A 207,465-nucleotide genomic window follows, 5' to 3' on the forward strand; every position below is an offset into this window, starting at 1 on the left:
GATTTATAGCCTGCCATTTCCAGGCAAACTAGCTCCTGGTGGTAATACAATAAAATCCCCATTATAAAACTCCCGATAAAACAATACAAATTATCTTTTCCGGCAGCAAAGAAACTCCTTCTCCCCCCCCCCACCCATGGACTGCCAATAACCTCATGCCTCGGGGAAACAGTTGCAAAAGGAGTGGACAGTTGTTCTAGCCCCTTCAAAGAGGGCCCCAGATCTTAACTGCCCTGGCCTCAACCAAAGACCTGGTGGAAGAGCTCCGTTTTACAGGCCCTGCAGAACGGAGAAAGCTCCAACAGGACCCTCAGCTCACTCCAGCCGGTCAGGGCCAGGATTGAAAAGGCCCTGACCTGGGTCAAGGCCAGGCATACTTCCCACGGGCCAGGAATCACCAAGCTCACAGCCACTGAGCTAAGAGCTCTGTAAGGCGAGATAGGCAGTCCTGCAGATGGGTGAGGCCCAGGCCAGACCATGAATGGCCTTAAAGGTCAATACCGGAACCTTGAACTTGATCCAGGCTACAACTAGTAACCAATGCAGCTGTTTCAGTACAGACTGGATATGGATCCTCCAAGATGTCCCTGTGAGGACCCTAGCAGATGTGTTCTGTGCCAGGGTCAAGGACAAGGGGGGGGGGCCTGCATAGAACGAGTTATAGAATTCTGGAGGTGACCATTGCACGGATCACTGTGGCCAGGTGATCCAAGGACAGATAGGGCATTAGTAGCCATACCTGACACAGGTGAAAAAAAGCCAAGCAGCCTACTTTAGTTTCAATGTCCTGCCTTATTTTCCAGATCTCTGCATAGTATTTGCAAATTCCTTTACCTCTACCCTATTCCCTGTAACCACTGAGTCAGCCTCAGATCTCTCACTTCAGATACATTTTGACAAAACTTTTCTCACAAAATTTATGTCTTTATATTTAAATATAAATATTTATGTCTTTATATTTCACCACTTTGGGTATGAGTTTGTGAAGCTTTTTGTCTGTATCCCAGCACTATCACACCAATCTGAGATATAACATTTCTGTCAACTGACGGGACCCACACAGCCTCCTTTGGGTTTATTTTAAACTATAAATTTTCCCATCAGTTAACAGGAGTTTGAAAGGAAGTGTCTAGGCTTTGAGTTTGCTGCTGTGGTGCACGAGTAGAATATGGAGGTCTGTGAGACAGGAATTATATATTAACAACAAAGATTTATTTATTTACAAGTTACAAGTAGGTATCAAAGAACAGATCAGCAGCACAGGACTCTTGATAGACAAAAGAGAAACCTGACTGAGGCATATTAATTTAGAGAGTAGTTTTAATTTTCTTTCATACTTTCAAGCATAGGCTTTTAGTGATCAGCCACTAGGACGGATCCTAACACACAAAGGAATCCTGCCATACCAGTTTGCCCTCTCCCAAGAGCCAGACTAAATGGCACAAGGTCTGTTCACTGTCATAGACAGACCCAAACGCTGGCTACTTTATTGTCTGTCAGAAAGAGATCCACATCATTCCTTCACACTACCCAGCAGCACTAACCCTCACTCTCACTGCCTTTCTCCCTGAGGCAGAACTGAACTGAACTGCTGCATTTCCCTGCAATATTCCATCCTCCTTCCCAAAGGTGATTGGATACTGGAGAAACACTCCCAGACCAATTATGCATGGTGACAGCTGCTTTTGGTTTCTTGAGGCAGGGCAGCATGCCCACCACTGCCCATGTACTAGCAGGGAAAGAAATCCCCTGGCACATATGGTCAGCCCCAGAGTTGTGCATGTGCCCTAAAGCAGGCCAGGGCCAGGAGGGGGCCGGGCCAGCAATGACAACTTGCATAAGCAGGGATTTGCCCCATTGTCATGCAGGTGCTGGCCTTGCCTCCCCCCCCCCCCATGCATAAATGGTCCCATATTCACAAGTGAGTGGCTGTTCCCCCCCTCCCCCAGGAGAATAGTCTCCTTGGCCTCCACATCAGAATGATGAACATTTTAGGAAAGAAATGACAGAAAAGAGGATCTTAGCAGTCCCAAATATTATAGTCTCAATTCAACATGGCTGCCAGTACCAATTAACAGCTTCCCTGCTGTGTTTTCTACCAGCTGAAGTTTCCACATGCTTTTCAAAGGCATCCTCTCTATAAAGCTTTGCAGTAATTTAGCCCATGTGTTACTCAAGCATGGGTAATTATGGCACAGTTTTCTCTTTCTAAGAGGGGACACATCTGACTCAACCAAACTTGTGTACTATGGGCTACAGACATCACTTGTGCTTTCATCAGAAACTCAGTACTAATAGTACCCCCTGGTATTATTGGTAAAGAGCAGTGCACCTCAGCTTCTTCACTTAAATAACTTGGCAAAGCCTTGACCAACAATCCATCTTGTCATCCAGCCCAATACTGATTCCAATTCCTGTCAAGGACATTCATGATTAGACTTTTAATTGAAAACTTTGAAAGATATGCCAGCTACATCTGTTCCTTGAAAAATGTGATTTGGATACAGTTGTACGTACTGTGATTACATCCAGGCAAGATTACCGCAATGGGCTTTACATGGAGCTGCCTTTGAAAGCGGTCCAGAAAATTCAGCTTGCCCAAAATGCAGCACTGAGGCTATTATCAGGGTCATGCTGTCATATCACCCTTGTGCTGCACTGGCTGCTCATAGTTTTAAAACCCTTTCTTACCTTAAAAGCGCTAAAAGGCTTTGGGTCAGGAGACTTGGAGGACTGCCTCTACCCAAACAGGAGTGACAACTTGTGCACGGAACGCCATTCCCCTTTATGCTTGCCTGTTGCCTGTGTTGCTTTGCTTTCTTATAGGAACCAGGCCAAAAAGTTTCTGTTCACTCAGGCTTTTAATTAAGAGGTTGCTTTTTAAACTCTTTTTTCAGCCTGTATATATTTGAAAACTGTTATTTTAAGATGTCTCTAATCTGTTTTTATTGTTTATGTTTAATGCTGGGCTGGATTTTAATTAATGCCTTCTAATGGTTTCATTTTTATTTTAGAAGCTACCTCAGGCATGCTCCTGGAGATACAGCATAATAAATAAATTACTGGTGACACCTCTTATACTAAATAGCCACACAATTCTATAGGACATTGCTGCAACAGACCAACAAATCTATCTCCTTTTGAAGTTTTTAATATATGTGTGTGTGCGCGCGCATGCATGCAAGTATGTATGTATGAGTGTGTGTATAACTTGTTCAACATATAACTTGCTCAAAAGGAGATAGGTATGTTGGTCTGTTGCAGCAAAGATAAGCAGAAGTCCAATTAAATGCTGTTGGGATGAAATAGCTATCCCAGTTGCACCTTTTTGGGTCAAATTCTTTCTGAACTGACTCACTCCTATGAAGCCATGGTTTAATTGCTTGAGTGTCATTATTTTGTGGTTTCTGTACTGTAAATAGGATTACTGGCCAACGTCACACAGATATTTTACACTTCCAGTCATATCATTTCTTTGGATGGGAAGTTTACTTAAAACTTTCACAAGAGGCAATGAAAAGCTGCTTTTGTATGCCGGTGGTGCTATGAGGCATGCATGACTATGTAAAATAGATAAGAGGAATTGAATGTACATTCTTGCCTGTGATGATTGGTGAGACTGATTTAAAGGAAATTCTGATTTATGCCTCATGTGTATTTGTGAAGAAGCATCAGCAAGCAAACAAGAGCCTTTCATGGGCCCTGTGCTTTTGCCACTCACCAACAGATGGTACTGTTAATTCAGCAAAGCAGAGTTGGAAGGGATTATGAGCCAGAGAAGGGAAGGGAATGCAAGCTTTGTCTCTTGGGCCTCCCTGGAGAAAGTCTTCTGGGAAAGTGTCAGTCCTTCCCAAGGAGGGAGTCTGTCATGTGGAACTAGTAAATCAATCATTCTCTTTCAGTCAGCTTCATTCGCAGGAGACTCTGTCAGGCACATTGGCTGGTGACAGACATCATCTTCCCCCACCAATGGTCTTAGAGCCCTGGTAGGTAAGAGTTTATGTTACATTCAGTGACTTTTAGCTTATTTGGCTTCCCAATTTGAGCCTTTTGTGACACCTCTAACTTCGCCTCCCAACCCTGAAGTGCTGATTATCATTTCCCAGGGTATGCAAGAAAGGGCCACAAGAGCCAAGCGTGGACAAAATCCCTTCTGCCCAGCTGCTTACAATCTGCCTAAATTCACAGAATCAACATTTCTGTGGCCATCTAGCCTCTGCTTTAAAACTTCCAAGGAAGGAAAACCCAGCATCCCCCAAGGAAGCCTGTTCCGCTGATGAACCACTCTAACTGTCAGAAACTTATTCCAGATGCTAAGATGAAAATTCTTTAGAATTAATTTCATCCCTTTGATTCTCTCTGACCCTCTGGGGCAACAGAAAAACAACTCTGCGTTGACGGTGCTGGCAGATGGAATTTGGATTCTGGGACCATGGGAAGGTTTTCTAGAAGAAGGCACAGGATGGGCTTTGCTTATTCAAGTTGGGGGGAAATGTGTTTGGCAGGAGTTTTAAACTGAAGCCACAATAGGAAATTGATATCCAAATAGAACCAAGAGTAAGAAACTTCAGGTACCTATATACCAACACCCAAACCATAGGCAATGAAAAGAAAGAGCTTGAGCTTCTCATGCAGACTGAGAGATATGATTTAGTAGGCATTACAAAGACTTGGTGGAATGGTTCCCATGACAGGAAATAAAGCATAAGCATTAACATGACACAATAAACAATGCAGCAATTTTAGTGAGTGAAGGATCAATATGTCAATATGCTATGTGCTATATATAGCACCAATATAGTATTATACAGACCAATATAGTATGTGCTATGCAGTAACATAGTTGGCAGTCCCTATTCCTTTATCAAAGCACCTTTCTGAACCATTTTGTTTCAGTAAAAAAAACCCCTCCAGAATAATTCAGTTTTGCATAATTTGTTGAATGCCAGGAGAGGCAGGAGCCGTCCTGACCACCTGAAACAGGCCATTCCATATGGTGGTGACCACAATGCAGAATGCAGGTATATGAGCAGTTGGCAATTTGGCTCATGTATACAAATGTACAAATACGTACAAATATGTACAAATATCTGACTAAGTTATTTTAATAATCTACTTTCTTGCACTTAAATCTTTAAACAATTAATTAATATCATCTGGGACTCAAGGTGGATTAAGTTAAGCAGTCAGCAGAGTGGGATATCCAATAAAACATGTTATAAGTTTTGTATTGCAGAAATCTGGAAACAATGAGAAATCTGAAACAGAACTGAAACAAAGTAGATGGATTAGCATGATGTATTCAATGAGAATGTATGTATTTGGATCCTACTTACAGAAACTACTTACAGAACTTTGCACCATAGAATAGTCCACAGTCCCTAATCCTTTCACCATGTGGTATATGAAATATATCAGAAAGCAAATCACAGTCATATTGTTAGTGCCATGATAGTTGTTGTTGTTAGGTGCGAAGTCGTGTCTGACCCATCGCGACCCCATGGACAATGATCCTCCAGGCCTTCCTGTCCTCTACCATTCCCCGGAGTCCATTTAAGTTTGCACCGACTGCTTCAGTGACTCCATCCAGCCACCTCATTCTCTGTCGTTCCCTTCTTCTTTTGCCCTCAATCGCTCTCAGCATTAGGCTCTTCTCCAGGGAGTCCTTCCTTCTCATGAGGTGGCCAAAGTATTTGAGTTACATCTTCAGGATCTGGCCTTCTAAGGAGTAGTCCAGGCTGATCTCCTCTAGGACTGGCCGGTTTGTTCGTCTTGTAGTCCAAGGGACTCGCAAGAATCTTCTCCAGCACCAGAGTTCAAAAGCCTCAATTCTTTGACACACGGCGTTCCTTATGATCCAACTTTTACAGCCATACATTGCAACTGGGAATACCATAGCCTTGATTAGACGCACTTTTGTTGGCTGAGTGATGTCTCTGCTTGCCATGATAATACTGTTTATTAAAATAGGTTAGCAAGATATTTCTAAATATTATCTTGAATAGTAATACTATCAATCAAGATTGAGTATTAATATTACAGTTTATTGATATGAAGTGTCCATAGTGTTCAGAAGTTTCAAAGCTCTGCACATACAGTATCTGAATCCTTACAACAAAGTAGGTCTGAACTGTATATTATCTTTACATTGCAGCACAGCAACAAAACAGCAATCAAATCTCTGGCCTCCCAGCTGTAATATCAACAGCACCACGCCAGTATATATAACTCATCTTTAAATAGGACAGGGTCCTATTATATAAAAGAGCAAGGCCACCTGGGGAGGAGTTAGGGCAGGCCCTGTCCAGGATAAAAACTCAGAGGGCCCAATCAGGAGCCACAAAGCGGCTCCTGATTGGGCCCTCCGAGTGTCCATCCAGGGCCAAGCAGCCAATGGGAAGGCACGCAAAGTGCCTTCCTATTGGCCCCTCACCAGGACAGACGAAAATTCCATTCACCCAGCCCAGTCTGGCTGCCAGTCTGCTCCTGACCACCGCAGGGAGAGGAGGTCAGTAGGACTGCCAAGGGGGATGAGAACAGAGGCTGCACCAGCCCTTTTTGCCCCAAGGCTGTCCTGACTGTCATGTCCAACTGCAAATGGCCTCAGAACCCTGACAGAGCTGGCAGGAGGCTGCAGACTGCTCCCCCTTCCCCCTTCAGGCCTACTGCGAAGGAACCTCTGACAGGCCCTGACTGAGGGGAAGGAGGCCTTTCCAAGAGCAACGCAGGGGAGCCTGAGGGCCTTCCTTTTGAGGGGGGGGGGGATTTTCCCCTTCTGCCAAACAGTTACCTGACAGGGAAGCCACAGAAAAGCCCCTTCTCACTTAAAATACTGCTCTGCCCGGAGGTTAGACACAGCCAAGCCATGTCTCTTTCTTCTTTGCAACTCTCTGCAGTTTTGAGGCCACTGCACAGCGTTATTCTGCAAAGGAAGCTGGCTCTTTTGTCTCTTGTTTCATCTGCACAACAACCCTGTGCACTAGGCCTCAAGTCTTTCAATTCAACAACAACCTGTGTGGGAAGCCTTAAATGTTTCTTCTCTACCACAACCCTGTCCAAAGTAGCCCTTTCTGCCTGGGGAGCTGATCTTTATATTCTGCAGGTGAGCTGTAATTCCAGGAGCTCTCCAGGCCACACCTGTAGGTTGGCTACCCCTGGGTTGGAAATATTCCTGGAGGTTTGGAGGTGGGACTTCAAAATCGTACAATGCCTCAGAGTCCAGCCTTCAAATGAGCCATGTTTGCCTGCAGTTGGTAGGGAGTGGTGCAGGAGTGTCCCTCCTAGCTTATGGGTTATGGCCAGCCCTTATCAGCAACTGTTTGTATTCTGGGGCGCAGACAGGCAGACCAGCATCAGTCTTGTGAGTCTGGAAAGTGCAGGAAGATCTAAATAAATATTTACAGCCTGAAACTAAATAGAGAACAAGTAAATGTCTGGAGACACATCGTAACTGAAATAGTAACTGGCAAATAACCTTGGCCTGGCAAATAAAAAAACAGTATTAAAAACCTTCCTAAGGTCAAGACTGCTGTGCACAGACAGTCTTCCTTTTAGGGTTGCCAGCTTCCCTGTGAGGCTCGCTACCCCACCTCCCTCATGGGGAGTCTGCTATGGGGAGAGAAGGGGAAGACGATTGCAAAATGCTTTGAGACACCTGAGGCCTGCTGGGTCACTGCGGCCCATTCCCAGTTCTCTCAGATATCTCACAACCCTACATACCTCACAGGTTGACTATTGTGGAGAGACAAATGGAAAAGGTGTTTGTAAACCGCTTTGAGACTCCTTTGGGTAGTAAGCAATAGGGTACAAAAATCCGTTCTTCTAAGGAGCAACCATGAAAGAAGCATGTGGGTACATAACATTTTACCAACAGTGAAAATATGGGAGACAGAAGGAACAGGGTGGACACCTGTGTACTGTGACTACCCCATGTGTATTAGGGCAGAGGGGCATTTCGGTGAATGTGGCCTAATTCACACAAGAAGGGAAATGACGCAGAACTGGGGGGAATTGGTTGCCATGTAATCTTCCCCTAAGAAGAGTGTCCAGTCTGATTTTCCCTTCACATATCTGAGGACATGGCTCTGGAAAGCTCATCTGTAACCACTATGCCACAATTCCCAAAGGTCAGTCCTCTCCCACACTCGACGAACATTCCACACCACAGGTTCTTGACACCCATATCTCCACACCCATGGCCTCATTTGCCACCATGCCACCACAACCTCCCACACAACACACATTCAACCCCATGCCCTTACAGACTGGACAACTCCTCCCCTTCCTCTTCCCACTGCCAAGCTCTAGCGCCCGTTGTATTCTTGGAGACAACGGGCTTTACCCCTAGTATATAATAAAAGAGGTAAACCTTAGTAAACACTAGAGAATCTGCACTGTTGTGTGCTTTATTAAGGAGTTAATTCAATAGCTTGCAGACTTCTGCAGGCAAGGCTCTGCTTATCCTGTCACAGTTGAATAACATTCCTGCTTTTTATGCCCCATGAAACTGCCCCCCCCCTTCTGGAAGTTGGAATAGGAAAGCGTTCAGTGCAGCTCTTGCTATAACTAAGTAGCACTTTGTCATATTTATTTCCTTGTGCAGTGGGGCAAACAAATAGAAAATTGCCTTTATTTGTATGTCGCAGCATGAGTTTGTTTAGGGAATAGCTATGATGTAATTAAGAAATAAAAGCATTTTTATCCGTTTATTCATTTAGTTTAAGAATGCATAACCCACTTTTCAAAAAATCTCCCAAAGAGCTTTTAGTAAACACACACACACACACCAATTTATAACAAAACAAAATTCAGAAGCACCGATAGCCATAAAGGAAGAAAAATATCAGGATACAATATCAACAGATCAATATCAACAAATCAAGATAATGAATCTTAAATAAAAGCTACCGTATATACTCTCGACCCGCATATAAGCTGAGGCACCTAATTTTACCACAGAATCTGGGCAAACGTATTGACTTTCATATAAGCCGAGGGTGGGAAATGCTGCAGTTACTGGTAAATTTACATTAATTGAGGCACCAGTAGGTTAAATGCTTTTGAATATTTATTTCAAAGAAAAACAGTAAACTAGCACATAAGTGCAAAAGAGGGCCAGCAAACCAGAGCAGAACAACAGTACCAGAAGTTGGCAACCTAGTACAAGTACAACAACTACCAAACTAGGAGAATGGACTACTCTAACTACAGCTACAGTGCCCCCCCTCCCCGGAACAAAACATTGAAATAAAGAACTATAAAACTCAACACTGAAAGAAAGAACTGTAAAAATCAACTTTTAAAAGAAACACAATCCCAAGAAGAAAAGGCAAACAATGCAGCCCCTCAGAAAAAAAGAAATAAACATTAGGAGAAACAGTAAATCCCAAAGCACCCCCAAAACCCACCCCACCCCACCCACAGAAACCAAAAGAATAATTTGGAAGAAGGCAAAAGGAAAAAAAAAGATAAGAGGCTCCGCGTGGCTGCCAGGGGCTCCCTGCCCGGCGGCCTGATGCGGCGAGAGGCGCTTTGCGCCTCTCGCCGCGTCAGGCCGCTGCCACACAAAGATCCCGGCAGTCTAGCGGAGTGCGGCTGCCGGGCCCTCCCTGCCTCCCCCGCCGCCGCTCACAGGAGGGAGCCGCCACGGAGAGCCGTCGCCGCGGGACACAACAAACTGTAAGTGCCTAGAGCCCGCTGTATCCCTTCTACAGCGGGCTATATTTCTAGTGAAAACATAAAACATATGAAAATCACAGGTTAAAAACTTCCATTAAAACTTTCCATAATAAAAGCTAAATCAATCAAAATGCAGTAATAAATAAAACTGTCTCTAACTGCCTCCTGAAGACTGACAATGAGGGGCTATTCACACCTCCCTGGGGAGATTGTTCCTTACTGTGGTAGGAAAGTCAGGAGAGCATGTCCCTATGATCTTAATTCCTGAGCAGGAACATGTGGAAGAAGATGGTCCTTCAAATACCTTGATTCCAAACTATGTAGGACTTTAATACACAAAAACACTACATTAAATTGAGTTCAAAAGTAGATTGGTAGCCAGTCCCTCTCCTCCGATGCTATAGAACAGTGGTCCCCAACCTTTTAATCTCCAGGGACCGATCAATGCTTGACAATTTTACTGAGGCCCGTGGGGGGGGGTAGTTTTTGCTGAGGGACGTTGCCACCGCCACCTGAGCTCCTGCTCCGCTTGCTTTCCTGCTGGCACCGCTGACTTCCCGCTGCTCACTGAGATGCGCTGCCAGCAGCAGCTGCACAGTGCCACACTGAGGGGGGCCCCAGCCATGGCGGCCGCCGGAGAGCACCAAAGGTGAGCCGGCAGCAAAGCGGCAAAGCAGCCCCCGAGGCAGCTGCCAGGGAGGAAGAGCTGCAGCCCAGTACAGACTGATCCACGGACCGCTACCGTTCCCCGGACCGGGGGTTGGGGACCACTGCTATAGAAGACCTGCTGGACAAGGAGGAGTCTTCATCAGCGCAGAGTCTCAGGACAAAGTGAGCATGCCACTCCCTCAGTCCCAGAACTCAGTAACTAAAGCAGTAACCTCACAGCCTCTGGCCTCTCCCCTGGGATTGCCAGAGAAAGCAAGCCTGGAGAGAGGTTCAGAACTGGCATTGCCGCACAAGGCTGGCAGTTCTGCCTGTGAGCTTGAGTCCCCACATGCCTATGGGTTGTACCTATTCCTGAATGACTCAGCAGGGTTTCCTGATAAAAACAGCCAGAAAAGGGGGAGCCAGGGTACAATCAAGTTTTCTGCAACTTTTGTGTGCCTGCTATTGTTTTTTTCCTCATTCTGGACCTTGGAGAGTTTAACATTCTGGAACATGACTTGACTTGTGCTTTTTGGAATGCCTTACTGATTTTGACATTTGAATTACTGAATATTGGTGCTTTTACCCCTGTACTGTGTTTTGACTATGCTCTTCTACTCTCTTCTTGGTTACCTGCCTGAACCCAGGCACAAATGCTCCTGGCAACTGACTTTGACCATCAGTCTAGCCACGGCAATCTGCACTAGCTGCAACTTCCAAATACTCTTCAAAGGTAGTCCCAAGTATGGCACATTGCAATAAGCCAGTCCTATTGTAACGGAGGCATGGATCACTGTGACTAGATCTGACTGACCCAGGAATGGATGCAGGTGAAATACCAACCAGAGCTAGGCAGATACATCCTCACCCACAGCAGTCACCTGGTTTTCTAAGGTGACTGCTGTGTCAAGCAGCACTCCTAAGCTGAGAATCTGACTTTTCAAGGTGTTTATAGCCCCATCCGTGACACCCCGGCTGAGGGTGATGGAAGGCTCTAGGGAGGGTGGTGAGGAATTTTGGGGCAGTAGGGGGCAGTAGTCCAGCTCTTCTTGCTGCAGATGGCCTTAAAGGTGAATACCAAAACCTTAAACCAGGGCTGTTTAAGGTTTAAGGCTGTTAAAACTAATTTTGTTTTCTCCATTGCCGATCCTGCTGAATTCAGATCAATTTGAACTCAGGTTTTCCTCTTTCCTTTCCCCTGAGATGAAACAGAAAGTGTTCTGCACTTGATTGGGGAAGGGGTGTGGTGGTCATGAAGCTGCTTGTTTATTTTTCTTTTCCCAAATGAGGGGGGGAGGGTGTCAGGTAAAGCTCCAGCTAGTGGGCATTAAAGGAGCAGAAGGCTGGAGAGTGATTTATTTCTTGTATTTTGACTCCTGAGAGTTTACAGCCAGAGCAAGCCTGAGAGTTTACAGCCAGAGCAAGCCAGGGCAGGAGCCAAGTGCAGCATGAGGTTGCTTGTTTCTCTTTCTTTCTTAAGAAGAAAATCTCTGCTTAGAGAAGTGTGGGCTTCTGGAGCACAGTCACTTTAAAACAGATCCCAAAATGAGGGCAAAAAAAATCTTGCAACGGAAGTCTTGCAACCGGGAACCAGGCAGTCTTTGAAATGGTGCCCTGGCCAGTAAGCGACAGACTGCTTCACTACATCAGCATTGGAGGTGCCAGGGAGGAAGTTAATCCGGCAAAACACAGAATATCTACACTTAATACTGGGGAGTCTCAAAGCAAGTTCCTCAAATATAGTGATGTATATCCACTCCTGGATATCAGGGGGGAAAGATAGGTTCACCGCAGATCAATCATGGATGTCGCAGAGGGAAAATTTCAAGTGCCCAAAATCAAAATGGAAATCAAATACAGTGCAGAGGGGGAGGAGTTTATTTGGACTAGGAGAGGATAAAAAACCCGGTGCAGACTCAACTCTGATCAGGAATTCAACTGGGAGACAGTGCAGTTACCAAAGCACAGGCCATATGTGGTCCCCTCCAAGACGTTCCTGTGAGGACCCTGACTGCTGCGTTCTGGACCAGTTACAGTTTTCAGAGCAGGGATAAGGATAGGCCCATGTAAAACAAGTTACAGAAGTCCACTCTAGAGGTGACTGTCACATGGATCACTGTGACTAGGTGCTCCAGGGCCAAGTAGAGTGCTAGTAGTTTTGCTTGGCAAAGCTGAAAGAACGCCAGCTATGCCACTCTTATGACCTGTGCTTCCATAGAGAGAGAGACATCGAGGATCATGCCCAGATTCCTGGCTGAGTGTGCAATGGTCAGCTGGGAAGGAAGGGACCACGTGAGGACGTACAATTGCCCTGGCCTGGATCGAGTGCCTTTGTTCATAAAGTCACCATGAGTCAGAAATGACTTGACAGAACCTAACAACTACTGTAGCTTCGAGCTGCATTGGCTGCTGGATCTCTGTGTTCTTCATGCTTAGCGATACGGATGGAGGGTTTAATAATTCCATTAGCACAAAGAAAAGGACCAAATAGATCCCCTGGCTGTTTGTAAAACAACCGTACCACCCTTGTAGCACAGGCTTGAGAAACTACAGTGATCAAGGCTTAGAGGATTGGATCTTGCTGAATCAGGGCTGAGAACTAGACTGTATATGTTTTATGCCTTTGACTTCAAGACTACATTTCCAGTAATTATCCTTTGCTTCAACACCATACAATTACAAAGGTAATCCTTGCAACTTAAAAAAAATTTTTTATTGTATAGTGAAATATAGTCAAATTGTTTACAGTGGATTGATAAAATTACAAATATATTTAAAAATAAATATTACACAGTTAACACAATATTTTGTAGAAATTTTAAAAAGCCAGAAACCAATACCGAATCTTATAAAACACATTAATACCAAAAGGAATAAATGGGCTTATGTAATTAGCCCCCAAATTAACAAATCTAGGGCCTGCCTACATCCTCATTTCTACATTACACCTAAGCAGTGTCTTTTAAAAAAATCATCATACACAATTCAGAAAGTTCTTTCTACTCCACCACATTATAAACCAAATGAATGTTAACAGGAGGGGAGAAGCACTCAGTTGCTTGTGCTCTACCTCTCTCTTGTGAAATAGGCAGATGTTCAGTCATGGAAAAGATTCTCAGTCCTTCCAGTTCCCAAAGTCCTTCTGGAGTCCCTCGCCCACAATGCAGAGATCAGAGAAACATGTGCTGCTCCAAGGATCCCCCTCTTTCTTAGGCTTCTCGTTCATGCTGGGGAGAAAAATGGTGCTTAAGACAAAATGAAGCTGGACCTTTTAACAAATATATGAAAAACAGAGCATTTTAAATCCTGAATCAGCAACACCACCAGGTATCTTGAAAGCACCAATTGCTCTGTACTGAAGAAGTTTGGACCATGCCACATGGAGCCAATGAATAAATTTGGAAAGAATTTGGGTCCTCAGTTGGATCCTCAAGTGAGAGCTAGCCAGCCACTCTGTGCCCTGCGCAAAATGCCCCATGTGCACCTCATGTGTGGATGGCCTCCAGGAAGCGCACAAGCAGGAGCAGAAGATGACAGCCTTCTCCTGCTCTTGCACTCACCCTCACCCCAAAAGAACCTGGGCTTGGAGTGACAACAGTATCGGAATATGCAAGCTGCATCATCGGTTTATTATTATTGTCATTTATTTCACATTTTTAAATTCCACAGAATCCAGGTAACAAACAATGACAAACAATGAGAGCCCTAATCTCCATGAATGTGGCCAGACTCCTTTAAAAGCTATCCAAAATTAGGATTCTCACAACTAAAATGAGATGGGGGAGGACTGGCCTGAATCTCCTCACATCAACTGCATGGTGACTCTGAATTCTGGCACCATGGCAGAAAGTGAGAAAGTTTCTTCATGCCATATTCCATTTTATAAACCTTTTATTATCATATCATCCTTATTTGTCCTCTGTTCTAAACTAAGAACTAAAAGGGCCTCAGTCCCTGAGACATTCCCCTGCCTTTCATAATGAAGGGTAGATTCCCCCAGACTTGTATAAATCCTTTCTGGACTGGTGGGCTCCAGTATTAGCTAAGATATTCACTCAAATAAATGATTCAGGCATTGTCCCACCCGATTGGAAAATGAGCATTGTGGTTCCTATTCACAAGACGGGGGACAAAACAGACCCAAAGAACTATCACCCTATAAGCTTGCTGAATATAACTGCTAAACTCTATAGTAAACATCTGTTGCATAAATTAGAGGATTGGGAATCATCTAACTGTGTTATTCACCCCAATCAGGCAGGGTTTAGAAAAGGACAAAGCACTATTGAACACTGTCAGAGTCTTTTTCAACTTGCCACTTTAAGCATTAATGGCCCCACCAAAGCCCTTTTTGTAGCTTTTGTGGACTTGGCCACAGCATTTGATACAATCAATAGAGCCCGCCTTTGGGAAAAGCTAGCCAAAACAAACATTGATAAACGCCTGTTATTCCTCCTACAAGCACTACACACGGACATACATGCAAAAGTCAGAGTTGGTATTTCTGGCTCAGTGACTGACCCAATTCCAATTCAGAGAGGAGTTAAACAGGGTTGTTTCCTGGCCCCCATGCTGTTTAATCTTTATTTGAATGATATTGTTTTGAGGTTAACTGGACCAGAGTTTACTCCTCCCTCCTTTGGGCAGCAAAAAGTATCAATCTTATTATATGCGGATGATATGGTTTTAATTTCACGCACCTGCATTGGATTAAAGAGGTTGTTGGTCAAACTAGGAGATTACTGTAATGAGGAGGCTCTTAATATAAATTACAACAAGACCAAATTCATGGTCTTTAGGAGAAGGCCAAAGAGATTTAAATGGAACATCCATAATATTCCCATTGAACAAAGCAGCTCATTCAAATACCTGGGAGTGACCTTCACTGAGACACTGAGTTGGAACACCCATTTCGCCTTGATTAAGGCCTCCACTCTTAAAATAATTGGGGCCACACTAAGATTCTATGCATCTAAGTGAGGATTTCTTATTGATCCAGCAATAAAACTATTTGTAGCCAAGGCCTTACCCCATCTCCTTTATGGTATCGAAGTCTGGGGTTGGAGGGATCATCTGATTTCTAGTTTGGAAGTGATTCAGAATCACTTCCTTGGCCTTACCTAAAGGAACTCCTGCCGCACATATGCGTGCAGAGTTAGGGCTTCCATCGATCAGGGCTCGAGTCCACTTAGCTTTGTTAAAATTTTGGGCAAAACATAGGAAAAACACTACCAATTCAATATTCAAGCAATGTTTTGAACTAACCATGAATACTGAACCTTTCCAACTTGCCAGTTATGATAAAATACAATCACGGTATTCCATCCCAGATGATTTATTAAGAGCACAAGTTGATGGGTCTAATCTGAGAGACTGGATCTTTAATACTGATGCCATACTGGATAGACAAACAATAATAAAATCTAACTTTTCTCCTTTGTTTAAACTATTCAAAACAGTCCATCTCAGATCAGACTACTTAGTAACCATCTCTGTACAAAAACTTCGAATGGCGTTTGCTCATTTACGCTTTCAAGTTATGCCATCAGCCCTACTCTCAGGCCGTTTTTCTGGTGTACCTTTTGCCCTTCGCCTATGTATTTGTGGAGAACCTGCTGTTGAAGACCTTTATCATTATGTTTTGGATTGCCCACTATACTTGGAGCCAAGAACCAAATATATTGAGAGATGTTTGAGTGGCCAGAACTTCCCTATGAATTTGGACAAAATGTCTTTTTATTATCAGATACCAACCCCCTAATTAGTTATAATGTTTCCCTATTTGCATTAGCCGCAAGGAAAATTCGAGCCAAACTTATGCCACCAGAGAGCTAGAAACCTGAATTCTTATTGTCTTTTATTATCTATGGACTACTGCATGTATTGTTCTAATTCTTTTACTGTTTTTATATCAACTGATATATTGATTGCATTGCATTGTAATGGCCTATGGCTGGAAACAATAAAGTCTTATGATGATAACGAAGGGTACGTGGCAAGACTGCTGAGGATGCTTCTGTTTTCTTCTCCAAAGAGAAACACTCATGGGAATCATACGGGGAACACTGGCTGAGAGCCAGACACCTGCACAAATAAAGACCACTATGTCCAAGACCACTCTGGAGTTGCCTTTCTTTAACAGAGGGCAGATTGGCAGATTGATACTACAGAAACTGATATGTTGCAAAATAACTTTGAATATGGCATAAGGTGAAGGACAGGATACATACCTTTTAAATACTTAAAGACCAATAACAGAGGGAAATATTGAGGGGTCCTCCTGAGCGAATGCAAACATACCCCACACTGGAAGGATTCAGATCCAGAGCTTTGCGTTTGAGTCACTGGTTTACCTTAATGGCTTTGAGTTAAGTGGGGAATTTGAATGGTATGTCTTCTAAGCCTTTCTCCTGCCCTAAGGGAAGTCTTTTAGTCTGATAGCCATCACTGGACTGAAATAGCCTTTGTCCCTACCCTACTACAAAGGCACAAATCGCATTACAGATTAGCAGGATTTATACTGTGAGCATCTGTGCTGTGCCAACAGCAGAACTGTTTTCCAGCCAAAGGCTACAGAAGCCTTTGTCAATCTTTTTACCGTTAAGAAACCCCTGAAATATTCTTCAGTCTTCAAGAAACCCCAGAGGTGTTGCAATTGAGGATAATATGGTTGGGAAGCATAGCTGGGCACATGTCCATCTGGGGCCTCTCTACTTGCCACCCCTTCCAGGCCCATCCATGGCTATTTTGGGAGGGGCTGGCAGGTCAACATGACCACATATGGTCATATCACCCAATATATGTTTAACAATTTTTTAAAATAATAACTCTTCCAGGGTTTTGAGGAATGCCTTCCAGGGCTGTCAAGGAACCCCAGGATTTCACAAAACCCTGGTTGACAAACCTGGGCTAGACTCTGAGGAGTGGAGTAACTCAGTACACCCTCCTATGATAGGACCAGACATTAGTTGTTAGCTCCCAGGGCTTAGAACACTGAAATAAACTAACAACCATCCCCTTGGTATTTATGGAACCTAAGCAGAAACTGTAGCTCTAATAGGGGCCAGTAATGAATTTGGCAATAGAAGGAAAATGGAAAGTTTTATGGAAACTGATATTGTGGACCCTATGTTTGGTAAAGTGACCAGGAATCTGGGGGCCCCAGGCGGGACGTGCTGCTGCCACCGCTGCAGCGGTGGCAGTGGGGGCAGGCAGATCTTCCTATATATAATCTTAATGAGATCATTGCTGCTGGTAGTTCCCACATTATATAATGACTAGAAATCAAAGCCCATTCCTAAGAACGGACTCTGAAGACCCCTGCCTCAGAAAGGCTTGCATCAAGAGGCCCAGCAACACACAGGGGCAAGCGGGGCGAAGGGGGGATGGGACACGGGCGAAGCTGCCAGGCAAGGCAAGGTAGCTGGGTGAAGGGGTGGGCAGGGCGAGTAGGCCGCAAGACTGTCCCTGTTGGCAAAGGGGAGCTAGTCCGCGAGGCGACTTAAAGCGAAAAACGGGGCACAGCTCGCATTGCGAGAGGTGGAAGAGAGCGGGGGAAACACAGACTCACTGGAGCAAGCAATGAAGGGGGGACAAACAGCTTCTCCAATCACTGGCAAGAGACACTTGACCACTGGCCGTTTATCTCTCCTGAGCAGTTTATTGTATAAGTGGATTCCAAGGCGGTGCTGTGGGCGTGCTCCCAGGGCCGCGGGAAGACTCCCATGGCCAGGCCCCTCCCCAGCGCTTCCGCGCAGGCCTCAAAAGTCTGAGATCCGAACGGAAGGCTCCCCTGGCTGGTTGCCAACCTTCCTTGTGGACGGGCAGCCGCATAATGGCGGCAACGGCTTGAAGGCAACCCAGGTTGGAGGGGTGGGGTGGGAGGCGCTATGCGCCTCCCGACTTGTCAGTCTAGGGCCAAGGGGCCTCCTTGCCCATCCTGGACACAGCCCACCCCTACCCCCTTTACCCTTTTATTTATACCGCGGAGCGGTTACTTCTATGATTGAAAGTTTTATTCCAAACTGATAAATACATTCCGGTCACATGTACAGGTTGAAGGCAGCTCCTGATTTCTCCCTGTTCACATCACTGTTACAGCCAATATAAAGTAGTCCTGGACTAGGATCTCAGAGGCCCAGCTCAAATATCTACTCTCATGAAACTATTTCGGTGACCCTGAGCCAGTCCCTTCCTCTCAGCCTAGCTTACTTCAAGGGGTTTGTGTGAGGATAAAACAAAGAACCTTGTACATGTTCTGAACTTCTTGGTTGAAGGGTAGGATAAAAATGAACTAGGTATCTAGAGTGATCTATAAGTCAACCATTAAGGCAGTAACTATAGGACCATGACATTAATTTATTATTATTATTATTTCGATTTATTTCCCGCCACTCCCAAATGGCTCGTGGCGGGTTACAGTGTCTTAAAACCCCATTAAAACTCCCATTAGAAGACTTTAAAACCATTACAGCATGGCGGTGCAAGAATAAAATCCCCTTCCTACCCCCCCTTCCTAAAAAGGGGGCGGAGGAGAAGGAGGTCAACGGTATTCAAGAAGAAGCCCAGGGGAGAGGAGTTGATGTAATTTCTCACACAAGGACAGTGATACTCAAAATCGTACACCAAATCCTGTTACCATATATCAGGGTGGACAAACTGTGGCTTTCTAGATGTCCATAGATTAACATTACCATGAGCCCCTTCCAGCACCATGCTGATATGGGCTCAATATAATTGTTGTCCATGGAGAACTGGAGAGCCATAGTTTGGCCACCCTTGCCATATATGGAACAATGCCAGATGTTCAAGCTGGGTTCAGAAAAGGAAGAACTAGAGATCGTATTACATATTTATGTTGGTACTGAAGCTTAGGAAAGAATTTCATAGATTGTGTTTCATAGATTGCAACAATGGTTTTCACTATGTAGATCATGAAAAGCTATGGCTGCCTTTAAAAGAAATGCCACATCGTTTTGATGTGCAACCTGTACTCTGGATCAGAGGCTAACATTAAGACAAGATATGGAGAAAAAGAATAGCTACCAACTGGTAAAAGTGTCAGACAAGGATATATTTAATCTCCTTGTCTCTTCAAACTATATACAAAACATGTCATGAAGAAATCTGGATTGAATTTAAATGAATATGGAGTGAAAATTGGTGAAACTATTTAAGGAATACTAAAACCGCTTCTGCACAAGGAATCGGCCTCTGGACAGCCTCTGGCTGCTGGTGGGTTTACAGCCCCCTCCACATATCGTCTGCATCTCGAGGCTGTCCAGGGACTGGCTTGAATTTTGGCCAGATTTGCCTCAGGATGAAGGAAATTGACAAAATCGGATTTACCACTTATTATCCCACTTCCCATCAGGGAGAAACTAGGACAACTATGGAGAGGGAAAGGTCTCTGTAGAGTTGGCCCACCCTTGCATCCACCCTCCTCTCTCCATTTCCTGCTCCGATGATTTTTATTTAAAAAATGGTGCACTCCATGTTGCTGCGGGACCATGAAGCTACTTTGTCAAAGGTAAATCTTCTGTAAAGTGTCCATGGACTTTTTGGGATCAGGCAGGCAAAACACAGTCCCATTTGTGTTTTCTGGTGGTAGGGAATGAACAGGGAAAGAGGGGTGGCAGACAATTTGAGATATGCTAATGACATCATATTGCTTGGCTCCATCATCAACCAAAAGGGAGACTGCAAACTAGAAATAAGGAGATTGAGACTGGGGAGGCAACCATGAAGAAGATAGGCTATTTATCTGGCAACCAAGATCAAGCTTATTCCTACTACATTTCCCCCTATTACTGTGTATGGGTGTGACAGTTGGACAATGAAGAAAGCTGACAAGAAGAAAGTTGATTCCCTTGAAATGTGGTGTTGGAGGAGTTTTATAGATACCACACACACACACAAAACCCCCACCTACCCTAAGTCATATGCCTTAACTTGCAGTAAGAGGTAATATTGGAGCTAATATTACCTATATGTTAAATTATGGCAGCAAAAGTATTATATAAATTAAAATCAAAGGGACATCCACACATGGCCATGTTCTGCAATACTTCAATTATTCATTATTTATTTAGTTAAATTGGAAATCAGAGTCCCATTTTAAAAGTAAGCACAATTTCCCACCTTTGATTATTTATCTTTTCATCTCACGCTTTCTCCAAGAAAGTCTCAACCTGGATATCCCAGGCAAGCCTGATTGTGTCAGATCTCGGAAGCTAAGCAGGGCCAGTCTTGGCTAGCACTTGGAAGGATGACCTCCAAGGAATACCAGGGTCATGGCACCGGGGCAGGGAATGATCAACTTCCTCCAGACGTCTCTTGCCTAGCTTTTTAACAGATTTATGAGACTAGCAGCTAGACAATCATAGGATCATAGGCTGTATTACACACATGCCCCTGAGTATGAATTATGAAAAATAACGTGCAGGTGTCCCCTGACAGTACAATTTCAGTTACAAATCCTATTCACAGGAATATTATTCATGCAAGAAAATGCTGTTACGTGCTTTAACTATAAATCAAGCTAAACATCTAAATGATACTTGAAGACATTTAGCAGAATGTCCCTTACCTTGCTTGACTAAGCACAGGTTCACTGGTAGCTGAGGGAAACAATGGCAAGGGAAATGGGAATCTGAGTTTATGGTCAGAGAAGCTTCTCCTAACAAATGAATGGGGATTGGCAACCCTGAGGTCCATCCTTCTCTGTTGCTCAGCCTCTGAGTTATCACCCTGTGTCGATATTTTGGGAGGGCCCCTCAGGATGGCATCTGTGGTGGAGCTGCTTCGTGGCAGTGGTGGCTTAGCTTCAAATAATGACCAAGTAGCTGGGCAAAATATTGACTGCGCATTGCTGACAATCTTTGGGGAGGCAGACTGTTGCTCATCCCCAGAGTCCAAGCTGTTTTGTAATCCTTTAGGCAACCGTGATGGAGAAGCTGATGGGGAAGATGTAGTTGAGAAAGGAGGTGGGCTTGGCTTTCTGCGGTGGGATGGCGGACTCAATATTTTGCAGTGGGTTGGTGGGCTATGTTGCTTGCGCCCCTTTGGAGGGCTAGGTAGTTTTTGTTGGGATGGCGGTGAAGGCATTTTCCTTTGTGTTGGAGGGTTTCCTGCTTTGGGGCTTCTTGGAGGACTGGGCTGCCTATGAACCACTGGAGAGGAAGCTGGATGGATGTGTCTATGATGCAGTGGTGGGCTTGGGAACCTTCTTTCACTAGGTGGTGATGAAGGAGGGCTCCTTCCTGGGGAAACTCGCCTGACAAAATCTGTTGTTTTCTCATTTTTACCAACTAAGTCAGGTGAGCTTTGCTGTTGATCCAAAGCTAGAGGAGCTCTGAATTCTTTGTTTCTGGTGTCACTTTTATCCTGTTCTGGACTCTCTTTGGAATGTTGAAGAGGTATTATTTTATGGTTTTGTCTATACAAATCCGCAGCCTCTTTAACTTCATAGTCCTCTTGAGAGACTAATGGAGTCCCAGACATATGGATAGAATTCAACTCCAAGGAACATTTCCTTGCTTTGGAATCCACTGTGCTTTTTGATGTTTTGTTGACAATAAAGTTGGAACTGTTGAGGTTCTTGCTTGGTAGCAAATCCATAAAAAACAATGAAGCTTTCATTCGTTGAGAAATTTGGGAAATTTTCTTAGTGGTGCAATGCTCAGTCATATTGGCAGGTTTGTTGGGAATTTCTGAATAGCTGTTTTCTGTCCTTGCATCTTGAGCACAGTCAGATGAGAGGCCCACTAACATTTCAGCAGGTGGCAATGGAAGATTTTCTATGCAATCTTCATCAATTTCTTCATTTGTGCCATTCCCACTTGGAAGTACAGGTTCAACTGTGGGATCAAAAGCATGCTGGGTAGGATTCACTGGACAATGCCGATCCGCTATTGGTGCAATTCTGTGCTTCTGGTTTAAAGGGATGAGCCCTCTTGGAAGTGAGAGATTGGAAGTAATGTTTGGAAGTCCAAAGTTTTGGACACATTTGATTGGTCCTAAACTTCTCAAACTTATGGGTTTCACAAGGCCTTCTGGAGGGCTGAAGGTTTCAATGAGCTTTTTAACAGATTTACGAGGTGGACTGCAAGCAACACTGTTCAATTTCTGAGTCCCAGGAGGCTCATTTTCCTTGGTGGACGTTTGCTCTTGAGAAAACCTGGTTGTTGTGACAAGCTTTCCATATTTCCTTCCATCAGGCTTCTTGCTGATAGCATTTTGATCCTGCCTAAGCAAAGGGACCTTGTCTTGATTAGGTAAGATGCTGAAATGTTTAGCAAGAGATGCCTTCAGTTTATTGGTGGAAGATCTATGAGTCACACGTTCATCATCTTGCAATCTGGATTTTTCCTTTTGGTTCATGGATGTGAATTTACATTTTGTATCCTTATTTTCATTATGTGTGTAAAATATTTCCAACTTGTTATTGAGGGCCTTTTGAGTTCTTTGCAGTTCTAGAAGAGTTGGGTCCTCAGCTTGACTTTTAAGAGACTCTGCAGATCTAGACCGTCTCTGTTTAACTTTGGTCTTCGGGCGTCTAGTGGCCGTACTCGGCCGTTGTACCTGGGTAGCTCTTCCATTCTCATCTTCTGACCATTCCCTCTTCTCTGGTTTTGCAGGGACAAATTTGATCTTTTCACTGATGGCATCTTTCATCTTCGATATAATCTTTTGTTTCTCGGGAGTCTCTATTTGCTTGGTGGAACGCCTCAGATTAATGTCTTTTGATGTGGGTACAATTGTTGGTCTTTTAGTTATCACAATTTTTCCTTTTTCCAGAATACTGTCCCTTTCTTCTTCAGATAGGCTGTTGTCATCATTATCTTCAGTTGTGGAAGAAGCTTCAGTCGATTCACACTCTTCACATTCTTCCTCATGGATGACAGCAGAATGCGCAGAGTTAGAAGGAATTCTGATGCCAATGCTTTGATGTTGGAGGACAGTGTCTACACTTCCTGCTGCTATTTTGGAAGAAGATGCTACCTTCTTAATATGAGCAGGAGAGTAAAACACATCATTAAAATGGCTTTGCAGTGCACAGTCATGGGGTCCTGTTTTGGCATATGCAGAGGGGCACACCCACCGCTGTTCTCTTGCAGATGGTGTTCCATTCCCAGTGGTCTCATTTAGAGACTGATGAAATGAACAAGAATCACAGTTTGCATATACTCCTTGTTTATCAAGAAGATTCAAGTCTTTGACTGATTCACTGTCAATGCCAATTCCACTGTCTTCAGAATACAGAGTACTATCATCAGGGTGAATACGATAAGACCCAGCTATAGATGCTTCAAGGAGTTTTATTGTCCTGAGCAAGCGTTCATCAAAAACTTGTTTTGCTTTCAGTTTTTCTTCTAAACTGCTAGCTGCAGATTGCAAAAAACAGCAGGACTCCTGCAGGACCTCAGAGGTTAAAGAGGACACCGTTCCATTTAACAGCTGCATTTTGTTGACTGTGTAGTGCAATAACTGCTGCAAAAGATCCGGTTGTTCTTTTGGGTTTCCTTTGTCAGCAGGCCAAGACAGGTTCCCATCTACTTTTTTGAGAAGATGTTCTCCATCTTTGGCAATTTCTTCCAGAAGGTGGTTGATTTCATCAAAACGAAACAATACAAAGCTTACCATCTGCTGTAAAATCAGTTGTGTTTCTGTAGCCTGGTGGGCTATGGTCAAAATACTCTTATATGTGGAGAGGCTGGGGTTGAGATAGGCATATGTGTTCTGATGGGCTTTAACAAGCAGATCTGGGAAATCCACCTTTCCCTCTTCTTTGCATATAGTTGCACAGGATTTGTCTTTGGGTTTGCAATAATTATCTTGATTTCCATGCCTGTTCTTTTGTTTCTTTCCTCTCTTTGGAGTTGGCTTTTCATTTTTGCATTCCAGAACAGTTTTTTGTGGCTTGCAAAAGGTTTGCTTTCTTTTCACATTTTCAGCCACATTTTGGTAAGGTTCAGTCAGTTCAAACGCAGCAATCTCAGACTCTGAGACCAAGATGCCCATGTCCTTCTCTTCCTGGTAAACCTCAAGAAGTGAAGGATCGTCAGAGGAGGAACGGAAATTAACATTTTTGTCCTCATCTGATGTGTTTTCAAGGAAACAGTCTTTACCCTGAGACACTCCCTGACCCAAGTCATCAATAACATAAGAAGAGGAGTCCTTGATCTTCAGATGAACGGAGACACCTTCACTCTCTGGATCACCCGGCCAGATACCCTTCTTCAAGGGCTTGTTTCTACGTTCTGCATTCTGAATAGCAGTCACACTATGAGAAGGAGCACAGCCCATTTCACTCCCCTTCCCAGCTTTCTTTGCTGCCAAAAAACATCCAGTTGATCAAGTAACAAGTAAAAAGGAATCAAACTTACAAGTTCAGGTGATGAGAGGATCTGATAGTTTTGAAGAAAGTTTTGTCAGTTTTGTGGATTTCCTGGTTGGTTAACTAGGTACTCCCCACTCCAACGTTTCCCTTATGAAAGTGTGCAGCGATTAGCAAATTTCCCTTTTCTTGCAAACCAGTAGCATAAGAGCTCAGCTGCCTTTAGAAACAGTGGATTGAAGAGTGTTCATGTATCTTTATCCTGACAGATGTAGCCAGAAATAAGAGTTTAAGCTCATTAGGCTAAGTAGCTCTCAGTGAGTTTGTTGTGCTTTCTATTTATACACTACATTTTGAGTAGCTTTGTACTCATTGCAATACTTTCCCCTGCCTTTCCTCATTTCTGCAGTACGCTTGGAGCTTTGAAATCCAAACCAAGAGGCAGTTGTACAAGTGTCAGCTCTTTGAAAAAATGCATTTTTTTGTGGTGTGTGTGCGTGAGGGAAATGCCAGTTGCTCAGACACTACAAGGACAATGGGTGACCTTGGGAAGAATAATACAGATGAGGAAGGAAGCACAAGACACAAAGATATGAGTGATGGAAAAGCCTATCAGGCCACTCAGCCAGGAGTTTTCTGATGTACAACGCAGCACTTTCTTCTGACATTTCTATGACATGCAGCTTGTTTCTGGACTCTCTCCAAGAGGAGAGGTTTGACTTGCTTCAACTATCTACCACTATCAGCCCTGCAACCTAACATGCCACACTGCAGAACATTTTTGCAGTAGCCCCATATTTCATGCTTCTACATAATGTCTCAAAGTTGGATAATGGAAACCCACATTCGATACTTAGAGAGCAATCATGTGCCCGCTCAACCTCCTCTTCTCCAGGCAAAACATTCCCAAGTCTCTCAGCCTTTCCTCATAGGGCTGGGTCCCCAGGCCCAGGATCATCCTTGTTGCCTTCCTCTGCACCGTCTGAATTTTGTCCATGTCCTTTTTGAAGTGAGGCCTCCAGAACTGCACGCAGTACTCCAGGTATCGTCTCTGACCAATGCGGAATACATGACTGTCTAAAAGTATCACATACATGAGGCACTTAATGATTAGACATTAACTATTTACCTGATATTAAACAGGTTTTTAAAAAGACGGAGTACAATATTTATCAAGCAGAATTCTTAACCTTTAAAAAATGTAAGCTGGGGAGCAGTCCCCAAACTAGCAAATTAAAAGTGCACCAGTGTGGCAGGGATGTAGAATAATGACCTCTCTTGATTACCAGTGAGGGGGGTGGGAAGTATTTTTATTAAATACTAGGGGTAAAGCCTGTTGTATCCAGGGATATAAGGGGTGCTAGAGCTTGTGGATGAGAAGAGGAAGAGGAGGGCTGTCCCTCATGCAAGGGTATGGGGATGAAAGGGTGTTTTGTAGGTGGGTTGTGGCCAAAGAGCCTCATGCACCCCTGGCAGATTGCTCACCTCAGGAGAGGTGTCTGAGGTGCCAGAGACTGCGGAGAAGCGGCAGAATGTGGGAAGACCGTTAGGGGTGGGAATTCTAATCTGATTGGGCAGCCAGTGGGTGGACAGCCAATCAGAGGCCTACAGGTGCCAATGATGGACTTGATTGACCCATAACCCTTAACACCAAACTCCTCCCAGGAACCCTCACCACTTTTATTTAAACGCTCATGATTACAGATGTGGCTGGAACCTACCCAGCTACGAATGCTGCAAATAAGCAGAAGGAATGCTGCTCTCCTCCTCTAGGCATTGGGTGGCCAAAGGGAAGATATTAGCACATGTCACAAAACAGTCCATGTGACTGGGGGAGTGTGTGACTGTCTGCTGAACCCCCTTCCATGCTGTAGCAGATGCTGGTTTCAAAAGGTCCCCCAACTCTCAAGAACAGGGGCTTTAGGAGCTGTATCAGAAAGGGAGGGGGAACTCCTCTATGAATAGATTTCAGTGCTCACTCAACTTTTTTGTAATGGGCATAGTATTGAGACTTGCTAATCTATAATTTTTGTATTTTGTTAACATGTCTGTAGTGATTTTACAGGCAGAGACTTAAGGTTGCCAGGTCCCCCTTCGCCACTGGCAAGGGAAGAGGGGGTTAGGGTTGCCAGATACAGGTTTGGAAACCCCTGGAAATTTGGGGATGAAGCTGCCATTTTCTCTGGTAGAACTGATCCCTATCATCAGGTAATTATTGGGAATTATTGGGAATCCCCAGATCCCACTTGGAGGCTGGCATCCCTACAGACTCCATCTACACTAGCTCACCAATCCAGGTTGGCCAGTACTATTACCTTATACAGGGTCAGACATAGTGACCTGTCTAAGGCCATAATTTGGACTGAAGATTTCTAGCTCAGGATATGACCCACTAACACCAGTTCTATACTACAACTGTTGCTCTTATGAAGTTGTGTACCTTCACTGCCACACACAAGATTCCTATATTCAAGCAAACACCAACGATTACAACTAAAGCAGAACAAAACTTCAGAACCAGCCTAGATAGGATTTTCTCTCACCTACTAAACCCTCAAATGATTGGCTAAAATACAAATGTCAGAAACTGTTTGATGTGTATAGGATAGAAGAGACCAGCTGGGTAGAATACGATAACTGTGGCCTGCATAAAGAAACACTATTGTGACCAGAAGTATTCTGTAACGTGCTCTATGAGAGCCTACCCTTATCCTTGTTCTGGAAAACACAACTGATCGCCTGGGTCCACTGTGGGCAACCCACATAACGCCAGTTCTTCTGCAGTTGCACTGGCTTCTGGTCGAATTCCTGATCAAGCTTAAGGTGTTGGTATTAACCTTTAAGGCTGGATTCAGTGTATCTTAGGCAGTGGTCCCCAACGTTTTTATCACCGGGGACCACTCAACGCCTTTTACTGAGGCCCGATGGGGGGGGTAGTTTACTCCTCTACTCTCAACCACTGCCCTAATGCTCTCTGATCACTATGGTAATGTTTAAACATCTCTTCAAAATAAGATACAGACATACCACAACAATGAAGTGTGTTGTAAAGGGCTGGGGGGGAATGAAGTAAAGGGCCGGGGGGGAGAGAAGGCGTCCTTCGGGGCCCACCTCCAATTAGTCGAAGGACCGCATGTGGTCCGCAGCCCACAGGTTGGGGATCGCTACCTTAGTTCATTGCAGACTTGTCTCATTGCTCCAAAGCTGGTTTACCTTGTTCTTCTGCAAGCTTCTTCCCATGCACCCAGGCTTTGGTGCAATACCTGACTTAATCGACTTGTAAGTACAGTGCTTATGTTGGTGGAATGAGAGAGATCATGTTAAAGGTTAGTTTTTTTGGCGGGGGAGCTGGGAAGACCTGCTATGGATAACTGAAGGGGATCCTGCAGAAGTTTGCCTTAATCTCCTTCCCCCCCCTCCCTATTTTGTCAGAGGGCTGAGCAGCCTGGGATCATCTGTGCAGAGTTGCTCATGAGCAGCCCTGTTGAATTGCATTGGAGAGCACCACTGAGGGCAGCCTTGCTGAAGTCTTGCTCATGGGTCTTATTGAGAGGAACAGTCTTTCTCTTTTGCCTGCAGCACTGAAAGAGTTAAGCAGGCTGAGCTGCTTGCTAGAGAGGCTGAGCAAAAAGAAGAGATGGGGGGGGGGGGGCTAAGGGGAAGACTTTGCTATTGAATGGCCAAAGAGAATAGGGAGGGCTTCAGATCTGCAACAGGAAGAAAAATGTCTTGCAGCCAGATCCCAGGAAGGTTTTCTCATGAGTATGTCATGGGGGTGGGATAAGCTTTTCAGTCCTAGAAGAAAGAAATGCAGCTATAGTGTGCTTTTTCCCTTTCCTTTGATAAGGGTGTTTTGTATTAAACAGTTTAAAAATGTAATCACTAGTTTTAAAGATCCAGCTCCCTTGTGGCTCCTCCGGGAGCTCTCTGCTGCCCTTATAATAGTTAACTACCCTGAGCAGATAAGATGGGGTGGTATACAAATAAATATTACTTATTTGTGACCCCTTCAGAGACTATATGGCTAAACTGAAATCTATACACTTTTTGAAATCTACTGGTAAACCTGTCACTCCCTTCCCAAGGCTGTAATGAACAAAACTTAGATCCTAGATGCTTATGATTATGTCAGACTTAACTCTGACTAACCCACATATTCTACAGAGCTCTTTCAAAAATTAAAACGTTGGAACCACAGGTACACACCAGAAACTACCATGAATTTCTTTAGCATAACTCTGACATCTTATGGCCATGTCCGGTATTTATATCTAAAAATACTGTAAGTTTGCCCACTAAATTCTGGTGATGCAAGACCTGTTGTGGGTAAATGTGGAAGCCATACTTTCAAACAGTGAGAGTCCTCATAAATTATCAAACAAAAGAACTGGTCTTTTGACACTCTAGTAGGGCAATACAATTATGCACTAGCCACATCTTGAAGACCAACAGAATTTCTCAGTCAACTGAGTAACTATGCCTTTGTGAATCATGTGATACCAGGTCAGATGTAAGTTATTGGCTTCTTTCACATGTGATAGTCGCAATCAATAACAGAACTGGGTCATATGAATGCAGTCAAATTGACTTTCACTCAGCCATTATGAATTGAATGTGCAAATACAGGAACGCATAAAAGCATTTGATTGTAGAATATTTGGCACTCTGGAAATCTAACCGCATTAATCACCTGTGTAACAGGCATGTGGTTACCCGACACAATCTAAGACTACCCAAACCCATAAACCATCATGGAAAGGAACCTCCCTACAAAGGAATTATGATTGAAAGCGTTTCTATCATAGCGAAGACACCAATTCTCAGCAGCCTGATTTTTTTGAACATTTGTATCATTCAGTCAAGAATAAAATAATAAAAATTCTACCAAGCAGAACGAATTGCAGGATAAAACTTTTGTTATAAATGGGGAAATAGAGAAAAATAATTTTCACGTTTTAGAAGATTCAGCATGTTGCATGCATTAAACACATATGCAAAATTTGCTAATTTGCTAAGCTACCCAAGTTGCTTTTCAACAATTTGCATCCAGTCGTATTTAATGGTCTCCATATCTATGTAACATGCTAAGATTCTACTTAAGCAGCTTAATGGCTACAAATCATGTCATGGCAGGAAGGCAGCTTCCATTATTTAGTTATTTATTTATTTAAAATATTTTAATGTCACTTTTCTACCCAATCAGTTTCCAAAAGGTGATGAGAGCATGCAACAAAATTATATCTTTTAAACTAGCGATTCCCAACCTGTGGGCTGCGGACCACATGCGGTCCTTCGACTAATTGGAGGTGGGCTCCGAAGGACACTTTCTCTCCCCCCCCCCGGCCCTTTACTTCATCCCCCCAGCCCTTTACAACACACTTCATTGTTGTGGCGTGTCTGTATCTTATTTTGAAGGGATGTTTAAACATTACCATAGCGATCAGAGAGAGCTAGGGCAGTGGTTGAGAATAGAGGAGTAAACTACCCCCCCCCCCCACCGGCCCTCAGTAAAAGGTGTTGAGTGGTCCCTGGTGAGTGGTCCCCGGCGTTGAGTGGTCCCCGGTGATAAAAAGGTTGGGGACCACTGTTTTAAACCATTAAAATACAGTTAAAAATGTCAGCACTAGAAGAAGCCATACAGCCATTATATGGGGGTTGAAACAAAAATTTCACAACCACCTCATAAGACAAGTTATATTGGATGAGAGTGAATGGCTCAAGGCCACCCAGTGAGTTCCTATGATAGAGTAAGAATTTGATCCTGGGACTCCTAGATTACAGTCCAACTGCTACACCATGATGGAAGGTCGTGTCATTTCTAGTTTCAGCCAAGGCCCTAAGAACTCAAGTGCATTCCTCATCTCTCTTATTGCTTTGGCTTGAAAATACTGAGGGCAAAAATGAAAATTATCCAATTCAGATTTGCTGAAATAATGGACACTCAAAAGCAACAGCATCTTCCGTAAAGCTGGTTAACTGTTCAGCAATTTGTTTTGCTGTCTGGGGATGCAAATGGTTGACCCATCTTCTGTACAAAATGCTACCTGCAAACACTTGCCCATACATGACAGGAGTGACACTTTATAAAGGAGAAGCATATTTATTGACTTTACAAAGAGAGTGGTATTTGGTTGCAACAGCTCCAATTATAGACAAATATAACTGTACACATTGGTGAATGGCTCAAAACTGTTACCTAACCTTGTTCTTAAAAATTGTTTACAGTCGTTCAGCTTAACTGAACAAAGAGCAACCTGATTTGTGCCCCTAAGATTAAAAATACATAATAAATGTATTGGCTTTGTGTTACATATTCACAAGCATCTGCCCTCCCATTCATTATTTTGTTTTTAAATCCTCACCCTTACAAAGATGAATGCTCTCTGGGTCAGCACTAAACTTATATACAAGCTCAGTTAAAACATGTTAGGAACCACCAACAGTTTCTTTTTTAAAGAAGTAAAAGAGGGGGGAAAGGCCAATTTACACACGTACGTATATAAAAAGTCAGTTTGGTTTTAAAAGTAAATATTTTCAACTGGGAGGCTTCACATCACTGCCAAGGCATGAACAATTTTGTTACAGGGGCATGGAAGGGGGCAGGGTGGAAAACTATCAATAAATTCAACAGCATAGTTTACAAAAATATTTTTCTTCCCAAAAAAGGTAGTGAGAATCCAACTGACAAGTACTAACTAAAGGCGTTTAAGAGTGGTCTTCAATCCTTCAGGATTAGAAACTGACAGAGCAAGAGATTGCAGGAAGATTACCATCCAGTGGGCCTTGGTAGGATGTTCCATCCGAGATGCAAAATGAAATGTCCAAGTAAATAGGGATATGAAGAAGTGTTTCATTGTGATTCCACGAAGTTTGGGGCAGAGCAAAGAAGGCTGGTGTGGTCACACATTCTGGGCTAGGAAGAGCGTCCCAATTTACCCCCTCACATCCATCAGCCAAGTACTGAGTCCTTGTGTGATGCAAGCGGTTTTCAGCATGGCAATGCATTTGAAGTTTTGGTGGCCAGCCCTTTCTAACAGGTTTGGTTGCCTTTTAAAGTACATGTTATTCTTCTTCACTTTCATTTTCTGGGTCCAAATCTGATTCTCCATTGATTTCTTTTTCTACAGCCATTTCTTGCTCGTTGTCTGATTGTTCCTCTCCCTCATCATCTTCATCCCAGTTCTCCTGCAGTGAATGTGTGATTAGTACACCTTTCCAAGCATCTAATTCCAAGGGAGCAGGTGACAGATGGGAAGGGGAAAGAAATGGATTTTTACTTACATCTGAATCTTTTTCGGCAGCTATCTCATCATCTGAACCTTCTTCTGATGATTCTGTGAGCAGAAGAACAGTTGGGTTTTGTACACCACTTTTCATTACGTGAAAGAGTATCAAAGTGGCTTACAATTGCCTTCCCTTCCCTTCCTCTCCCACAGCAGACATCCTGTGAGGTAGGTGAGGCTGAGAGAGCTCTGACAGCTCTGACATAACTGCTCTCACAGGACTGTGACCAACTCAAGGTCATCCAGCCGGCTGCATGTGGTGGAGCACGGAATCAAACCCAGCTCGCCAGATTAGAGGCTCTTGATCAACCACCACACCTGAGAAAATTCAGAAAGTTCTTCAAATAGCTGCCACAATGGTTTTGTGTTAAAGGGTTGTGCTATTTAAACTACAGCTGAAGATGTTCAGGTAAAATCTGAAGTTCTTAAGTCAGTAGAACATGACCATAGGCACACATTCTAACACTAGTGCCCAAACCTTTTATTAAAATAACTGCCATGGCTAATTTCAATATTAGCATAAAAACAAAGTTCCATGCTATTTTCTGACAGGCTGTCTGCTCCCAGCTCCCTTAATCAAAACCTTCTAAACTAGACAAAGTTTTGTTGCCACTAATAATTTCCATGTATTGAACAGTTTCCTCTACACTGACTGCAATTTCCCCTCCTTCTTTATGCTGTGGCCCCAGATGTTCCTCATAATGCTGCTATTTGAGAACAGGAACCACTGGACAGCATGAGAGAAGAGTTGGGGGTCTGCAAATGGAAGGGAGATTTGGTAAAAAAATAACTCTGCCTTATTAGTAGTAGTAGCAGAAGCAGAAGAAGCAGAAGAAGACAAGGCTTCATCTTCATAGTTGATGATGACTGCAGCAGCACATGTACAATTCCCCATCTGAATCAGGTCAGGAGTCTCAATATTCCCAAAGCAACTCCACTGTATTCACTTTCTTACCTTCTTCATACACCAGCTTTGCTGTCTGGTTAACGTCAGTTCTGTCCTGAGTCTGTTCTAATGCAGCAACCTGTAAAGGAATATGTGGTCATCAGTATGAGCTAAATAAATGTTTTCTAACTAGGCTACTCACAGGATGCTCAAGTTTTTCATAGCAAGTACAAGGAATTCACTGTGTGACTTTTCATATTTTAATCATCACTTCATTTTAAAGCTACATATGAATCGCCCTAACATTATTCAAATCCCCTTACCTCATTTTTCAGCCTAGAATGGAGCAGTACAGAAAACAGCAGGATAAAGATCTTGCAATAGTTAAGCTTTCACAGTATTATACTAAATCTGCCCTTTTTAGAAGGAAAGGCTTTTTAAAAATAGAAAGTACAAATCAAAGTATGAGGTTTTCACTATGTTAAGAGTATATTATGCAGTCAAGAAGTACCACACACACATATATCAAAGGTATACCTCAGAAGCAAATTACAGCTGGGCAGTAATATTAGTAGGTGACTGCAAAAAATGAGAAGCTCTGAGGCATCTTAGAGATTAAGCAATGTAGCATGGCACCAGCTTCTGTGTACCAGAGCCCACTTCGTCATGAAGTTTTATCCAGATGAGAAGCTTTTCTTTGCATTAATATTTAGGCATCAGACAATATAATATAAGCACCATCCCACCATAATGGAAGCCCTTCAAGTACAGAGAAGAGTTGTTAAATTCAGCGAGCCTAACTGTCATTTGACACAAAAATCCCTACTGTTTAAAAGTTTAGACCACTTTGTGCCTTTGGTGAAACAGGGTCTGGTCTACAAAACCACCTCTGTGTGAGCCAGACTACATTTTCCATCAGCTGAAATGTTGTTTATGAAGGACAAGGGACCGTGAACAACAACAGTACTCCTCTCATGGAGCATCACATACAGGAGCAACTAAAATCATATACAACATTTCACTTTTAATAACCATTATCAGTTACTGGTCCAGCAGGGCCGTACTTCACTACTACTAAAACTAGTAACTGCTCATCTTTTAATGTGCCACAGAGCTATTTCAGAATTAGTGTTCAGTGGCATCATGTTATTAAAACTATAATATTATTCCCTAGAAAGGACATAATATCTATACTCAAAGAAAAAAAGGAACATAGAAGGAAACAAAATTCCTTGATTCTCAAACTTGCACAAGCTCACTCATGAACAAAAGTGCTTGCTTATCTCATAAACTGCTACGCTGCTGCTTTAATAGGAGCATCCTACTGTCCCCTCCCCATAAAAAAACCAAAATGGTTTCAGCACTAAAGATGGCTATGAAAACCACTGCATTGCACTTCCAAGTGCTGCACTACTATAGGCACCACAAATAGAATGCAAGTCTTCCAAAGATATTGGGATGACCAAAAGTATCAACAAAAATAAACCAACTGCTGCAACTCATCATTTTCTATAATAAAAATTGTCAATGAAAATGCTTTAACTCTGTTTTTGTTCCTAGTGGATTCCAACTAGTCTTTACTAAAAGTCAATCTTAACTGATACAGAAGCATATTTGAAGTGTTCTAAAGTCATAATAATTGTAACTTCAGGAATAATAATTTCAAATAGCAATTGTCTTAAGGATGACTGTTCTGGAAAATCCATTTGATAAAGGCTTTGCTTTATTTTGTCCTTATTACATCACACGCAATTCTTGCACAACTCACAAACTACTGAAACGTCCCCATCTTTGATCGTATGCCCCACTAGGAACACATATCACTATATCCTTCTTGTGCCCCACCACACTACCAGCATTAACAAACCTGGGTGATGAGAAGAAAGAGTTTCCCATGTAAGCGAGACAGTTTCTGCAAAGTTTTCACTCTGCTCTCCATCAACTGATATAGCATTCCCAGCTGGGGGACCAGATTGGGCAACTAGAAAAGGAAAAAAATGGTCACATCAGTCACATAATTTGCTTGGTCTCTTAACAAAAATCAGAGTGATTTAGAAGTGTGTCTGATCAGAATCTGGAAGACTCCAGTCTGAAGACCCACTCTGCCATGGAAGCAGACTTAAATCAAAAATTCGTTGCTATGAGGATAAAATAGAGGAAGAGAGAATTTTATAAGCCACTTTGGTTTCCCAGTGGGGAAAAAAGTGAGACATCAAGAAATAAATCTGGAAACAATTTCCAAACTTAATACATCGATAGTGCATGTATGAAACTGCTTTTAACCTTACAACTTTCCTTATTTGGCTCTGAAAATAAGAAGTTGAAGTAAAGCTTCCATGCTTGCTGATGAGAACCAATTAAATTTAATGTGTCTCAAGGATATTCAAACATTCACGGCAACTTGGTAGCAAAGTATGCTACATTCTACCCCCGGGGTGGCCAAATTGTGGCTATCCAGATGTCCATGGATTGCAATTAGTATGAGCCCCTGCCAGCATGGTCACCCCTGTTCTATACCATACTCATTACTCTTCCTCCTTCAGTGGCACGTAACTACTGACTGAGCATGGCATGCGGTTGGCCTTGACAAACCAAACTCTGAAACACTTGCTCACATACACAAATCCACAGTACTACTGCATACAATTTTCTCTTCTAGCAAACAGTTAGATCCACTGAATAGGAATTGCTGAAGCCAAAATACAGACAAAAGAAAAACAGAATCTATCCAGTGGCTTAATAAAGCTTGAAAAGATAAAGAGTCTCTTATATTATTTATTCAGGCTTCGACTCTGCCAGAACGGTCTCTAGATTTGTTTTCCGTTTTCAATCTTTCGTCAGTGGCAGTGAGTCCGTCCTTGTTAATGTTTTTAGGCAAACGCTCCTGTATCATGGAGAGTCAAGGCTATCATAGCCTTGACTCTCCATGATACAGGAGCGTTTGCCTAAAAACATTAACAAGGACGGACTCACTGCCACTGACGAAAGATTGAAAACGGAAAACAAATCTAGAGACCGTTCTGGCAGAGTCGAAGCCTGAATAAATAATATAAGAGACTCTTTATCTTTTCAAGCTTTATTAAGCCACTGGATAGATTCTGTTTTTCTTTTGTCACTAATTTGGAATCGTCCATTTTTCGTGAAGCCAAAATACAAGCACAATCTAATTTATCAAATATTCAACCAGTAAAAATAAAAGCATCACCTGAGGGACAATATTCAGCCTACAGTCCGAGTGAGAACCACTACACATCAAGTATGGGTACAGTATCTTAGAAGATACCAGATTGACAAATAATGAAGAAAAGAAGAAGAAATGGTTCTTATATGCCACTTTTTCTCTCCCCAAAGGAGTCTCAAAGTGGCTTACAATCTCCTTTCCTCTCCCCACAACAGACACTCTGTGAGGTAGGTGAGGCTCAGGTGATATTACTGCTCAGTCAGAACAGCTTTATTAGTGCTGTGGTGAGCCCAAGGTCACTCAGCTGGCAGCATGTGGAGGAGGAGCACAAACACAGCTCACCAGATTAGATATCGATGCTCAAACACAGCTCACCAGATTAGAAATCGATGCTCTTAAACACCACACCAAGATGATTTAGTTTGAATTTAGTTTGAAAATTTTAGGATCAAGTAAAATGATTTAACAGATCTGGTCACCAGCACTTACTGTGGAAAGGTAGGATGCATGCGTAGTTAAAACAGACTTCAGCCATCGAACCATTTGTGAGGCACTGGAAAAAGACAAAAAAGGGAAACACAATATTATAAAAAGATAACCGTACCTCAAGATGATAAACCCAGCTGCATAAGGGTATATAAATGAAATAGCCATCATATCAAAATTTCAGTCCAATAACACCTTTAAGACCAGTTATAGTTCACAAACACATTGGAGAAATAAAACTGTCAAGGTTAGTAATTAATGGCAGACACTTTCCCAGTTGTAAAAAGAAATAATTAAAAGAGACTAGTAGCTTGCTCTCTCTATCGCCACCCATGCATGGAGCATTCACTACACACCATTTGTGATATGCAAAGCAGTGGTATATGAATCAAAGGCGGGAAAAGGACCACTCCCACATCTTACATCTTCCAAAATCTGCTTCATATGGGGTGATCACAGTGTACCTAGCCCAGTACTGTCTCCACTGGCTGGCCTTGGTTCTCCAAAATCTTTTAACAGAGGTCAGCCAAAAAACCTCCAAGTTATGGCACAAGTTATGGGACAATGAGATAGGTACTGGTCTGACTTAGAGATTTAACTAAGCAACCAATTTGTGCCAGCCAATCTCTAAACTAGGAAAGTTGTATGTATTGCTATTAACCCAATTCTGTATTTTACAATTTTTAAAAATTGCTCTTAACGTCATGTTTTTAACAGGAGTTTTTAATGGGATTTTATGAGAATTGTAACGCTCCACGAGCTGGCTTCAGAAGTGGCGGGGAATAAATCAAAACATCAGCATCATCATAACTAAAGCAAACTTAGTTGTTGTTAGGTGCGAAATCGTGTCTGACCCATCGCGACCCCATGGACAAAGATCCTCCTGGCCTTCCTGTCCTCTAACATTCCCCGGAGTCCATTTAAGTTTGTGCCAACTGCTTCAGCCACTCCATCCAGCCACCTCATTCTCTGTCGTCCCCTTCTTCTTTTGCCCTCAATCGCTCCCAGCATTAGGCTCTTCTCCAGGGAGTCCTTCCTTCTCATGAGGTGGCCAAAGTATTTGAGTTTCATCTTCAGGATCTGGCCTTCTAAGGAGCAGTCAGCGCTGATCTCCTCTAGGACTGACTGGTTTGTTCTCCTTGCAGTCCAAGGGACTCGCAAGAGTCTTCTCCAGCACCAGAGTTCAAAAGCCTCAATTCTTTGATGCTCGGCCTTCCTTATGGTCAAGCAAACTAGTCATACCTAAAATAAACAACACTTCTAAGGGCGTCTAAAGGTGGATGAGAGCAGCACTGTTTATTACAGTGTACAAGCAATAGAAGAAAAGTCTTCCTTTTAAATTTTATTTATTTAGATTTATATACCGCCCTCCCCGAAGGCTCAGGTCACCCATACCCACCTGAATCTATCCAGGTGAACTGATAGATTGGCAACCCTGTCCATCAGCCATTTTGTTAGCTACACTGACGACGGGAAAAGAATGATAAGTCTTTTTAAAAGCCCTCTGCCACTTTCCTATCTGTAGTCCACATAACCTTTCCCTGTGTCCTGCTTCCTTCTCACCCACTCATCAAATGCAAGCTATTTTAGGTTCATGGTATTTCTGCTTACCTGTATGGGTGACCTTGCAATCTTTTTGTCAGCTGGGAGGGAGAGAAAGAGGATTGAGATGTTATCAGGCTCAAACAATCATATTTTCTGGCAACACTCACATACATACAGTGTTAAATATTCAAAAATTTGTTTCAAGCCAATTTTTATGAATTGGGGCTTCTGCTAGTTACTCAGCTTTAGCCAGTGTCTAATAGAAATCTGCAAGCAGGGACTTTGCTAGAACTTGTGGAATCATCTCATTTCCCCCTCTATCCCTCTGCCACTTTCCTATCTGTAGTCCACATAACCTTTCCCTGTGTCCTGCTTCCTTCTCACCCACTCATCAACCTATCTTTTATCTGCCCTCCCCATCAGCTTTATTCAATTCAGTTATATCCCACCTTTCATCACAATGGATAGGTTAGGCTGAGAGGATTTGACTGGCACAAAGTCACTCAATGAGCTTCTACAGCAGAGTGGGGATTCAAAGCTGGGTCTCCCAGACAGTAATCTGAAACTGACCACTTTACCAAACTATCATGGGGTGGCTCTCTTGCTGAACAGTAACAAGTAACCAGGTCTGGCTGAGTCATACAAGTTGCATAGTACAAGTCCTGACTTAGGTGGTTGCTCTGTCAGGCCTGGGCTCCATAAGTCCTCCCTCAAAAGTAAAAACATTCCTGGAAAGGGCCCTCCCCACAGCCTTATTTTGATAGAAACCAAGGCTGGCATGCTGGCAATGCTATTGTGGTTGCCTAGAAACAGCCCCTGAGGAATTTCAGTTCTTAAAACTAGTGGCACTGCTGATACTATTCTGAGGTGCTTTAATCCTCTAAAATATGTTTAAAACATTTTAGATTCTTTTGCAAACCAGGGAGCGTTTCTTAGATTTTCATAAATATAAGTATGGCTCCAGTCTGCAAATTTAAGTACCCACAGATAGGGTCATGTTGAGAATCAGGTATATGGATACCCAAGGATATTCAAACTTGATCTTGGTGTCACATTAGTTTTCTCATGGCAAGATATGGCTGCCTTGTAGTACATAAACTACTCATGTTTCATTAACCATCTCTTTTGAAGTCTGCCTTCACCTTAACATGGAAAAGGCTTAGAGAGCAGAAAAGCTAGTTTATTTAAACAACCTGAAAGCCACAGTTCTCAATAACACTGTAGTTTGCATCTGAATTTTGGAATCACAGTAGCTACCTGAGAACTTACCTCATGCAACAGTGGAATGACAGAATGTACTGGTATTCTGGCTACAGTTTTCTTTATGACTGCTTCCTTCTTGACTTGAAGCACCTTCTATTGAAGAAAAGGAATCGGCAAAGAAGCTCAATCAGTGACAAAACTTAAATGTTGACCCCAAAGTGTATAGTATTATAGATGGAAAACAGAACAAATATAGTAGATATTTAAAATAGCTATATGCTCTATAAATGGAGATGACCTTCAGCTACCTACCAGATCTTGAAACTTACTACATGTGTCTCTCACTCTGTAGATACACATTTGCATCTTAACCAAGCTGAAAAAATACCTGGAAAAGCCCTTGAAGTATCTGGGTCTTCCCAAAAAAACAGGAAAAAATCCAGAGAAAATCCCAGATATATCCCAGAATTACTTGTAGATCCGAAAACAGTGGAGAAGCTGGAGTAGATTGCTCCCATCTCTCAGCTGTTGAGCTTCTACTGTAGCCTTAAAAGTTTCAAGGGACTGCAGACGACAGACTGAGGATCAGCTGTGCCAGGGGAAGTATACTGTTCCTACTGGTTTGGGCTTAAGGGCTGGCTTCTCATGCAGCCAAGTTTAAACTGGAGAAGCCATCCCCAGAACTTACTGGGCTGCAGGGAGCTATTTGCTAGCCATGGAACAGCAGATCATGGTGCCAGATTCTCCTGTAGTGCAGTTTAAACTGCTCTGCATAAGAAACCAAGCCAGTTCCCAGATTAGGCTGGCTTCTCCCCCTCCTCCCACCTCAATTTTTCTTCTCAAGTCTATTGGACCCAGGAAAAACTGGGATTTCTTAAATTACTGTGAAGAGGCCCAAGCAAAATTTAACCACCATTCTTCACATTTGCTTGTGACCGGTGTTGCTTCTAATTTCTGTTAATAATTTAAATGAAAAGTTCTCCTTAAGCAGTATTATCCATCTTAGATCAATACTGCTATAATCTGTATAAATTTGCAGAGTCTTTGTTTGATGCTTGTTATTCCACAAGGGAAACCGGGTGGATCACTAGGGTCACCTGGGTGAGAATTAACTGCAAATATCTACTCTGCTTAGCAGGGGTATGTGAAGATTTAAGAGACGGGCACCTTATCAGTGAGGTATGCAATGTTACTATATAGCTTTTGTAATGGGTTAGCTTTAAGGGGAGTTAAGCCTGCCAACACAAAAAAGTCTTGGGTATCAGTTCATATTCTGTCTCCATCTTAGGAGATTGTAGATATTGTGTAGAAGTCATTGGTAGTTCTTCTTTGGATGTCAGTAAGATTCAAGAGACTCAAGAGGATTTATGAAATGATACATCTTAGCTTGCCTTAATTTTGGGGCCTCATCAACTGGGAAAGGATGAGACCTTTTCTTGCTTATAGAAGCAATAGAAACTTCATACCCCCTCCCACAGATAATGCGACAATTCTGGCTCTTGAAAAACTTTTCATAAATATTTCAATGACACACTCCATGACAAAGAAGAAAAATATACCCAAAACAAATCCTAAACAAAAAGAAACCCAACAATAAAAAACAAGCATAATAAAATAGATAACAAATTAAATGGGATGAGCTATGTAAACTTAACTACATAAGCTACTACTATACTAGTTATAAAATAAGGCCAGCTGTTACACTAACTGTAAATAAACTCTAGTAATCAAAAAAGAAAAGTGAGAGTATAATAAAACTTGAAGTACTAACAGGGATTAGCGCTTCACATTCCCTCCCTGATTCTTAGCCAGCCAAGAAAACTTCAAAAACAACAGCTGAGCCAAAACAAACAGGCAAAAAGAACAGACCTGCCCAAGGACACCAGACTAATTAAAGCTATTATCTAAAAAAAACTAAAATAAATAGGATAGAAAGCGATAAGGGAACAATTAGAGTAATAACACTAGAGTGAAGTGAAGCAGCTGGTCCCTTAAGTAATACATATGGATCAATTCTCAGCAAGCGGCTTTGTTACGTGTCAAATACATTCAAGACCTCTTCTGCATGGAGGACTTGCCCAGCCATTATGCTGCACTACCCCATTTTTTTGCTGCAGAATAGCTATCCTGATCTTTCCTTACAAACACATGAGGAACCTTTGGCCTGCTTCCTCCATCTGCCCTGGATTTCTGCATGAAGTCAGCCAATGGACAGGAAGTTGAAATTTCCTGCAGGTTTTTTTTTTTTTTTTTGCTCGTCAATAACTGTCATGTGATGAAAACTCTCCGATCATCTTCCAGCTCCATTTTGTCCAAAATATATATATTTTTTAAATTACCATTATGACACTGACTCGGGGATAAAAAAATTGGGCTGTTTTATTGAGCCATTCTCCTACACACATGCAGACTGTCCCCAATCTCACTAAAACCAAGCTGAATCCTAAAGTAAAAAAAGGAAAGGTGCCAACCAAATATGGTGGTGGGTGTTCCTATTCCGTTACATTGGAATTGTATTGTAATATGATCAGACATTTTTTAAAAAGGGCCAGAAAAGGTTGCAAAGGTAGATGATTGAAGTGACACCTGGGGGGGGGGCAGCAATGCCCGACTTGGGACACCCCAAATTTTCCCATTTGCACATGGCCCAACACATACACCATTGCATCCCACGGCAAAAAGTGGAACGTGGACTTCTCTTGTTGCAGGCCAACTGAGGGAGTAAGTTCGGCCAGACCTAGGACCGCCCCAGACAGTGCCCAATTCCATTCATAAGCTGGATTTAGAACCACGCACAAACAAACGGTGATTGTAGCCTAATCAGTCATACTGAAGAGGTCTAAGTTACAAACCCATGTGCCTGCCTTCATGGTATTAGACCTCATTACTAGTTCATGCCCATTAGATATTCTTACATTTAAGATCTCAGGATCACTGCTTTCCAAACCCTGAACTAAGAGCACTGCAAAATTGTCAGTCTGTGGAAGGCCTCCTGATGGCGATTTTATTTTCATCACATCAATATCCATTGCACCAAGGCGGTCTTCAATGCTCTCCTACGTATGGGGGAATAAAAAATCACCATTATTTAAGAGGTACTGAACATAAAGTGTTGTATCCTGACATGATCAGATTTTTAAAGTACTTTTTGAAGCAATGTGCTGACACACAGAATCACTTCTTTATAGCATTAAGCTATATCTAGGTAGATAACTAAAGTGGTTTGTTTCTGCTACAGACTTATCGCTTCAATCTGCTTGTGGCCCTAGAATCCTTCTCATTTAAGAGTCACAGATACCCACTGTTTCATGGAACTGCATCATACTGCAGATGAGGAGGAATTTCCCTCATTTCTGACCAATAAGCATAACAACATAGAGAAGGACAACTCAGCCAAAAAAGATTGTCTACTCCACAGTGAACACAGTAACAGGTGGTCAAGGATGTAAAATGGGCTGTTTAATTACACAAAAGCAAAATACTGATTTACCTCTTTGTCACCTGGTTTCCTCTTATTTTCAACTTTCTCTCTGGAAGATGAAGATTTGCTAGCTGTGCTATGTCCAGGAATTCCAGGTATTAGCATTTTTGCTTCTGAGTTCATTATGGGAGTTTTCACCTAATCAGAAAAAGATACCCCCATGTGAATGCACATTCCAGTTTGATTGCCTTCCACATTTTGCAATAACTGATTTGCCTTAATTCCAGGATGTAAGCCAGAACACTGAAACCCAAGTTTCCTTGGAGAACCCACATGATTATAATAAATCATCATCATCATCTTGATTTTTATAGCCTACCTTTCCCAGATGGCTCAGGGCTATATAATTATGCAATTAATGAGGAGTTAAAAGAGGACACTTATTTCCTGGTGGAATCTGGAAGGAAGAAAGCTATTTGGAAAGATGGCTTCTGAAACTGTTGCTGTTCGAACTCCATTATAATAGTAGTTTCTATAAATACTTTAAAATATTGATCCCAGTGCTCAGTTAATGTTTTACAGTGGGATGAACCTTCATTTAGAAGAGACACAATGTGCTGCAGTGTGTAGAGCGATGGACTAGGATCTGAGAGTTGCTAGTTCAAATCCCAGACTTGCCAGAACTCCACTAGGCAACTCGTGCCAGTCACTCTCTTAGATGAGCCCATTTCTACTCAAAATCGCTAGAAAGATAAAATGGATAGGAGAACCCACGTATGCCAACCTGAGCTTGGAAGATGATGAAAAAGCGATATTTACCACCATGCCAAATAAAAATTAAGAGCAAGCTAAATCATGTTCACCTACAAGTTCAATCATGCAGGTTTTAAAAATTATTATTTCCTTAATTCACTCATCTCGCAAGGCAGAAAGTAAGGTGGCAGACGGTTACTGTCCCACAAATAAAATAACTGATAGAAAAAGGGATAATGGAAATAAATATGGAAGCATGGAAGCAAAACTACAATTAATGTATCATCAGTGTTAAATATATGATAATCTTGCTACAATTTACATTTTTTCCAACCAAAGACAAAGAAGAAACCTAGTTGACTTGGTTAGATCATTGCCCTAGGAAACCGAAGACAACTGTACAAAGCAACTGAGGTCCCCTGGTGATTGTGTTAATTAACAAATATCCATCCACAAAGGACATCACTAAGACAAATACATCAAAAACAGTAACTGATCTTAACGGAGGAAAAGCTGGTTTAATTTATTCTTTCAAACACTGAGTCCTTGATGGAGAGAGGCAGGCTACAAAAAATAAAATTGGGGTTTTAACAGCTGTCTGGCAGACAAGTCCTTAGCTGGTCCAGAGGAGTTGCTACATGCCTGACGTACATACTGTAGAGTTGTATACCGGATCTCTCTCTAAGATGCCACAAGCTGTTGACAGAGATGTGCAAACTTGCTAGTCCTGTCTCTCGATAGAGAGTTTTGCAAATTATTTATTAAATCAGGACATTAAGGCTTAGTAGACTGCTCACTCCTTTTATTAAACATTCATTGATAATGTCAAAAGCCATTGAGGCCTCTCTGCCTGTGTGCTTTCTGGATCTGAACTCATAAGAACTGTAGCAAAACCCATATATTTCCTGTTTCTTTTACTCTGCTATGAGACCTTACCAAAAAAAAAAAAAAGCAAAATGTTAACCAACTTATATTTCACATCTTTAATCTGGAGGGTCAAACAATCTTTTAATCGTTAATTAAGTAGATGCCAAGGGAGAAATTTTAGCAATAATATTCATACACGTATTCTATGATCAACGATCTTACACAATTCAAACAACTGACTATATACGGAAAAATAATTCTGATGCATTTATACAATAATTAAAACACAGTCTGTTTTTTTCCCCTTCACTGGAAACCTAAACTTCTCCTTTCTATAAAAATATACATTTTGGTACCTCATCACTCCCACAGTGAATTATTTATCCTTATTTGTATTTCTTGCAATATACCTATAATTGCATATCTAAACAAAAGATAGTATCACTCATATGTTTGTTTAAAAAAACACTGCACTTTTCAGATGATGTTACATGAATCTAAATGAGGTATTTTGGGGAACAGATTGGAGCACAAATGGAATCCAACCCCTAGTTTACTAGGGAGCTGAGTGACTTAAAGAGAGTTGGGAGATGTTTTATGGAGGGGGGGGGAGCTTTCTTCCTACTTTGGCCCAGAAGACATCTCCCCATACTGACTCGGCCAATCTGGCCACTTTGATCCATGCCACAGTAACAAGAAGACTAAACTACTGTAATACTCTCTGCATAGGACTCCCCTCAAAGTCAACTTGGAGATTCCAGCTAGTGCAGAAGGCTATAGCTTGGTTATTATCAGGAGCTAGGCAGGGCATGTGTATTATTCTTATTCTGCAGTTCCTCCTCTGGCAGCCCATCAGTTACTAGGTACAATTCAAGGAGCTATCACAGACAAAACCCTTACGAGAAATCACATTGGATCAGGCCAATGGTCAACCAGCCCAACACTCTGGGTCACAGTGGTCAAAATCCATGGGCCATTAGGAGGTCCACCATTAGAGTCAGAGCTCCAGAAGCTCTACCAAGCACCAATACAGATAATCGCTGCCCAAGAGAGAGTGTTCCACCTATGCCTTGTGGCTAATAGCTACTAATGGACATGTGCTCCTTTCACAGCCTTAGTCCCTCGTATCTGAAGAATATACTCTTCAACAAGCTTCATGACAGCTTTGCTCATCTGTACAGGGGCTTCTGCAAGTGCCACTCTGCAAATGGGCAAAATCAACAACTGTCCCCCAAAATGCATTCTTTGTTGTGCATCCCACCCTATGAAATGGCCTACCTGGAGAGTTCGGGAAGTCCTCCTCCTGGAAGGTTCAGAAAGATGCTTTGATAATGGACCATAAACTTTACTAATGTGTATAGCAAGTATTGGGTGTTGCTACAGATATGATTCTATGTAGAATGCATCATAGTAATACTCATGTTTTCAGTCATTTGTTTTCTGCAATCCAAATCTTACTATTTTATTTGATGTTCCATTCTGCTGAGTGTTTTGACTTACACTGTGACATCTGCCCTGAGTCTCAGTGAGAATGGCAGGATAAAAATGTTAAATTCTTTACAGAAATCAGGCGAAAACAATGCACAGAAGAATACTTTCCACACCATGCTTGATGATCAACACAGATTCAGTACACATCATCTGCACTGCATGTAAGGTTATAAATTCTCCCTAAAGTTCTCAAGATTAAACTAGAGACATAGCCCTACTTAAGCTGTGCTCAGGTCCATTCCGCACGACTTTAATATAGCACGTCTTGCATTTTGTTTTCGCCACTAAAACTACATTCCGTATGACATCGTGAGCAATCTGCAACACTAGCGCGAAAATCGCTTCGTTGTAGCGATTTCCGGGGAATCCAGAAAAGTGGATTCACTCTCAGAAAATCGCTACATTCCTGCCAACAACCTGCAACACTTGCGAAAAAGACCTGTGCGTTCTCAATGTAGCGGTTGCAACAAAGTCCCTCCCCTTGGCTCTCTCCTCCGAACTTCTGGCAAAGCAATCGCCATTTTATTTCCCTCGGAGCGAGCGGGAAAAACAATGAACCAGCGAGGCTTCATTCTCCCAGGGAGGCTTCTCCGGCTACAGTTGCTCCACAGAAGTTCTTTAAAGCTCCCCTAAGTCCCCAGGCACAACACAGCCCCCTGTTCGCCAGTTCCCTTTAATTTCGGCCAAAAATGCACCCGTTTGTGTGTGGGGGGGATTTTTCCCCACTCGGGGAGTGTGGTAATGATGACTCGCCAGCTCACACGCCAGCTAGTTAGGAAGAATCAAGGCATATTCGTTGAAACATGTGTGTTTTTTTTAAACTGTGCTTAAAGGGAAAGGGGCTTTTCAGGAGCATGATAACAACCGCCCATTGGCTGTTCGTTTGATTGACGGCCAGGAGCGGAAACAAGCTCAGAAAAAATCGCTTCCTTTCTAGCGATTCCTGCGAGACCGGAAACGTGTGGGGAATGAATGAAACGCTACTGGATTCCACTACAAATGAAGGTATGTGGAATGCCGAGATTCCACTATTTAAGATAGCATTATTGCTTTGTGAAACCAATTGGCAACATTGGCCCTTGTGCGGAATGGGCCTGGGAAAAGGTATAAGAACAATTAGATCGGAACGTGCACATTTACAAAATACTTTGCTCTGAATAAAGCAGCTCTCTTTATTGTTCACTATATGCTTTAAAGAAACTCTCCTACTTACAATCTAGCCTTTGGGTGGATTTTGTTTGATCCTAAATACAAAGGTCCTAGGACAAATAAACATACCTATATAAGACACATGATCTGTATTTCCATTTGTTAAGCATGCTCAGACAGCCAAGAGGAGGTCCTCAATGGAATTCAGTGAAAAGCGAAACCAAGACAGACTGTCATCACGGCAAGCCCAACAGCACCAAATGCTAACCTTCACTGACCTTTGGGAGACAATATCTGTATCTCTTAGGCAAGTCATCCCAAAATATTGCCAGCAGCTTAACATTATCATTATAGACTGGAGCCTCCAAATGTTTTGAGCCTGTGGACACTTTGCAGTTTTGATATAGCATTGTGGGTTCAGCCACAAAATGTCTGCCCAACTTACCTTCAGTCACAAAGTGAAGATTCTTGTGCTGCTGCGAAAGCAACGTCTTTAAAAATCTGAACAGCCATTGAAATCTCCAGTGGTCAATACTTAACACTTGTCCCTTCCCATTTTCTAAAAGCATTTTGTGGGCACCAGAAGAGATACTGGTGGGTACAGTGGCACCCACAGGCACCAATTGGGGACTCTGTTCCATCGGGTACCATTAAAATAATCAGAATGTGTTAAAAACATTTCAGAGACATCCATTTAAAAATAATCTTGAAGTTTACCTTTGTTATAGCCATTTCTGTTTTAAGTGCCAGGGTCTTCAGAACATCCCTCACTAAGCATGTGTGAGATTCTAGAGTATTTAGGGTCTACAACAGGAAGAAAGATGATTTTAAACATTGTGCAGATATTTTAACGTCATGTAATAAATAAATGAACTTACAAAATTAAAATAGAGTCAATCCAAAAAAACAAGCATCTTTATGAAATGTTAGGACTTTTATTTGGAAGCAAATTAACACAGAGATCAACACAGACTTCCAAAAAGACTACATACCACTCTCTCAATAACAGGCTGTAAGGAATTTCCATACGCAAGTATTAAGGACTGCTTGTCTGAACAAAATGCAGCTGCCAGAATAGGAACTGGCTTTGGTGTGGAATCAGTACCCTCTCCAGGTGTTGCTATCTGGATAGTACAGCTTGATGTCAAGGGCTTTTTGCAATACCTGCAAGGAAAGGAGCCTGATGAACAAGTGTAGAATTATTTATTTTCCGCCACAGCTTGCAAGCATCTTAATAACAGAACTTATTTTCACAATGTCTATGCACGTGGCAGCTATTATTTACAGTTAACCTGTGCCAATTCTGCAGTTGTAGCTGTCACAAAAATGGAAGTAGTCAAATTAATGTCATACACTGAACTCAGTAATTTAACAATATAAAAGCACTGTCTTGCAGGATCCAGCCAAGAAACACTCTGTCCAGTTTTCGCCAAACCCACCACACACACACAATTGTGACATGTCATCTTGCCGAAGAGGACAGCTAGAAGACAGAAATAATTGACTGAAAACTGCTGCTATCGTGTGCTGAGATTTTAAGTATGTTCACCATTTCACTAATAGGTTAGCCAAGGCAAGTTAAACTGCCTAAGGTGGCCTTTTTCAACCTATTGACCACAGGGTAATCCCTGAAATATTCAAGCTTCAAGTAACCCTGGAAGTAATGCCAGCTAGCCAGACCTCCCTTCCATGTTCCCAGAAATCACATGTTTACACAGGGTGCATGGGATCACTAATAAAATAGAATGCTTGGTAAATAAGAAGTTTTGTGTGCGCTGTACCTTGCCCGAGCAAAACAAGGAAGCATTCATCTCAGCTGTCATAAGGCCCATCATTCAAAACAGCAATTCTTTTCAAGGGAAATGATCTGTGATTTGTTCACTTGTAACTTTGGGAGATCTCCAGGCACCATCAGGCGGTTGGCAATCCTAGCAAGACGTGAGAATATATTCTCCCAGGATTGGAAATGGCTGCCAGGGCAAGGGGAAACCTGGGAAGAACGGAATCCTTGTGCAGGGTCCTTGCAGGTTTAGTATCTCTTGGCTAGGGATGCCAGCTGTCAGTTGGAACCTGGTGATCCCCTAGAATTATCTCAAGACTAGTTTCCCTGGAGAAAATGGCTGCTTTGGAGGGTAGATGATGTGGTATCGGAGACAGTCTTCTCCTGCTTGAATATCTGATCCCTTTGCTTGCAAGAGCCTTCATCCAGCCATTTTCTGCCAGTGTGGCTGAGAAGAAAAGTTGAGAGGGGAGGAAATGGGAGGAGCGCAGCAGATTCAGCTCTTCCCTCTCATTCCTTTTCCATTGTGTGTGAATTCAACAAGGCCACCGGAGACTCAACAGATAAGCAGAAAGCTACTCTGTTTTTCTGACCCCTCCCCAGGTTAAATTCATAGAAACCCTAGGGTTACTCCAAATTTCTAAATATATATAAATATATACAAATAAAATTAAATCCTCCTCAACTGGAGTAACCCCTTCAAGTAGCCCCATCTTCAAGTATTTAAAAGGCTGCCATGTAGAGGATGAAACAAGAGTTGTTCTCTCTTGCCCCAGAGGGACGGACCAGAACGAATGGGATGAAATTAATGCAAAAGAAATTCCGTCTAAACATCTGGAAGAAGTTCCTGACAGGGCGGTTTCTCAGTGGAATAAGCTTTCTTGGGAGGTGGTGGGTTCTCCATCTTTGGAAATTTTTAAACAGAAGCTGGATAGCCATCTGATGGAGAGGCTGATTCTTTGAATGTTCAAGGGGGTGGCAGGTTACAGTGGATGAGCGATAGGGTTATGAGTGTCCTTCATAGTGCAAGGGTTGGTCTAGATTACCCAGGAGTTCCCTTCCAATTCTATGATTCTAAGACTTTGGAGTAACCGTAGGGTTACTACAACAAAATTTGAGTCCAGTGGCACTTTTAAGACCAACAAATATTTATTCAAGGTGCGCATATACACTTCCTCAGATCCTCATGTTGAAGAGCAGGAAAGAATATCTTCTCTTTCCAGAGAGGCTGCTCCACTCTATGATGCCCCCCCCTCACCTTCAAAGCTGATTTATGGAAAATTAGAACAGATCAGGAAGTGGGTGCTCAGGTCACACCTTGAATAAAACTTTGTTCTTAAAGGCACCATTGGAATAAAAAATGTGTTCTGTTACTTTCAGACCATCACGGCTATGGTTACTAGTAACTCTGGTTGAGAATGACTGGCCTAACGTGTTAATGTTACAAACCCTGGCCTCAAAGACCCTAATCTTACTGTAACTTCAGTTACAACCGAAATATTCCTTTTACAGTATGAGTGTGTCAGACAGAGAAAAAAAATGGAATATAAGAATATCCAGACCTTTGGGTACCCTGCTGCAAGAGAAATCTGCTTTCCTACTCTCTGAATAACACAAGATCAGTGTGTTTAAATACCAACTTACCCATTCAAGACTTGCTCAAATAAGTGCATTTGCCCATCTCTGCATACAACTGCTAGTTTCACAGGCTGAGGACGATAAAATTGTTGTTAGTTTCAGAAGACTATAACCATTATCACTACTTCCTCCCATGGTATAAAATTTTTACAATAGGCAGTGTGGATTCACATACATCAGAACAACATTTTTAATGGCAACAGTGCAAACTCAGACTTACTTTCAAGTAAGTTCAACTGAACAAATTGTGATTTCCTTAAGAAATTAATAAAAGGCTAGTAATTTTTCACAAAATAGATCCCCCCATAAAACAGGAAGTATTCATAGCTACAATACCAAGGCCACTTTCATAGGTTTAAGCCCCAGTGAATAACATGGGAGTCAATTCTGAGTAGAACGGCTAAGGAATGTTCCCCACACGAGAGCCCTTTTTAGAAGCCATTCATAATTTGGAAATAGGACATACTACACAACTCAGTTTATGATCAGTGTATGATCTTGTTTGTATATATGATAGAATCTGGTAGATTCTAGAGCATGTGATGATACCCTGGGAAATAGGTGATTTTCAATAGGAAAGCTCAAGCACTAAATGCTCAATTTCAGGTTCAGGTCAAACACCCGAACTAGAGTGGCTTCCTTTAAGTTCCCTAAGAAAATTAGTACTGAGAACTTAAATTGCATTACCTCTTCTTTGCTTTCTGATATTGTGAGATCAACGTGGATTGGTTCGTCTGTAACTGTAAACGACATCACAGCATTCTTTTCTTTCCTGTCTGACCTCACCTGCCTTAGGACACAAAAGCACATTGTTAAAACATGCAACTGTTTTCTTGTAATGAAGAGAGTCAACCCTCTCATCAGCTGTTGTCACTTCAATACAGTGCTAAATAACTAACACTGTGTTTAATCTTACTGAACACAACAGCTGTTACTTCACAACTTACTAGAATACAGAGACAAAGTGTCACCCATAGTTTGAAACTATATAAAGTTTGCCACCCATCCCTTCAGCAATACCAACATGCTTAGAAACTGCTCCAGCATGAATAATTGTTGTTCAAACCCACCATCCTAAAAACAAAAGCTCACCTATGTTATACGAAGCATGTCTACAACCCCTCCACTCACTGACCCATAACAATCAATGAAGACCAATTTCCATTAACACTGTCTCCAATGAAATATTAAAAACAGAATTCTAACAATATTAATTACTAAATTATTTGTAGATGACAAAATAAAAGCGTTTTCAAGGTATATTTCCATTTCACAATAAAAGGAAAGGGTACCTATGAAGAAAACGTGATGCCTCATGTCTTTAAGTTCACCTCTCCTAATACGTCCCCAAAAGGGAGTTGACATCTAGTTGTCAGAATCTACTTAGGATCCCTAGCCCTAGAGAGATCAGCTTCAACCATAGCCAGGACTTTCTTGGCCCTGGCCCGAGCCTGGTGGAACATTCAGCCACAAGAGACAGTTCTGCAGCGCCTGTAAAACAGAGCTGTTCCACCAGGCTTACAGTGAGGCCTACAGTAACAACTAGCTGCTGACTACTCTGCCTGCAGGCACCAGTGAGGGCTAGGCTAAGTGGACAGACCACTCTTCTCATCCCCCTTAAAGGCAATATTAGCGGTGTAACTTCAAAATTTTTAAACTGTATTTACTTTTTTTGTACATTTTAGAACTTATGTGTTTTATTGGCATTGTAATCTGTTCTGTAATGGCAGAAAGTGAAGAGGAACTAAAGAGCCTGTTGATGCGGGTGAAGGAGGAGAGTGCAAAAGTTGGCTTGAAACTCAACATCAAGAAAACAAAGATCATGGCATCCGGCCCTCTCAATTCCTGGCAAATAGATGGGGAAGAAATGGAGATAGTGACAGATTTTATTTTCCTGGGCTCCAATATCACTGCAGATGGGGACTGCAGCAAAGAAATTAAAAGACGCTTGCTCCTGGGGAGGAAAGCTATGGCAAATCTAGACACCATCCTAAAAAGCAGAGACATCACCCTGCCAACAAAAGTGCGTTTAGTCAAGGCTATGGTCTTCCCAGTTGCAATGTATGGCTGCGAAAGTTGGACCATAAGGAAGGCCGAGCGTCAAAGAATTGAGGCTTTTGAACTCTGGTGCTGGAGAAGACTCTTGCGAGTCCCTTGGACTGCAAGGCGAACAAACCGGTCAGTCCTAGAGGAGATCAGTCCTGACTGCTCTTTAGAAGGCCAGATCCTGAAGATGAAACTCAAATACTTTGGCCACCTCATGAGAAGGAAGGACTCCCTGGAGAAGAGCCTAATGCTGGGAGCGTTCGAGGGCAAAAGAAGAAGGGGACGACAGAGAATGAGGTGGCTGGATGGAGTCAGTGAAGCAGTAGGTGCAAACTTAAATGGACTCCGGGGAATGGTAGAGGACAGGAAGGCCTGGAGGATCATTGTCCATGGGGTCGCGATGGGTCGAACACGACTTTGCACCTAACAACAACAACAATCTGTTCTGAGTCTTTATGAGAAAGGGTGGAATAAAAATTAAACATAAATTAAAACCTTATAGATCATGCCATACCCCTGAATATTAAGTTCATTCACATACAGTTAAAAATATTCAATCCACACTTCTATTTTTACCAAGTAGTGTAATTTCATGCCTTATGATACAAAACAGTTGTTCTTATGTACGTACCACACACTCAGTAACCGGTCATGTACTGCCCCAGACAAGAAATAGAGCCCTGTAATCCCATCAAAGGGATGATTCTCGTTGGGAGGCCTTATTGTGATGAACTTCAGCATTGAAACTGCGGTGGCATGTCCTGTGAAATGCTAGAGAAGACATTTTGTTTCAGACAGGACAGATAGATCCTAAAGGACAACACATTAACACAAAATCTGCAACCAAAATGTAAACTAAAAGATCTCACACACATCTTTATTCTAAAACAATTTCTTAGAAATAAGTTCTGATATCAACTGTGAGTTTTTCACAATCACAAACTCTGCCTCATAATGGCATACATCAGAACAATTAATTCCCATACCACTGAGCTTTCAGAACCCCTAAATCCCACACTAATGAGCCTTAATTTTACAGATGAAAGTTTAGGCTTTCTGTATGAAATAGATGGGAAAGGGAATTGATAATTAAATTTTGATCAAGACAGGGACATAAACCATAGAAAATTATCTACTATAACAGGTGAACATATGTGGAGCTTTTAGGTTTTGGTAATCACCTTTAAGGCCATATGCAGTCTGGGACCAGTGTGTCTGACCTGAGGGTCCCCCAAAGAGCTCTACGCTCTGCCAATTCCAACTGACTGTTGATCCCTGGCCCCAAGGAAGCATGTCTGACCTCAAGGAGGGCAAGAGCTTCCACCATCCTGGCCCCCACCTGGTGGAGTTTATTCCCCGAAGACATCAGGGCCCTGCTGGAGCTAGCACAGCTCCACAGGGCCCACAAAATGGATCTTCTGCCAGTCATTTGGTTGAGGTCGACCGAACCAACAACATCTACAGCCCTCCACCCCTCACTCTTCACCAAGAACTGAATTCTGAACAGACCAACCATGGGATAGTTAATATGTTAATCCCTCTCTTGCCCAAGAGGGACGGACCAGAACCAATGGGATGAAATTAATGCAAAAGAAATTCCGTCTAAACATCTGGAAGAAGTTCCTGACAGCTAGAGCAGTTTCACAGTGGAACAGGCTTCCTCAGGAGGTGGTGGGTTCTCCATCTTTGGAAATTTTTAAACAGAGGCTGGATAGCCATCTGACAGAGAGGCTGATTCTGTGAAGATTCAAGGGGGTAGCAGGTTACAGTGGATGAGCGAGGGTTTTGAGTGTCCTGCATAATGCAAGGGGTTGGACTACATGACCCAGGTCCCTTCCAACTCTTTATTATTCTATGATTCTATGAATGTTGTTTTATTTGATGTTGTTACTGAATTATACTACTTGTTCCAATGTTCTTCCATGTTCTATGTAAACCTCCCTGAGCTGAAATGGAGGGTAGTATATATAAATATGATAAAGAAATAAATTTTATAATATTTCAACACCCTTCAATTTCCTTTGAGTTTTTGTTAAGAATGACACAGTTTCTAAACCAGGAAATCTACTGTAAATTGTTTTCACCCAACATACTATAGAACAATTAATCTTGAGATTGGAAGGAAAAGTATGTTTGTCATTTTTTGTTTGTCACCATAACAGAATCAAAAATACCATTTTCACTGGCATTTTCTGACAGGGAACATATGAAGCATACAACAAAAAACATCAAAACATGAAATTGGGGACAGATGATATTTACTGCATGAGTGCTACAGACTGCTGGCAGTGCTCAGACACAGCCAAGGAATTTAATGTCCTCATTCAACTGTCAGTCAGCTGAAACCACATTTGAAGGTATCATCACAGCACACTTTCCAGCAGCCTTGGACCAGCTTACACTGGAGTATTTGAGCAGAAGAAACGGTAATTTTACAATGATTCATTAAAGACTTGAGAGTTGTTTCTCCCCCCTATCCTTGTGTTCATTGCAAAAACAGACAAACAAATGTTCCTTACTCTGTAAACTTCTTTGGTCTCCAAGTCCCACAATTTGATAGATCGACCAGCAGAAAGAAGCATCTTCCCATCTGGACTGATACACAATGAGCTCACACTGCTGTTGTCTCCTTTCCATTTGCTGGAGAGTTTTGAGAAAAACAATCTATTAGTAAAACATTACACCCAGAACACCCTGGAAAGCAGAGATATTAGAGTTCTTCAGCATGTCAAGTAGAAGTCTAACAACTTGTATCCTTCTGAGACAATTTTCTTAGTTTGCCATACTTTGAATAAATGAAGACTTCTCAGTATTGGTATTGTTTCTTCCTGCATGTAAGGCAGCAGCTCAGCGGATGAGCTAATATACCTTAAAAGCCCTGTTGCTCAAAAGCGACATAATATCCACGGACATTCCTGTAAGAAAGATCATGCAGCAATTCTAAAATTAACCAGAAAACACACCTTACTGCAGTGGTCCCCAACCCGCGGGCCACGGCCCGCTGCCAGGCTGCGAAGGCCTTGGCGCCGGGCCGCAGCTCCCTCTCCCCGCCCCCCCCCCGCAGTAAATAACTTCCCAGGCCGCAAAGCTTGCGGCCCGGGAAGCTTCTTACTGCGGGAGGGGGGGGAGAGGGAATCAGGGCCGGGCTGGTGAGGTTAACACGCAGCGCAACCATGACTGGCCTCCCTCTGGGGTTCGCACAGCCTCTGCAGCACAGCCCTCCTGCGCCCAGCCTCCCTCTTCCTTCCGTGCGCGGGGTGTGCAGTGGTGCCTGCCGCCTTGCCCCCTCCTCCACAGGCTGCCCAGAGCGCTGAATAGGAACCGGGACTTGGCGCCGGCCCCCTTTCCCACGAGAGGGCTCCGTCCACCAGAGCGACCGGGCAGAGGTTCTTCCCACAGCGGAGTCTGGACAGGGCGTCACTTCCAAGGGAGGAGCTAAAAATTCTCCTTTTGGAAGCCCAGCCTGGCCCCGTCGGGTCCACGGAGCCCTCCCCCTCCCTATGGCCAGGCAGGTCCGACAGCTTCCCTTCCCTTCCGGGGGGCGTTTTACTATTGCGGGTGTCCTTTTTCCCCGCCTTGTTCATCATGATCCACGAAGGAGGATGGGACCCCGCAGCGCCGGCCGGGAGCGGAACGCCGGCGTACTCGTCTCCATGGCGACGCTTCTTTCTCTTTAGCCCTGCCCGGTGGGCCTCCCTCGGTGACTTGAGAACCAATCAGCTTGAAGGGTATAAGTCACGCCCACACAGCATGTTCTCTCAAGCACCACAAGCCCATAGGACCGGGAAGCCTGGACGCATGCGCAAATTACTTCCACAAGCGTGAGCTGATGGGCATGCACTTTCTGAGGAGATGGGAGGTGATGGAAAAGGCAATAATGTGAGGAGAAGCTGAAGGCCGCTGGGAGAGAGGAAGAGCCCCGTGCGAGGGATTGACTCAGTTTAAGAAGCCGCGGCCCTCGGCATGCAAGGCCTGGACACGGCCATTAACCTTTTAGGACATGCTTAACACACGCGTTGGTGTAGTAGTTGGACTTCATGTAACTCTGTATCATTGTTCTAGAATAGCTGGGGTTTGACCAACTGTTTCTTGACACAGGTTCAGGTGGGTTGCCGTGTTGCTCTGAAGCGGCGGAACAGAGTTTGAGTCCAGGGGCACCTTTAAGACCAACGAAGTTTTGTACAAGGTAGATGCTTTTGCGTGCACACATGCTTCCTTAGATATAGTGAAATGGGAGCTCCCAGTCCATAGGTTCAGGTATGAGCAGCAAATGAGCATAAGCATAATAAATGGTTTGTAACAGATCCAAGGACCAAACTGGCTTAAGGAGCTTGGTTTATATGGTCACCATTTGCTTGGGTTTAATAAGAGGGGGAAACATAGTGAAGGAAAAAAAATATTAAAATCTGAGATAGATGCGCAGATCAGTTGTGGAGAGTAATCCTTCTCAGTTGTGGAGAGTAATTAACTGCCTGCCATTATAGTGTATCCTTCTCAAACATGGAGGTCATTTTACAGCATCTTTTTCTTTGAGGTGGGGTGAAATACAAACCAGAGAAATAAATTCCAGTCTACCATGCCAAATTACATTGCATTCTATGATTCATTACATTACAATCACTACTCTAATTAAATACAAAAAAATAAAAAAAATAAAGGGGATATATACCCCTTGGTGAAAATACTGATGTAAGGATACTGTGAGGTTACAATATGTAGTGAGATAAGAAACCAATGTTCCCAAATTCCATTGTTCTAACTTGTTGTAATAATTTGCAACTCAGCAATTTCCCTTTCCGGTCTGATCCTGCAGTTCCTTTGCAATAAAATAGCTAATTTGAGGTCACCCATTGAATGTCCTGGAAGACTGCAATGTTCTCCTACAGGTTTTTCAGTCTTGTGATTCTTGAGGTCAGATTTGTGTCCATTTATTCTTTGGCATAGGGCTTGACCTGTTTGCTCTATTTAGAGTAGCGATCCCCAACCTGTGGGCCGCGGACCACATGTGCTCCTTTGACTACTTGGAGGTGGGCCCCGAAGGACGCCTCCCCCCCCCGGCCCTTTACTTCATCACCCCCAGCCCTTTACAACACACTTCATTGTTGTGGTGTGTCTGTATCTTATTTTGAAGGGATGTTTAGAGTAGAGGAGTAAACTACCCCCCCCACCGGGCCTCAGTAAAAGGCGTTGAGTGGTCCCCGGCGTTGAGTGGTCCCTGGTGATAAAAAGGTTGGGGATCACTGCCTTACTGTATACAGTGGTCCTTGCTGCCAATAAAACATTCCTAGGACTGGGCAGTCATTACTCTCTTGCCTTTACCCTGATACAGTAAAGTTCTACCATTGTTCTCAAAAGTTATTTTTACCCACTAAAATCTCAACAGACCCTGGAAGCTGAGCAGGGTAAGCCCTGGTTAGTAGATGGATTGGGAGAACCACCATGGAAGGCCAAGTCTCTTCACAGAGACAGGTAGTGACAAACCACCTCTGAACGTCTCGTCCCTTGTGACTTAACAATACTTTCCACCACCAATATTTTCCCCACAGATATAACTTAATATCTGCAAATTAAATTTTTCTTTTTACATTTACGGTTTTAAGTAAGACATATGGAGCATTACAATTCTTGCTTGCCCCATGAAAGGTTAAGAACAGATTTCTAATCTCTCATATATTAAAATGTGCCACTGTTACCTAAAACTGAAGCACAGTAATAAAATAGCTACCTGCTCTGATTTATGTGGCTAATTCAATCACATCTGTTTGTTTTGGTAGAGTAGCTAATAAACAGTTATAATCATCACCAATACATCTGTTCTCAACATGACAAAAAGTGTGGATACTTAAATCCAGATGTTAGAGCCATGAACAGATAAGACATATCTTCCTAGAAGCCTGAGGTTTACAGAAAAAAATAAAATTTTATTTAAAAAAAAGGACTAACCACCGCATAACAGAAGCAGAGCCTGTACCTTTAAGATACAAACACCCTCAGTGACCATTGCTAGACTGCCACATCAGCACTGTCAATCTTTAAGCCTGGGCTTCTTATCAGTAAAAACAGGCCCCTTTACAAAAGTGTTCTGGTCTCTTCCCAGAGCTATTTTGAAAGCCAGTTTGGTGCAATTCCCCACTCTTCCACAACCAGTTGAGTGACCTTGGGCATTACAGTTCTTACAGTGCTCTCTCATCCTCACCTACCTCACAAGGTATCTTGTGGAGAGAAGAAGGGCAGGCAATTATAAGCTGCTTTGAAATGCCATCAGGTAGTTAAAATGGGATATATAAAAAATAATTTTTCTTTTTCTCTGAAGGAGTCATGGAGCCAGGCTCACCAGTAACCATCAGGTAACTTGCTTCCATGCAATTTGCATGACTCATCTAGACCCAGTTGCTGGCTCTTGTTCAACAGCAGCAACCACACAAAGGCTGGTGTTAGTATAGTGAGGTACAGAGTTGTGAACTAGCATACTAGAAACCCTGGTTTCCATAGAAGCTCATTGGGTGAGTTCAGGACAATTATGTATTCTCAGCCTAACATATCTCAAAGGGCTGTTAGAGGAAATGGAGGAAAGGAGAATAAGGTAAGTTACTCAGAATCCTCGTGGTGGAGAAAAGTAGGGTATAAATGAAGTTAATAAATGTAAACAAAGACAGGGGAGCAGATAAAAGGATGATTGGGAGGTAGAAAGGAAAAAATGAGGAGAAAGGTGAGAATACAGGGATTGCCAGAAGAAGGAAAAGAGGAAATCACGTAGGGAATGGGATAAAGGGGAAAGTGATGTGGCCCCGTAAGTCCTTCTGGATTCACCACCATGTAACTGAACCTGACCAGCAGCCATGATCACGTAAGAGTTTTTCATGGGAGACTGCAAGGAGAGGGAAAGCTGAATTTGGGGCAGGGGCAGGTTAGCTGGTGAGAGAGAGGGAAGAAACGGAAGCAGAAAAAGGGAAGAGGTTATGGAAGAGGAAAACAGTGGGGGAGAGGACAATTTCCTCTCCCTCCTTATGGGTCACCTGCTTAAAAAGAGTAACATATTTCATAGGTTGTTGTTCAGCGCCCCCCCCAAAAAAATTTCCCAATATTTCCATTGGGAAAACTGAAAATGTCTGAAGCGTTCACATCTCTGTAGCAGCCCAAGGAGACAACTGGATTTGGCTTGCAGCTGCTAGGTGGCTCGGCTTTTCCTATTCTACTGGAGCTAGATCAATACCGCAGGGCCTGCAAAAGGGAGCTCTTCCGCCAGGCATTTGGTTGAAGTCCACTGAAACAGACAACACCTACTGGGTCCCCAGAAGCCCTCCCCAGGAAGCAAACACCCTGAACTGACCAACCAGGGGACTGTTAATATTTTGACATTGTTAAACACTTCTGTTATCACTGTCACTCATTTGACATCGTTACCAAGTTTTGCTGTATTGTTCCACGTTCCCCCATGTAAATAGCTCTAAGCCACAGGGGAGGGCGATAGCTAGATTGCTAGCTAGCGAGATAGATAAAATAAATCTTGTTTCCCTGTATTTAAATCTATCCCCATCTACCTAAGATATTAAATGTAAAGGTATCCCCTGTGCAAGCACTGGGTCATGTCTGACCCTTGGGGTGATGCCCTCTAGCGTTTTCATGGCAGACTCAATACGGGGTGGTTTGACAGTGCCTTCCCCAGTCATTACCGTTTACCCCCCAGCAAGCTGGGTACTCATTTTACCGACCTTGGAAGGATGGAAGGCTGAGTCAACCTTGAGCCGGCTGCTGGGATCGAACTCCCAGCCTCATGGGCAGACAGCTTCAGACAGCATGTCACTGCCTTACCACTCTGCGCCACAAGAGGCTCACCTAAGATATTATTACCCCATAAAAGAAAGATCAAAGTAAATATATTTTGTGTCCACTGGAACAAGTGGGGGTTGGTGCTCAGATCAGAAAGCCAATGCAAAGAAAATCAATTTCCCTCTCTAAACCTAGGTTTCCAAACTACACAAGAGTTTGAACCTTAGAGTGTCTCCTCACCTTTTCCCTTATGCATTTTTATTTTACCACATTCCTTTTAATAACTCCAGACCAATAATCCAATCTTCCTACTCAAGTTTTTCATTGGTACAAATTTCAAACTCAAGCGATTTCTAGCCACTTGTTCTATTGCATTTAGCCTGCTCAGACAGCCAAGAGAAAACTGACATCACTATATATCAGAAGTGAGCGAAACCAAGTGGATGTCATCATTGCAGTATATTTTAAATTAGAGCACCTAAAACTAAGTTATGGACAAAAATGGAGGCTAGTTCTCTAAAAAGGGATTCCTATGTCCTAATTTACTTTTAATATTACCAGGAAGTCACTTGGAAATTTGAAGGTTATATGCAATTCATAAGGTTCCTCAGGTGGCCAAGGAACAGGGAGACTTAGACATGAAGGAAAAAAACCTCCACAAATGTTGGGGGAGGGGGGATTTAAATATTTATACCCTGCTTTTCTTCGTGGTTCAAGGCAGAATCCAATTACATAGATGGACGGATGTCTTAGAATCACAGAGCTGGATGGGGCCATACATGCCTAGAGCATCCAGGATAAGTATCTGTCCAGCCGCTGCTTGAAGACTGTCAGTGAGTGGGAGCTCACCGCCTCCTTAGGCAGTTTTAAATGCTAACTCTTCAGTGTAATCCTTCTGCTGCATAAAATCTAAGGTTTCAGCATTGTATGAGAATTCTTGCTGGTTCAAATGTACTGTGACACTGAAGAAACCATTCAAAGAAAGCACTTATCTTCAACAGGAAGCTGGCTGTGTAACTCCTTTAGCATACCTTCTAATATCCTAGCAACACATTGTGCTACTTCAGCAGTAAAAACTGCACTATGGATATCTTGAGTCTGAATGCTGGAATGGTAAGATATAGGATTCAACTTGAGCTAAAGTGACATGAAAATGGGAATCAAAGGAGGAAGAACAAGAAATTTCACCAGGTTCTAGTACAAGCCCAGGCTCACCATTTCACTTTGCATGTCTGTGTGTTCCATTCCACAATATTTTTGTCATCTGAACAGCTATATAAGCAACCGTTGTCTGGATGCCACCGTACACAGTTTATTTTATTGTCATGGCCGTTCTAGATTAAAAGGAAACAAACTATTAGCAGGGAAACACCGTCTCTTTCCTGGGTTTGTACCAAGAATCTATTCATGCTAGGTTTCTGTGACCAATTCGGGTTGTTTTACAGTAGCACTAGCATTACTGACTTCTAGGTTTGCCAAGTCCCTCCTGGCCACTGGAGGTGGATGGGGAGGTAGGGAGCTCCTGGGAATTTAGGGATGGAGCTTGCAGAGGACAGAGTCCTCAGTGGGGTCCCACATCCAAAGCATTCATTTTCTCAGGGGGATTTATCTTTGTAGTCTGGAGATGAGCTATAATTTCAGGGGCTGGCACTGACTGTCAGGAAAGTTTAGTTTGCCTATCTGTGCGTCATGAGATGCTTCTGTTATAATCAGCCATTTCTGTTATATTCAGCCATTTTCATGCATTCATGCACACTTTAAAGTTATCAACCTATGAAAAACCTTCTTAACTGAATTGTACTAGCTGACACATTCAAGGAGATTTGGAAGGCACAATGTCATCTGTAAAAACCCACATAGACATATTCTTAACATTGTGTCACCAACCATTTCTCGCTATTTCTTCCTTCCTTTTATTTTGAACATTTATTGTAGATTATATTCTGCTTTACAATACCAGTATCTCCCCTTAATCTTGACCAATGAACAAGATAATGCATTATAGATGAATTTTAAAAGTTGTTGAAAAGTGAATACTCCTTTTGCTATAGATACATCTCATAAGAAGCAGTCTCCCATGGTTACTGTGATATTCTATTAATTATTACAAAACCACTTCCAACTAAAACAGTGCTTAAATGATTTTATACCCATCATAAACAACTCATGTTGTAATAAACAGCAAGAAAAAATCATTGTAAGACAACACTGATCTAATACTTACTAGTTTGCTCTGTAATTCTCCTTTTATTGTGCTGTATAATAAAATGCTGCCAACAGCAGTTCCAATAGCCAAAAGGTCTAACTGTTCACCTGCTTCTACAGCTTCAGATTTCCTCTTCTTCCTCTGAGGGCCTTCCTGTAAAGAAATTCAATACAGTCAGAAGACAGAAATAGTGTCAGTAGCTATGTTAAATCAGAATTTCAAAAACAAGAAACATTCACTTTTTTGAGGGTCACAATACTATGTAAAAGTTGCATTTTTGTTACAAACCTATGTAAATGTTCACATTAAAGCAACCATGTTTCCCCTGGATTTTTCAAATTGAAAATTGTGCTGTTACATATTTCAAAATAAGCTCTGGATCCAAATATATGACAATGTTTTGTGATCAGAGAAAACTTGCCAATGACATGAAAGAATCTGTACCTCTCACTCTCTTGTTCATGTTGCTCCTTGCTTTAAGAGGATCTCACTTTATTCGGAGACATGAGGCTGCTAAAAAGTAAACAGTTAACTTTTTCATCTACCCAAGCAATGAACAGTCCTGCTTGCCATTTAGTTCTTCTATCATTTAGTTCTACGGATGCAGTAGTCTAGAAATTCTTTCTTTTCTCTCCCTACAAGTATAGACTCTGACTATAGCATTGCCTCTAACTATGAATTTCAGACTCTGTGGTACAGCATCACAGACAAGGGACGTTAAAATAATCTCGTATAAACACAGTGTATTGAATCCTACAAATTTTTCCTATAGATCCAGGTATTTCTTCAGTGCTATTCTTATTAACAATTTATGCCATTCTTGAGGGAACTATCTGTGACCACAAATGCTATTATGCTTAACATTTGTAGGATCCAACTGACTGAGCTGCCATCAATATCTGTAGACTATTTTCTGAATCCCTTTACTACGTGGCTTGCAGATGCACTCTTGAATTTTAATATCCATGGTATCCAAGGAGAATCTCACAGTTCATTCTTCCAGATAGTAAGGCAGTTTAGAAAGGACAGTGATGCTAACTAAAACACATCTGGAACACAAATTAAAATTTAAGATCTCATTTGTAAGGTTTCAATTTGATAGTATAATTATGACACAGGCTTCATGTACCAGAAAATTAACTGAGAAAAAAAAAACAAAGATCAATATTCCACACAACAGTTTTCCAGTATATCATCGTTATCCTCCCCCCCCCCCCAGTGTTTCCCAATTATATCTAATTCACAACTTCAGGTTTTCTCAGAGAAGTTGTCAATAAATTAAGTTCAGTGCTTGGATTTCCAATTCTATACATGTTTACTTTTAAGCAAACTTATCAATATGAACAGAACATATTTACAAATCAACAAAAACAAGAAACTTCTCTACAAAGCTTTCTAGAAAAAAACCTTACTAAACCTTTAGTGGGGTATGAACCCACAAAATAATATATAATGTAATTAAAAACAGAGTGGCCATTTCAATGATGAACACTTAAGACAGGCTTTCTCAACCAGGGTTTGGTGAAGCCCTGGGGTTTCTTGATGGCCCTGGAAAATATCCTGAATGGGTGAGAGTTAATTATTTTTACATATATTTTAAATGTGTTTAACAGTTATTGAGTGCTTTTACCATATATGGTCATGTTGACACTCCCCCCCCCTCCAGTGGCCAATGATGGGCCTAGAGGGGGTGGGAAGATGCAAGCACCCAAGCGGGCATGTACACAGTTATGCTTGCCAACCATATACTGCAGGATCACGCCATTTCTGGGGGTCCTCAAAGCCTGAAGAATGTTTCGGGGTTTTTTCAACAGTAAAAAAGTTGAGAAAGGCTGACTTAAGGGAAAGCTGACTGTTATCTCATACTGATTTACAACATTTGCGGCATTGGTACAAAGCAGTACCTCCCAAAAATGTGTAGAGTTATTTTCTTATAGGTTAAATGTAAAGGTAAAGGTATCCCCTGTGCAAGCACTGGGTCATGTCTGACCCTTGAGGTGACGCTCTCTAGCGTTTTCATGGCAGACTCAATACAAGGTGGTTTGCCAGTGCCTTCCCCAGTCATTACCGTTTACCCCCCAGCAAGCTGGGTACTCATTTTGCCGACCTCAGAGGGATGGAAGGTTGCGTCAACCTTGAGCCAGCTACTGGGATTGAACTCCCGGCCTCATGGGCAGAGCTTCAGACTGTATGTCTGCTGCCTTACCACTCTGCCCCACAAGAGGCTTTTCTTATAGGTTAAGGCAGGGGAAGTCAACCTGTGGTCCTCCAGATGTTGATGGATGTGCTAGCAAGTGCTGGCAGGGGCTCATGGGAATTGTAGTCCATCAACATCTGGAGGACAACAGGTTGACTACCCCTGGGTTAAGGGGATACAAACACAATAAAAATGTGGCAAAGAAATTCTTACAAGACAAAGAAACTGCTTTTTAAAAAAATGTTACTACATCTAAACTTCACCTGTACATCCTTGGGTTCAAATATGAACTATGTGAATTGGCTCAAGCAGTTACTTTTCTATAAACTGACAGATCTGTTGATTCTGTAAATATTAAGTAGAAACATTACTAAAACCAGTATCAGTAGGAATGAAAGCAATGAAATTGCTTCTGACTCAACATTTCTTCAGGAAAAATTGTGCACTGGTTCTCTCACAACAAAATATAATACTGGATAAATTTATCACATATGGCTTAGCAATCTTCTTTCAGTAACTTTGTTGAAGTGAAATCCTATAAAGCAGACTTTCCCAACTTTTTTACCATTGAGAAATCTTTGAAACATTCTTTAGGCTTCAAGAAACCCCAGAAGTGGAGCAATCATGCAGAATATAGTTGGGAAGCATATACATGCCCCCCTGGGGCCTCTTCCATCCCCCTCCAAGCCCATCAATGGCCATTTTGAGGGAGGTCAACATGAACCTTATATGGTCATATCACACAATGTTTAAGAAATTTTTAAAAATTAATTCCCATCCATTCACAAAACACTTCCAGGGCTCTCAAGAAACCCCAGGATTTCATGAAACCTTGGTTGCAAAATTCTGCTATAAAGAGTTATTTCAAATCTTAATCCATTACTTCAGTGGTCTTAAACTGAAGAAGCTCTGTAGAGAATTGTACCAATACAGTGCTTTTTCAGCCAAGAGAACAAATTAATATATTCCTCTGTTTGGTGGACTCCAAATTAGTACAAAGAGCTCACGACCTGGATTCCCATGAATTGTCCACCAAGTAAGGAAGCCTTGCTCAGTTACACAACTTTTCATCCCCTCTAACAACTGCTCATTAATGTCTTTCAAACATTAACAGAGATATCCTCTACATTCTCAATCAAACAAATTTTATTACTTACTCCCCGACAAGTGCTATAGTATTGCAGTCTGAGGAGACCAGCAATACTCACCAAACTTCTCCCATTAAGTTCATCATTTCCTTTTTTATCTCCATAAATAAAACCAGAGGTGTTAAAACTTAATTCCAGTTGGAAAATAAACCCTCCAATCCTCAAATTTTACTCATAATCCTAGATAACTAAGGGGCTAGTGAAAGGACATAGCTAAACTCTTCCACTGTATCTGGATCCATCTCAACAGAAAATCATGTCCCCATGGAAAACTTGTGCTGAGTTTTAATGTCATTTGTAATTCACTGTACTACTTTGTGAGCTACAGGGATTTTAATATTGGGTTGATTATTGTTACCCACAATGAGCCACAATGTTGGGAGTGGCTATGACTGGAAAAATTAAAAAATAACAATTCTATTAAATGGTAAAAGATGTTAAACCCACCTTCCTACATCAGCTCAAAACAGTGAATAAATAAGATGTAAGGAAAGACACTGTCAATGCATGTTCCAACACATATAGATTACTGCTTCATTAGCTAACACTTGATCATGTTTGTAAGATGAAGGATTTCAATCCTTTCTCCAACCTTATTAATTTTATACAGAAAAAAGAATACCTGAAACTACTCAGAAACTCCACTGGGGTGATGGCCTGTACTGCCTAGGGATACTGGAAGGCCCCTAAGAGCCTTTGTAAAATGGATCCTAGACGCTCCTAAACAGTTACACCATCGTAAATATATGTAACTCAGTGGTTTTATATGGGCACTGTTCTCTTTAGGAATGCAGTGCCAGTTGGGAATAAGAATTTAAGAAAAGCCCTGCCCAATTAGAGATACATCTACTTCATCATCCTGCCTCACACTGTGGCCAACTAGTTAATCTGAACGGTCCCAAGATACAGAGACCCTGAACTGAATCTACTTCTACTCCCAAAAAAATAGTAGTAAGGGATGCATTTTAAGTCCCTTTTGCTACAATGTCCTAACCTGCTCCATATCCTTGGTGACCCCATCCATTGGGAAGGAATCTTCCTCCTCTCCAAAGAACTCCATTCAAAGTAGGCTCTGTTCCTGGGCTCACTCTATTGGTTCATTATTATTGAGATATATATCATATATAGCACGTGTGTACTGTAGACAGGCTATCCTCAGATTGTCTGGCTGCCAGGCAAGGTACGTTTGGGGGTGGTCTGCCACTGCCTGCCCCCCACTTCACTCCTTGGAGGCCTATCTTCCAAGCATTAGTCAGGGCTTCTGAAATCTGACCTAATGGGGCTTGCCTGGACAGAATCTGGGGAACTGATTATTCTTACTCAGACATCTCTTATCCTACCCTCAGGTCTCAGCACTACAACCAACTCAAGAGTTAAGCCCCAGTGACGCAGTTGCAACCCACATGTTAGAGCGTCCACTAGTTAGAATTTCCCCCTCCTCTCCTGCCTCGATTCCATGCGCACGGGGCGGGGTGGCACATGTGCTCCTACGGCCCAAGGGTGCATGGCAAGCAAAAAATAAAAAAAAGGGGGGAGGGGTGGATCGGATGTTGAGTGAAGGGAGGCTAAAACGCCAGCCAGACTGGGGAGGACGCATGCAAGGAGGTGGTAAGAGTGCTTGGGCGGTTCCTGTCGCTCCAGTCCGCAGCCACACGCGCCAAGAGGTTAAGTGCTGCGACTTTCGCCCCAAGCCAAGCCTCTTCTCCCGCGTGGAGCCACACATGGCCCAGGAAGGAGGCCCAAGCCCCGCAGCAACAGCAGCGCCGTCCCACCACCGCCCGCGTTACCTTGCTCGAGGCTGTCCGGCCTCCTCCTCCCGCCGCGGCCGGCGGGGCCCAGGCCAGGCAGGTGCAGGCGGCGCTGAGGTGGGCAGAAGGCACGTACTCGTGCTGCAGGCGGCTGCTCGGCGTCTCCCACACGCGGAGCCGCCCGTCCGGCCCGGAGAGGGCCAGGAAGCGCCGCTCGTGGGGAGAGAAGGCGCAGGGCGCCCCGGCCACGAAGGCCGCCCCCTCCGGCGCTCCACCGCGCGCCGGACTCCCCGCGCGCCCTGCCGCCGCCATGGCGCTCGCCAGTCGCTACAGGCCCGGCCCTCTCCGTTCCCAGCAGGCGAGGGGCCGCACGGCAGCCACGTGTTCGGGCCGTCGCGCAAGCGCAGCAGCCGCGGGCCCTCCCCTCGGGTCAGGCGGGCAGGGGGCCGGCCTCGGTGCGTCAAGGGCGCCGCCCGACACGGAGCCGCAGAGTCACGCTGACTCCCGAGAACGTGCGTGTGTGCGCCCGGTTGCAAGCGTTGGGATTGGCGTCTTCAGTAGACACAAGGGGGGCCGGCCTGTACTTTCCATGGAAGGTCCGGAATACTTTTGTGTCTGACACAAGTGGAAGCCTCTGCGGGCCCTGGCTTTTTATTGTTAATTTCTATAGCGCCCTCCCAAGCGGACCGGCTCAGGGCGGTGTACAACAGGCATATACAGTTTGGTTAGCAATGGCACCGTATGTCTTAGGATGGCTTCCCTTTTTGCCCCTTTTCCAAATGCTGCGGGGAGAACAGCCTGAAGTGCGACGAGCAAAGTCTGCACAGAAGAGAACTATCCTACCCTATTTCCTGGCCCCAGCCTGGTGGAATGAGTTCCCGGGAGGGAGCAGGGCCCTGCCTGAGCTATCGCAGTTCCGCAAGGTCTGCAAAAATGGAGCTCTTTCGCCAGGTATTTGGCTGAGGCCAACCGAACCATCATATACTGGGTCCCCAGAAACCCCCTTCCCCATGAAATCCAACTCAAACAACCTATGGGATAGCGTTATAGAGAGCCTGCTTGGTAGGTAGGAGTACTCACTTCTAATCTGCCGAACCACGTTTGAATCCCTGCTCCTCCATAGAGTTTGGTGTAGTGGTTAGGAGTGCAGACTTCTAATCTGGCATGCTGGGTTCGATCCTGCGCTCCCCTACATACAGCCAGCTGGATGACCTTGGGCTCGCCATGGCACTGATAAAACTGTTCTGACCGGGCAGTGATATCAGGGCTCTCTCAGCCTCACCCACCTCACAGGGTGTCTGTTGTGCGGAGAGGAAAAGGAAGGTGATTATAAGCCACTTTGAGACTCCAGGTAGGGAAAATTGACAAAAAAGGCCAGCTCTTCATAATTAATGTTGAAATTGTCATATGGGAATGTTATTGGAACTCTTATAAAATCAGTATTGTATTTAATTGTATTTACTTGATGTTATACTATAACACTGTATTTATCCCTATGTTCTATGTGAACTGCCTTGAGCTGAAAAGGTGGGTGGCATATAATAAATATAATAAACAAGAAAAACAGCTACTGTATGGCTACATCAGAAAGAAGCTATGTTCTATGTCCATCATCTTCTTGGGATACATGGGAGAGGATTGAAAGTAGGATATACTGAGAGATAAATCAGGGAATCTGTTTCTTCTTTAGGCAGCTTCTAGCCATATTGCTACCCATTACAAAAAATAATTTGTTAAAGCACAATCCTGCTAAGGTTGACATCACATGTGCAACTTAAAGTGCTAGTGAGCCATTTTCTGGCTGGTGATGTACAGCAAAGCAGTTTTAAATGTCATTGTACTGAATCTATTCAGTGGCCCTGTAACTTAGCTTACACCCAGCCCAAATGGCTTATCTTATTTCCTTTGCTCCATTTTATCCTCACAACTCCTCTGTGAGGTAGGCTGAGTGTAATGGCCTACGATTGCCATGACAGTGGGCATTTAAACCACAGCCCTCTAACCACTATGCCAGGCAGACACTGCCCCCCTTTTTATCTTGAAAGGATTCTGTATTGGTCCTCAGTTACATTTCAACGCTGCTCTACACAAAGCTTCTATAAAATTGAGTCCAATAGCACCTTTAAGACAAACAAAGATTTATTCAAGGCATGAGCTTTTGAGACTGTGCACACTTCCTCAGGCAAAATGGAGCAAGAATTATGAGAGTACAGATATATAGGAAAGGTAAATTAGTGGCAAATTAGTAAACTGTCATAGTATCCAAATTATGCAACATGATGATCATTCTTTGCTAAAACAGCTAATCAGTCGTTTTGAGTTCAGTTGTAGTTCACAAAACCATTGGAGAAATTAAACTGTCCATGTTAGTAACTAATGGCGGACACTTTCGCAGTTGTGAAAAATAATTAAAGGAGACTAGTTGCATGCTTGCCAATTTCCGAGTTACAGGAAGCCGTTAATATATAGCTACCTCAGCTGGGCTGCCATTTCTGGGTTGCTAGTCCGTCGGGCGGGTGGGGAGGGGCAAAAAGCACGAGACAATCCCTATCCCGAGACAAATGAAAAGGAGGCATAGAACCTTCACAAAAAGACAACAAAGTGTTAATGTAACTAATATAGCACAGATCTTAAAAGGTCACGGAAACTTTACGCGCTAGGCGTAAAATACACTGCCCAGTTATTCGTAGGATGAACAGGCATGTGCGCAACCATGTGGGTCCGGATCGTCGCAAATTATATACGTCACGCTATACTTTCTTTTTGTCAAGGGCGACATTATGAAGGATCTGTACAAATTCCGGCTCCCAACCGCAGTACATAGATGCCTCCCTGTGCTGGGCAAGTGTAGTGGAAATAAACAGCAGTAATGTTTTTTTTTTTTTTATGAAGCAGGCAGCCGCCCTTTCCTTAGGGTGCTTTAAAATAACCAGGCATCCTATACAGAAAAGCGCCCGGGGAGTTAGGTGTCTTCGAAAGGGTTCCCTTTCTTTGTTCGCGATATGCGTAACTGGACGACGTTATAGCGTTAAAGGTGTCCTCGGGGTAATGTTTATTACTGTCGAGGGGCTTTGGAGTCATGTCGTTTTCTGTTTAAACATTTGCTTCCAGTTACGGAGGGACGCCTGTACCTTTGCAAGCCACATGGCTGCGAGGAGGTGGACCCTCTCTCGCGCGGGTACGGGGGGGGGGGCTCTATCTTTACCTGCTTTGCACCCTAGGCCCTCTCCTCGCTGTTGCCCCGCAAATGGAGGCGCATCCTCAGGACCCGAGGAGGCTGCCGGGAGGCACTCTGGTGCTTCTCCCCCCCCCTTGCTTCCGCTTGTCCGCCGGCCAGAGGTGGGTGCTCGCGGCGGAGAGCCCCCCTCCTCCTCGCCGCCGCCGCCGCAGGGGATGCGCAGCCCGCGGGCCATGATGCGCTGCTGGAGGGGTCGGCCGGGCTTGCAGGCATTGCGAGGCAAGAGCGGGGCGGCTGGGGCGCGCGAGGCGGAGAGGCCGGCTCCCTCGTGGGGCGCGCTTCCCGATCTCCTCGCCGGCCGGGCGCCGGGGCGGCGGCGGCAGCAGCAGCAGCCGCCGCCAGGAGCGCCGTGCGGGGCAAGGGACGCGGCTGCTCTGCAAGCGCGCAGCCTCCTGAGCAGGTTCTTCTGTAGCCGTGCCGGGGACGGGGCCGAGGGGCCGAGGAAGCCGCCGGCGGTGGAGCGTCGGAGTCGGGCGTGGGAGCAGTCGCTGTCCCCCTTGGAAAGGCTGAGCCGCCTGGTGCCGGAGGGGTGCCTGACGGAGGCGGTCGAGGCCGTGCGGAGCGCCGAGGCCGCGCAGGAGACCGCTGTCGGCGCCACAGGGACTCGCCGGGGCCCGTCGCCCGAGCCCCTCCTCAGCGCCACTTCGGGCGACGTCCCTTTCCAAGCGGGCGAGCTGATGGTGGCCGAGTACCGCCGGAGACGCCGCGCGGTGGTGCGCAAGCTGTGCCGGCTGACGGCGGGAGGCGTGCTGCAGAGCAGCTGGGGGACGCTGCCCTTCGCCCACGTTCTCGGCCGGCTCCCGGGCCAGCTGCTCCTGACGTCCATCGGCCAGCCCTTCCTCGTCCGGAGGCCCTCCCTGGAGGACTACGTGCTGCTGATGAAGAGAGGGCCCGCCATTGCCTATCCAAAGGTAGGGCCAAACAGCCCTTCCACCCGCCCGTAGTGCCAGCAATGCTGCGGGAGATCTGCCGAGGCGGCAGGAAAGTTCGGCGGGTTCCTACCCATAATGTACAAACAGGTCTGCGGGCTAGAAAGTGAGGCCGTTTCATAACACATTTTGTTTTGAATACATGAAAGTTACCCTTTATCAATATGATTATTGGGGCTAAGGCCCTTCACAGCATACAGCACATTGGCACATAATCTTCGGGTCCAGTGGCACCTTTAAAGCCAACAGAGTTTTATGCCAAGTATATATGCTTTATTGTGCACACTTTTTCAGATCCAGTGAAACAGAATATATCCTCGACCACTGCAGATAGATTGCTAGGAAAGGCTGACTAGAATGAAACTGCACAAAAGAAATATCAGTCCGTTCCTGCACAAGTTTCTTTGTAAGATTGATGGATTTCCATTCCATGCCCACAACGATCTGAATCCACACTGACTGCCCTATGTGTTTATGTTAGAAGTTATAAAAGTCATCATTGTGTTATAAACTGTTGTAAACATGCTAATAACTTGGAACCCACTCTTAGGATTATTGCTATTATTGTACCACTAGAAATTAAGCCCGCTGTTGGTGAAGTACAGCGGGCGCTAAAGCAGGGGTAGTCAACCTGTGGTCCTCCAGATGTTCATGTACTACAACTCCCATGAGCCCCCTCCAGCAAATGCTGGCAGGGGCTAATGGGAATTTTAGTTCATGGGCATCTGGAGGACCACAGGTTGACTACCTGTGCGCGAGAGCATAGGGAAGAATAAGGGAGGCAAGGAAGGTTGAAGAAGAAGAGTTGGTTTTTAAATGCTGCTTTTTCCTACCCGAAGGAGGCTCAAACCGGCTTACAGTCGCCTTCCCATTCCTCTCCCCACAACAGAGGGAAGGAGGGATGGGATTGAGAAAGGAGGGAAAGGGGTGGGTGAAGGGATGAATAGAAGGAATAGAGGGAGGAAGGAACGCAGGAAGTGTGTTAGAGAGGAAGGGGGAAAGAGAGCAAGTGAGAGGGAGAAAGAGATAGGCAGGAAGTAGATGGAGAAGTAGATGGAGAAGTAGAGGAAGTCAGGAAGGAAAGAAGGAAGGCAGGCAGGGAGGTAGGTGGACTTGGAGGGGACAGGGGTGTGTGTGAAGGGGGGAGTCCCGGGGGGGCGAATTGGGAGGGGGAGTTGAGGGGGAAGAGATCGAGAGATAGAGGAAGCAAGGCAGAAGGAAGGCAGGCAGGCAGCCAGGGAGGTAGGGTGGACTTGGAGGGGAGGGGGTGAAAAAGAGGGGGTATTTGAAGGGTCCATGGGGGGGAGTCACAAGGCGGGGCGATTTGGGAGGGGGAGGGGGGGTGGGAGAAGGCTCTTGGGCGGGGGGGTGGCGCGGCCTTCTGCCGGCCCCAGTAGCTCCATAGCAGCATTGAGGACGCTGGCAGGAAGTGCCTGGGCCCGGCAGAAGGCAATTTGTGGCGGTGGGGGGCGTCCTGGACGCTGCGAAGGTGGCCTGGGGCCGGCAGAAGGCTGCCGATCAAGGGCCCTGGGGCGGGAAAGGAGCAGGAAGGCCGCGTCTACGCGTCTTCCCTGCTCCTTTCCCCAGTGGGAGGAGAACCCGGGCGGAGGACTCACCGTGCGGCCATCCTTCAGTGTCTGCGCGGTGACTCCCCGGCCAGGCCAGGCGAGGCTGAGCCAAGCAGCCAATGGGGAACCACGCTTTGCGCGGCTCCCCATTGGCTGTTTGGCCCTGAATGGACACTTGAAGGGCCCAATCAGGAGCCACTTTGCAGCTCCTGATTCGGCCCTCAGAGTTTTTATCCCAGACAGAGCCCGTTCTTTCTCCTCCCACAGTTTGAGAGCCAGTTTGGTGTAGTGGTTAGGAGTGCGGACTTCTAATCTGGCATGCCAGGTTCGATTCTGCGCTCCCCCACATGCAGCCAGCTGGGTGACCTTGGGCTCGCCACGGCACTGATAAAACTGTTCTGACCGGGCAGTGATATCAGGGCTCTCTCAGCCTCACCCACCCCACAGGGTGTCTGTTGTGGGGAGAGGAATGGGAAGGCGACTGTAAGCCGCTTTGAGCCTCCTTCGGGTAGGGAAAAGCGGCATATAAGAACCAACTCTTCTTCTTCTTCTTCTTCATTGCCCTTACCCTTTTATTTAATACCGTGGGAGCGGTTACAGATGATTTAATGTATACACTCCACGTTTTATGTAAACCACCCTGAGCCTCATGGGAGGCTGGTATAGAAATATAAATAAATAAATAGGGCTTAATGTGGCACCATCAATGAAGATAGATTCATGTGCGTAGCCCTGTGGGTCTGAAGGAGCAAAACAAAGTTTGAGTTTTATATTTTGAATAAAGATTTTTGGGTCTTAAAGGTGTCCCTGGACTCAAATTTGTTCTGCTGCTTCAGACCCACATGTCTACCTACCTGAACCTAATTCAGAACTCAGCTCCACTTAGTTTGATAGCATTTAATCTTGGGTAAATAGGTACTAGATTGTATCTATACTTCATGAATTCATTTGAAGTACTCCATTGCAGGTGGTTGTGATCTGTAGCTTAAAAGGAGCATGTAATTTGAAAAATTCAGATATTTTAAATTCTTGGAATTTTTTTTTAAATTAAGGAATGGGGTTAAAGTGGAAGGAAAATGCATGGAGACTAGAATTTGAGGATTAATAAAACCAGCCATTTGAGCATTTTGTTCCTACCACTTGAATAATTCAAGTCCAGCATAGCTCTTTCAGTAATTTCTGATTCTTCAGCGTGTTTTCGGGCTCTTGTCTGCAACTGGACTAGAAGCTCTGTTAAAGCTGAAATCTGAGATTTCCCATTACCTAATACTCTGCTGTCTTGCCTATATTCATGTGATAAAGCATGATGCTTCATTTCCTTAAGACAAGCAGTTCTAGCTCAGGTTGAGAGGCAGTGATACACGAACACATTGTAGGCATTTCTTCAGTGCTTGGATTTCCAGTGCCACCTCTTGAATTAATAATGTATCTGTGGGGACTGTGCATGAGCAGCTGCCCCACTTGCTGCTGCTCTGCTTGTACTGAGGGTCACTTTTGACCTGTGTGGAAGCTAGATGTGTTAAATAGCCGCTTTAAAAACTGTTTGGTTGGCAGCTTTGTTAATATTTATACTCCCTTCTGTTTAGGATATTAATGCAATGCTGCTGCTTATGGATATCAATCAAGGTGATGTAGTGCTGGAAGCTGGTTCTGGTTCTGGCGCTTTGAGTTTATTTCTGTCGAGAGCAGGTAAATACTGTAGATACAGGGGAAGACTTAATTGATGCCTGATCCACCAGTTGTGTCTCTTATCCTGTAGTTGTTGCCCTTTGATATAACTTCTTTTGAAATAAGATCTCCTTTCAACCACTCCACATTATGGGGTAACTCTCAACATAACGTGAGAGTTAACGTTTGCAGTATTTGGTTTGGTGAATCTTTTAAACATCTTGTAGTGATTGGCCCAGTGTCGGAATATCTGATTTGGATGCAGAAGGTCACAAGTTCAGTCCCTGGCACTTCCAGTTAAAAGGATCAGGTAGTACCTGATGGGGAAGGCTTCTCTCCCAGACCCTGCTGCCAATTAGAGACAGCAATACTGAACTGGATAGACAAATGATCTGACTTGATATAAGGCAGATTTATGAATGTACAAGCCCTGCTTCAGTATAAAGTCACACTGTAAAAAAAAAAAAAAAAGCCGTTGCAGCATCTTTTTTTTTTCTCCAGGGGACACCAGGTGGTATACAAGGGATTATTCTGTTGGCTACTTCGAACAATCCTTCGAACAGTCCTCATAGGGGAGGTCAGAGGACATCACTAGTCTAAAATATAGCTGGTGAACTCCACAGCTGAGTGTAGATTGGAAGTCAAATGCAACCCACTGGTTAAGTTCTTGTAGGCTAGCCTGTACATGTGAAACAGCTAGCATCGGTCAGTACAGAACAAGGTTTGAGTCTAGAGGCAGCTTTAAGACCAACAAAGCTTAATTTGGGGTATAAGCTTTTGTGTGCATGCACACTTCTTCAGATGCATAGTGTGCATGCTCATGAAAGCTTAGGCCCAGAATGAAACTTTGTTGGTCTTAGAAGAAGAAGAGTTGGTTCTTATATGCCGCTTTTCCCTACCCGAAGGAGGCTCAAAGAAGCTTACAGTTGCCTTCCCATTCCTCTCCCACAACAGACACCCTGTAGGGTGGGTGAGGCTGAGAGAGCCCTGATATTCCTGCTCGGAGCAGTTTTCTCAGTGCTGTGGCAAGCCCAAGGTCACCCAGCTGGCTGCATATGGGGGAGCGCAAATTCAAACCCGGCTCACCAGATTAGAAGTCCGCACTCATAACCACTACACCAAACTGGTTTAAAGCTGCCTCTGGACTCAAACTTTGTTCTGTTGCTTCAGACCAGAACAGCTACTTACCTGAATCTGTCAGTCATTATCGTTTTCTGATATTTCCTGTTTGCTTTAGTTCCTTTGCAGAATACGATAATGGCATGGGATCTGTCCCAAAACTTGCAAACAAGAATATTCCAACCAGGAGCTGTTGATGAATAGTAGGAAAGAAATGTGGGTGTACAGTGATCAGCCACATATCATTTCATCGTAACATCTCTGACAAAACCCCCTAAAAATAAGGTTAAAGAGTTTTGCAGTAAATGCAAAGCTGTTCTGCACTGCTTGCACTTTGGGGGGACTGTAAATTATGTGTTAATATTGTTTTGGTCCTCTGATCATTAAAAAAAATGGTTGCCATGTATGTTTACTTAAAATTAATTGATTAGTTATTTAAAAGCTGGGCAACTAATGGAATGTCTTTAGTTGACAGGCCTGCTTCTAAATAACAGGGAAGGAGAGAGAGCTACCAATAATGGATTAATTTATTTCCATGCACTTTGTTAAATCTTCTGTGAGAAAGATCAGTATTTGAGTTCTGTTTTCTTTTTTTCTTTTTCAGTTGGGCCACTAGGCCATGTCATAAGTTATGAAGTCAGAAACGATCACCACAATATAGCCAAGACAAACTACCAGAACTGGCGTGCTGCGTGGAAAATAGGACACTCTGTGGAGTGGCCAGATAATGTGGAATTCATCAATGAAGATATTTCAGCAGAAGCTGAAGGTCTGAAAATGAAAATATTTGATGCGGTAATTTCTTCATTTTTGAAAAAGATGCCATTTCTGAAATGGTCACACTCTCCTGAGACTATACAGACACATTCTAACAAAAATACTGATGTCCTTTTGAAACCCAAAAGCTGATTCTTTAAATAGCACTAATGCTTTGGCTTGTAAATGCATATTTCCGGACACAGAGTGTGGCTGTTGAGGAGGAGTTAACACACCCCTATAGGCTCCCTTGTTGGGTCCCACAGTGGGCGGTAATATCCCCACACTTTTTAACATCTTTATGCGCCCTCTGGTCCTGCGGGTTAGGAGTTATGGGCTGGATTGTCACCAACATGCGGATGACACCCAGCTCTATCTCTTCATGGACAGCTGCCCAGACTCCCCCTGCCCCCAGATACATTTTCCAGATGATTGTAAGCTGTCACTGGATGATTAGAGCAAAGCCGCCTGAAACTCAACCCCTTCAAGACAGAGGTCCTGTGGCTGGGCAAAAAGGAGGCAGGACAGGAAGTGCGTCTACCCACTCTGGCTGGGGTTCAGCTTCACATCATGCCCTCAGCCAGAAATGTGGGTGTGATTCTGGATACCTCCCTTTCAATGGAGGCCCAGGTCACAAGGGGTGTAGCCCGTACGGCACTCTATCATCTTCGCCAAGTGAGGCCATTAGCTCCCTACCTGCCCTCAGACTTTCTGGCTACAGTGATCCATGTACCTGTCAACTCCAGGTTAGATTTCTGAAACTAGTTCTGTGTGAGCTTACCCTTAACTTTGACCTGTAAATTACCGCTGGTACAAAATGCAGCTACCAGGGGTCTCACTGGTACGTCTTGGTGCAATGGTTAGGAGTGCAGACTCCCCTACATGCAGCCAGCTGGGTGACCTTGGGCAGTGATATCGGGGTTCTCTCAGCCCCACCCACCTCACAGGGTGTCTGTTGTGGGAAGAGGAAAGGGAAGGTGACTGTAAGCCGCTTTGAGCCTCCTTCAGGTAGAGAAAAGCAGCATATAAGAACCAACTCTTCTTCTTCATCTTGGAGGCCCCATATTCCGCCTGGTCTGAAGCAGCTGCATTGGTTGCCAGATTCAAGGTTTTGGTATTAATCTTTAATGCCATCTGTAGCTTGGGCCCTGCTTATCTGAGGGGCCACTTATTTGCTTATGCCCTCCGCAGGGCTCTTCACTCCTTGGGTTCAAATCTGCTTGTCCCTGGCCCAAGGGAAGCATGCCTGGCCTCAACCCAGGCCTGGGCTTTTTCAGTCCTGATTCCAACATGGTGGAATGAGCTCCTGGAGAAGCTGAGGTCCCTGACGGAGCTGTCTCAGTTCCCCAGGGCCTGCAAAATGGAGCTCTTCCACCAGGTCTTTGATTGAGACTGAGATTCAGGGACAACTTTGGCCTGTCCTCTGGTGAACATTATACCACTCTGCAATCCTACACCTGTGATGGTTTGACTCTAGATTGGTGATTATGCCAGTGTTTTTATAGTGTTGGGGATTTTGACTGTTTTAATGTGGTTTTAATTTGTTTTTCATGTAACCCGCCACTAGTCTACAGAGAGTGATGGGATATAAGTAAAAAATACATACATACATACATACATACATACATACATACATACATACATACATACATACATACATACATACATACATACATACATACATACATGTGAGGGGGAATCAAAACATCCTTTACCCTTAGGTATGAACCCTTCAAGGAGTGACAGAAGCTTCTGTTTTGTACAGTAGGCAGTCTGGAATATATACATAGGTTGGTTTATTTATTGTTTAGTTTTATATAATCTTATTTTAGGTCAGATCTTGTGCAAACAATTTTTTGTGTGCCCCATCATAAAAAATACGTTTCCTAGTTCCACAAGTGTTAGAAATCTATAACTACATAACTATAGGAAAATTCCTTGTTGTTTTCTTTAAATTCATGTTTATTTAGATATTTCTGTCCTGCTTTTGTCTACCCTGGGAATTCACAGTGGTGTATAAAGCATCAAAAAGATGTAATCTAGATGCACCAACTGAATGAAAAATATGTTATGTTTCCTCTGCAGGTAGCTTTGGATATGGTCATCCCTCAGAAGGCTGTAACTCTGATTGTCCCAAGTCTTAAACAAGGGGGTGTTTGTGCTGTATATGTTGCAAAGTAAGTATTCTTCTAATTCACAGGTTTCTTTGCATTGCCAAAATTTGGCCACAAGTTCTATCTCAGAAGCTAGCATTAACATTTCTTCAAAATAGTGATATTAGCTTTTGCTCTTTAACCGCGCTGAACCGTATGTAAGGGCGGTATAAAAATCTAATCTAAATAAATAATAAATAAATAAAAATAAAACTGATTAGTGATGTCTGCCTTATGTTACTCCTCTGAAGTGATATTTTTGTGAACGTTCTGATTGAAAGGTGATCTGTAAATGTTTTAATAGAATAAAAAGTGAGTTTCTAAACATTTGGATTTACTGATAGCCATCTTTTAAAAAAATTATATCATTAGTGTTCATTGTCATTGTCCTGTGCAGTCCCACATGGGTTGTGTGCAAGCGCACAGGCCCCATGTATGCCTGCACAGGACAACTAGAGGAACACCAGTTACAGGTAAGGACACCTGTTTTTCTGTTACAGCTAACTGCGTAGTTTTATAATGTGTTTATCATATTTTATGGATGAACAGTTTTGGAGTCCAAGCAAGAGATCTACCACTGAGCCATAGCCAAGAGAAATTTTATAGTCAAGAGAAATTTTGCTTGAATGAGAGTTCATAGTTGAATTTGAGGTTAATTATAATGAACTGTCAGCCTTTTGAAAAATGAAATACTGAACTTGCAGACCTAATCATGCCTGAAGTACAGTGGTACTACATCTGAATAAACATGTATAGGATCAGGCTGTAAGATGATTAAACAATGACACAAAGAAAAATTCATTGGTAATATGTATAAACTTAATTCCTCTACAAGTATCACACAGGTTATTGAGCTCTTGGAAGCAATCCACACCAGCAGGTCGACTCTTTTTTGTGAAAGAATTGTTGAAGTGATGTACAGAGACTGGTCAGTACACCCAGTGGCACAAAGAAATAGCACAACTTCCCAGCACTTGAAATCCAAGGGAAATACAGTTGAGGACACAAATTACCATAATGAAAATGATAACCTGCCTGCTGAACAGAGCGAAGATGATGGTAAAGATCTTGTTTTATGACAGCAACTGGAATATTAAGCTGCTGCCTTTTAGACTGTCTAATTGCTGGTCCATCTAGCCTAATACCGACTGTCTCAATGATTCTCAAACTTTTTGAAGTCACACTTCTAATCTTACTGCTCTTCTCAAAGTAATTCCATATTAAACGCACTGTCCAAAATATAAAACACAATATTTTCACGTTGGTTAACACTGAACAAGTTTATATTTATATTTAATAAAAAGTAGCATTTTTAAATAGCTAGCATTACTGAATATTTCATGGTCAGTTTGCACATTCTGCAGAAGTAAAACCAGATTTGCCTCCCAGAGCCCTATTAGTTGCTAATGTTGTTGCTTCTTTCTGGCCTTGCAACTTTCCTACGACTGTGTTGTGACCCACCGTGCAAGAATCACTGGTCTACTCTGACTGGCAGTGGCTTTCCACGGCCTCAAGCAGAGACAGATCTTTCCCAGTGCCTGCAGCCAGAGACCTTAACTTGAGAAGCCAGAGATTAAACCAGAGTTCTTCTGCATGCGAACTAAATGATCTACCATGAAGTACAATCCCTCCCAAGTGCTATGTCAGGGAGACCTGGATCTTAATATAAAATATCATTAACAATCTGGTCCTTCAAGGACCAAGGAACAGCTGTCAGATTTGTGAGCTATGCAGCATGCTGTGGCTTGAGGGGCTGGTGTTTGCTGCTGTTTTCCCTGAGAGAAGTATGGGAGTCTAAACCTCTACCAGAAGAAGGGGAATGGGGGATACCAGAAGCAGCAGGACAGAAGAGTTCAAAATGGAAAGAAGCCTCAAGTCACAAAGAGAAATGAAGGATGCTGGACAACATTTTATTTGTTTTATTTCAGAAATTTTTGTTACTGACAGAGCAAAACCACCATATATTGCTAGACCATGCCAGAGGCAAACTGGCCACACAGGTGAGAATGATCTGGTAAACATATTTTGTACATTCATTACTATTGATGTGTTTTTCATAAGCACTACTTTGCTTTCAAAAAAATGCAATTAATAAATGAAAGCATAACCATTTAAAATTACTTATTAATTACCCAAGTATTTAATCACTAATTCTGATGGTTCATTTCTCCTATAACAGCCTTTCTTGTCAAACTGCGGAAATTCAACCCCCCAAATACGAAAATGACTCCAGATGATGTCTGCTAATTCGAAGATTGCATTTTACTGGAATTACATAAAGAAAGGACTACTTCCATTTTAGGAAACCACAGCTTTTATTTCTGCTGTCATTACCTTCTGATACCGGGGGGGAGAGAAAGAACTTAAGTAATAAAAAACTTAGCTTAGATATTTTAATTGTATTTTTGCATTAGATTTAAAAGGCTCGTTGCATTTCCTGATAATATGTAAATCAAATTATGGCTGGAAGTACATTTATTCTTCATTTCCAGTAAACCAGTCCATGGATTTATCTTGACTTATGTAATTATTTGGTCTTCTTATGTTAGATGCTTTGTTGCAATCTATGAAAAATGAGGAAAAGAAAAGAAATTCACACTAGAAGTATATGGATTATTATACCTTTGCATGACATGTCAACCTTTGTCATATACAGAACAGGTTACATTAAAGGAGACCAACTTTGGAATGAGTACACTTATATTGTTCAGCTTAAAAACAAATTGTTGTAAAGTAGCATTGCAAGACAGGAGCAAAATGAGAGACTTTATCCTCCATTTCAGTTCAGTTTTGGGCACCCCAATTGAAGAGTGATGTTGACAAACTGGAACGTGTCCAGAGGAGGGCAACAAAGATGGTGAGGGATTTAGAGACCAAGACGTATGAAGAAAGGTTGGGGGAGCTTGGTCTGTTTAGCCTAGAGAGGAGACAACTGAGAGGGGATCTGATAACCATCTTCAAGTATTTAAAAGGGTGCCATATGGATGATGGAGCAGAATTGTTCTCGATTAGATGACCCATGAGGTCCCTTCCAACTGTATCATTCTATGATTCATTTCCCCCACCCCTGCTGTGTTTCCCCCTACCCCATCTGAGAATTGCCTCTTCTCAGGAGGGGTGCTGAAAGTGCGGATGCCTGGAATCTTGGTTTATATATTTTGTTTTTAGCTTCACTGTGAATGATGAGGAGGAATGAGAGTGGGATGGGGGATATAAGTGAGAACTTAGTCTGCAGGTGACGTTTCAATGTCTACCTTCCCAGTAGAAAGCCTTATTTTTCTGCATACCTGGGAGTGCCTCAGGTAGGTAAGGACTCTGACATTGTCTGTGAGAGCATCCATTGTTCTGTTTTCATGACCCACTCAAGGGCCAGCAAGTTTACTACTATAGTGATTGAAATTAGTGGGACCTATGTATTGCTAACATTGCTTATATTTGGGGTAGAAATCTGGTAGCTGTTGTAAAAATTACTTCAGTGCAGACTAGATCATACCTTTGGAGAAACAGTGAGGAGGCGGCTCAAGAATCATTTGATCAGCTGAAAGAAAGTCATTTAATCCCTGTGGAATGCACTGCTCCATTATTTCCAGAGTGCCATTGGAAGAAGAGGATGATAGCCCCAGCCTTACGTATCTTGTTTTTTTCCCACAAAGCACACAGTTAACAGGTGTGGCATTAGGTCCTCGAGGCAGGTTCACTTCATCTTGACTGTGACTTCTTGTAGCACCACTGTGATACGGAGAACGTTCCCGCTGCCATATATAATGTGCTGGAGCTATTGCCATTACCTGTGTAAAAGAATGTTAAGGCTGAAATGGAGCAATAAGAAAACAAGCAACAAATACTACTCAGAAATAATCAAATTAAGTTATTTGTTGGTGGGGTAATTTTCAATAAATATTTGCATAGTGTCTTTCGGGACTTTACCATTTATCTTCTGTTATCACCATTGCTTACACTACAAGTTTAAAGTCCAGTAGCACCTTTAAGACCAGCAAATATTTATTCAAGGTGTGAGCTTTCGAGTGCAAGCACTCTTCTTCAGACTATGAACTACCATCATGACAGTGGGAATATAAAGCAAAAATTAATTCTGTTAAATTAGTAAACTGCGTCACACATCCAAATACAGCCATGCGATAATTCTTTGCCAAAACAGCCAATCAGTCCCCTCGAATTCAGTTGTAGTTCACAAAAAACATAGAAGAAATAAAACTGTCTATGTCAGTGATCAAAGGCTCCCACCCCCACCATTTGCTGCTGGCCCCATCTGTCTCCATACAAGTGTGAAACTCCTGCAGGTGAATTGCTACTCTGGCCTGTTCTTGAAGTTCCTTCACACCTGAAAGTAACTGTTTTATTGCAAAGGAACTTCAAGAACAGGCTAGAAAGGGAGACTGCAGAAATGCAAGTTATTACAATACTTTCTTACCTCCTCACAGCAGCGTCTGCTTACAATAGCCCTGTAGTCCATCTTGCTCCAGAGGTCATCTCTTAAATTTAAAAAGTCTGGAAAGAGCTTCCGCCAGGATTTTCCTAAGGCCCATGGAAATATCTCATACTTTGACTCTTCATCATCTTCTTCAACTGTATTTGCCAGGTACCTATGGGGATACAAGTTGTAATTAAATATGACTTCAATATTAGATATATACTATTAGGTTTTCCTTTCTCAGTTGTACATATCACTATATCCAATTGCACAAAGCAATTTAGTGGAGAAATGTTTCTAAACCAGGGTGGATTCTACTGCTATCCTACCACACCCCTGAGCAATGTTTATTTATGTAATAAAATGTTTATATCCCACCTTTTGGCTCAGTGTGGTAGCCTTCCTCTAATCTAAGGAGGCTTCCTCTAATGTAGCCTTTCTCAACCTTTTTATTGTTGAGAAACTCCTGAAACATTCTTCAGGCTTCAATAAATCCCCAGTGGCATGTTCATGTAGAATATGGCTGGGAAGGATAGCTGTGTACATACCCACCCTTGGCCCCTCCCCTTCCCAGCCCCTTATTGGCGATCTTGGAAGGGGTGGGTGTGTGTCATATTGTCATATCACCCAAAAATGTTTAACAAATTTAAAATATATATAAAAATTAACTCCCACCCATTCAGGAAACCCTTCCAAGGCTGTCAAGAAACAACAGGGTTTCAGGAAACCCTGGTAGACAGAGCCTGCTTTAATTGAAGTAGTTTTTCCATTGAACAAAACACCACTTAAGTTGGAGGAAAGCTCCGTAGGCTGGAGGAAGGTTACTTGCAGAATGGTCGGATCCACCCCACTGTATTTTTTAAAAGGTTGAAAATAATGCTCAATTACCATTTATTCAACTGGCCCAACCAAAAGCTAGAACTGAGTTTGTTTTAAGCAACAACAACAACAAAAAAGTCTAACTGGCACAGTATTCTGCATCTACAAAAATCTTGATGGTAGGTTGGAACCTACTAGCTTTCTTGCTATTGCAAGAGGAAAGAAAGTTCCTTTTGACCCCCAAAGGCTGTGCTGGGGATTGTGAAACCTGAGTGGGGGGGAAAAGATCACAAGATGGGGCTAAAATGAGGAGGGGGAACAGGCTAGGAACTCTTCTTTAAAAAGAATAATTCTGAAGTGTTCCAGGAAGATAGGTGAGTGGACAATAATATGGCAAATGATGTTCAATGTAAGAATATGCACATTGAGACAAAAATCCCAGATTTAAGTATATATTAATGGGATCTGAAGTTGCTGAGACAGAGAGAAAGAGACATTAGTGTCATAGTGAAAATGTAAACCTAGACAAATGCTGTGATGGGGATTTTTAGGTAAAGAATTGAAAATAAAACAAAAAAATGAAAATAATGCCCCTGTAAAGAGCCTCTTGTGGCGCAGAGTGATAAGGCAGCAGATATGGAGTCTGAAGCTCTGCCCATGAGGCTGGAAGTTCAATCCCAGTAGCCGGCTCAGGGTTGACTCAGCCTTCCATCCTTCCGAGGTCAGTAAAATGAGTACCCAGCTTGCTTGCTGGGGGGTAAACGGTAATGACTGGGGAAGGCACTGGCAAACCACCCCGTATTGAGTCTGCCATGAAAACGCTGGAGGGCATCACCTCAAGGGTCAGACATGATTCGGTGCTTGCACAGGGGATACCTTTACCTTATAGATCTATGGTGTGGTCTCATTTGGAATACTGTGAGCATTTCTGGTCACCATGTCTCTAAAAGGACATTGGAGAGCTGGGGAAAATACAGAGAAGAACGACCTAGATAATTTAGGTGGAGGAGCACCTTGGATTTTTAAAATGCATGGGGTAGAAGGGGTAAACAGAGAACTTTTCTCTCTCCCAAAATAGTAGGACCCAAAGATATCCAATGAAGCTGATTAGCAGTAGATTTGGGATGGACAAAGGAGAATAGTTTTTTTTTAATGTAATAAGTGATTAAAATCTGAAATTTGCTGCCAGAGGATGTAGTGATGGCCACAGGCATAGCCAGCCTTAAAAGGGGATTAAATAGATTAATGGAAGACAGCTCTTATCACTAGCTAACCATGATGACTGAAGTGAACCTCTGAATACCAGTACCAGAAAGAACACCAGAAGAAGGTCTTGGCTGCTATGTCCTACTGCTGGCCTTCAAGAGCAAACTGGTTTGCTATTCTGTGAGATAAGATATTGGAGTAGATGGACCATTGGTCTGATCAGGTATGACAGTTCTTATGTTCTTGGTGCATGTTTAAAATTCCGTTGTACAAGGGGATTCTAAAGATTTTTGTAACTGCTTTCTAGGAGTCCCAAAGTGGCTTACAGTCACCTACGCTTACTCTTCCCACAACAGACAACCTGTGAGGTAGGTGAGGCTGGAGAGAGCATTCTACAATTTCATTTCCTTGTCCGCTCTCTGCTTGTGATAAGCAGTAATTAACCAATATACTGTATATACTCGCATATAAGCCGAATTTTCCAGCACAGTTTTTAGCACTTAAAAGACCTCCTCTGCTTATACGTGGGTAATTGATTAATAGCCTGCCCCCAGCCAGCCAATCGCAGCATTGCATTTGCAAGCTGAGCTCTTTGCAAGTGAGCTAGTTAACCTTTGCCTTCTGCAAAGATCTTAAAAACTAAGCTCTTTGCAAGTGAGCTAATTGCTTCTAGCTAAGCATTGCCTTCTGCAAATATCTTGAAAGCTGAGCCTACTCTGGCACCTTGTAGGACATCAATGGTTTGACTGAGGGATTCTGATATTTCCCCCCTTCTTTTCCTAATCACTTCTTCCAAACTATTGTTTTGGTTTCTGTGGGTGGGATGGGTTTTGGGGGTTCTTTGGGATTTACTGTTTCTTCAGTGTTTCTTTCTTCTGTTAATCTGAGGGGCAGCATTGTTTACCTTTTCTTCTCGGGGTTGTGTTTCTTTTAAAATTTGATTTTTACTGTTCTTTCAATTTTCAGTGTTACAGTTCTTTATTTCAGTGTTTTGTTTGGGGGGGCACTGTAGCCCCCAGTTTGGTAGCTGTTGTACTTCTTGTAGTAGGTTGCCAATTTTGGGTACTATTGTTCTGCTCTGGTTTGCTGGCCAGGGGGGCACTGTTTGGTTCTCCTGCCAGAGCTGTTCTCACGGAGCAGTTCTGTCAGTGCTCTCTCAGGGTGTCTGGCATCAAGAGAGGAAGGGAAGGCGATTGTAAGCCGCTTTCAGACTTCTTTGGTTAGTAAAAAGCGGGGTATAAAAACCAGCAGCTAATTCATCCTCTTGACTTTTCTGTATTTGTTGAGGGGGAGGCTGGATAGGAAAGCCTGTGATGATTGAGCATGGATTAAGCACTTAGGCCACTCTGTAAATTTACCAGTAGCCTGCTGCATTTCCCAACCTAGGCATATATGAGAATCAATAAGTTTGCCTGTGTTTGACGCATGACATTTAAATCTCACTGTTATATCTTTCTATCTCTAAATTGCTGTGAGATCCCCATCCTAAATGTTTATGTGTTAATACAGCAAATTTCTAGCATCAGAGTTCAGAAATAATATTTTCTAGAGAAAATGTGATCCTTTATATTTTTATATGGATGGTGGGGATAATAATATTTATCAAATACTTACAAAGCAACAAAGAAATTCAGCCTGGTGTATTCATTTATATTGTAGCCAGCCCTCTTGAAATAAACAAAAGTCATAGCTAAAAGATACTGTAGAAAAAAGTAAAGTGTTAAGATCCCCGTTTTCTATTATGTTTCATAAATAATCATTTAAAGAAATTGGTTACTGACATAAACCATTGCCGACAACTAGGAAAAGCAGACACTTTATTTTCATTACGTGGAATCAGCAAAAATTGGCCATTTTGCACTGATCTTTTCAATGGGATCCAGGCTATTGAGGTGGTAAACTCTGCTTTGTGCTATGTTTAAAAAGACAACCTTTGATGTAACTGAAATAAAGTCTTCTGCCTGAGACCTAGAGTGCAGCCAACTAGCTTTGTTAAGGGAAATTTTCCCTCTGTAAAAACAACAGCAATGATAGATTTGAAAGAAGATGCTTCAGGAAAGCTAGCTTTGTAGAAGTTGTGGTGTTATTTAGTAAGAATACTAATTGTCACTGTTTTGTATAGTTGTTCAGCTGAATCATAACCAGCTTGTATTCTGGCCGAGGCTGGCTGAAGTTACAAAGTTCCCCTGGAAGGTCAGGAGGTGCCATTATGGGCAAGCAGAGGCAGCATGTACACTCTGTGCCTCATGGAATCCAGTAGCACTAATACAAAGAAGCCTATTAGGTTCTAGGGAGACCAATCATTGCTCCTTCATATTGTAATTGTTACCTATTGAAAATAAACAATGTGCCCATCCAAGGGCAATTACCATGCAAATGTTTTTGGAAATGATGTTATGATGCCCAGCTCTAACACCACAGTGAGAGTTCTAGTGACCTATCAGAGCAGAATCCAAACAATGGATCTGGTATTTGATCAGCCCAATACCATCCTAAATATTTAGCATCTGTGTATGTACCAATTGATGTACCAATCAATGATGGATACTGTAAAAGCATGGGAATGTGAAATATTAAAACCTTTTCTCCAGCCCTGGGAGGTCAGAGATCACGTTTTCAGCCATCTTTCCTGTGCTGTTTTGGTCTGCCTGATTTGCGTAAAATAAACTTCTCATTCCTTCATCCAGAAGTTTTCTTATTTTGGACTTATTTTGGATTATTGTAACTTTTTGATTTTTTGGCTTTTGCATGAATTTTAGGCTTAACAGCAACAAAAAACCCTCTGCACCCAAATTTTGGGCAAAGGTTATTAACTCCAAAAAATATTTCTCACTACCCCTTTTATTACCTTATCTTCTGACTAGAAAAGTAAGATTGTCATGAAACGGGAGGTTAAAAAGTCACTTTGTGTTTTAAAAGAATTAAAGCCTGCAGGTGGTGTTTAGATAAGAATGGGTCCTTTCTTTTGCACCCCGAACTTCAATCCAGCCAGCAGGATCTAGTGAAGACTGCTAAAAGTCACCACAGACACTCAATGCCTGTTCCACCACTGATGAAGTCCATGGAAGCTTTTGCTGGAATAAAACCTTGGTGATCTTTGAAGTGCCACTAGATTCCTGTCAGTTTTTGTCACAGCTTAATATGGTTAATAATAATAATCTTTATTCTCTATTTGGCTCAGGGTAGCTCACAGCAAATACAAACAATTCATTAAATACATATTAAACCACCCCGTATTGAGTCTGCCATGAAAACGCTAGAGGGCGTCACCCCAAGGGTCAGACATGATTCAGTGCTTGCACAGGGGATACCTTTACCTTTTTATAATATTAATTCAATAAATTTTATTAAAAACAATATAAAAATTGCTTCATCTATTTCCACACACACACCTTTACAGAAAGGGATGGGTTAGATGGGGATGGATAGATTCTCAAGTTATCGTTTTGCCATCCTAGGAAATGTCCCACTGACATGTCCCATAAACAACATGTATTTAATCTAATCTAGCAGTTTATATTTTATTGTTATATTTTACTATGATGTGATTTTATTGTGGTTTCATTGGTGGTATGAGCCCTGAGTCACTTGAGAGAGAAATCTTAATTCACATTATTACTTATTATACTTTTATTTGCTCTATCTGTGCAAAGGTATATCATTTTGATTTTAATGTATTTATATCAAAATACCAATCTAGTTTTGATGGGTTACAAATGTAAAGTTCTGAGAAATATATAGCCTCCCATTTTATTTGTAAAATTTTACTGATTTTCATGCCAACATTCCATTTTACCTTGTCTGCAATTTTGCAGCAACAGTCCATCCACAAGAAATCTTGAATTAAATCATCATCTGTAAAAATAAATAAAAGTAGTTTCATGCCAGATCAAAATTTTTTAAACAAAATGAATGCTTTATTGGGTAACAACTATTCCATGTTTTCTTGAGAAGCTTTTTTGGAAAATGTGAAGCACAGATAATATGAAAAAACTAAATAAGTTGATTGGGGCATCTCCATCATCCCCTAGATTCATGGAGGCAGAATGCTTTCTGTTAAAAACCATAAGTTGCTAGATCAGTTGACTTAACCAAATTTACAGGCCAGATGCACAAGAAGCACTGTCTCTTTGCTCTTTATACAAAGAATGTCTAGATAATATAAGTAAACATCTCATAACTACCGACATGCTGTAGTGAAGAAGGATAAGATTGTACGATAACCTAGTCTTAACCCTCCAGTTACAGTTGGTAGCTAACTGGGTCACCCTGGACAAGTTTGAGTTGGCTATTTGAGACTTCAAAAATGACGGTCTGAAAGATGAACAAGATTTAAATTGACTAGAGGTGACATAAAATAATATTGTAACAATATCGACTATATTGTAATGTAAAAGATATAAGATGTCCATGCTTTGTTCTTTTTCTTATAATCTCTTAACTCTCATTTTTAAAAAGAGAGTATTACACACTTGTTTCACAGAAAAGCACTGTGGACACCAAGGAGGCTACTGAAACATTAAAGTATCCTCATATATAGGATTGGATCCTTTGGATTAATTCCATTAACCACGTGTTTCCCCGGCACAAGGCAGATCAAGCATCATCAGGAAAGCTCCGTAAGCTGAAAGAAGGCACTCTTGTTAGCAGAAGAGATCCATGGAGATCCTACTTCTCTCCATGTATTTTACTGACATCAATTCACTATTTGGAAGCTTACCAAATAGTTTAAAGAAAGCTGTCATTTCCTGTCGCTGGATAACTAAACATGAACCTTTGGGTTGTTTTGATTTGTTAGTACTGTTTGTAATTTTCCCAGAAGTCTCCTGGCTGTCTTTAAATTTGGGACGTTTAAGGCTGAAGGCTTTTTTTGGCTGATGTGATCGGGAGACACTTGACTGCATGTGAACAGTAACAGTAGGAGGTGTTTGGCAGTAACACTGGTTTGGTTTCATTTTTCTAAATGAAGTTTGCCTGTTAAAGGAAATAATAGGAAGTTAGCTAAGTTGATAGAGTACTGTCAAGTCATGAATCTAGTTTCTCTGTTGATTCTGGGTATGATTAGAACTTCTAAATATCATATAGCTCAATAAGGTCCCCTGGAGATCCTTCCCCCACACACACACACAAACACTATTTTCACATTATTGCCCGTATGATGTACTATGCTACAGTGCTGCACAGTCTTTTGCAAGAGGCCCTTTTGTGAGAACTTGTTCTAAAGTAGCGATCCCCAACCTGTGGGCCGTGGACCACATGTGGTCCGACTAATTGGAGGTGGACCCCGAAGGACGCCTTCTTCCCCCCCCCAGCCCTTTACTTCATCCCCCCCCCAGCCCTTTACAACACACTTCATTGTTGTGGCGTGTCTGTATCTTATTTTGAACGGATGTTTAAACATTACCATAGCGATCAGAGAGCGCTAGGGCAGTGGTTGAGAGTAGAGGAGTAAACTACTCCCCCCACCGGGCCTCAGTAAAAGGCGTTGAGTGGTCCCCGGCATTGAGTGGTCCCCGGTGATAAAAAGGTTGGGGACCACTGTTCTAAAGCACTTTTAATATATAAGTATTCACTTACATTTATTTATTTAATTTATATGCCACCCTCCCCTGAGGCTCATGGCAAATCACATAAAACATAGGGGAACAGGAACAATATGGTAAAAGTAACCATCAGATGAATAACAATAGTGATAACAACAGCAATAAACAGAGAGAACAGTAATTAATAACCTCAACATTCTAACAGTCCCATGGATGGTTGGTACATGGCGTTTGAATTCAGGGGGGAGAGGCTTGGAGGCCCAGTGGATGTTGTTCATTTTGGCTGACCTCAGCTAAATGCTTGGCAGAAGAGCTCTCTTTTGCAGGCCCTGTGGAATTGGTTTAGTTCCATCATAGCACTGATCTCCTCTGGGAGCTCATTCCACCAGGTGGGGGCCAGGACAGAAAAAGCTCTGGGCCTGGTTGAGGTCAAGCAAGCTTCCTTGGGGCCAGGGATCACCAGCCAGTTTGAGATGGTGGGGTGTAAAGCTCTTTGAGGGATGTAGGCAGATAGGCAGTCCCTCTGGTACACTGGGCCAAAACCGCATATGGCCTTAAAGGTGAGTACCAGACTGGTAACTATTTATTTATTTATTATTATATTTATTATATTTATATACCATCTTCCCTGAAGGCTCATGGCGGTTCACATGAAACAGAAACAATACAGGTAACTCAGTTTAACAATAATATAGTGATAACAGCAAGATAGTAGAACAATAGAATAATATGGACAACAGCTAGCGCAGTTGGTGGGATAATGGGCCGAATGTGGGACCTCCATGGTGTTGCTGTGAGAACCCTGGCCACTGCAATCTGGACCAGCTGTAGTTTCCAGATCAAGGTTATGTGTAGGCCTGCGTACAGTGAATTGCAGAAGTCTAATCTAGAGGTAACTGTCACGTGGATCACTGTGGCTAGGTGATCCGGGGCCAAGTAGGGCGCTAGTCTTGTGATCTGTGCCTCCATTGAAAGAGAGGCATCAGGATCACGTCCAAGTTCCTGGTGGAGGGAGCTGCCAATAACTACACACCGTCCAGGTTGTGCAAGTGTGCTTCCTCATGTGGTCTCTTCCTGCCCAACCACAGGACCTCCGTCTTTGAAGGGTTGAGCTTCAGGTGACTCTGACTGAGCCACCTCATCACTGATTCCAGGCATCTGGCTAAGGCTTCTGGGGAATAATTAGGGCGGCCATCCATCAGGAAGAATAGCTGCATGTCATCTGCATAATGGTGACATTCCAACCCGAACTTCTATAACAACTAAGCAACAGGGTGCATGAAGATGTTAAATAAGATTGGAGAGCAGACCGCTTCCTGAAGGACTCCACATGTGAGTTGGCAGTTGTTAGATGATCTATTGTTACCCTCTGTCCAGAACCCCAGAGAAAGGAGACTAGCCATTGAAGGGCTATCCCCTATATCCTGGCATCGGCAAGGTAGTGAGCTAAGAGCTCATGGTAGACTGTGCCGAACACTGCTGAGCGTTATAGGAGCACAAGCTGTGCCAACCCACCTTGGTCCAACTGGCAACAGAGGTCGTCCGACAGGATGACTAGCACTGTTTCTACCATATGGCCAGCCCAGAATCCTGACTCGGATGGGTCTTAGATTGAAGCTTCTTCCAGGAATGCTGATATTTGGTCCATGACAGCCCTTTAAGGCATTTTTCCCAGAAACACTAAGTGTGAGATGGGACAGTAGTTGTTGGGCTCTTGCTGGTCAAGAGATGGCTTTTTCAGCAACAGGCATACAACTGCCTGTTTTAGCCCTTCCAGGAATTCTCCCGTTGCGAGGGAAAGGTTGATTATCTCCAAGAGAAGCCCCCACTATTCTTATATTAGTTGTCTAGCAGCCATGACGGGCAGGGGTCTAGAGGCATGTGGTTGGCTTTGCTGCAGTTATCATCATGTCCACTTCAGTCAGTGTGAGTCATCTGAAGTTACTCAGTGTTCTCTCCAAATACTCTAGTTCATTGGTCCCCAACCTTTTTATCACCGGGGACCGGTCAACGCTTGACAATTTTTCTGAGGCCTGGGGGGGGGTAGTCTTTTGCTGAGAGATGTAGCCGCTGCTGCTGCCTGAGCCCCTGCTCACCTTGCTTTCCCACCGCACCCCTGACTTCCCGCCGCCCGCTGGGGGGGCTGCCAGCAGCAGCTGCGAAGTGCCACGCCAAGGGGGTGCCCTAGCTATGGCGGCCGCTGGAGAGCACCAAAGGTGAGCTGGTGGTAGCGTGGCAGGGCAGCCCCTGAGGCAGCAACCGGGGAGGAGGAGGAGCCACAGCCTGGTACCAACTGATCCATGGACTGGTCCCGGTCCCCGGACCGGGGGTTAGGGACCACTGCTCTAGTTCACATTCTGTATCTAACATTGGGGGAAGGTCATGGTGGAGTGCTGAGATTTTGTCTAATAAATAAAATAAGATTTTGTCAAATTAAAAAAATTAGTCACAAATACCTCACAGCTGATATCTAATTGACTATTATTACCTGTATGAGTCACGTTATTCATGTAAAGTAGTCATTCCTTTGGGACAGCCTCCCAATGAGGCCAGGGGGGTTTCTACCCTCCTAGCTTTCTCCAAAACTGTAAGACAGAATTATTCCAGAGAGTTTTTGGGGTAGCCTATGCAAAGTGGTGAACACCTTACTGGTAGAACAATAAAGTGTGGATTTTCTTTAAAAATGTATTCTGTGTTATGCCTTATTTTTATCATATAGTTTTTAGATTGTAGTTACCGACCTTAGATCCTGAAATGTTTGGTAGAAAAGTGGATATATTTTGAATAAATAAATAAAATGGTAAATTCTGCAGCTGCTATCTTTTGCAAGCTGATGATCTGCTTACAGATTGCAGCTAATTGCATGTTCTTAAATGCTTGCACAAGTAATGAGCCATCCCAAGAATGAGAAAGGTATGGAAAGTTTGTCAAAGAAAGCAAGATCTCAATTTTTATCATGTATACTGCTTATCATAAACATTATTTTTGTGCAGCTGCCTTGGTTGATGAATGTGCAGTGGAGGCTAGACCTGGGGATATGGTCATTTAATATATGGAAATGCTACACAGAATGGTCAATATTTTCTACAAACTTTGGCGTGGATTCAGGCTGAAGCAGCTGTTTCTATGGGCTCCACTTTCTTGCTACCGACCCCACCCATGTGATTCTGCAGGGCCCCCAATTAGTGCCATTCCATGAAGATGTGTGGGTTAAAATGGTACAATAAGACGCAGAAGAGTTGCATTCTCTCCCTAGAAAATTTAGTCTGGATTCAACCCATTTTGAATCTAAAGCACTTGTGGTCACCTGAATATTGTCTGTCTAAAGATTTGAAAGCAGTAGTAACAAAGGACATTCAATAAAGTGTATCACTGACAGGTATAGGGTACTTATGCATCACTTATGCACTACCTTCAAGGCCATACATGGTCTGGGCCCTGAGTACTCTAGAGCGGTGGTCCCCAACCACCGGGCCATGGCCCGGTGCTGGGCCGCAAAGGCCCCAGCACCGGGCCGCAGCGCCCTCTCCTGGCCCCCCCCCAGGCCGCAAGCTTTTTTTGCGGGAGGAGGGGGAAGAGGGAAGTGCAGCAGCCGTTTCGCCTCCCATACCCACCGGTCCGCAGCCTAAAAAAGGTTGTGGACCACTGCTCTAGAGTGCTACACTCTACAAATACCAACAAGCTGGTGACCCCTGGACTCAGGGAATCTCATCTGGCCTCAACCTGAGCCAGAACTTTCTTTGTCCTGGCCCCCACTTGGTGGAATGAATTCCCAGAAGAAATCAGTGCCCTGCCAGAGTTAAAACAATTCTGCAGGGCCTGCAAACTGGAGCTCTTCCACCAAGCCTTAGGTCAAGTCCAATGAATCAACTCCACCAAACTAGAACCCCCTAGAAGCCCCCTCCTCCACAAACTGCACCTTGCAGTTGAAGAAACAATCCACAGTGCACTGTTAATGATTTAAAATGTTAAGAAGTGGCATCATTTGAAGCCTGTAAACTATTATTTTTCCTGCTTTCCATCCCTACCCCACCCCTTTAATTTCTGGCAATGAGTGAACCTTAAGGCCAATGCAAGAGACTTAGGAAAAATAATTTCCCCCTTCCCTGTTAGGGTTGTGTGTATTTGCCTCATTAGAGTTTTATACCACAGGTCCTACGTCATGCTGTTCTAACTTTCCCTTTGTTTCCATATAATAAAGTGAATCTGATGAATATTGAACACTGCTGAACAAATGGCTGAATTAGTTTCACTATACTGTGGGAACATTCAAATACTGTTTTTCTTAAATTGGAGAAATGAGCTAGGCAACTAAAGTCTCACAACCTCATAACCAACTGTGCAGTTTTTAAAATCTCTTTCCATATACCTTTACTCTAGCAATCTTTTGAAGCCTGAGCATTTTTGTTTTGCTTTTAAAAAGCTCTACCTATGTGCAAAGATCTTTTTTAAGATTGTAAATTAATTAACATACAAAAAAGCCATTGTCCCTTCCCCATCTAAAAGGTGATAACCCTGGTTGTAAATGCGTAGATTTCCTAAGGGAAATAATGCCAGGGACAGCTGACTTTGTAGATTGAATAAAAGAAAAATCTTCATTATAAAGGCAAACTTTGTACTAAAGAGGCCTTTCCATCAAAACATTGATCATTCTCTGAGAGATCTACTAATAGTATGCCAATGGAATTGAGAATTATGTAAGCAGCAGCAAGAGGAGAAAATGATAGTGGTTATTACTTGTTTTTCTATCTACCTCTCCATAATGGATTTTTTTCGGAGGGCAGCTTTTTTGCCTTAGGGGATATTCAGTGTGTATATGGGATGGGGGGAGGTACTGGAAGTACAGTGTGTACAATAAAAGTGCCACAATAAACTAAGAGAAAGGAATGCATTCTGTATTTTATGATTCAGAGTGATAAGAATTTTATCCATATACTTTTCAGGAAAGCTACATTCAAAATAATAACTGGCTGACAGTCAATTTTAGTCCATTTTAAAATGGCTGCTTGGAGTATGGGGCAGGGGAATGAGTAGAAATGCTAGCCATGGCTGATTCCAGTGTTTCTTTATATATATATATATATATATATATATATATATATATATATATATATATATATATATATATATATATATATATATATATATATATATATATATATATATATATATATATATATATATATATATATATATATATATATATATATATATATATATATATATATATTACATTTTTACAGACAATAGAATGTGTTACTATTCTTCCTTGCTTAGGTGTGCCTCTGTGGACAAGTTAGCTTCTTGCTTGAATGCAGAAATGTGGTTTAAGGAGATCTGAATTCAATTTCAAATAACACCCTCTTTTGCCAGGAAGTGGAGACATCCATTTTCTTCTATATCCATCCAAATTTATATATATATATATATATATATATATATATATATATATATATATATATATATATATATATATATATATATATATATATATATATATATATATATATATATATATATATATATATATATATATATATATATATATATATATATATATATATATATATATATATATATATATATATATATATATATATATATATATATGCTGCTGGTAAAAAGTAGGACTGGACTGCAGAATTTCATGCAGATAAGAATGAGGGAGCTGCGAAGGAGATTTTCTTACAGCTCACTTGTTGTGTTTTAAGAGAAAGGTCAGAAAACACTGTTGCTGCGACAAAAACAACTACCTAAATCCTTACCTGTTCCCTACCCAGGCTTTCCCTAGACCAAAGCTAGATGTGTCTGATTTAGGCCTGTGCTATTAAAATATATGGGCAAGGACTTAATAAGGGGTAATAATATCTTGTGACACCAGGCCATGAGATTAGCCATCAAAAAAGGTTGGGAGTTTCATCCGGGTAACAATTACCTCAGTTTATATGATCTAAAGTAGGAAAGGAAAACAGGGAGGATTTCAGCCTTGTCCCACCAATAAAAAATCTCCTCAGACTAACACCTTCCAGTACAGACCTTAATTCAACATCAATCAAGCTAAGTAGCTACTCCCACTTTCCTTCTGTCCAGTCAGGACACAGGTGTAATGAGTCTTCACCAATCAAAGTACAACATTGTCGCAACCAATGAATGCCTGAAAGCACAGAGTAGCTTGATTGCTCTTGGGCTGAGAATCACCCAATCAGGAAAAAATGGAAGTTCTTGCTGTGTGGGGTGACTGACTTTTCTGGAAGTCTTTGGTCTAGGCCTAGACTGCTAGCAAGGAGATGTGGGAACAGAATACCTTCCTGGTTGCTCTGATCTGTGCCTGTATTTTTACATAGATTCCCAGGGAGAAAGGAGTACAGGATAAATATATAAGATCTTGTGCAGAAATCTAAGCGCCTGGTAGAGAAAAACTTCAGCAGGAAACGGGAGAAACCAAGATCATCCCCCCCCCTTAAGCGATTGTTTTTTTTTTAACAAAAACTTGTCATCAGTATTTTTATATTTGCATGTAATGCCAAGTTTGACCCCAAGAGATCTCAGGTACTATTTATTATTTATCATATGGCATGTGTGGTGTAGTCAGGAGGTCCTAGGTCTGGAAGCCAGGCAAGATATATTCAGAGGTGGTTTACCATTACCTGCCTCCATGTCATGACCCTACTGTTCCTTGGAGGCTGACCCTGCTTAACTTCTGAGATCTGACAAGATCAGGCTTGCCTGGGCAATCCAGGTTAGAGCTTATTTCAAGTATTGCGTAAATATAGTTTTACCTAATTTGTTAAACTCAGAATCTATGAATTGTATGTCATTTGTTGGACAACAGGGGGCACTGGAAGATAAAGCAAGGCCCTTCTGAGACTATTTACATTTCAGTACTAGTTCCCCGCACCTTTGCAAAATGAGATGCAACAGTAAAACCAACTCCACCATGAAGGCAATGCAGACTATAAGGGACCATTGATCAGTAGTAAGCAAGAACCCAGAGCAGCATCAAAAGCCATCAGCCATGTTCTGTGTATTCCAGGTAAATGGATCTTCTGGGTCTCGTAGTAATAGTGCAAACCGAAAGGATGGTTTTGTATATTATCCAGGACTGCCAATTCTGGCTTGGAATATTCTTGGACTTTTGCGGGTGGAGCCTGGGGAAAGGGGGTTTGAGAAGGAAAGGGCATTCAGTAGGGCATAATACTATATGATCCACCTTCAAAAGCAGCCATTTTCTCCAGGGGAACATCTCTGTCGTCTAGAAATCAGTTGTAATCAGTTGTAATTCATGGAGGTCTCCAGGCCCCACCTGGAGATTTGCAACCATGTAATATGTTGGGGCTACACTGACAGGAGGACAGGAGGACAAAGCTGGGTTGGTGGTTAAAGACTTTTGCTTCTCTCCTGCAGAATTTCCATGCTCTGTGGCGAAAGGGTCACACTGTCAGATGTCTTTCCTTTATTCCTGGAACACTTGCCTTATTTGCTAATCTTAACTCAGTTTTTATCTTTAAAAAACAACAACGATTGGATCTGTGTGTTCTCCTCCTTTCCACCATCTATATATGCTAGGATGGGTGGTGGCGGCGGCGGCGGGGGGGGGGGACGGGGACGGGGATAATCAATCAATCAACTTGGTTAAGGATAAATGCGCTGTTGCCATACACTGGGATCATGCTGCTTCATTGTCTTTCTCACTAACATTTTCTGTATATACAAGGAGGGGAAGATTTGCACCAATCCATCCTCCCCTAGAGCTTTTATGCACTGGAGGTTTCATGCCAGACTGCAGGCTGGAGTTTTAGTCGTGGTAGTTTGCCCCACCTCTTCCTGCGCCCACACGGGAGAGCATTTGGCCCGGTGTGCCTCATCCGCCCTATCTTATGCATGTTGCTTTTAGGGAAAAGTCTTCTTTGTCTCAGAAAAGTGTGGAGCAAACGGAAAAAGGGGTGCCAAAGGCACCTCTGCACATCTGGACAGCCACAAAGCTCAGAGGCAGAGTGAATGTTGGGGCTGGTGGAGGACAGAGAACCGCCCTTCTTTCCCCCACCTTTTTCTCAGCTCGTGAGAGGAAAGTACACAGGAGGACAAAACATTTCAGATGCTGCCTCTCCATCAAGCTTTCCACTTTGCCATGCCACTTCTATGGGAAATGCAGTAGGGAAGAAAGCTGGGGAGTGGGGGTCTCGGAAAGCCAGGTTTAGGCTCCCCTGTCTCCTGAGCTTGGACCTGTCATCTGGGTCACCCATGGCTGTTCACTCAGCCTGGCCTACCTCACAGGGTGGTGGTTGTTGAGGATGGTGTGATGGGGGGCGAGTCTGGTGTGCCTCAAGATTCTCAGAGGTAGGATGGGAAGAGACGAAACAAAAATGGTTAAGATGTTTAATGATTTTTAAATTGTAAATATTGTTGTATTGATTATGTTGTTTACAGCCCTGTGCCATTTAATAAATCATAATAATAGTTGCAAGAGACAGATGAATTGTAACTGAGCTTGGCTGCTGAGGTTGGGTGTGGGGAGGTGCTGAAAAATCGCTTAATTTACTTGCCAGGAAAATAACTCATCTCATAAAAGTGCTATATATATAAAAAATTAATTTCTATGGAAGTGGAAGATATCCCCCCGTTAATGGTATCCCTTGGAAATAAACTCAGTCTTGTGTGTGATTAAACACATGGACAGTGCACTCCTGTGCTGGGGCCGCACCATGGCAGGCAGCCACTGCATAACTAGTGTGTAACTGACCCTTACGCTGGCATATCTCGGCCATATGCTGATGCAAAAGTCAGTTGATTACCTGAGTGCTTTCTCACTCACACACCCCTTAAGACTGTGCCGTTATTGGGGCCCTTGTGGGATCCCCAGTAAACCAATTGCTTTTACTTCTAGGAATCAGTTGCGTTAATCAAGTTTGCCCATGTCCTTTATAAAGTTTATATCTCTGGTAACTGGCATAATATTTTATGGCACATATGGTGCAGATTGACAAAGTAACTTTTATGTCAGATCCAGCCCACATTACAAATGAGTTTGACACCTCTGCCCTAAGCTATTCCTGGAGGATCCATATTCCCCTGGAACAGCATTTCAGTGGGAGGAAATTTGGGGATGCCAGGTAAAGAAGAGACAAGCAAAACTCAGGAGTCAAATAATTTTCAATGCCTTTAAGGTAATTTGAATTTATTTATTCAATTTCTATACTTGGCCCTCTTGGCACAGCTGCCTCAGGTTGTTTGTTTGTTTATTTACCACTCTCCCCTGAGGCTCAGGGCAGTTTCTATAGAACTTAGTTAACAGGGAACAGTACAGATGACTCAGTTGTAAACACTAACAATACAGTGATAACAATAGAACAGTATGCTGGAATAGTGGAACAGTTGAATGCTAGAGAACAGTAATTTAACTATAGCATACTGACAGACCCATGTGTTGGACAAATCAGTAGTGGTTTTCATGGGAGGAAGGCTCGGGAGCCAATGGAAAGTGATTTGTTTAGGTTGACCTCAACCAAATACCTGGCGGAGGATCTTCCTTTTGCAGGCCCTGCGGAACTGTTCAAGTGGAACGAGATAATAATAAGATAATAATAGAATATATTCTTATAACAGATCATACTCTCATATGTATTAACAATCATTTCGCTAAGAAAGATGGTAAAAACTTCTAGATTAGGATTAATATGTGATGGGAACTGAATATGTATGTTAAAAGAGGATGGCAAACCATATCAGCTGGTCGCTTTTTTTCTCTTTTACTTTTCTGTAAATGCTTTACATAATAATAAATAATAAAATTACAAAAAAAAAAAGAGAAAGGCTGTGCTAGGGACTATGGGCTCATTGAAAAATGTTGCAACTGCACAAATAGTTCCAGATAGGTAGCTTTATTAAGTCTGTAGCAGCAGGATTTTTTGTTGCAGTTGCAAGAATTGAATTGTCACATAAGAGAGCCAGCTTGGTATAGTAGTTAAGAGAGGTGGCTTCTAATCTGGTGAGCCAGGTTCGATTCCTCCACATGCAGCCAGCTGGGTGACTTTGGGCTCCTCATAGATCTGTTAGCAGGGCCCTCTCAGCCTCACCTACCTCACCAGGTGTCGATTCTGGGAAGAGGAAAGGGAAGGTGATTGTAAGCCACTTTGAGACACCTGTCAGAGAAAAGCATTATATAAAAACCAACTCTTCTTCATTAATGTGAAAACATCGTACACAGGAGCCATAGGGAAAATCTGAGCGAAGGGTTGCTGAGCAGGTAGCTGCTAAGGCAGCGGTAGCCCCTTGTCTTTGCTGGCTCTGCCAGGCTCTCAGCTGCCGCTGGGGCTGGTCTCAAGCAGCAGGATCAGCTGAGTGGGCCACATAGTCAGTGCGTCAAAGGCAGTGGTGAGGCTCACAATGGAGCTGTTGGAACCTATGCAGAGCAGCTGGCAGACCCAGGCTGCTTCTCACCACAAACCTTTGCCACCTTTTGGAACCTGCAGGGCGGCCAGGCCGAGCAGGCTATGCTGGGTGAGTCCCGTCTTTGGCCTGAGGAAGTGCCAGCTGTGGCAAGGCAAAAGAAGCTGGAGAGAATTCAGTGGGGTGGGCGGCCACAGGATTTCTCAGCAGGTCTTTTCCTGGTCCAGCCACTAGCCTTTGTTGTCCTGCATGACTCAACCAGACCTGGCTGCTTGGTATTGCTTGATAGCAGCTACCCTTAGAAGTCAGGCTGGTTAGTGATTAGTTTCAGACTATGACTTGAGAAATGTACTTTTGAAGCTCCATTCTACCATGGAAGCTCACTAGATGACCAATGACACACATGCAAGCCTAATTCACCTTACAGGATTGTTAGAAGTGCCTCCTTCCCTGGGGGGACAACTCACAGGGCCACATGCAGCATCAACCACTGGGCAACTTGCTTCCATGCAATTTAATAAACCCACGTTAGAGGTGGCAACTAGATGATTTTATACAGCACAACCTGCCCTGTGGCAGTATGTGGGCAATTTGCACCACCTGGCTGGGTGCGGTAGTGGCTACAATACAACTCGCCTGAGCAACTTGCTATAGCACAAGTTTTGCAACTTGGCCAGTCTTTTTACAGAGAGAGGCTCCTAAAGACAGGGAAGAAGGGAAAGCCAAGCAGCAGTGTCATGTCATAGTCAAAGTAGGGCTAGGCTCTTGGAGACTCAGGTTCAAATCCACATTCACCTATGGGAGTTTGCTGGGTGAACCTCAGTCTAATCCCACTCAGCCTATCTCACACTGAGCTGTGGTGTGCATTAAAGGGAGGAGCGGAGAATGATGTAAATTATTTTGGCTTCTGATTGACGAGAAAGGTATGGGGGGAGGGGGGCATCCAAAGTTGGTTGTTGAAATAGGAGAAAGAATCCGTGAAAGTAGAAAGGATTTGGGGATGAGTAGGAGAAAAGAGGACATGGTGGGAGCAGCAGAAAATGAAGTGACCCCCAGCCCCTACAGTTCTTGTAGCACAAATTACCTATCGATTCAGGTAAGAAACCAAAGATGTGCATCACTGTTTAATCAACAACTGTCAACAATTGGGCAAGTTACAACAGATGATATTATTACCTTGTGAAGAATACATTGCATTATAGAAGAACCAAGGATTTTGTTAATCAGATCAGGAGAACAAAATACATATTAAAATATTACACACCTAATTCTATGTACTGTCATATTTTTACCATCAAACATCTGTTTTAATTTTTATCAACAAAAATAAGCAGCTGTTCTTATTTATTTAAAATAAAATGAATAAGGAAGCCACTTTAAACAGGTCTCCTTAAAAGTAAGACCCATGCGCTTGCAAATGAGCCAACTCCCGTGGGGAAAAGTCAATGTGTTTAAGATCATGTGACTTGCATGAGAACAAAAACTAAACTGAATATTTGGGATGTAAGCAATAGGAAAAGAATTGGGCAACATTGAGTAACAGTCCTGGCAGGATCCATCACATCACATCAAAACCTGACCATTATCTTGTTTGCATGGTTTCAGTGCAGCTCGGCAGCTGGTCCATCGACTGGATGTTTCGCAAAACAGCTGGCTGCTCAAGGTTGAACCGGCAGCCCTGGAAGTGCCGGCTGTTCTGTTCCGCCCCGCCCATTGACTTTGCAGTGTGCAGCCACCCAGGCTGGAAGGTCAGCCAGGCCTATCAGGCTGCTTGCATGCTTCTTCTGCATTAACCAGGAAGGGAAGGATGGGGAAGGGAGAAGCATAGAACTGGCACCATTGACCTCCCCCTTCCTAAGGATGGAGATTGAGTACAGAAAATTGTTACATCTACCCTGCCATGCACATCTATAAAATGCCAAATAACAACTTAATGGCACCCACCTGGGGATCGAGAGGTGCTTCTGTGTTGGCGAGAAAGGGGGAGAAGAGAGAAAATGGTTAGCTAAGTGCTACTGAGGAAGGCAGCCCTTTGGAGGGGCAGGCTCCTGACCATGCCTAATCACTGCTGGCTTGCAGCTGTTTAGGCTTGCAGCTGTTTAGGAGGGTGCTCCTTTGGGGAGAGAATGGATGTAAGGAGACCGTGTTGGAGAAGGTAGAAAGAGGGACCTGTCCACCTTCTGCTCTTAGAGACTTCGTGGCCTTTCTTCCCTCTGGGCTTGCCTCCTGCTCTAACGGAGGTCAGGAGGAATAGCTGAGGTAATCCTGGCTCCTGCCAAAACCTTGCACGTTTCCCCCTCTCTCCCCCCTTCCATAAGCACTTCCATTGCACAGCATTGCTGTGGGTGCCGCATATTTTCACATGAAAAAAAACCCAGGGTCCAGTGGCACCTTCAAAGTTATCAGATTATTCTTGCAAAAGCATCCTTGCGTCAGAGCTCACTCACTTCATACAATGCTTGCACTTGAGGAAGTGAGCTCTGACATGCCATAGTTCACCCCTGCTGATCAAAAAGCACTTTTGGATGGCATGGAAGAGGGAGGGATCCAGGGCTTGCTCTTATCTTTGGATACCTGGGGATATTTTAATCATTGTTGTAAGCAATTTTGAACCAAAAAGAACAGGATATAAACATTTTAATAATTTTTTTAAAAACAATTTAAAAATTGTTAATCTTTAAGGTGCCACTGGACTTCTGTTTCGTAAGGACAAGAGGAAGTTTTTGGAATAAGGGAGGGAAGGATCAGCCTGTTGGCAGAGATGTAAGGCAGTTTTCTAACGCTTCAATTTTTCCATGGAAAATTTCCCAGTTCTGAAGTTGAATTGTTTCTTAGAACAATGAGAAATGAATACTTTTGCCAATACAGTATTAGGCAAGTTTGGCAGTGTCAAACTTATAATTAATGGGTTTGATCCAGACTAAATTTTCTACTAATGGAAGACTTCCATTAGCAGAAGTATACAGCTGTTCTTGGGGAACTGGGGACCCTCAGGCCATTTCCAAAGAGAGGGGTAAAATAGGAGTGGCTTCAAACGCGGGATGGCAAAATGTTTGCAGCCATCCTCATGGGGAGACCTCTCTCGCATTTTCCCTCTGCCCTTTGTGACTTTTTGCCTCCTGAAGAGGCTGCAAGGGAAAAATCAACAGTGCCCCATTGCTCTGGAGAAACCTCTTCTGTTGGTGGAAAATTTAGGATCCAACCCAGTGTTTTACAGGAATTATGAAAGAATACATGTTTGTATTTGTAAGACAGAGGCAAAGCCAAAACTAATAGTTAAGAAAAGCAGGAAAACAATCCATATCTGGACTGTGTAATTTAAACTAACATCTGAAGTATCCTAGGAATAATAAAGACCGATTACACAGGAACATTATCAAAACATTTGCAAATGCTAGGAATACTAGCCATTACTGACAATATGAACCATGCAAAATATTGAGGTACAATGATATTTCCACAATTTATCATAACATATACAAGTAATAAATCATGAAATGGAATATATAAACAAGTATAGACTCTGGATCTCATCTCTTTCACGACATTTCCTTTTTGATCTGATTTGGATATTTTGGGGATGGTAGAAATACACATAATCTAAATACAATGTCAAGTTGTGAATGTACCTGATAGGCTGTGCAGGTTATATCAAAACCAAATCTAAAATTCTTATTTGTCTCCATGGCAGAAGGGATATTGTAAGAACTGATCTTCTATGGAATGTAATAAGTTATGTTTGTGATGCTATGGAGAGTGACAGTGAAAAAAAAAGTTGCCCCAGTGACTTCTATGAAAAAATGGTACGGAAATAGACTAATGTACAACCACTTCTCCATGACGTATCATTCAGTTCTTTGGAAATGTGAAAATTAGTGTCAACAGTGCCATTTTTGTTTAGCATGTTTTAAACACTGTCACATAAATACATGCTACACTGACTGTAAATTTATGCAAGCATTATTGCTATAAGAATAAGCTTCCATAAAAGAAACATATTTGAACATTTAAAGCACTTTAATTTGAATACTTCAAGTCTGTATTCTTGGGACATAAAAACTAACACTTTCTAAATTGTTTGCTTAATGCGTCAAATGCGCCATGCTTTATTAAACAAATTCAAAATAAATGTTCAATTCATATTTTACAGAAAACCCGTTTCACTGGTATTGACCTTCAAGTGGGGGGGGGGGAGCACAAAGACAGACTTGAAACCTAAGAGGTAGTGGTAATAGGGTTTATTCTAACAGTTCTGCAATGACAGAACTTTCCTCAAGTGCATTGTGCTACAGAAAGGCTTATGATACTGGGGGAAAGTACTGCTGCTGTTGGAATGGATCCATCCCAGCATTCTTCCAATATAATACTTTATATCTACAAAATGGTATCCAACAATTTGTGTTTCCACTTGTAAAATCTTTCTAAAGGGTCATTTATGCAATTTGTTCAAAACGTAGCCTATGAACTAGATATATTAAACTATCCAACCTCTTTGTTGCCTTTGAGCAAATTAGCGCCACTGAGATATATGATGTAAGTAAACCTTGGAGGGATTTGCTTACAATTCAAACGTAGAAAAATGCTAGAAACAATATGCATGCATCCACATGGCTAAAATGAATTCTCTTGAATTACTTGATATTATAGGTAACAAAACTAGTTTAGCATAACTCTTAGTACTTCCACTGAATTGTTGGAGACTTTCATAGCTGGAGTCCACTGGTTGTTGTGGGTTTTCTGTGTTACGTGGCCATGGTCTCGTAGTTTTAGTCCCTGATGTTTTGCCAGGTGTATTCACCTGATGTGTTGTCAGGTAAAGCAGTTTTCTGTAATTTTAGAAATGTTTTAAAAATAAATTTAAATTCATAACTTTTATATTGGTGATTCTGTAGACTTTTAATGGTATATTCCTGCAAATTTTTAAACTCTGTATTTTAAGTATGCATATCTGATATGTTGTATCCCACCCTGAGCTGCAAGGGAAGGGCGGGATACAAAAACAGCAAACCCACAACAGCCAGTACTTCCATTCTTACAGCACAGGAAAAGGCTATGGGGCCTATAACCTAAACAAATAAACAGCAAAGCCCAAAAACCTGCACATCTCACTTTACCTTTGAGAATGAACCAGTGGAACCCAGAATAAGCATTTCAGTACAACTGATTTTCAAGTAGCTTCAAAGAGGAAAGTTATCATAAAATGTAATTTTAACCATTACATGCTAGGTTGATTTCTCTAGCATTCTAAAAATGCAGTCTTATCAGATAGAGATGTGAAAATGAATATTTTTTACTTTTAAGTAAAGTGGCTTAAAAAAGATGTTTCTGAAAGTGGTTTTGCGAGCATACATAATCAGTATTATCAACACCTTATCTGACGTTAAAGGCAAAGTCCGTTGTACCCAGGAATACAGCGGCTGCTAGGATGCACACCAGCACTGTGGCCTTTGGGGGGGGGTAGCGGCTACATGGCAAAAGCTCCTGCCTACCCTTGGACGCTTGAGGCACTGCCTTCAAACCTCAAGGGACATTTGTGACCCAAGGGTCACCAACCTCTAGCTGTGGCCTGGAAATCTCCTGGAATTTCTCCACAAAGAAAAATGGATGTTTTAGAGGGGGACTCTACAACTCATCTCCAGGCTCTTGGAGATGAAAGGGCTTGATTGGGAGGAGGAACTCTGGCAGAGAGGTTGAGATCTGGGGATTTGCTGGAATTTCCAGTCAACAGAGATCAGTCCCCCTGGAGAAAAGCCCTGGCTTTGGATCCCATAGAGGGGCAGGGTTGCCAGGTTCCAGGTGGGAAACAAAGAGAAATGCTAGGTAGCAGGAATTGCTAATACCAATAAACATCAAATAGCATAAACTGTATTGTTTGTTTCTTCATTGAAAATAATTGAGAGCAAAATTTGCTTAAGGAACTGAAAACCTTTCAGTCAAGTATGTTGTTCAATTCAGTTCAATTTCAGAGTAAATCAAAAACAGTTGAATGTTACAATCAAACATGAAAACATTAGTAGGGAAAGGATGTACAGAGGGTTTCTCAATTACCGCCTCGGTCAGCTTTTCTCAACTTTTTACCCCTGAAATATTCTTCAGCAGTGGGATCTCCAGGTCCCAGCCGGAGGTTAGCATCCCCACAACTGGTCAGGGGTGCCAGCCTCCAGGTGAGACGTGGAGAACCCACAGAATGAAAGCTCCTCTCCAGACCACAGTGATCAGTTTCCCAGGAGGGATTTGGACAGAGGGCTGTTTTCCACTCCCTTCCACACACACATGCATAGAGAGAATACAAGACAAAAGCATTCCTCACTTATGAAATTGCAAAGCTTAACCACACTAACACCTCTCTGTGTAGGAGATACCCAAGTGTCTCCCTTTTTGGATTGCTACAAGAAGCCATTGGCCAGAAGGTCCATATTTGAAGGGAAAGAATCCCTTAACAGTCAGTGAGCAAGCCAAGAAAGACTTACACCCCCCCCCTGAAACAGCTTCTCCTGCCTTGTCCTGTATTAGCCTTTCTTTGTAGAGCTCCCTCCTGATTGGGGCTAAACTACTATTAGAGATGAAGAAGAGTTGGTTCTTACCATGCTGCTTTTCTCTACCCGAAGGAGTCTCAAAGCGGCTTACAGTTCCCTTCCCTTTCCTCTCCCCACGACAGACACCCTGAAAGGTAGGTAAGGCTCAGAGAGCCCTGAAATTACTGCTCAATCAGAACCGCTTTATCAGTGCTGTGACAAGCTCAAGGTTACTCAGCTGGCTGCATGTGGGGGAGCGCAGAATCAGATCTGGCTTGACAGACTAGAAGTCCGCACTCCTAACCATTAAACCAAGCTGGCTCTACCAGGGTGGGCCATTCCTGGCTGAGGGCCATGACTTACTCATGGGTAGCCATTCCCAGGGCAAAGGTTTTCTGGGTTCCCTGGGCTCCAGTGGGCTGGCATGGTGCCATTTCTGGGCCTCCCATAGCCCCCCCCTCCAGCAGGGACACAGAGGCTGACCCCAGGAGGCAGCTCACTCTCCCCCCTCCTCTGAGTTGATAAGGGGCCAGGAGGTCAGGGCAACTTACTGACAGCAGGACATGCTCCGAGGCTAAATCCTCTTACACTCAGCAAATTTCTGAAATTGGCAGGAAGCTGGAATGGGATAGCTGATGCCTTAGTAGCCCTTCCTGGCCATGGGCTCCCTCCTGATTGGGGCTAAACGACCATTTCTGGCTGAGGGCCAGCTCCTATTAGGGGAATAATTCAGAGGAGCCAATCATGTAGGAAGTAAATTGTCTGCATGCAATTTGAACTGAATGGCACTCATTGGCAGAGTGCAATTTGAGCTTATTGCCCCATTAGCAGAGTGCTCTCTCCCTATTAGTAGCATACCCCCAGGGAGGGCCAATCAGATAAGGACTGAATTATCAGCATGCAATTTGACCTGATTGCCCCATTGGTAGAGTGCTCTCTCCCTATTAGCAACACCCCCCCCCCAGGGAGAGCCAATCAAATAGGGATAGACTTGTCAGCATGCAATTTGACCTGATTGTCCCTCTGACTGAGCAGCGATATCAGGGCTCTCTCAGCCTCACCCACCTCACAGGGTGTCTGTTGTGGAGAGGAGAAAGGGAAGGAGATTGTATGCCACTCTGAGACTCCTTTGGGTAGAGAAAAGAGGCATATAAGAACCAACTCTCCTTCTCATGGGCAGAGTGTAGTTTGAACTGATTGGCCCTCACTGGCGGAGTGCTCTCTCTCTCTCTCTGGTACATCTCCAGGGAGGGCCAATCAGGTTGTGGGTAGGCAGTCAGTTTGGATTTTATAAGGTTTACTGATGAGAGAACTCCATCTACTTTACCTGCTATTGTAAAAGCACTCTTCCATCTTGTAGCCCTCTTTTCTTCCATGTGGATTTGCCAAGTAATGACATGAAGAGGCTCACAGCTAGATCCTACTAGTTTTTCTTCTCAGTCTCACCTGATCCTTCCCATTACAGACTATCCCACATGGCTTTTGTCCCTCTGGTTAATACAGCCCCCAGCATAGCTTTTGCAGTGGTTTAAGAGGCCTTTTCATTTATCATGAAGAGTTGGTAAAACTTTACATTGATTGCTTTGCATTCAGATAATTCCAGATCAATGTAAGTGAGCATCATAATGAGACAGCCGTAGTTTCCAGCCATTGACCTACAGGTAGCATCTTGTCTGATATAACACATTTCTTGCTATTAAATAATCTGATTTTGTTCGCTCAAATCACTTCCACTGGGCTGAAACACTGTAGGGCCTTTATATCAGTGCCAACATTGAACTTTTGACTGCATAACATCTGTATAGCATTTATGTGCCATGATGTCAAATTGCTTCATTAAAAGGATTTCACTTCATGGAAGAAAGGAATAGAATGACCAGACAGACTTCAAATCAATTAAACAACTTTACTAAATGAAAAAACCCTACATTTAATATATGCATTTAAAACAAAATGGAATTAGAAAAGAGACTTAAATCCATTTTCAAGAACTTATCACTTTGCCATAAATCATCATTGCATAATATGTGCCAGTTCATAAAATGCAAATTACCAGGATCCTCAACTTATCATTTGTGAAGACAATATTAAGGAGTTTTACATTTATTGTTTTATATTTAGAATGGTATAAATCAACAGCTTCTCCCTAAATCATATAAATTTAAATGTGTTTGATAAAATGTGTACTCTCATCCAATCTGTCTTTCCATTTTTATCCTCCTAAAATCTCTGGACATTGCTTTATCACTTTGCCATTTGTCAATAATAACCTTTTAAGAAACAAACAGGAAAAGAAATACTGCATCAACTCTTGATCATGTACAGAAATTATTGCTACCATAGTACACTACAAAGCAGAAATCTATACAGAAATATATGAACTTTGATCATGAAAATCCAGAGATATAATCTTTAGTGACATAAGCCTTACAATCATGTAGAACATTCACATGGCAATATTAGACAGTCCAGCCACCACTAGCCATAGTTAACCTACTGCTCACTGATCAACATCCTTTCAAATACGCCCTTCCTGGAGGTCGTGAGAGAGTGCAGGGGACAGAAGGGGTAAGAAGAGGGCTAACTTTTCAAGGCTTGTCAAAGGAGGATCCTCATGTTCGGTGAGCTATGCAAGATGCAATTTAATGCAAGTATGGCATTACCAGGAAGCTAAGCATGCCAAAAAGGTGTTTCATGCTAATAAAAATCTAATGCAAGGTACCACTTAATCAAGTTACCAACTAATAATACCATTCCTGCTCTATTTTAGTAAAATGGTGCCATCATGAGTGTAATGTTAATTTAAAATGGTGCGGTGCACAAAGTTATTCTGTGGAAATCTACGATAAAATGCAAGTTTAGGTATTCAGAAAATATTATAGATTGCTGGGTTTCCCAGGTAGTGAGCTTTATTCAAATTACTAGCTTAGATGTAGTTTATTTTTAGATGCTGTCAGAGGGGCACATATTAAAGTTAGCAGGAGTACGGGAAGAGGGAGAATAGTGACAGCTGCCTAAAAAAAAACCCCTTTCACAATTCATTTTCAGTCAGGGAACATTGCTAGATACTTTGCCATCATTCTACCTACAAAATAATAGAAATAAAAGCAGTCAAGCAACAGTAAGACCACATTACACAAATGAAACATCATGCTCTCGTCTGGTTTAGCTATTACATCAAGCTTAAATTGGGATGTTGGTCAACTTGAAAACTGATGTGACTTATGCAACCAACATTTTTTTTTTGTTTAGATCTGATTTTACTCTATGTTGGTTATTGGAATATACTTGTTACAATACAGTGTTGCACATCTGTCAACTAGAAAATATTAAAGATCCTTTACCCGTCTCTTTAAGTTAAAGATGTGACATCATAAAGGGTGTCAAATGGCTGGATGGTTTTACAGTGCACACTTATTATATACTGTATATATGGAGTTTTGTCCTTTATAGATCTGATGGTTGTTCTAATGTGTTCCTTTCTTCACCTCTTCTTAGGTGGATTAGCTGTGCGAGGTGGAGTGACTGGACGTCCAGAATTCAGTCCACCATACTGGTACTTTGCTTTCTTTTCAGATGGTTTCAGAATCTTAAAAGGAAAGAAAAAACATTTTTTGGTAAGAAATCTACAAGCCAGCAAAATAACTATATTACACAATATGAAAGTTTGAATTTCCTGAGTGAATAAATTACCAGCCTGCATAACGCATTATTTAGTTCATGTACACCCCATCTTTCTCTCTTCTCCAGTGGGGACTGCAAGCAATTTCCATAGTTCTGCTCTGCTCCATTTCATCCTAACAAAAACTGTGAGGTAGATTAGAGAGTGTGAGTGGCCAAGCCTCTGTGGATTTGGGGCTGGGTCTCCCAGATCCTAGGCGAACACTAGCTATTTCACAAACTTCCCCATGTATCCTCCAAACTAGTTGCTGCCTTTTACATGCACGTCTCACTTCCAGTCACAGAAAGGGATTATGCAGGAATCTACTCTGCTCATTAATTAAACATGACAGGGCCATAGGTCTATGGTAGCACAGCTACAGATCAGTTGCCTTAGACTAACCTTTTTGAACTTTTTTATCATTGAGAAACCCCTGAAACATTCTTTAGGTGTTAAGAAACCCCAGAAGTTGTATGATCATGAATAATTCGATTGGGAAGCCTGGCTGTGAACATACCCACCTGAGGCCCCTCCCCTTCCAATCACTGGCCATTGGGTGGGTGGATCAACATGAGGTGGGGGCATCAACCAGATCTGGTCATGTTACCCAATGAATGTTTAACAAATTAAAAATATATATATATTAAAAAGTAATTAATTCCCACCCATCCAGAACTGTCAACCTCTCCCACCAAAGGTTTCATGAAACCCTGGTTGAGACAGCCTGCCTTAGTTGAAGCAAGCAAGGCTAGATGAGCCATTCATTTATTATACAGCAGTTTGATAACCAAACTAAGTTGGGCTCAAAGAATTAGTCATATCAGCTCTATCCAGTTTTTAGCATATTAACAATAATTCACATCAAATGAAGAGTCACATGGGGTTCTGGCTTTGATGACTTCCTGGTCTTTTATCAACATCTGCCTTAACCTTTTGTACAGGTATCTCCTCAAAGCTTATAACTAACGGCCTAATAACCCACTAAACATAAAATTCTTAACTGATATCTGTCCAGAAAGTGAATCGTCAATTAAGGAAGCTGAAGCAAAGGTCCCTCCCTCCCCCACCACCTCCATTCAAACTGCTTCACAGGCTAGATTTAAACAGGCTACATAGTTCTAGAAACCTGTGACCTTAAATCTGCTCTTTATTAGAAATATCATAGAATCATAGAGTTGGAAGGGGCCATACAGGCCATCTAGTCCAACCCCCTGCTCAGTGCAGGATCAGCCCTAAGCATCCTAAAGCATCCAAGAAAAGTGTGTATCCAACCTTTGCTTGAAGACTGCCAGTGAGGGGGAGCTCACCACCTCCTTAGGCAGCCTATTCCACTGCCAAACTATTCTGACTGTGAAATTTTTTTCCTGATATCTAGCCGATATCGTTGTACTTGTAGTTTAAACCCATTACTGCGTGTCCTCTCCTCTGCAGCCAACAGAAACAGCATCCTGCTCTCCTCCAAGTAACAACCTTTCAAATATTTAAAGAGGGATATCATGTCCCCTCTCAACCTACTTTTCTCCAGGCTGAACATTCCCAAGTCCCTCAACCTATCTTCATAGGGCTTGGTCCCTTGGCCCCAGATCATCGTCAACGCTCTCCTCTGTACCCTTTCAATTTTATCTATGTCCTTCTTGAAGTGAGGCCTCCAGAACTGCACAGAGTACTCCAGGTGTGGTTTGACCAGTGCCATATACAATGGGACTATGACATCTTGTGATTTTGATGTGATGCCCCTGTTGATACAGCCCAAAATGGCATTTGCCTTTTTTACCGCTGCATCACACTGCCTGCTCAAGTTTAGCTTACAATCCACAAGTACCCCAAGGTCTCATTCACACACAGTGTTACCTAGATGCATATCCCCCATCCAGTAGGTATGCTTTCATTTTTCTGACCCAGATGCAGAACTTTACACTTTATTAAACTGCATTTTGTTCTCATTGGCCCATTTTTCCATTGTGTTCAGATCTCATTGAACTCTGTCTCTATCTTCTGGAGTATTTGCCAGTCCTCCCAACTTGGTGTCATCTGCAAACTTGATGAGTAATCCCTCCACCCCCTCATCTAGATCATTAATAAATATGTTAAAAAGTACTGGACCGAGCACCGAGCCCTGAGGCTACTCATCTCCCTCCAGTCTGATGAAACACCATTGACAACAACTCTTTGAGTGTGGCTGTCTAACCAATTCCTCATCCACCTAACTATCTGAAAATCCAGATTGCAGTCCTTCAATTTATCCATCAGAACATCATGGGGAACCTTATCAAAAGCTTATATTGAGAAAGCCGTGTTCTCAGTTTACTGTACCTGAAAAGAACACATCAAAGTTTCATCCACACTCATCATCCCACCAGCATTATCAAACTCTCCACAATAATTAGGAGCAGAAAATAAGGTAACAAGCTGCCGTTTAGCAAAGAATTCATAGCCATCTTCAACCACCTGTTAGTAAAAAAAAGAAATAGCCAAGATTAAATACTTTTGTAGGTCTTAACCATTTGTTTTTACTCCGCAGCCTCAACCATTTGTGAAATTAACTGCTCATACTACAGCTCTCTCAAGCATACCAAACTATGTAAAAATGTACAGTGGCTTTAGTGTCCACAAGCTAGATGGTGACTGAATATGCAATTTAAGATTTTGCCATTTTAATTTTAGCCCACACAATAAAAATCTTGCAAATTAAGATATATGGAATACAAACATGAAGGGAAATCTTTGTTGTGAAACAAGGCAAGCTTCAAAGACCTTCCTACATTGGGGGGAGGGGCATTTAAAAGCCTAAGGGCTCAGATTCAAGAAATGCCTGCACAAAAGCTAGTACAATGTTTTGTAATTTAATGAGGATGGAATTCATACTTGATTTCTGGGACAACACTATTTGCAGCCAACAGCAGAATGAAACAGAGATGTTTTCTGTCATTCCAGAGGGTTGGACCAAAACCAATGTGTTAAAATTCAAAAAAATTATGGCTAAACATCTGGAATAAGTTCCTGACAGAGCAGGTCCTCGGGATGTGGTGGGTTCTCCTTCTTTGTAAGTTTTTAACCAGAGGCAAGATAGCCATCTGACAGAAATGCTGATTCTGTGAACTTAGGCAGATTGTCAGTAGGTGGGAAGAAGGGGTTGTATTAGTGCTTGGCTCTTATAGCTCTTTCTTGCATGCCCAGGGAAATGTTAATCGCCACTTTGTGGTTGGGAGGTGAATTTCTTCCAAACCAAGGATTGTTTTTTTGGGGGGGGGCATCATCTGGGCATGGAATTGGGGCCACCGTGGGTGGGTAGGTAGTTGTAAATTTCCTGCATTCTGCAGGGGGTTAGACTAGATGACCCTGGAGGTCCCTTCCAACTCTATGATTTTATTATTCTAATAGCTATTTGTAGTCAGAAGTGTACTGGTTCATCAATACATAGCTGCATACCGTGTTGGGTTTGTGTGCCAGGCAGATGCCAAACTGAAGAAAAGTACAAATCGATTTATACCTGATGAGCTCGACAAATCAAGTCCAAATCATGACGATTCAAAAATTTGCTGACTACGTCTGCTCCAAAAGTGAAGGAGACTCCACGGTCATTTTCACCCCATCCTTGCACGTCCTTGTCTGGATCAGACCACAGCAGGTCACACAGCAAGCCTTAGGAAGAGAGAGATGGCCTTAAAAAAGGTCCTAGTGTGTAACATTGCAATATATATATCTAAAATGATGTAAGACTCTTGGTAAGCACTTTATGCACAAGTATGCAAATGTCATAGATTTAAGTGCAATCCTGTTCCTAAGGGACTCAAAGTCTCATCTGAACACAGCCCGCGGCGCCGCGGTTGCCGCGGACTAAATAAAGCCGTAAAGGCTTTGTGGGAGGAGTTAGGGCGAACTCGGTCCGGGATGAGAAAGGGTGCTGATTGGCACCTTCCTCCGGATAGACCATCGGCCGGGCCAATCGGCAGCCGCAAAGCGCCTGCCGATTGGCCCGGCCGATTCCCGCCCTGCCAACAAGGAAGCAACTGCGAGCCGCGCGGAGTTGTTCCGCGGCTCGCAGTTGCTCCTTTGCCAGCGGCCTCACAGTATTTGGGGGGGGGGGGAATGTTTGATATTTTTACATAATCCTCACGTAAGAATGATTCTCACTACTTTTTACATTGTATGCCTTATTTTTAGATTTCTCTTCAAACTAAAAGATTTTCATTTATGAGCAAACATTTGTAGAGGCCTCACCTGTGTCAGGAACATCTGTAGGTCTCATAATTCTTCGAATCTGTTCCATTGACTGCAGATCTGGAGATAGTCCTGTTGAAGTGAGAGAATAAACCCATTCTGCTTGTTTATAGAAGACAAGTCAAAGTGATGAACAGTTTTGACAGCACTAACCTAATTTCCCACTGGGAAAAAAGCTTAATTAAGCCATATTTAATGCATCTGGTATTTAAACACAATTACTTGAAAAGTGTAAGACTTCAAATAGTTAGATATGGTTTACCTTTAATATCTGAAATTTAATTTAAAAGTAAGCTCCAAGGATGTCCTCAAATTTTGCCCATAACTACATGGAAAAATCTAGTTTGTTAAAACTTTAAGGGATTCTCTATCTGACCTCTGTACAGATATTTAAATCTAGGTGTGGCTAAAGGGCTACAGCTAAGCAGCTCTTCATTTTTTGCTAATGGCCTGCTATAGCCAGCCCAGTTAATATATTTATTTTATGGGCACAACGAAAATGCAGATTAGGTCTGTTGCTGAGCAGGAAAAAAAACAAGTTCTATGCTAGGAATTATTAGGAAAGGGATCATAAATAAAGCAGCCACTATCTGAATACCCTTGTATAGATCTACACATTTGGACCACTGTATAGTTTCACTGCAACATCTCAAAATGAATACTGTGAAGCTAAAAAAGGAGAAACAGAACCCTCAAAACTGCTTAGCACCTTTGTGCAAGGACACACTATGGAGTTTGTGCATTTCTGTTTAGAAAAAAGACAAAGAGGCAGGGGGATAGTGATAGAAGTTTATAAATGTGGGTACAAGGAACTTTCTCTCCAAAAATAGAATTCATTTCACCAAATGTAGCTAGTGGCCAATGGATTCGGTCAGATAAAAGCATGTACTCTGTCAAGTAATGAACCTGTGGAATGTACTGTTCTGACATGTTGTGATGGGTCACTACCTAAATGACTTTACAACCGATTAAACATATTCACAGAAGATAAATACATCAGTGACTATCTATGCCTATTATCCATGTCATCCGGATGGAACCCCATGTTCAGTGGCAGTACAATACTAAATGCCTATCAGAGAACATCAACAGAGAAAGAGGCTTGAACCTATGTTCTTCTGCTACAGGCTCGATGGATGACCCAAGGAAACAGGCTTGATCCAAAAAAACTATTCATATGGGGCTTGGTTCTCCAACTTAATATAATGTGATCTAAATTAGTTTGTACAGGCTGGTCAGATATTTTAACCTGATATACAAACAAATGGGAAAACAGGACAAAGCAGTTTTAACATTAGCCTTTGCTTTAAAAAAATCTCTTCTGGTATTTAAATATACAGATTACATGTAATAAAAATTGCTTCACATTATCTAGATACAGATAAATTCCACACCAGGAAGTCAGTGCATAGTGACTTTAAAGCAAAGTACAAGTCAGTACATACAGAAGCTTCCCAGATATGTTCTCACAGCAAGATGACAGTAGTAATAAAATACAACATGAATTGAGAATGTCAGTTGCAATATGCACTGGAAAGCAGTAGAATACTGCAGGAGTCCGGCAGCATCTTAAAACCCTAACAAAAATTATGGCAAGGGATAAGCTTTTGTGAGTCCCTGTTCACTTCTTCAGTATGGAAAGCAGTATGTATACGCCCAATTCTGAACATGGCTCCAGTATGCAGACCAGAAAATAGGTGGGATGCCGTCATAAACAAGTAGGGGGGATTTTTCTGTAGACAAGGAGAAAAGTTAAAAAAAAAAAGTGTGCGCAGGGGATTAAAATCACTATCCGCAGTGTAGAGGTGCCTATCTTCCAAGGTGTTGGAGCCTGAGCCTATGTACCTAAGCAGGACGATTGGGGCAACAGCAGCAGAAGACGGGAGAGGGAGATAAAAATGGTGAGTGGGGAACGGGGAGTACACTTGAGCGGAGAGGGCAGTCTATAAATTTAAAGAAATCAATTAAAAAGGATAAAAATAGCAAGGATGGCGAGAGAAAGAAAGGGGAATGCTGGGGAGAAAAAGTGGGGTGGTAGTGTTTTCCTGCTCCATGAGTTCCACAGGCCCCAAACGCTAAGAAACAAAAGCATTACATGAAGTATGTAGAGTAGCTAAATACAATCATTTTAAAGTGACTTCCCCTCTTGATTGCTTCAGAATATCAAGTTAAGCCTACGCAAAATAGGAGCTGAGGAATTAAAATGTTACTGTAAGAAGTATTCATTTATTAGCACATTGGTATCCATTCAAAAAGCCATTTGGCTGAAGTCTTCTATGCATTGGCTTTTGATACCCAAGAACAAAACCCCACTATAGGCAGCCCTGTATACCACACTATTTTAAGATACAGACTAGCAATAAACCACAAGTGTAAAATGCATTAAAAGAGCAGTAGAAATGTCACATATAAAATAGACATTGGACAGGATCACACTAGTCAAGACTTGGCCATAATTTGCAACTGGACAATTACTTTAATAAATAAACTAGCTTTAGGTAGGTCACCATGTTGGTCAGAAGCTGCAGAACAAAGTTTGAGTCCAGTGGCGTCTTTAAGACCAACAAAGTTTAATTCCAACTATAAACATGTGTGCAGGCATACTTCAGATGGATTGAAACACGACTTCAACTATTACACATAGGTAGAGGGTGAGGGTGGGTTCTCAGAAACTGCTAATTAGAGTCAAGATGCATAGGCAACTAAACAATAAGTATTGATAAGAATGGACTGAATAATAATTTTTATTATCTGTATGCTAATTTGCTAGCAGCTGTGAGACCTAAGTTTGAGTCCAGTGGCACTTTTCAGACCAACAAAGTTTAATTCTGGGTATAAGTGACAACTGATTGACTTAGCATGTGTAGTGAGATAACCCGATATCTATTAAGCCCTGAGTGTCGTCATAAATTCAGCAGTCTCCCGTTCCTCCACTGAATACCCTGGGAGATTGAAATGTTCTCTTACAGGTTTCTCAGTTTTGTTGCCCTTGATATCAGATTTGTGTCCATTTATGCAGTGGTCCCCAACCTTTTTATCACCGGGGACCGGTCAACGCTTGAAAATTTTACTGAAGGGGGGGGGCAGTCTTTTGCCAAGGGACGTTGCTGCTGCTGCCTGAACCCCTGCTCCGCTTGCTTTCCTGCCAGCGCCCCTGACTTCCCGCCGCTCACTGGGGGGCGCTGCCAGCAGCAGCTGCGCAGTGCCATGCTGAGGGGGAGCCCCAGCCAGGGTGTCTGCTGGAGAGCAACAAAGGTGAGCCAGTGGCAGAGTGGCAGGGCAGCCCCCGAGGAGGAGGACTAGGAGGAGCTGTGGCCGGGTACCGACTGTTCCACGGACCAGGACCGGTCTCCGGAGCGGGGGTTGGGGACCACTGTCCTGTGGCACAGGGCTTGACCTGTTTGCCTTATAAAGAAAACTGAAGGGCATTGTTGGCATATAAAATGTTAGTAGATGAGCAAGTGAAGGTGCCTGAGGTGGTGTCGTTGCTGTAGTTAAGACTGGGTTGTCTAGGTATATACGGCATCTGAGTTTATTGTAAGCTGTGATACCAATGTCCATGTTCAAAGTAAATGCCATATTATTGTTGGTGAGCAGATGTTTACAATTTGGGGTAGCTATCTATATGCAAACCTCCCCCCCTCCCCACACATAGCACTTGTGAAAGAGAACAGTCATTATCCAGTAGAGGTTGTAGGTTGCTGAACTGTTTTGAGTTCAGATATAGTAAACTAGCTGCTGTTGTAAAAATGAGTTTCACAGGCTCTCTAAGTACTTAAGGACCTCAGATATAAGGGAAAACATTGAGACACAGACTTATGAGAACTCAATGCTTCAGAAAGGTGTCAAGAGCAATTGAGTGCTAGCTAACTATGAAACCCTGTGTTTGTAGGTGGAGGGGAACTTGTATTCTGGAATGTAATCATAAACTAAGCCAAATATTTAATTTATCCTCCCACCTCTCTACTGGCTTGTGATGCCAAATGTCACTGTTTCTCACAGTACACAAACACTCGGAGCCTGAAGATATACTTCCTCATATAGCAGAATACTTCTTTTGAGTACATTTACTCCTTTTTGTATACTTAACTCACACCAGTTTTGTTCCTTTATTAAGCAGAGTTTTTAATTTTAACTTTAACAGAAACTATGTTTTGCACCTCTGGCATTCAAAAAACAATATAAGCTCTCAAATATGTTAAGTGCTAATTTTGTTTGCATACAGAATATTTTCCTACCCCAAGAATGTAACGCTGTGGCAAGGTAGATGTTCTCTAGTCCAAGCATGTTGGTTACAACTGTAACACTAAAATGCTGCAATGGGCCTTGCAAGCACAAGCTCCACAACTGCCCCACTGTTTAAGAACATTTTGATAAAGTATCCTCAACATTCAACCATGCACACCAGAAATACAAATACAACAAACCTATAGTGAAGAATATTAAATGTTAATCACCTCCCTTTTGTGCCAATGGTACATGGCTCCAGCAGGTTGCAGAGAACTGTTGGACAAGCAACACCAAGAGCAGGGAGAACATGGGCCACTGGGAAAGCACGTCTCAAAGCAACTACCCCAAGCCATTTCTTATGCCACCTGACACATCTGAACATTATATGCAGGGAGGATGTATTTGTGTGTTCCATGGAGCAGGGGGAAGAGGGAGGACTGCCATAAAGCTGCTGGGGTACCTCCAGCAACCATCATGGGCACTTCAAGAACAAATGAACCAGCAGAAAAATGAACATGGGCAAAACATTTGAAAAAGTGAGGGGAAAAACTTACTCTAGATGACAGAGCCATGGCTTCTCAATAAATACTATCTATAATTTAAAAAGTTGATTTTTCTAGTTATTATTACTAGTTACTAGTAATACATACAGATTCCTACAATGAGAAAACATGAGTGTAGTAATGGGACATATTGATAGCCTCTGTGGACACTGGGGTGTTAAACCAAGCAAGCCTTAATAGATCCAGCAGGGCTAAATCCTAACGAGTATTTGGTAAGGCTGATCTACAACTGGGCTTTCCAAAAGGCTTCTGAAAAGATAACCACATCAAAAAGATCCCCAAATAAACTTAGCGGTCCTGGGCTAAGAGGACTGGAACTCTTAGGGATTTAAAAGTAGTTAAGTGATAGGAAGCACTGCAGCAATAAATGGATAGTATTTTATTTAGAACATTATTATGACAGCTTTCCATAAGGCAACAAACAGGAAAGTAATTACACCACTCTGAACCAGCTTGCTGAAGGTGGTGTAAAAATCTAACAAACAAACATTAGCATTAAAATATATTTCCATAATTCAACTAATACACATTATCAACAATAACTATTATTAGGGCATGCTAGGAAAAACAACATTCTTCATCTACTGGCAAAGGATGCCAATAGAGGGAGACAGATGAGTCTCCCTGGGGGGAGAGTTCCTAAGTTCTTGTGTCACAACAGAGAAGGTTTCTTGGGTTGCCTCCATCTAGCCCCAGATAACAGGGACGATTGAAAACTGGGCCTCCTAGGATGGCCAGAGCAAGCAGACAGATATGTATGGGAAACAGCTGTCTTCAAGATATATTTGTCCCAGTCCATAAAGGGCTTTTGGTGTTCTCAATGGAGATAAGTGAATAGTGGGACCCATAAGGATTAGTAGAATTTATGTTACCAGAAATGCACACGTGTCCAAGACATGTGTCTATTTAGCAGTGAGAAATTTGGTAATGTAGTATTAAGGATCGTTTGCCAATGTTTATGATGTCATTATGATGTCATTGAACCCTTTAGAGCTCAAGGCAGACAAGTAGTTACAGCAAAATAATGAACAATTTTCATTAGACAGAAAATAAAAAGAAATAGACAAACATATCTGGCACACTAATAGACAAGCGGATAGGAAAATAAATTGCAATCAGTACATTTACTGGTCATGGAGAAGGTAAAGGCAGAGAGTGTCATGACCAGCCAGCAGCGTGAAGAGTGTTCTGAATGGGTCCCAGTTCAGAAGCACACTATGGCTTGGCAAAGCCAGAGCTTATATAGGTTTTTGGGAGGGAGTCATGCTGAGCTTGTGATGGGGGCATGACAGGAGCAAGGTGCGTGTATGATGGAATTTTTCATTGGTAGAAAGTTGGGAAATGACCTGGCTGGGACCAGAGATGGGTGCCGATGAGCTCAAATAAAGGAAACCATTATGTCTCAATGGGTCTGTTGGGTTGGGGGAGTGATTTCTCCTGCCAGATTGGCTTAGGATGAGTCAAAGGTGATGGACAAAGGGGATTGCCTAGAAGCCTCTAGGCAAACATGGCTCTGCTGGCCACCCAATCAGCACTACAATTGGGGGGGGGGGAGATGTGACAGGCAGCAGCTGTCATGTTGAACCCATGGCTGAGAGCAAACTGGGGAGAAGATGGAGTCTGGACCTACTGGGTCTTGGCAGATTTTATCACTGTCTGGCTTTGGCATTAAGTCTGGACCATTGAGGAGTGCCACTGGCTGAGGATAGTGTGCCAGCCTATAGAGCAGGGTCCTGCCATACATAACATTTAATTGCTTCATAAGTGATCTGAAATTGAGTCACCAGTGTGACTATGGATGATACCAAATTATTCAGGCAGTAAAAACCATAGAAGACTAAAAAGCTACAGAAGGAGGCATCCATATTGGGTGCGTAGACAATATGAGAAATGAAAATCTGTGCTGGTAAGCATAAGGTGATACACACTGACAAAAGAAGCCTAAATATACATATATGTTGACTGATGGAGTTTGAACTGGCCAAGACTTTAGACTGAAGTGGACTTTTTTTAAAATTAAGAGCAACATTCCATCTATATCAAACAAATAGGTAATCTATACACGTTTACAAAATTTATAATAAAATAATGGTTTAAAAACATATTTAACAACTCTAATTAGATACATTCCTATCATCAAAATCTAGTGCATTTAATGCCTTCTCCGTTCTTAACATAATGGGTCCCCAAATACTCTCAAGTCTCTCTCCATTTGTTGTTCAGATATGTCAATTTAATCAGTTTCTTTAACTCTATTATCCCAGAGATTCAAATTGGTATTCTTCCAAACTTTAGCAAAATCCATCTTTGCTGCTGTTAACATATGGATCGCCACAAATAGATCTTCTTTGTTTCAGTTCAGGAAGATAATTTAATATCTATGGTTTCATATTAATTTCTTTTCCTAAACTTATCAAACTTATCAAAATGATCTTAATCACTTTCTCCCAATACATCTTAGCTCTAATACAGTCCCAACACATATGACAAAAATCTGCCTTTTATTCTCTAGAAAACCAACATCTACTTTTCTCTCCTTTCAGTTCAAACCTTTTTTGTATTTTATGGCATCTCTTTATACTTTGATATAAATGCAGTGGTAAGAAAAAAGCAAACTCCAAACTCAGTATTAGAAAATTAATTGAAAATGAAATGGCTAGTATTGTAATGGCCCTGTATAAATCTATGGTACAGTCCCTTTTAAAAATACTATGCAGAGTTCAGCAGAGAGCCAGCTTGGTGTAGTGGTTTAAGAGAAGCGGCTTCTAATTTGGCAAGCTGGGTTTGATTCCCTGCTCCTCCACATGTAGTTAGCTGGGTGACCTTGGGATCATCACAGCCCTGATAAAGCTGTTCTGATTGAGCAATAATATCAGGGCTCTCTCAGCCTCACCTTCATCACAGGGCGTATGTTGTGGGGAGAGGAAGGGAAGGCAATTGTAAGCTGCTTTGAGACACCTTCTGGTACAGAAAAGTGGCATATTAAAACCAACTCTTCTTCATCTTCTATTGCTAAATCCCAAAAAGATTATTGCAGAGCTGGAAAAAAGTATAGATCACAGCAATTAAGATGGTTAAGTGGTTGGAGCACCTATGAGGAAAGGCTACAGAGACTAGGGCCACTCTGTTTAGAAGAAAAAATGGGGGAGGGAACATGATAGAAAGTATGATTGGGACAGAATGTACTAGAACTCAGGGGCACCCAATGAGGTTGATAGGCAATAGATACAGGACAGACAAAATGAAATTCTTTACTCAACATGTAATTAATTTGTGGAATTAACTGCCAGTGAGTGTACTGATAACTATGTACATATGTGCATGAATAGCTTTAAAAGAGGGATGGACTCACGGAGCTAATGTCCATCATTGATTACCACCCATGGTTATTAAGAAAAACCTCACAGTCACAAGCACGAATCTTCTGGCTATCGATGCTAAGAGACAACATAAGGAGAAGGGCTGTGGCTCTATTCCCTGTTTGCTGGTCCTTCAGGGCAAATGGTTGGCCACTGTTTAAAATAAGTTGCAGAACTAGATGGACTGATCCAGCAGGGCTCTTCTTACTTCTCCACCCCACCACCCCCGAGTAAGAATGTGCCTCTGACAAAACAGTTGTTCAAGCTTATGAATCACTTACTTCAGTGGAATATCTTAGAAACATTATAAACATCAAAGAGACATGGTTTCTATAACAAACTGATACACACACACACAGCTAATTTCAAACTTGGCTCACATTAAACTAAGAGTACAGATAACATGAGAAGGAAGCAGCAAGAAGGTCATTCAGCTGGTAGCATGACTAGAGGCCTCAATGCAGGGAACAAGTCAGTAGATTTACTCAAAGTAAGATCATTAGTATTTGAGGACTGAAAATGAAAAGTTTTCTGTGCAGCTATGTGAGTTGTTTCAAGCTCTGGATGAACAATATTTAACTGGGAGGGTAAACAAAATCAACTTTAAGCAATATGCCATATTAGCACTCAGACCTCTCATTGAGGGGCACTCGTTATAAAGCCATAAACAAAGAGTTGCTTACCTGTAACTTTCATTCATCAATGTCTTGTGTGCAGACACACATTGGGACTGCACATGCGTAAGCCTGCTGAAGAATTTTTAATAGCTAAAACTCTGAAAGGGGGTGATGGCTACATATGCATGGAATTTCCCAACGGTCAGGTCACATGTCTACAGGGCAGCGCATCCCCCCAACCTCAGTTCCCACACTGCTGTGAACCATGTAATCATAGTCCAGTACCCCAGGCCAACATCTACCAGACTCTGGGAACAACCTAGATCAGTGGTCTGCAACCTTTTTGGGGTTGCGGACCAGTGGCGGGGAGGGCGATCCGTGCAAATGCGCATGCGCGCTCCTGGTGGGGCCGCAAACTCGCATGTGCGGACCTGCCATGCATGTGCATTTGTGCTCCTGGTGGGGCTGCCAACACACATGCGCGGCAGGTCTGTGCATGCTCGATGGTTGGGGACCACTGACCTAGATAACTGAGAGCTCAAGGTTGGGTAGCAGGGAGGGAATGTGTGTCTGCACACCAGATATTGATGAATCTTGTGTGAGTTTTTTTGTGTGTTCTTTTTGTGTTGTATCCCCTGTATTTCCCCTTAATAAAAGCCTTTCCAGATAGACATCAACCCTGGGGCTATGTGGCCATTCCCAGAAGTTTGGATGTCCACCATCGCTCTCTAGTCTCTGTCTACAATGCAAACTGCAAATGATCGATTGAGTGAATCACTGGCTCCTACATCTTACTTCTGCACCTACTTCTCTGAAGTGGCATGTCACGACTTCCAAAGTTCAAAGCCTGAAAAAATCTCAGAGGTTCTGCCACGGCCAAAAGATTATTATTATTTATTCGATTTGTATGACTGCCGCTCTCGGAAACCAGCTTGCAGCGGTTTACAATATTTCAATACAAATCAATACATTAAAACCATTAAAATTCCCCATTAAAAACCCATAAACAGTGACTCGCTTACAATGATGGTGATTAAATAAAAGTATTCCTACACAGGCCCACTGGATGGGGAAAGGGAGCAGATGGATAATTGGGCATAGGGTGGAACAATCTGGGGAACCAGGCCAGTCTAATACTGGCCTCCCCCCCCACCCCACCCCCCCACCCAGGGTTGAGGGGCCTGATCTTAACCTCCGGGCCACCACCCAGCCTCAGACAAACGCCTGGCAGAAGAGCTCCGTTTTGCAGGCCCTGCGGAACTCAAGAGCCCCGATAGGGCCCACAGCTCTTCAGGAAGCTCATTTCACCAGGTAGGGGCCAGAACCAAAAAGGCCCTGGCCCTGGTAGATGCCAGACATGCCTCCTGGGGTCCGGGGATCATCAGCAGTTTCTTACCCGGAGAGCGAAGTGCCCTGTGGGGGGCATAAGGAGGTAGGTGGTCCCTCAAGTATGCTGGACCCAAGCAGCATATAGCCTTGAAGGTTAATACCAAAACCTTGAACCTGATCCAGAAACAAACTGGCAACCAATGCAACTGCTTCAGCAGAGGCTGAACATGGGACCTCCAAGATGATTTAGTGAGGACCCATGCAGCTGTGTTCTGTACCAGCTATAACTTTGCTTTAAGGTAAAAATTCCCCAAAACTTCAGTGTATATCCCACCTCTTGCTGCATTACCTTTAACCGAATTTCCCCAATTAATAAGGAGACCACCGATCTGGGTAACAACTGAGCAAACTTAACCAGAACATAAAGTTCTTATGTTTTACTACGGTATATTATTCAGTAAAATCTTGGCAAAAATGTGTATCTCTGGGTGGTTTTTTCAAGTATACAGAAGCACACAAGTTATGTTGTGATAGAAGCGCCAGAAATATCCAACCTCCCTTCAATAACCTGGCTCTCATTCTAAGCACAGAGGCATGGTTTGTGTAGTCAACAGTATATACTACTATAAGATAATACTTTGCTAGCTACTGATAGCCCACAGACTTCAGGGGATTTTGAAGAATATAACAGAAAAACAAGACGTGACAAAGTAGATAGTTTAACTGTGTCCAATGACTCCTTTTCCTATACTCTGAGAGCTGGACTAATACCTATTCAATAATGTCAATTCATGATTAACCAAATTTCAAGTCCAGTGGCGCCTTTAAAACCAACAAAGTTTCATTCAAAGTATCAGTTTTCATGTGCACGCACTGAAAATGTATCTGAAGGAATGTGCATAAACATTAATACTTTGAATAAAACTTTGTTGATAAGGTGCCACTTGACTTGAATTTAGTTCTGCTGTTTCAAATGAACATGATTACCTGCCTGAATTGCTTAAACTCTAGCAATAACAAGAAATATGTAAATGGCAGACCTTATTCAAATAAACACTGAATATTACAGATGGGAATATAAAATAGAACAATGTACAATGGCATATAAATCAGTGATACTGTTTGTTATGATGATTCTGGTTTAAACACTATAGAAGTCTTGGTGCTGACGCCAGAAGGATGTGTTCCAGACTTAGTGTTTGTTTCAAGCCGCATTGTCTATATTTGCTTCAGTTCAGAACTCTATTTACTTTAAAGCCAACATTTGCTGAGAAGTGCTCTATTTTGATTCTATAGTTAAACAATCTCCAAACACAGAAACGGCTCTTGAGAGCAGTCCACTCAAACTCAATCCAAAGGAAGCAATTTGAGCATAGGCATTAAAAAAATAAAAACTCTGAACAGCACCCACCCACTTCATGTTAGATCGCTGAAAACACTCCAGTGGGCTTGTGTCAGGCATCAACACTTGCTCTAAGAGCTTTCTGTCAGTATTCCATATTGCAGATACAGGACTTATTCTGTATGACAGCTCATATGCATACTGTATTTGCATGTCAGTGGTGGACTCTTGCTTGGGGGCTGACCACAAATCATGGTATAAGTCTTTCCAAAATTATTACCATTACCCAAGTGTCAGCGAAGTAAGTTGTTTCCTACAACTTCAAGGTACCTTGTAAGTAAAATTTTAAATTATGCATAATATCCGTTCAAGGTTCAATCAAAAATAGCTTTGCTGATTGTAAAAAGTGACTGCTCACTTACTCCAAAGATACCAACACTGCCTGCAATTCTCATTCTTCAGTCAGCTCTGTAGCACATACAGATTCCTAAACCCTCAAAGAAGCTTTGCTTTATGGACTGTCACAGTTTACCAGATTTATTCCAGACTACCGTACTACAGACAGACTCTTCTTCTGCCAGGGAATTTGCAGGCACATGGAGCATCTATTATACTCCACTGCACTGGTCCAGATGGCAACACAGAAAGGTGAGTATGGCAACATTCTTCCAGGTTCTTTGCCTAGGGCCAGTCACTACTTACTCAAATGTTTTCAAGCAGTTTTTGAAGGAAATCATGACAACTGATATCCAATCATGTTAAAAGCATAATAAATACATAGATGAACATTACAAGTTTCTAAAAATAAATATAAATACCATTATCTGGGATGGATAGTGCACAGATTTCATGATTTTTTTTTAAAGGCCATCTAAATCAATTCACCTCAGTCCGTCATACAACCAATTTCTAATTTAAGGCTAAAACTGCAGGGTAAGCAGAATATACAAGTCTACTAGGATATCTTTAAGATACAGGATCCCTTATTTTGGCTCCTATTTGTCTGCTGAAATTAGACTTTGCCATTTGGTCAGTGGTAAAAGGAATCCAGGCCAACAAAGAATATGGTAGTTAGATATAATCAACATGGCCACTGGCCACAACATTATAAAAGAAGTGGTGCAAGATGGACAATCATAGTGACAGTTGAGCCACAGGATCCCCAAGAGTTGGACTCGATTGAATGGCTAGCTTCATCATCATCATCAATCCATAAAGTGAACTAGCTCCAGTAAAAAAGAAGTAAGGTTTCTTTACTTCGATCTTTCCTGCAGTTCACTGATTTCAAGAGTCTTTTCCCTCAGATAGCATTAAGCACTGCTGATTTCTGAAAATTAACAGTTTTTCCCACTGTAGGGACCAATGACCTTAGATATGGCCCCTAAACTGTTTTTTTTTACTTGAACAGACTTCACATAGGCTAAAGCTGCCTCTCCTCTTCTTCATAGTGAAAAACTATTTAGAAACCCAGCTTTCTGAAAATACAGCTTGAAAGATGTAACACTTTAGGTTTAGAGATACTGACTCTTCCCTCGCAAAACATGGCTATTGTTGGAGACTGAAACATCTATGTAGCCTCTTTAAATCTATAAATTTACTTTAATCTCTAGCTTTTTTGGGAATTATAGAAATAAATCAGACTCTCATGCCCTGAAAGTTACCTTAACAGCTGAAATCTGCAGGTATTATGCCTTATGCATCCATAATTGCTTAGGAGGATTTCTGGAAAACACGGAAATTATCAATTTGTCTTGGATCCTGTTGCTATTCCAGTTTATTGGAAATTAGCTTGGAGGTAAATGGAAGAATTGAATTGAATTTTTTTAAACACAACGAAGAAACAAAAAATTGCATACCTCCATGACAGCAGAAAATCTTCTCATCTACAATAGCTGCAATCGGCAGGCAATTAAAGCAGTCTGTAAATGTCTTCCAGAGCTTGATATTAAATCGCCGTTTACCTAATGGAATTGGAAGAGCAGCCTATTAAGACTTAAATAAATTGTTCATGCCCATAACATGACAAAATGGTTAAGAGGTGAAGGTAATTTTTTCTATGGAAAAAATTAGTCGATGTTGCTGAATGGTGTTTCAACATATTTTTAAAATTAATTTACAGATTAACAGGAAAGGTATCTTTATAGCTGTTTTACTGTGCTTGTCTAAAAGGCAGCTCAGATGGCTTTTCTCTCACCACCTTGGGAGATACATTAGCTTGCAAATGTGTGACTGGCCTAGAATCACCATGGGGTTCTGAACGTAGGCCTCCCCAGACTGCCTTCAGTCTGCCAACCTATACAATATACGCTGCATCTTAACATTTTAAAAAGTGCTAACAGGTCTCTGGAAAGTTGCATAAAATTTTCAAAATACAAAGCAACTCTTTAAGTGGAAGAAACTTGCATTACAAGACATCCCAAAAGTCCAATTCCTGTAAACAGGAATTCAAAGTATTAATTTCATATAACAAGTTTTACTATACACTCTAAAGGAACACAAGCACCTCTGAACACTAGGAGGCTTTCTAGGAAGTTTTACTTACACTCATCATAGAATCCATAGATGCGATTAATACTAGCACACTCATGGTTTCCTCTCAAGAGGAAAAAATTCTCTGGATATTTGATTTTATATGCAAGTAATAAGCAGATGGTTTCCAAGGACTGTTTGCCTCTGTCCACGTAATCTCCCAGAAAAAGATAATTGGCTTCAGGTGGAAATCCCCCATACTCAAACAATCGAAGTAAATCTGTATATTGACCGTGAATGTCACCTAAAAGAAAGGAAAATTGAGATTTCAGATATTAGTATCACGAGTTCAGATCCAAAGTAGCCCACTATGCTGGTGACATATTAAGCTCTAAGATGAGCTGAACACTAATTAGTTTTCTACTCTGATTCTTGAGAACATTGAATGAAATAGGAAAGGGATCTAATCCCCATATTAACCCTTCCCTTCTTGTACTTATTCACAGTCATCTCTGCTGCTTTTATGTTGCTAATCTTTTGCTTCTTTAAGCCCTGACCTGGCTATCCCAGGCAAGTCCAATCCCATCAGATCTCTGAAACTAAACAGAGCTAACCCTGGCTAGTATTTGGTTGGGAGCCGTTTAAGGGCCAAGTGGGCTGAGAAAGGTCCTTGCCGGTGGACACGGCCTCCTCAGCAGGTCTGTGTCCTCCTCAGCTGCCAGAAACTTCTGGCGGCGAGGCTGGGCGCGGACCTCAAGGAGGCAGGCAGGCCGGCCCAATCCAGGCACGCCCAGCTTTGCTGGGCATATCTGGATTGGCCCGCTGCACCAGAAGTGGTGTGTTGACAGGAGGGTTCCTGTGTCTGGACAGCGGAGAGAGAGACTGGGCAGGACTGCCCAGATGAGTATTTCAAAAATATATATAGGAACTATGGTAAGGATAATATCAGCATTTATAGAACACCACTTGCACCACTTGGTGTAGTAATACTACAGTACTGTTCAGAGCTTAAAGGGAAAAACCCAGAACTTCAGTATGAGAGACTGGAAAAAAACAATCCCCAGGATTTTTTTTTTCAACAGAAAAATTGGGGGAGCACTGAAAAAAACTCTTATGATTTTTTTACGAGTAAGTGAAAAGCATCTTAAGGCAATGTTAATATCCCAAAAACGTACAGCATGAAAGCCTGAGAGCATTTCCAATCGGAAAATTTAGAGATTACAAAGACAACTGGAGAAGAGCTGACTTTTTTCTTCTTTTGAAATGAGTGCAATGAAAGACAATATTTTACTACATTTTTATATTAGACAATCTTCAGTTGCTAACAATAAGGCTCCGCCTAGGCAAAGGCAGAACTGAGATAACTGGGCTGGGAGAAAGAACCCAGAAGAGAGAGCTGCAGAGAAGGTGAATGGGTTTGTTTGCCTTTCTTAAGCTGCTAAATTACAGGGGAGCATTAACTGAGGCTGTTTCGTGAGAGGGCAGTTTGAGGGTGAGTGGGTACTTATAGCCTGCTGGAGAGTGGTGCTTTTGACTGGAGCTGTTTAGGTCTTTTGTTTGGCCTGTTGCTCATTAAGCAAATTTAGTTTGCCCAGGGCTAACTGCAGGCCCCACCATATGCTGTTTCTGTTGGGAAGCAGGGGCTGCAGAACTCTGAACCATAGGGCTCTTCCTAGGCAGAGGTGTGTGCAGAAAAGCAAGTCAAAGGACTATTGATCTGGGAATCATGTCCAAGCATTTTCCATCAATCTAGGTAAGCCTTTTTCAACTTTTTCACCATGGAATAACTCCTGAGGTATTTTTTCAGGCTTCAAGGTACCATGGAAATAATGTCAGCAATCTCTCCTGCCATGCTATGCAGAAGTGAAGTTACCCAGACACTGTCTAATTTATTTATCTACAAAAATGTACAAATAAAATAACCCCCCACCCCCCATCTCCTCACTCTACACTTCAGCTGCAATGCCCCATCCAAAAAAGAACCAAAATAAATAAGGCCATCTTCCCATAGTCTTCTCATCCCACCACTCCTTGGCTGCTGCTTCTTCCACCCAGAGACAGTAGCAGCAGGGGAAAGAGGCACAGAAGAAGCCACCAGGACATGATGGGTGGGGTGGCAAGCTGAGGCTTGTATTGGTAAGTAGCTGTGCTGTGGCTGGTTCTGGTCCAGCCTGCCCAGCATGGTCTAGTGCCACGGGACATGCCAGGCAGGGAAATAAAGCCAAGACTTGTATTGGTGGGCGGTGGCATTGTGCAGCCGAGGCTGTGGGCTCCACATGCAGTCCATTACGTCAGTGGCCAACATCTTAGAAACACCAATGCTGAGTTACCAGTGAGAGGCTCTTGTGGTACCAGCTAGAAATCCTTCACCTATGTATCTTTAAACCACTAACAAGTTATGACGGTAAAAAGCCAGCAGGGGCTATACCGTGTTTCGCAGAGAATTCTATATGTATGATTATCTACATGTGGAATTCTGTGGAAATTGTGGATGTATGTTCACAGTATGGAGCATATGGTTCTAAGAGTACTTTGTTGAGGCTAGGGCTACAACCTGGAGAAGCTAAGGCAGATAAAGAAGTTTGGGGAAGAAATCTTCAGGGACTTGCCAGAATCCCATTTCTGCAGTGACAGCTCGTCAGCTGTTGTGGAGAATAAGAGTCTTGAGGTCAGAAGGTGTCAATCTGAGGAGGAAGAACATGATCCCTCAGAAGGGACCCCTTCCAATATTCTTTCCAGGATACCTCTGGAGGGCAGTGGGTAGTAGGTAATTCAATCATTAGGAATACTGAGAATTGAGTCTGTGACAGGCACTCTGATTGCATGATGACTTGCCTGCCTGGTGCAAAAGTTGCCAACATATCTCAGTTGAGATTGATATAGGTTGATATAGAGGTAGGGAGGAGTCAGCAATCATTGTGCATTTTGGCACCAATGACACTGAGAAATCTAGTCATGTGGTCCTGGAGGTAGAATGTTAAAAGCAAGGACCTGAAAGGTAGCATTCATAGAATTACTGCTGGGTCTATGTACAGGGCCAGCTAGACAGGCAAGATCAGTGGACTCAATGCATAGATGAGAAAGTGGTACAAAGGAACAAGGCTTTAGATTTTTTTTAGCCACTGATGTACTTTATGTGACATGCTGAACCTGTACAAAAGAGGCTTCACTTGAACCAGATTGCTACAATTTAATTTCTTTGTCAAAGCAGTAACAAAGTGAAAAGTGTGCAACAATGCTGTTCAGTGTTGATAACTGTAAGGTGATGCACATTGGGACAAAAAAAAGGCAACTTCAAGTATAGGCTAATGCGAGACTTGAGAGGGGGGAAATTCTAGGGGTTGTGACGGATAGCTCAAGGAAAGTGTCAACCCAGTGTACTGCAATAATGAAAAAGGCAAAGCCTAAATTAAGGATTATTAAGAAAGAAGATTGAGAAAGAAAAAGCTGAAATTGTAATGTAATTGTAATATTGTAATAGTGTGGTCTCATTTGGAATACTGTGTGCAATTGATGTGATCCAGCAGGTCTCTTCTTTTATTCTTAGCATTAGATAGATTAGGTATTCCTATGTATAAACATGCATTTAAGAGTTTTAAAAATTACATAAATAACAGCAACAATAAATATGCTGTAATGTGTTGAATAATTAAACCTTAGATCTTGACAATTTTTCAACCTAAACATTTAAGATCCAGACTCATTTTTAACCTCCTGGGTTCAATATTTTAGTGACCAGATTTCCAATTATTGCTATCATAAAACCATATCTTTATTATTATTATTATATTTATATCCAGCCACTCCCTTGCGGCTCGTAGCGGGTAACAATATCACAAAACCCCATTAAAACCCCATAAAAACAATAATAACATTGCCAATATTGTCGGCATGGCAAGAACGACAGCTCAATTTCCCCCCCCCTCCCACTACTAGCGGGTGGAGAGGAGGTCCTGATGATGTTTTGCTTCGGGTCCAGAACCCAAGTCCCCGGGGGGGGGGGGGGACATAGATCTATTATCAGCCCCAGCCACAACCATAGCGGAACGTTGAAAGATCCCGCAGGGGCCGCAGCTCTCCCGGGAGCTCATTCCACCAGGTCGGGGCCAGGACAGAGAAGGCCCTGGCCCTGGTCGAGGCCAGGTGTGCTTCCCTAGGGCTGGGAACAACCAACAGATTTTCACCCGCAGAGTGCAAGGCCCTGCGGGGGGCATAGGGCGATAGGCGGTCCCTCAGGTATGTGGGTCCCAACTCGCGTAAAGTCTTGAAGGTTAGAACCAGAACCTTGAACTGGATCCGGACAGCAATTGGCAACCAGTGCAGCTGCCTCAGTACTGGCTGGATGTGGGCCCTCCAAGGTGTGCCAGTGAGGACCCTAGCAGCTGCGTTTTGCACTAGCTGAAGTTTCCGGATCAAGGACAAGGGAAGGCCCGCGTAGAGCGAGTTACAGAAATGTATTCTCGAGGTGACCGTTGCATGGATTACTGTGGCTAAGTGTTCGGGGGACAGGTAGGGCACTAGTAGTCGGGCCTGGCGAAGGTGGGAAAACGCCTGGCCCGCTACTTTTTTGACCTGCGTCTCCAAAGTCAGGGAGGCATCAATGGTCACACCCAAGTTCCTGGCCTGGGACATGATGGTGAGTTGCGTCCCTGCCTGGGTGGGTAAGCGTGCTTCCTGTTCCTGCCCCCTACGTCCCAGCCACAGGACCTCCGTCTTAGAGGGGCAGGAACGCCAAGTGCAACACTGGGCAATAGCTGGCGGGGTCCCGCGGATCCAGCGTAGATTTCCTCAGGAGAGGGTGAACCACTGCCCCCTTCAGCTGCTCAGGGAACTCCCCGGACTCCAGGGAGAGGTTGATAATGTCCCTGAGCTGGCCTCCTATCTTCTGGCCGCCTCCTTTGAGGAGCCATGATGGACAGGGGTCAAGGGGGCAAGTGGTCACCCTAACCGAGCCTAGCAACTTGTCCACTTTGGATAAAGAGAGCCGTCTGAAGCCATCAAACGTCACCTCCAAAGGCGGCCAACAGGCCTCCAGTTCGTTTACTGTATTAACTGTGGCGGGAAGATCGCGGCGGAGATACGAGATTTTGTCCGCAAAACAGCTCGCAAATGCCTCACGGCCGAGTTCCAATTTGCTATTATTTTGGCGCCCCTCAAGGGCGGTAAGGGATCTAACTACCCTAAATAATTGGGCAGGGTGAGAGCTTGCGGACGCGATTTCCGTGGCAAAAAATTCACGTTTTGCCACTTTCACCGCCATCTCATACGCCATCATAAGCGTGCGATAAGTTGTTCTCGTAGCTTCGTCGCGAGTCTTCCGCCACACTCGCTCCAGTTGTCTCACTTCCCTTTTCTTCTCCCGTAGCTCCCCGGTGTACCAGGGAGCCCGTTTGAGTCGAGGGCAGAAAGGACGTTTAGGGGCGATCTCATCTATAGCAGCTGTCAGGCGGGACTGCCAGTGCGCCACCAAAGCCGCTAGTGAGTCGGCAGGAGGCATCGGGTCCCGCAGAGCATTCCGGAATCCAATTGGATCCATAAGTCTCCGCGGGCGGGCTAGAATACGCCCGTCGCCCAACTGGGGGGGGGGTATCCTGAGCTGGATATCTTAACCCCTACATCATATTATCTCATAATTTAAGTCATGACCAGAATTTTCCAGAACAGGAACATAGAGATAATCCTAGTTGCAATCACAATTTAAAAAACTGAACTCTAAATGTAGCCTAACTTCTCTCCAGATCCTCATAATGCCATTGTATTGTTTAAATGCCCCATCAAACTGAATATTGCAATCAGACAGAAAACCATCTGTTTTTCTATACTGGCTACAGTAAGCAGCTATTCATTAAGAAATTCATTTATCTACTGTCAGTGCAAGCTTTACACATAAACAAGTATTGACAATAACCTCATGCATGTTTATGTCACACAACAAAATATTCCAATGTAAAATTATATAAACAGCTTTGTATTAAGATCCAGTCAGCTTTCTCTCAATCTCTGCCAATTCATCTCCTATTGCAGCCAAACCTGCATGACTTCTGTTGATTCAGATGTCATGATTTTTTTAAAAGCATTTTTTTGGTGGTTAAAGGGGACTCCCTCCGTGTTTCTTCACCAGTAGGATAACTAACTAGATATATATTTTCACTGAGAGATGTTACAATAAAATGATGTGCTCGTAATCCTACCTATTACAACTGTATCTCCCTCCAAATACATTTCCTTTTGTTTACTACAGAATTTGTTTTCTGCCTTCAATTTTCCCCCTACTTTTCAGATGGCAAAAAAATTAAGATACTTGTGCTAGAGTAGCAAAGGGTACAGCAATTTGCAACTCCTCAAGCACTGAGCATACCTGTGATTTCATATAAAAATGACACTTTAAATTGGAGTATTTATGGAATTTTATACACTAAATAATAAGTTATAAATAATGCATTTTACATAGTCACACAGTAAAAAGGAATTCACATCTGATAGGAATGTGTATATTTCATTTTCCCCCAGTTTCTTTTTCCCCAAAAAACAATAGATCCGTTAAACATTTATCAGGTGATATGACCACATGCAGTCATGTCTACTTGTGCCCCCCTTCCAAAATGCCAGATTCGATTCTGCGCTCCTCCACATGCATCCAGCTGGGTAACCTTGGGCTCGCCACGGCACAGATAAAACTGTTCTGACCGAGCAGTGATATCAGGGATCTCTCAACCTCACCCACCCCACAGGGTGTCTGTTGTGGGGAGAGGAATGGGAAGGTGACTGTAAGCCACTTTGAGCCTCCTTCGGGTAGGGAAAAGCGGCATATAAGAACCAACTCCTCTTCTTCTACATGATGAGTAAAAATTTGTGCCAAATTCTGATAAAGAAGTTTAGAAACACTAACATAATCTTTCCATTGGCAATTACTAAATCTCTGCATGCTAATGACTATTTTTACCATGCTGTACACCAGTGGTCCCCAACCTGCGGGCTGCGGCCCGGTGCCGGGCCGCGAAGGCCATGGCGCTGGGCCGCGGCTCCCTCTCCCCGCCCCCCCCCCCGCAGTAAAAAACTTCCCGGGCCGCAAGCTTGCGGCCCGGGAAGCTTCTTACTGCGGGAGAGCGGGGAGAGGGAATCAGGGCCGGGCGCGGCCCGATGCGTGGGCGTGGGCCGCACGGGCCGTGGGCCGCGCCCCAATGCCCTGCTGGTCCCCAACCTCAGAAAGGTTGGGGACCACTGCTGTACACAGTTTGATAGATGGTGAACATTACTGACTTTTAAAGTAAGTCAAGAACTAAAAATATTAATTCTTTAAAACTCAATGTCAGTAACTGTTTTCTAGCCTAGCATGAGTAGAAAAGCCTCAAGACCTTTCCTCAGAATAAACAAGATGCTAAATTATTTTAGACTCACAACATATACTTTTTACTATAACTGGGTTGTGAATTGATTCTGAAATACTAGAATTAGAACAAATCTAATCACTCACAAATTATAGATTTAGTCAAAATTAAAACAGGCAAGAGTTGGTGGATGAGGTGAAGGAGGTGGGGACCCTAGGGGGAAGTGACCATGCCCTCATAGAATTCCTTTTGAGATGGGGAGCCAAGGAAGTTTGTAGCCAGACGCGGATGTTGGATTTTCGTAGGGCAAACTTTAATAAACTCAGAAACATGATGAGTGTCATACCATGGACAAGAATGCTGGAAGGGATTGGAGCATGTGAAAGGTGGGTGCTACTCAAACAAGAGCTATTGCATGTTCAATCAATGACTATCCCAGAAAGACGAAAACACTGCAGGAGCTCTAAGAAGCCTATTTGGATGAACAGAGAACGTCAAGAGGAACTAAGAAAAGGGAAATGTTCAGGAAATGGAGGGAAGGACAGAGCTCTAAAGAAGAGTACCTACAGGTTACTAGACACTGTAGATCAATCATCAGAAAGGCCAAAGCTGAGAGTGAGCTAAGATTGGCCAGGGAAGCCCACTGTAACAAGAAAAGATTTTTCAGTTATGTGAGGAGCTAACGTAAAGTAAAGGAGGCAATAGGCCCACTGTTGGGTGCGGATGGACAAACTCTAATGGAGGATGAAGAGAAAGCAGAAAGGCTCAGCGCCTATTTTACATCTGTTTTTTCCCACAGGTCAAAGGGTTTAGGCACATCTAGAGATGGCAGTAGCCAAGAGATAGTGTCTGGGTGGCAGGCTGACATGGACAGAGAGGTTGTCGAGATGCATTTAGCTGCACTGGATGAGTTCAAATCCCCTGGGCCGGATGAAATGCACCCGAGAGTGCTCAAAGAACTTTCCGGAGAACTTGCACAACCATCTTCGGGACTTCTTTAAGGACTGGAAATATCCCAGAGGACTGGAAGAGAGCAAACGTTATTCCGACCATCAAAAAAGGGAGGAAGGATAACCCGGGAAACTACAGACCAGTGAGTCTGACCTCCGTTGTGGGTAAGATAATGGAGCAGATATTAAAGGGAGCGAGCGATCCGCAAACATCTGGAGGATAATTTGGCGATCCAAGGAAGTCAGCATGGATTCGACCTTGGGGTACTTGTGGATTGTAAACTAAACAAGAGCAGGCAGTGTGATGCAGCGGTAAAAAAGGCAAATGCCATTTTGGGCTCTATCAACAGGGGCATCACATCAAAATCACAAGATATCATAGTCCCATTGTATACGGCACTGGTCAGACCACACCTGGAGTACTGTGTGCAGTTCTGGAGGCCTCACTTCAAGAAGGACGTAGATAAAATTGAAAGGGTACAGAGGAGAACGACGAGGATGATCTGGGGCCAAGGGACCAAGCCCTATGAAGATAGGTTGAGGGACTTGGGAATGTTCAGCCTGAAGAAAAGGAGGTTGAAAGGGGACATGATAGCCCTCTTTAAGTATTTGAAAGGTTGTCATTTGGAGGAGGGCAGGATGCTGTTCCCATTGGCTGCGAGGAAAGGGCACGCAGTAATGTGTTTAAACTACAAGTACAATGATATAGGCTAGATCAGTGGTCCCAAACCTTTTTATCACCGGGGAGCGGTCAACGCTTGACAATTTTACTGAGGCCTTGGGGAGGGTAGTCTTTTGCTGAGGGATGTCGCTGCCGCCTGAGTCCCTGCTCCAATTGCTTTTCCACCAGTGCCCCTGACTTCCTGCCACCCTCTGGGGGGCATTGCCAGCAACAGCTGTGCAGTGCCACGCCAAGGGGGAGCCCCAGGCTTGGCATCTGATGGAGAGCACCAAAGGTGAGCCGGTGGCAGAGTGGCAGGGCAGCCCGAGGCAGCAGCTGGGGAGGAGGACGAGGAGGAGTCGCAGCACGGTACCGACTAATCCATGGACCGGTCCCCGGACCGGAGGTTGGGGACCACTGGGCTAGATATCAGGACAAAATGTTCACAGTCAGAGTAGTGCAGCAGTGGAATAGGCTGCCTAAGGAGGTGGTGAGCTCCCCCTCACTGACAGTCTTCAAGCAAAGGTTGGATACACACTTTTCTTGGATGCTTTAGGATTCTTTGGGCTGATCCTGCGTTGAGCAGGGGGTTGGACTCGATGGCCTGTATGGCCCCTTCCAACTCTATGATTCTATGATTCTGATTCTAAAACTAAACTAGCATGAGAGTTAGATTTTGTGTTTTTAATATCAATTGTTCATTTGGAAGTAACAGAACTCAGGTAGTGGATTTAGGAGGATGGACAGAATCCAAACAAGAGACAACAGTGGCATACTGTCACACCTCTTCAACTGCCCAGAAAATAATCTGAGGCCAAAGAACTAAAGAAAGAGTGGCTCATTTTAGTTCTTACTGCAAAATGAATGCACTAATAGACTGAATAAGAAAAAAAAATCTAAAGCTTGCTACCTTGGTCGCTTTTATGACATGGAAATAAGATTGGTATTTAAAGACTGCACAATCTTCTGTTTGTACAAGACCTAATGTAAGAGAAGCCCTCAATGCCAATGTTATTTACAACACAATTCATTCAAATATACAAGATTACACCTCTGCTAAATATATTTTTGGGACACCAGATATGAATATCATTCTTTTACCAGGTTTTTTTTACTGTTAGATGAGCTATCTACCATGAAGAGCAGATGAATTTGTAACACAAATTGCAAGACAAGTTCTTGTTCATAAGTAGATATTTGCAGACAAATATTATCACATACCACAAATCTTCAGCGGTGCTTCAAGTTCCAGGAGAATGGGCTGGCTAAGGAAAATTTCTCGTGATTTTATACACAAGCCCCGAACTTCAGCTTCTGTCATCTGCACAATCTTGCCAGGGCGACATCCTCGCACTAAAAGAGAAAAGGAAACTGTGAATGTTCATATTTAATACATGCTAAATATCCAAAAAAATGCTACTTTGCACTTTAAAAGCTTCTAGTTTTCTGAATATCTGCTTGTAAATAAAACCATTATATGTTTTCCGGTTATCTCAGTTTTAGTTGAAGAAGTGGTCAATCCTTATCAGTATGCAAGCTATAAGGTTATCATGCATGGTATTCACAGAAAAGGAGCAAGGCAGATCTAACAATATCTTTCTGCCTCAATAGAAATTCTTAAAAATAAAAATCAATATACCAATATAATTACATTTTAATTCAGTAACCCCATCAAAATTATTGTGTGTGTGTTGTGTGTGTGAACATAGTGATGACCAAAATTACATGACTGAAAAACAGGTGGTCTGGAACATGTGGGGAAGAATTAACCACAGCACATCAGTTCCTGTCAATGTCTTATCGGTCAGCAACAAAAATCCCACTGAATAGTTACCGTATTTGCCGGCGTATAAGACGACTGGGCGTAAAAGACGACCCCCCAACATTTCCACTCAAAATATAGAGTTTGTTACATTGCATTACAGTACTATGGGTTACTATGGGCAGCTATGTCTATCCCAACTGAAGTGCACCCGGCGTATAGGACGACCCCCCCACTTGGAGGCATGTTTTTCAGGGGGGGAAAGTAGTTTTATACGCCAGCAAATACTGTAATAGTTATTTGTTGATTGATGACAATGAACAATTCTATTTGGTGTGCATTTTTATTCTATGTGATTAATAAGGAACACTAAGAGGCCCTTGAAAATGATCAACTTTTCAAGACATTGTTTTACTCAAATTAGTGTGGGCTCGGTCGAAAGTCTGGCCATCTGGTTGGTATACCGTCCGCCCAATGCACCTCCAGATGCCCTGACGAGCCTGCTGGAGGCGGCGGCCGCCTGGGTGTTGCAGTACCCGAGGCTTATCAAGCTTGAGCTGGGCTTTCTGGAATGTCTTTGTCAAGTAAGAACTACACACTCCCATGCAGAGGAGCTTATGGCCTCCTATACCCATTCAACCACCTCGACACCACCAGTTACAGGGTGAATCTAGAAGTGGTGGACTGCACACTCCTGATCAAGCTGTCCACTTCATCAGCCTAGCCATCAGAAAATCATCCACACAGCTAGGACCAGACTGCACTCCAATGGCATCCTGAGATTGAACTGCACCAACTGCAGAATCTAAGTCACAGCAGATGCGAAAGATTTATCCACAAAATGGCAGTGGTCTGTATGTTTTCCAGGTCTACAGGAACCTAGGATACAAGCCACTTGACAATGTGGGGAAAAAAAACTGTTGAAGGGCCTCAGATTGTTTCCTTTCCAAACATTTCCACGTTTCCAGAAATTTTACATCTATTCCTTTCAGGGCTGCAAATCACAGTTGACTTATGATGACCCCACTGGGTTTTCAAGGTGAAGATTGGGCTAGCCAGGTCAGTGCAGTAACTCCAAATATTAACTGTTTCAGAGGGCTACCTTGTTGGTCTGTAGTAGAACTAGATTCAAATCTAGTAGCACCTTAGAGACTAAGAAGAGTGTGGGAATATACATTTTTGAGAGTAAAGGTTATTTGAGATATAAAACATATAAAAATCATTATACCCTCAGTCTTTAGAACAAGTAAACCGCTTAATCAGCATGCCTAGGTAGAAACAAATGGCAGAATAGAGCACTGGTTGCCAACTCTCCACGGGCTAAACCTGCCCTTCAACTGACGCCACCATTTGCTAAGAAAAATCCCACTGCAAAGACTCCTGTAGATTAAAGTGGAATACCCTTGTCTCCCAGTTGCCTTGGCAATCTTGGCTCACTTTTATTTTAGAATTGGGAAATCTGTTTCAGATTTCTCAAAAAACCACCACCCTTATAGCAGGCAATTCTGTACATAGTGTTCCAGAATGCAAATTCTCAGTATAAGTTAAAATCAAACATAATGAGCTACTCAAGACTGTTTGTGTTATGGCCTCAAAGACTCTTTCAAGCCAACACAGCAGAGAGGTATGCAGCAGAAACTTCTACAATGGGAAAACAAAAGGGCTGTTTCTGAGCTGGATATGGTTATAATTAGTTGGCTGGCATTTTTGCTTGCCAACTGAAGGGGGAACATCTCCTACCTGAAATGTATAGGCTTCTGAGACTGATATGGGCAGTGGTAGAAAGTGCCATTAAGTTGCAGCCAAGTTATGGCAATATCTCATGAGGCTTTCAAGGCAAGAGATATTCAGAGGTGGCTTGGCAGTGCCTGCATTTGTGTAGCAACCCTAGTATTCTTTGGTGTTCTCCCATTCAAATCATAACCAGGGCTGAGCTTCTGAGATATTTCAAGATCAGGCCATGCAGGTCAGGGTGAAATTAGCATTAGTATAATTATAGATTGAATACCATTCATTCTCAGCCTGCTAAGGCGAAGCCACTCAGTCTCATCTTGGGCCCATCACAATAATCAACGCACCAACGGCAGAGAACCCTTATATTAGCTACCCAACTGCACAACAACCTAGACATAAAACATTGTGTTTGGCCATTCAAGGTAATCAGCTCTGTACTGACTGCTAAACTTTTATATCAATAACAAGAAGTGCAGGACATGCTAACACTACCTGTGTTTTTGACATCACAAGCCTCAGTAAACTCAAATAAGAGAAAGCTAGGAAATAACCCAACAAGTAGGAGGTAAGAGGTGCATAATAGACTATTCTGCCCCAGTGTTCAACACCTTTCCCATCTTTGTGCAGAGGGGGCATGCTCAGCTTGAGAGCACAGGTGAATTTAGTCTACATCCTGGTTTTTCTGCCAGCCGAAGATTGTAGAACCACATACATGCATACACAGATGCAAGGAATCTGGAAAGCTGCCATGTATATGGCTTTATTAGTGAGGCAATTAGATTTTGAAGAACTCCAAATAACATTTTGCCTAGTAAACCAAGCCAATATTTGAGAGCAGGGATTTCCAACCAGGGGTCCATGGACCCCCCAGAGGTCCACAGCATTTCCCCTCCTGCTTTAATGGATTTGAACACAAGCTAGGGAACTGGATGCTACCACTGCTTTCGCTGGCTCCTCCTGAGCAAGAGTTCTCCTGTGGTTTTTGTGCCGGGGGGGGGGTCTACAGACCTACTCCCCCTTAGACTGTGTCCTGTCTCTCCCCCCTCAAGCCTGCCTGTTAACACAAGTGGTGATGTCACTTACAACGACATCACTTTTGGGGGGCACCATGGCAGGGAGGTGTGGACAGATGACATCACTTCCGGGGTTCCTCCATGGTCAAAAGGTTGAAAAAGGCTGGTTTAGAGTAACTAAAAACTGGCATATTTAATTTTAAAAGCCTTGTGGTGATTTATTCAGGCTATTTAGAGCAGGAGTAGTCAACCTGTGGTCCTCCAGATGTCCATGGACTACAATTCCAATGAGCCCCTGCCAGCAAATGCTGGCAGAGGCTCATGGGGATTGTAGTCCATGGAAATCTGGAGGACCACAGGTTGATTACCCCCAATTTAGAGAATCAGAGCACATGATGCATGAAGTATTGCACTGAGATACAGATTATTTATGTACATGGATAGGTACATGTTGCAGAGAAGAGAAGTCCAGAAAGCACAGCATACCAAACCTAATCCCACTCATTTTCTATAATATTTTATATATACAGATTCATAGTGTTGCTTGTACTCTTGAAGTGAGAACACGGCAAAAAAAAAATTAAGGGAGCCCCAGGAACACAGTATACTTAAAGCAACAACATGGTAAATAACTAGTAAATGGCTTGGTAAAACTAGGGTTTGTAACCTTCCAAATCCAGCATCAAAGCAACTTCTTCAGAGCAATCTTTCTTCCAATATCCTACTAATCCATCTCCTGGCCCTGTACGAAGCAAGCTCAAATTAACACACATACTGAAAATGATTGGGGGACACCCCCCCCCATATATATCAACATAAGGAAACTGCTTTCATACTTAACAGCAACTACAGTATATTATGACTGAAAATGATAGTGTACCAAAAATATACAACAAAAATCTACAAACCCCAAACACACATGTAGCTACTTGTACTACCTTTCAGCTACAGCACTGATGAATCAACCACCATTAAAATGATTTTTAAATTGTTATAGATATTATGAACTCTGATGATAGCTCTTTTAGAAAAGAGAAGTGCATGTAACATACAATAAAGCTCACTGCTCCAGGCAACTTTACAATTCTGCTTTTCAGTGCATGGTAAACACTTACTAGCTGACACTCCCATCTTCATCGTTTGAAATATGGCCTGTGGTTTAGCCATGAGAAATTCAGGAACTAGTGGCTGCTAACTGGTTCAATATACAAGACAACCTTGGCAGGTACCAGGGCTAGACTAATGCAATCTTTAGTTGTGATTTGACTACTTATTTTTATTTTTCCTGTCCCTTAGATTGCAAAAGTTTAATGCATGCTATAGTAGCATATGATGCAGCAGCTTGCAACTCTCAAGTACTGAGTAACCTTGGAATTGTCCGTATACAAAATGAAGGTAAAATGTAAATTGAATCAATATGCCAAGTTGTACAATTTTATATGCTGTTGTATTATATGATGCATTTTACGTTTTTAAACAGCAGAAACAGCTTAGGCTCGACAGCATATTATTGGATGTATTTCAGTTTGCCAATTTCTCATTCTGCCCCATTGAGGGGGAAAGTGTTTTTCTGTCGCTGCAAAATTTAACAAATCTGTAATTTAAATCAGGGGTAGTCAACCGGTAGTCGTCCAGATGTTCATGGACTACAATTCCCATGAGCCCCAGCCAGCAGGGGGCTCATGGGAATTGTAGTTCATGAACATCTGGAGGACCACCGGTTGACTACCCCTGATTTAAAGTATGTCATCAGATCAATAAAATGCTCTTTTTGGGCACCACAGTTGATAATATAAATATTATAATATATAATATAAATTTCAGAGCAACCAAGCCAAAAATTACTGAGCCAATCTAGCTGCTCCTCTTTTGAGAAGATAAGACAGAACACAGAGAGATGTTTGTCCCAAAGCTATGCAAGTTAAAATGTATATTTATAGATTTGTTATCCAGGACTAATGGGGTTGCTGATTAATCAAGTGTGCTGAATAATCCATTAAGGCAGTCTTTCTAAACCAGAGTTTCAGGAAACCCTGGAGTTTCATGATGGCTCTGGAAGGGTTTCCCAAATGGGTGGTATTTTTTATAAATGTTAAACATTTATTGGGTGATATGACCACATATGGCAATATCAACCTGTCCAATGATGGGCCTATAGTGAGTGAGGAGGGGACCCAGGTGGGCATGGACACAGCTATGCTTCCCAACCATATTCTGCACAATCACACCACTTCTGGGTTTTCTTGAAGCCTGAAGTATCTTTCAGGAGTTTCTCAATGGAAAAAAAAATTGAGAAAGGCTGCATTACGGATAAGCATGAACTACGTGACAAACCAAAATTCACATCAAATTCTGGCCATATTGGAGCTTAGGAGGCAACGTTTGTCACACACATAGTCTCTGAAGAAATCATTGAGCTTCGGGGTGCAACTGAGGCCCACTCAGAAACGCTAGCACATAAAATGCGAGATAATGGTGGATATGGTGTTTTTTAGCCTTGGAAAAATACCCCCCCCAAAAGCTTGACAGGCACTGCTGCCTGCCAATAGCAGAGTTCCAATGTATTGCCATTGGACTAAGATCTACTTAAGCATAGGATTAGCATGCAACCTGTTTGTTGGTACTGTGGATTTGGATGGAGAAGGTGTACTCACAAAAGAGCTTTTCTACTGGGTGTGGTGAGGCGGCTGCTTAGACAGCTGACTCACTCAAGGGCCAGAGGCTTTACTTTGGGCTCCTCTGTGTTACAATTCAGTTTTGGTTGGTTTGTTACAAAGAGTGGGAAAACCAGTATTGAATTTCTTTCACATTGTAATTTTTTCAGCGGGATTTCCCTGCTGTCTATTTCCTTGGTGTTTTCCCTTCCCCTTTAGGGTTTTTTTTTTTTGGGGGGGGGGTTCTCTGCCATTCTTAGCCTTGCATGGCTGGGCTATCCAGATCAAGCCATTGGGCCTCTCCTTTATTCAGTGCACCCTGGCCAAACCCTCCCACACACAGCCCAGTTGTATCCCAAAAAAATCATCTTTCAATCGCCCCATTGTCCTATGACTGGGCCTCATTTTTGTGGTGGTGGAAATTAGATTGTTCCCATTGCCTCTACCAGGGCTCTAAAGCCAACATTTCTCTCTCTGCTGTTGAAATCGGGCACAGCCAGGGGCCTTATTTGGTAGGTTCTTCATTTTCCCTTGTTCCAGGGATCTAGGGGTCCTTTCCTTTGTTACCGTCTCCACGTGCATAGCTGATTACTGCAATGATGAGGAAGTGCTAATCTTGTCACTGTGCTTGCTGGCTAGGACTGGTCAAGTAATGTTTCTTGTGATCATGGCCTCCACCACAGACTAAGAACCACTCCTTTTCTCTCCCCGATAGCAAGGTGACCACTATCTGCCAGCATGGAGCCATTCTCCTGGGTTGTTTTGAAAATGGAGTCCACCTCAGTACAAATTGAACCAGGTTTGTCCAGTTTATGCCTATCCCTATAATCCATTTTATTGCTCTGCCCCACCTAATACCTATTGGAATCTGCAGTGACCAAATCCTCTTCCTCCTAGTCATCCTATGCAGCGGCAGACAAGCAAGCACGCTGAGGAGCTGGGCTTTTATATCAGGGTTCCAATGCATTTTACAAGCACCTTTTTCTTCCCACAGTAGACACCCTGTGTAGTAAGTGTGGCTAAAAGAGGCTCTAACTGAAGTGTGACTAGCCCATGGTCACCAAGCTGGCAGCATGTGTAGGGAATCAAACATGGTTTCCCAGATTAGAGTCCACCGCACTTAACCACTACACTTAACCGCTGGCTTCCTGCAGTTTAAAATAAAATAGCAGGACAGATGCAAGCAAGGATGTCACCTGATGACAACAAAGAGCATGTGCACACCTGAATGTTTACAGGTATTGCCTTTTGGGCAATTCCAGTTGTCTTGAGTATTCTGGATAATCAAGCACCAAATAAAGCTTTTACTGAAATTATGGACACAACTTGGAATAGAATAAAATTTCTGTGTAATGCAGCTAACTACAGAAAATGGCAGCACAGACAGGCGTAGGTGCCAGCTTGGGTGGCTGGGCAACATGTGCCTCCCCCAGATGAGGAACAAGGGCTACAAACAGATATGAGGACATTTTCACTTCACTTTAGTGAAAAGAAGGTAGAACAAAAGTTCGTTCCCTTCTTTTATATTCATCTTCACCAAAGTGATTCTTAATTCCAAGTTTGGGGACAGCTATTAAGTCACCTGCTCTCAGCACATATCTTGAGCATAATGGCTGTGACAATGTATCCTAGGCTTGGTCTACCTCAGCCCCACCCATGCTCAAGCATTTGTGAGTGAAAGAAGTTCTTCTTCCTTCCCCCAAACCCCCCACTGCAGCGTGATCCAGAATTCAACTGGCAACCAGTGCAGTTGTTGGAGTGAGCCATATATGGGATGTCCGTGGTGGTACAGTGAAGATTCTGGCCATTCTGGACCAGCTGTAGCTTCCAGATCCAGGTTAAGGGTAGGCCTGCATAGAGCAAGTCCAATCTAGAGGTGACTGCTGCATGGATCACTGTGGCTAGGTGTTCCAGTGTCAAGTAGGGTGGTAGCAGTTTGGCTTGGTATGGATGGTAGAAAACCAGTCACACTACATGTGTGACCTGTGCCTCCATCGAGAGGGAGGCATCAAGAATCACACTAAAGTTCCTGGTGCAGTGGAGCCACTGATAGCTGGACCCCATCCAGGTTGGGCAAATGCACTTCATCACTTGGACTCTTCCTGTTCAGCCATAGGACCTCTGTCTTTGAAGGCTTGAGCTTTAGATGACTCTGCTTGAGCCACTTCATCACTGCTTCCAGACTTCTGGCTAAGGTTTCTAGGGGAGAATCAGGGCAGCCATACATTGGGAGGAAAAGCTGGGTGTCATCTGCATACTGATGACAACCCAACCTAAATCTTTGCACCAGCTGAGCAGAGGGTGCATGAAGATGTTAAATACGATTGGAGAGAGGACTGCTCCCTGTGGAATGCCATATATGTGCTGGCAGCAGCGTCTCTGTCCTATCTGCATCTATAAAGCCTATGTATACCACTGATGGAGAGGATAGGGTCTTGCCTCCAACACCTTCCTTCAGATGGACTTAGAAGAAACTAGATTTCCTTACTGCTTCCAAGTACCTTAGAAAGCAAGATGCAGTGACGGGCCAGTACCTATATAATCTCTTACTCAGCATTGTGGAAGACGTGCCTCAGATTGCTTGCCAATGGCAAGATGGTGGGTATTTTATGGAAACCTGTAATAACTGTAATGATTGCCAAGCTCCTTGAACTGTTTCTGGTCATCTACATTCCCCTCAATGTATGATTTAAAATCATGTTTAACATACACGGTTTCTTATTTTTCATAGATGTTGCCTGTTCCACCTAGTAAACTCTTTGTGTGAACGACTCATTTCCTACATAAATGTGAACCATTGCTGAACACATATACCCATGAATCTATGGAAAGCTGCCACAAATTTTCTATGCTTTTTAATGTACTAGAATATATACCTTTATCAGGTATAAAGAGTAGGATGCTGGTCTGTAACATTAAATCCCCTGAATTCTAGTACAAACAGGCTGATCACATCTGTAACCTTTCCGCAGGAGCAGTATTAATAAAACGTTAAGGCCCTTGGGGTGCGCCCTGTCTGGGATGGGGAATTTTAGATACAGCATTTTAGATACAACATACCTTAATATTCATCCTTAAAGTGAGTTGAGACATCCATAATAAGCATAAGATGCTCTGGTACTATCTGATGGACGCAAGCCCCCAAATTCTAAAACTTATGCCAGCCTGACTTTCCGCCACCTGCTGGGAGGTGCTGCCCACAGCAGCTGTGCAGTGCCACACCATGGGGGAGCCCCAGCCATGGCGGCCGCTGGAGAGCACCATAGGTGAGGCGGCAGCAGAGTGGCAGGGCAGCCCCCAAGGAGGGTGAGGGAACCGCGGCCCGGTACCAACTGATCCAGGGACTAGTACCGGTCCCCGGACTGGGGGTTGGGGACCACTGATGTAAGGGACACTTTACAGCACTAGGTCCAGAATAGCCAGTGACCCGGAAACAGTGATGAGGTGACTCAAGAGTTGTCTGAAGCTAAATCCTTCAAACACGGAGGTCTGTGGCTATATAGGAAGGGACCAAGCAAGGAAGCTGGACGGAGTACAACTATCAGTGGCTCTATGCTCTGCCACCTCCAACCAGCTAGTGATCGCTGGCCCCAAGGAAGTCTGCTTGACCTCAACCAGAGTCAGAGCCTTTTCTGTCCTGGCCCCCATCTGGTGGAACAAGCTCCCAGAGGAGATCAGGAACCTAATGGAACTGAAACAGTTTCACAGGGCCTGCAAGAGGGAGCTTCTCTACCAGACATTTGATTGAGGTCAACCAAAACTAAATAACGGCTACTGGGCCCCAATCCTCCCTCCCTGAACCCATGTGACAGATTGGACCAACCATGGGCATGTTAAATTGTTAATTATGCTAAATCTTATTTCTCTCTTTATTGTTGTTATTACTGTTACCTTTCATTCATTATATTTAATGAGTCTGATGTATTGCTCTGTTACGTTCTATGTGAACTGCCCGGAGCCTTATGGGAGGGCAGAACACAAATGCAATCAAGCTTATGTGAATGCTATCTAGTGCATCTATGGCCATCAATATCAGATCAGAGGATGCTGAGTTAGGCTGCTGGACAAAAGTAATAATACATTTTAAAACGTTCACTGTAGTCAGTGACTTAGTGCAAGATACTAAAGGAGGAAAAAAATTCCAGTTCAGAGCTGTGTAGAATGTTTGCTAGGAAACCATCAGGACTCCTCCCAAATTCTCCTAAGAAAAACGTTCATAGGCTGAAGTTCTACACTTGATTCTGTATTCAGGAGTTTTACTTCAATGACAATGCACATTCATAAAATTAAGAATTTCTGTACTTCATGCAATTCTGCATGCTGAATAGACTATCCTTTGCAGCCAGAACTGAAGCATATACTGGTAATGCAATGCCTTTTATTGGACCAACACAATGAAGCCTTTTAAGGCTAGAAAGTGTTTTGCATAGCAGCAGGAAAAACAGTAACTGAAAGCAGCTTAAAATCAAGAGTTCAGCAGATCCAGCTATCAAACATTTTACATGAAGTGACTGAAACTGTATTCCAATAGGAAAACTTCAGTAAGGGAGTTAAGAAACCTCAGTAGTGCTTCTCTAAGTTTACCAGTACTCGTATTTAGAATCTAATACAGTTACTAATTAGTGCTACAAGCAATATGCTCAAGTATGAGTCTAATCAAGAAAGGAGAGGACATTTTTGTGCTACAGAAAAGCAGCCATTTATGTGTTGCTTGCCATATCTGTTCCACATAATATATTTCTGGTAAGGGCTTGGAGGAAGAGCATGTCTCATGGCTTAAGTGGCACTCAGCGCTTAACACCCACTCAGGGCAGCTCAGGCCACCCAAGTGCTTCCTCCTCCTCCAACCCGCTTGCCTGTCTGTCCAGCGGCCAGCCATATGCCTTCCGTACCCCAACCCTGACCACCCCCTCCTCCTTCCCTCCAAGGCTTGGAGACTGCAGATCACTGCTGCATGAGAGCAGACCCTGCTGGTGAGTTCCCTAACAGCTGGCTGCAGCCTTTCCAGGCCCTGGGGGGAGGCCTTCCGCAGAGTTCTTCCAACCCACCCTCCCAATCTAGCACCTGTTGTATTCCTGAATGCAACGGGTTTGGCCCCTAGTCTTGTATATAATCTCAAGGGAGCCCATCCAAAAAACAAAAACAAGAATACAGCAGTTCTTGAAGTAAATGCATAGATGGCTAGGCTTATATTCAAGCAGATGGAGCTATATCTGACAAATATTGAAGAAAAAAGCTTTCCCAAGTCTTCTGAACATTTGAAAATGGGCTATAACCATCAAAGGAGTGACTGTGAGGAGACTTGAGACTGGAAATGCAGCCATAAACAAGCTAGAAAAGGTTCTTAAGTTTAAGGATGCATTGCTGGCAACCAGGGTCAAGCTAATTCATGTCATACTATTCTTCATTACTATGTATGGGTATGAAAGTTGGATTATGAAGAAAGCTGACAGGAATAAAGTTGATATCTTTAAAATGCAGTGTTGGAAGTTTTATGAATACCACAGACTGCCAAAAAGACAAATAAGTGTGTTCTAGATCAAATCAGGTCTGAACTCTCCCCCTGGAGCCAAAATGACTAAACTGAGCCTAGATCAAGATGGGTAGCCCTGTTAGTCTGCCTGTAGTAGCAAAAAAGAGCAAGAATACAGTAGCACCTTAAACTGCGGCTCATGCAATTTTGTCACATTATGAGAAGACACTGGAAAACTCTTGCTTTAACATACTGTAATCTTACCATAGCATTATTAAAGTCATGTTAATTAAGATACCCTTATGTATCACAATTACAAGTACATAAAGAGAAACTCTGAATCCTAAAAAATCCTCAGCATCTAGGATGCTCTTCAGTATCAGATCAGGAAATGAAATGAACTGTAGAGAAAATGTAGACAAAGAATTATGCTTGAAGACAAAATATTTCTAATCAAAGTCAACCTGAGAATCACAGTACTTATACTGAAGTAAAACCATCTCCAGTTACTGGTCGGAACCGAGTCAAACTAATACCTGCTGTTTCAGTAGAACACAATTCAGTTCATTTGCAGAGAACTGGTATCCCAAAACTAACAACATTGGCACTACACCAAAGTGCAAATCTTACAGCATGCTCATTGTTCACAGGTTTTATAAAGGCGGGGGAACAGAAGCATCTTGCTGCCTCGATAAACTCTCAAGCATAAGTTAAAGATGACACACCTTAATACAGGCCAGGTTCCCTCCCCTTATCTTCCCCACCATCCATGACAGTGGGAGGTACCACCTAGCCTCTGTTTGCATCCCAAACAGTTGACCACTGCTATGATGTGCTTTATAGAAGACATTATAAGGCAATATTAATATGGGTGGTGCCAAGGAAGCAATGCACAAATCAGCTGAATGATCCAGATTGTCTCCACACAGCAGCCTTTTAATCATCCACTGGACCAAATCCATATCCGCCTTTTTCATGAGTGGATCACCACCACCATTGAATGAGGGATAAAGATGCAAACTGCATTAACTTCAACCAGAATTCTAAATCAATGTACTTTGAAACACAGTATTAATCTGCTTTTGGCACTTTGTGCTATTCCGAGAACTTTTAAAGATATTTTGGTGCATAAGTAGATATAGCAGTTCTTCAGATTTAAGCCAACTGTTTCAATCTGGAAGTATTGACATTCTGTTGCAACATAATCTTTTCTGTGATTTTGAGTTCTGTCTTACTAGTAACTGAGGCACAACACGTCTGCTGAAGTTCTAATTTATCAGGAGAACGAAAGGTTTATAAACACATTAAGTAAATACAACTATACACTAACACCACACAAATGTAAGTTATTTGAATTAAAGTAGATATGAACTGTATCTAAACATCCATGTTCTCTATATCTGATTGTTTTACCCAGCAAACAAGCTCATAAGTTTTATAAATATAAGACATCATGCAAGATTTCAGGAAAAATACTGGATACAGCACAACAACATGCAGGTGTAAGTGACAGTAGAAAAGAGTTGGTAACTTCGGGGAGGACGGTATATAAATCTAAATAAATAATAAAAATAATAAATAAATAAAATAAACATGGTTCAACAGCTGCAAACGAAAAAAAATGAGAACACTGCATTTACTACAAGGTGGAATCAACTTAATAGTAAGAACTGAAGTTGTATTACACCAGACATATGCACATTAACCATCAAGAAGAAAAAATTCACTTTCAAAAAGTCTAATGAAAAAGCAACATGTTAAGGGTCCAAAATTTGTATTTGCTATTATTTATAAATCGATTGTTTTTTTTCTTATCAGTCTTCAGCACTATTCTGCCGCCTTTGCAAAAACAATGGCAGTGGAGGAGAGGAGAGCTTGAAAAAAGGAACCTCCTACTTATACCTACGCTTCCCTACCTCACCCTTCGCTATAGTAAAGAGAGTGAAGGATGGTGGGGAGAGAGAAAGCAGGCTATAGAAAATCTGGTGGGAGGTCGGCTTCGCCTATTTTGTAGCACTATGTATGTAAGCCAGCCCGGCGTAAGAAAACAAAGGATCACATCTTAAAGTCAAGTATTAAACGTTTCCCCTTGTGTTTTCACATTCACGTTACTGCAAGGGTAGTGAATATTTTGATGTTTTTACACATGAGGGCTCTAACAGATATTAGTCATGCGCGTCCTCCTGCGGGGTGGAAGGGTGGGGGGGGGGTGTCACACTAGGAGGACACCCTCTTTGCCGCCTCGCAAAGGCAGGGAATATTCACTTTACGCACCAGCATACCTTCCGCGGTCCCCGGAAGCCTAACAGCGTCTGAATGCCCTTCGTAGTTAGTTGGAGGGAGACTCCCCCTCGATCCCATTTGCTGGGGGTGGGGGGGAGAAGGAAGGAAACTTTCCCCACCACGCTGAAAGAAATCCTTTCACCTCCCAGGCATTACTGCTCTACCGCAGACAGGTCCCTTTCCGTATCTCACCCACCGCGGACACACACTCACCTTCCAGCAGCCTGGTGATGAGACTATCCACATTCAGCTCCCCGTCCGCCATTTTGTAGCCAACAGACTCGGTCCCGGGCGGGGACAGAGAGAAGAGAGCGCTTCACGGAGGAGGAGGAGGAGGCAGGGAAAGCAACAGCTTACCCTCCCTCCCCAAAAGCCGCCCTGACGCCTCTGGCTCGGCTGCGCCCGGCACCGTAAAGTGCCCAACGCAGGCGGCGTCGCTTTCCCTCACTCTTTCCAGCTGCGCTAAACCGGGGAGAGTCGCCGCCGCCAATCCTCCCTCTTCTCCTCCTCCCCCCCACCCTCTTGCTTGTCTTAGGCCTCGCTACGCATGCGCTGTACGTTCCTTCCACAACATCTTCCTCCCGCGCCTCTTGCCGCTGTTGCTTTACTTCAACAAATGCGCGGGAGTATCGAGCCGAGCTGGAGCCGGAACGACTTGGCCACCCGACGCCCGACTACGCAGGCGCAACCAGCTCAGTCGACGCAGCAGCCCAAGCGTTCACGTGGACGCGCACGCGCTTAAGTCGGCCTTCTTTTCTTCTCTGTTTGTGTTTCTTGGTAACCGACGGGGCCTAGTCCGTGCAAAGACTTGCCCTTAGACAGGGTGTCCCTGCGCTCACCTGCTGGAGTTGAGCAAAAGATGGGATCGTGTTTTCTGTTCTCCCCGCATGTAGGAAGGAGACGAAAGGCAACGCTGCTCGCCGCAAGGGTTTAACCCATATAAATTGTTTTCTTAAGTTCTTTTCCACCCTCTTTAAATCAAGGGTTGCTTACCATTTTTGTTTACCAAATAATCTCTCAGAAAAAGACAGCTGTGAAAGGACACAAATGAATGTATAGAGTGCTTTACTATATAAGATGCATATGCAAAGAAATAAATGGCTTCAAATGGATCAGAAGCATCCTTAGGCAGGCTGGAATAGGCTGCCTAAGGAGGTGGTGAGCTCCCCCTCACTGGCGGTCTTCAAGCAATGTTTGGATACACACTTTCCTTGGATGCTTTAGGATGTTTTGGGCTGATCCTGCGTTGAGCAGGGGGTTGGACTAGATGGCCTGTATGGCCCAACTCTATGATTCTGTGATTCTAAAAAATTATCATTAGAGAATGGCATTATTTGTTATTGTTATTATTATTATTATTATATATATTTTTAAGCTAGTTCCCATTATGAAAAAAATCTTCACTTGGCACATTTGCTTTCTTACTTTTTGAGGACAATTGTTCACTGGCGGAAGAAGGCACATTTTCCTGGGAATAAGCCCCATCAAGTAACATTTGAGAACCAGCATGTTTTAGTGCTTAGTGTCAGGACTGTGAGCTGGAACACCCAGGTTCAAATCCTTACTCCACCATGAAGTTTTGCTTGGTGACCTCATTGTCAGCTTAACCTACCTCATAGGGTTGTTGTGAGGTTAAAATGGAGAAAAACAAGAAATGTAAGGTGAGTTTGCCCCCCAGTGTGGAAAGGAAGGCAGGGTATAGATGTAGAGTGATAAACATAGGATTTTTTATTAGACCTGATTAGGATTGTTCCCTCTCACAGTGCTGTCCTAAATCAATAGATTTAGAAGGGTGCATGCAATCCAGTTTAGTGGAGAAAGCAATTATGCTAGGATTGGTCAGGAGAAAAAGGAAACCAGGCATACAGAGGGCATGGTAATTGGATGCAGTCAGGATGGACACTGGCCAGAACACTGCATGGCTGAGGGAGGTGGTGCAAAATAAGGGATCAGGCCACAGCTGTGCCATGGGATCACCAAGAGTTGGATATGACTCAGTGACTGACAACAACAAACTCTGTTTAGGATATCAAAGTTACATACAGACTGTTCCCATACCACGGCATATCTGAGGGACCACCTTGTCGCCCTTTGCTCCCCGCAGGGTCTTACGCTCTGTGGGTATGAATTTATTGGTCATTCCTGGCCTCAGAAGTGCGCCTGGCCTAGGCCAGGGCCTTTCTGGTCCTTGCCCCGACCTGGTGGAATGAGCTCCCAGAGGAGCTGTGGACCTTGTGGGAGCTCTCAGCATTCCGCAGGGCCTGCAAAATGGAGTTCTTCCGCCAGGTCATGGGATGAGGCTGGGCCGCATGGACAATCTGGCCCCCCTTACAGCGGCAGGCGTAGTGCAGATATGAACTGAGCTTTTTTACCGCATCTTGATGTGTTTTTATATGTTTTATTGGATGGTTTTAGTGGGGGTTTTATATTTTGTAACTCACCTCAGGCCTCTGGGGACAGGTGCGTCATAAATCTAATAAATAAATAATAAATATGCCAGGCCAGGTGTTGCTTGGAGCTACATGCTCTGCAGCAGTCTGTGTCCATATGGGGGACATATTTCAGAAGGACACCTAATGTCCCTGTGAAATGTGTCCCCCTAGGAAACAAAACAGCGGTGGATTAGTTCCACCATGTGAGGGGCCCTGCAGGGGATTGCTTATTTTGCAGGAGGGTGGGATTATGAGCCACGCTATCCCACCTTCCTGAAAAATAAAAATGAATGCCCCTGTAAGACTGTGGCAAGGCAAAACTCTGTGAAGCCAACTGGGGCATTCTTTGCCCCCTCTGGGCCACCATAAGGGAGGGACATTCTTCCCTGTCTGCATGGGCCTGCCGTGGGCCAGACCCTGTTGGCCCCCACAGCTGTGTCATGTGAACACCCTCTTGGCCTTTTCCACCCATGCAGAATCAGCCACAGTGATATTTTTCTTCAGTTTCTGCTGGGTGAATAGGATTGCTCTCAGTTCTTCAAACAGCTGTTCTGAAAACAGCAGCTCTAGTTACTGCCTTACATTTTATGCAGTGAAGAATGAAACAATGATTTCATGAGGAAATCCAGAGAAATACAGGCCAGTGGGTTGAATGTCTGTTCCAAGTAAATTGGTGGAAGCTGTTATTAAAGCTAGGATTATTAAGCACATGAACAAGCCCTACTGAGGAGGAATCAGCATGGCTTTCTAAAGAGAAGTCCAGTCTCACTACCTTTTTGAGTAATATGTGAATACATATGAACCCACAGACATTTTAGACTGATTTCCAAAATACCTCACCATGGATTCCTACGTAAACAGCACTGATAGAATAAGATGGGTCCTCTTGTGAATTAAAAATGAATTAAATGTTAGGAGGTTGAGGGGAGGTGTAAATGGACTGTTCTCACAATGGATGGAAGTAAGTGGAGTTTCACAGGGATTGGTAATGGTGCCATTATTATTTAATTTGTTCATAAATGATCTGGGCATGGGGTGAACAGCATAATGGCCCAAGTTTGCACATGACACCCAGTTGTTGAGACTGGTGAGAACCAAGCTGGTAGCAACCTGGCAAATGCAGCTATGTGTAAAGTGTTAGCAGTTATGACAAAAGAATCCCAACCCTGAGTTGGTAAGGAATGAATAGGAAAGGAATTTTGGGATTGTGAATATCTGGGGGGGAAATAACTCAAAAATAAATACAATGGAGAAGAGAATGATGTAAACTGCTTTGGTTCCCCATTAGGGAGAATGGTGGTGTATAGATGAAGAAAAAGAAATCAGAGTATGGCAGTATTGAAAAATCAAGTTATTATATACTGAGACCAGAGCTACTCCAACAAGTCTTTATTCACAGTTATGATAACAACCAGCAACTGCCAACAGCTCAACAGCTCAATATATATATAGGCTAAATGTTTCTTGTGGAGTTTAGTGCCATAGGTTGTCATAATGCTGACTAGTTTAGATGGCTTTAAAGCAAGTTAGACAAATTCATGAAGGTACATAAGTGGCTGTTAGCCATGATGACTATATGGAACTTCCTTGTTGGAAGCAATAACCTCTGAGTACTAGTGCTAGGAAGCAACAACCAAGGAAGATTTGTGCATCTTTACACTACTCATAGGCCTTCCAGTGGGCATTTGGTGGCCAGTGTTTCAGCCCAAATGCTGAATTAAATAGATCATTGATTTGATCTTACAGACCTGCTCTTATGATCTTAGATTTATTTTCTGAAGTATATGTGTACTAGAAGAGCACAGTGCCACTCTGGCTGGAAAAAAATACACTGGCAGTGAAGATCTCCAGCTAGGCATTGCTATCTAAGGAGGAACAGTGAGCAAAATGAGCATGTTGAGAGAGGAGCAATGCTTATAGAAGACTCCTGTGCTCATTAAGAGTTCATACCAAGTCTTCATTTGTGAAAATATATACTTGAAACCTCCCCCCCCAAAAAATGTAATGTAAATTAACATATTCTCAATGAAATCAATGAACAGGTCTAGACGACTACCACTCCCTCTCCAGCCTCAACACAGAATATGAATCCAACAGCTTCTGCAAGAAATATCAAGAGTTTATAGGCCTAGCCAGAGAATGTTCATTATAAGCTTTGTATATCGAGGCTTGCTACATCAGTGTCTTCATGTGAACAGATTTTTTTCATTTTTATTGATTAAAACTCTCAAAGGTATTAACACAAAAGATTGCTCAACTAGAGTCAATGTTGTGTATTTATCTTCTTTTATATTCATTTAGTTATCCAGTCTGTTCTAGCTGAATAGTAAAACTTTTGCACACTGAGATTTTCCAAGTCCTCTCTTATGATCATAGCCAGGCCAATTTGAAAATGTTTCTTAGGTCACTTACAATAATAACAGATAAAATTAGATTAATCCTTTTGTATGTTTTTTTAAGTTCTTGTTCCTGAATGAATACAGGAATATTCTAATACAGGGAGTTTAGTTTAGGTAGTACTGATATTTCAATTAAATGTATCTTTCCTAGCATTAGTTTTAATTTCAACCGGGTGGATAATAGATTTTTAATTTTCTTTATGACTTCCTCAAAGTTCAAGTGATACAGTTCTTTCATGTTTTTTTAGGATATAAATACCAAAATATTCAACAATGCTGGTTTGTTTAACTGTTTTTAACAAGCCACATAAACAATAATCACTTTCTTTAACATTAAACAAGACAGCCTCAGTTTTAGCAATGTTTTTTGTGACCAGAAATGTTTCCAAATTCTTCTACCATATATATAGCTCTTATTCTTAATATTAGCTAAAAAAAATATCATCAGCATATAAATTTAGCTTGTAACAATATTTACTCAAGTTCTTCCCTTTTTATGAGGTGTTTGATTAAAGGGTTCAGGATAAATAGCAAATAATAATGCGGATAGAGGGTGTCTTTCATTATATTGACCTGTTGGAAGAGCTCCCTTTATATACACAATCTAGCAGCTGAATCAGAGGATATTATACCTGCCCAGTTTATAAAGTTATCTTCAAAGCCAAAGTGATCAAGACATAGTTGGGTTCAACCTTATCAAAGGACTTTTCAGAATCTAACAACAACAACAAAACCTTCAGAGATATTGTGTGGTTTGACGTGTCTGTTAATGACAAGACTTTACTTTAAATTTAATTGTCTACCTGGTATAGACACAGCTGGATACACATCTATTTGTCGATTATTTTCTTAACCCTACTTGAAAGAATTGTAGTAAATATTTTATAATCACAATTGAATAATGTTTTTGTTAGCCTTTTCCCATTAAAATTGCCTTTAATAAAATCTACAATCAGGGTCCTGTAAAAGATATTTGACCTTACACTGAATGTTTTAAGATAAACAACAATGCCCCTAGTTTTTTGATGTTATGTTGTACAATACTCGGCACAAATTTTGCACAATTTAAAATATTAGCTTTCCTTAATTGAACATGTGTTTTTTGCAACAAAACAATATTAGCATTCTGTTCATAAAGGCGATGGCTTCATGTAAACAGAATTTAGAGCACACAAGTAGAAACAAAATGATGGATACTCTGGTGAAAATGTCACATTGTTGACAACCCTGACCATTTGTGCAAAGAGGGAAGAACATGTGGTTAACACTTGCCATTTCATAACCCTTCCCACACTTCAGGCCACTGAAACTGGGGTTACAAAGACAAGGTAACACCCACCAGAAATTCAGGATCACCTTAATCAAAGTTCAGCTCCTGAACATTTAATCTCTCACTAAGAGATACGCAAAACACTCAACTGTAAACAGTATCTGCCCTATGCTTCAAAAGCATAAAGAAATAATATACTAGTTTAACAGTTCTTTGTTTTATATATGAAAGTAGTGTCTTTGGGAACATGGAATTAACACAAAGTCTGTAGGAAGGGCCTTGTTAGCCAAAGGCTCCCAAAAATGTAAAAACTTCCACCATGCATTAATGAAAGCAACAGAATATGCTCTTCATTGATGAGTATCAGTCATACTATATCACCTACTGGTACTGCTTGAGAAATAGTCGCACCTTCTTTTTCCTTACAGGATGGGAGCCAAAGTAAATGAAGCACATCACTTCCTCCCAAGAAGTCCTAGTCCAGCTGCTCCTAGTCTTCTTTTGCATTTAACTCATGGCTGACAAAGCACCCAAAATATAAGTTTTGTCTAGTAATGTTCACTTCAGCATCTTCCTGGGCTGGGACTGAAGTCCGCATCTTGTGTTTTTCTTTGCAGTTTTCTTTTCTGTGAGCTGCCAGATGGATTTTCATAATGGCCACAGTGAGCTTCCTGTTGTAGTTTATATTCTTCCTTATTCATCTGCTCTTTTCCTTTGCAAAATTATTCTCAACCTCATAGGGGCACCAATATAGTTGTGCTATATTTAGTACCCTAATGAGTATCTTTGAGGGAGCAATTTGGGAGGACTTTTGCCCGTCTTCTGGAGAGCTCCTAAGTTACTTATATATCTCTCTTATATGCAACTTTGAGACTCCTCTTGGTAGAGAACAGCAGCATATAAGAACCAACTCGTCTTCATATGCAACTAATTGGGTAGTGTGATTGGAATGGCCCTCTTTCACTCTCAATCTGGCCATGGCTGTTAGCTTTTCAAAAGGCTTGTTAGTTTCAAGGTATCTTTGTTTCTGCTTGTAGGGGATTTAAAGCCTTCCTTTTGGGCAATTTTAAACTCTGGGAGATATTTGGCTGGATTTTCTCTGCATTTGTAAAGGCACATACCAGTCAAGCAGGCTTCTGATTTGATTCTGGGGATGTTTTGAGGGGTAGAGTAACCCTTCAGTTCCTGTCTGGTTTCCCCAGTCTTATTCAATCCTCTTTACTGTCATATGACTAGCCCTTGTAAGGACACTTAGTTATCCTGGTTTTATTTGCCTTTTCCCCTTTCCAAGTCTAATAGCAATGTAAGAGAGAGGTCATTTGTTATGGGGATGACTGTTCAATGCTTCCTTGCCATGCTATGGTCCTGATCCAAATCAAGATCCCAAGTGGTTTACATTTCTCTTTTTAAAATATTTGGAAGATCCACTCACAGATCTGGAGATTATATTGGAGATGGAGGGATATATTAATTACTTTCTGGCTACTTGGTTATGGCAGAAGATCGCTATGCTCTTGGCTAGATATCATGTAGCTGATCAGGCTAGCCTGATCTCGTCAAATTTAGTAAGCTAAGCAGGGTCAGTCCTGGTTAGTATTTGAATAGGAGACCTCCAAGGAATATTTTTATTTATTATTATATTTATAGACTACCACTCTCAGCCTGGCCAGCTCGTGGCGGTTTACATAAAAACATAGACATAAAATATGAGACCAAATAAACCCCCAACGCATCCAAAGAATGGTGGCAGCAATGAACTATGTAATATCCCCCCCCCCATGCCCACCCTCAACCCTTCCAACAGCATTTGCTGTTGCCCTGGTGGATGTTCACCGGCAAATTCTGAGACTGTTTCCACATGGAGGCGCAAGCCTAGTGCTGCCTTCTGCTTGGAAATGCACGGTTGTAAGCCACGCATTTGCACACCACCTCACAGGAGACCCCTCCCGTGTTTTTCATCTGCCTCGTGGCAGCTTTTTGCCTCCGGATGAGTCTGTAACAGAAAACAAGCTAAACTTCTTCCCCCGCTCCTTGGCTTATCAATCACAGCAAGCCACCAATCATAGCACAGCAGTTCTCTTGTGTGCTGAAACTTTCTTCCTCCCGAGCCTGAAATTAATTTTTTTTTAAAAGGCACTTCTGCATTGCTGTGCAGTTTTGCCTTAACACAGAAGCGTTTTATTAAAAAATTAACACTCCCACATTGCTATGGAGAAATGCCAGAACAATACAGCATTCCCCCCTTTTGGGGGGGGGATTTGTGGTGTTTCAGACTATGTCTGGGTAGATTTGTGAGAGGCTGGAAATGGTAGCTGGACCCTGAAAAGTTATTTTATGTAAACAGTGGGCTTGAAAACAAAGTGCACAGACGCCTGGCTTATTGGAAGAGGGCTACTTCATCTTGTATTCCCCCTTCTCTGTTCATTCCCCACCACCAGAAAACACAAATGGGACTGTGTTTTGCCTTCCTGATTCCAAAAAGACAGTGGAGACTTTACAGATGATTTTATTTTATCTCTGACAAAGTAGCTTTGCGGTCCCATAACAACACGGGCCATGCCATTTAAAAAAAATCTTGGAGCAGGGAATGGAGAGGTGAGAGTGGGTGTGACAGCAGGACAATGCTACAGAGACTATTGCGCCTTTCCCCCTCCATACAGGCTTGCCCCTGATGTCTCCCTGATGAGAAGCACAATAGGAGGTGGCAAATCCAGTTTTGGCGATTTCCCTAATTCCAAGGCAAATCTGGCCAAAACTCGAGCCAGCCTCTGTATAGCCTCGTGATGCAGATGACATCATGTGGAGGGGGCTCTAAAACCTGCAAGCAACCAGAGGCTGTCCAGAGGCAGATTCCTCCTGAGGAAACAGTCTTAATGTTTCTAGCCTTGAAAACTCTACAAGGTTGCCAAAGTTGGTTGTGACTTGACAGCAAAAATAAAATCCACACATTGGTTGGTACCTTAACTACATTCAATAACTGGAAATGTTGATAGTGTCCAGCCTCTTAAATGGTAGTGATAACAGGATTGCTAAGAATGCTACTGCTATATCTAAGTTGCTATTTTGACTTTTGTTCCTAATATTATTAGAAGGCTAATTGAGAACAGAATCATAACTGACAGAGCAAGGCAATGCATAATTACTCAGAAATAATTCTTATGTACAGTGGGGCCTGCTGCCATATAAGCATGTATGTATTGTAGCCTTCTGACTCTAACCCTGATGTGGTAACCATGTAGCATAAAACTGCCCTGTCCTATACTTCAGGGGAATAATAATACACTATATTAACATCCTTTGATGGAAAATGCAACACATTTTTATTCCTGTAACCTCTGTAATGACTTAAAAACACACACTGCATGAGATCAACCATGTTTCCTGTTTAGTGAGTCATATTTGCCTTGGCTATACTTTTCAAGAACCCTTAGTGCTGTATTTAGACCTCAAGTGAGTTCTCTGCAGATCACATGTGCTCTTTGGGAGTGCTGAAAGTGTTCCAATAAAAACTCGTTCACACATGCAAACTTGACTTATTTCCTCTGTGGGATTATGTGAACAGCTTGATTGAAATTTAATCCAGACAAGACAGAAGTGCTCTACTTTGGGAATAAAGCTGACACAGGAATAAGAATCAGTTGTTGCTCTACCAGGACTTTCCGGATTCTATGGAGGAAAGATACTAGTTCTGCCTGTCCCTTGAGGCATTACTATGGTGTTCTGTCACTATGTCCTGATTCTTGTTTACAGAAATAGATTCCTGAATACATGGTTAAAATACGCTCCTGTTTTGTATAATGTAATTATCCACACATATTCTTTGCATGTTCTTTATTCAAGTAAACAAAGGACAAAGAACTTTATGCTCTGCGGGAGAAAACCTATTGGTCGTTCCCGGCCCCAGGGAAGCGCGCCTGGCCTCAACCAGGGCCAGGGCCAGGGCCTTTTCTGTCCTGGCCCCTACCTGGTGGAATGAGCTCCCGGGAAAGCTGCCGGCCCTGTGGGATTTTGCAACGTTCTGCAGAGCCTGTAAAACAGAGCTCGTCCACCAGGTCTACAGTTGAGGCTGGGGTTGGTGGAGTAGATCTTTTGCCCTCCTCCCGGGGCCTATAGCCGATATGATCCTTGCTCCATTTTCTCAACACATTCGATTGTAGGGGGAGTGGGTTGTTGTCTGCCATGTTATGAGTTTTAGAGTCTTTTAATGGGGAGTTTTAATAGGATTTTTAAAGACTACTGTGACCTCCCATGAGCCTGCTGGGAAGTGGCGGGATATAAATCCAATCAATCAATCAGTGGGCTTTGTCTTTTTATGGTGCCTCTGTTGTTTATGTCTGTGTACTCATGTATTTATCCACATGTCAAACCATCTTCACAAAAAATTGTAGTGGAAAAATCCATCAAAAGATTCTCTTTATATTTTAAAATCAAAGTTAAGCATCTGTGTATTTAAAAACACCAACAAATAAGTGATTTAAAAAAATCATGAACATGTCTGGAGCTCAGACAACTGAGAGCACGTGGAGAGAGCTACTGGGCAGAGTTGCTGCTGACCAGGTGAGGCTATTGTGCTGACTGGGTGAGGTGATTGCTGGGTAATTGTTGGGAGGATTAAAAAGGGCTGCTCCTCGCCAGAGGAGGCCTTTGGCGCGAGTAGGCCTTTGGCGCGAGCCAAAGGGCGAGAGACAAAGGGCTCTTGGCCTGGGGTTCTTGGCCGAGCAATTAGAATCAGTAGATTATATTTCCCTAGTACTTGCACTGCCTAGACATTACAATGGACCTCCAGGACACTCATCCATCATCTGCAGTGAGTGTGACATGATTGCCTTCCTCCCAGAAGACAAGATGGACTACAGCTGCCCCAAGTGTAAACTGGTAAGACTTTTGTAGGAAAGGATTAGGGGATTAGAAAACAGAATTATTACTCTGACCCAAAGTAAGAAAGTGGAGGAGTTCATAGACCAGTGCCCTGCAACTCGGAATAAAGAGAATACAACCAGTCCTGAAGAGGATAAGGAGATTGACCACACTAGGGAGCCTCTGCAGACAGTTCGGAAAAAGACTCAACAATGAAGAGCGAGAGAGTTCTCGGGGCCTTTGGAGCTCCAGAATAAATTTCAGGCCTTTGCACAGGAGGTCTAGTAGGCATCACAGAAACTTGGTGGAATGATTCTCATGACTGGAATGTAATGGTGGATGGATATGAACTGTTCAGAAAAAACAGAATAGATCGAAGAGGTGGAGGAGTAGCACTGTATGTGAGGAAAGGGCTTAACTGTCAGGAAATTCTAGTGAAGGAGAGCATATCTACAGTGGAAAGTATCTGGGTGAAAATAAGCGAGGGGAAAACAAACAGTGTGGTGGTTGGTGTCTGCTACCGACCACCTGACCAACGAGAGGATGTGGATGCTGCACTTTGTGAGCAGCTTGAGAAAATATCCAAGTGGCAGGACCTTGTCATCATGGGTGACTTCAATTTCCCAGATGTGTGCTGGGAAACAAACTCTGCAAAGCGTCCTCAGTCATGCAACTTTCTGACCTGCCTGGCTGACAATTTCATTTATCAAATGGTAGATGAACCCACAAGAGGTTCAGCCATACTGGACTTAATACTGACCAACAGGCAAGAGTTGGTGGATGAGGTGAAGGAGGTGGGGACCCTAGGGGGAAGTGACCATGTCCTCATAGAATTCCTTTTGAGATGGGGAGCCAAGGAACCTTGTAGCCAGACGCAGATGTTGGATTTTCGTAGGGCAAACTTTAATAAACTCAGAGACATGATGAGTGTCATACCATGGACAAGAATGCTGGAAGGGAAGGGAGCATGTGAAGGGTTGGCGCTACTCAAACAAGAGCTATTGTATGCTCAATCAATGACTATCCCAGAAAGACGAAAACACCGCAGGAGCTCTAAGAAGCCTATTTGGATGAACAGAGAACTTCAAGAGGAACTAAGAAAGAAAAGGAAAATGTTCAGGAAATGGAGGGAAGGACAGAGCTCTAAAGAAGAGTAACTACAGGTTACTAGGCACTGTAGATCAATCATCAGAAAGGCCAAAGCTGAGAGTGAGCTAAGATTGGCCAGGGAAGCCCATTGTAACAAGAAAAGATTTTTCAGTTACGTGAGGAGCAAACGTAAAGGAGGCAATAGGCCCACTGTTGGGTGCAGATGGACAAACTCTAACGGAGGATGCAGAGAAAGCAGAAAGGCTTAGTGCCTATTTTACATCTGTTTTTTCCCACAGGTCAAAGTGTTTAGGCACATCTAGAGATGGCCGTAGCCAAAGGATAGCGTCTGGTGGCAGGTTAACATGGATAGAGAGGTTGTCGAGAGGCATTTAGCTGCACTGGATGAGTTCAAATCCCCTGGGCCGGATGAAATGCACCCGAGAGTGCTCAAAGAACTTTCCAGAGAACTTGGACAGCCCTTGTCCATCATCTTCGGAACCTCTTTAAGGACTGGAGATGTCCCGGAGGACTGGAAGAGAGCAAACGTTATTCCGAGCTTCAAAAAAGGGAGGAAGGATGACCCGGGAAACTACAGACCAGTGAGTCTGACCTCTGTTGTGGAGAAGATAATGGAGCAGGTATTAAAGGGAGCGATCTGCAAACATCTGGAGGACAATTTGGTGATCCAAGGAAGTCAGCATGGATTTGTCTCCAACAGGTCCTGCCAGACCAACCTGGTTTCCTTTTTTGACCAAGTAACAGGTTTGCTGGATCGGGGAAATTCGGTTGATGTCATTTACTTGGATTTTAGTAAAGCTTTTGACAAGGTTCCCCATGATGTTCTGATGGATAAGTTGAAGGATTGCAATCTTGATTTTCAGATAGTTAAGTGGATAGGGAATTGGTTAGAGAACCGCACTCAAAGAGTTGTTGTCAATGGTGTTTCATCAGACTGGAGAGAGGTGAGTAGCAGGGTACTTCAGGGCTCGGTGCTCGGCCCGGTACTTTTTAACATATTTATTAATGATCTAGATGAGGGGGTGGAGGGACTACTCATCACGTTTGCAGATGACACCAAATTGGGAGGACTGGCAAATACTCCGGAAGATAGAGACAGCATTCAACGAGATCTGAACACAATGGAAAAATGGGCAAATGAGAACAAGATGCGATTTAATAAAGATAAGTGTAAAGTTCTGCATCTGGGTCAGAAAAATGAAAAGCAAGCCTACTGGATGGGGGATACGCTTCTAGGTAACACTGTGTGTGAACGAGACCTTGGGGTACTTGTGGATTGTAAACTAAACATGAGCAGGCAATGTGATGCAGCGGTAAAAAAGGTAAATGCCATTTTGGGCTGTATCAACAGGGGCATCACATCAAAATCACAAGATGTCATAGTCCCATTGTATACGGCACTGGTCAGACCACACCTGGAGTACTGTGTGCAGTTCTGGAGGCCTCACTTCAAGAAGGACGTAGATAAAATTGAAAGGGTACAGAGGAGAGCGACGAAGATGATCTGGGGCCAAGGGACCCAAGCCCTATGAAGATAGGTTGAGGGACTTTGGAATGTTCAGCCTGGAGAAAAGGAGGTTGAGAGGGGACATGATAGCCGTCTTTAAGTATTTGAAAGGTTGTCACTTGGAGGAGGGCAGGATGCTGTTTCTGTTGGCTGCAGAGGAGAGGACACGCAGTAATGGGTTTAAACTCCAAGTACAACGATATAGGCTAGATATCAAGAATTTTTTTTTCACAGTCAGAGTAGTTCGGCAGTGGAATAGACTGCCTAAGGAGGTGGTGAGCTCCCCCTCACTGGCAGTCTTCAAGCAAAGGTTGGATACACACTTTTCTTGGATGCTTTAGGATGCTTAGGGCTGATCCTGCGTTGAGCAGTGCGTTGGACTAGATGGCCTGTATGGCCCCTTCCAACTCTATGATTCTATGATTCTATTATTACTATTTAATTAAAATTACATAAACAGCCATGGAGAAAAAACAAAGGCAACTGGTAAGATGCTAGCCATTCAGGTCTACAGCTTAAGAGGAAAAACCCTTCCCACTTAATATACCAGCCACTGATAACTAATCTGTGGCCTTACAACATGGAGTGTATAGGGAAATCTTACACAGTGATATAGTGGTTAAGAGCAGTGGCTTCTAATCTGGCTTCTAAGCCCTGTTCTTCCACATGCAGCCAGCTGGGTGACCAGCTGGGTGGTAATGCTGTTCTGACCAAGCAGTCCTGTCAGAAGCTCCCTTAGACTATTTACGCACTGGGAACTTCACTAACCCAGTTCCCATGCAGGAGCACAAAATGGGGCTGAATAAGCCACACCAGGCCAAATGTTCCCCTTTGTGGGCACAGGAAGAGGCGGGGTAACCTACCATGGCTAAAACTCCAGCCTGCAGCCTGGCATGAAAGCTCCAGTGACAGAATTAGAGTGGATGTGGTCTTCCAGTGGTCCCCAACCTTTTTATCACCGGGGACCACTCAACGCCTTTTACTGAGGCCCAGTGGGGGGGCAGTTTACTCCTCTACTCTCAACCACTGCCCTAACGCTCTCTGATCACTATGGTAATGTTTAAACATCCCTTCAAAATAAGATACAGACACGCCACAACAATGAAGTGTGTTGTAAAGGGCCGGGGGGGGGGGGAGAAGGCATCCTTCGGGGCCCACCTCCAATTAGTCGAAGGACCACATGTGGTCCGCAGCCCACAAGTTGGGGACCGCTAGTCTTGCGGATTGGAACCTGAGAGAACTGTGCTCAAGTCCACTAGAAAAAATAGTGGATAAAGTCCAGTACCCTGAAGCTCATTCCAGATAAGAATGAGGTATGATTGATCAATGACAAAGGTTGAGGTCAGAGCCAGTAACAATGGGGGACAATGGGTTATGCAATAACATCCAGAATACCCCACCCGGGGGTGGATGGCTGCAGGGATGGGGGGAGGGATTATACTGCCAATCTTGTTTTATCCTCTTTTATTGATGTTTTGTTGATTTGTTATGGGATGGGATGGGGTTTTATCATGTTTTATGGGGGGGGGGTTATATTGTACCCCGCCACAAGTTCCCAGAGAGTGGTGGACTAATAATCTAAGGAATAAATAAAAAGTCTCTTAAGAACTGAGGCTGTCACCAGAGGTGGTTTCTAAGCGCTGTGAGTTTTGAGTCACCAACTCTGGGTTGGGAAATTCCTGGAGATTTGGGGGTAGAACTTGGGGAGGGCAGGATTTGAGGAAGGTAGGAAGCTGAGTGAGGCACCCAAAACAGTCATTTTCTCCAGGGGAACTGATTTCTGTAGACTGGAGATACGTTATAAGCTGGTAAAGTGTTTTGTTATAACATGAAATATAATGTAATTGTATGGCGCTTTGTCCACACTTAGAAAGTAAAAATTAGATCTTGTGGGCCATATTAGTTCATTAAAAACATTAAACAGTAACAATAGAAAAATGTCCAGTTTAGTAGGACTAAAAGTCGCACTTAGATTCAAAAATTATTTTAAAAAGTAATTTCCTTAGGATCTGATCATAGATTAAATTACCTCAGAATATAGTCTAAGGTTTTGCTAATTCTAAAAAGTATATTGTGTCAGAAAATCTCACTCTTTTTTGGGTGCAAATCTTGGCACTTCATTGTATCACCAAGCAATCTCCACAATTTTTAATCTTTTCACTATCAAAAATATAGGCAAATATATCGAAATATTTGTTCTTTGCCAGCACAGTCTGAACATGCCAGGTCCCAGGTGGAATAATGACCCCTAGGAATAGCAGAAGTGATCTGTGATTAGGAAAAGACCTTTGGACCTGGAGTGTCAGGTTCCAGAGTGTAATGCTGCCCTTCAGTGTAGCATCATACACAAACAAACAAACATTTGTAACCAGCCCTCCCAAATCCCTTAGGACAGTTGACAACAGTAAAATAACATACAGTCTACCAAAAAAGTCCTTGTCCTGTTGTTGTTATTGTTAGGTACAAAGTCATGTCCGACCCATCGCGACCCCATGGACAATGATCCTCCAGGCCTTCCTGTCCTCTACCATTCCCTGGAGTTCATTTAAGTTCACACCCACTGCTTCAGTGACTCCATCCAGCCACCTCATTCTCTGTCGTCCCCTTCTTCTTTTGCCCTCAATCGCTCCCAGCATTAGTCTCTTCTCCAGGGAGTCCTTCCTTCTCATGAGGTGGCCAAAGTATTTGAGTTTCATCTTGAGGATCTGGCCTTCTAAGGAGCAGTCACAGCCTCTAGGACTGACCGGTTTGTTCTCCTTGTAGTCCAAGGGACTCGCAAGAGTCTTCTGCAGCACCAGAGTTCAAAAGCCTCAATTCTTTGATGCTTGGCCTTCCTTATGGTCCAACTTTCACAGCCATACATTGCAACTGGGAATACCATAGCCTTGACTAAATGCACTTTTGTTGGCAGGGTGATTTCTCTGCTTTTTAGGATGATGTCTAGATTTGCCATAGCTTTCCTCCCCAGGAGCAAGCGTCTTTTAATTTCTTTGCTGCAGTCCCCATCTGCAGTGATCTTGGAGCCCAGGAAAATAAAATCTGTCATCATCTCCATTTCTTCCCCATCTATTTGCCAGGAATTGAGAGGGCCGGATGCCATGATCTTAGTTTTCTTGAGATGTTGAGTTTCAAGCCAAGTTTTGCACTCCTCCCGCATCAACAGGCTCTTTAGTTCCTCTTCACTTTCTGCCATTAGAGTAGTATCATCTGCATATCTAAGGTTGTTGATATTTCTCCCTGCAATCTTGATCCCAATTTGTGACTCATCTAACCCCGTCTTTCTCATGATGTGCTCGGCATACAAGTTAAATAGGCAAGGCGACAGTATACAGCTTTGCCGAACTCCTTTCTCAATTTTGAACCAATCAGTGATTCCATGCCCGGTTCTCACTGTTGCTTCTTGACCTGCATATAGGTTTCTCAAGAGACAGATAAGATGCTCTGGTATTCCCATCTCTTTAAGAACTTGCCACAATTTGTTGTGCTCCACACAATCAAAGGCTTTAGCATAGTCAATGAAGCAGAAGTAGACATTCTTCTGGAACTCCCTAGCTTTCTCCATGATCCAGCGTATGTTGGCAATTTGATCCTCTGCCTCTTCGAAATCCTGCCTGTACTTCTGGAAGTTCTCAGTCCACATATCTTGAGCCTACCTTGTAGGATTTTGAGCTTAACTTTGCTAGTGTGAGAAATGAATGCAATGGTGCGGTAGTTTGAACATTCTTTGGCATTGCCCTTCTTTGGGATTGGAATGTAAACTGACCTTTTCCAATCCTGTGGCCATTGTTGAGTTTTCCAAATTTGCTGGCATATTGAGTGTAGCAGTTTTACTGCATCCAATTTCACCTCTTTTGGGCAGGAACCCTTGACCAGATGGTGATCTGAAGATTGTAAAGCTCTTGAGAGGTTATCAGGGAAGAGTTGTTCTTACAGGACTTTGGTCTCTTTCCTAAATTAAGAAATCTAATGTCTACTTTATTACTAGAACTGCCACCCCTTTCACAATGCAAACTAACTCTGAGCTAACAAATGGCAACTACAGACCTTTCCTGAAAATTGTAATCTGGCCATGTGATTCAATGCACTTTTTGCTTACAGACTAAAATAGATTAAAATGCTGCCTCCATGGGGTGGCCTTTGAAAACTGTTCAGAAACTTTAGTTGGTCCAGAATGTGACAGCCGTATTATTGTCAAAGGGATACAGGAGGGGGCGGGGCCATGACATGGTAGTTGAGCATCTGCTTGACAGAAGGTCCCATGTTCAGTCTCTGGGTGAAAGGCTGAAGTAGCAGGTGATGTGAACAAACACTGCCTGGAATCCTTGGAAACCTGCTGCCAGTCTAACAATACAGAACTCAATGGATCAAGGGTCTGATTCAATATAAGGCAACTTCGTGTTTCTGTATATTCCATTTGTTGAAAGATCTACATAGCTTTTCCATCTGTTTCCAGGCACAATTCAAAGTGCAAGTTCTTTTGTATAGGCTCTTAAATAGGTTGTACCTGGTGTACTTGGAGGACCATTTACTCCCATATTGTCCAGCCCACCAACCAAGATCTTCTTCTGAAGCCCTGCTGCCTATGCCCCCACTTACTCAACAATGGCCACAGGATTGGAAAAGGTCAGTTTACATTCCAATCCCATGAGGACTTCTGGATTCCAACAATTGGAATCCATGAGGACTTCTGATATGGACTGAAGCTATGGGCATGGGAAAGGGGAGTTTAAGACTGCCCCATATGGTTTCCACATTTGAGAGCCAGCTTGGTGTAGTGGTTAGGAGTGCGGACTTCTAATCTGTCATGTCGGGTTTGATTCTGCACTCCCCCACATGCAGCCAGCTGGGTGACCTTGGGCTCGCTACAGCACTGATAAAGCTGTTCTGACTGAGGAGTAATATCAGGGCTCTCTCAGCCTCACCCACCCCACAGGGTGTCTGTTGTGGGGAAAGGATAGGGAAGGCGACTGTAAGCTGCTTTGAGACTCTTTCGGGTAGAGAAAAGCGGCATATAAGAACTAACTCTTCTTCTTTAATTGCCTTTAGGTGCCAAGCCAAAACAGTTCTCTTTACTCAGGTTTTTATAAGGCCCTCTTTTTTGTTTGTTTGTTTAACTTCTGGCCTGAGGTGTGTTTTATCAACATGATTTTAGACTGCCATGTTTTATATGTTTTTATGCCCTGTTTTTACTGGCTTACTTTTATTGATTTGTTTTTATTGACTTCCTTTTATTGACTTGGATTGTTTTATTGATATGTTTTCATTGTCTGTTTTTTTTAATTGTTGGAAGCCTTGTCAAGTAGGCTTAGAGAAGTGGCATACATTTTAAAAATAAACATAATGGGGGAGGGGAGAAAGAAGTACTCTGACTTGCATTGGATAGAGACTGGGATAAAAATGTACCAAATAAATAGTGCACAGTTCCCCAGATTATAGACCGTTCCATTTATCAATGTTTAAGCTATTTAAAACTGAAGCATTAAAAAAACCTCAGTTTTTCTGCCAACTTTTCTTATTGCCCAAAATTATAATCAATAATGAACACCTGCTGTTGAGATATTCCTCAAGCTAGAAAGGGGGGTGTACTCCTAAGACAAAAGGTGCAAGCCAGGAATTTATCCCAGGTATTTCTAGTGCAATTCTGTCTTTGAATTCTGTCAGAAAGCTGTGATTTGGTCAGAACTGCTATCAAATCCAGTATACCAGCACATGGGCATCTGTATGTCATCACAGCATCATGCGTGTTAGGGAAGGGAACCATTATTGTGGTCTACTTTACTGGAAACTTATTCATATTTCAGAGCAAATTCCCAATTTGCAACAGCAAAATAGCAGTTGGAAGTACATACATACCCACACAGGTCGGTGGTCTGCCCTGCTGTATGTCTTTTTCTTCCTTTTTATGCTGTTGTACAGTCATGGGTAGAACTAGGCTCCTGGCTAACTCTGGAGCCAATCACAATTAACCACAAGAAGTATATAAGCCACAGCAAAGAAATATAAATTGCATATTAAGATATATTCCGTAGGGGTACATTACTCTGCTTCCATGGCTTTAAAACAGAGAGCACACTATGGGGAACTTAATGATGGGGAGCATGGTATAAGGGAGCAAGCAAACAAACCACAAACAGCCCAAACTAACAGCAAAACAGCAACAGTAAGGTGCTGGCAATTATCCCCTGCAAGTATCCTGCCTCAAACATTCTCAGAGGTATGCAGATTACTTGTTGCCATGGAATGCCTTAATTTCTTCCTTGGAATATGTGCAAATCTTTACAGTGGCTTATAGCATTCCCTTTATATAAAAAGTTACCAACACATTTGCAAATGCAGAAAAGTCCTGCTATGTACTGTGAAAGGCAATGAGGAACATAGCCAATTGTTGGTAAAGCTTGCCAAAGTGGTATGAGTAATTTTCCCCTGCAGGATCAGAGCCAAGGCAGATGGTAACATAACAAACAGCAACTGCTTGATAAAATTCCATTGCAACTCCTTTCATTGCATATGTGGGCATCCTCAATGACATCACTACCAACAGGCAAATCCCCCAAACTTCCAGGTAAATTGGCAAGGGATATGCTTGGCTGAAGTATGCAGAATGGGACAGCATCCAGGTGCAGGTGCACCTTCTCAAGCTCATATTTTCAAAAAGCTCCCCACTTTCAGAGTACCACTATTGTTTCAGAACTCATGCATGAAATTTTAATAAATATTGTGCCTCTTTCAGCTGTATCTGTTATTGAGATTAATAGACTGTATGTTTTCTTCCTTCGCCACCCTCCAGTTACTCATTTCAGATGCCTACATGGTGGGCTACACAGTCAAAGGCATCTCACCCCACCATGGTGTCTGTATTCTGCCCGTGACCCTACTACTGGAGCATCAGCTAAGGTGGGAAGTTCAATCTGTAAACAGCCCGTGGCGCCACGGGCGCCACGGACTGTATAAAGGAGTAAGGGGTAGTGGGGAGGAGTTAGGGCGGGACCGGTCCGGGATAAAAACTCGGGGGGGGCCAATCAGGAGCCGCGAAGCGGCTCCTGATTGGCCCCTCCGAGTGTCAATCCCGTCCCAAGCAGACAATGGGGAGCCGCGCGAAGCGCGGCTCCCCATTGCCTGCTTCACTCGCTCAGAAAATGGCGGCCCGCCTGGTGAGAGCCTCGGCTGGGGGGTGGGCCGGGAAGCCTTCTCTCGGCCGGCGGAGCGGCCTCGCAGCGTTGTGGACGCTGCTAGCCCGCTCCGCCGGCCGAGAGAAGGCTCCAGAGAGCCTCGGGGGGGGTGGATGGGTGGGGGGGGGAAGGGAAGCCTTCTGCCGCCCCAAGGAAGCCCCCGCCGCAAACACAACACAAGACTCCAGCCGCCGAGAAGCTGCAGAGAAAAAAGAAACACCCCCGGAGGAGCCTTTCGCCGCTAGCGCGACGAGAGGCAGCAGAAAAAAAAACCCCTGTAGGAGCTCCAAGCCGGCGCGCCGACGAGAGGCAGCAGAAAAAAAAACCCTGTAGGAGCCTTTCCCAGCTCCAAGCAGCAGAAAAAAAAACCCCTGTAGGAGCTCCAAGCCGGCGCGCCGACGAGAGGCAGCAGAAAAAAATTAACTCTGTAGGAGCCTTTCGCAGATCCAAGCAGCAGAAAAAAAAACCCCTGTAGGAGCTCCAAGCCGGCACGCCCACGAGAGGCAGCAGAAAAAAAAAACCCTGTAGGAGCCTTTCCCAGCTCCACGCAGCAGAAAAAAAAAACCCTGTAGGAGCCTTTCCCAGCTCCACGCAGCAGAAAAGAAAAACCCTGTAGGAGCCTTTCCCAGCTCCACGCAGCAGAAAAGAAAAACCCTGTAGGAGCCTTTCCCAGCTCCACGCAGCAGAAAAAAAAAACCCTGTAGGAGCCTTTCCCAGCTCCACGCAGCAGAAAAAAAAAACCCTGTAGGAGCCTTTCCCAGCTCCACGCAGCAGAAAAAAAAACCCCTGTAGGAGCCTTTCCCAGCTCCACGCAGCAGAAAAAAAAAACCCTGTAGGAGCCTTTCCCAGCTCCACGCAGCAGAAAAAAAAACCCTGTAGGAGCCTTTCCCAGCTCCACGCAGCAGAAAAAAAAAACCCTGTAGGAGCCTTTCCCAGCTCCACGCAGCAGAAAAAAAAAACCCTGTAGGAGCCTTTCCCAGCTCCACGCAGCAGAAAAAAAAAACCCTGTAGGAGCCTTTCCCAGCTCCACGCAGCAGAAAAAAAAACCCTGTAGGAGCCTTTCGCAGATCCAAGCAGCAGAAAAAAAACCCTGCAGGAGCCTTTCCCAGCTCCAAGCAGCAGAAAAAAAAACCCTGTAGGAGCCTTTCACAGCTCCACGCAGCAGAAAAAAAAAAGCACCTCCTGGTGTCCCCTGGGTCCTAGCGCCCATTGCATTCCTGGTTGCAATGGGCTTTCTTGCTAGTAGCTCCATATTCTCCTGATACCCCACCTGCTGATGCAGTGAGTCCAGCATCGTTGATTCCATGAAGTGGAACAAGGTGATTGATGACAACAGTGTGCTAGGGAAATACAGTGCTGGTGTTCATCCAAAAAAGCATGGAGATTTTTTGCCTGGATAGGATGCTGGAACAACATGAAAGGTGTCCTGAAGCATGAATGCACTTACGTGCATTTTACCATTCAGCATTGTCTTAAGTCCTTTGACCTGGAAGTCCATAATCAGAGGCTCAACCTGAAAATTATGATACTTTGTGTTTATATAGTGATTGATAGTGATTGATTCGGAGTTTTCTAGAGTAAGTATTCCTTACACCAGTGGTTCTCAACCTTCCTAATGCCGCAACCCTTTAATACAGTTCATGTTGTGGTGACCCCCAACCATAAAATTAGGCAAGTGTTTTTTCACAGAAATTGTGAAAATCTGACCAATGGTGTGAAGATCCATTGTTCATGTTTGTATATAAATTAGGTTTTCTTTCCCAGGGTTTCTCAGTTCAATTCTGCCTCTTGTCCTACCATGCCATTCTCGCTCTTTTCCACTGCTCCAGCCAGATGAACGCTCTCTCAATCTACTCCACAAGGCTGTTGTGTGGATGGTGCCCCCTCCCCGGCCAAGCTGCTTGTCCTTCCGCAACCCCTATGAAAGGGTCATTCAACTCCCAAAGGGATCCCAACCCCCAGGTTGAGAACCACTGCCTTACTCCATTCTAAGGTATGTCAGCTTTATGCCCGTACATGCCTAAAGCCATCTAATGATCCCAGGGCAGAGGTGAGATTTGAAATGGGGATATCTTGATTTATAATTTAGTTAGCTCAATCTCATCGGATCCTGCAAGCTGAGCAGGGCCAGCCTTGGTTAGTACTTGGATGGGAAGTCTAGGATTTCTATGCAGAGGTAGGCAATGGCGAACAATCTCTGAACATCTCTTGCCTTGAAAACCCTATAGGGTCAATACAAGCTCGCTCAACTTGAGAGCAAAAATAATAATTTAAAAAAATTGCACATTATGCCACATCTAATATTTACCTGAGTTCTACTTAAAGTCCATTCATAACCATCATGCTCCAAAAGAAACAAGTTCACATTACAAGTGGTCAGACCGCCATTCAGAGATTTCAGCTTTAAGTGAAAGGAAGAAGAAAACAATAACAAGGTGGTGCAAATGTTTTTATTAATTTATATTTCAAACTACATGCAAATCTGTCTTTGTCCAGTTAAGGCTTATCTTCAGCAGCAACACATCCTTTTGAATTGGGGAGATGGTCTGCCATTGCTGAGTGCATTCCTTTGGCACAAAGCATTTCTGCCCATGAAAGATCAGTGTCTGAGCCATCAAGTGCCTGTTGCTAGAGCAAAGAGAGCAGCAAATGAAAACAAGGCTTAGGATCCAAGCTTTAGTTTTTACTTCCTTTACTATTTTTATCTAGTCTAGGAAAAATAATTCTAAAATACAAAAGATAAAATACAAATATAAACTGAAAACAAGGAGGAATCTTATCTAGCCATTCTATTCCCTTTGCTTCCCTCTCCCCCCCCCTTAGGTTTATGGATGACAGCTAGCCTATTAAAATAAAACTGGGACCCAGTGGCACCTTATAGACCAGGCACGTTTATACCAGCCCAGGCTTTTGTGAGTCAGAGCTCACTTAATCAGATGCATAATACATTCCTTCCTTTTGTCTTTCCCTCGAAGAAGCCCTAAGATGTAGCTCAGGCTTCCATGTCTCTTTCACACGGCAGTGCCTACAATGACTTTTATTTCAGAAGGATAGATTCAAATGAGTAGCCATGTTGGTCTGAAGTAGCACAATAAAATCAGTGTCCAGTAGCACCTTTAAGACCAACAAAGATTTATTCAAGGCGTGAGCTTTCGAGTGCAAGCACTCTTCATCTGAGGAAGAATTGACCTTCATAACAGTAGGAATATATAAGCACAAGTTAATCTTGTTACATTAGTAAACTGTCAGAGCATTCACACACAGCCACATGATATTTCCCTGCCAAACCAGCCAATCAAACCCCTCGAACCCATTTGTAGTTTACAAAGACATATCAGAAATAAAACTGTCAAAGCCAGTGAACCACGCCAGTGATCCTACCGTTATGATGGTCAGTTCATAGTCTGAGGAAGAGTGCTTGTACTCGAAAGCTCATGCTTTGAATAAATCTTTGTTGGTCTTAAAGGTGCTACTGGACTCTGATTTTATTTCAGAAGTCTATCATTCTCCTTGCCTTGTTCTCCCTAACTTTGTCTACCAACCAGGTGGCTTTGGCCCAGTTAAACAAAAAAACAAAAACTTCACATACATTACCTTTAAAATCAATTTTTAAAGAGAGCCAGCTTGGTGTCATGCTTAAGAGCAGCGGCTTGATTTCCTGCTCCTCCTCCACATGCAGCAGTTGATGACCTTGGGCTCACCACAGCACTGATAAAGCCGTTCTGACCGAGAAGTGATATCAGGGCTCTCTCAGCCTCACCCACCTCACAGGGTGTCTGTTGTGGGGAGAGGAAAGGGAAGGCAATTGTAAGCTGCTTTGAGACTCCTTCTGGTAGAGAAAGGCAGTATATAAAATCCAACTTCTTCTAAATGAAAGTGCCCCAGGGCTTTGAAATGTGCTCCTCCACTTAGTGAGACAACTGAATTGGCCTATAGTAGGTTTATTTTAACATGTAAGTAGGAAATTGCTAGCACGTGTAACATGTATTAGCTTTCCAGTGGTATTGTTGTTGCAACAGCATTCTCCTGTAGACGCATCTGAGTGAACTAGTTGAGTGTTCTTTTTAGAGCAGATTCTTTATACTCTGTCCCAAGAATATATTAAGGATGGAGTGGGGTTGACAAAATAATTTTGATTAATTCAGAGGTTAGAATTTAGGGCCAATCTGCACATCGAAGAAAATAGCATTACGCCAGCGCAATGGCGTAATGCTATAAAAAATCGTGTCTCCGGCCATTCCTCACCTCCTGGCTTTCTCGCTTTCCACTGCTACATTCTTGCGCTTCTTGGAACTACGCATGCCTGCTTGAAATGGCGGAAGACAGGAATGCGCTATACACGTGACTCTCCAGGCAGCCAATCACCTTTCAAGCCAGGCAGCTAATCACTTTTCTCCATGTTTTAAAGGGCCCACAATGCAAAGCTTTTTTTAAAAGTAAAACTGCTCCATTGCTATGCCTATGCATCTAAGCATAGATGCATTGTGCTTATTTTACTGCCACCCCTTTTGGAATTGTGAGCCCTGAGGCTTTAAAAAAGTAATCTTTTCCCCAATTTATTTTTTGGAAGGGGGGGGGTTTACAGAGGCATGCTTTGTGTGTTAACTGGTGGGGAATTTTTTTGTTTTGCTCTGCCTGGATGATTTAATGCATATTCATTGCTCCAGGCAGTTTGCTTTAAAAAAAAGCGTCAGCCCTGGGAGAAGGGGGCGGTTGTGAGGGCGGGCGCTGGAGGTAAAAATACTGCTACTTTGCCTCCACACATTTCCTTAGCATGTGGTTGTTGGTTGCTCTCGCTTGTGCTACATAGTTGGGGGAATCCACACTAGCACTTTAAAATGGAGAATGTTGCTGCCGGTTTGCTGCTGGGACACTGGATGCTGACGACATCATTTGAAATGCAAAAAATATGGCAACAGCAAAAAGTACCCCTTTCACTATATTTTCTGGGTGCTGAATGTCTCTTAGTCTTGATCAAAAAGAATCTGGGTAATTTATGTCTCTGGCATAATTAAAATGTCCAAAACTAAAAGATTACCAGTTTTTGTATTCTTAGAGGTCATGCCATTCTCAGGACACTAGCCTGAGGCACTCTGAGCATTTCAATGTCCTCACAGGTTGTCCATAGCAAAATCTGGCACTAAGGATTTCACAAATTTCTGATTGGATAGTATGGTATCGCTGACCAGTTAGTTTAAAACACCAATAGAGCTTCTCAAGGTATAAGCTTTCATGAGCTTTGACTCACAAAATCTTATACTCTGGTATATTTTGTCGGTCTTTAAGGTAGTCATGTTCCATGACTAGCGCTCAGGACAAGATTTATTGCTTTTTTTTTTACACTGTTGGAACTATGAGCAAAAACATTACCATGCCTATGTTCAAAAATAGAGGTTTTCCATTGGTCCTTAACACAGCAATCTCATAATACAAATGCCAGGGGAACTGTCATCTTCATGACTTGCTTGTAAGAATCTTAATCCACTTTTCTGTTGGAAAGAGAATGCTGGACCAGGGATCATCCAATCCAGCCATGCAATTCATATGGTCGTAAAGAAGCAGCAAGGTGTGGTTAGAGTATTGGACTAGTAACAGGGAGACCTGGGCTGTAATCACTGGACTCAGTGAACAACATAGGGCCAGTCATTCTTCCAGCTTAGCCTGCTTTACAAGGTTGTTGTGAAGATAAAATGGAGAAGGGATGAATCATGTATTGTTAGCTCTTTGGAAGAAAGGCAAGTTTAAAATTGCACTGAGAGTTGAGTCAGCATTTAACCACTTGGCGCTGTCATACTTCATACCCTTAGGAAAAAGTCAAGGAGAATTTACCAACTTCTAGGGAGCTGTTTGCTCCTTCTTTCCAGTTGTCTCAAGTACTGAAGCTTCTTCAAAGGTTTTACTGCGCTAGTGTAAATGGCAATTATGAAAAATGTGACCATGCAGAAAGGAACATGAATAACCGATGACTCATAGTTTCATGTTCTTCATAACTCAATCACTCTGCAGCCCAGTCTCATTTACAGCTTCATGGTGCTTCACAATGATGATTACCTAATTAATCAAAAGAGGTACATTATTTTAACCCACATTTCACTGAAAAAGAAGCTATGCTAAAATGACTTGCCCAACCAGTAATGCTCAAAAACGAATTCAGAACCAGTAATGCTCAAAAACCAGTAATGCTCAAAAACGAATTTAGAAATTGGGAATTTAGAATTCTGGTGCTTGTGGTAAAAATGTAATTCATCCTTGCTTCACTGGAAACTTCTCAGTGATTGCTGTATAATATACTGACCTGAGATGGTTTAAGTGGAAATTACATTTGCAATATGTTACATATATCATAGAACAAATCTGCTTCTCTGTTCCCCCTTATGAGCCTCTTGTGGTGCAGAGTGGTAAGAGGCTCATGTAGTCTGAAAGATCTGCCCATGAGGCTGGGAGTTTGATCCCAGCAGCCGGCTCAAGGTTGGCTCAAGTATAGAACCGTGGATTCCTCAATGTGGACTCAGAAGAAAAAAGGAAATCATGAGGCACAATGATATAGTAGTCTTCTCTATGTTTATAGGTGAAAAGGTTATAACATAAAGTCTAAATGGTCAAACATATGATCAAACAAAGAGTCAACCAAAACAGGATCCTAGGTTAAGTGACCCGCTTTCTGTTTTATCTTCGTCAGTGGTTGCTCTTCCAATATACTGTCATAGTAGTAGTCGTAGTATCACATTGGCAAAATGCTCATAATGGTCTGGGGATTTCATAAAGTGAGCATTGGCAAAATGCTCATAATTGTCTGGGGATTTCATCACCGTGGATCAGTTGGTACCGGGCCTCGGGGGCTGCCCTGCCACTTTGCCACCAGCTCACCTTTGGTGCTTTCCAGTGGCCGCCATGGCTGGGGCTCCCCCTCGGCATGGCACTGCACAGCTGCTGCTGGCAGCGCCCCCCAGTGGGCGGCGGGAAGTCAGGGGCGCCGGCAGGAGAGCAAGTGGAGCAGGGGCTCAGGTGGTGGCAGCGACGTCCCTAGGCAAAAGACTACCCCCCCCCCCGGGCCTCAGTAAAATTGTCAAGCGTTGACCGGTCCCTGGTGATAAAAAGGTTGCGGATCACTGCTCTAGTCAACACATTATTCTTCCAGCGGACAATTTGTTATTAGCTTGAACAAAACTAGACTGAATTTTACCAAAATTTAAGCTTGTTTTTTTAAGCTTGAGAGATCTCATCTGCTTTAATTATTGAGATCAGAATGAATGAAAAATTCTCAGTGTACACAACTATTAAAATACGATGGAAAAACTACAACATGTATGAATGCAGTGATTTGTTTAATTAGTAAACTTTATCTTGTTTGCCCACAAAGTACATATTTTTCATTGCAACATCAAATGTCACCTGATTATTGAAACTCTGATCTTAAGTATTCAGCAACAAAACCTGTCATATGCCTAGGCTCAGTGACTGAGTTTCTAAATAATACATTGCAAAATTCATAATAAATATTCATAAAATATGGCAAGGCTATGTTTCCAACACTTTAACATTACAAGTATATTTTGGGGAAAAAATAAAACCAAACAAAAAGACAAGTTTCTCAAATAACTTGCAGAGTGTTAAGTATGGCAGGACCCCTGCCTCACAGACTGGTATACTGTCTTCTACAACCAATGGCACCCCTCAATAGTCTAGGCTTAAGCCAAAGCCAGGACACTGCTAAAGTCTGCCAAGCCAGGCCAGAATCCATCTTAAAGAGCTTGCTCTTTGCCTTTGGTTCAGAATGACAACCCCTGCCTGACACAGGTGCCTCCTTGCTCTCATCCAACCCCCCACTCCATTGTATTGCTGATCAAGTGGACTGGCTCCAGTTTGCCCAGGGGCTCCTAGGCAAACATCTCTGTCTTGCGCATTATCAATAGTGCCTCTACCAGGGGAAATCTCTTCCCCAAATACTATGTATATTTAATTTCAACATAAGTACAATTTGCCAGGTACCCCCAGATGTTTCTCCAAAAGTGGGACAATCTGGTCACCTTACAATAGACTCCCTGGCTATTTGACACCCACCCCATCCACAAAAAGCAAAAGCAGGAAGATCATGCTACAGCACTCTTTTTTTCAGGGGAGGGGGAAACTTGGCAGGAGGATCAACTGTACATTTTTCATTGAAAACTAATATTGTAGGATGATTTTCAATACCTAGGATTGGCAAACTTCCAGGTGGTAGCTGGAGATCCTTGCTATTACAATTAATCTTCAGGTAGGGTTGCCAGGTCCCTCTTGGCTACTGGCAAGAGATAGGAGAGGTAGAGTTGCCAGATCCAAATTGGGAAACTCCTGGAGATGGAGCCTGGGAAAGTCAGAGAGTGGGATTCAGTGTATAGGGGATCAGCTATGAGGCAGCAAGGGGAAAGGCAGTGGAGAGCACATGAAACTGTCTTAGACTGAATAGCCCCTTGTCCAATCAAAATTACGACTGTGTCAAGACTGGCAGTCTCCAGAGTCTCAACCAGAGATCTCTCATGTTGTCTATTCCTCTTAACTAGAGATGCTGAGGTTGAACCTTGGACTTTCTCCATGCCAAGGAGATGTGCTACTCCCGACCTATGGTCCTTCTCTGCTGCAGACTAACAAACTTCAGCCTCCACGATGTGTTCAAGACCTCATATAGGATTCCTCTCCATACACATATGCAACTGTAGATGGAACATCTGTCCCTGTTTTAAAAAGTGCCATTTGAGCAGTTCTTCTCATGAAGAATGTATCTACTGTATATTATAGCCCAGGAGTAGCTGTGGCTTTTCTTCTTGTAAAGCAAGCTTGGCTTCATTCTTCCTTTGCAATGCCTTTGACAAATACAACTATCAGTTTGGCCGTCAGACTTGCTCCATCTGCAGCCCCTTCCTCCTTTTATTTTAATTTTTCAAGATACAGATTACACTATTAAATAATTTCAATTTCACCTTATTTGGATGGAAGGTAAAATCAGATTCAAAAGGTACTAAACAATAGGATCCACACACCTAGTAGGATCAGTTTTCCTTACCCTCTGTCCTAAATTTGTTCCAGGTGAACACACTAAGACTACTGCTAGACTGCAGCAATTACTCTGTTTAATATACATTTATATGCACCCAAAACTTGCAATTAAGGTAAAGGTAAAGGTATCCCCTGTGCAAGCACCGAGTCATGTCTGACCCTTGGGGTGACGCCCTCTAGCGTTTTCATGGCAGACTCAATACGGGGTGGTTTGCCAGTGCCTTCCCCAGTCATTACCGTTTACCCCCCAGCAAGCTGGGTACTCATTTTACCGACCTCGGAAGGATGGAAGGCTGAGTTGACCTTGAGCCGGCTGCTGGGATCGAACTCCCAACCTCATGGGCAGACAGTTCCAGACAGCATATCGCTGCCTTACCACTCTGCGCCACAAGAGGCTCATCTCCACAAGAGGCTCAACTTGCAATTACAACTACATTAATTTGCAATGGACGCTATCTATCAAAGAACTATAGAATTCACCAGTTCAGTGATATGGTTCATGCCAAATGAGAGCCAGGATTTCTAAGTGATTCCCAAAATAAAGTAAAAGACAAACTTTCCTTAGTCATCTAAATTGGAACAAATGAATGAAACATGACACTGTTTCAAAAGTCTAACTTAAGTGCATCCCTGACCATAATTGGAGGCAGCTGAGCTCCTTTTGTTCCAGTTCAGATAGCAGAAAACTTGCTGTGGGTAACACAAAACATATGTGAACTGCAGGTTTTATTCAATGGACTGCAAGCAGACTTTTATATTTCTAATATGGTAGTATTTTGTACAGCTTTCTTCTTCTTCCTTTCCCATTTTGAACAGCATTTACTGTTCACAGAAGCTGCCTTTCATATGAACTCATGAAGCTGCTTTATATGGAGACAGGACTGTATTGTCTCTGCTGGCTGGCAATGGTTCTCCAGGATCTCAAGTCAATATATTTCACCTCAACTACTACATGATCCTTTTAATTGCATATGCTATTAACTGAACCTGGGACTTCTTCTGCTACTGACCTGCAGTCCCTCATAGAAAAGCTTTTTGCATGTTCACTCATCTGTCCCTCTTAATAAAACAGTAAGGAGGGTTGGGGTGGGCTGAATCCGTGATCAAAACTCCCGGATTGGCCCCTTAGCCCTGGGCTGACAAGTCGAGGGGCCAATTGGAAGGCGCGAAGCACCTTCCGATTGGGCCCTCACCAGGGCAGACCAGAGTTTCAGCCAGTCGGATGGGCGCGAAGCCAAAGTTCTGACAGGGCCAAAGTTCTGACAGGCCCCAACCAGCCAAGCCAGGAGCAATCTGGAAACATTGCTGCCAGTCTGCCCCTGACCACTGCAGGGAGAGGAGGTCAGCAGGGCTGCCAAGGGGGATGAGGAGGCTTGGACAGGCTGTGCCAGCCCTTTTTGCCCCAAGGCTGTCCTAACTGTCATGTCCAACTGTAAATTGCCTCAGAACCCTGACAGAGCTGGCAGGAGGCTGCAGAGTGCTCCCCCCCCCTCCCCCCCTCCAGGCTTTCTGTGAAGGAGCCTCTGACAGGCCCTGACTGAGGGAAGGAGGCCTTTCCAAGAGCAACGCAGGGGAGACTGAGGGCCTTCCTTTTGAGGGGGGGGGCTTTCCCCTTCTGCCAAACAGTTGCCTGACAGGGAGGCCACAGAAAAGCCCCTTCTCACTTAAAATACTGCTCTGGCCAGGGGTTAGACACAGCCAAGCCATGTGTCTTTCTTCTTTGCAACTCTCTGCCCATTTGAGGCCTACTGCACAGCATTATTCAGCAGATGAAACTGGATGCTGTTGCAGAGGTTCTTTGGTCTCCTGTTTCATCTGCACAACAACCCTGTGCAGTAACCCTCAAGTGCAGCAACCCTCAAGTCTTTAAATTCAACAACAACCTGTATGGGAGGCCTTAAATGTTTCTTCTCTACCACAACCCTATCCAAAGTGGCTCCCTCTCCCCGCCCCTCCAGGCTGCCAGCAAAGTGGCCGCCGAAGCGGCAGATTAGCTTGCAGTCTGGCAAGCTTCTCTCCCCCCCCCCCCCCGAAGCGAGAAGCTTGCTGGGTCGCAAGGTTTGGCGGCTGATTTGCTCACAGCCTGGCGAGCTTCTCGTTGCAGGGGGGGGGCGGGAAGAGGGAGCCGTGACCCGGGGGTTGGGGACCACTGCTGTAGGTGAGCTGTAATTCCAGGAGCTCTCCAGGCCCCACCTGAAGGTTGGCTACCCCTGAGTTGGAAATATTCCTGGAGGTTTGGAGGTCGGACTTCAAAATCGTACAATGCCTCAGAGTCCAGCCTTCAAAGGAGCCATTTTTGCCTGCAGTTGGGAGGGAGTGGTGCAGATGTGTCCCTCCTGGCCTATGGGCTATGGCCAGCCCTTACCAGCAACTGTTTGTATTCTGGGGCGCAGACAGGCAGACCAGCATGGACAGTGAAAGTGGGGCAAAATGGCGAAAGAAAAAGAAAACCCAAGAGGAATGCATGGTCAAAGGAAAGCAGGTCCGCACATGATGCACGAAACTGCCGCACATGCGCGTTTGCGACCCCACCAGGAGCGCAAACGTGCATGTGTGGCAGGTCCGCGCATGCGCACATGCACAAAACCGCCGCACGTGTGTTTGCGGCCCCACCCGGCGCAAACACGCATGTGCGAACCTGCGCACATGCACGTTTGCGCAGGGGATGCCACGCATGCGCGGCCTCCGGATCGCCCTTCCCCTCCAGTGGTCCGCAAACAGAAAAAGGTTGCGGACCACTGGCATAAAGGGTCAAAATATCTTCTCTATGAGTGTTGCTGGCTCTGTTCTATGGGTAGAGTTTCATTGTGGTACTGAGCCTAACTTCCCCCCAATTCAGGGCCTGCTACGAGCCTTCTGTATCTAAAATGGTACCTGAAACAAGAAATTCAGCAGAGCAATATTTTCATGTCCTAGAGATGTAATGCACTTCTCCCATCTCCAGCTTCTTGTTGGCCAGCTTCTGTGCCTTTAATAGAAGAAATCAAGCAAATGAAGCTTTTCCTACCACATTTTCATGGCAGGAAAAGCTTTATCTGATTAATTTTGGTGTCAGTCTCCTATTAAAGACACAGGAGCAGAGCCAGGGGGAAAGTGGCAGCCAATCTGGCTCCGTTTCCTCCATGAATACATGGACACAGATGGTGTCATATGACTTGGAAGACACGTTGCAATTATTCTGTATAGGTTTCAGAAGCTGTTTCCTTTGTTAGGTGGCTTTTTACATTTTTTTAATCCCACAGAATTCTTGTGACAATGTTTTAAACTGTTTCTACAATTTTGCTATTGGCAAAATTCTGTTTTCAAATTGTCATCCTAAGGATCCACTTGGCACTTTCTCTGTAGTCTTTTAGGTGCCAAACAAACTCTATCCTGTGTACCCAGGGCTTTGCAATGTACACTTCTTGTTCCTCTCTCTTTCCTGTTGCTGTTTGCCCAGGACATTCTGACTGCTGCAGGCTTTCTGTTATCCTGCTCCTGGCTTGTACTAAGCTCTTCTTAACCCAGGAAGCTGCCATACTGAATCATGCCCTGGGCTCATTCTGCACAAGCACTTGCAATGTGCTTTTGTAGCTGGGGTTTCCTCTGTAGAACAGGAAAATCTACTTTTCAAGTGCATTGAAAGTGCATTAACCAATGTGTGCAGAATGGGCCCTGGTCTATCAAGGTCAGCATTATTTATTCTGAGATTCTCAAACAGAGGTGCCCCCTCCCACACACATTGTTTTCTACCTGATTCAATTAACTGAAGATGGTGAGGGCTGAACTAGGGTCTTTTGGCAAGCGAAGCATGTGCCCCCCCCTCAGTTGTCTACTGCTGTTTTTAAAGTTGTTAATGGATTTAAATTAGAGGTTATAATGTTTTGATTCATGCTGCCTTGGATTCCATGCCCGAAGACAGCATAGACAACTTTGAAATGGCTACTGTGTGCACAAAAGTCCTTGTGGAAAACATTACAAAGCAGGTACTGGAACAAGCTACCCAACTCCCAAGGCAGCAAATGCTACTATAGTTCGGCAGGTGTTCTAGGACAGATAAATGCCTCACTTCAGTAATTCCACTGCTGGGAGTAGTGGTGGGTTCTCCCATCTCCCCCTATCTGAATGCACCTGCAAATGTGATAGGGGAGTGACTGAGGACCTCACACACTATGTAATGGACTGCCCCCTCTATAATGAACCAAGAGGCAAGTTTATTAAAAGAATACTCCCTACCACCTCAGGCCTCTCAAAAACTGAGTATATGATCTTTTTATTGTCTGATATCGATGCCTATGTTACCAACAGAGTTGCACTGTTTGCTCTCGCAGCCAGGAAAATCAGGTCCAAATTGTGCAATTAGGATTAAAACCCTAATCATTATGGTTCCTTTTATCTGTGTAACTTTTTATTACTTTTATTACTTTTATTACTCCCTGTGATTTTATCAGTTTGATGTCTTAATTTTAACTGACTTTGTACTGTACAGTCAATTTGCTGGAAATGGCCAATGGCCGACTAATAAACTAAATCTAAAATCACTGCTGGGAGGAGCAATGCTGTGTTACAAAGATACCCCCACCAGGTTATTTTATTTATTGAATTTGGGAGACACTGGTACAGGAAAGAGTAATTATTCACTAGTAATTGTGCAAGACAATGAACCTCCGGTGATATAATGGCTTCTTGAATACCAAACCATAGCAGGAAACCATAGCAGGGAGCCAGCACACAAGTCACGCACATTGACTTGGCACTTGAAGAATCCTCAGATGCCAACCTTTGCAACCTTTGCAACCCCGTCAATGGTGTCCTGCTTTACCAATGATATTGTAGTCCTGGTTTCGACCAGGCCGGGAGGTTGACAAACCACTCCCCTTAATGGCCGAACCTGGGATTGCACTCCAAGTTAATTAGGCTTTGGCTTTTTGCCATATAAGGTTGTGGAATGTCCGCTGATCTCTTGCTAGGGGTTTCATATGACCTGACCAATTGGGTGCACATACGCTCCTCAGGAATGTTCTTTGTCTACCTCTGTATAAATAAAGCTATGCCATGTGCTCGAGGGGCCTTTTTACCCCAACTGCCTGCTTCGTGTGTTTTCTCTGGCCTTCAGCCTGCGGGCAGCCCATAAGATAAAGTCTGGTCACCTTAGCAAAGAACTTCAGTTGTTGCTACAATTCTGTTAGACTTCATCTTTTAGCAAGAGTCAGCCGCTGACTGTCAGTTAAAGGATTAACTATTTGTTTACACTTGTTGCTAGTGGGGACAGGCAGAGTTGGTCATGTGGTCTGTTCATAGATATGCAAATTTGTTTAGGGACCATTGCCTCATGCTTGTTTACCATGTCCACATCTTTAGCAGGAAGAGACGAATTCTCCTTCCTCCCTTGTTTGAGAAGAGATCTGCTTTAGGCAGAGGAGAGATCCATTTTTGAATCTTCACCATGTAACAGCTAAGGTGTAGAGCTCCTGACTGAGCTCATAGGAAGCAATGCATTTTTTCTTGTTTTATCTTCCAGTTTCCCCTACCCTGTTAGCTAGTAAAATTGTCTTTTTATATACTTAAAAACTGCCTTCTCTGGTCTCATAATTGCTACTTTTATACAATATAACCCCTCCTTTTACCCAACAAATTCATGCTCTATTGTGAGCATGATCAGTAGTATTAAGAGACAAAATCTTATGAAATTCTTTTTGTTGCTACATTGGCACAAACAAGAGGGGGCAAACCAGAAACTGCTATTCTCACATTGGAGCCTGTTGTCATTGTGACAGGCATGTAATGCACAATATACACAATTTCCCCTGCATATGTGATACTGGAAACACAAAAAACAAATGCCTTTGCCAGCTCATACATTCTACAACTATCCTGGTCACATGGCTCAGCAGTTCCAAGGGTAAAACTAGGCATCCCTTCAGAGTTCATGCTGCCCAACGGGTTGGAAATTGGAACAAGTTACAGGCCAGGCATAAACAATATGTCCATAGGAAAGGCTACAGGTCCTTACCAACAAAAAGAACAGAACTAATCCTGCATACATTGCAACTGGGAATACCATAGCCTTGACTAAATGCATTTTTGTTGGCAGGGTGATGTCTCTGCTTTTTAGGATGCTGTCTAGATTTGCCATAGCTTTCCTCCCCAGGAGCAAGCGTCTTTTAATTTCTTTGCTGCAGACCCCATCTGCAGTGATCTTGGAGCCCAGGAAAATAAAATCTGTCACTATCTCTATTTCTTCCCCATCTATTTGCCAGGAATTGAGAGGGCTGGATGTCATCATCTTTGTTTTGTTGATGTTGAGTTTCAAGCCAACTTTTGCACTCTCCTCCTTCACCTGCATCAACAGGCTCTTTAGTTCCTCTTCACTTTCTGCCATTAGAGTGGTATCATCTGCATATCTGAGGTTGTTGATATTTCTCCCTGCAATCTTGATCCCAATTTGTGACTCCTCTAATCCCGCCTTTCTCATGATGTGCTCCGCATGCAGGTTAAATAGGCAAGGTGACAGTATACAGCCTTGCCAAACTCCTTTCTCAATTTTGAACCCATCAGTGATTCCATGTTCAGTTCTCACTGTTACCCAAGCTAGGATCCTCCATATGAAGTCATCTTACACCAGGCTTTCTCGGCCAGGGTTTCTTGGAAGTGTCTCCTGAATAGGTGGGAGTTAATTAATGATATGACCAGGTGATATGACCATATATGGTTATGCCGACCCACCTCCCAAAATGGCCAATGATGGGCTATGCTGCCCAGCCATATTCTGCACCATCATACCACTTCTGGGGTTCCTCAAGACCTGAAGAATCTTTCAGGGGTCTCTTGATGTTAAAAAAAAGTCGAGAAAGGCTGTCTTACACTGAATTAATTGATCTCTCAAGGTCACCATTGTCTATTCTGATGGGCAGCAGCTCTCCAAGGTTTCAGAGGGAGAGTTTTCACATTACCTTATCTTTTTAATTGGATATGCCAGAGACCATCTGTATGCTAATGAGATGCTCTACCAATGACTCATGGCCTCTCTGCAGCCTTCATCAGGAACAAAAGTAGCAAGCAATCTAGTTACTGCTATAACATCAAGTCCTTGAATGCCATCACAGAGTTTTCTAGAAAACACCACCTATGATATATACCAGGAAGGTCTCAGACCAGCCAAGCATGAATCCAAATATTTCTCCAAGGATTAAAGATTGTTCTCTTTGTTTCAGTTCTGAGAAAGAAGACAATAAGTGGCACCTGTTAATAGCTATCAGTACTTAGTTTTTTTATGTGGCAGATATTCCTTAATCTTGCCAGCAGTTTCTGTTTCTTTCCCCCCCTGTTCTGAACCATGGTCTTGAACAATAAAATAGAAAAACTCAAAACCCTTAAAAAAAACCCATCTTTAACATATCTTTGTAGCCTCTAGAAATCAGAAAACAAAATAAGTACTTTGGGAATCAGAATCCTCTAAGAGGAATTAAACCTTTTGCTCTAAAATCACTAGAGGAAGAGTCATCCATTCATTAAGGTGTGGCATAGTCTGGATAACAGTAAAACAAGCAGATGCTGAACTATACCTTGTTGCTATTGTTTTTATTTCCACCTAGGTCTGCCAAATAGCTTAGAGCAGGGGTAGTCAAACTGCGGCCCTCCAGATGTCCATGGACTACAATTCCCACGAGCCCCTGCCAGCGAATGCCCCTGCCAGCATTCGCTGGCAGGGGCTTGTGGGAATTGTAGTCCATGGACATCTGGAGGGCCGCAGTTTGACTACCCCTGGCTTAGAGGAACATGAGCTTTGCCTTTAATTCAAAGTTATTTATCAAGTGATGTTATTTATCTCCATGCTGTGAAAAACTTCAACTACACATCTTTAACCGCTCCTAGCGGAGCAGATTAAATAATTTGTTAAGGGCCCCGAGGGCAGGCCCTGTCCGTGATGAGGAAGGGTGCCGATAGGCCCCTTCCCCTGGACTTACTAATCGGGACTGACTAATCGGGATCCGCCCCCCTTCCTGCTCGCCTGCAGCCGCCCAGCTGCTGCCATTACCTGCCTCGGATCCGAGAGGGCAGGTCGGCACATCGCCGTGCCGGCGCAGCCTCGCCTCCAGCACCACCATAGGTCCAGGTAGGCCGCGCTGCGGGGGGGGGCAGCAGGATGAGCTGGATCCGGCTCACGCGCTGCCCCACACCTGCGCCAGCCCTTGAGACTCCAGAGCCCCGCGAGCGCCCGCTGCATTCAGAGTGCAGCGGGCTTATTTACTACTTTCCTCTACCTTTCCTGCGGTCTCTTTCTCTTCTTCGAACAGAGCCGACATTCCTTCCTTTGTGTTTACTGAAATGTTTTCCTGGGCCCCTCTTTCTTTCCACCAACTTTCTCCTAGCTCACCCCTTCCAGGCCTGCCCGGACAAGTCATCTATTGATGGCAACCCAGCCAAAAGCTCTGGACCAGCTGGGCCAGAGGGCACATAAAGATGTTAAACTGACGCCATTTTGAAAAACTCTGGGGTCAAATTGAATGGTTGTTTCTTGAGTGGGATGGTTCTGCTGCTTGTTGTACTGCATCTTGTGGCTCTGTTGTTATATGTCATTATTATTTATTTCTTAGGGTTGCCAAGATCCCTCTGGTCACTAGTGGGGGATATGGAGGGTAAAATTGCAAAATCCAAGTTGGGAAATTCCTGGAGATTTGAAGATAGACCCCGGGTCAGACAAGTACCTCAGTGAGGCACCACACCATAGAGTTTGCACTCCAAAGCATCTATTTTCTCCAGGAGAACTGATTTCTGTAGTTGTATTTCTAGGGGATCCACAGGCTCACCAGGAGGCTCACCAGGGATCCCTATTACTGCTGTTTGCTCTGATTCACTCTCGCAAAAGATAAAATATCACAAGGTTATTCTGCAGAGATTTGGAGGAACTGGACTTTAGGTAATTGATTTTATTAAACTAATAAATAAAAATAAAGCATCAAGCTATCCTTTTTCTCAGGACTGTTTCTTTCAGAGATGACAGCACAATATATGGCAAACGTGATAAATTCCTAAATACAATCAGCCAATGTTGTGCACTGGGAAGAAAAAACTATCCCAGAAGTTGCAAATATACCAAAGGTGCATTCGCTTGGCACTGAACTCTGAACTGGGGCTGTATTCCTGTGTACTGTAAACCCCACCATGGGAATTCTGGTACATTCTTATGGTGGTGGCCCTGTCCCTGTCCCTCTGTAGGGCCTCCATGGTCCAAAGAGTACAGAGAGGTGGATGCATACAACTCAATGTTTTTTCAAAGCACCCTCCAGTCTAAGAGTTAGGATAAAATTTCAAGGTAAAGCTGGCCACACTCTAGGCTAATTTGCATGAGGGAGGACACCATTATGGATGGAGGACAGCTTGGACAGAGGTAACCCTGCCCACGAGATGAGGAAGTTGGCCATCCCTCCTTTCAATAGTTTAGTAAGGTAACTTAAGTAGGAAACCAGAATATTTTTTCCATGAAAACAAGCTGACATTCTTTAAATGTCACTGCACAAAATTAGAAGACTGCTTTTTGAAAAATTCTTGGATAAGGCAAAACAGTGCTCCAAGTGGCTTCATTCATCTCTTCTGGAGCACACAGTTTGGGATATGTCACAGGTGTAGAAGATGGTTGTAATGGACAGAGAAACAACACTATTATTTCCACATTTATTTTCATTTTCAGATTTTGTCCATCTGCCTTCTCACAGAGCCTGTCTGCACACCTGCCATGTTGCCAAGTAACCAGAGAATAACATGGAAATGAAGCCCAGAGGAAACAATGCCTACCTCCAATGTGCTTTATGGGCAGTCTTCCACTCTACTTGGCTAATGCTGGGCTAATGAACTGCTGCAGCAAATAATATTGGGTTTTAGTCCCCAACAATACAGAATGGTCACAGGGATGCTGTTGAAGTTTCTGTGGAACTTCTGTGGGAGACTCAGAGACAGGGTTTCTAAAAATGGGATTTTAAGTTATAAAGTATAGTGTCCAGATCACGTGAGGTAAGACCTTACTTGGAGTACTGTGTTCAGTTCTGGGCACCACAAGTGAAGAAAGCTGTATACAAACTGGAGCATGTCCAGAGGAGAGCTACAAAGATGTTGAGGGGTTTGGAGACCAAGTCATATGAGGAAAGGTTGAGGGAGCTTGGTCTGTTTAGCCTGGAGAGAAGATGACTAAGAGGTGATATGATAACCAACTTCAAATACTTGAAGGACTGTCATATAGAAGATGGAGCAGAGTTGTTTTCTGTTGCCCCAGAGGGTCAGACCAGAACCAATGAGATTAAATTAATTCAAAAGAATTTTCAGCTAAACATCTGGAAGAAGTTCCTGACAATTAGAGTGGTTCCTCAGTGGAACAGGCTTCCACAGGAGGTGGTGACTTCTCCTTCGTTGGAAGTTTTTAAGCAGAGGCTAGATAGTTATCTGACAGAAATGCTAATTTTATGAATTTAGGCAGATTGTGCATGGGTGGGCAGGTAGTTGTGAGTTCCTGTATTGAGCAGAGTTTGGACTAGATGACTATTGAGATCTTTATGATTCTATGATTTGCCAATAAAGGTACTCTGTATTCTGTATTCTGGGATTGCATTATTTGTCAACTTTTACTTGGATCCAGGCTGACTTTTCTTCTAAACTCCAAGGTTGCCTGGGTCCCCTTCCAGGCACCCCAGACTTCTCCAACCCTCCCCAGCACACAGGGCACAAGAGTGCCTCAGCTCACTTTGGGCAAGCAAGGGGACCTGGAAAAGGGCCAGAGACAATGTAATGAATGGGTGGACCAGATGCACTCAAGCCCCAGAGGGTCAGGTGGCAGAGACACATGCTAGCAGTCCTCATTGGCAAAAGAGCCAGGAGAGATGGGACAAGAAAGAAAGCTCCCGCAAGACATTTATTTAATGCTGTCACATTTACAGCATGGGATGGAATAAATCTCTAAACATATTGCAAATCAATAACAACTACTGGATGACTGTGACCAGGAAACACTCATGTACAGACTGTGTGCAAAGGAACAACTAACATGATGTTTTCCAAATATGGTTCTGTTTAAGAATCATTTCTTGATCTTCTGGCTTCCAGTTTCTTTATGCTTCACTGCAGAGCCTCTTTACTGCTGTAGCATCTTCTCCAGTCTCCCTACAGTTGGCACTTTGCCTCCAAGCTCCATAAATGCATGTCTCATTCACTGGTATTAGGAATACCAGGCCCATTAGCTCCCCCCTCCCCCTGCGCTCAAGATAAACATTCCAGAAAAGGAGAAATTGTTCAAGACCATTCCAGCAAATGATGCCTGAAATCTTTGGTGAGACTGTGAGAACAAGAGAAGCAACCACCATGATTGGGAGAAAGGCCTGTTTGGAAATGATAAATGAACACACAGTACAAGGGGACCAGACTTTTGAATAAAGGAGATCACTTGATATAGCTAGCAATTTTGTGTGACAGCAAAGTTGTACATTCAGCACAATGAGCGCTTTCAAGAATTATAGCTAGTTCACACAAACAGAAAACCACACTGTAAAACTCTCCACAGATTTGTAACACTTCAGGGCTGTGTGTGATTCCAAGATTAAGTGCTCTGTTGTATTAAAACCAAAACCTTCCCAGTTCATAGAAAAGCAGAGGGGGTGGGGAGGAGAAGGAACCCTGCACAATTTTGTCCTTAGTTATTCAAACATGCACACACACAAACACAATATTTGAAATGGTACAGGTCAGAAATAGTTTTACTTGGTGATTTACAGTTTGTATCCAGTAGGAGTTAATTCTTAGGGCCAAAATAGACACTCACTTTTTAAAAAGAATATACTGTGCACATAGAGCAGTAAAAGCAAGACAATAACTTGCCTCCATAGTTGTTTCTGAATGGGAAAACTACTGGGGGGGGGGACAGGAGCTCCCCCCCCCCACAGTGTTTCAAGCCCAAACAGGTTCTGCTTTATATTTTTAATATTCCACACAACTGTTGTGTGGAGCTATGGGGGAAAATCCCTTTTAGGGCTGGGTAACTTGGGATGAATCTGCACTGGGCTTTTTATCCCCAGTGATCCCGAATTAAAGAAAGTCATCTACATGTTATTCGATTTTCATTTTGATATTTAGAGCTTTAAATTTTCCTTCTGCAACATCTATGATTGATCTGTGGAAACACTGCCTTTCCCCCATGATACCCAGGAGTGGATATAACTTGCTACATTTGAAGAAACTGCTTCTTCAGTATTAAGTGTAGCTCTCTGCGTTTGGCAAGATTACCTTCCTGCCCTGTGCCTCCAAAACTGACGTAGCAAAGCAGTCTGTCGCTGATTGATCAGGGTGTCAGTTCAAAGACTGCCTGGTTCCTGGTTGCCATTCCCTCACAAGCCTTATTTTTGCCCTCATTGGATCTGTTTTAAAGTGACTGTGCTCCAAAAGCCCACACTTAGATCAGCAGAGATTGCCTCTTGGATTTATTTTCCCATCCTCGCTCTCTGTGAGGCTGCTGACCCCCCCCCCCCCGCTCCTGCAGGAAACGAAAGATAAACAAGCAGCCTCATGCTCCATTTGCTCCTCCCCCGGCATGCTCTGGCTGTATCATTGGGAGTTAAAAGGCAGGGAATAAAGCACTCTCCAGCCTTGTGCCAACTGGAATTTCATCTGACCCCCCCCAACCAATTTAGTGGGGAGGACAGTGAAATTTGGGACAATGCAAATGCCAAAGTGCAACATGTTTAAAATTGGGGGGAAAGGAAAGCTGTAGATACAGGTGCACATTGACCACAATTCAGCAAGATTTACAGTGGAAAAAAATGTGTTGCAGATGAGGTCCTGGACCCAGCTTGTTAAAAAAAGCAAACGTCTTGTTTGGCTCAGAAGAGTGGTAATCCTGATACCAGTACAAAGGGATCTATCAAGTTAAAGCCAGCCTGTGGTGCAGAATCCTATGCTTCAAACACATTCTAACACCCCATTGCCTGCTGGTTTGTTAAATCATACTAGCTTCATATTTAATAGTTTTTAAAGGACAAGGAAAAATGGGGGGGGGCAGAATCCAAAAATTTTGCTTCAGTGTCATCAGCCTAAGAGACAGAACAATGTGCTATGCTTCTGCAGATCACTGTTCCTTTTAGGAATGAGCTATTAGTTTTACTTTGTGGTGTGGCTAAGTTTCAACAGGAAAGACTTGTCCAGAAACTAACATTCTCCAGAGCTGGGCTCTTCATAATTCACTCTTATTTTGAGCAGGAATTAAAGCAAGCAATTTTTCCCCCACCTGCACTGAAAAGCATGATGCAGAGAATAACGGACAAAGCTGACCTTGCTCTTTATTGTAATAGGAAGACCCAGATGCATTTCAGTAAAGCTGGAATTTGTACACTGATGAAAATCCATTGTCAGGACACTTTCCATTATGAAGAGTGCTATTGCTCAGAAATACACCTATCTCCACAGCTATACTTCCCCCTGAAGATTCAGTGCTGAAGAGTTGATGGAATAAACATTTTTTTTGCTTGAGCCCTAGATAAATGACTCCTTTATTTTCTTGACGAAGATTTATCTTCAAAAACAGCTTTCTTGGGTACAAAATATTAAATTAAAAATTTCTTCCACTCTTTACATCATAATAGCATTTAGAAGGCTGGGCTAGGGTTAAAGGAGATCAAGATTCAATCTCACATCCTGCTACGAGAGAGCCAACTTAGTATAGTGGTTAAGAGTACCGACCTCTAATCTGGAGAACCGGGTAGGGATACCAGTCCCCAGTTGGGAGCTGGGGATCCCTGGAATTATAGCTCATCTCCAGACTAAAGAGATCAATCCCCCTTGAGAAAATGGCTGCTTTGTATGGTGGAATCCATAGCATTATATTCCACTGAGGTCCTTTCCCAACTCAAATCCCACCCACTCCTTGAGCTTATGCCTCTGTTGCAGCTGCCTTACAATGGGAGATTGTTTATAGCAAAGGATAAGCCTGTCCCCTATGAGAAAAGTGCAAATGAACTGGATGAACTGAACATTGTTAATAATGTACACAGCACAAAGCTTCAGTCGAGCCGCACCATTAAGAACCAAAAGTGTTTTATTCAAGGTGTGATCTTTTCTGTGCATGCACACTTCAGATACATATCTGAGAGAGTAAATTAGGAGTAAATTAGTAAATAGCATCATGAAAATAGCATCATATCCAACAAATATGCAATGTAATGAAGATATTTAATAGATTCAAGAGCTTTGCTAGAACAACAAGCTGAGTGTATAAGGTTATTTTCATTATTTGTTTATTTATGAGATTTTTCAGCCACTCCTCTCCAAGATGGTCTTGGGGCGGCATACCAATACCAACACCAACACCAACACCAACACCAATACCAATACAAAGCATCTAAAACAGCTATATACTAAAACCACCTTTTAACTTTAATGTGGTTGCTCCATCCTGAACACAACCTAACATCATCTGTCAAGCTAGGAGTACCGATCATGAGGTCATATTGTATAGCTTGGCTCAAGATGGAGGCTCGTAATCTGGGTGCAACCCCAGATGCAGGGCAGGCAGGGGCCCCAATATAGATGTTTCAGATGCAGAAAACCTTTATTCACATGCATAGGCACCAAAGGTAGAATTTCCAAACAGAGGCATATGAATAACAATGAAAGCACCTTTATAATACAACCAAGTCTACACTAGAAAGAGGTTTGTCCTTGAAATAGTCAACAAAATGTCCACAATCACTGGAGCCTCCTTCTCATTCAACATTTCACTGTAATGCTAACATGGGAAATGGCAGATCTCAAAAGTGCTTTCTTACCTCTGAAATTCCCTTCGTATGCACTTAACACCAGAATGCCAAGAGCTTTATTGCTCTATGTAGTCACCTAAATCAAACCAGATCCAAAGTTTCCCAGATCATTCTCTTTCATCACTTTGATCCTGGCCATCCTGGATCAATCAGCTTTCTGGTCATCACATCAAAAGGGTAACTGCATCCTTTGTCCAAAGCCCACTTTTTGCCTATGTGACTTTTACCACGTATCTGGCTAAGGAAAAAGTATATAAACCTTCCTTTGGGCTCAGCGCACACGCTTCCCTCTGGTGACACCTGACTTAGATGCTGGTTTCATTCATGTTGCCCTGATTCCCTCCCTCAATGCACTCAACTCCTTCATCTACGCAAGATAGGTAATTTTATGAACCTCGCTGTCCTTTCCCCCAAATTTAACTATTTCCTGTTTTACTTTCCTCTGCCACATGTGCACTGTGATTCCTTAGTGTCTTGTGTCTTATCTTTAAACCCCCCCCCCCCGCTCTGGAGGAGCAGGAGGAATAAAAGAGTAAGGGCATGTGGGGAGGAGTTAGGGCAGGCCCTGTCCGGGATAAAAACTCGGGGAGCCCAATCAGGAGCTGCGAAGCCCCCTGAGTATCCATCCAAGAGAACGCCTCCTTTACCTTCGGGGAGGGTGGGGGGAGCGCGGCCCGGCCTTCTCTCGGCCTCTCCCACCCACCGCCGCCATTTCCTGGCTTCTGCCGGACCCAGGCACTCCTTTGCGGCAGCAAAGGACCGCCCGGGGCCGGCAGAAGCCTCGCTGCCCTCCCCAGCCAGGCCGCTCCAGCGGCCGGGAGAAGCCTCCGAAGGACTTCCCGGTGTGGGGGGGTCTGCGCCGCCTTCTCCCGGCCGCCCTAGCGCCCATTTTATTCCCCTTTAAAATTGGCTTTATTCCTAGTTCTTTAAATAAAGCTACAATCTTATTTTTGAAAGTATTGAATTCTTAAAGGGCTTAATTACCTCGTAAACTGTGCAAGACAGGTCCTTATTAGTTTATGCCCCCTTTGCTTAGCCGATTCCCCATTTTGCTATAAGAGGTTTTGAGATAACACAGCCAAATACCTGGTGGAAGAGCTCCATTTTGCAGACCCTCTGGAACTTTGATAGTTCTGTGAGGGCCCACGTTTCCACCAGCAGCTCGTTCCACAAGGCTGGAAAAGGTCCAATATTGAAGCTTCATCCAGGCATGCCTTCAGTTGGTCCACAGCCATGGGTTCAAGTTTGTGTTTAAGGACTGACAACCTTATAAACTTAACTTGTTATTTTCATTATACTGCATATTGGTTGGATATTTTCATGAGGCTGTTTACTAATTTACTATTAATTTACTCTCTCATATACATAGTCTGGTAATTTCCATTTCATCGTCTAAAGAAATGTGCATGCACATGAAAGCTCACACCTTGAATAAGACTTAAGAGCAACATGGCTACCCACCTGAATGTATACAGTAGTTTTAACTGGGAACTGTAAGTGACATCCACTGGTGTTTTGTCACTTACTTGTTGGCGGTCTGGTTTGAAAAAAGCTACTTACACATACTAGTCTGGCCTTGCCAGTATGTATTCACTTCTTTGCATAGGTATTGCAATTTTTAAGAATATTTCTGGAGATTGTTATATCGACAACAGAATTCTAAGAGATGAACACGTTCTCTTAATCTTTCCTGAATGTTGCTGTTTTTGTCACTTCTCTGTCCTTTTATTCTTTTATGCAAAGTATGACCTTTTCCCCTTTGTAGACAGCAGGAGAATATCTATGCAAATCTGGCATTATAAGGAAACAGAATGCTGATATCTGCTGACAGGTCTTGGCTGTCAATAATGGATCATGTGGTATGGCCTGAATGGTAGCTGCAAGTACATTAATGGGTGCTTGGTTAATTTTTTGTCAAGGCTACCATCCCACAGGAGATTTACTGCTTGGGGGAGGGTGTGCCAGTGACCTAGTACCATAAGCAGAAACACATGACATCACTTCCTGTGCAACCAAAAGTGACATCATTGCATCTCTGACAATGCAGTGGTGTCAATTCCAGTTGTGCCAGTAATGCCAATCAACCCTTCCCTCCCCAGGCACCTATAATATTGAGAATTTCATATTATTATTGGATTGATTTTAATTTGTTGGGGTTTGTGATTTAAAAAATACCAGATGTATGATGTGTGCCTGAGAAAGTGACTTCTGATAGATGGAAGAAATTTCATTCACATTTAAGGTGACACTGGGATCATGTTTTATTGTGGCTGTGGTATAGTTATGAGTGATCTTGTGGCAGCTACTTCCCAAATTAGATGTGAACAGCTAAAGATGATTTCTTAAAGAAAAGCAGGTCACCCCAATTGAAGATGGATGTTGACAAACTGGAACGTGTCCAGAGGAGGGCAACAAAGATGGTGAGGGGTTTGGAGACCAAGACGTATGAAGAAAGGTTGGGGGAGCTTGGTCTGTTTAGCCTGGAGAGGAGACGACTGAGAGGGGATCTGATAACCATCTTCAAGTATTTAAAAGGGTGCCATATGGAGGATGGGGCAGAATTGTTCTCTCTTGCCCCAGAGGGATGGACCAGAATGAATGGGATGAAATTAATTCAAAAGAAATTCCATCTAAACATCCGGAAGTAGTTTAGAGTAGTGTCTCAGTGGAACAGGTTTCCTCGGGAAGTGGTGGATCCTCCATCGTTGGCAATTTTTAAACAGAGGCTAGATAGCCATCTGACGGAGAGGCTGATTCTGTGAAGGCAAAGGGGTGGTAGGTTACAGTAGATGAGCAATTGGGATGTGAGTGTCCTGCATAGTGCAGGGGGTTGGACTAGATGACCCATGAGGTCCCTTCCCACTCTATTATTCCATGATTATATGATTATATGATTCTGGGCAATGAAAAGCAGAGTATAAAAGCCAACTCTTCTTCTGCTGAACATAAACAAAGCAAGGGCACTGCAGCTTACACCAGAAGGAAGGGAAACCATTTCTATCAATGCCCATTTCCTTCTGAAGCCATGTGTGCTATACTGTTTCTTATTGTCACCCTCAGAAGCAGCTTTTGTGTGCGCACATGCATGTGTTCTGTGTGTGTGTGTGAGAGAGAGGGGGGTGGGGTGGACACAGAAGACAGCAATATGCAACAGGCTGTTACAAAACTGCTTGTGTGAGTCTTCAAATTCAGCCCTAACCACTGTCACATTCAAAGGAAGAACTTGGCTGAGTATCAAATATAGATACTATTGATGGTAATTCTTTAGACCAGTGGTCCCCAACCTTTTTATCACCAGGGACCACTCAACGCCGGGGACCACTCACCGGGGACCACTCAACGCCTTTTACTGAGGCCCGGCGGGGGGTAGTTTTCTCCTCTACTCTCAACCACTCCCTTAACTCTCTCTGATCGCTATGGTAATGTTTAAACATCCCTTCAAAATAAGATACAGACACGCCACAACAATGAACATAAGGAACATTTTATTTTCATGGAAATTTTAACTCATGACAATGACAAATCAATGGGAACTCTGAGCTTGTTTTTCTGCAACGAGATAGTCCCATCTGGGAGTGATGGGAGACAATGACACCCGAAGTGTGTTGTAAAGGGCCGGGGGGGGGGATGAAGTAAAGGGCTGGGGGGCGGAAGAGAAGGCGTCCTTCGGGGCCCACCTCCAATTAGTCGAAGGACCACATGTGGTCTGGGGCCCACAGGTTGGGGATCACTACTTTAGACAATGTTACAACTAAGTTTTGTTCTCTGGTCATTGCCGGCAAGTCTAAAGCATCCCAATGAATCTGGAATCATGACATTGCTCAACTAGGATCAGCTACCATTTTTTTCTGCTTTATGAGCTTTACTGTGCAAGATGGAAGTTTGGTAATTCTGACCCCAACTGAGGTAAGTGCACTTTGGAAATTGGTCTGCCCACTTTGTGTGCACTTTGGCAAAACATTTTGGGGATTGGTTTGCCCTTTTGTAGTGCTTATGCTGAGTTGTTGTTGTTGTGTGTGTGTGTTTTTAAAGGAGGGGAGAATATTATTAAACCTGACGTTTACCAGAAATCTCCAATACTGGTAAAATTTCATTTTGGTTGCTTGCCTAATTGCTCTGATTCTTTACCCTTTCGCACTCAGAAAGAGTCCTGAATGAATTTCAGACAAATTGTAAGGGGTGTAATTTTTTAGCATGAAAAGCTTTGCACTTCCTGACATCAGTAAGTCAAATCTTGATGTGAAGAATTTCATTGTAGCCTCATTCTAGACCAATATTCTGTGCACCAAACCACTTTCATGTAGCAACTGCTTCAAGGAGGGACAGGTTGACTGAGGGGGCGAAACTCAGCCTTTATTGACATCCTCTGAGAAATGCAATGAAGTTTACACCTTATTGTGTCTGAGAACTATGTTTGAGTCTGTCAGCTGCTTTCTCATCTGTGCCCATAAGAATAAATCACAAACAATAGGGGGAAATGCCTAACACATAACTCGGTGTGAAGTGATTCTTTATGCCATGACTATATTTATTCAAATTCAAAACTAGGGTTTCAAAATATTTATATCATCGAAACAGAGAGAGAGAAAGAATGAGAGAAGATCCTTTTAAATTCATATTCAATTTCCAGTTATGGTCAATCTAAAAAAAATCTTTTTGGGTGTAACACTTTAGGAGAACAGGGGACGGAGTTTTATCTTACATTCAGGGCTGTCATCCTTTACTTAAGCTGAAGTTGGGAAGCAGAGCAGCAGTCATAAAGCTTTTCTCAGGGACTCTTACAACAGGTGTTCTGGGATCTGCTGGACTCTGATCAAAGACCCAGGTGGCTTCTACATGGGGGCAGTTCACTATTTCCCACTCCTGTCTCTGAAAATGCATAGACATCCATAGCACTCACCCCACTCCCCAGCTATCAGTAGTCAGGATATCATTACGATGTTTTATCACTGTCGTAATATCCTTCAACCAATAATTGAATAACTTTTTAGAAATACATCAAAAAGATGACTAGCAATGTTGAATGGGTAAATAGTGGCCCTTATGGAAGTGACTTCAGATGTAGACAGGGAGGTGTGGAATTCTGTACCTTGCCTTTCATACTTTCCCTTTTCTCTCTGGACCTAATCTTAGAAAAGGCTGTACTGAAGCAGGTTTGAGAAAAGCTGCAGCAGAGCTGGGGGAAGCTGTGAAGGGGACCTCTCCTAAAAGAATTACTACAATTGGGCAGGCAAAGCTAGGGGCCATTTTGCACGAGGGAATTTCAGCAAAATCATTACCAGATGCTGTTGCTTTAAAATCATGGTTTTAGATGACGCTGTCAGTCTCCCGTCCCAGTTTTGCACTATCTGCCTATTTGTAGTGGAAGCAGGGAAATCGGTTAAACTGCGTTCCCCTAGTCAAAATCCGACAGATGGCGCAATCACCCGTTAGGTTTCAGTGAGGAGGCTTCATCAGTACTCATTTCACCATGGAGATGTCCATCCCCTGGTCCCGCCTCCATGGCTTCCGGGGGATGGGAGGCGGGTGTTTTTTTTAAAAATGGAGAATGTTGAGTAGCAACGTATAATTGCAAGTCTCTTCAGAACCCTTTCAATTATCTGCCCCCCCTGCTCTTTATTTGAGTGCATGTGTCACATTTTATTTTGTGTTCTTTTGGCATGCTCTGCTTAAGAGTTTCTCAAAGCCTGGAATCAATGCTGAGCATCTCCCTAGTACTCACGTACTCTTGCAGTACTTATGTAATATTACAATATTTAAAATGCAAGCCTTTTCTACTGATGGGCCTATACAGACAAAGATAAATATCACAATAATACAATAATTATCTTATTATTGGGATGAACATTTTAAAATTGCCTAGAGTGGGAGAGGGGAGTTAATCTGTTTGTTCTTCTTTGAGGGTCCCTGAATTTTTTCTAATCGGGGATCATTTCTGCACTGAAGATTCACCTAGCCATCATTTCACCATGACTCCTAATTTTTTGGTTCAGGATCGCTTCCCAGACTATTTCTGATTTCCGCAATTAGGCTTTCCTCCCTTTGTTGTCCAGGCTGCAATTCACCATTTTCTTTCTGCATTGGGGTAGGAAGCCATAATGCTTTCATTCAGGTTTTTGCATGTGCACCATTTTGAGTGTGTGGGCATACTCCTTTCCTCATCACCATCCACTCTTCCCCCTTTCTCCCCCTCTCATGGGAAAGGTGTCCTAGCACTCAGCTGTTCCCTGCTGTGGCAGGTATGGCAAATATGCTGCAGCTGTGGCAAATATGCTGCCCTGCTGTGGCACGGGACTCAGATCAAGGTGGAAAGGCTTTCCTACCCCCCACCCTGATCTGAGCCCCATGTTGCCATGGGGCAGCCATGCAGAAGTGGCATGGGGCTAAGAACCAGGAACGCCTTTTTAAAGTGCCCCAGCATTGTAATGCGATCACCTTGGCTGTTTCCTTTTAAAAAACACCTTGGGTGGAAAGGGGCAGCTGACCAAGGGAATATGAAATGAAGGGGGTGAGGATGCAGGCATATGGAAGAGTGAGTGCTAGGACAACTTTCCCATGGGAGGGGGAAGAAGGGAGGGGGCGGAGGATGGTGACAAGGAAAGGGGCAAGCCCAAACACTCCAAATGGTGGATGCACAAAAACCTGACTGAAAACATGTCTGCATTGGCCAGCCCTGACTCATGCCCTGCTAATTCCTGATTCAAAAAGTAAAAACCAGATTTCTGAGCATTCCCTTGCTACAGGGCAACTGAGGGGACAAATCGGGTCTTCACCAGAAAAGGGGAATTTAAATGTAGAAATGGACAAAAAACTTGACCCTATGCAAATTGAAATACGAACCAATACCCTAGTGCAGAAACGGTCAAGGGCATCCACAATTGTAATCACCCCTGCCTGACTTCCCAATAAAACTTCTTAATTACAGCTTTATTAAAATACTTTAATCAGAAACACATGCAAGGAGAGAAAGCTGGTAATATGTGAGGCTTTTTTTTTCATTTTTCCTTTCTTTCTGCATTCACAAAGCATTTTATTATATGTACAGCAGAAAATATGTTGGTAGTGTAATCCCGTGCTTCTCTTTGTCTTTGCTAAAATCTAGACTTGGCACAAAGCTCTGTCCTACATGTCACGACTAAGCATAGAATGTACTTATATTTCTTTGTTAGCTTCTCAATAGGCCATTTCTAAGTAGCATTTGCCACTCTTTTTCCATTATGCAACGCCATTCTGAACCAAACCATGCAATTAATGTAGATAGCTTTCAAAGGCCAATCTAAGAAAATTTACAGCAATATTACATTTGTTCTTAATTTATCTTATTTATAAAACTGTTATATCAGCAGAACATTATGTAAATCTTCATGTAAATCAATACAATCAAAGTAAAGCACTTTAAGTCCCACTAAAATCAGCAGGGCTCCTTATGAATAAGCGTACATGCTATTGCACGGCAAATTCCATTTTTCAGTGGAAGACTGAAACCATTGCTTCTCTCACTGACTTTTATGGGACTTTATAATGATTTGACAGGATTGTGCCTGAAATGCTTTGACCAACACAGGAAGACAAATAACATATTGTCTTGCAATGGTTTTTGGCCTAGTGCAATAAAGTTTGACAATAACAGTCTAATAATCACTGCAAAATGAGCATAAGCTGTTAACATGAAGATGTAACATAGGAGTGATCCAAAGAACCATGGGATTGCCAGCCTTCAGATGGGGGGGGGGTGTGTGTGTGTGGAGATCTCCTGCTATTACAATTGATCTCCAGATGACAGAGGTAAATTCCCCTGGAGAAAATGGCTGCTCTAGAGGGTGGGCTCTTGAACTCTGGTGAGGCCTCTCCTATCTTCAAACCCCGCCCTCCCCAGGCTCCATCCTCAAAATCTTCAGGTATTTCCACACCCAGAGCTGGCAACCCTACATATTACCTGTGTGGGGAAGTGGCTGGCGCAATAGCGAGGCATCTCACAGGAAAATGCAATCTAATAATCTTAAACCTTCCCTGCCCCCCCCCCAACATGACATATGTTGTTGTGGCAGAAAAGAACTGCAGACCTCTGTTAGTGAGCCCTCAGGCTGTGGAGCTAATCAAGGTCCAGCACCAAATATTTTTCGCTCCAGTTTGTGAACCAAGGAGTATAGTTGCTTGGACAAGGAAGAACAAAATGTATAAAATTCTGGGGATGTTTTCCAAGGGGAATATTGCTTGAAGGGTGAATTATGATTACCAGAACTAGACTCAACAGTAGAGCATGTATACCTCCCACCAAGAAAACTAACAGCTGCATTATACAACTGCATAAATTATGGAGAAAAGACATTAGAGCACCAAGTGTACTAGTCCTTAGGTGAGCACCATGCTTGCAGTAAAGAAGTCTTCAGGCAAACAAAGCCACTGAATCAAGCAGTGGAGAGATGCCATTATTCACTTCCCACCATTGATAACATATTGCCAAATTGTTTACTGTTTGTAATCTTAAGAATGGCCTCTGGCATATGAGGAGTCCAGTAAACACATAACTTTTTATAGAGTACTGGATGCTTCAGATGTCTATGAATGACAATGGAAATCAGCCCTGCTCCAACTAATACAAGCACTGCAAAGGCCTGAGTAAAAAAAATAGCAGATGATATTTTCAAAGCAGATGAGGGATAAAATGTGAAAGATGCCCAAAAGTGACCTGCTTTTCTTCAGTAAGAATAGATTCAAATGGGCAGCCATGTTGGTCTGAAGAGGATCATAGTCTGAGGAAGAGTGCTTGCACTAGAAAGCTCATGCCCTGAATAAATCTTTGTTAATCTTAAAGGTGCTACTGGAGTCTGATTTTATTGTGCTGCTTTTCTTCAGAGATGCAGAGACAAAAATGTTTCGCTGAATGTTGATAAAAAAGAACTCAATAGCACAAGGTAAAATATATAGAACATGTCCTCGCAGTGGAAGGATTAAGAGCAAACCCTCATAAGATCAAAGCTAACCAAAATATGTCAGTCCCAGAAGATGTGAAAGGGGTACACCACATTACGGGATTGACAGATTTTTCAGCCAAAGTTCTGTCCCCATTGTGCTAGTCACAGAATCCATGAGACCCCTTACTAAGAAGAATATAGCATATGAATTGAGGATTCAGCAGGCTCTTGACTTAATGAAACAATTAATTCATAATGCACATCTTACAGCATTATCATCCAGAGGAACAGTTAATTCTTCAACATGATGCACCTGAAAATGGCCTTGTTTCATGACTTGTCCAACTGTGTCTGCAAGCAGAGCCCTGTCAGAGACTGAGAGAGGATATGCCTAATTGAGAAAGCTCTGCTACTGGTGTTTTGGAACAATTTCATCCATATGCCTATGGCCAGGCAGTCAGCTATGTATTCAGACCACAAACCACTTGAGATAATCACCACAATACCTTTACTGAGTACTCAAAAGAGATTACAGTGAATGTTGATGCAACAACAACAC

General features: G+C 43.0%; 5 protein-coding genes and 3 non-coding genes across 12 annotated transcripts; 1 reads left to right on the top strand and 7 right to left on the bottom strand.

Moving 5' to 3' along the window:
• Positions 1-13,026: 13,026 nt before the first annotated feature.
• Positions 13,027-24,858, bottom strand: LOC143839403 (photoreceptor cilium actin regulator-like). Its single transcript, XM_077341388.1, has 2 exons — positions 20,915-24,858; positions 13,027-13,553 (listed from the first exon to the last, which is right to left on the bottom strand). The coding sequence occupies exons 1-2, from the start codon at positions 24,631-24,633 to the stop codon at positions 13,442-13,444; spliced, it is 3,831 nt and encodes a 1,276-aa protein (XP_077197503.1). The 5' UTR covers positions 24,634-24,858; the 3' UTR covers positions 13,027-13,441.
• A 5,886-nt stretch (positions 24,859-30,744) lies between these two features.
• On the bottom strand, positions 30,745-67,859 carry WDR43 (WD repeat domain 43). Its single transcript, XM_077341402.1, has 18 exons — positions 67,502-67,859; positions 62,388-62,522; positions 61,379-61,497; positions 54,913-55,033; positions 53,025-53,164; positions 51,035-51,137; positions 50,354-50,418; positions 47,922-48,093; positions 47,647-47,733; positions 42,739-42,867; positions 42,164-42,304; positions 39,315-39,401; positions 38,112-38,143; positions 36,504-36,567; positions 34,701-34,814; positions 32,903-32,972; positions 31,946-31,998; positions 30,745-31,849 (listed from the first exon to the last, which is right to left on the bottom strand). Exons 1-18 carry the CDS (start codon positions 67,772-67,774, stop codon positions 31,727-31,729), a joined length of 2,028 nt encoding a protein of 675 aa, XP_077197517.1. The 5' UTR covers positions 67,775-67,859; the 3' UTR covers positions 30,745-31,726.
• On the bottom strand, positions 47,098-47,174 carry LOC143828175 (small nucleolar RNA SNORD53/SNORD92). Its single transcript, XR_013227546.1, has one exon. It is a non-coding gene; the product is annotated as a small nucleolar RNA SNORD53/SNORD92 (small nucleolar RNA).
• Positions 54,682-54,765, bottom strand: LOC143828181 (small nucleolar RNA SNORD53/SNORD92). The gene has a single exon (XR_013227550.1). It is a non-coding gene; the product is annotated as a small nucleolar RNA SNORD53/SNORD92 (small nucleolar RNA).
• Positions 60,544-60,621, bottom strand: LOC143828172 (small nucleolar RNA SNORD53/SNORD92). Its single transcript, XR_013227545.1, has one exon. It is a non-coding gene; the product is annotated as a small nucleolar RNA SNORD53/SNORD92 (small nucleolar RNA).
• Positions 67,860-70,163: 2,304 nt separating the features above from the next.
• On the top strand, positions 70,164-81,405 carry TRMT61B (tRNA methyltransferase 61B). 2 transcript variants are annotated; one of them, XM_077341413.1, is made up of 7 exons: positions 70,732-71,611; positions 74,784-74,886; positions 76,589-76,779; positions 78,826-78,917; positions 79,729-79,952; positions 80,822-80,893; positions 81,073-81,405. In XM_077341413.1, exons 1-7 carry the CDS (start codon positions 70,856-70,858, stop codon positions 81,138-81,140), a joined length of 1,506 nt encoding a protein of 501 aa, XP_077197528.1. In that variant the 5' UTR covers positions 70,732-70,855; the 3' UTR covers positions 81,141-81,405. The 2 variants fall into 2 exon arrangements, with proteins under 2 accessions (XP_077197537.1, XP_077197528.1); XM_077341422.1 differs by lacking the exons at positions 74,784-74,886; positions 78,826-78,917; positions 79,729-79,952; positions 80,822-80,893; positions 81,073-81,405 and having other exon boundaries at positions 70,164-71,611; positions 76,589-76,752.
• SPDYA (speedy/RINGO cell cycle regulator family member A) lies at positions 80,798-97,010 on the bottom strand. Of its 4 annotated transcripts, none has more exons than XM_077341466.1 (7): positions 96,930-97,010; positions 90,071-90,324; positions 89,147-89,205; positions 86,965-87,050; positions 83,326-83,497; positions 82,387-82,681; positions 80,798-81,457 (listed from the first exon to the last, which is right to left on the bottom strand). In XM_077341466.1, the coding sequence occupies exons 2-7, from the start codon at positions 90,303-90,305 to the stop codon at positions 81,369-81,371; spliced, it is 936 nt and encodes a 311-aa protein (XP_077197581.1). In that variant the 5' UTR covers positions 90,306-90,324; positions 96,930-97,010; the 3' UTR covers positions 80,798-81,368. The 4 variants fall into 4 exon arrangements, with proteins under 4 accessions (XP_077197581.1, XP_077197590.1, XP_077197563.1 ...); XM_077341475.1 differs by lacking the exon at positions 96,930-97,010 and adding an exon at positions 96,829-96,893 and having other exon boundaries at positions 86,965-87,017; XM_077341448.1 differs by lacking the exon at positions 96,930-97,010 and adding an exon at positions 96,829-96,893.
• Positions 97,011-109,680: 12,670 nt separating this feature from the next.
• Positions 109,681-154,126, bottom strand: PPP1CB (protein phosphatase 1 catalytic subunit beta). The gene is made up of 8 exons (XM_077341436.1): positions 153,657-154,126; positions 139,746-139,877; positions 129,659-129,889; positions 128,973-129,077; positions 115,677-115,748; positions 114,946-115,097; positions 113,769-113,903; positions 109,681-111,383 (listed from the first exon to the last, which is right to left on the bottom strand). The coding sequence occupies exons 1-8, from the start codon at positions 153,706-153,708 to the stop codon at positions 111,279-111,281; spliced, it is 984 nt and encodes a 327-aa protein (XP_077197551.1). The 5' UTR covers positions 153,709-154,126; the 3' UTR covers positions 109,681-111,278.
• Between the last annotated feature and the right edge of the window lie 53,339 nt (positions 154,127-207,465).

This window comes from Paroedura picta, chromosome 1 (assembly GCF_049243985.1).
Source record: "Paroedura picta isolate Pp20150507F chromosome 1, Ppicta_v3.0, whole genome shotgun sequence".
Lineage (NCBI taxonomy): Eukaryota > Metazoa > Chordata > Lepidosauria > Squamata > Gekkonidae > Paroedura > Paroedura picta.

Bases quoted from the DNA above. Each gene is read 5' to 3' on its own strand.
- LOC143839403 (XM_077341388.1), bottom strand. From the start codon at position 24,633: ATGGGCTGTGCTCCTTCTCATAGTGTGACTGCTATTCAGAATGCAGAA. The intron at 13,554-20,914 runs GTAAGGGACATT...TTTTCTCCCCAG, and splicing joins CCTGTGCTTAGTCAAGCAAG to CATGAACGAGAAGCCTAAGA.
- WDR43 (XM_077341402.1), bottom strand. From the start codon at position 67,774: ATGGCGGCGGCAGGGCGCGCGGGGAGTCCGGCGCGCGGTGGAGCGCCG. The intron at 55,034-61,378 runs GTGAGCCTGGGC...AAAACTCTCCAG, and splicing joins CAGACATGCAAAGTGAAATG to CAAATGGAAAGGAGACAACA. The intron at 38,144-39,314 runs GTAAGTTCTCAG...TCTCCCTCCCAG, and splicing joins TCATTCCACTGTTGCATGAG to CTGACAAAAAGATTGCAAGG.
- TRMT61B (XM_077341413.1), top strand. From the start codon at position 70,856: ATGCGCAGCCCGCGGGCCATGATGCGCTGCTGGAGGGGTCGGCCGGGC. The intron at 76,780-78,825 runs GTAATTTCTTCA...TTTCCTCTGCAG, and splicing joins AAATGAAAATATTTGATGCG to GTAGCTTTGGATATGGTCAT. The intron at 78,918-79,728 runs GTAAGTATTCTT...TTCCTCTACAAG, and splicing joins TGTGCTGTATATGTTGCAAA to TATCACACAGGTTATTGAGC.
- SPDYA (XM_077341466.1), bottom strand. From the start codon at position 90,305: ATGAAACCAAACCAGTGTTACTGCCAAACACCTCCTACTGTTACTGTT. The intron at 89,206-90,070 runs GTAAGCTTCCAA...TTATTTTTACAG, and splicing joins AGCTTTCTTTAAACTATTTG to ATGATGATTTAATTCAAGAT. The intron at 83,498-86,964 runs GTAAGTATTTGA...GTATCCCCATAG, and splicing joins CTGAATTTCTTTGTTGCTTT to GTACCTGGCAAATACAGTTG.
- PPP1CB (XM_077341436.1), bottom strand. From the start codon at position 153,708: ATGGCGGACGGGGAGCTGAATGTGGATAGTCTCATCACCAGGCTGCTG. The intron at 129,078-129,658 runs GTAAGTAAAACT...CAATTCCATTAG, and splicing joins CTATGGATTCTATGATGAGT to GTAAACGGCGATTTAATATC. The intron at 115,098-115,676 runs GTGAGGCCTCTA...TCTCTTCCTAAG, and splicing joins TACAGATGTTCCTGACACAG to GCTTGCTGTGTGACCTGCTG.